The sequence below is a fragment of the Hemicordylus capensis genome, chromosome 4, assembly GCF_027244095.1.
Source record: "Hemicordylus capensis ecotype Gifberg chromosome 4, rHemCap1.1.pri, whole genome shotgun sequence".
NCBI classification, from domain to species: domain Eukaryota; kingdom Metazoa; phylum Chordata; class Lepidosauria; order Squamata; family Cordylidae; genus Hemicordylus; species Hemicordylus capensis.
In genome coordinates this window covers 394,409-674,577 of record NC_069660.1, presented here as the reverse complement: position 1 = coordinate 674,577, position 280,169 = coordinate 394,409, and the positions used below count along the sequence as shown (strand labels likewise).

The 280,169-nt window shown below is 57.3% G+C and overlaps 2 protein-coding genes and 1 long non-coding RNA gene across 4 annotated transcripts; all 3 read right to left on the bottom strand.

Annotated features, from left to right (window-relative positions):
* Positions 1-106,413: 106,413 nt before the first annotated feature.
* Positions 106,414-176,639, bottom strand: CDH22 (cadherin 22). Of its 2 annotated transcripts, XM_053247548.1 has the most exons (11): positions 176,486-176,639; positions 149,752-150,046; positions 136,109-136,228; positions 130,887-131,054; positions 130,380-130,567; positions 128,718-128,971; positions 126,685-126,827; positions 113,215-113,336; positions 112,401-112,518; positions 110,373-110,624; positions 106,414-108,765 (listed from the first exon to the last, which is right to left on the bottom strand). In XM_053247548.1, the coding sequence occupies exons 1-11, from the start codon at positions 176,630-176,632 to the stop codon at positions 108,215-108,217; spliced, it is 2,358 nt and encodes a 785-aa protein (XP_053103523.1). In that variant the 5' UTR covers positions 176,633-176,639; the 3' UTR covers positions 106,414-108,214. The 2 variants fall into 2 exon arrangements, with proteins under 2 accessions (XP_053103523.1, XP_053103524.1); XM_053247549.1 differs by lacking the exon at positions 176,486-176,639 and having other exon boundaries at positions 149,831-149,961.
* A 63-nt stretch (positions 176,640-176,702) lies between these two features.
* LOC128322123 (uncharacterized) lies at positions 176,703-231,373 on the bottom strand. The gene is made up of 3 exons (XM_053242871.1): positions 231,170-231,373; positions 222,415-223,021; positions 176,703-177,280 (listed from the first exon to the last, which is right to left on the bottom strand). Exons 1-3 carry the CDS (start codon positions 231,371-231,373, stop codon positions 177,081-177,083), a joined length of 1,011 nt encoding a protein of 336 aa, XP_053098846.1. The 3' UTR covers positions 176,703-177,080.
* A 22,633-nt stretch (positions 231,374-254,006) lies between these two features.
* On the bottom strand, positions 254,007-261,267 carry LOC128322265 (uncharacterized). The gene is made up of 3 exons (XR_008305637.1): positions 261,154-261,267; positions 256,124-256,190; positions 254,007-254,345 (listed from the first exon to the last, which is right to left on the bottom strand). It is a non-coding gene; the product is annotated as an uncharacterized LOC128322265 (long non-coding RNA).
* Between the last annotated feature and the right edge of the window lie 18,902 nt (positions 261,268-280,169).

Here is a 280,169-nt window from a genome sequence, read left to right as displayed (position 1 = left end):
GCTTTGGTGTAGGCCCCCTCTGAAGATGTAGCTCTTTCATTCTCATCAAAATACACCGATCTGCATTTGGTTATCTTGTTGGTGTCAGGATCCAGAATTCTGTAGCCTTTGGATTGTGCTGAGTAGCCACAAAAATCCCTTTTGTGGCCCTAGCCCCTAACTTAGTCCTTTTTTCCTTAGGGATGTATGAGTAAGCCATGCTTCCAAAGACACACAGATGCGTCATTGACAGCTTATGACCATGCCAAAGTTCATATGGTGTTGTTCCCACAGGCTTTGTGTGCATTCTGTTTTGTATGTATGTAGCAGTCATGATTCCTTCTCCCCAGAGATTCTGTGGGAGGTGTGCATCCCCAAGCATGCATCTTACCATATCCAGGAGGCTTTTTTTCTTTCTTTCCAAGGCTCCATCTTGGAATGAATTGTATGCTACGTGGTTTGATGCACGATTCCATGTTCTCTCAGGAACTGCTGTGTGGAGCTGGACATATACTCTCCTCCATTGTCTGTGCACAGGATCTTTGGCTTCCACCCAAATTTGTTGCTTGCCATGGCCATGTAGTCCTGGAGTTTCTTGAGCATCTGTGATTTCTCCTTTAGTAGAAATACAAGCGTGTATCGTAAGAAATCGTCTATGAATGTGAGAAAATGTTTGTAATTACCTATGGTTGCTGGTAGTGGTCCAGATATATCGTTGTGGATCAGCTCCAGGGGTCTTCTGGTCTTCCTTTCACTCTGCTTAGGAAATGGCTTGTTAACTGCTTTCGACTCAAGACAACAAACACAGTTAGTCACAATGTTACATGGTACAAAATCAATGCCATCAGCTAATCCCTTTTCCTTTATGTTCTGGATTGACTCATAGCTCCTGTGTCCTAGGCGTCTATGCCACAGTTGCAAGCAGTTTTCATGCAGGCATGACTGAGCAAGGTTCACTTCATTGGGCTGGTATGCTTCAGGTTTGGAACAGGCGGGTCTTTCTCTGTCTGTCTTTGATACAGGTTGCTCCTGCACACTGTACAGGCCTTTGCATTCAGAGCCTACAAGGCAAACTTCTCCATTCTGGGTAACAACACATTGTCCATTTCTAATATACAATTCACAGCCTTGTTTCTCTAGCTTGGATATTGAAAACAAGGAACTTGAGAAGTCAGGGATATACAAAACATTTCTCACAACAAAACTCATTAATTGATCCATCCAATAACTTGCAATACAAAATTCCTTCGCCTTTCTTCTTTGTTTTAATTGGAGTATTATTGCCCAAATGAACAATCTCCTCAGGAATATCAAACAGTTCTGTATAGAAACCTAAATGGTTTGAAATATGGACTGTGGAACCGCTGTCTAATATGAATCTTCCATTTTCTTGAAACAGGTACAGGCTATAATTGTGATTTAAATCTCTCTCAATAAAATCAACTCTTCTTGTCTGATTCTTGGGACAGTTCGCCACCTTGTCACCAAACTGGTTACACAGAAAACGTCTAAAGGCATTAGTCCCAGTTGGCTTCATTCCAGGAGCAGTCTCCCTGCTGGCAGTCATGTGACCTCTCTCTCTGGATTGAGTTTCCTTGGCAATGAAGCCAGACCTCTTCGTATGGAAATGTGGGGGGGGGGAATGTGGTTTCCTCTTGCAGCATTCCCTCCCCACCTTGGGTTGCCTCCTCTGGTATGGCCAATTGTTGCCTTAAGAGCAAAGTTATTTGCCAATTCACCTTCATAGCGAGAATTTTAAACTTTCCTTCTGCTTACCTCAGAAGATATCATTTCCACTGCTCTCCCAAAGGTTAGATCAGTTTGGATTTCTAATTGGCCGATTATACTGTTATAGCTAGGCGGCATGCTTAGGAACAGAGCTTCCAGCTTCTGACTCTCTGTAAATTCCTCCCGTGCAGCTTTAAATTGTGCAAAAAAGTCCCATAGTAGTCCAACATGTGTGGCAAAACAGTCCCCATCTTTATACTGGAGATCCTGCATTTTCTTTCTCAAGTTAAATGTCTATGCCCACCCCTTTTTCATATGCAAGGAATCTAGCTTGCTTAGCATTTCCTTTGAGGTCTCAAGATCACATATAGTAGAAAGATAATTTTTACTCACAGAAGCCGCGATCAAAGCTTGAGATTTTGCATCCTTGAGCAGCCATTTCTCTCTAGCAGTTTTCTCAGCAGCTGTAGTTCCATCTGCGGGGGCGGGGCTCCTCTTCAGTTACCTTTTGCAGCCCTTCAGCTCTCAATGCAAGCCTCAGTCGGATTTTCCATTCCAATGTCCTCAGTCGGATTTTCCATGTCTGGGTTCAGAATAGTCATCCTGAGCTTTCCCTCTAGGTAAGCTTTCCCTCTAGCTAAGTAGCCATCCTCATTGAGCTCCGAGAAAGGCAGCTGCTGTAGATTAGCAATTCAAAGTGTCCACGCTAGATCTCATTAGATCTCCTGGAACAGACTTAACTCTCTAGTTGCAGTACATGCAGCTCAAAATACTGGGCCCATAACCTGTTGGGAATTCTCTCTGGTAAGAGAATCCCTTTTTCATTATAGCAGAGTGCACTGAGGCACAACACAGCAGAATTTGGTTAGGCATGCGTGTATGCTGAGAGTAAAGTAACTTGGAGCTAGTTCATAGTTTCAAATCAATATATAAGGCATTTATTAGAGAACTCCATTCTGGATAGGAAAGTGAGGAGTTAGGATCTCTAATCTATCTATCTAGCTGGATGCAGATGGATTCTGCATCTTCTCTGCACACATTGTGCAGGGAGAGGAGCTTGCATGTTGAAAGGTAGAAGGAACAGGAAGAAGAAGAGGGAGAGGAAGGAGGAAGTATCCCTGAGATTAGCAATCTACATTCCAAAGGGATAGTGTCAGAGCAGTAGAGAAGGGATGACCAATGTCTTGACCCTCTAGCCCTCTGACTCACTAGTCTGTCCTCCTATGTCACTGAGACAAGAGACAGCGCAAAGTCCTTCACTTCCAACAGTTCATTGTATTTAAGAAAGACTTAAGTGCAAAAGTTCACAGCTCCTGCTCGGTACTGTCAGAGGAGAGAGAGAGAGAGAGAGCGCACCTCTCGACAGTTAAAATATTGGAGGGAAAAGGAGGTTTGATTTCATGGGTCATATTTTGAAAATGGAGGGAACTTGAGTCATGCTGATTGGGTTGTTTAAAAATGGTTGAAGAATTGTGTGTGTATAAGGTGGCTGCATTCAGCAGAGTGCAGTTCAGGAGGAGACTGCTGAAGAAGCAGTACAGTCTGGAGAAGGGCAGAGGGCAGTCAAAGCTGAAGAGTTGCCGGGCAAGCGGAGAGTCCAGTTGGAGAAGGAGTTCAAGAAGGAGGGCAGAACGGAAGGATTACTGCTGCTGGCACAGCCTGAGAGGAGAGCTGTGCTTGGGCTGCAGAAAGAGCTGTGGAATCCCTAGGAATCCCTCTGAAGGGCGGGAATCACTCACAAGCAAGGAAGAGCAGTCGGGGGCTGGGGAGGAGGAGAGCAGGACCTGCGGCTGAACCAGGGGCAGCCAGAATCGCTGGAATCCCTGGGGTGACTGCAGGGGCCCTTGCTGTGTCACGCCAGCTGCATGCATTCCCACCACATTGCATTGGTTTCCTTGTGCTCATTTGGGTTTGGGCCCGGGATACCTGAGGGACCGCCTGCTCCCAAGGGTTGCTGCCCGCTCGACAAGGTCATCTGAGGGGGCTCTGCTCTGGGTTCTGACAATGAGGGAGGCTCGGCTGTCGTGCACCTCAGACAGGGCCTTCTCTGTTGCTGCCCCCAGACTCTGGAATGCTCTCCCAGTGGCTATTTGCTCCTCAGTCTCCATCACAGCTTTTAGAAAGCATGTTAAATCGTAGCTTTTTACCCAGGCTTTTATTTGATCGTCTCTGCTGCTGCTCTTTGTACTCCGTATTGCTTTTATGCTTTTTAAATTTTTAATCAGATTTGTTTTATATTTTTAGCTTAATATTTTAATTGTGTCTTTTTTACAATCTTGTTTTTAAATTTTGGTGTAAACCGCCTTGGGATTGTTTCAATGAAAGGCAGTATATAAATTTAACAATCAATCAATCAGTCAATTTGGGGGTCGTTTGTATAACAAACTTATCAAAGAAACTATTGGGTTTATTGGAACGATCTTTAAAGTCAAGGGTTTTTTTTTGTTATATTTAGAAGTTAATAGCTTCTGTCTGTTTCTCCATCCCACGCCGAAAGCCTTTTACCACTCTACCAGGATTTTTTTTTTTTAATGCAGCAGAGGTTTGAAAGGCTGTTGCAGCAGACGCAGCCAGACTCAGCCAAAGGTCTACTGGGTGGCAGCAGTTAAACTGGAGAGTCACAGGGCAAGACAGGGAGATTTGTGACCCGTGGAAGCACAGTGGGGCGGATCCTCCATAACTTGTGGGTGGATCCTCCACAAACAAGAGATTCCAAGTTGGATACACCGGTTGGAGCCCACAGGGGTGTGGAAGACCTGTTCCCTCCAAGAGTGTGGGGTTTCCCCTCTTGCATTCACAGGGGCAGCTGGCAGAGCGAGGCCGGCCACGAAAAAGCAGAAGAGCACCCATTCTGTCTGTAGCACTGCAGGATATTTCTCCGTGGGGGACATCTCAGCTCACCATCCTTCGGGCTGGCCCTGGCTCTCTGGCTAAGGGCATTGGGGGCTGCCATTGGGGGCTCAGGCTGGGTGTTGCCAAAGAAATGCTTTCCCTGGACAGACTTGGGCCGATTTTGGCAGCGAAGAGGGACTCCCCCCAAGTCCTGGGAGTCTGGGTTTTGCCACCCACCTGGGCTCCTTTGCTTGAGCTCTCGGGCGTGCTTTGCAGAAGGAGCCATTCCTTGAAGGAGGCCAGCAGCTCCCTCGCCCTCTCGTCCTGCTCAGGCTGACTGTCAGTGGCCCAGCCATGGGCTGGCGCAGGGCTGGAGGGGCTGGGCTGGCAGGCTCCCCACTCCATCCCAAGCTCTGGGCCTACCTCCGAGCAGCAGCAGCAGCAGCAGCAGCAGCTCACGCCTTTTGAGGTGGGTGGGAAGGGAGTGCCTGGCCTGGCCAACCTTGGGGCAGAGGCTCCAGTGGCTGCTGGTTCCCAGGAGGAACAGACCCGCCTTGCCGTTGCTTCTCCCTAGAAAACCTCCATCCCTGTTTGGCCCCAGTTTCGCGTTGGGGCTGTGATGTTTGTGTGCCTTGCTGGAGTTTTCATCCTTGAAGGGCGAGCCCCTTCTCTCCAGAGCGTCACTCTCAGTGTGGGTGAGTTAGTGCGCGGATGGGTCCAGGCAGGCACATGGACGTGATGGCCCCATGAAGTGTGCAGCCTCCCTCCCCACACAGGCTGTGCCCACGGCTTCACCCTGTTGCCAGCAGATGGCAGGAGAAGGGTGTCTTTTCGGGTTACCTTTCCAAGCAAGAGGACCCTGCCTCTTGGCTTTTATACGCAGGGTGTGGACAGCCTTCAGGGAGGGGCCATGGGGGAGAGGGGCAGGCCCAGAGAAAGAGGGACTCTGGGGGCAGCGGCACCCGCCCTCCCCCACTTTCCCTGCTGCTGCAGCCAGCGAGAAGGGCAGGGAAGAGTCGGGGCTGCCCCCCCCCCCCGACACACACTGCCAGAGAGCCGGGGCTTGCTTCAGACCGGCCAGAACCGCCCCCCCCCCCCCGCAGCCCTCTCCCTGCCTGCTGCTCAGCAAGCCAGCAGCACACAGAGGCGGGCCAGGCCAGACCCTCTGCTGGCCAAGTGCTGCTGCCCGCCCGCCAGGCCTGCCGGTGCTGGTGTCTCATTAGCACGCCTGTCCCCTCAAGTGGGGAAGGAGAGCACCGAGACCTAATTGAATGTAACTAATTATTCACTCAGCAAATGCTCTGTTTAAATGGGATTGTGAGGGACAGAATTACTCATTCCAAGAAGGGGAAAGGCAGAGAGAAAACAAATAGAGGGGGATAGCAGCACGGCGGCTTCGGCGCTCCCTGGAATACCAATTACCGGATAAAGTGATTGGATAAATCTTTGTGGAGTGAACAAACTGTACCAGTCACTTACTTCTGTCCAGCTGTTATTAGGAAGGCATGAAAAATCATTCCTCCTCCCCAGCTTTGTTCCACCCGGGGGCTGCGGTGCTGTCCGTGTGTCTCTCCATCTCTCCGCGCGGCGCCCCGGCCAGGACCTCTTGGAGATGCTCCTCCAGGCAGAGGGGACGAGCTTTCCCTGGCTGCTCTGGCCCTGGCCCTGCTTCACGGCCGGCTGGGAGGACTGGGACAGCCTCCCTTGGCCCTCCCAGCCCTGTGGTTGGCGCTCTGGATCACCCAGGCCAACCCTCAGACCCCCACTTGTTCCCTTCGTTGATGCTCTGAGATGCAACTGGTCCAATGGGGATAATAAAACCGCTGTCCAGTGGATTCACAACCAGTTGGAGAACCCCGTGCAGAGAAAGGCCCTCCGCCATGGATGGTGCCTGACCCAACTGGAGGGGTGTGGCTGTGGCCCGCTGCAGGGGGCCCCTCTCCTGGGCCTGCTCCCCTTCAATACATTTGTCAAGGGCAGACAAGGGGGGGGGGAGCGGGTTCCTCATCCTACCCCTAGCCGCCTGTGGATGACACAAGCCTGGGAGGGGTAGCAGCCGCCAAGACCTCCAAAGTCAGGATTACTATTCAAAATTAGAATGGGAAACTGGGCTGAAACAAAGGGAAGTGAACAGAGACAAAAGCAAAGTTCTGCCTCTAGGCAAACAAAATGTTAACTCCAGGCATGAAGATGTAGGGCAGAGAATCCGTGGCTCGACAGCAGCACATGTGGAAGGCTGCAGGTGGGTGGATTGCCCTGCAGCACGTCACCTTCAGAATCGCGTCTGTGCTGGGAATGGTATCATCAGAACACACACACACACACACACACACACACACACACAGTGAGGCCAGGCTGAAGGGAGCGAGTGTGTTGCGCCTGGAGAAGAGAAGAGCAAGGGGCACATGGCAGGACTCCCCAAAAGACCGGAAGGGCTGTCGCATGGAAGGAGGGGGTCTGGATAAAGAGGGGTGTGGATCACTTCATGGAGGAGAGGTCTATCATCAGCTACTAGTGGGAGGGCTATAGGCCACCTCCAGCCTCCAAGGCAGGATGCCCCTGAGTTCCAGTTGCAGGGGAGTCACAGCAGGAGAGAGGGCCTGCCCTCCCCTCTTGCCTGTGTGCTCCCCAGAGGCATCTGGTGGGCCACTGTGTGAGACAGGAGGCTGGACTAGATGGGCCTCCTTGGGCCTGGTCCAGCAGCAAGGCTGTTCTTATGTTCTTATGCAGGGAAGCCAAGACTGGTCCTCTGCCGCCCAGGAGATCTAGCAGAACTAGATCTCATCATGGCTCACGTCGCTGGGGGTTAGATTTGGGCTGGACCTTAGGGGACTCAGTCCAGCCAGCCATGAGACCAGTGGCTTGGGTGGGGGGCTGGGGCCCCCTCACCGGAGGTCTCCAAACAGAGGCTGGGCAGCCGCCCGTTGGGGTCACTCTCGCTCTGGATTTCCAGCCTGGAGCCGGGGTAGATGGTGGCCCCTTCGGCCCTTCTGTGGATGCAGGCATGCTGACACTGAGCAGGAGAAGGGGGGCAAGCCCCCTCCCATTCTTACAGCTAGCTGCTAGGAGCAGGGGTGTGCTGGGTGGCCAAGGGGGCTGGCTGTACCCCCGACCGCCCCATGGGGAAATGTCGCTACTTAAAAAGTACTTGGAACAGGAGCTAGAACGATTTTCTAGGCAGCTGTAAAAATTGCTGCACAGCCCAGTCCCACTTGGTAGCCAAAGGACTGTTAAAGGAGCCAATGCCTGTCAGTGAAAGGAAGATCAGCCTCCTGAGCTGGGAAGGGCTGCCCCACCGCCAGGCAGCCCCAGGAGACCTGGCTTGGGTGGTTGTGCTCGTCATCCCCAGGGGCCTCCCCCCGCCCGCCTCTGCTTTGCACTGACTCAGGCCGCCTGCGCCTCCTCCTCCTCCTCCTCCTCTCCCCTTGCTGCTGCGGTGGCCTCGTGGCTTCCTCCTCCCTCCTGCCCTCACGAACTTCTCCTGAGGAGTCCCGGGCGGCCTAGCCAAGTGCCCCCAAGTGCCCGGCTCACAAGCAGCCTCGGCAGGCCTCCTCGGCTTCAGCTGCTGCTCCGGGAGCAGTCTCAGAGAGGAGGGGCCGAGGGGCTCTGCTCTTCTGTCCAGCTGGCCTGTCCAGCCTCCTGATGCTCTGGGGGGGAGGGGAGTGGGGCAGGTGGGGGGGGTTCCTGGAGGGAGGGGGCATCGCATGTGTCTGGCAGCTGGGCCCATCCTTGGCTCCTCCCCAAGGCCCCCTGCGCGACGCCATGGGGACCCACGTGGGGCTGGCCCCCCCAGGAGGTGGCGGCCAGGGAGGCCCCTCTCCGTTAGGGGATCTGGCGCAGAGGAGGGAGCTGCCTGCAGGAGAGCCGGGGCGGGCTGAGCGCTGCTCCCCAAACATGAAGAAGGGGGCGGCCTGCCTCCTCTGCAGGCGGGCCCAGCGATGTGGGGCCAGGCGCTAGCCGGGCTTGGCAGCCGCACAGCCGGCCGGCTTGGCAGCTTTGCGCGGGGACAATGGCTCCATTGTTGCCAGCCGTGCCGGAGGAGAATCCCCATTTCCCAGGCCCTGGCGAGGCGGCGATAGCATCGTCGGCATCATAAGTTATAACATGTGCAGCTGCTTTCTTTGCTTATTGGCTTTCTTCTGTTTATCTGTAAATAATTGCTGGGACACAAAAGGCTTTTAAGGCCGCTGAAGAGTTAGTAACTGAATTGCCACCTTATCTGCCTGGAGGAAGGCGGAGGTGGGGAGAAATATTTACTGCTGGGGATATTTGTCATCAGCAAATTACAGCCGCCTCTAATCCCGGCCTGGAGGAGGGAGGCAGGGAGGGAGAGGCGCTGATGCAGAGCCCAAAGCCGATCAGGACTGCAGGAGGCGGCTGCCCGCCTGGGCCCTGGGATCCCCACGCCCCACAGGGATAAGGGGGCTCGCCCACCCACACCCCGCCTCCAGGGCTTCCTCCCAGTAGATCTGGGGGGGTCGGAGCTTGGAGGAGGGGAGGGATGGAGCAGCTGGGAGGGACCAGGCCAGGAAAGAGCATCTGGCCGAGCCTTGCCAGGTCCCCCGGCATTGAGGGCAGCCCTCGGATTTTGACTCCTCCACCCGGCTGCTAAATTCCAGCCGGATTTACACGGATTTCAAATGCGCTGCCCGGATTGTCCGGATTTTACTCTGGATCCAATCACATGGGAGGGCAGAGGAGGAGGGGAAAGTAGAGAAAGAAAGAAATGCAATGCAAATTAGTTGCCACCTAGTTTGCATAGTATGCAGATTAGGCCACCTGGCTTGGGGGAGCTTGAATATGGCAGCCCTATAGGCTGCTGCTGGACTGCACAGCTCATTCTCGCCATCCTGGGCTCTGGGGACCCCTCCTCAGGGCAGCCTCTTTGGGAATGGTAGTCCAAGAGGCCAGGCTGTGGTCAGGAGGCAGGCAGGCTACTGGACCGCCCTGCCGGGTCCTGAGCTGTGGGCAGGTGAGGTGGGGAAGCCTCTCCATGGGGGTGGGGAGCTGTGCATGTGCCCCCCCCCACAAGCCCCCTTGAGTGCCTGCTCCAGGCTGGGCCCCCTCCCCAAACTGTGCACACACACACACACAGACACACACACACACACACACACCCAGGGCCATCGTGGGGCTGCTTCCCTTCTCTTCTGAGGATGAGGCCAGCCAAGTGGCTGTGCCTGGGAGAGGGAGGGGCTGCCTTCAGCACTCTGCTGGCCTACTGGTCCCAGAAACAAAGCTGCTTCAGAAGGGACCAAGGGGCTGCCCCCCCCACGCCCCTGCCCACAGGCATGCTGTGAAGAGAGGTGACGAGAGATCTGCTTGGGGGCTCTGCTCCACCCTGGGATCTCCCCAACCCCCACCTGGGCTCTGGCCCTGGAGGACCTGCTCCGGGCTCCGCCCTCAGGAACTCCACCCCCCCCCCACCCCAACCCCCACCCTCTCTCAGGGCTGCTGCTGGCCTCTCACCCCACACTCCTTGATCCCGCAAGGAAAGAGTCCTTGTGCTAATGGGCACTGGGGGGCACCCTTGCGCCAGGGAGGAGATCCACACAAGGCAGCCCATAGCCAGAGAGGGCTGCCTGCCTCCCTAGCACCGGGCAGCAGGAAGGGGATCCAGTGATCCCAAACAGGGGGGCTCTACCCCTAACCCTAGAAGGCAGGGGGACCCCCCCCCGCCGGCGGTGGACAAAGCAGGACCTGCCTCTGCCCAGGGCTCCACTGCTCTTGCCTTCCTTGCCTCTCCTTCATCCCATTCCTTATCCACCTTGCAGAAGCGACGTTCAGTGCTCACCTGGTCCAGTTTCAGGAGTGATTTCCCATGAGGTGCTGCTGCATCAAATACTTGGCTGGAATCCAGACAGACGCGAGCTGTTGCCCAGGAGTGGGTCTTCCTCCCAGACCCAGACGGAAAGGGGAGTCAGCAGCAGGGCTCTGCCCCCTCCCTTGGCTGCGCTCTCCCAGCTCCTTCGCTCTCCTTCCTTGGGGTGTCTCTTCTTTCAAGGGCTTAGTGACTGTCGGTGGCAACTGAGCAGGGCTGGCCTTGCCCTGAATGCTCACCAGGCAGCCAGGCAGGTCATTGTCTCTCCTCAAGAGGCTTTTGCTGCTGGGCCCTGCAGTCTGGCTGGCTGGTTCAGAAGCCTCTGGGGTGCCCACCAAGACCTGAAAGGCGGCTTGTGGTCGTGAGCAGCAATTCTCCCCCAGCTAAGCCGGTCTGCCTTGGTTTGCATTTGGACGGATGCCTACCTGCTGTCTGCTGTGGGCGGTTCCCCTGAGGGAGGGGGCCGTGGCTCAGGGCCGGGCAGAGCATCGCTTGCAACACTGATGGTCCCCAGTTCAGTCCTTGGCAGCGTCTCCAGGTACGGCTGGGAGAGGGAGAGGCCTGATCCTGAAACCCGGGAGAAGCCACTGCCCGGGAGTGTGGACCGAGGGGGCTCCACTCTAGCCCTCCTGCAGATGCTGGCCTTCGACTCCCATCTTCCCTGACTATTGGGCACTGTGGCTGGGGATGCTGGGAATTGTAGTCCAGAGACAGCTGGAGGGCGGTGGCCCTGGTGGGGACAAGAAGACTTTCCTACAAGGCTGGACCAGTAGAAGTCTGGCTCAGTAGAAGGCAGCTGCCAGTGTCCAGATGTTCTTCACTCTTCCTCTCCCCCCGGGGGGGGGGCGGTGTACACACACACACACACACACACACACACACACACACACACACACGGCATTCTGGGAGCAGGACTCCCTTGTTCCGTGCCTCCTTTCTTACAGCAACTGGAGAGGCAAAGGGAGCTCCATCCCACACGGCCTTGGAGCCTCAGTCCTCCTCCTGGCTGCCAGCCTAGCTGGCGGCTGTCACTGCAGCGATGGTCGAACGGCCCGTGAGCCCCATGCTGGCCTGGCTACAGTGGGGCTGCCGAGCTCCTTCCTCCGGGGCTGCTGCTGCTGCTGCTGCTGCTATTTCTGGGCTGCTTTTCAATAAGTCTCCAAAGCAGTTTACATAGCACAATAAGGAAGGAAGCAGGTTCCTGTCCCCTCCCCAAAGGGCTCACAGTTTAAGAAAGAAACGTAAGGTCGACACCACCAAGAGCCACTGGAGGGCTGCTGGGGACAGAGAGGGCCACTTGCTCTCTCCTGCTCCATAAAGAGAGAGGGACCCCTTTGAAAGGTGCCTCTGTGCTCAGTGAGCAGGGCTCCTGCAGATGGAGACCCCACTTTCCCAGTGGAGAGGCTGGACTGCCTCCCCCTCAGCCTGGCATCACGCAAACCCTTTTCTGCCCTGTTTTGCTGGGCCAGATCCAGCTAGAGAAGAAGCCTTCCTCCTCCTCCTCCTCCTCCTCCTCCTCCTCCTCCTCCTCCTCCTCCTCCTCCTCGCCTGCCGTTCTCTGACTTTCCCAGATGGCGCCTCTCTCCACCTTTTCCTTTTAGCCCGATTCAGAGGCTGCTTTGCCCAGTTATGCCTGCAGTCTCCCTGGTAAGGGCAGCATGTAGTCAATCGAGGCACCGCCTTGGCGATTTAAAAGCCGTTCCCGTCCTCTCCTGCATCCGCTCCCTAAGCCTTGGGGCCTGACCCTGCACAGAGGCAACTCCTCAAGTCTTGGCAAACCTGCCTCGCGGCCACGGAAGGAGAAGGACTCCAGGCCCCAGCTGGCCGCGGCCAGGCAGGGCCACCTCGGGCTCCCATCCAGTCCAGCAGAACCAGCCTCTGCTGAGGGGCTCCAAGGAGCGGCTCTTCCCCCCACCCTTTCCTCATTCACCTGCCGCCATCCACATGATCTGAACCTGGAGAGCAGACCGGATGGGTGGGGCAGAACATGACCTGCTTCAGGCCAGTTGATGGCACGGTGGGGGGGGGGGGTCGGCTGTGCTGCTGTGTGACCCAAGAGCCACCCCCACCCCCGAGGGTCTGCCTTGTGAGCTGAGCGCTGGAGCCCACGTCTGCTGCCCTGGGCTTGCTGCTGGTCCTGCTGATCTGTACCCTCTGTGGTGAGGTGTGCTTAGCTGTGTGTTTGGGAGCTGCTCCTGGGAGGCTGGATACAGGGAAGCTCTGCTCCCTTTTGCGCTGCAGAAGAACATAAGAGCAGCCCTGCTGGATCAGGCCCAAGGAGGCCCCTCAGATCCAGCATCCTGTTTCCACACAGAGGCCCACCAGATGCCTCTGAGAAGGACACAGGCAGGAGCTGAAAGGGGCGTGCCCTCCCTCCTGCTGTGACTCCCCGGCAACTGGTACTCAGAGGCATCCTGCCTTGGAGGCTGAAGGTGGCCCACAGCCCTCCGACTAGTAGCCGTTGATAGACCTCTCCTCCATGAAGTTATCCAAGCCCCTCTTAAAGCCATCCAGGTTGTTGGCTGTTACCACGTCCTGTGGCAGAGAGTTCCACAAGTGGATCACGCGTTGTGTGAAAAAGTACTTCCTTTTGTTGGTCCTAAATTTCTTGGCAATCAATTTCATGGGATGACCCCTGGTTCTAGTGTTATAGGAGAGGGAGAAGAATTTCTCTCTATCCACTTTCTTCTCCACACCATGCATGATTTTATAGACCTCGATCATGTCTCCCCGCAGTCGTCTTTTTTCTAAACTACATAGCCCCAGGTGTTGTAGCCTTGCCTCATAAGAAAGGTGCTCTAGGCCCCTGATCATCTTGGTTGCCCTCTTCTGTACCTTTTCCAGTTCTACAATGTCCTTTTTAAGATGTGGTGACCAGAATTGTACGCAGTACTCCAAGTGTGGTCGCACCATAGTTTTATATCAGGGCATTATAATATTAGCCGTTTTATTTTCAATCCCCTTCCTAATGATCCCTAGCATGGAATTGGTCTTTTTCACAGCTGCCGCACATTGTGTCGACACTTTCAACAAGTTGTCCACCATGACCCCAAGATCCATCTCTTGATCAGTCACCGACAGCTCAGATCCCATCAGCGTATACTTAATGTTGGGGTTTTTCATCCCAATGTGCATCACTTGACACTTGCCAACATTGAACCACATTTGCCATTTTGTCACCAACTCCCCTAGTTTGGAGAGATCCTTTTGGAGCTCCTCACAATCCATTTTGGATTTCACTACCCGGAAGAGTTTGGTATCGTCTGCAAATCTGGCCAACTGGCTGCTTACCGCAAAGACAAACGCAAAGAACTCATTGAGCGTCTCTGCAACTTCCATATCCTCCTTAATAATCCCTTTCACTCCCTCATTATCCAAAGGTCCAACCGCCTCCCAGTCCTTGCCAGTCTCTGGCAGGAGAGGAGAGCTGGTCTTGTGGTAGCAAGCATGACTTGTCCCCATAGTTAAGCAGGGTCTGCCATGGTTGGATATGGATGGGAGACTTGATGTGTGAGCACTGCAAGATATTCCCCTCAGGGGATGGAGCCGCTCTGGGAAGAGCAGAAGGTTCCCAGTTCCCTCCCTGGCAGCAGCATCTCCGAGATCGGGCTGAGAGAGAGACTCCTGCCCGCCACCTTGGAGAAGCTTCTTCCCTTTTATGGCGTCCTTGACATTACCTGTTATCCCTGCTGGCATCCTCCTGGACTTAGTGGTACCTTTCCCCCTTTTGCATTTGCATTTCAGGAGGGGGGGATATGGTGGTGAGAGAGGCTCAGCCCGCCACAGGGAAGGGGTGCCAGTCCCTGGCAGACTTTCTCCCGGCTTCTGGTCTGTCCCCAGCACCCTGGTAGCACCACAACTGAGGGTGCTGTTGCTTCATGATGCCAGGTCAGCAGACGAGGAGATGCACTTTGGCCCTCCAGGATTCGACCTTCCTCCCAGACAGTCCTCAGAATCACCTTTGACATGCGGCCGCAGCACGCCCACACAATCCTCTGGAGGCCGAGACTGATTGTCCGGCCTCTGAGAATCCCCCGATGCACCATGCAACAAGGAGAGTTCATCAGGGGCTTCCCCTGGGAGTCCGGCGCCCTACTCTGTGTAGGCTTGGGCTGCAGGCAGCCCGAGGATGCACGTGACCCCATACCTGGGATCAAGGGTGCACCGGCACCCTTTAGCCCAGGTTAAAGCCCAGGTACAAAACGTAGGCTTGCAGGGGAGGCAATGCCAGGATCAGCCTCGATCCCGGGATTGCGCACAAGCAGCCATACCCAGGCAGGGCTTCTCTAACCTGGGTGGGGCTGCTCATGTGCAAAGCCTCATAGTCTTAATCCCTTTTTTCACAATAGGTAAGCAGCTCAAACCAGACCAACTTTTAGACATGTAAGTTCAGACTCATTAAAGTGGAGGAACCTCCAGTTAGGAGGGAAAACCTCAACCCTGGATTGGGGAAAGACCTGCATTAACATCAGAGATGTGCTCATTCTTTTCATTGGGCTCCAGAGCTGTCTGTCTCTGGAGGAGTGGGAAAGCCTGCCCCCTCTTTAATCACTATAAAACAGGGGGGGGGCCAAGAACCTCAACCCTTTGTCACCAGGATAGTTGCTGGGCACCATGTCACCAGAAAGGGAGACGCTGCAGAGACCGATGGTCTCTCAGCCAGAGATTGGCACTTGCTCTTAGATCTGCCTGCAGCTAGACTAAGGTAAAACCCAGGGCTAGTTAGTTAGTTAATGTTTTTGCATTTCCTTTGAATTCCTGAGTGCTTTACTTTGCTCTCAGTCCCGCCCCCCGCCCCCCAATTTCCCCCAGTTCCTTATACTGTTGTGAAGCTCTTATTTTCTTAATAAATAAGACTGAGGCTATTCACACAATGGGACGAAATTGGGCTAGCCTCCACTAGCCCGATTTCGTCCCACCATGGGAACCATCAGGCTCAGCTGCAAGCCCGGTGGTTCCTGAGCGGGTAACCCACTCAAGTAGCCCACCCCTTAAACCAGGTTTGCGGAGTGAGTGCTCCGCAAACCTGGTTTTTGGGATTGTGAGTAGCTGCGGTGCTGCTCCGCACTGTGGCTACTCATGAGTAGACCCCCGGCGGGAGGCTGAAAAACAGCCTCCCGGCTCAGGGGTCTCTCCAGTATGGAGCTTGTGGTGGCCACGCAACCCCCGAACTCCCCAGCCCCTGCCAGCTCCGTCACAGAGCCGGCAGTGGGAGCAAGGCTCCCACCCTGCTCGTCTGCAGGGAGAGCAGGCTTAGCCCACTCTCCCCGCAAAACTGGCAAAACCGGGTCTCACTGATCGTGAGACCTGCCTCTCTGGCTGTCCTGCCAGCTTTTTGACCTCGGGGTGCAGTGCCAACCAACCACAGAGGCTCACCTTTCTCCTTTGTGATGCCAGGTCAGTGCCAAATAAATCAGAAATCATCCATGATTTGGTTCTGGGTGAAGGGGCTGACCTGGTATGTGTCACAGAGACTTGGTTTCAGGAGGCTGGGGGCCCGGTCTGGTCCCAGCTTCTCCCTCCAGGGTTCTCTGTTGATGAGCAGGTGAGAGGATGTGGGCAGGGAGGTGGCTGAGTGGCTGTGGTCTAGAACAGGGATTCTCTACGTTGGGTACCCCAATGTCACTGGTCTTCAACTCCCATAATCCCCAGCCCCAGTGGCCTTTGGTTGGTGGTTATGGAAGTCCAATGACCTCTGAGGACCCAGCCTTGAGAATCCCTGGTCCACAAGAACAACATCATCTTACCAGGCTCCCCGTCAATGTGTCTGACCATATTGAATGTGTGTACTATACTTAAATTTGGGGCCCTGGGATAGACTGGGACGTTTGTTGGTGTATCGATCACCCTGCTGCCCAACAGACTCCCTAACTGAGTTGACAGACCTGGTCACGGGCTTGGTGTTGGAGCCTCCCAGGCTTGTGGTGCCTGAAGTGGCAAGATAGAGGTCTGGAACACAAGTGGAGGAAAAAACCCTAATATCTGACAGGTTAAAACATAGAGTTCATTTTAAGACTGATGCTCAGGCAATACACGCAGCAAAGATGCCATACATTTCTGCCCATATTGCATCGGCAAGCTCACATCCATAGGAGTTGTCTAGGGTTGTGAGAGAGCAAGTGAATGCCCCATCTCCCTTGAATCAGAATTTGGAACCATCAATTGCCTGCTGTGACATTTGTTGTGTATATAAAACGTCTTGTATTCGGACCAACTTAGATCCCACAATAACTGCAGTGTCTGATGCAGAGGTGTCCAGGAACTCCTCTTACAAAGTTAGGATGGATCAGTTCCAGTTTGTGACTCCTGAGGATGTGGACAAGCTGAGTGGACTGGTGAGGCCTACCACCTGTCCTCTTGACCAACATGCCTTATACTATCTGGCAGGAAGGTTGTTGTAGAAGGCTGGGTAGAAATTATAAATGCTTCTCTGAGGGAGGGCAGGATGCCTCCCTGTCTTAAGGAAGCAAACAAAGCCTCCAATGGATCCCTCAGAGTTAAGTAACTATAGGTCTGTCTCCAACCTACCATGGCTGGGCAAGGTGATTGAGAGGGTGGTGGACTCCCAGCTCCAGGAGGTCTTGGAGGAAACGGATTATCTAGACCCATTTCAAACTGGTTTTTGGGCGGGCTCTGGGGTGGAGACTGCCTTGCTTGGCCTGATGGATGATCTCCAACTGGGAATTGACAGAGGAAGTGCGACTCTGTTGGATCTCTCAGCAGCTTTCAAAACTATTTCATTCATTCATTCATTTATTCATTCATTCATTCATTCGATTTCTATACCGCCCATCCAAAAATGGCTCAGGGCAGTTTACACAGAGAAATAATAAATAAATAAGATGCCTCCCTGTCCCCAAAGGGCTCACAATCTAAAAATAAACGTAAGAGAGAGACCAGCAACAGTCACTGGAGGTCCTATGCTGGGCATGGATAGGGCCAGTTACTCTCCCCCTGCTAAATATCCTTGCATGAATGAGCTGCAGGGATCTGTACAAATCGATGGTGGGGCCTGTTCTTTGATCCAGGCCAGCTTTTGAATGGGGCTTTAGTGATTTGCAATCCGGTCCTGGGGTAGAGGCGGGGCTGACACACAGCCAGCAGCAGGAGGACCGAGAAAGCAGCCTGCGCTGGCCTCTCCGGAGTCACATAATGTCTCTTTCATTCAACGATTCCTATTCCTGATTCCACTCCACTGCCTTGTCCTTGGAGACCACAACTCTTTCCCTTGGATTTTACACGGCCACATTTGGAGTCCTGGTCACTGTACAGAATCTCCAAAGGGACATTGCAGAGCTGGGGAAGGTGCAGAAGAGGGCCACCGAGATGGTCAGGGGCCTGGAGCGCCTTCTTTATCAGGGAAGGTTCCAAACCCGGGACAATTTAGTTTGGGAAAGAGGCAACTAAGGAGAGGCATGACAGAGGTCTATAAAATTATGCCTGGTGTGGAGAGATCAGATAGAGAAAAAATTCTCTCCTTCTTGCACAACACTGGAACCAGGGGTCATCCCATGAAACTGATTACCAGGAAATATAGGACTGACAAAAGGAAGTAGTCTTTTACAGCGTGGAACTCTCTACCACAGGATCTGGTGATGGCCACCAGCTTGGATGGCTTTGAATGGGGCTTAAGACAAATCCATGGTGGACAGGGCATGGCTGCAAGTCAGGATGGCTGTGGGCTACCTCCTGGCTCAGAGGCAGGAGACCTCCAAATACCAGCTGCAGGGGAGCAGCAGCAGCAGCAGCAGGGGAGGCATGCCTACAGCTGGGGGTTCTGTGGGCTTTCCAGTGGGAAGCCCATGCAACCACAGACATCTGGTGGGCCACTAGGTGGGACAAGGTGCTGGGCTAGATGGGCTTCCTTGGGCTCTTCTTAGGCTATCCGTGAAAGAGAAAGGAGAGGGTAAGGCAGCCTAGCCAGGGAGCTCCACTGGCCGCCCCTTGGCAGGAATGCTGGGCAGTGGGGAGCCAGGAGGAGCCCAGCTCGGGCCCAGAGTCAGAAGACCCCCCGAGAAGAGGGGAGGGGGAGGGAGGGAGGTGGCCAGCCGAGCTGGGCTGGGGGGCAGGACGGGACCCAGGGCTAGGACTGGAGGCTTGGATGGGGCAGGAAGGGCTCGCTGCCACCATGGCCACCCCCTGCCCCTGTCTGGTGCCAGCCTCTGCCGCCCTGGAAAGTGGAGGGGGCAGGGGCAGCTGGGAGCTTTCCAAGGTGCCGTCTGGGTCTTCCCAGAAGTCTGGGCCTTCGTCAGAGGTCCACTGTGGAAGGCGGCCGTTCCAGCCTGTGATGGGCCTCTGCCCGCTTGCCGTGCTCTCTACAGGAGTGATGATGTTGCACCCCCATGGCGCCCCCTGGCGGGCCTGGGGCAAGCCTGTACCGTCCCCAGGTGGCCCCTGTCGCGGGGAGTGAAGCAGAAGAGATGGTTTGCAGCCAAGGCGCCAGGAGCAGAGCAAAGCCTCTTGCTCAGTGTCAGGGTGGTAGAAACCCCGTCCGCCGCCGAGGGAGCCCCGGAGATTTACGGCCCGTCTCTCATTGTTTAAAGACTCTCGTCCAGGCTGTGCTGCAAACTTCACCGAGAAGGCAGCAGAGATGCAGCAAATTTATGATGCCGACTCTGAATCCCCCTTCCTATCGTGGGCCAATCCGTCTTTCTGGCGCTGAGGATGGAATTAAATTATTGTAAAATAAATCTGTAAAAATGATGGAAAGAGTGTCGGGCGGGCAGTGGTGGGGGAGGGGGCCCTGACAGACGGACTCGTGGCCTCATCAGGCTCTGGGGCGGGGCGGCTTCTTGGGCTCCCTGCATTACACCCTGCGCCAAGTGGGGGTGGGGTGGAGTGGGGGTGGGACAAGGACAGAGAGCCGACTCTGGATTAAGGATCCCAGCAGCCCAGCCCGGGGGCCTGGCTCTGCAAAGGGGAGCGAAGTGGTGGCATGGGGGGGGGCTAAGGGTGTGAGTGCTGGGACCTGAGTCAGGAGGGGGCCAGATGCAGCCAGCTCAGCAAGCACAGAGGGGACTTGAAGGGGGAGGGGAACATGACATGGGGTGGGGGCTTCTCTGCAGCCCCCCGGGACAGGCTGCTGCCGCCATCTGCCTTCCTAGCACCCACCCCCCGGTTGCTCACTGCACGCCCACCCCAGCCACAGCCCTGGTACCAGCGTCAGAAGCACACGGACGCAGGCGGCCTGGCTGACGCAAGGGCCTGCCGAGGACAGTTGCCCCCCCCTCCCAGCAGCAAGTGCTTTCTTCACCACCAGCTGGGTGCTTCTTTCTTCTCCCCCATTTGGAGCAAGTGGGAGAAAGGGAGCACCCAGCCAGCAAGCAAGGGGTGATGGCAGGATGCAAGGGGCCACATGCCCGTCTCTCCCAGCTGGGAAGTGTGCCATTCACCAGCTGGGTGCCAGGGGGCTGAAGGGGCTCCCTGGTGCCCCCTGGACACTGGTGGCCCAGGGCCATCGGCCCCCATCCGTGCAATGGTGGCTGCCCCTCTGCACCCCTGCCTGGGTCCCCTCCCCACCCGCCCTGTTCAAGCAGCACACATGGACGCACAGACACCCCGCCCCCCCAGGCACCGGGTGCCTTCAAGATCAGGGTGCCTCTAGGCATGTGCAAAACAGCCCTTGTATTTCTTTGGTTTCTCCCCACTCGGGCATCGCAGCCAGTCCAGCTGCACCCAGCCAAGAGCAGCAGTGGAGGCAGGAGCACCTCCTGGCCGCTCAGCGCTTCTGCAGCGGGGGAGGCCGGGGCCTTGGCTTGGCCCTTCCAGGCAGGGAGCAGCTGCAGCAAGGCCTGGGCCCCACCCAGGGAGGCCTCTGCTCGGCTTGGCTCTGGCTGGCAGCCCCAGCCCTGGGGACTTGCTGAGGATGGGGAGGCTGCTGCGCTCTGCTGCCAGCATCCTCCTGCTCAGCTGGACTTGGCTGGGCTCCCTCCACGGCCTCTGCCAGAGACCTGCTCAGGCTGGCAGGACTCCAACGCGACCCCAGGGGGACTGCCGCCCAGGCCCTGGCTGGAGCAAAGCTCCCTGTTGGTCCTGGGCTGGCTGGTGACCGCTGGGCTTCTCTGCCGCTGCCGTGTCCTGAAGTGGCATCAAGAGAGGTGTCCCTCAAGGCCCCGGAGAGCCGCAGGGCCAAAAGCAGCAGCAGCAGCAGCAGCAGCTAGCAGGGCCAGCCCGAGGCGGGGAGAGGCCAGACCTTTTCAATCCCAACTGCCGGGGGTGGGGGCAAGTCACAGCCCCCTATCTGCCCCTGAGGGGCTCCGAGCTCCGTCTCCTCCAGGTGAAAATCCCTCGGGAGTGACTCCAGTGACAGCATGGAGGGAGCTTTGAGCAGGAGCTCCGGCCAGGTCTGGTGGTCACTCCTGATCCAGGGACATAGAAGTCAAGAGCCAACGCTTTGAAGTGTCCCTGGAGTGAGACCCTTTTGCTCACTGGCTATAATAATAACCTTGCAAGCAGACACTCCCTTAACATCGCTACGATCAGCTCCTCGCACCCTGCAACATGGGTTCAGAAGCAGTGGCCATTTGGAGGGACACAACCAAGAGGAGGCAGGGAGCAAACTGGCCGGGAGGGGGCAGCGGGGGCGGAGAAAGTAGCTTTCTCCCAAGCAGGGTGAGGCCACCTTTGGTACGCCAGCTGGCAGGAACTACAGCGATCATCAGCCCAGGCACAATCAGTGAAGGCAGCGGGTGATGCTGGCTGCAGTGGCACAACAGCTGCAGTGCCAAAGTTCACCTGCCCCCAGCAGTGGCTTGTCCTAATGAGGCTGAGGGCGGGGGGGGGCGCCAAAGGAGGCCCAGCTGCCTCTGCTTCCCGGCAGCAGCTCGGCTGCTCCTCTCTCTCCTGCCCTGCCCGAGAGCTGTGCTGCCTGCCGGCTGGCCATGTGTCAGGTAGAGCTGCAGGGAGAGAGGTTCACACTGCTCTACCTGACACATGATGAGCCTGCAGGCAGCATGGCTCTCAGGCAGGGCAGGAGAGAGAGGAGCAGCTGAGCTGCTGCTGGGAAGCAGAGGCAGCTGGGCCTCCTTTGCCCGCCCCCCCCCCCCCGCCGGCCTCATTAGGACGAGCCACTGCTGACTGCCCCTGCTCTGAAGGCTAAGGAAGAGTGCAATTGTGCAAGAACATCAATGAACAATGAACAATAATGGTAATAAAGTGGGCAGAAGACTCTTATATTGATCAAGTGGCCTGCGGGGAGGAAAGGAAAAATGGAGCACGCAAGGTGGGGACCAGAAGAAAAGTGCACTCAGGTGTGGTGGGGGCATGCAGGGAGTTCCCTTGGGAGCCCTCCCTCCCTCCCTCCTGCCACCTCCACAGGATACACAATGGCCAGAAGAAGGGAATTTAGCACTGACCGAAGGCAGTCCTTTTTCACACCGCACATATTTTATCGATGGAATTCTCTGGCACGGGAAGTGGTGGTGATGGCCACCAGCTTGGATGGCTTTCAAAGGGGCTTAGACCAATCCACAGAGGACACGTCTATCCATGGTGACTAGTCGGACGGCTACAGGCCACCTCTGGCCTCAGAGGCAAGATGGCTCTCTGTACCACTTGCTGGGGAGCAACGGGCAAGAGAGAGGGCATACCCTCACCCACCTCTTGCCTGCAGGCTCCTCCGAGGCACCTGGTGGGCCAGTGTGGGAAAGAGGAGGCTGGGCTGGATGGGCCTCCTCCCTGGGCCTCAAGCAGAAGCAGCAGAGCTGGGCGGGTGTCCTTTTGAGAATCCAGCAGCACAGTCAGGGCAGGAGGCCAGGGGTGCCCAGGAGACAGCAGGGTGGAAGCCAGAGAGGGAGGGGAGCTGTGGGTTGGGTGGCCAGAGCCCCAGTAGCGGAGCCCCAAAGAGTTGGAAGACTACGCTGTGAAGAGCAGACACATCTTGGGGAGGTGAGCAAGCTTTTCTAAGTATCTAGCCCTTCCCCCATTCAAACCAACTAACAGGAGGAGGGGAGATTTTCATGGGCTGGTTTCTCTTTAAGGGATAAGTCTCTCTCTGTGTGTGTTTATAATTGCAAGGGTTAGAATCTAAAAGGGTTAGCTAACTCCAGTGTTTGTTGTTTGTCCCTGCAAGAGTTAGAATTTGAAAGGGTTACCTAACTCTGGTGTTCGTCCCTGCAAGGGTTAAAATGTGAAAGGGTTAGCTAACTCCAGGGTTTCTCTCTGCAAGGGTTAGAATTTGAAAGGGTTAGCTAACTCCAGTGTTTGTTGATTGTCCCTGCCTGGAGGGGGTGGAGTCAGCTAGGGCAGGGGGAGGCCCCACATTCCTTTGACTCACATCCTGTGTCAGCTGGAAGACTACTCTCTACATAAGAGGTTTAGGGCCAAGAACATAGCGAACAGGAATAGCAAACAGGACATAGGAATTTTTCAGGAGTTTAGTGGGAAGTGTGCGGGCGAGCCTGGAACAAGCCCCAGTGATCACAAGGGCCTTGCTCATATTCTTGGGAAAGGCTGCTTGGACAGTAAATAGCTGACCATTACAGCTGAGACCTATCCTTCTAATAAGCTATCTCTAAATACTTTAAACAGCCAACAAAAACAGTATGAAGATAGAAGGCCAGCAGGGGAGGGGGCACTTCCCAGTGTATTGCACAGAGTGCCACATGTATGACTATTTGCCCCTAGGCAGAAGTCATGGGTGTGTGCTCGGTGCAAGGAGCTCCTGGCCCTCAGGGAACAAATCAGTTCCCTTGAGACCAAGGTGGCGGATCTGGAGAAGCTCAGAGAGACAGAGAGGCATGTGGATGTGATAGAGGCATCCCATTCAGGGATGTGATAGAGGCATCCCATTCCAGGGCTGGTAGCTCATGTCCCATCTTCAGGGACGTGATAGAGGCATCCCATTCCAGGGCTGGTAGCTCCTCTGCTGTCAGGGAGAATGAGGGTCTCAGGCAAGGAGGAATGAGGGTCTCAGGCAAGGAGGAAATTGGTCTGAGGAAGAGGGAAATGCTCCTTTAGAATAGACCCCTTCCATGGATGATGAGCCCAGATCCTCTCGCACAGGGGATACTCCTCTGGGGGGTGGGGGCCTCCTTGTAGTGGGTGATTCGATCATTAGAGGGATAGAGAGATGGGTTTGTGACCCGCGTGTTGACCGCACGGTGACTTGCCTGCCTGGTGCGAAGGTTGCGGACATCACGCGGCGTCTAGACAGGCTCCTAGGCAGTGCTGGGGAGGAGACAGCTGTCGTGGTGCACGTCGGCACCAACGATGTGGGGAAATGCAGTCGGGAGGTCCTGGAAGCCAAATTTAGGTTGATAGGTAGCATATTGAAGTCCAGGACTCACAAGGTAGCATTCTCAGAAATACTACCTGTTCCACGTGCAGGTACAGTGAGACAGGCAGAGCTGAGGGGTTTCAACGCGTGGATGGGATGTTGGTGCCGGGAGGAAGGGTTTAGATTTGTTAAGCACTGGGACACATTTTGGGGCAAGCAAGGCCTGTACAAAAGGGACGGGCTGCACTTGAACCAAGATGGAACCAGACTGCTGGCACTTAAAATCAAAAAGGTTGCAGAGCAGCTTTTAAAATGACACCTGGGGAACAGCTGATGGGAGCTGGGCAGTATCCCATTTGGCAAAAGCCATCCTGTAAAGTGCGAGGGTGCAAAGGTTTCAGATAAAACAGAAGGGGACAGAGCAGTACCGCATAAAGAGCAGACGGGAGCCTGTGCCAGCAGGTCAAAGAGTCAAAAGATAAATAGCGTACATCAGGTGAGAGATTCAGCGTATAGGTGCTTATATGCCAATGCCAGAAGCCTCCGAGCCAAAATGGGTGAGCTGGAGTGCTTGATTGCTAATGCAGAAATAGACATAGTGGGCATAAAAGAAACATGGTGGAACAGTGAGAACCAGTGGGACACAGTCATCCCTGGGTATAAACTCTACAGAAAGGACAGGGAGGGGCGCATTGGAGGTGGAGTAGCACTGTATCTTAAAGAAGGGATAGAATCTAACAAGCTAGAAAACCTAGGTGGACTGGAGTCCTCCACAGAAACCCTGTGGGTGACTATACAAGGCCGGAAAGGGAACGTGCTACTGGGGACGTGCTATCGATCTCCGGATCATAATGCCGACAGTGACTGGGAGTTGCAGGAGGAAATCAGGGAGGCGTCAAGGACAGGCAGGGCTGTAATTATGGGTGATTTCAATTACCCACACATAGACTGGGTAAATTCACATTCAAGTCAGGACAAAGAGGTCAAATTTCTAGATACGCTAAATGACTGTGCACTAGAACTGGTCATGGAACCGACCAGAGAGAAGGCGACCTTGGATCTAATTCTGAATGACACCCAGGACCTGGTGCATGATGTCAGTGTCATCGACCCTTTAGGGAACAGTGACCACAGTGCCATCAAATTCAGCATACATGCGGGGAGAGAATCACCAAGGATGTCTAACACAAACATTTTGAATTTCAGAAGAGGAAACTTCTCCAAAATGAGCAGTATTGTGAAAAGAAAGCTGACTGGGCAAAGTCAGGAGAGTCACTTTGCTACAGAATGCATGGAGTTTATTCAAAACCACAATACTAGAAGCCCAGTTAGATTGTATACCCCAAAAGAGGAAAGGTTCCACTAAGTCCAGGAGGATGCCAGCATGGCTAATGGGTACCGTCAAGGAAGCCATAAAAGGGAAGAAGACTTCCTTCTGAAATTGGAAGGCCTATCCAAATGAAGAGAACAGAAAGGAACACAAACTCTGGCAAAAGAAATGCAAGGCAACAATAAGAGAGGCTAAAAGAGAGTTTAAGGAACATTTAACTAAAAGCATCAAGGGGTATAACAAAAACTTCTTTAAATACATCAGAAGCAGGAAACCTGCGAGAGAGGCAGTTGGATCATTAGACAATGAGGGAGTGAAAGGGATTATTAAGGAGGATATGGAGGTTGCAGAGAAGCTAGATGAGTTCTTTGCGTCCGTCTTCATGGCAGAGGAAACTGAGCATATACCTGTTCCTGAACCAGGCTTTTCGGGGATGGTGGCTAAAGAACTGAGCCAGATAGCAATGACAAGAGATGATGTTCTAAAGAACTCAGATGTGAAATTGTTGACCTCCTTGCTAAAATATATAACTTATCCCTGAAATCAGGTTCTATACCAGAGGACTGGAGAGTAGCAAATGTAACACCGGTTTTCAAGAAGGGATCAAGGGGTGATCCGGGCAATTACAGGCCGGTTAGCTTAACATCCATTCCAGGCAAATTGATGGAAAGCATCCTCAAGGATAAAATTGTAAAGCACCTAGAAGAACAGGCCCTGCTCGGAGTGAGCCAGCATGGCTTCCGCAAAGGGAAATTTTGCCTCACCAACCTTTTGGACTTCTTTGAGAGTGTCAACGAGTGTGTGGATCAAGGTGACCCAGTCGACATAGTATACCTGGACTTCCAAAAAGTTTTTGACAAAGTTCCTCATCCAAGACTCCTGAGGAAACTCAGCGGTCATGGGATAAGGGGACAAGTACATGTGTGGATTGCAAAACGGTTGAAAGACAGGAAACAGAGGGTAGGTATAAATGGAGAGTTTTTGCAATGGAGGGAAGTAAGAAGTGGGGTCCCCCAGGGATCTGTACTGGGATTGGTGCTTTTTAATTTATTCATAAATGATCTAGAAGCAGGGGTAAGCAGCAAGGTGGCCAAATTTGCAGATGATACCAAACTCTTTCGGGAGTGAAATCCATAACTGATTGTGAAGAGCTCCAAAAAGATCTCTCCAAACTGGGTGAGTGGGCGACAAAGTGGCAAATGCGGTTCAGTGTTGGCAAGTGTCAAGTGATGTACATTGGGACGAAAAACCCCAACTTCAAGTATATGCTGATGGGATCTGAGCTGTTGGTGACTGACCAGGAGAGGGATCTTGGGGTCGTGGTGGACAGCAAGTTGAAAGTGTCGACAAAATGTGCGACAGCTGTGAAAAAGGCCAATTCCATGCTAGGGATCATTAGGAAGGGGATTGAAAATAAAACTGCTAATATTATAATGCCCTTATGCAAAACTACAGTGCAACCACACTTGGAGTACTGCGTACAATTCTGATCACCACATCTAAAAAAGGACATTGTAGAACTGGAAAAGGTGCAGAAGAGGGCAACCAAGATGATCAGGAGCCTAGAGCACCTTTCTTATGAGGCAAGGCTAAAACACCGGGGGCTATTTAGTTTAGAAAAAAGACAACTGCGGGGAGACATGATAGAGGTCTATAAAATCATGCATGGTGTGGAGAAAGTGGATAGAGAGACATTCTTCTCCCTCTCCTATAACACTAGAACCAGGGGTCATCCCATGAAATGGCCAGGAGGTCTAGGACCAACAAACGGAAGTACTTTTTCACACAATGCATAATCCACTTGTGGAATTCTCTGCCACAAGATGTGGTGACAGCCAACAACCTGGATGGCTTGAAGAGGGGTTTGGATAACTTCATGGAGGAGAGGTCCATCAACGGCTACTAGTCAGAAGGCTATAGGCTACCTCCAGCCTCCGGGAAGGGGTGCCTCTGGGTACCAGTTGCGGGGGAGTAACAGCAGGAGAGAGGGCATGCCCTCAGCTCGTCTGTGGCTTCCAGCAGCATCTGGTGGGGCACTGTGCGAATTTCACGATGCTTGACTAGATGGGCCTCCTTGGGCCTGATCCAGCAGGGCTGTTCTTACGAGAACGCCCTCCCTCCTGGGTCTTCTGCCCCAGGATTCAGCCCGGCCACCTTGCCCCGTCCCCACCCTGCGGCCCTGCCGGCGAGGGCAGCCACAGGCTGTGAAGAACACCCCAGTCCCCTCCCCACGGCAGTGCAGAGCTCTCTCCCTGGCGGGGGGTGGACCCTAGGAGGGTCCCCCTGCCTGCCTCTGTGTGAGTCTGCGCTGGGCCCAGCTGCAGGGGGGCATAGCTCCACACGCACAGCCGTCACACAAGCCCAGCAGGCCTGGCCCCAGGCTGGGCTCGTTTTCCAGAGACCCGCTTGCCTGGGAAGGTGCAGTGGCTGCTAGGGGCGGAGTGGGAAGCTGCTCCCCCTCAGGAGTCCTCAGCCACTCAATAATTCATCGTTACTGAACTCTGGCAAGAGCAGCAGGGAAGGCAGAAGCCCCGCGATAGTTAGGCCAGTGGCTCAGCCTGTTGCAAAGCGTGTGCCACTGGGGGAGTGGGAGTGTAGCTCATTCGGCACATGGGGGTTGGGAGCATGGGGGGGCTCCTCACTGCCCCCCAAGCAAGCCTCCCTTCCCCGAGCAGGGAACGTGGTTCCCTGCCTCCAGCCTCTGCTTGCTTGGGCCTGGCGAGGCGTGGGAGAAGAGGCTGGCCCACCCCCATCCTGGAAGGACAAGGAGGAGCCTGGAGGCATCACTCTGGGGCCCGGCCCCGCCCCACCCTTTATGGCCTTCTTTGCAGGGAGGAACCAGGCTCTGGAGGAGGGCGTGGAAGTGGCAGGGGAAGGCCAGGCTCTGGCGGAGGGGCTGGTTGCGTCTCAGGAACAGGGGAGTCTCCTGCCTTGCTAGCCCAGGCGTCACTGTGGGGGGCTCCCTCCCAGGACCCCACTCCCCGCAGGCCAGCCAGCCAGCATCTTGTTCAGACTACTCAGGAGTACCCTCTTCTTGGGCCCTGAGCACACACCCCCACCCCCACCGCCATCCCTCAGGCCGCTTCTTCTTCCTTCCTCGCATAGGGCAGGGGGGTCTCCCTCTTCCTTCTCCACCCCTCCCCACATCCACATCCCTGTTTGATTTGCAAAGTGCTGGATCATCCGAATTCCTCCATACAGCCATTCACTATTATCCCCATTTCGCGCGGGGCGGGAAGACCCACACAACAAGACGACACTTGAGCACTGAGACTCCTGCACAGCCACAACCTCCAGTCAAGCCTCAGGGTCCCCAAGTGCTCGGACAGGCAGCTCCACAGCTGCCCGGGGGGGGGGTGATACGGGTGCCCCCCCCATGGCTCCTAGGCAAGGCAGCTGAGACTCTGCAGGGCTGGAGGCTGGACCTGCCTGCCTGGGCACCAAGCCTCGCCTCGCCTGCTCCCACCTCTGCATTGCTGCTCAGTGAGCCTCCTGCCCAGATGGGGGTTTTGGTGGGGGTGGGGGAGACCCCTCTTCTTGTCATCCAATGACTGTGTGGGGAAGAGGGCCCCGTGGTAGCTCTTCCCTCCCAGCTGAAAGAGACAAGCGTGAAATCCTGGCTCCTGCTATCGATTGGGAGGGGGCTGTGGGGGCTGGCTGTGGGTATTTTTAAACCAGGCTGGGGCGTTGGGAACCTTCCACTTTGTTCTGGGAAATAGGAAGTTTCAGCATTTTATTTGTGCTCAGCCAAGTGGAAACCTGCCTCGGCTTCTTTTCTTTCTCATTTCTCCTTTCTCTTTCTGTTGCTTTTCTTTCTTTGGCTTCCTACTTCCCTCCCGCCCCCTCCCTGGAATGACCGTAAAAGGAGCACCCTGCGGGAGACCAAGGTTGGGGGGGGGGTTAACCCTTGAGGCGCCTGGCCCTGAAAGCAAGGCTGGATGCGACAGAAGGAGGCCAAGCAGGGAGGCAGCCCCCCGCCCCCGCCCCGTGGGAGGCCAACTTGGCTCTGTCTTCGGAGGGCACGAGACCTCCTGAGCAGATCCTCTCTGGGCCCACAAAGGGCATGGGGAGCAGGTGTCCCCTGGCACTGGAGTGGCAGGCCTTTTGGGCCACCTGGGGGGCTTTCTCCATCCTGGGCTGCTGCTCATTGCTCAGCAAACCAGGGTGCTTTCCAGATTGTGAGCTTGCAAAATTCCCCCCCCCCACCCCTGCTGCTCTTGTACAATGGAACCAGCAGCACCTCCTTGGGATGCAATCAGCCAATTTTCTCTCTTCTTTTTTTGGCAACAAGACTTCCAAAATGCTTTTGACAAAGTTCCCCACCAGGGGCTCTTGCGTAAACTTAGCAGTCATGGGATAAGGGGACAGGTTCATGTGTGGATTAGGGTAACTGGCTGCAGGACAGGAAACAAAAAATAAAAATGCTAGTGTTATAACCCCCTGATACAAACCTCTGGGGTGGCCACATCGGGAGTACAGTGTACAGTTCTGGTCACCGTATCTTAAGGAGGACATTGTAGAACTGGAGAAGGTGCAGAAGAGGGCAGCCCAGATGGTCAGGGGCCTGGAGCACCTTCCTTAGGAAGCAAGGCTACAATACCTGGAGCTGTTTAGTTTGGGGAAAGGGCAACTACAGTGGCGGGGGGGGGCATGATAGAGGTGCCTACGGTTATGCATGAAGTAGAGAGAGGAGAGCCGCCTAATGGCACAACAGGGAAATGACTTGCCTAGGGAGCCAGAGGTTGCCGGTTCGAATCCCCAGTGTCATCTTTCCCAGACTATGGGAAACTCCTATACTGGGCAGCAGCAATATAGGAAGATGCTGAAAGACATCATCTCATCCTGCATGGGAGGAAGCAATGGTCAACCCCTCCTGTAGTCTGCCTAAGAAAACCACAGGGCTCTGTGGATGCCTGGAGTCGACTCTGACTTGATGGCACACTTTACCTTGAGAGAGAGTGGACAGAGAGAAGTGTTTCTCCTTCTCTCACAGCACTAGAACCAGGGGTCATCCCATGAAACTGAAGGTCGGGAAGTTTAGGGCCAACAAAAGGAAGCACTTTTTCAGACAGCGTATATTTAACTTATGGAATTCTCTGCCCCAGGATGTGGTGATGGCCAGTAGCTTGGATGGCTTTAAAAGGGGCTTAGATAAAGTCATGGAGGGCAGGTCTATCCATGGCTACTAGTCTGGTGACTATAGACCACCTCCGGCCTCAGAGGCAAGATGCTTCTAAATGCCAGCTGCAGGGGAGCATGCCCTCAACTCCTGCCTGTGGGCTTCTCGAAGCCACCTGGTGGGGCACTGTGTGAAACAGGATGCTGGACTAGGTGGGCTTCCTGGGGCCTGATCCAGCAGGGCTCTTCTAACAGTCCAGTGCACAAATTCACCGAGGCAGGGGTGGAGGATGGGAGGGAAAGCTTGCCACATTTTGAAGCCAGTTAGGTTTAGCGGTCAGATTTTACACCACTTCCTCCTGCATAGAGGCTCTGAAGGGAAAGAGCAAGAGAAAGGAGGAGGAGAGGAATCAGCCCCACACCCCTGGATCTCCACACAGGGCACTTCCCTGTGAGAGAGAGGGGGGAGGGGAGGGGAGGGGAGAGTCAGGGGACGTGACGGCTTTCCCTCCCCTCCTCCTCCTCCTCCTCTTAGTGAAATTGCACAAGAGCTCTTGTCAAAAAGAGAAGGGGGGGCAATTTCAACTGAAGGAGGTACTGCTGGTAACTTTGCGCAAGAGCAGCACCAGGTTGTTGGTTTTTTTAAATGCCGGTTGCAGGGGCTGGTTGCTTTGCGCAAGGACAGCAGGGATGTTTTTTTTTAAAAGCTGAGAGGCAACAATTAAGATATATCCACTGAAAAACCCCTCCAGATGACACCTCAGAAAAAGTGGAGCAAGCCTGCAAACTGTTCTCAAATCTAAGAAAACCAGCTACTATTTTCTCATGCACTTACAACGCTTTAAACCTGCAGTGTAAAGACAGGATCCAAATAGAGGCTGTGGCTGTGCGAACAGCACCTTGCTCTTCCCATTTGCAAGACAGTGTCAAAACCCAGATCATGCGAACGCACACCAAGCCTAGACATAGCGAAGCAGTTCTAAGCTGCCACCTGGAAAGCACCCAGGTGCTGTGAGGAAGAAGGAACCCTGCAACATCTCCATGGCCTCCATGACTCATGCACGTTCCCCACTGTCTGCCTCCAGCGGGGACTTCTGCATGGCTTCTCTTTCCGCCTGAGTCTGTGTCGCTTCAGCTGGAACCCCAAGGAGCCCACCACCGGCCACCCCCCTTCGTCCAGAGCCAGAGACTCCTCTGCTACTCAGCCCTGCCCCTCACGGCTCAAGAGAGAACGTCTTCTTCACTATGTGCCCCACCATCCATTGCAGTCGTCTCTGGAGGTCCGTCTCCAGTTGCTGCCAGCTCGGCTGGTGCCCACACGGAGACGAGCCTTCTCGGTTGCTGCCCCAAGATTGTGGAATGTGCTCCCTATTGAGATACCATCCTCCCCATCTCTGACAATTTTAAAAAAATATTTAAAAACACGTCTTTTTACTCAGGCTTTTTCAGCTTCTTAATAAAGTATAGGTTTTTAATTCTGTGATTGATTTTTAAACTGTTAGTCTTAAATTGTTAGTTTTTAATTGTTTTTATGTGTTTTAATATGTGTTTTAGCTGTTTTATCGTTGTGAACCACCCACAAACACGTGTGTGGGGCGCTATAAAAGTGTAACAAATAAATAAAATAAGTGGTCCCCTGAGCTCAGGGAGGGCCAGAGAGCCAGGCCGAGGTCCCCGCTGGGGAACCACCAGCATTGCTGTGGAGCCTGGGCCCAGCTGCAGCAAGGAGCACTCAACTGGCAGCCCCCAGACTGGCTCGGGAGGCAGAGGGGCCCCCTTGCGAGGAGGGGACTTGAGCAAGCACAGCTGGGTGGTGGGGGGGCAGCATAAGACCAGGAGGAGGGCAAAGGCTTCCTGCTTCCCATGCCAGCCAGGAGCAGCTTGTCTGGATGAGCCTGGGAGCTGAGGCAGCTCAGGGTACCTTGCCCTACCTGCAGGCTGGACCCTTGGCAGACAGAGCTGGGTGGTTAACTGTGCAGCTCTACCTGATGAATGGTCAGCCTGCAGGCAGTACGGCTCTCAGGTGGGGTGGGAGAGAGAGCAGCAACCTGAGCTGCCATGGGAAAGCAGAGGCCAAGAGGGAACACAGCCAGCTCAAGAGTTTACCCTCTGCCCCCTCTCCCCGCCACCCGCCTGTGATGTGTTAGGATGAGCCGGCAGGGAAACTGAGGGGCTTGTTTCTGTGCTGGTGTCACACCCCACCCCCACCCCTTGCTGATGCAACAGTCCTTCCAGACATGCCTATTTAACCTATGGAATTCTCTGCCACTAGCAGGATGTGATGATGGCCACTAGCTTGGGTGGCTTTCCTGGAGGACAGGTCTATCCATGGCCACTAGCGGAGCAGGGCCCAGAGGGTCAACTCCTGAGCTGGCTGTGTTCCATCTTGCTGCTGTGGCTTACCTGTGAGGAGACCTTGTTGCAAGGACCTTTTGCTGCATTCCTGTTCTCTTGTTCCAGGGATCTGTGTTGCCTTGCTTCTAGCAAGTTGTGGTTGCTGCTGCTGCTGCTGCTCCTGCTGATAACCTCAACTTGTTCCAGCTGTTGAGTTTCTGCTGGAAGGGCTGGCTGGCTGGCTGGCTGCCCACCCCACCTCCTCTTCTTGGACTACTTCAGGCAGCTGTGGCCAAAGGTGCAGCTGGTGGCCTGCCTGTAGGTGGCCACCAAAGCCAGCTGCCCAAGGGGGGTGGCCTTGGCTGGGGGCAGTCACTGGTCTTGGGACTGCCTCTCTCTTAGTCTGGCTGAAGGATGTGTCTGAGCTTATTAGGAGGTGGAGACAGAGGGGGAGTGGTTGCTCCGCAGGGGGTGGCTATCTCAATGGGGCTGAGAAAGAGAGAGGCTGTTGGCGGGTTGTTGGCGGGTTAGCAGGCAGTTACAGAGGGAGGGAAAACAGAAACTGAATAGCGGTTTCCCCTTCCAGCTGCCTTGTCAGCTCTTTGACCTTGGGGAGCAGTGCCAACTACCCGCAGAATCTCACCTTGCTCCTTTGCAATGCCAGGTCAGTCCAAAATAATCCAGAAATTATCCACGATCTGATTGTGGATGAGGGAGCCGATCTGGTGTGCATTACAGAGACCTGGTTGGGAGAGGCTAGTGGCCCAGTCCCAGCTTCTCCCCACAGGATACTCTGTTGGGGAGCAGGTGAGAGGATGTGGTTTATAAGAACAGTATATCCCATACCAGGACCCCTGTCAGAGCACCTGCCTCTATTGAGTGTGCATACCTGAGTCTTGGGACCAGGGATAGACTGGGACTTCTGTTGGTGGACCAATCACCCTGCTGCCCAACAGACTCCCTAACCGAGCCATCGGACTGGGTTGCAGAGCTGGCACTGGAGATACCCGTTGGTGGTGGTGGGTGACTTCAATGTTCACTTTGGGACTGAATTGTCAGGAACAGTTCAGTGGCCATGACAACTATGGGCCTTTTCCAAGTGGTCTCGGGTCTGACACATGTTGCTGGTCACACTCTTGATTTGGTATTTTGCTCTGATCAGGGAGGTGTTCCATGGGTGGGGACTCCTAAAATTTCCCCATTGTCATAGGCAGACCACCACCTGGTGAAGGTTCAATTGGCAGCCACTAGTCTCCTCTGTAGGGGTGAAGGGCCTGTTAGGATGGCCCACCCGAGGAGGCTGCTGAATCCAATAGGATTCCAAGAAATCTTGGAGGGTTTTAATGTTGGCTCTGCTGGTGATCCTGACACCCTGGTGGAAAACTGGAATGAAGAGCTCACTTGGTGATAGACTCAATTGCTCCTAAGCATCCTCTCCAATCCACTTCTAAATTAGCTCCATGGTATACGGAAGAACTACGGGAGCTGATAGGTAGACTATCGTGCAAATGGAGAAGGACTCTACTCTAATCTGATTGTAGCACAGAGCACAACGGAAGACCTGTGCTCTGGCAATACGTGCTGCAAAGAAGCTATTCTTTGCTGTGCGTATTGCATCCCCAAGCTTACATCCAGTGGAATTGTCGAGGGTGGTGAGGGGACTTGAAAAGGCCCCTTCCCCTCCGGCTCTGGAGCCATCCGTTAGCGCTGTGAAGCTTTTAATGATTTTTTTGTGGACAAAATCTCTCTTATTTAAGCTGACCTGGATTCCATAGTTGGTGCAGAGTCTTTGGGGGGCAGTATCCAGTAATTCATCTTGGCGCTTTCCCGATTAGACCCTGCAATGGGGTCACAGTGTATCTCTGAAGTGTGCTTCCACACTTCCTGTGTTGTGACACCGCGGTCCCTACACTGACAGCAGGGTGCTGTTCACATTTCTGATGCCTTTTGGGGGGATTTAATCACTGTGATTTATTGATACATCCGTCATAAAAAGGTCGCTGTTTTGGGGGGTTGTTAGTTTTCACAAAACTGCTCCCCTTGCTGGGCACTTTGCTATTTACGTTTTGAATGCAATTTGCTTGACCGGAAGCATTTTGCTGCTGTTGAGCAGCTAATCTGGAAAGCGCCCTTGTGCGGTTATATTGGATCAGTTTCAGTTTGTGACTCCTGAAGACATGAACATGCTTTTTGGAACTGTGCATCCTACCAGCTGCAGTCTTGACCCTTGTCCAACATGGCTTCTGCTGGAGCGGTCCTGGTTGAGATCATAAATGCTTCTCTGAGGGATGGTAGAATGCTTCCTTGGTAGGAGGCAGTTATTAGACCCATTGGTACTCTTACCCCTGGACTTCTAGGCCGAAGTCCAGGGCCACCTCCACAGACCCTGGGGGCCCCCAAATCCTCTTAGTCTGTCCCGGATGGTGTGGTTGCCCAGCCGAGCATGATGGTGCTTAATTTGCGGGGGGTGGGAGTGGGAGGTCTCCAAAGGCCTTTAGGTCCAGGCACCAAAATTACCTAGGTGACCCTCTGATTAGATCTCTTTTAAAGAAGCCTACACTGGATCCCTCAGAGTTAGGCAATTATAGGCCTGTCTCCAATCTCCTGTGGTTGGCAAAGTGATTAAGAAGGTGGTGGCCTCCCAACTCCAGGCAGTCTTGGATGAAACAGATTATCTAGAACCATTTCAAATGGGCTTTCAGGCAGGTTATGGGGTGGAGACTGCTTTGGTCAGCCTGATGGATGATCTCCAAAGGGTAACTGTGATGTGTTAGTCCTTTGGGATCTCTAGGTGGCTTTCGATACCATCGACCATGGTATCCTTCTGGATCGCCTGTGGGGACTGGGTTTAGGGGGCACTGCTTTGCAGTGATTCCACTCATACCTCTTGGGCAGATTTCAGAAGGTGTTACTTGCAGACTGCTGTTCTACAAAGCAAGGGCTTTTGCATGGTGTCCCTCAGGGCTCCATTTTGTTTCCAATGTTTTTTAACATCTATGTTTTGTCTTTAACATCTACATGAAACTGCTGGGCGAGATCATCAGGGGATTTGGTGCAAGGTGTTATCAGTACACAGATGACACCCAAATCTACTTCTCCATGTCAGTTTCATCAGGCAATGGCATAACTTCCTTAAATGCCTGCCTTGAGGCAGTAATGGGCTGGATGAGGGATAACAAATGGAGACTGAATCCAAACAAGATGGAAGGGCTCACTTTAGGAAGCTGCAGTTTGGGAAATGGCATAGATCTGCCTGTTCTGGGTGGGGTTACACTCCCCCAGAAGTAACAGGTTCGCAGTTTGGGAGTACTTCTGGACTCAACCCTCAATACCTCAGGTGGAGGCGGTGGCCAGGAGTGATTTCTGTCGGCTTCGGCTGATTCAGCAACTGCTCCCTTTCCTGGAAGTGAGTGACCTTAAGACAGTGGTGCACATGCTGGTAACCTCCAGGCTTGACTACTGCAATGCACTCTACATGGGACTGCCTTTGTACATAGTCTGGAAGCTGCAATTGGTGCAGAATGCTGCTGCCAGATAGGTCTCCTGGACATCACGTAGAGACCATATTACTCTAAAAAGATTCTAAAAGATCTACACTGGCTACAAATAAGTTTCTGGGCAAAATACAAAGTGCTGATTATTACCTATAAAGCCCTTAATGACTTGGGCCCCGGTATTTAAGAGAATGCCTTCTTTAGTATGAACCCTGCTGTCTATTAAGATCTTCAGGGGAGGTTCGACTGTGGGTGCCGCCAGCTTGTTTGGTGGCAACTCAAAGGTGCACCTTCTCTGTGGTTGCCCCGGGAGTGTGGGACGTACTTCCTGCTAAGATTAGAGCTGCTCCATCTCTGTTGGCCTTTAGAAAACAACTAAAGACAGCAAAGCTTTTTAGTTAGTTGGTGTGCTATTATGGATATTTCCATCTGATTTTTATGTTTTAATTGTTAAATTCTTGGTTTGTTTTATTTTTGGTTTGTTTTATGCTGTAAACCGCCTAGAGACTTTGGTAGTGGGTGGTATACAGATTATTAAATAAATAAATAGTCTGGTGGCTATAGGCCCCCTCCAGCCTCAGAGGCAGGATGCCTCCGAGTACCAGTTGCAGGGGAATAGCAGCAGAAGAGAGGGCAGGCCCTCTATTCCTGCCTGTGGCTTCCAGCAGCATCTGGTGGGCTACTGTGGGAAACAAGTTGCTGGACTAGATGGGCCTCTTTGGGCCTGATCCAGCAGGGCTGTTATGTCCTTATGTTATGTATGTTCTTTGGAGATGGTGGGATAGTGTGCCCCAGCTGGCCCTATTGGCTAGGGACAGGCCGGTGTGGGTCCTTGGCCATCCCAGCTAAGCCCCTGCCCCATGTGCTTGTCTTGGAGGAAGAATGTAAGTGGCCGGCCCAGGAGGCTGCAAGCAGCCACGCACACAGGAGGAGTTGGTTGTGGCCAGTGAGCCCAGTGCTGGCTGGAGGCTAGTTCTGAAGCCGGAGGGCCAAGGGTCAGACTTGCCTTGCATCTGGGGGGGGGCACTTGAGAAGTGACCCTGGGGGGTTGTGCCCCCTTGCATCTCTTTTCTGTCTCACAATGCTTCCTTCCAGCTTCCTACGGTTTCTTAGCAAAATCATTTGGTTTCAAAGGGTTTCCTTGGTTGAGGTGCCAAACTGGAGAACTAATTATTGAATGCCTCCGCTCCATGCTGCTGCAGGAGAAACCAAGACAAGGTGAGGGTGGAAATCCAAGAGGCTGCTTCATAGGGCAGGGTTTGGGGCTCAGATTTCTGGGAGTAAGCTGCTTCCTGGGTACTAGGAATATCAGAAGCTGCCATATACTGAGTCAGACCATTGGTCCATCTAGCTCAGTATTGTCTTCACAGACTGGCAGTGGCTTCTCCAAGGTTGGAGGCAAGAATCTCTCTCACAGCCCTGTCTTGGAGATGCTGCCAGGGAGGGAACTTGGAACCTTCTGCTCTTCCCAGAGCAGCTCCATTCCCTGAGGGGAATATCTTGCAGTGCTCACACTTCTAGTCTCCCTTTCATATGCAACCAGGGTGGACCCTGCTTAGCTAAGGGGACAAGTCATGCTTGCTACCACAAGACCAGCTTTCCTCTCCTAAAGAGGGCCTTTGCGGGTGTGGGGGGATGAGGTCTAGATGGACCTCTTGGTTTGGGAGTAAATAATCCCTTGTAACAGAATTGTGGTTGTGAAAGCTGGACTTTGAAGAAGCAACATAGAAAAAGTTTTGAACTTTGGTGCTGGAGAAGACTTTTGAGGATACCATGGACAGCCAAGAAAACCAACAAATGGATCATTGAACAAATCCATCCAGAATGTTCACTCGAGGCACAACTGACCAGGCTCAAACTATCATACTTCAGACATATTATGCGAAGATCCAGCTCCCTTGAGAAGTCTGTAATGCTGGGGAAAGTGGAAGGAAAGAGAAGAAGAGGACAACCAGCAGCAAGGTGGATGGACTCGATAACGACAGCAGTGAATGCACCACTGAGAGACCTTCAAGGCCAAGTTGAAGACAGATTGTCCTGGAGGGAATCTATCTATGTGGTCACTAAGAGTCGACACCGACTGGATGGCACTTAATCAATCATTCAATCAATCAATCAGCCAACAGAATTGTATTATTATTGCACTGATATTCCTAAACCCTCATAACTATTGTAAATAGATTGTGATTATAAAATGCTTCCAAAGTTCCTATGTTGGGGGGGGGGAACTCGCAGGGTCAAGAGTTCATGTTAAAGCTAACTGCATTATTAAGAAATAAATTTGAAGCATTTAAAAGGGAGTGGGGCCCTCTTCTTTTTAACCAAAAAACATATTATAAAATGGATTTCTATCAGGCTTTTGAGTGGTAACAAAAATATTTTTAAAATGCCCTAGAGCGGACTTTTGTACGATTAATGGGGGGAGAACGATTAAATCACAGGCAAGACTTGGGTATTTCAACTGATACTTGTTCTAATGATGAGATGGAAGTCCTCTTGTGGTGTGTGTGTGTTTGTGTTTGTGTGTGTTTTCCTTTTTTTCTTTTTGTGTGTGCGTGTGTGTATCCTATGTTGTGAAAAATTGAATAAAAAGTTATTGTGGGGGGCGAGAGTTCATGTTTTTTAGTTTCACTTTGAGAAAGAACTGTTTGACAGTTTAATTTTGGAGGGCAGGGAAATTTTTAAAAATGGAGGGAAGTTTGTGTTAAACTGATTGGATTGTTTAAAAAGAACTGTTGAGACAATTTGTGTATATGTAGGAGGCTGCTTTAGCAGAGAGTTAATCTTCAGCTCTGACTTCAGGACTCAAACTTCAACTCCAAGAGTTGAAGTTTGAGTCCTGGAGAAAGTCAGAGTTAGCAGAGAGCCTGAAGTCAACAGCTGAGGAATGAAGAAGCTGTTTGGGAAGTCAGAGTGAAGAGTCTGCAACTGCAAGAGCTGGAGTGCACACAGAAAAAGAGAGAGAAGTCAGAAGAAGTCAAGGTTGGAAGGCTGAAGGGACTGAGTCCAAGTGGAGGAGCTGAGGCCAGTCCAAGGCTAGTCCAGGCTGAGAGAATCAGTGCTGTGGCTGCAGCAAGAGCTGAAATCAATGAAGAACCGGGCTGGGTTGAACCCCAGGCCTGTTCTGGGGCCAGGAGGGACAAGCCCTGGTTGCTGAAGGTGTCCCTCAAGGACTCTGTTAGAGCTCAGTAAGAGTCAGGTTCCTGCATGCATTTTTGACCAATTTTGTTTAGTCCTTATGCTCTTTTGTTTAATGGTGTTTTGAACTAAAATTGTGAAGCAACTTTTGACTTAAAATCGAACTATTTGCAAGTAAATTACTTGTTAATCTTAGAAAGGAAAGTTGTAGGCAGCTTCTGTTGCTCCGCCCCATGCCATTAGGCCTTACCACTCTACCAAAGTTTCATTTTTGCAACAGAAGTTTGAAAGGCTGTTGTGGTAGACTCAGCCCAGTGCACAAAGGTCTGCTTGGTGTCAGGGGTTCACAAGTGGTAGGTTGTCAAGGAGAGCCGTCTGTGTGTGTGTGTGTGTGTATTAGCAGCAGGGCGATCCTCCACACATGGTGGGGGCAGGACGGTGGGGTCAGCAGCTATTCCTCCGCAGGGGTTTGGACACAGGTGGCCCCCTGACAGGAGGGGTCTCCTGGGAGGCAGTTCCAGTGCAGCTTCGGGGAGGGCAGCTGCCTGACCGCTGGAGACCTCACCTTGGCCCTGGTGATTCCTGCCCGCTCCTGCTTGCCAGGCCGATGACTCCCCAGGGCGGCCCTTGATTCCCAAACAGTTTCAGAGCCCGCCTGAGGAAAGACCTGAAGAGCCGGAGGGAGGAGGGGTGGCGCAGGCCTGGGGGCAGGGGGTCTCCTGCTGGAGGAAAGCGCCGAGGTTGCCGAAGGAGAAACCAAGGGGCAATCCGGGGTGAGCGGCGCGGAGGAGCTGGGCGGGAAGCGGGGGCGCTGATGGAGGCAGAGGCTCGGCGCGAGCAGCAGCAGAGCAGATCTCGGGGGCTGGGCGCGGCCTGATGAAGCCGCGGGAGGGCCTGCAGCTGGGGCAAGAAGGCCGGGCCAGCCTGCCTGTCCGGTGCAGGAGCCTGCTCACAGGCTGACCGGAGGGAGGCGCCCCCAGCCCTTGGCGCCGCCCGCCCGCCCCTCCGGGCACGCCAGCAGCCTTTGCTCCCTGGAGGAGTTGCGCGGGGGGCCTGGTGGTGAGCCGAGGCTGGGCTCCCGTCCCCCGAGATGCTCATCCAGCTCCAGGGGAGCGTGAGACAGCAGGAGAGGCGGCCTGCCCTCAACTCCTGCCTGTAGGCTTCCGGCGGCATCGCTGTGGGACACGGGAGGCTGGGCTGGATGGGCCTCCTTGGGCCTGATGGTCCAGCCGCCGCCGCGCGGTTCTTATGGCCCGACTCCACGGCAGGAGCGGCAGCGGGCTGCTGCAAATGGCCAGGCGGGCCTGCTGAGGTCCCGCGCGAGGAGGCGGCTCCCCGCAACCTCTTGCTCCAGGGCCAGCCCGCGGCGGCCCTCTGAGCCCGAGTCCCACCGCCACGGGGCTCCCCCTGCCTGCGCCTGACCCGGGAGGAGGAGATGCCTCCAAGGCCTGAAGTTGCCCTCCGCAGCCCCGCCCAGGAAGGCAGCAGCGGGGCAGAGCGCCGAGTTCCTTCCCCGGCAGCCGGAGGTAACCAGACGGACCCCGCCCGCCGGCAGTGCTGCGCCCCGCACTGAACCTCTGGAGCCACAGGGCGGGCGGGGGCAGCCCCAGCAGCTCCCTAGTCCGGGGAGAAAGAGAGAAAGGCCCGGCGGCGGCGGCGGCAGCAGAGGCGGGACACGCACCAGGGCCCCCGCCGGATGTCCGCTCAGGCCTGCAGTGCCAGGGCGGCAGAGCTCCGCCACTGGCCCGGCGGCGGGGTCTCCCCCACGGGCGGTGTCCCTCCCTCGCCGCTGCTGATGGAGGAGGCAGATGGCGCCGCTTGCTGATGCTGGGCTGTTCCCCGCCATCTGTTTGCTTTAATTGACTTCCTCCTGCAGAAGTTTCGCTCTCCATCTCCCGCCTTCGATTAAACCAGTTGCAAGGATAAAATGGCTAATTAAAGGGCCTTTTGATTAGGTAGACAAATATTTGCCAATTACGAGTGACCCAGCCATTCTTTTTGTGTCTGCAAAGGCAACGATCAGCACTTATCGCCACAATTACCTTGGCACTGATGGTCCCCCGCCCCGTAATCTTTCCCCCGTGAGTGTCTCTCTGGGGGCGGGGGGAGGAGGCGCGTTCGTGCCGTGCTGAGCCGCCTCTGCAGAAGAGACAGAGGTCCGAGCACAGCCCTCCTGCGCGCCAAGTCAGCGCTTGCTCCCCAGCTGACTGCCGCGCTCGCGGGCGCAGCCGCTGGCTTCCCCCAAGTCAGCAGATCGGTGTGCCCTCATTAGCTGCCGTGATGTACGGCTGCTGTGCCTGGCCGTAGAGCTCCCCACAGCTGGGGCGGCGGCGGCGCGACCTCCTGCCCTTACCCCCGGCCCGGGGGGCTGCGGAGGGAGGGAGGGGCCCCTCTTGAGGCCTGGCTGGCTGGCCCGTCATCTGGGCCCCCTGGCCGCTGCTGCCCGCGCGTGGCTCCTCCTGGGAGGGCTGCAGCGAGGGGGCCTCGGAAGGGCAGCCGCCCCATGGCCCAGAGACTGGAGGCCCCTGGCTGGGCTGCACCACGCGCCTTCGCTTCAGAGCATTCAGACTGGCTGGGAGCGCCCGCGCGGCTGAATTCTTGACCCCCGAGCCTCGCGTGATATCAGGAGAAGGGCGGTGGGGTCCAGCCTTCTCCTGACCTGGAGATGCCAGTTTCCCACGTGCGGCAGTCATCTTTCTCATAGGGGTGGGTGTCTGAACCCCACCCAGAACGCCTCCCCTGCAAGTCTGATTGGAGCACTGTCCATGCGCCCCACCCCCAGCCCGGGCCTCAAACCCTGGCCCTGCCTTGGCTCAACTGGCGGCTCTCTGCTGCGCACCACCACCCCCAATTCGAGCTGCCCCGCCCCCCCTGCCCCCCCATCTGCTGCGGGCATGGGGGTGGGGTGGACTCTTCTCTTCTCTCTGCTTACTTGCTGTCCCTCAAGAAAGGGAGGGAAGCCCTTCCAGCCTAAACTGGCAATTGGGGGGCAAGGCTGTGTGGAGCCCCTTTAGGGAATGTCTGCCAGGGCTGGCCACCTCCCCCCACCCCACCCAAGGCTCCTGCTCAGCTTTAGGCAGCTCTGCCACTTCATGTCTGGAGGAGGCACGTGTGGAGTGGCGGGGGGGGGGCTTTGGCACACTCCCCCAAGAGCTGATTGCCAATTGTAACGTGCTAAGAAACTGATGGATGACTCCAGATGAATGTTCCTTTTAAATTACCCATGCCGGGCTCCAATTCATGGCTAATTCATTAGACACACGTTTCTACACAAAAATAAAGACCCCCCTAAACACTTTTGTTTGCCAAGAAGCCTGGAGGAGAGAGAGGATCCAGCTGACACCTCCAGTCACATCTCTGGTGCAGGTCTGGGAGCTACAGTGGGGAACAAGGGGTAGTTCTTGCTGGTAGCAGCGGGGGGGGGGCGCCCGCCTCCCCCTTCCCACCACATACCCACAAGCTCTCCTCACAGCAGGAGCTGTGCAAGTAGCAGTCCCGAGTCTCTGGGCAATAACAATGCTAGGAAATACAGCCAGAGATTGCCCAAGAGGGAAGTGGGGTGAATGCCTCTGAATATCGGACAATGCCTGATGCCAGATCAGATCACTGGTCCATCAAGATCAGGATTGTCTGCACTGACTGAGCAGGGCTTTCCATGTTACGGGTGTGCAAACTGGTTCAAGCTGGAACCGGGTTTGAGTTGAACTGGCCCAGTTGGACTGGTTGGAGCTCAAACGGGACTAGCCCTACAAAACGGGGGGTGGGGCAGCCCAAGTTCGGGACAAACCGTGCCTAGTTTGGATGCTTGTAAAGGGGAATCTGGTAAGGATCCCCCTTTATGAGATTGGGGGGAAGGGTTTGAAAAAGGTGGGCAGGAAGTTAACTTATGCCCCACTGCAGCGCACAGCTCCTTGGCAGCCGCTCCTTGGAAGTGGATCCCTTTGGCCCCACCACGGGCACTGCACCCCATCAGCCCGGGCTGGTGGGGGCCTGGTTCGGACCGCCATGCTATGCACAGGCCATTTTATTTTTTGATTTGATTTATATACTGCCCTTCCAAAACTGGCTCAGGGAGGTTTACATCAAAATAAAAACAAAACAATTTAAATCAAAACTAAATTAAACAATTAAGACCAACTAAACCAACATTAAAATCATTTAAAACCAACACTAAAAATTTAAAACCATGAATCTAATTAAAAGCCTGGGTGAATAAATGTGTCTTCAGTGCCTTTTTAAAAATTGCCAGAGATGGGGGGGGGCTCTTATTTCAACAGGGAGCGCATTCCAAAGTCCAGAGGCAGCAACGGAGAAGGCCCGTTCCCGAGTAGCCGCCAGACGAATTGGCAGCAGCCGCAGGCGAACCTCTCCAGATGATCTTAACAGGCAGTGGGGCTCATGGCGAGGAAGACGTTCTCTTAAATACCCAGGGCCTAAACAGTTTAGAGCATTATAGGTAATAACCAGCATCTTGTATTTTGCCCTGAAACATATTGGCAGCCAGTATAGCACTTTCAACACAGGAGTAATATGGTCTCTCCGAGATGACCCAGAGACCAACCTGGCTGCCGCATTCTGAACCAACTGCAGTTTCCAGACTACGTACAAAGGCAGCCCCACATAGAGCGTATTGCAGTAATCCAGCCTAGAGGTTGCCAGCATATGTACCACTGATTTTGAGGTCATTCATCTCAAAAAATGGATGCAGCTGGCATATCAGCTGATTCTGATAAAAAGCACCTCTGGCCACCACCTCAACCTGGGACACCAGGGAGAGGTTCAGATCCCCAGACTGTGTACCTGTTAATTCCGGGGGAGCGTGACCTCATCCAGGACTGGCAGATAAAAATCGTTTCCAAGGCAGTCTCCCCCACATAGCCTGCCCAAAAGCCAGCTTGAAATGGGTCTAGATAATCAGTTTCCTCCAAGACTGCCTGGAGCTGGGAGGCCATCACCTTCTCAATCACCTTGCCCAGCCACGGAAGGTTGGAGACAGGCCTGTAATTATTTAACTCAGAGATCCAAGGCAGGCTTCTTCAGAAGCGGTCTAATGATTGCCTCCTTAAGACAAGGAGGCATCCTGCCCTCCCTCAGAGAAGCATTTATAATCTCTACCAGGCCCTCTACAACAGCCTCCCTGCCAGACAGTATAAGCCATGTTGGGCAAGGATCAGGAGGGCAGGTGGTGGGCTGTACCATTCCAAGCAACTTGTCCACATCCTCAGGAGTCACGAACTGAAACTGATCCAGGGTCATCACATAAGAGGAGCTGCTGCAGAACCTCAGCATCAGACTCTCTAACAATTGTGGAGTTTGAATCTAAGTCCATCCAAATATGAGAGAGTTTGTCCAAAAAAACTCATTAAAAACGTCACAGTGGGTAATTGTTGGTTCCAAGCACTGATTCAAGGGGGAAGGGCTGCACATGAGCCCCTTCACAACCCTGAACAATTCTGCCAGACATGAACTTGTGGGCACGATACTAGAGGAAAAGAGTAGCTTTTTTGCTGCATGTATCGCCTGAGCATAGATCTTCAAATGCTCTCTATATAGTAATCTGTCGGATTTGAGTCGAGTCTTTTTCCACTTGCATTCTAGTCATCTACCTCACCACTTCAGCCCCCGTAGTTCAGCCATATATCAAGGGGCTAGTTTAGAAGGGGGTCGGAGAGGACGCTTAGGAGCGATTGTGTCCACTGCCCTGGTGAGTTGATTATTGCAGTTCTCCACCAGAGTGTGAACAGGATCACCAGCAGAGTCAACACTAAATCCCTCCAAGGCTTCTTGGAATCTTATTGGATCCAATAGCCTTTTCAGGCGGACCATCTTAATGGGCCCCCCGCTCCTGCGGAGGTGGGACGTGGTCATGAGTCCAACCTTAACCAGATGCTGGTCCATCCATGACAAAGGGAAAATCACAGGAGTCCCCACCCACGGAACACCACCCTGTACAGAGTGAAAGACCAGATCAAGCGTGTGACCAGCAATGTGCATTGGTCCTGAGACCACTTGGGAAAGGCCCATAGTTGTCATCGCTGCTATGAACTCCTGAGCTGCCCCAGACAAATTGGTCCCAAAGTGAACATTGAAGTCCTCCAGCAACACAAGCCTGGGAGACTCCAACACCAAGCCCGAGATCACGTCTGTCAGCTCTGTTAGGGATTCCGTCGGGCAGTGGGGTGATCGGTACACCAACAGAAGTCCCAGTCTAGCCCTGGTCCCCAAACTTAAGTACACACATTCTAGATGGTCCGACACTTTAACAGGGAACCTGGCAAGGGAGCAGCAGTGTAGGGAGGCCGGCGGTGGCTTGTGTGCAGCCGCCGCCAAGGCCCCCTGGCCCTGCCCCCCACGCCTGACATCAGACGCAGGGGCCCGGCTAGCCATGCCCCGGTGTGTGACATCAGACGCGGCGGAAGTGGTCTCCCTCCCAAACAGGGCCGTGCAGCCCCATTTGGAAGGGAGATCAGCCTGTGCTGCGTTGGGCAGCATGGACCGGAGTGATTTTCCCTGCCTTAAAGGCAGGGAGAGCTGTTCCAGCCATGCTGCCAATGCAGCACAGGCTGATCTCTCTCCTAAATGGGGCCGCATGGCCTCGTTTGGGAGGGAGATCTATCAGCCCCACTGGGTTGGCAGCAAGACTACTCCGGCAGCACGGGCCGATTTCAGCTCCAAACGAGGCCATGTGGCCCCGTTTGGGATGAAATAACACCCCCGCGTCTGACGTCACATTCGGGGGGGGCGTGTCTGGAGCTGCGCTCGCGGCCCCTGATTGGTGGCGGCCCAGGTTCTTTGAACCTGTTTGCCCAATGGTGGCTCCGCCCCTGCAAGGGAGATTCTGTTCTTATAGGCCACAGCCACTCCACCTCTCTGCCCATGTCCCTTCCCCTGCTCCTCAACAGAGTACCCCAGAAGGAGAAGCTGGGGGCAGACTGAGCCACCAGCCTCCCCTAACCAAGTCTCTATAATACCAAATGGCAGTTTGAACTCAAACCAAACCTTAGCGTGCCTTTAGTGGTTCCCTGCACACCTCTATTTCATGCACAATAAAGCCTGGGATATTCAAAGCTTTCACGCAAGTTTCAAGCATGATCTCAGGCTCCATACCTGCTCTGCTACGGATTTCCATGCCACTTCCTAGAGCAACCTTACTTTCTGTACACAGGCTGAGCAGGGTTCTCAGGTGATTTTCTCAGTGCCACCTGCAGGCCAGCTTTGCATTCCCAGACCAACCCATCTCTTTTTATTACCTCTTTTGTGGCCACTGTGGAAAAGGGTGGGTACTACAAGAACTGGCCAGCAGGTGGAGCTGCAAAATATGCAGGTGGTCCCTGCTGGCATATACAGAGGGTAAGATTGGGTTAGGGTTAGGGTTAGAAAGCAAGAGGGAAGCCTGCAGCAGGGTGTGTGGGTGGGAGTCCGCGTGGTGCAGTGGTCAGAGTGCTGGACTAGGACCGGGAGACCGGAGTTCAAATCGCCATTCAGCCATGAGACTTGCTGAGTCGCGGGATATAAAATGTAGTAGTAATAATAATAATGCTTGAGGCTTGCACAGCGCTTCGAATATCCTACCCCTGAGTTGGGAGGAAAGAGGCAAAAATGTAAGAAGGGAACTGTGGCTCAGTGGCTGCAGAGCCCCCTTTTCCACCCTTGGCAGCATCTCCAGGAGGGCTGGGGAAGATCCTGCCTGAACCCCAGAGCAAATACTGAGCTAGATGGACCCAGAATCTCCCACCGGCCTCTTAGGCAGCTTCAGCCATAGAAGAGAGTCAGTGGACATTGTCTGAGCTGAGGCCGGGACGGGAGCTGGGTGGTGGCCTCCAGTTGGGGAGGAAAAGGAAGCTCAGCCCAGGCCTGTGATCCTTCCTCCGCCTTCGGCAGAGAGTTGGGTGGTGCCCCCAAACGTGGCCCGGCTGGAGGGAAGAGTCGTGCAGCTGGCCCCGCTCCGCTGAAATACTGGCGGGAACGCAACAAGAAGGACAAGGTACTCGGTAGGAGGCGCCTTCGCTTCCCGCAAGGAGGAGGAGGAGAAGGAGGAGGAGGAGATCCCTCCCCACCACTTTTGGGTTAACAACATCCTGAGAACTCGAACATCTCCTGAGCAGGAGCCGAGGCGCCACCGGGCCCCACCCAGCAGGCACCGGGGCGGCAGATTCGCTTGTCCGCAGCAGGGGGCGGCGGGGCCTGGTTATTTCAGGCGGCTCTTTACAAGAGGCGGTTATTTGCGGGAAGCGATGCTTGCCTATGCCTGCGGGAAGGAAGCGCCCTCCTCCCGCCGCCCCGCCCCGCCCCGCCTCTGCGCGCCCACCTTTGGTGGGATCAGGGCCCAAAGGGGTGCAGTTGTGAGCGCAGCGCAGGGCGAGGAAGGGCTTCGCCCCGCCGCCCCTAGGCAGGCCTCCCAGACAGCTGGGAGGGTGTGTGGGGCGCGGGAAGCGACGGCATCATCCGCCGCTGGGCGACCCGTCCTGGCCGGCCCAGCATGCCGCCTTTATGCAGCGTCGCTAGCCGACCCGGTCCCCCGCGGCTGTGGGCGGCCTTGGCCCGATGGGGAAGGGTCAACTGCCGTCCCGCGGGCGTCCCCTTGTCTGGGGTGCTTTGACCGGCAACTCCGCAGCAGCTGGCGGGGGCCTCGCCTCTTCTTGGGGCGCCTCTTGTCTGGAGCAGGGCGGGCTGCCTCTCCCGCGCCCCAGCGATGCCTCCTCCGCCTGTGCTCCCAGGCTCTGCTTCTCTTGATGAGCAAACACCATTTAAGGCTTGTTAATGGAGCGGGGGAGATAATTGTGATTCAAACAGCAGAGCCGCCGCCGCCGAGGAGGCAGCCCTGGAAAGCTCACGGCAGGTTTTCGAAATCAAAGGAGAGGAGCGTGCACCAGAGAGACGCCCCCGCCCAAGCCCAGGGAGAAGGCGGAAGGCGGCTTCCTCTTCAGCGGGCTCCTCGTGTGCCTCGCGGGGCGGGGGGGGGGGGGGCAGCAGCTCTGCATCTTCCGCAGCCTGAGCGAGCGCAGCTCCTCAGAAACGGCGGCACCACGAGCCTGCCAAGGCCCTCCGAGCGCCCGCATTTCTATGACAACCGCACTTTCTGCAGGGAGAGGAAACAAAGGCCAGGTGCTCGGAACAAGGAAGGGCACCCACCCACGGGGCCTCCCCCGCCCTGGCGCGCGTGCACACACCACACACACACCACACACACAGGCCTGGGCGGCGGCGGCGGCAGCAGCCGGGCGCAGGAGGAGGCGGCGGCCGGTGGAGTCCTGGCTGCGTAGCCAGGCGAGGGGGGCATGCTTGGGGGCCGCCTCGTCCCCACGTACAGAAGGGCCCGCTGCAACAGAAGGACTTCGCCCCCCAGGAGGAAGCTTCGAGGCCAGTGGCCTCCCTGTCCTGCCGTGCCCGCTCGCTTGTGCTACTTGCCGGGAGCATTCGGGTGTGGCCGGGGTCAAGCTCGGGACGGGGGGGGGAGTCCCGCCACAGCCAGAGGAGGGGGCCGCTCGCCGGGCCCCTGCTGCCCCTCTGCGGGGATGATGCTGCAACCGCAGCCGCCCCCGACTCGGTGACTGAGGAGGGAGCCTGGAGCCTCGCGCAGGCACCGCCACCCGGAGCGCTCCGAGGGCGGGCGGCTGCTTCCTCACGCCGTGTCTGAGAGCAGGGCGACTGGCCGGCCGCTCAGCACACGCGTGTTCCCAGTCCGTGCGTGACGAAGCCATGCCAGCGGTGCGCGCGGAGAGCATGATCTGCCAGCGAGACCCAGTGGGGAGGAGGTACTGGGGCCGCTCATTCCCCCCCCCCCTGCAACCAGCGCGCCCCCTCCCCCGCCTTTTCTCGCTCCGAGCCTCGCTTCTGACGGGATCCCAGCTGGGCGGAGAAGACTCTCTAGGGATGGTTTGCGGAGCGGCCTCAGCAGCCCCAGGGGCAGAGGCGTAACTATAGGGGGGCAGGGGGGGCAGGTGCCCCGGGCGCCATCTTTTCTGGTCACGTGGGGGGCGCCGCTATGACAATTTTTTAAAAAATTATTTTTTATTTTTTGTTAATACAAATGTTTCCTGCTCAGTGCAGCAGCGCTGCAGCAGTCAAGGGAGCGCGTCGGCGCCCCCTCCCCCACGAGCGGTCCCTTCTGCGCCGCCCGCGCCCCCCATTGCTTTGCTAGCGCCTGGCGGCCAGTCAGTGGCCTGGCTTGGCGGCGGCGGGCGCTTGTGAGGAAAAACCTAAGTATAATGTAGTATGTTGGGGGGCGCGGGGGGGCGCCATTTCAGTGCTTGCCCCGGGCGCCGTTTTCCCTAGTTACGCCTCTGCCCAGGGGTGTGTTCCTAGAATTACTGAGCAGGTGGGTTCAGAGGCCCTCTGTCTTGAGGGGCCGCCAGCGCCACCCTCCTCTCTCTTCTCCGTGATCTCCCTCACGCCGAAGGGCCCGCCTCTGCCCTAGCGACGCCCCTGCTCAGCACCGCTCTCCTGCCCACCACGACCTCCTGCCAAGGCCTCTGCCCCCCACGCCACACTGGAAGCAGCCGGGGGTCCTCCCAGGACACGGCCGACGCAAGGGAGTGCTTTTCCTCACAGGGTGTCGTGGGCAGGTTTCACCCCTCTGGCAAGCAGGCTCGGCTTGCCAGAGGGGTGGCAAGATTGGATTTTGGATTTTGGAGGGGTGGCAAGGCTCGGATTTCCTTCCCCTCCAGTAGTACTAGAAGGGCTCTTGCCCTGGGGGCGAGGAAGACACTCCCCGGAAGTGGAGAGGAGATGAAGGCAGAGCAACCGGGGAGCGGCTGCTGCTGCTGGGGGGGGGGGAGGCGAGGAGCAGGAGGCCCTGCCCCACCCCTGTCCTCTTGGTAACATTTCCCCTGAGCCTTGAGGGGTGCTAGTATGGTGGGGGGGGAGGGCGCTTGCTTCTCCAGGGTGTGGGTCCTGCCTCTTCTCCACTCTGGGGTGTCCTGCTGATATGGGCATTTCTTCCGGGGGGGGCATAATTACAGAAAGCCCCCATCATGTGGTTGAGGGGCGGGATTTGGCTTCCAAGCAGCTTGTGTGCATCACCCACGTGAAGATGGCGCCCTCAGTCAGGCCTTGGTTCATCTCGCTCAGGACTCCGGTCTGTCTGCTGGGGCTGGCAGGGGCCCTTGGGGGTCAGCCTGAGAAGGGCTGTTCCCAGACCTCCTGGGAGAGGCCAGGGGCTTCCTGCTTGCAGAGCCACAGGCCTCCCCTCAGGGGCTCCAGCGCCCCCGCAGGGCTCGCCCCACTCCCCGTGGAGGTCTGCCCGGCCAGCACACTCCCTGGCCTTCTCCCGGGGCCCTCCAGGAAGGAGCCATTTCCTTTCCTCCTGTGAGGAGGATTCTGCTGACCTCTCCTCCTGCCTCCACCCCCAGTGGTCTCTTCTCTGACATCCACCTGCCCCAGAGCCCTCATGGCCCAGGGCTGGGGCTGGCAGCAGCGGCTTCCTTTGCAGGAGCTCTTGTCAGGGGGCAGCTCTGTGGCCTCCCAGCTTGAGAAAAGCAACACTCCCCCCCACCACACACACACACACGAGGGAGGAGGGATGGTGTGTGAGAGGCAGTGCCTGGGCAGCGGGCAGGGGGCAGACAGAGGCAGAAGAAGCAGTGAGAGAGCTGGACGGGGGGCACCTGGGGGGGCAGGGCAGGGTCTCCCTCCCTCTCTTCACGTCAGGGAGCAGGCCTGCTGCCTGCCTTCACTCTGCCCTCCTCTGTATTTGTAAATAAAACAAATGCGGCACAGACATGGCGAGGCCATCCTCCGCATCGGAGCCACTGGCAATTGGGCTCTGGATGCGACGCCTGTCACAACCTGCCACTCTTCCTGAACAGGTTTTCCTGGTTTCCTTCAAGGGGCCATTCGCAGCAGTGTCCCCCCCCCCCCCGCAGGGCTGCATCGGGCACACTCACTTTGCAGTCGGTTCGTGGTGGCTCTGGTGCCCACTCCGTCCTTTGGAGCTGGGTGGTGAAGGAAGACTTCTCCCTGCCTGCCTGCCTAACCAGAGGCCTCGGCCTGATTTGTGTGTGGTGTGCAAACCCAGAGGCCCCCCCCATCCCCAAAGAGCAGGGACTTGGGGGGCTCTGCTTCCAGGCCAGGGAGCTCTTTCTAGGTCACTGGATGCAGAGCTCTGGCAGCCGGCTGAGGGCCTTAATTAATCCCTTGCAAATCCCAGCCCAGCTGGAGGCAGCAGTCAGAGCTGGGGGGTTTCCCAGCATGGCTTCCCATGAAGCGGGTGGCTGCCGCCCCCTCTTCTGCTCTCAGGGCACCTGTCACTCACAGGTTTGGAGATGGGCACCCAACCGCAAAGCCAAGCCAGCCAGAAAGGGGTCTGTCTCCCACCATACCATGGATTCGCCACGTTTGCTAGGGCCCTGGCGGCAGCCGCAGCTGGGGAGGGGTGTGGGTGCATCAGAGGGAGAGGCTGCGGGCTCAGAGGCCCCCCGCGAGGAGCCCAGCCATGCGGCTGGCTTCCTCAACAGGCAGAGATCCAGCCTGCCCCCTTTGAGGCTGGGAGCCCCCCAGCCCCGGAGGTGGGGGCTTATTTCCCCTCTCCCCCAAGGCTGCAAAAGATCCATCAGGAGCCTTCCACTCCAGAGGGATATATATTATCTAAATTTGATAAGACAACTTAATTTCTCTCCATGTCTGTTACCGGCGATAAAACCGGGAGACTTTTATGACCCGGAGTCCTCTGCAAGATTGTCAGGAACTTATTATACAAGGTATAACTGGATTTCTCTCCGCAGATGGCTCGCAGCCATGAGCTGTAACGCAATTCTGCAGCACATTTGGTGGAATAAATGCAAAGCACTTGTTACAGCGACTCAGATAAGAGAGAAGGGAACACAGCTCTTGCAGGCTAATTCAGAAGCAGGTCTGCTTCGGCCTGACTGTGAAGGGCGAGAGAAGGAAAGTGTCTTTCCATGTAGACTGGGGGTGGGGGGGGGGGAGGGCGAGTCTTCAGGGACCACGTGGCTGGACAGCCTGCTCTGAGACTCCCGGGGAGGTTGGCCCAGAGGGCCTCCTTGACTCCTGGTCTGTGCTGGTCTTGGACCGGATCGATTGATGCTTCCCAGTTCTTGGGGTGATCTGGTGGATCCAATGGGCTCCCGCCTCTCATGCGGGGCAGGGGGGGTCCAAGCATGGTGTCTCCCTGGTCTCCCTAGGGTTCCACCTAAACGGGAGAGTCCTCTGGCGGTGGGGGGGGGCCGGTTGGATGGCAAGCAGGCAGGGAGCTCTGATGCAGGCCCTGCCTCAGCCCCTCTGGCTCCTCTCTGTGGTCCCTGGTTTTAGGTTGCATTAATTAAATAGAATAAATAATAATAAATAATTTGCAGGGGAAATGGTGGCCGATTCACCTGCAGCTGTCTGGAGAGGGTGGCAGCCTTCCAAGACCCCGCCCCGCTCACCGCCCTGGCGCTCTCTGACCTCCCTTCCTTCCAAGGGTGTGGTGCTCTCCAAGCAGTCCTCCTCATGCCGCCCTAGATTCAGACAGGGAGGGGGGCCTGTCCTGCCTGCCTGCCATGCACCACCCTTCCGATCCAGGCCTCTTGTGTTGCTCATGGTGAGAGTGCAGGGCATGGACTCCAGTCAAGGAGGGGCTCATTGAAGACTCCCCTCTCTCACTCGGCCTGTCTGTACTGCAGGATGCCCCCCCCCGGCCAGAGTGGCAAGTATTCTGGCCCCGAGTAAGCCCAGCCACACTGGGGGCTGGGCTCTGGGGGCTCTGCTGCCTCTTGAGCTTTGGGCAGGGGGCATGTGGCCAAGCCTGGGGTCCCCTTACTACTATGACCACTGCAAATACTTGAATGCCGCTTTTCAGCAGAACTTCTCAAAGTGGCTTACATAGAAGAAGAAATAAATAAGAGGGATAAGCTCTCTCAGCCCACCTGAGTCCTCTGGGGTCCTGATAGGAAGGCATCTACGGCTCCCAGGCTGGTCCTGCAACAAATAAGAAGCCCATGCTGGTTATGATGGGGTTGCTGCTGAGGAGGCCCCAGTAAAGTGCCCACAGCTGTGGCAGGCAGGGCAAAAGCCAGAGCTGCTCTGATAAGGCAGGCCGATGGGCGGAGGAGGTTGGTGGAGAAGCAGCGGAGGGAGAGGAAGGGTTAGGGTCCTGGGTTCCAGCTGCACCGCTGCGCTCCATGGAGGAAGAGGTGGAGGCCGGCCAGGAGCTCAAGAAGAACCTCTCTGTCTGGCGACAGGCTTCACCGGTGAAGGAAAGCATGGAGTGCACCTAGGGGCAGGGTGTGCACCTTTTCAATAAAGAAATAATAAATGTGATGATTGACCTGAACAGAGAAGGAGAGAAGACCTAAGGACTGTCCCGCGTAACCCCAGAGCCACGGGGGATTTTTGTACCTCAATAAACGTGTCAAGATTGCACCTCTTGCTGCCTCAGTGAGCAGCCAGGTGGCCAGATTTGCAGATGATACCAAACTCTTTCGGGTAGTGAAATCCAAAACGGATTGTGAGGAGCTCCAAAAGGATCTCTCCAAACTGGGGGAGTGGGCGACAAAATGGCAAATGCCGTTCAGTGTTGGCAAGTGTAAAGTGATGCGCATTGGGACGAAGAACCCCAACTTCAAGTCTATGCTGATGGGATCTGAGCTGTCGGTGACTGACCAGGAGAGGGATCTTGGGGTCGTGGTGGACAGCTCTTTGAAAGTGTCGACTCAATGTGCGGCAGCTGTAAAAAAAAAAAGGCCAATTCCATGCTAGGGATCATTGGGAAGAGGATTGAAGATAAAACTGCTAATATTATAATGCCCTTATACAAAACGATGGTGTGGCCACACCTGGAGTACTGCGTACAATTCTGGTCACTACATCTAAAAAAGGACATTGTAGAACTGGGAAAGGTGCAGAAGGGGGCAACCAAGATGATCAAGGGCCTAGAGCACCTTTCTTATGAGGCAAGGCTAAAACACCTGGGGCTTTTTAGTTTAGAAAAAGGACGACTGCAGGGAGACATGATAGAGGTCTATAAAATCATGCCTGGTGTGAAGAAAGTGGATAGAGAGACATTCTTCTCCCTCTCACATCACACTAGAACCAGGGGTCATCCCATGAAATTGATTGCTGGGAAATCTAGGACCGACCAACGGAAGTACTTTTTCATACAACGCGTGATCCACTTGTGGAATTCTCTTCCACGAGATGTGGGGACAGCCAACAACCTGGATGGCTTGAAGAGGGGTTTGGATAATGTCATGGTCCCTCCCTCCCTCCTCCCCCCTTCCCTCCTTCCAGGGGAACAACAAGCCAGGTAAGTTGTTGAGTGGGAGAGGGCGGGCTCCCTGTTTTCTACAGCTTGGCCTGGAACCTGCAAGCCAGAGGAGAACCTCCAGGCTTGTAATGCTCCCCTTGCATTTGATTCAAGCACCACAAGCCGTCAAATGTCAAGGACGAGTTAGCAACAGCGTCTCATGTTCCGAGTGGCCTAGCAAGCCGTGTGGCTTCCACCTTTCCTTTTCCTGGGAGACCTGAAGGCACACAACTGCATGGCTCTTTGCAAGCACATCACCTCTTGCTCCCTGTTGTTAATAGGGAGAGACTTACAAATGTCTCCCCGTCTGCCCTAATGATGTATGTGTCCTTTGCTGCACGTGTGCCAAATTGCAGCTTTCCAGGTGGCCTGGGGGTGTCGGAACCATTTGGAAGTACATTGCAGATTCCTTGTTCTGGGAGAAAAGTGCCCCGTAGCCCATGTCCAGATGCTTCTACTAACTGGACTGTGTTAAACGACACACCTGCCTAATTTCAAGGCTCTGGCTGATCCAGAAAGACCTTAACAAACAGCCGTGATTGCCCATTGAGCAAGTGCGTGAGGCAGCCTGACTGAGTAGAGCAGGCTCTGTACCCGGGATTCCCCTGGGGAGGGACGTGCAGGGCCCTGGGGTGCACCGTCCTCCCACCTGGTGAGACCCGGAAAGGCCTCCCTGAGGTACATGCCAACTCTTCTGCCAGAAGCAGAGGCAGCAAAGGCAATCGGATTCATATGCCGCTTTTCATTAAAATGACCTCAAAGTGCTTTACAATACTGTAAAGTGAAATGCAAAAAGTAGAGCTATTAATATAAATATAAAAATAATCTCTATTTAAAAACCTCATTAAACAATAATACATAAAACACAGAGCAACAGCAGTAAACAAGTTTGTTTAAAAAACCCAAATCTCATTTAAAGGCCTGTGTGAAGAGCCACGTCTTTGCTTGTTTCCTAAAAACTGTGGTAGAAGTTGGGGTGTGGATGCCAGTGAGGAGAGCATTCCAAAGCCTGTGGGGCTGGAGGCCTCCTCCATAGGCCAGGAGGAGGAGGAGGGCTGGCTGCAGGGGTGTGGCAAGATTGGAGCAGGCCTGGAGACGAGAACTGAAAATGGACCCCCAACCCACAACCCACAACCCCCAGCCCCCAACGCCAACCCCAACCCTAGCCCTAACCGGCTGATGAACAAAGGAGACTTTCAACCATGCAATGCGATCCTATGTATGTTTTCTCAGAAATCCTAACAAGTTCAGTACAGTTTGCTTCCAGGTAAGTGTGTAGAGAACTGCAGCCTCAGGCAGCAAATCTAACCACATTTAGCTGGAAGTACATTTCACTGAAACCTAAAGGACTTTGTAATTTTTTGCCACGAAACAAGCCACTTATAGGACTTTTTTGATGGTTTTTTAAAATTAAAAACATATTTAAAAAACAATTTAAATATACATATTCCTCCCACATCTCTCTGCTCAAAACCAAAGCCCTATGCCCACTCATTCCAGGTGATCTAAAGGCTGGGGCTGAAATGGGGTTGATTTTTATGAAGGCAAAGGGCAGATTCTTCCATATTGGGGTGGAACTACTTTTTTAAAAATAGTTTTTTTTAACTTAAAAAATATTTTAAACCAGCAAATTCCTCAATCTCTGAATTAAATATTCAGAGTCATTTCAATCTGCCCTACACCCCCCCCCACCTTATATTAAAGCTCTATGGCAAGCAATCCCTAAATATCCAGGGGGTGGGGAATAACCACAAAAAGGAAAGCACATCCCCCCCCCCTCCATTACTAAGCCTGAGGAGTCAAAAGCTGGGCAGAGCTGTGGTGGGCAAGAGCAGCCAGCACTGGCCACCCTGCCCCCTCCCTCCCTCCCTTCCTTTCTTCCTTCCTTCCTTGCTGCCTGCCTTCCGGCACTCAAGTTGAGGCTTCAGGGAGGCCTCTCTGGAAGCCCCGCTCACCCACCAAACAGCTGAGAGGCGGAGACAGAAAGGGTTGCAGCCGCTGGCAGGCACCTTCACTCCCATGGCCAGAGCAGCAGGGCTAGGAAGAGAGGGGGCCAGCAGGCAAGGCAAGGGGGGCTGGCTAAGGGGCCTTGGGGGGCCCTCCAGGCCCTGTGAGCCTAGAGACAGTTGTCCCCCCTCGCCCAATAGAACTTACGCCCCTGACTGGCTGAGCAGAGGGCCAGAATTCTTCTTCCCAAGGGCCAAAGGTGGCTAGTGGCAGGGGGCACCAGTTGTGCCCCCTGCACACCTGGTGCCCACCTTTTCCCGGCCCCCTGCTCGATGCTGGAGGAAGCCAGAGATGCCCCCCACCCCGTCCAGGCTCTCACTGCCAGACTCTTGCCACGTGCCAAGTCAGGAGGCAGCCGTTACCTCTCCACCCCACCGACCCCAGCCTTTCTGCAGCTCCACCAGGGCCTTCTCGCCCTCCTAGTCACCACCACCAGGACCAGGCAGCCTGTCCAGAGCAGCAGAGGCCAGTCAGCTGATGTGCTGCTTCTCTTGCCGGCTGGCCTGTGGGCAGAATGCCGCCACCTGGCTCCTCATTTATCTCCATTTGCGCCTTCCTGCCTCCCGCTCCTCCTTCCCAGCCAGTGCCTCAGAGGTGAACCTCTTATCTCCGCTGCCATTCCTGGGATCGGAAAACAATTGCCGCCCCATCTTCTCCTGGAGTGCTGCCGGGTGACAGGCCCATTAGTGTCAGTGCCTGGCTTGAGGCAGGCGGGCCATGCGACCAGGCGCTGTGCAGGCTGGAGGGAGAGTGGCTGGCTGTCCTCGCCCTCCGCCCTCCCTCCTCTCCCCGATGAGACAGGCTGGCTCAGGCAGGGGGTCACCAGCTGAGCATTTGAAAAGCTTCCTCATACCAAGGGGACAGGCAGCTTTTGTTGGAGCTGTTTGGGGGGATATCTATGCAAGCTTCTGAGTTACACAGAACTCTTCATGAGGCAGAATGGAAAGGCAATTCATACTCAGTGCTGCATTTAAAGGCAAATGGCTTCTCTTTCCCCACACCCAGCAGCTGCAATTCTTTGACCAGCAGAGCCCCACAGCCAGCCATGATGATACAGGAAGCAAGCCTTTCTGCGCCATCCCCTGCCATAGCATCATAGGGGAAGAAGCCACATGGCCATCTCTTCCACCCACCACCACAAGACACACCAATACCAGCTCCACCCTCCACAGATAAGCAGCCATGAGCCACACCATAGTGTAAGCCGCAAGGAAAGCACCCCTGGCCTGTGGAACCCTACCCCTAGCCAGCAAGGATAGGCCACGTTGGGCCCACCAAGCCTGGAAGAAGGGCCTTTCTTCCCAGGGGCGAGCGGTGAGATCCTGGACTCTGTCTTCTGTCCCCAGAGGCCGTTTCCAAAGGTGGCCTCCCATACTAGCCCTTTCCCCTGTGACTGCCCTCCTTGATTTACTCACTTTTGAGCATGAAGAATCCACATGATACGGCTGCACAATTTCTGTGTTGTTCTCCCATGTTTTATCAGGCCTGGTTTGTGCCCCACCCAGTTTTTGGCAATAAAACTCAGCTGCAGTGCCAACTGGTCCAGCATGGGCTGGAAGGCTGCAGTGAAGATGTGAGAGGATGACTCTGCTTTTCACCAGGAGTTTTCCTGCTTGCTTCTGCTCCACACAGCCAGGGATCCACAATGAATTCCGCATCAATGGCCTTTAGTCAGCTGCTGTTTCCTCATGGTGCATACATGTGAGGTGTGTGTGCGTGCGTGCACGTGTGTGTGAAATCACTCCCTCCCCCACTGCCCTACTGTTTTTCATTTTCCTTCTTGAATAGTGAAATTGAACAATAAAAGGAAAAAACTCTAGAAGGAAACTAGTAATTAGAGCCTCTCCTTACGCAGAGACCCAAAGCTGACAATTAAGGGGGAATCAATGGGGAACTGAGAATTATCCCATCCCACCCACCCACCCCCATTCTGAACAGGAAGCAAAACAACAGATGGAACCAGCAAAGACAATGCTTTTGTCTAGCATTAGACAGGACCTTTGCTGAATGGAACTTCGCTTGAGAGTAGACTTCATATCAGGATTGGGGCCGTGGATCAGGGCATTGTTGGCTCATACAGTGCCATCTGAAGGGCTGTGTGGAACTTGCCTTTTGATTACCTGTTCAGCTAATTGCAGAAAAGCAATGCCTCAGCAGCATTAAAGGGCTCCCATTTGGAACCAGCCCCTGTTGCTTTGCAGCTGCCTTTTTAGGGGTGTCAGAAAGTGATCTGGCCTCAGCAGGGGGTTGAGCGGGGGGGGGGGCGGGGGAGGCTTTTCTTTCCCTCCCACATAAAACAGAACCAATTATGCAAACATCAGTTGACATGGAGAGCACACAAACACACACCCGGCCCAAGGCAGCGCCATTGGTCACACCCTCCGAGCAGAAGCTCTGTCCAGGAGGGGGGACCCCCGTGTGCCCTCAGAGGCCCCGACTTCTGGCAGGCCAGTGGAAGTCGAGCAGCCTCCTCGGAGGGCCCAGAGCCAAGTCTGCCTCTGGTCATGTGGCTCAGGTTTTTCCCAAGACGGCACTTAAAATTCCAAAGAAACCGAGATGCAAAAGTAAGTTTCTTATCGGATGTCAGGGAGGAAATTATGAGCGCCTCATTGTCCAAGGTTAAAAAGTGAGGGCTGAGCCGGGGAGCGGCAACAGATAAGATGAAATGTTTTCTATTCAAATGAATGGGCTCCTCTCTTCTCTGTAATAAACGATCAGTGTCAATATGACAAATTAATCCTGCATTGAGATCCATTTAGAGCAGAGCCGAGGGGAGGGGGAGGGAGACGGGGCCAAGGGGGGAGTCAGCAATTCAGCTGCTGCTGCCCGCCAGGATGTCAAGAGGGAGCAAAAGCGGCTGCTGTGAAATCCCCCCCCCCCCGCCCCAGAAGGAGCCAGAGGGCATGGGAGGCCGGAGCCTAGGCAGGGGCTGGGGGAGGGGGAGGGGCGCCGGACCCCCCTCCCTTGGCAATTGCCGCCTGGCACATGGACAGCAGCACCGTGCTGGCCCAGGCAGGGCTTGCCACAGGCCAGGAGCCCATTTCCAGAGCCTTTGCCAGTCCTGGAATGTTGGAAGTGCACGTCAGAAGACCGTGCCACTGAGCATGCACAGAAGGCCTTTTACTCCTGATTGAGTCGCCACAGCTGTGCTCCACACATATCCTTTGGCTCTGGCTGCTCGGCTAACTGGGGTCGGGACAGGAGTCCTATGAGGCTGCCTTCTGCTGAACCGGACCTTTGCTCCATCCCGCTCAGAACTGTCCCCACGGACTGGCAGGGTTTCTCCGCCCTCCCTGGAGCGGCTGCCACCACCAGGGGCCAGCCCAACAGCCTCCTGCATGCAAAACAGGGCTTGCCGCTGAGCAATGACCCTCCCCTCCAAGGGCTAAGCCAGCCCTCACTGGCTCTGGCCCAGAGGCGCTTCCCTCGGCCTCTCTGTGGGTTTGCTGTGGGCCCAGATTCTCTGCACTGGTAGCTTTCCAGAAAAACATGAAGAGCCGTGTGTGTGTGTGTGTGTGTGTGTGTGTGTGTGTGTGTAGGAACCTGGCTGGCTGAAGCTGAGTGGTGGGTGTGGTGTCAAAGCCCACTCCTGCCACAAGGGGCCGGGACAGGATATGCCCCCTTTGCTAAGCAGGGCCCAGCTTAGTTTGCATTTGGATGGGCACCTCCATGTGAGTGCTGCAAGATGCGGGAGGGGCCATAGCTCAGAGGACGAGCGTCTGCCTGTTTGCATGCAAGAGATGCTCGCTCCCTGCCTGGCAGCTGGGAGACCCCCCTGCCTGGAACCCACGGGAGCCACGGCTGCCAGCCAGCCAGCCTGAGCGCAACACGGGCCGATGGCCTGGCTCCTTCTATGGCAGCTTCCCCGGTCCTTGGGGGGCCCTTCTGCTGGGCTGGCCCTGGGGGAGGTGGGATGTTGGGGAGGGCACTGGAGGAGCCGAGTGGAGGGAGGGCCAGCGGCCGGCAGAGGCAGGCAGGGAGCTGCCACCACCCTCAACCTGGCCGCGGTGGTGCCTGCCTCCGGCTGCGTGGCATTGCGGCTGGATGACCCAGGCAGCTCCCGAGATGCACAGCCTTGGAAAGAGACAGTGATGAATGGGATTCCCTTTCAAAGTCGGGGGAGGAAGGCGCAGCAGAGATGCACCTTGCAAGAAGAAGCTGAAGGTCGCCCAAGAGCTGCTGGGGGGGGGAGCATGGGTGGGGGCTGGGAGGGAGGAGAGGGAGGGAAGGACCCGGACCATCTGTGGCTGGCGGGGGGGGGCGTGCAAGGGTGGAATGGTGCTCCAGAGAGAGGAGGAGGAGGAGGAGGACAAAGGGAGCATAAAACATGGGGAGCGAAAGAGAGGGAGAGGGGAAGCCGCGGAGCAGAGTGGCACGGTCAGGGTGGCGAGGGGCCTGGGTCCCGCTGCGCCAAGAGAGCCTTGGGCACTTAGGAGGAGTTTCCTCAGCTTCGCTCTCGTGTGGCTGCTCCTCTGTCCTCCTCGAACAGTCTCGCTGGCTTTCGGGGACAGAACGATCCTGTTACCAGGCTCTGGAGTTGATCCGGGCTTCTGAAGTCTGTTCTGGGAGGCTGTGTGTGGCGAAGGGAAATGTGATAATATTGCCACCCCTAGTGTGCCATCCCAACAAATGCCCCGTATGCCTCTCACCCGATACCCAACCCCCCCCCAGGGAATCCCCCCCTTCCTTTCCCGCTGCAGGCAGGCGCTCGCTGGCCCTGCTGCTCTTGGCCTCGCCAGGGCTCCTGCAGACCCTCCCCCCTCCCTCCCTCCCTCCCTCGGCCCCTCCCCGTGCTGGGCCTCCTCTTCTGCTCCCTCCCTCGCCTCCTGCCATGATGGAGAGACCACGGCCATCTGGATAGTGGCCGCGGCTGCACGTGGGCCCAGACTGGTGGGGGGGAGCCTGGCGCAGGCCTGGGCGTCACCACAGGGCATGTGGCACCGGCTGCCCCAATGGAGAGGGGCTGAGGCCGCGGCTGGCTCATGGCCATGTGGGGATGCCATGCAAGCTGCCTCTGGAGCGCCATGCGCCGTGCAGCACCCCTCCATCCCCCCAGAGCTCTCCAGGGCCAGAGCCAGCCTCCGGTCTGGCCAGCAGAGTCCAGCGAGGCCAATGGAGTCGAAGCCAGCGGGGACGGCAACCAGTCTTCTCTCCCCGTTTCCCCACCTGTCTGCGGAGTGAGTTTTCTCCGGGGCGGCAGGATCCAGGCAGTGTGTGCGCACCGTGTGCATTCAGCGTGGGGCCTTCCTGATTCAGCCTGAGCGGGATCTGGCTAAAATGAACTGAGGGGACATCAAAAGAACCTCTGAGGGTGCACACGTGTGCATGCCTGAGAGGGAATGAGGGAGCTCAAGCATCTGGATCCCGGCCCTCTCTTTTCCATCCTGAAAGGGAAAGGTGGGAGCCCAGGCTTCACACGGGAGGCAGGCAGGGGGCCTCTGCTGGCCACGGAGGCAGCTTCTCCTCCGCCCAGGGTGTGCTGGCTCAGAGTGCAGCAGCAACAGCAGCAGCAGCAGCACCACCAGCACCACCACTCCGTCCTGATCAGCATCCAGGCAGGGTAAGCAGGCTAGAAAAACCATTCGAGAATTGGGAGCCGGTAAAAAATTACATTTATTTGTTATAAACTGATTATTTTTCTGTTTGGCTGAGGCAGGCTCGTGCTGCTGACAGGTGGAATTGTGATTTATATTCATGTTTAGTCATTTATCATGAAGAGCCGGGAACTGGCTCTCGCTCTCCAAGGGATTACCAGCATTCACCTTCCTGGCTCACTTAAACCCATCCTGGTCAAGACCGGCGCCTCTTGCCTTTCTGGGGCTTGCTTGGCACTGGGAGCTGGACTCCATCCAGGCAGCAGACCTGGGCCCCATACGAACCTGGGGGTGCGGGGGAGGCCGACCCTTTCCAGGGCCTGAAGGCTGCACCTCCTCCGTCTTCTGCTCTGCCCAGCAAAGGGAAACTCTCCATGAGCTCCCCAGCCCTATGGGGAAAGGGCAGAGCCCCTTGCCCATCCCCTGCCCCTCCTCTGTGTGTGCCTTCCAGGATGGTGCTGGGACTTGCTCTCTTAAAGGGCTCCCCCAGCACTCAGGAAAGGGCTGGACTGCTGCGTGGAGGTCTGTGCAGTGGGGAATGGCTCTCACGCTGACTTTTGACATTTGATTTTGCCCAAGTGGCCCCTGTTTGAGAAATAGTGACGATGATGAGCCTAGTGAGTCCAGGACCAGGACTCCAATCCTACCGGGGGTGGGTGGGGGAGACCCCACTGGGGGGTGCTGAGCAGCAAAGCTGTCTGCCTCAGCAGCGCCCCTGGAGGACTGGTGTACGGCCTCCGTGACTTGGCTGAGAGGTTCGCCTGGGATGCGAGCAGGCTACAGACCTCGTCTTGCCCTGTGGTCACGCTCCACAAGCAGGCGTGCTTCTCCCAGGAGAGCATGAGGAGATCTGAGCAACCAGCAAGAGGCTGGACTTGGACCTCCTTCCAAGCCCTCTTCTGGGCCCTCCTGCAGAAGGTACCCCAGGAAGTTTTTCACATGGGTCTTCTGAAGTCCTTTAACTCATGTCTCCGCCAGAATGGAGAGGGTGCGTTCACATATCGGCCGGATTTACCCTGAAATCCCTGAGAATGATCAGGGATCGGTTCACACACAATTCAGGGTTTTCACTGCATGTGAGAGTGGAGCCCAATTTAATTTGGGGTTTAAAAAAATCCACTGTTGGTGACAGTTTTTTGGGACAACTTCGAGTTTGCAGTAAAGCCTCCCCATAAACCTGTGGAAAGCCAGCTAGCTCCCAACTGGTGGCCTCTGCCCTTTCAGAAGGCCAAGCCCACAACACAGATGGAGTCACACTTGGTGCTTTCGGGAAGAAGGGAGTGGGGAGAAGCAGCCAGGGTCAGCCACAACAGCCCCCTCGGGTGGAAGGCAGGTTGGGGGTCTGGGTGAAGCAACAGTCAGACAGACACTGGCCCACCGTCTTCCATTCAGCCTTCGGGGGCATTCCTAAGGCTGCGGCAGGCAGCAGCCAAGGGAGGCCCACAAGCAGCAGACCTCCCTTCCTCCATGAGTGACCAAGGAGCAAATGGGTCTCGTGGCTCCTCCTCCTTCGTGGTCCCATTTTCAAAGTCTGTGTCCAGAAGGCGGCTTTGGAGCCAGGGGCTGAGCGGGCAGTCCTGCCTGGCCCTGGGAGGGTGAACAGCCCTGGCCTTGGACCCTTCCGTTCAAGAGAGGCTCGAAGCAGCAGCTCTTCACTGGGCTGGCCGCTGGGGATTAGAGCCAGGGAACAAGGTCTGGGTCTTCGTTTTTTAGAGAGGAATTGCTAATATCATCCTCAAAGGATTCCGCCCCCCCTTTGACTTAAGAAAAATCTAATATCTTCATTTCCATACCTTTTTAAAGCTAATTTGTGGAAAATTAAAATGGTGAGGCCCACAAAGGCTGCATTTTAATTGAATCTTGTATCTGCACCACGGCACGGAGTCTCTCTTGGCTTCCTTGATTAGCTTCCTCCATTAAATCATTTTTGCACCGTTTAGCTGAGATTCCGTCTTCTGCAGGGCCGGGGACTTGGGGAGGCCGCAGCAGCCCTCCCCTCCCCTCCAGCCAGCTCAGGCAAGTGCCTCTTCAGCACGGCCGTCCTCTGGGGCCCTCCAGCTCCAGGGACCCAGCACCACTCTCTGGGGGCCCGACAGCCATCCCAGAACAGGCCCTTTCCAGTGGCCATGTGGCAGGGCCCTTCTCAAGGTCTCCAAGATAGGGCTGAGAGAGATTCTTGCCTGCAACCTTGGAGAAGCCGCTGCCAGTCTGTGAAGACAATACTGAGCTAGATGGACCAAGAGTCTGACTCAGTATATGGCAGCTTCCTCTGTTCCTATGCAAGGTCTGCCCCCCCGCTTGCCCGCTACCCTAGCTGGCAGTGCATGGAAGAGATGGCTCAAGCAAAGCCTGACCCTGCTAACTGGGCCAAGAGGCCCCTTTTAAGGTGGTGATTCTCTTGACTGAGCAGGGGGAGAGCAACTGGCCCTCTCCACCCCCAGCACAGCATCCCTCCAGTGACTGTTGCTGGTGTCTATCTAATGTTGCTTTTTAGACTGAGAGCCCTTTGGGGACAGGGAGCCATCCATCTTATTTATTTATCATTTCTCTGTGTAAACCGCCCTGAGCCATATTTGGAAGGGCAGCATAGAAATCAAATCAATAAATAATGGGCGGGGCCACCACGGCTCAGCAGGGGGCCCGGCCAAAGGCTCCTTGGGGCTGCCGTGGGAAGCAGCCTCCTCTGTCCCTTGGCAAAGGTCTCCCTTTTGGATGACTTTGAAAGCTGCTCCTGCTTCTTGTGAAAATGCCCCCCTCAGTCTGGACAATCTTATCATTTCTGTATTCCATTTTTAATTTTCTTTTTTGTTACCAACATTCACATATTTTTCCACAGAATCATCGAATGGTGAAACTGGAAGGGGCCCTGCAGGTCTTCGCCCCCTGCTCAGTGTGGGAATCTGCCGCCGCTGCCGCTGCCTCCCTGTGATGGAGGAGGAGAGCCCCACCCCACCCCATCCCCACCCCCGGCCTGCTCCACAGTTAAGCAGCTCCTGCAGGAAGCAAAGGCACCGCAGCAAGTGAGTCCTTCCAGCAAGGACGGGCCTCATTCTGCTTCCATCACGTGGCGCAAGGGGGCGTCAGCCCACTAACATCACAGGCATGCAAGTTTTGCAACTGTGCAAATGGCGCAAATGCAAAAACTGTGCAAATAATATTACACAAGAGTAAGCCAAGTATTTCTAATTGGCTTACTTTTAGGTAACAGTATTGAGTAGCTGTATGCTTCCACCAGCGTCAGAGGTGGCCTGATGCCCCTAAGCACCAGGTGCTGAGGAACACCACTGGCAGGCTTCCCAGATGCACCAGGCTGGCGACTGGGGAGGGGCCTTGGGCCTGATCCAGCAGGGCTTCTCTTAGGGCCAGTGTTCAGGGAAGCCAGAGGCAAGGCCCAACCCCCACCAAACCTGTCCTCTTAAAGCTGCTGCTGCCCCTCTACGGCCCACCCCCAACCCCACCCCAAGCCCTGCCCGGGTACCCGAATGTTGGATGCCAAGAGGCAGGCAGAGAGTCCAGGGAGAGGAGCTGGAGACGGGGAGAAGCAGCGGGACCTGGGAGGCCCCTCTGGGGAAGGCCTGAGCGGCAGCCAGCTGGGAGGTGCTCCTGGTCCTTTCAGGTTAAAGCCGATTTATGTGGCAGTCCTTCTCCCCCCAAGCGAGATCACCTTGATCTGCGTCATAGATGCTCTCAGTGCAATGCCTGCTTGGGGGGTTTCCGCCATATGTCTGGAAGGCAGAGCAGAGATGAATCCTTGGAGAAGGTTAGAGAGGGAGGGGGGCACGGCACTCCACACGGGGCTTTGCTCAGCACCCCCAGGTGGCCCCCACAGCAGCTCCGGCCTCCTCTGCGGGAGGAGCTGCTTCCCCGGGGTGGTTTGGCTCGGCTGGTTTGGGCTGGGCAGTCAGGCTGAGCACCAGCGGCCTCAGTGGTGGGAAGGACCCCTCCTGCCCTCCGTCACAGGACTCCCGGAGAAGCCTCGGCCAGGCGCTCGGCCTCCCTTTCCCTGCGGAGACGGTGAAGCCATTGACGTTGCCAAGGGGTGCTCCAGAGTAGGAAGCCGGGCTGTGGGGCTGGGCTGCTCCCCACCAACCCACAGCCCAGGGAAGTTCCCCGCCACCGTCCACACAGCCACGTCGCCAGGGAGCTGCCCTGCCCAGCCCCGAGGAGGAGACACTCCCCACCTTGGCTTGGAAGGTGTCTTCTCCCCGAGCATTGAGGCCCCTGGGAGGCTGAGCTGCTGGCCCCGGAGGAGGAGGAGGGTCTGGAGGGAGCAGCCATTTCCACGAGGATCTGAAATGGGCAGCTTGGGGCAGGGGGAGCCCCCGAATCCCCACACGAATCCTTCCCTTCCCTGCAGCAGCTGGTCATCCTAACCAGCCGGGGGGGGGGGGCAAGGAGGCGGCTCCGGTTGCTCCTCTCTCCTGCCCCAGCTGAGAGGCACACTGCCTGCAGGCTGGCTAACTGCACAGCTCTACCTGACGCATGGCCAGCCTGCAGGCAGCACAGCTCTTGGGCAGGGCGAGAGAGAGAGAGAGAGAGAGGAGCCCCCTGAGCTGACAGAGCTGGGAAGCAGAGGCAGCTGGGCCTCCTTAGGAGCAGCCCCAGCTGCTTGGCTGGGAAGCCAGAGCCCTCTCCCCTCGTTCGAGCTCTGGGACAGGCTGCTTGGGGGCTGCAGGCACCCATCTCAGCAGGCTGCGCGTTGGCCCGTCCCACACCTCTCATGGGGCACCTCCTGCAGTGGATGGCGCCGTGGCAAAGAGCCCGGTGTCCTCCTCCTTCTCGCCCGTGGGCATGGCCAGTGGCTCCGTGGCTGAGACCTCTCGGGAAACGGAGCCGCCCCGGCCAGCCGGCTCCTGCTCTGCAAAGGGGAGGCGCGATGTGGGGGAGCAGCTGGAGCCGATGTGTGCTGTGCGGATGTGTGCACTGCCACCTGCCATCTGTCTCGGCCGCAAAAGTCCTGACTTGGCATCTGGGAGATGAGGCCAGGCGGCCTCCTGGGCTCCGAGCCGGAGGGTGACTGCCCAGGGCTGGCGCTCGGGCTCAGCAGGAGCAGAGAGCCTGCGGGCAGGAGCCACCGCCTGCAGCCCAGGACTCCCGGCCTTGGGGTGGCGGGGCGGCCCTTCCATGGGGCAAAGGGAGAGGGTTGCCTCAGGCGGCAGCAGACGACAAGGGGCCCCCACCCCCACCCCCCTGCAGCCACCACAGCAGCTCCCTTGCAAGCCCAGCAAGAAGCCCGAGGAGAGGCGGCTGGGGGCAACCTTCCCTCTGCTCAGCCCCCACAGGCCGTCACAGCTTGCCAGGGTCCATTGGGACCGAGACTGTTTTGCCCCACTGCAGCCGAGGGGCAAAGCAGCACTTGGCCCTCCCCTGCTGGGTGGAGGGCACCCTCGCCCCCCCCCCTTAGCTGGGAGGCTGCTGGGGAGTCCAAGGGGCTGGCATGAGAAACACCCTCCCCTTGCGGCGGAGGAGGAGGAGGAGGAGGAGGAGGAGGAGGAGGAGGAGGAGGAGGAGGCGAGAAGAGGCTGAGGAGAGAAGCAGCAGTTCCCCCCCATCTGGCTGGCAGGAGGAGATGCAGACACTCTTCTCCCACTCAGAGAAGCGGCAGCTCACAGACTGGACACCCGTCAGGAGCCGCTCAGGAAGGCGGAGGAGAAGGCACCACCGGGCAGCAGCAAGGGCCACCTCTCTGCAGGTTGTTCCGCTCCCTTCGCTCTGCTGGTGCCAGCAGGGGACTCTGCAGGATGGAGCCCTGGGGGCATCGGTGGGTGTGGGGCCAGGCTCTGCCCTGTGGAGCAGAGGCTGAAGAGCAGGATGGAAGCACACAGGCACTGCCCTTAGCGGGCCGATGTTTCATTCCTTGGAGGAGCCAAGACAGCCTGGCATGCAGAGCGGGAGGTCCCCAAGCACTTTCTGCCTGCTGCGGTTTGGCAGCTGTGTTCCCACCCTGTGGTGCAGGGGCCCAAGTGATGGGGGTGCTGGAAAAACCCCTTATCCCAGCATGGGCCAAGGCATGGTTCCTTGAGGCACATGGCCAATGTCCTTGGCAGATGCGGGTCCCATCTCAGCCCCCACTGCATCCTTCCACTCCTTGTGGCGTTTAGTGCCTGTGGACATGTCTGCAGGGGTGTACATGAACATGACAACTGCATGGGGGGAGACTAATGGGGTGTGTGTAGGTGCTGTGCACATTCAGTGCCTGGATAGGGGCCCCATGAAAGCCATTCTGACGTGTCAACCAAGCTCAACAGTTCAGCAGACCTTCTGAAGCGTCTCCATCATGGGCTCTGCAGATGGAGAAGTGATGTCTCATCCTAATGAGCCGTGTGTGTGTGTGTGTGTGCGTGCACTCGTGCGCTCGCACCAGAATGAAGAACACCCAGGGATCGGCAGGAGACCCCTCTGCCACCCGCTCATGGATATTTCCTGCAAAATCCAAGTGGTCCAGATGGAGACAATGGTAGAAAAAGACACAAGTTAACCCTCACAGTTTTTAAAGCCACCAAGAGCCAAAACAATGTCTAACCAGTCTCAGATCCTGAGGTCTCCAGTGTCAATGGGATACTTAAATGTCCATGAATTTCCTACAGAAACCACACATGTAGCAAGACTCCCATTCTAACAGGAACATGGTATGTACAGTGGTGAAGAGTAGTTCCATTTCATCCTGCAGATCACAGGCCTTTGACTTGATGGCTTGAGAAGTTTTCCTAGCCAGGGAAGGTCATTTATAGATCAGCATTGAAAGAGGAGACACACTAGGCGGCTGTAGGCTAGGAGTCAGTCTCCCAGGGACATTTGGCAGAGAAGTGCGGCTTCCCTCTTGTCACAGGAAGGAAGCAAGTGAGGATTGTTTCCTGACAGGCAGAAACCCCCCATCCCTATGGCCACAACATTCATGACTGTAAAGGGTTGGCTCACTAAATACGATTGTGACCAGGCTATGGGCCATTTCCAGGACCAGTTCCCTGGAGCTTGGAGGGCAGACTCAGCCCACTAGGGTCACGGAAGAAGCTTTAGGGAACAGAGACCCCAGTGGGATCAAATTCAGCCTGCATGCAAGGAGAGAATCGCCAAGGAAGTCCAACACACACACTTTATTTATTATTATTATTATTATTATTATTATTATTATTATTATTAATTCATTCGATTTCTATACTGCCCTTCCAAAAATGGCTCAGGGCGGTTTACAAAGAGAAATAATAAATAAATAAATAAATAAATAAGATGGATCTCTGTCCCCAAAGGGCTCACAGTCTAAAAAGAAACACAAGATAGACACCAGCAACAGTCACTGGAGGTACTGTGCTGGGGGTGGAGAGGGCCAGTTACTCTCCCCCTGCTAAATCAAAGAATCACCATGTTAAAAGGTGCCTCTTTGCCCAGTTAGCAGGGGTTGAATTTCACTAGAGGAAACTTCTCCAAAATGAGGAGTTTGGTGGAAAGAAAACTGATAGGGAAAATCAGGAGAGTCACTTTGCTCCAGAGTGCATGGAGTTTACGCAAAACCAGAATACTAGAAGCCCAGTTAGACTGTATACCCAAAAGGAGGAAAGGTACCACCAAGTCCAGGAGGATGCCAGCATGGCTGACAGGTAACGTCAAGGAAGCCATTAAAGGGAAGAAGACTTCCTTCCAAAATTGTAAGGCCTGTCCAAATGAAGAGAACAGAAAGGAACACAAACTCTGGCAAAAGAAATGCAAGGCGACAATAAGGGAGGCAAAAAGAGAGTTTGAGGAACATTTAGCCAAAAGCATCAGGGGGAGTAACAAAAACTTCTTTAAATACATCAGAAGCAGGGAGATGGTGTTAAGTGTAAAGTGATGCATATTGGGGCAACAAACAAACAAACCCCAACTTCACATATATACTGATTGGTCAGAGCTGTCAGTGATTGACCGGGATAGAGATCTTGGGGTCGTGGTAGATGACTCAATGTGAAAGAGGAAAGCAGTGGGCGGGTGGGGAGAGAAAGCAGCGGGGGGGGAGAAAAAGTGGTGGCAGGGGGAGAAAGCAACAGACGGACACCAAAAGGTGAACGGGTGGGTGGGCAGGTGTGTGAGGGGGAAGGAAGCCGCCGGCAGTGGCTGGCCGGTCAGAGAGAGCAAACGGCAGCAGGCACCCTGACCACGGCCGTCCTCCTCATGAGGAGACTGGCTGAGCAGCTGGTGGAGAGGGCGGCACAACCTCCCTCTCCAGCCAAATGACAGGTCAGGCTGCACTGGGGCCAAATGAGGCCTCTCTGAGCCTGCGCAGAGAGGTGAGGAGACAGCCAAGCAGGCGGCAGAGAGGGTGGAGCAGCCTCCTTCTCCAGGCCAGCCTGCCAGCCAAATGGCAGGTTGAATGGGCCCCAGTGTGACCCCCAACCTGCAGCTGCCAGGCGAGTGGGTGGCGGGGGACAAATAGCCAAGTGGCAAGCGGGGGTGGGGAGGAATGCGCAAGCGGGGGCTGAGTGCACTAGCGCACAGATACTCTGTGCGGGATCAGCTAGCTTAAAATAGAACTGTTACTATTCTAACACCCTGATACAAACCTCTGGGGTGGCCGCATTTGGAGTACTGTGTACAATTCTGGTCATCAAATCTTAAGAAGGACATTGTCGAACTGGAAAAGATGGAGAGAAGGGCAACCAAGATGATCAGGGGTCTGGATCACCTACCTTCTGAGGCTGGCCTACAGCATTTGGGACATTTGGAAAAGAGTTGACTATGGGGAGACATAATCGAAGTCTATTAAATTATGCATGGTGTGGAGAGAGTAGAAATTTTTCTCCCTCTCACATAACACTAGAACCAGGGGTCATCCCATGAGACTGAGACATTTAGGACTGAAAAAAGGAAGTACTTTTTCACTCAACACATAATTAACCTATGGAATTCTCTGCCACAAGATGTGGTGACAGCCACCAGCCTAAGTGGCTTTGAGAAGGGCTTAGATGAATTTATGAAGGACAAGGCTATCAATGGCCACTAGGCTGGTGGCTCTAGGCCAGCTCAAGGCTCAGAGGCAGGATGCCTCTGAATCCCAGTTGCCCGGGAACCACAGTTGCCCGGGAACCCTCTGGCCTGTGGGCTGCTTCTCAGAGGCGGTGTCTGGTGGGCCACTGTGGGGAACAGGAGGCTGGACTGGCTGGGCCTCCTTGAGGGGCTGCCTGGCCCAGCAGCAGGGCTGTTCTTCTGCCCCACCTAGGCGAGGTCCCTGCCTCCTTGCAGGCCTGCTGTTGCTGTGCATGGCGTCTTGCCCCATCAGATATGGCCTTTCTGGTGGGGTGGCTGCTTGGCACAGGGTGGGTTATTTCGTGCCAGGGCCAGGGTAGGGGGTAACTGGGGAGGATTTCCCAGCATCCTCCACTTGCTGCTGTGACGCGGCCATCTTCCTTGCAGCATCTTCCCACTGCAGTGACCTCAGCCGTTTGTCTGTGCCTGACTCACCTCCTGCCACGGCTGCTGCTGCTTCCCCCCCCCCCAAGGACGAGCTCCCCTCTCTGGATTTATGGCTCCCCTTCTGTCTCCAGCCAGCTTGGCACGACCTCCAGCTTGCTGCTTGCTCCCCTTTCTGCAGCCGGCTCGTGTCTGCTCTGGGCAAGGAGGCACAACAAGCAGACACTGGCCCAGGCCAACGGAGCCCTGGCGGGGCACGAGACCTGCCCTGGCTTGCCATGCCTGGGGGAAGCGTGGAATGCCGCCCTGGGAAGGGCAGGCGGGCTCCTCCTCCAGCCCTTTCTCTTGGGCCCGAATGCCGGCATCAGCACAGTGGGTCAGGCTGGAGGTCTGCTGTAGTGACGCCTTCCCCACTTCTCCTCCCACCAGCTTCAGACTTCCCTCTCTCTCTGTGAGGATCTCACGCGGGAAGACGCTCCAGCCTGACTTCCTGGTCTGGTCAGGGCCACCGAGAGGGGGTGGGGCCCTGGTGAAAAAGCGTTGGGGCCCCTGCTGTGAGGCCCCCTCCGTCGCTGCCGCCACGAGGACAAACCACCCATCTTTAAAACCATTCTAGCCACCATGTGCGCAGCCGGGGTGTGTGTGTGTGTGTGTGATCCAAGCACCCCCCTGTGGCAGCAGGTGGAGCAGGAGCGGCCGCTGAGCTTGACGGTCCAGCCCAGGGCCCTTGAGAACTGCGCGCCTGCGCACTTCAAAGAGAGCGGCGACACTCTAGTCACCACAGGCAACAGAGTCGGGCCCCCTCCAGGCCCCCTTCCGGACCACGGGGCCCCGGCAATTTGTACCAGCTCCCCCTCCTCTCTCGCCGGCCCTGGGTCTGGTGAGGGTCCTCCTGGCCTCCCTCCCTTTGGCCAATGTCCCCTTTGACAGTCTTGGAGACTCAGTCATCCCTTCTCAGTCTGCATCTTTTGGACACACAACCATGTACTTATTTCAAAGCACAGACATCTTGCCTGGCAACAAGAATAAAAACAAACCAGTAAGACGATGAAGATGAAAATACAGAGACAAAACTGCAAGAGCAACCCATGCCTTGTACCAACAAGGTACAAGTCAGAACCCTTGTTAATGAATGAGGCCACTAACAACACCCGAACACTCTCCGCCTACCACGTGAGGTTCCCTGGGGAAGGCATTTCCGCACGGGGCGGGGCAGGGGGTGGGGGCTGTCTGACCCTGTCTGGGGCAGCTGCCTTGTTGCAGCAGGGGTGGGCTGTCTTTGGGTGGAGTTTTGCAAACGGAGGCTGGGCAGGGATGCTGGACTCTGGAGCAGAGGCCTTCCCTGAGCAGGGGGCTGGGCGGGAAGAGCGGCTCCGAGGCGGCTTCCAACTCCAGTCGCCTGTGATTCCGTGGGACTCCACAGAAGGGGCCCTCCCTGAAAAGGCCCTGCTCCTGGAATTCTCGGCTGCCTACAGCCTGGAAACGTCTTATCCTACAGCCTCCTTGTCTTTTCCTTCCATATCAACCACCTAATGGTGCCGCAGGGAAAGGTTTGGCTAACAAGCAGAAGGTTGCCGGTTCGAATCCCCACTGGTACTATATTGGGCAGCAGTGATATAAGAAGATGCTGGCAGGCATCCTCTCATACTGTGCGGGAGGAGGCCATGGGAAACCCCTCCTGTATTCTACCCAAGACAACCACAAGGTTCTGTGGGCGCCAGGAGTAGAAATCGACTTGCCAGCACACTTTACCTTTACCTCTTTCCATATCCAGGCAACCCCAAATGCCTCCCTTCCTCACTGGCTTCATTGGCTAACACCTTTGCCTCTCCGTACCAGGCGCGAAGTGCATTTGGTCTAGGATGCCAGGAACATCCTGCCCCAGGCCAACCCCAGGCGCCCCCGGAAGGGGCAGCGAGAGCCAGGCCGCGCCTCTTTCTCTGCGGCCGCGGCCGGCGGGATGGCCAGCCCTGGCAGCGCTCGCGTCCAGCAAGGGCCGCGCTGCCGCAGCCGCCGGGGCTGAAGCGCGTGCTTGCCAAGGAGGGGCCGGTCCAGTGCGGAGGCGGCTGTGCTCGCTGGGCAGACGGAGGGGGCGGCATGCCCAGCATGGGGCTGGCTGGCCGTGGAGCGCTGGCCGGCTGCCTCCCTCGCGCACAGGGGCTGGGATTGCTCCCCGGCTTCGCCGGCCCCCTGAGCAGCCCTGCCTCCCAGGCGGAGCCTGGCTGCAGGCTGGCGCTGCATCTCCGGGCCACAGAGCCGCCAAGGGCCCTCTTGGAAGGGCTCCGCCTTGCCCCCCGGAGGGCTCCCCGTCCCAGGCTGTCCTCCTTTGCCTGCACGACAGCCCGCTGGGTCCCCCAGAGCCCGTCCCACCTCCCCGGAGGTCCCTTGGGGACAGGGGCCCCTCCTCGGAGGCCTTTTGCTTCCGCGTGGTCTCCACCAGTGGGGCCAGGCGGGCGCCCGAGCCGCGACGGCAGGCCAGTCTCTGGCAGCAGGCTGCGTCCCTGGGCCGGGAGCTGTGCGCTGCAGCAGCCGTCCGCCGCGGGCCCGTCAGAAGGGCCTCCTCCTCCTCCTGCTCCTGCTCCTCCGGCCCCTGGCTGCTTCCAGTTCCAGCCCCGCCAGATGCGACGCCTGGACAGGGATGTGCTGCGCGGGGTGGCCTGGAAGGTCTCCCAGGTCCCTTCCAGCTGGGGGAGCCCAGCCCAGCTGCACATGACCTGCCTTCCGTGGCGGGTGAGCGGAGCAAGCCGGTCGGCGGCGGCAGCAGGCAGCCCGCAGGCGGACGCTGCACAGAGGCAGGGGCGCCCCTCTGCCTTGCCCCATAGAGCAGGCCCTCCCAGGCGGCACTGACCGGGCGGCGCACCAGGCGCCCGCAAGGAAGGCCTTCTCTGCGCTGGGGCCGGGGGAGGCGGGGGGCCGCCTGCCGAGGGGGCCGCGAGGGAGGTCAGCGCAGCGCTCCGGGCCCCAGCAGCTCACGCAGCCCGCGCGCCGCCTCCTGCTCTGGCCATGCGAAGCGACACCTCCGTCACCGGCCATCTGCCTCTCTGCGCGGCAGCCGGCCTGACACTTCCCGCACTGCCCTGACACGGGCTGCCGACTCCCCGCCGAAAGGGAGCCGCTCCGGCAAGGGCGGGCAGGGCGGCCAGGAGCAGGACGCGGGCCGGCGGGCGAGGCGCCAGACAGGCCGCTGGCCTCCAGCGCCCTCCCGCGGACGGGGCGGCCACTGCGGCTGGAAAAAGCTGGGCGAGGCAAACTGCGCCCTCCGCGCGATGGTGCCCCCGCCCCGCCTTGGGCCTGGGTCAGTAGCCCCCGCCCCGCCCCCTCTCCTCCCTCCCCCGCCCGGTCGCCACGCGCCTAAGCCGAACGGCCTCGGGCCCTGCGGGGGCTCCAAGCAGCTGCCAGCCCCCTCCCTCGCCCCCGCGCTCTGGAACCACGCAGCGCTGAGCGCAGCAGCAGGCTCTGTGTGTCCCGGGGGGCGGGGGGGGGGCGCAGAACTGTCACTCCGATTCCGTCTCCTTCTAAGCGACAGGGAACAAGCTGTGCTCGCTCACCCGGCGCCGACTCGGCTTGGCCTCCCCGAGCTTGCCGGCTTATCCGCCGAGTTCAGGGCCCCTGGCAAGGCGGGAGGGAGAGGCGCGCGATGGGGCTGCCGACCCAGATCCTCGGGCTCTGCTGGGGCTGGTGGCCTGCACCCCCCACCCCCGGCCCAGGCTTGGGGAGCGCAAGGGGCGGCTCAGGAGCAGGCGGCACGGCAGGGTTCCTTCCAGCCTCTCAACTCCGTCCTCAGATCAGACCCGAAGGCGGCGCCCGTCCAAGCCCAGCAAGCTGTTTCTCCCTGGGTGTGCAGCCCACAAGGCCGGAAGACAGGAGCCCGGTGCCCCGAGGACCTGCTCATCAGAGGCGCGCACTGCCCCTGAACTTGGAGGCTCCACCTAACCATCCATCCGGAGTCATCGCCAGTGACTGACGGTGCTGCTGGTGATGCTGCTGCTGCTCCTCCACGAACTGGCCTGACCCCCTTTGAAGCCATCATCTCGGCTAACGGCCATCGCCACAACTTGGGGCAGCAAAGCTCCCCCGTTAATCTTCACGCGCGGTGCGGCTCCTCCCTTGGGGTCCGGAGGGCGGCCGCCCAGAGGGCAAGAGTCAGGCCAAGTCCCACCGGGAGGACCCCTTCCTTGAAAGGGGTGGGGAGGCGGAGGAGAGCCCGCTTCGAGGGCCGCCGCCGCCGCAGAGGAGCCGGAGCGGGAGGCGCTGACCTGCGCGCCCTTGCTCACGCGGGCCGGCCGGGAGCCGCTGGGCTGGAATGGCCCGGGAGCCGGGGGAGGCTGGACGCTAGCAGGGAGAAGACCACGGCTGTCCGACCGAGGGGCAGCCTCACCAGGCGTGGCGGGCTGGGCTGGGCTCCCCTCGGCCGCAGCAGGCTTTCCAAGAGAGGCCGGACTGGACGGGCACCTGGAGCAGTGCCCCGAGTAGGGGAGGGGGCTGCTGCTGCTGCTGCTGCTGCTGCTTCTGCTTCACCCCGCTCATTCCCTCCTGACCTCCACACACCTCCCTTTGTGCCCCCCCCCCAGCACCAGATGCCCTGGGCAAAGGGTCTTGCTGGGCTGAGGCGCTGCCTGGATTGGTGCCCCCTTGGTGCCGCATCAAGGCCAGCCCCCCTCCTGCTTCCCAGGAAAGATTCAGGGGTTCAAAGCGCCTACAAGAACCCCAGGAGGAATCTATTATTGTCCACGTGTGGCAAGGGGAGTGGAGCTGAGAGAGAGCAGCTTGGCTGAGGTCACTCCCCGCGTGTGAGTTCGTAGCAAGCCGGAGAAGTCCGTCCTTTAGCAGTGGAACTCATCGAGAGCCCTGGAACATAATGGGAGAGAGTGGTGAAGAAGTGGGGGTGCCTTGGAGCATGTGCAAAGTGCACGGTGTCCCCACCAGCAGCCGCCACTCCATTTCGGGGATTAAGGCCGCCTTGCGCAACTTCTGGCCCCCCCCTCAGGCTGAGCGGCCCTGTCACAGCTCTCAGCCACCCCCTCCCCCCATCTGTGGGTCAAGACCTGCACATGTCCTGAGCCCCAGGTGGGCATGCCAGATCCCCCCCCCCACTCCACGCACTGCCAGCTGGCAGGAGAGAGGCAGCAGCCTGTCTTTGGGCCTCTCCTGCCAGGTGGCTCAGCGCCACTGCCTCCGTCCTGCCCTTGGAAGGACCCCCCGCCACACCTTAAGCTCTCATTGGGATGAAATGAAAACTTTGCAGGAATGGCAGAACAAAGCCTGGGTGGCAAGTCGGCGCTGCAGCGGCCCACCCTCTCCCTCACGAGGCGTGTTGCTCTGATCTGGCTGCACAAAAGGAGCGAGACGACAATTATCCATTTTAATTAAAAGCAGACCGTTAGTGAGGAGGAGGACTGGGCGGGCTCCCAGACGGCTCACTGTCATTCCTGCCTGCTGATGCTGCAGAAATCACCCTGGAAGGATTCCTCCCCATTAGAGTCTGTCTGGGCACATCCCCTCTCCTGGGACTAAGACAGGCGGCCCAGACAAGCAGCTTGGCCGCAGGGGCCGGGGCGGCAGCAGCAGCAGCAGGGGAACCCAGGGCCCGAGGGATTCGGAGTCTCATAGAAGTCTCATAGAGTGGGAGGGCTCCTTGGAGGCCATCTAGCCCAACCCCTGCTCAGTGCCGGACGTCCAGAGCGAGAGCCTCCCCATCCGGCGACTGTCCAGCCTGTGCCTGAAGACCTCCACCGAGGGAGGGCCGGGTCATTGGCTCCACGGCCAGACTGCTTTTACAGATAAGGAGTTTCCTGTAACGTTTAGCCCAAACCCACTCTTCCGTAACTTAAGCCCATGAGGTCCAGTCCAGCGGTGGAACAGGGGCCCGGGTTCACCCACATCCTGGTGGCCCTGCTGGAGGCATGTGCCAGTGATTCCCCTTGTGCATGACATCATGCACAAGGGGGCGTGGCCAGAACCCCAGAAGGGCCGTGTGAGCCCTCTGGGGCTCGTTCTCAGCCAGTGTTGGCTTCTTGGTTTTCCTCCTTGCACAGAGAATGAACCAGACGCACACCCAGCCAGCAGGGAATCAGCCCTGGAGGACTCCTTCTGGGGCTCTTGCCAAGGGGAGGGCAGAGTCCGGGGACTCCCCAGAGCTTGGCGGCCCGGGTTCTTCGCACCCGCCTGCCCTACTGTAATCCCGCCATGGTCCAGTCCTGCCTGCTGGGCAGCAGAACGCAAGTCTTCCCCTCTTCCCTGCAAGAGTCCTTCCGGGAGTTGCAGAGGGCTGTCATGTTTCCACTGGATCTTCACTGTCATGGCTGCGGCCCCAGTGAGTGGCGCAGAGTCTGACCCTGGACCCAGCCTCAGGCTCTGAGACCTGGCCAGAGCCTGAGACAGCTCTGGCGACGGAGCTCCTGAAGACAGCATCCATAGCGCCTGGACCACACACACACACACACACCCCGCAAGTGACACCCTCAGGACCCAAGCCCCCTGGAGAGAGAGCTGGCTCCTCCCCCACTCACCCTCCCTGACATCTTCTGCACATCCCCACTGGTGGCAGGAGAAGCAGGATCAGCCGGTGGGGAGGAGGAGTGCCAGGCAGAAGGCTGCTTCTTGGACTGCTGCTCCCCAGGCAGGGAGGCAGAGCCCCACAGGGGTCACCCCTAAATTTCTCTCTGGGCTTGCGTGGGGAAATTAGCTCAGAAAGGAACAGTCCCACATCAGATTAAGTTGTGGGCCCAGGAAATGACTGGACTGAGACAAGATTTAAGTCTCAAGAAGGTTTTTATTGGAGGGAGAGGTACAGCGGAAAGAAACGTGTGGTTGAAGCAATCCAAAATACTTGACTCACAAGCAGAAGGTTGCCGGTTCGAATCTCCGCTGGTACTATATCGGGCAGCCCTGATATAGGAAGATGCTGAAAGGCATCATCATGTCATACCGCGTGGGAGGAGGCAATGGTCAACCGCTCCTGTATTCTACCATAGACAACCACGGGGCTCTGTGGGCGCCAGGAGTCGAAACTGACTTGGCAGCACACTTTACCTGTTACTATTAAAGATACGCTCAACTGCAAATAGGTGTTTTAGCTTAAAGTCCTAAGGGTATAAATTCCCAGGCGGGCAAAAGAAAGAGGCTTTTAGAGAAAGAGGCGGCTGGATTCAAGAAAATGGGATAGAGAGTGAGTTGGGTCCAGCGAGGGGCAAACGATCATATCCCCTGATCAGGACAAAGAAACCTCAGGGCTCCTGAAACAATTGAAGGACCGTTCCTCAGGGACAGCTCAGTCAGAGGCGGGGCGAGAAGGCCGGAGGGGTTAGGTGTGAATCCACAAGTGGAATCCCCTGTGGAACCAGCTTCCTATGTTAGCAAGGAAGACTGAGCAGATCAGGACAGGCAAGAAAGCTGATCTGGAGAGTGGTATGAAGAACTGGACACAGCCTGGAGTGGTGGTCTTTGAACAGTACATCATCCAAGTGGCTGGTGACGCCAGGGTAGATGGTATGCAAAGAGCACACTGGATCATGGAACTGGGGCCTCATGGTCCCAAGAACATCTCCTGGGGCCACATTCTGGTTGCCCCTCTTTGCTGAAGAGGTGTGTCGGGTGGAACCAGCAAGGAGTCCATTGTTGCTGATCCCTCTTCGTGAGTGTAACAATGTGGGAATGGCCGAGGCTGATTGTCATGACAAAAGAGTGCATGGATGTGAGAAGGGGAAATCTGGGGAATCCAATAATCCAATCAGTACTTTTAATGGGTGCATCTCGAGGCCCTTATCGCTGACTCAACCTCTTTTGTGAGTGGGGAGGAGTTACCTCCGGGAGCCTTTTCTGCATTCTTCCTGCTGAGTTAATTGGTGCATTAGCTGGCTGCTTTCCAGGGAGGGTGAGGCAGTTCACTCCGCGTACAGAATGGCCTTGACTGGAAGTTAACTTGCTTTAGTTAACTTCTGGGGTCTGCTTAGCATATCCCAGCATAGGGAGGGTGTGCATCTGCTCCCCTTTCCAATTTGTTCATTAGTAGCCAAATCTAGGGGTGACTGGCCCACTGTCAACTAAGTGACCTGTCCCCATGTGCCACAAATGGAGAGCTCACAATGCTGTGAGGCTCCTGAGCATGTCAAGAGTGAGATCTCCAGGCCTGGAGACTCAAACAAAAGTGTGGTTGTGGCAGGGCTCCTTGGAGCCAGCAGAAAAGCACTGCTAGCCACAGTGTCTTACTGCTGCCTTGCTTCAGTCGCTACCAGACCTTGTGGGCACTGTGCTGTGAGTTGGGACAGTGCTCCCAGTCCCTCCAACTCTGCTTCATGGTGTTCCCCCCCCCCAGACCCCTAACCATCTTCATTGCCCTCTTCTGAACCTGTTCCAATTTATCCACATCCTCCTTAAAGCAAGACACCCAGAACTGGATGCAGTACTCCAGATGAGGGCTGATGAACTAGTGCAGAGCAAAGCAGAACTCTTATTTCCTGTGACTTGGAAACTGTGGCCCTCTTAATGCATCCTGAAACTGCATCGGCCTTTTTTGCAGCTGCATCACACTGCTGGCTCATGAGAAGCTGATATCCTGAGATCCTTTCCATGTGCTCTCCCTCCAAATCAGGCATCCCCATCCTCTGCCTGTGCTTGTGGTCTTTTTTTGTTGCCTATGTGCAGAACTTTGCATTTGTCTCTGATGAAATTCATGTTGATTTTTCAGCCCACTTTCCCATTCTGTCAAGATCATTTGGAATTTTAGTCCTGGTTTTGTATCAGTTGCACAGTTGGTGGGGATTCCTTCCACCCCTTTATCCAAGTGACTGATAAAAATGTTAAAGAGTACTGAACCCAGGACAGAGACCTTAGCACCACCCTCTAGGTTGTGGAGGCGTCTTTGATGACTGCTCTTGTTTAAAAAGAGAGACAAGATTCATCTGGCAGGATTTATTCTTGACAAATCTGTGCTGCTACTACGGTCTTGTTGTTGAGATGAGTACAGACTGACTGTTTTATAATCTGTTCCTAGTCTCTTCCCCAGTATCGAAACGAGACTGACTGGTCACAGGCGTGGAGCCAGATGGACGGCGGCCTGGGTCCAGCCCCGCTCAGCAGCCCCCTCCACGTACGCGCCCGTGTGCGTGACGTCACATGCACGGGGGCGTGGCTCGGGCACCAGAGGAGGCCAGAGGGAACCCCCCCTCCCGCCTGGGCTACCGAGAGCCCGAACAAATGTGGCGCCCCAAGAAGCATGCACTCCCCTTCGGCGAAGGAGAACTCCCCCCCCAGTGAACTCCCCCCTTCCACGCCCGGGCCACTGAGAGCCCAGGTGAACCCTCCCCTGAGGGAAAGGATGGGGGAAATGTCCTATCAGGCGGCCGCCGTAGCCTGACGTGACGAGCTGAGAGCTCGCTCGGGCTCTCAGCAGTCCGGACCACGCCCCTTTGCCTGTGACATCACACCCAAAGGGGGCGTGGCCTGGGCTGCCGAGCCCGAGCGAGCTCTCCGGTCGTCATTTCCAGCAGCATCGGCTGCCTGATAGGATGCTTTCCAGAGAGGGAGAGAAAGGGGGAAATGTCCTATCGGGCAGTTGGTGCTGCCGGAAATAACTGGCGGAGAGTTCTCCCGGGCTCTCCGCAGCCCAGGCGTGGGAGGGGGAGTTCGTTCTGGGCTGCTCTAGAGTCCGAGCCACGGGGCTTCGGTGGCCTTTTTCATTGGCAGCCTGGGTTCTTTGAACCTGTCTGCACAATGGCAGCTGCACCCCTGACTGGTCAGTAGGTTCACCAATCCTCCCCCCACCCACTCTGAAGATGGGACAACATCAGCCCATCTCCAGTCTTCTGGCACCTCACCCGTTTCCTGGGATCTCTCAGAGGTTCTAGACAGACACTCTGGGAGTCCATCAGCAAGTTCTTTTAGCTGGCGGAAGACACTGTGTGCCACGGCCCCTGCTTGAGCTTCCAGCCCGAGGGCCAGACCTAACTGCATCTCCAAGCGGTGAACCTGCTCTTGAAGAAGAAGCGCCACTCCGTCCAGAGCAGCCTGGTGGTGCCACCTCTTGAAGACACCAGCATGCCAACTGGGCAGCAAGCTGTGTCCGCCAGGTGGGGTGTGGTCTCGCTGCTTGCGTGGGCCTCCCCCATCCATTGCCACTCCTGACTCTGTGTGAATGAGGCGCAGTCCTTCATGGGAGTCAGGTGCAGCTGCTCTGATGCTCCGCATTGTTCATACAGAGCCTCCCCTGCCTGTTCCAGGAGGGGCAACGGATGGGGGAGTCCCATGCAAGCAGTGCGCCCATGTCCCACTTGGCGGGCGGCTCGCTGGGCAATGTGTGAGTCAGTGAGGCAGCAGTGAAGGCCGCCCCCCCTTGACGGGTGAGGAGAGGCATGTTGGCAATCAGCCTCCCGTCTGAGAGATGTTTAACAATGTCTCTTTATACTATGGATGTATACAAGATGCACAGCAAAGACACAAATGAGCTCCACCTTTTATGCCCGCTGCTGCTGCTGCTGCTCTCCCCACTGGACTGTCAAAGGGCAGGAAGAGAGAAGAGCTGGCCTCCGTGGCCAGGAAGGCTCTGTGGCTCCCCACTTCTTGTCCCTACTCCCACCCCTCCCCCCATGGCCACCTTCAGCTCCTGTCTGGCTGCCCGGCTGGCCAATCATTTTTTGCTGTAAACTGCCCAGAGACATAAGCTTTGGGCGGTATAAGAATATGTTAAACAAATAATAAACAAACCAACTGCAGGGGTGCTGTAGGCAGTCCAGGGAGGCTCCAAGGTGCGGGGGGTGGGTGGGGCATGTGGGATAAGACAAGGCTGCAGACCTCCCACCATCCAGCCATCTGAGTTAAAGGGTAGAAGTCAAGGGGCAGTTCTCCCAATGGAGGCCAAGAAGAAGCGGAATCCCCGGAGGACCTCGGCTGGGACTGGCGCTTTTGAACTTCTTCATACACGAGTGAGAGGTGAGCAGTGAAGCAGCCGAGTTTGCAGAAGGTACCAAATCATTCAGGGTGGTGTGAAAACCCAAATGGCTTCCAAAGGATCTCCCAAAGGATCTCTCTGAGCTGGTGAAGGAGCAAAAAAACCAGCAGAGGAGGTTGAATGTCAGCAAGGGCCGTGTGAGTTCCTGCGTCAAGCAGGGAGTTGGACTAGGTAGTCGCAGTCCCCAGCAAAACTGGTCGGCAACAGATTCAAGGCCTTCTGCACAAACATTGCAAGATTTGTTGCCCCAGGATGTGATGATGGCCCCAGGCTTAGATGGCTTTAAAACGGGATTAGAGAAATTCATCAGGAAGGAGAAGGAGGAAGAGAGAACTAGCAGAGGCTACAAGACATGGTGGTGTGTGGAGCCTCCGTTTCAGAGATCGTCAGCCGCTGGGAGTAATACTGTGGCCTTCATGTCCTGCTTGTGGGCTTCCTTGAGGCTTTGGTTGGCCACTATGGGAAGTGCAGGATGTTGGACCTGATGGGTCTGTGCTCTGCTCCAGCAAGACGGTTCTTTTTTATGTCCTTAGCAGTTCCAAACATGTTGGGAACCCCTAGGTGGTGCCCCCCTCCACACACATCACATTTCAGTGTCGAATTGCTGAGCTTAAGTTCAGTGTCGGTTGCTGAGGGCCAGAGACACTCTTACCCCTGGACTTCGGGGCCGAATTCCAAGGCCTCCACAGCCCCTGCCCTCCCCCCATCCTCTTTAGTCTGTCCCGGATAGTGTGGTCACCAGGCGGAGCATAATGATGCTTAGTTTGCAGGGGAAGGCGGGGGCTCCCAAGGCCTTTAGCTCCAGGCTCCAAAACTACCTAGGTGCACCTCTGCTGAGGGCAGTCAACGATGGGATGTGGGGTCCTGGGTTCAGGGATGATGAATGCCTCATACCCTCCTGTTGAAGGAGTCAGCCTGGTCCAATCCTCCTTGGATCCAGAGGTCCAAAACAGCTTCTGGCCAAGCTCCAACTTGCCATTTCTGAGCAAAGAGCATCTGGTGGCATCTTTTCTCCAAGCAGTTCTAGATAAAATAGATCGTTTCCAGTCTGGCTTCCCATCTTGGATATGGGACCATTGGCCATGGAATCCTTCTGGGACTTCGCTCTGGGATGGGACCCGATGACACTATTTTACAGTGGCTCCTCTGGTCCTGTCTGGAGGGCTGCATCCAGAAGGTGGTTCCAGGGGACAACTGCTCGGCTCCCTGGCCACTGGGTGCCACAGGGCTCCCCTATGCTCTTGAGCATATATACATGGAACTGCTGGGAGAGGTTGCCAGGAGGTTCAGGCTGTAGCGCCACCAATATGTGGATGAGACCCAGCTCCACCACTCATTGAGAACTGCTGATCCCAGGAAGGCAGGTGATGTTCTGAACTTGTGTCTGGAGGCTCTTCTGGACTGGATAGGGACAAACAGAGATAATCCAGACAAGATGGAAGAGCTGGATCAGCAAAACTGGTAGTTCAAGCAGTGAGATAGTTCTGACCTTGGGTAGGGTCACACTCTTGCTGAAAGACCAGGCTTGCAGCTTGGGGGTCCTGCTGGAATGGAAACCCAGACAGTGGTGCCCAAAAGTGCCTTTTATCAGCCTTGGCTTGTGGATGCCCATTGCTTCTTCACGAAGATGTCTTACACCCATCCTGTGGCAGCTTCAGGCTAGATTCAGGCTTTCTTTCTTTTTTTAGATTTCTTCCAGGCTAGATTCAGAATGCTGATGTTTACCTTTAAAGGCCTGTACAGCTTGAGATTGGGTATCTGTCAGACCACATTGGTTCATATGGATCTGCCAGGGTCCTCAAATGGTCATTTCAGGCCCTGCTCTTGACTCCACCACTGAGGCAGATCTGATGCAGGGACCAGACTGGCAGGGCAGGGCCTTCTCAGTAATAGTGCCCCCCATCCCACTTTGGCATGCCCTCCCAGAGGTGCTTTGCCAATCTCCCTCCACCAGAAAACCTTCCTTTTAAATCAGTAGTGTCTTACGATCAGTTTTAATTGAGTTTTTGTTTTAACCAATGTTAGTCCTATCTGCCTGTTATGGATTATACCGTACTGCTACCACTTGTCATGACCCAGTCTCAACCAGCTTCTAAGTTTAACCACTACCACCACGTAGACTGTTAGGCTTGCTCTGGCTGAGTCTACTACAAAAGCCTTTGTAGTGATCAGCCTCCCCTCCCTCTAAAGAGTCAACAGAGAGTGAACCCTTGTCTCGACTGACAGGCTGGTGAACTCCAGGACAGCCAACACAAGGTGGGTTGCACCTAGAGTGTGGTTGCTGGGAATGCTGGGAACAAGAAGGGCGGTTTTTGTTGGAGAGAAGCATGTGTGGAAAGGCTTAGTGAGAGGCAATGGAGTTTGCTCCCTCATGGTCGAAGCCAGCCTGGAGGTTTCTCTCAAGGAACAACTCTATAGATCCTTAAAAGAAAGGGTTGCAGGAAGCTTGATTCTCCTGAGGAATTGGGTGAGTTCAAGGAAAAGAGAATTCAGCATAGGTTTGTTTATTTGTTTAGTTTGTTTAGTCAGACTGTGCATTAGGAACTGATATTTCTTTGTATGTGTGTGCTTTTGCATATTCCTGATACTGTTCTATTATTGTTTACCTGTAACGTAATTAAAATAAGCAACACTAGCCTATATCCACCCTACGTAGGGCATTGCAAAAGACTCTAAAAACATTTAAGCATGCCCAAGACATCCTGTTTTTGTAACCTATTAAGCATTTTTGAGTATATCTAAGAAAGCTAGAAGCCTTAGACAGAAGCAGTCTGTAGTAATTGAATAAAACTTTTTTGTTCTTCTCTTTTTACGAGCTTCTCAGAGTTGGTTTTTAACACGGGAAAAAGGGGAGGGGGGCATGGGGGATTTGTCCTCAAGCACTTGGCAGCTATCGGTTTTCTCATCATATGTAAGCCTACACGTGGAAGGTTTTTTATTTATCCAATAGCAAAATAAAGAGAGTTTTCTCTGGGATTCTATCCCGAGCCCAGGGAGGTTCAAGCTCTGTTGATAAGAGGGATGATGGTGGCAGCATTTTAATTCTATCAAAAATATACTGTATATTAGTTTAGCCAGGTAGCTCGCCAGGGATGATTCAGCATTTTTAGCCTACTTTCCAGTAGGCTTATGAGATCACCCAGCATTCGCTGTGTGTCTGTGTGTCCGTCCATGCATCCCCCCATCAACTTTGCAGCACCTTGACCAATATGAACCAAATTGGGTACAGTTGTAGAGACACATAGGGACACCTCAACGGCATAGTTTTTGATGATGTCATCCACCCTGATTCAAGAAGGCGGATGTGTAAACTTTTGAGGCACAAGTGGGCTAACTTGTGAACCGCCTAACCAATTTGAATCAAATTTGCTACAGCTGTAGGAACACATAGGGATGCCCAAATGGCATGGTGTGTGGTGATGTCATCTACTTCGATTCAAGATGGCAGCTGCATGAAAATCTGAGGCACAAACGGGCTAATTTGTTGACTGTCTAACCAATTTAAACCAAATTAGGGACAGTTGCAATGAGTGACTCATAGGGACACCTCAACAGTATAGTTTGTGATGATGTCATCCACCCCAAACCAAGATGGCAGACGCATGAACGTTTGAGGTGCAAGTGGGCTAACTTGTGGACTGTCTAACTGATTTGAATCAAATTAGGTACAAATGTAGTGAGTGACACACAAGGACACCTCAGTGGTGTAGTCTGTGATGATGTCATCCACCCTGATTCAAGATGGCAGAACCATAAACTTTTGAGGCACAAGTGAGCTAACTTGTGAACCGCTTAACTGATTTGAACCAAATATGCTACAGCTGTAGGGATACATCAACGGCGAAGATTGTACCAATGTCATCCACCTCGATTCAAGATGGTGGACACGTAAACTTTGGAGGTGCAAGTGCACTAACTTGTGGACAGTCTAACCGATTTGAACCAAATTTACTACAGCTGAATGGACACATAGGGATGCCCCAATGGTGTAGTTTGTGATGATGTCACACACCCCAATCCAAGATGGCAGATGCATAAACCTTTGAGGCACAAGTGCACTAACTTGAGGCCTGTCTAACCAATTTGAATCAAATTTTGAACAGCTGTAGTGAGTGACACACAGGGACACCTCAGTGGTGCAGTTTGTAATGATGACATCCACCCCGATCCAAGATAGAAGACACATGAACATTGGAGGCGCAAGAGATCTAACTTGTGGACCTCGATTTGCACCAAATTTAGTCCAGATGTAGAGACAGTGAAAGGAAAGTAGGCTTATTAGTTCTTACTAGAACAACTTGTTTCCCCTCACGTGAGCTGCTCTGAGACAAAGGCTTTAATCCACTACAGACTTCCAGACCTCTGTTGCACCAAAAAACCCACACAACACTTTAGTAGAGTGGTAAAGGCTTTAGGCATGGGGTGGAGAAAACAGTCAGAAGCTAGATACAAACAAGAAATTTTACTTTGAAAATAGCTCAGTTTAAACCACTAGTTTCTTTGAAAAGTTTAACACCAAAACAGCAACCAAATGAGCATCACGAAAAAATGAAAAGTGATCAAAACACATCCAGATTGACCTGTCTAACACCAGGCCCAAACACAGAGTCCTCTGCAGTCACCTCAGTTGTTTTCAGCAACCCAGTTTGTCCTTGTTCAGCCTCAGCTCCTACTCTCCTTCACAGTTCTGGGGGTTCAGCCCCAGACTGTTTCTCCTTGCTGGCACATGAGTTAGCTCTCCAGAGACCTTCCACTCTCTGTTAATGATTTCTCAGCTCTTTCCAGCCCCAGCTCTGATTCTCTCTCAGACTGTGCCAGCAATTCCTACACTTGGGCTCTTCAGTTCCGCACTCTCTTCTTCCAGCTTAGATTTCATTCTCTTGGGCTCTTCTTCCAACACCAAACTTGAACTCCCACTGCTTTACAAGCACTAAACTTGTACTCTTCTTTCCCAGCACCAAACATGAACTACTCCTCTGTTAAAAGCAGCCTCCTTATATACAAACTTCCCTCCCATTTCCACAAATAATCCAATCAATATACAGTCACCCCTCACCAGCCACTAGGGTTCCATTCTGGCAAAACCTTGCCGTGGGCAAACTCCCGGTTGGTGAGGCATTAAAATCTATGGGAAACAGGGGGTTAGGGGAACCATGACTGCAAAAAGACCTAAAAATAAAGACCTAAAAATAATCCTAAAAATACCAAAACAATGCTAAAAAGTCACCAAGAAGAATGAGCAGATAGAACTTCTGGAAATTTTTTGAACCTCCCCAAATCACTCAAAGGCATATTAAATTGGCAAGGGACAGCAAGGTCAGCAAAGGTCAGCAAGAGGAATGAGCAGATCAAACGCCTTCCTGAACTCCAGGTGGGCCCTGAGTCCCTGCACGTCCACCTCAGCCCCTCACAGGTCATGCTGCAAGCCAGGGCCGGTGGAGCGGAGCCTCTGGCCGAGTCCTGCTCCGACCTCCTCCCCGGTGTCCTCCTTGCAAGGTCTTGCAAGCTCGGAGCTCCTCACCCCTGCAGGGTTGTGTGGACTGGTGGTGCTCAGTCTGTGACAGCCACAAGGCAAGCAGGATTCTGCAGCCAATATGGTGAGTGAGTGAGGCTGGGTCACATTTTGTAGCAACCTGCTCCTGAAAATGCCAGCCAGATCCGAGGGGTGGGACTTCAAGAAGGGGCGGCCAAAGGGCTGGGGGCCCCTGATGTGGCCACAGGCTGGGGGAGGAGTTGCCTCTCTCTGGCAGAGGTGGGAGTGGCAGACGCTGCTCCAGCAGGGGACAGCCTCCTCTTCCTCTGGTCCTCCTCCTCCTCCTCCACTTGTGTGGCTGGTGGGTGGTAGGTGGCAATCAGGTCTAATCAGCTCAAGGAATAATTGCCAAGCCTCCTGCCGGGAAATGATGGCTGAAGTGCCCCCAGCTTTGTCAAGTGACTGCCAGGCTGATGCTGCTGAAAAGGAATCATTTTCAAGTCAGCAAAGAAGGGCAGCAGGGTCAACTCCAAGAGTGAGTGGTGGAGTCTCACTCCAAAGGGCAAGTGCTCCCTGGGCAAGCAGGAGCATCTAGGGACTGTCCTCCCAGAGGCCCTCCAGGCCTGCACTCCAGCCAGATGTCTCCAGGAAGCCATCCCTTGTTCACAGCACCTGCTACCTGGAGGTAGACTGTCTCCAAGCATGGAGGTTCTGCTTAATGATCACAGAAACAACAACAATCCTAAGCAAATTACAAGGAAGCAGATTTAGGTTAAACAAGAGGAACATTTAAAAGAACTGGCCATGTTTAGCCTGAAGAGGAGAAGATTTAGGAGAGAGATGATAGCCAAATATCTGAAGGGATGTCCCAGAGGAGGAGAAGCAGGCTTGCCAGGCAGTGGGTTGGAATGACAAGAAAGCAGACTGCAGCTAGACCCTGGGAGGAATTTTCATAACTGTAAGGACAGTTTGATAGTGGAAGAGACTGTTTTGTGCAGTGGTAGGCTCTCCCTCCTTAAGAACTTAAGAACAGTCCTGCTGGATCAGGCCCAAGGAGGCCCAGCATCCTGTTTCACACAGTGGCCCACCAGATGCCACTGGGAAGCCTACAGGCATGAACTGAAAGGGGCCTGCCCTCCCTCCTGCTGTTGCTCCCCTGCAACTGTGGGATGCATCCTGCCTTTGAGGCTGGAGGTGGCCTGTAGGCCTCCAACTAGTAGCCGATGATAGACCATGAAGTTATCCAAACCCCTCTTAAAGCCTTCCAGGTTGTCAGCTGTCACCACATCTTGTGGCAGAGAATTCCACAAGTTGATTATGCTCCACAAGTTGATTATGAGTATCGTTTTGGAGCTCCTCACAATCTGTTTTGGATTGCACTACCCGAAATTGTTTGGTATCATCTGCGAATTTGGCCACCTCACTACTTACCTGTACTTCTAGATCATTTATGAATAAATTAAAAAGCACCAGTCCCAGTACAGATCCCTGGGGGACCCCACTTCTTACTTCCTTCCATTGTGAAAACTCCCCATTGATTCTTACCCTCTGTTTCCTGTCCTTCACCCAGTTAGCAATCCACACACGTACTTGTCCCCTCAACCCATGCCTGATAAGTTTCCTCAGGAGTCTTTGATGAGCAAGTTTGTCAAAAGCTTTTTGGAAGTTCAGGTATACTATGTCAACTGGATCGCCTTCACCCACACACTTATTGACACTCAGTCTCAAAGAACTCCAAAAGGTTTATGAGGCAAGATTTCCCTTTTCTGAAGCCATGCTGGTTCTCTCTCTTTTCACCTCTCTTATTACTGTGGTGATCAGTCCTCCCATCCCCTAAAGCGTGAACCAGAAGGGAACCCTGTCCTGACTGTCAGGCAGTGACCTCTAGGGATCAGCCACTCAGCACACAGTGGGCAGCTCCTGGAGGACCTGCAGGCAGGAAGTGAAGGCAGTTCTTTTGTTGGAAGTGAAGGACTATACCCTGTCTCTTGTCTCAATGACAGTGGAGGACAGACTAGTGAGTCAGAGGACTAGAGGGTCAAGACATTGGTCATCCCTTCTCTGCTGCTCTGACACTATCCCTTTTGAAATGTAGATTGGTACTCTTAGGGATTAACTTCCTCCTTCTCTTCTCTTCCTGTTCCCTCTGCCTTGCAACATGCAAGCAAGCTCCTCTCCCTGTACCATGTGTGCAGAGAAGATGCAGAATCCATCTGCATCCAGCTAGCTAGCTAGATTAGAGATCCTAACTCCTCACTTTCCTATCTAGAATGGAGTTCCTTAATAAATGCCTTTTATATTGATTTGAAACTATGAGCTGGCTCCAAGTTACTTTACTCTCAGAATACATGCATGCCTAACTAAATCTGCTGTGTTGTGCCTCTGTGCACTCTGCTATAATGAGAAAGGGTTTCTCTACCAGAGAGAATTCCCAAAATCTTTGTCCTCAGTTGGAGGAGCCAGGCAGGGCGAGCAACAGGTTGTCTGGCCTGGCAATGGTGGCAACCAGGAGCTCTGCAGGGGCCTGAAGTCTCTACCATGGATTTGATGAGTTCAGGAGGGAAGCCAGGGCTTTGGCTTTGGGGAACGTTTTAGCCAGGGAACCGTGTGTTGGGTAGCCTTTCTTTTGATTTTGTGCTTTTGCAAATCCTTACAATTCGTTTATTGTGTTTTTATCTGTAACGTAACAAAGAGGAACTGAGCCTGAGCCCTTTTATCCAGCCAGGGCTTTGTAGAAGTCTCTGTACCCTGTAAAGGTGCTTTTAAAGGTTTCTTGCACCTGGGGGTGCTTGTTGAATTATCCTTGCAACTGGGTAACTGATTTTAAAGTGTGTCACTCCAAACACCAGTGGGAGTGATCTTTGGAAGTAATCTTGTAAAGTACTGTGCATTTCTTTTTACCTTGGAACTTAAAGCTGAGAGAGCCTCAGACTGAAGCAGTCTGTAATATTCTGAATAAATTTTTTCTCTTTTTGTTTTTTGTATTTTACCTGTCTCTGAGTGAAATTTTAACTCAGGAAAAGGGTTTTTACTCTGGTGCAAACATGCCTCAATGTTGATTGCTCAGCAACTCACACTACCAAGTTTACTTTACACGTGTAGGCTTCACATGGAAGGTTTTCTGTATTTTTCCATTGGTAAAGGAGAGTTTCCCTTGAATTTCACCCACACCAGGGGTGGGGGAGGGATAAACTCGGTTAAGAAGTGGGCATGGTGGCAGCGACTGAACTACCAAAGGAGCAATTTAAGTTTTAAAGGAACAGCCTTTGTTGAGCAAACCTGGAGGGAATGATGCAGCATTTTTCTTTCCCCAACATGGGCTTGCTTTGAGACAAAGGCTGGGCTTAAATCCACAATTCACTACAGTCACCTTCCTTTTTTTTTCTCCCCCTTTTGCCTGAGTTTGTGTTTCTGTTCTCTACATTCCAATTTCAGAAGGAAGGCTTCTTCCCCTTTATAGCTTCCTTGACTTTACCTGTTAGCCTGTGGAAGGCACTGGGTGGGTGGACGGGCTAGCTGGCTTCCTGGACAAGCGTGGAGGGGCCGGGGGAGCGGAGCAGGCAGACACGCTGGGGAGGGGGGAATGCTCTCTCACAGGCGACAAGCTGTTCCTGTCCAGTCTCATTTTCCTCAGTGAGTTCATCCAGGTTGGGGCTCCCCAGTGGAGACGGGCAGCTTGTCCTGAAGAATGCCCTGCAGGCGAAGCTGTGATGGCCCTTCTCATGCCCAGCGCCCACCAGGGCCCTTCTTAGCCAGGCCCCTTTCAGGAGGGCTGAGAGCTGCAGGCTGGCTGGGCGGGGTGGGGGTGATATCCCAACTGAGGCAGGGTTGAGACAGCTCAGCAGTGGGGGGAGGAGGCTGTAATGTGCAGAGGCGGGCCAACCTTTGCTTGCTTGATGCTTCCACATGGCAAGGGGAAGACATCCAGCCCTCAGCTGATTGCAAAAGCCAGGGAGGGTGTCATGCGGAGAAGAAAACCGCCGAGAGATGCACATACCGGGCAGCAGTAGATAGATATGAGGTGAGAGAGCCAGAGGGCAGAGCGCAGCGCGAGCTCTCATCCAGAGCGTCTGGCCAACCTGAGCTCCCAACAGGCCGTCCTCAACAGCACCAGGCCTTGCCCGGAGAGGGGACTGCAGGGCGGCCACCGGACTGCTCTGCCAGGCAAGCCGCCCTGGATGCGGGGTGGCTGCTGCTGCTGCCTGCCGGCGGGCAGGGAGGAAGCATTCCAGGTTCTGGCCCGGCAAGGAGGCGAGGACCGGAGGCGCCAGGCAACTAGTTGGGTGCCCTCTGGGCCCACCGGGCAGCGGCAGCACTCAGCACTGCTCGGGGTCGGGGCGGGACAGCACTGCAGCAGACTCGGCTCTGGCCGCCCGCCCCGCCCTCCTCCCCTCTGCTGCTCTCCGGCGGGACCAAGCACCCTCCGTCCTGTGGACGGCACAAGCCCCGCCTGCTCGCCCATTGCTTGTTGCCCAGGAGAAGGCCCGGGGGGCTCCCCACGCCCTGCCGCCTCGCCTGCGACCTTCCCCCCTGCCCTGCCCTGCGAGTGTCCAAGGTCTGCTCCCCCCAGGCGCCTCGCAGCCATCCCGGACTTTGGACCTGAGCCAGGGAAGGCCCCGGAAGGGCCACCAGCCCCCTTCTGACTTGCCCGCCACCAGCTGCGGAGCTGCTGCGCATGCCGGCCCAGACACGGCCACAGCCGGCTTGCTTGGGGCGGCCATCCGCGCCGCGGACCTGCGCGGCGGGGGAAGAAACACTCTCCCCGGGATTCTTTTCTTGTCCAGTGCGCTGCACAGACTGGGCGGGAGGCGGAGGCCGCCCCGGCTGGGTGGGGCAAGAGAGGCGCCTCCCGTCCACCGGGCCAAGGAGCCTCCTCGCTGGGGAGGCGCCCGACACTCGCCCGGCGTCGCGACACGTTGCAAATGGGTTGAATCCCGCCAGAGGACGGCGGTGCTGTGGCAGAGGCTGGTAATTAACTGTTGCCCGCAACGGAAAACTGCTGACTCCACACCAGCCTCTGCGGTCCAGCCCGGCTATCGGCACGCTGTGCCTGGCTGCCGCCACCCGGGCACGCCCCGCCGCGGCCCCTTTTCCAGGGGCGGCTGGCGGGGAAGCAAGCGCCCTCCCCCCGCCACCCCCGTCAAGTGGCTTGCTGTCCCCCACGCGCCCTGCCCCATCTCTGCTTCAGAAATCTAACACGTGGGGCCGACCCATCAGCTCGCCGGCCGGCCGCCCGCCCATCACACATGCACACGGGCACCATACGTGCTGCGCCCCCCGCTCCTCAATGTGCGCCGCCGCCGCCGCCCTCTCCCTCCCTGCCCGCCTGCCTGCCTGCCTCCCTCCCTCCCGCCGCAGCGAAATTCGAGAGGCGGGGCATCCCGGGTGCGGGGAGGCAGCGCCGGTCTCGGTGGGCCAGCACAGCAGAGCTCCGCGGCGGGCCTTGGCGAGCGGGAGGGGGCGGGCTCGCAGGTGCGCGCACAGCCCAGACTCGACGCCGCTGCTGTTCCGGCGCTGACTCGCCCAGCCGCAGCAGGTCAGGCGCCTCCAGAGCGGCTCAGAGTTCGGGCCTGAGCCGGCTGGAGGGGGCCGGGGCGCGGCGCGGCGCAGACAGGGGCTGCTGCGGGCGGGCGGGCGGGCGGACTGCCCTCCTCCCACCCAGACGGGCCCTCATGTCCTGCTGCCAGCCTCTCGGAGAGCCACTGGAGAGCCACTCGGCCCGCCGGAGTCCCCGAGCTGCCTGCAGGCCCAGACTCCAGAGGGAAGGCCGCGCCGCCAGAGGCCCCGCTCCTCCGGCAGGGGCGCGTGGGTGGTGGCCCGGGTCCCTCTCCTTGCTGTTCTGCGCGCTGCACCATGCGGCAGGGTGGCTGCCTGCTCTTGCCTGCGGCCGGGCGCCGGAATATCCCCGACGGCCGCAGACCAGCCGACATTAGTGCCACTTAGCAAACAGCTGCAGAGACCAGAAGCACGGAAAGGAGACCCCGTTGCCTGGGTCGCCGCTGGGCTCCTGCGGACTTCCTGCAGCTGCCTGCATGGGATGGCCCCTCACCAGGTGTGAGGGCGAGGGAGGCTAGAGGCTAGGCTCCAGGCCAGGTGTGCGGGGTGGCAGGTGCCCGGAGGAGACGCACCTGGCAAAGGCAAGGGGGGGCGGGGGGGCTGGCCCAGGGAGCAGGCAGGCGACTTATGCTGGCCGGCCTCCTCTAGGCACTGGCTGCTGCGAGCTCCGGGGAGAACCTGCTTGCCCAGCTGAGCCACCTCCGCACAACACCCGGAGGCAGCCGGAAGCGGCACCAGCCTGCCTCTGGAGAGCCGCCGTTGCCCTGGCTGGGGAGCAGCGTAAGAACACGCGAAGAGCCTTGCTGCTGGATCAGGCCCACCAAGGCCGCTCTTCACACCGTGGCCCACCAGATGCCTCTGGGGAGCCCACAGGCAAGAGGCCTCCCTCCTGCTGCTGCTGCTGCCCCCCCCCCGGGACTGAGAGGTGCCCCGACCCAGTGCCAAGCAGGCCGCGAAGGAGGCACCACAAGAGGCCCCTTGCCTGAGGCCAGAGGTGGCCCATAGCCCTGAGACTAGGAGCCATTGATAGACTTGTCCTCCGTGAATTGATGTAAGCCCTCTGAGTGGAGCCATAAGAAATGTGGCGGCAGCTTCCCAGCTGGCAGCCCCCCCCCGCCCCACATGTCACTCCCCCCTGCCTCCCCCCCAACCCTCTGGAGAGGCGGCCTGCAGACCCAGCGTGATGGATTGAGAGGCGAGCCACTGACATCCCCTCATAAGTCACGGCGGTTCTTTATGGGGAGATCACAAGTAATAAGCGTCCCTGCCGGAATTAGAATGACATCTTGGAAAATTACAGTCTGGCTGAACAATGGCTGATGGAGGCGCCGAGGGTTCCTTCTCCTCAGGCAGCCCCCGTCCCTGGGAGGGGGAGCCGCTCTCGGCCAGCCCGCCCGCCCGCCCCAAGAGCGCTCCCTCTGCTTGGGCCGCAGCTGCTGACCAAGAGCCAATACGGCCGGATGACCAAGGAGGAGCAGCGGCTGGGAGGGAAGGGGCGGCAGTGCTGGCCACGCTTGGGATTCGGAAGATGCACCCGGCTGCTGCTGCTGCTGCTGCGGAAGCCCATCCCTGTCTCGGGGCCTGCCTGCCTGCCAGCCGCCCCACCCCCCCCCCCCCCACTGAAGTGGCCGCCGGTAGCCCTGCCTTGACCCCAGGCGGCAGCAGCGAGGCACAGAGGAAGCTTCCAGTGGCCAAGGCAGTTGGCAGGGAAGGTGGGCTTCCATTGCAGGTGGCCTGGGGGACAAGGCGAAGGGACGCTTCTGGGACCTGGGCTGTGCCACCTCACAGGAAGGTGCTGCCTGGAAGGGGAGGCACTGCCCCTCTGGCCCCCCGAGCCCTGGCATTGGGCTCCTGGGCAGGATTCCAGCAGGGCCCCTGGGCTGCCTTCAGGCTCCGTGGCCACGAGAGAAGCGCTGCAGCCAGACTTGCACCAAGGAGCACTCCAGCGCCCCAGCCTGCGGAACAGCAGCGGGGGGGGGGGGGCATGAGCCCAGCCACTCGGAGCAGGCCACCCGCCGGGGCCTTGGCAACGAGCGCTGACGGAGGACTCTGGCAGCAGGGCTCAGGAGCCTGGCAGGCCGGCTGGTGATGCCTGCCCTGCTCCCCCAGCCTGGAGAGCTGGGCTCAGCCAGCAGCCCCTGACCATGGCCACAGATGGGGGCCAGCAGCAACCGCCAGGTTGGATGCCATGCGCCCCGCCCCCCCAAGCCACAGTGCAGCACTGCATCACTCCCTGGAAATGGGGGGCATGGCAGGCAGCAGCTCCCGGCTTGAGAGCCTCCACTTGTGCCGCAATCCTGCTGGGAGTGAAAGACATCCACATCTGCCTTCACAGGAAGGGGGGGCTCCATCCAGGCTGGAAGGGCCCACCCGAGGTCACCTTGCCAATGGCCCCTGGCATGGACATCCAGAGGGGGGTGCGAGGGGAGGCATCCCCCCTGATTGAGTCAGTCCCATTGAATTCAATGGGGCTTACCCCTAGGTAAGTGGGTTTAGGATTGCAGCGTTTGCCTGCTGCACCCCCCCAAAGCCCTGCCCACGGCCCCCCGCTGACCTAGCCAACTGGGATCTGCCCGGGGTGCCAGTGCAGGGACAAAGGGAGGGCTGGCCAGTTGAGCTGTCCCCGGTGCTGAAAGGCCACAGGCCTCTCGCCAGCCTTGCCCTGACCAGCTGGCAGGAAGGAACTGCTGACTTGATGTGGGGGCTGCTTGTTTGCCCAAGATGGGGTCATTGTGGCTGGGGATGATGGGAGTTGTAGTCCAACAGCATCTGGAGCTCCTGGGCCCAGAGTCACCCTGGCCGTGGCCAATGGTCTTGTGATGCCTAACAGCAGAGCTCTGGGCACCTGATGGGGAAAGGGCCATGTTCTGGGCCAAGAAAAACGGAGTTCTGCCACCTGCAGAGATCTCCTTGGTTTGCAGCAGTCCTTCTGCTCCCTCTAGTCATGGGCGGGGAGGGCAGTGGGATAAGTTATGGAAGCACCAAGGACCCACTGCCCCCACTGGCCAACTGGCAGCCCCATCAAGCACCCCACCCTTAAGCGTGGGAGCTGAGCTTCTCGGGACTCTCCTCGCAGCAGCCAGTGCCACATCCAGTGGCTTTTCTGCACTTGTGTGGAAGGCAGATGCACTTTGCCAGGCGAAGCCAATGAGGAGGACACACGAGCTGCTCCTTTGGTTCCAAGCGTGGGAGCCCCTTTTGACCCCATTCTGTTTGCTGGCCGTGTCGAACCTCCTGCTGGCCTTCCCTTCCCTGGGAACTGGCCAGAGCCTGAGCTCCCCAGTGCCCCCTCCCGTGATGGGACTGGTCCAGCTGGTTCCACAGGGCAGTCTCTGCTTCTGCGCTCACGGCTGCCTCTCCCTGGGCTGAGCTTGGAAAGGGGGCCCAACCAGAGCTGTTGGCAAAGGGATATGCAAAGAGGCACCTGCTGGGGCACTTAGGAACATCAGAAGCTGCCACATACTGAGTCAGACCATAGGTCTATCTAGTTCAGTATTGTCTTCACAGACTGGCAGCGGCTTCTCCAAGGTTGCAGGCAGGAATCTCTCTCAGCAGGATCTTGGAGAAGCCAGGGAGGGGAACTTGAAACCTAGATGCTCTTCCTGGAGCGGCCCCATTATCCCCTGAGGGGAAGATCTTACAGTGCTGCTCACACTTCTAGTCTCCCTTCCATATGCAACCAGGGTGGACCCTGCTTATCTAAGGGGACTAGTCATGCTGGCTACCGCAAGACCAGCTCTCCTCCACTTGGCAAGGGTTAGGGTTAGGAACCAGTTCTTGGGCATCTCTGGCAATATCACAGGGGCAGATTTGTGGCTGCCTGGGATTGGGGAGCCAGAAGCAGCATCACCCACGCCCCCAGCCCTGCAGGTCTTTTGCTCTAAGCACCAGAAGGTGCCGTGGGCCCCATCTATATTTCAACACACACACAGTGGGACCCCCATTCCAGCAGCAACCAACACAGGTGCTGGGAGCTTCTGGTTGTCCAAGGGAGGAGCTGCAGCCCAGAGGGAGCCCCCCCTCCCTCCGAGTCTCTCCCCCCCCCATCCCTCTGTGCATCTGACAGGCATTGGGAATGTAGCGCTAATTGATCCTGGTCTTTCTCATAGCCTCACTGCCTCTACAATGTCATTTTCTCCAAAAAGGCTCTTGCAATTACTGTGAATTACATATGAAAAGCAAGCCGCCACATATTGATTGGAGGCCAAGAATAGCTCTCCAGCCATTTAGAGTAGATTAACTTTGGGAGTGGGGGAGGGGTTCACAGTTATTTAAGGAGATTAATCAGTTCATCCCAGGTAATTCCTCCCTCCCTCCAGCCAGTGGGCTCCTGGCCCACTAGGGGTGCTGCAGCCCCAGACAGCTGGCGCCAGAGGTGAGCTGGCTGAGCAGAGGCCCGGGTTCAGCAGCATTGCCTCTGGTCCCAGAGACCAGGAGTGTGTGAAGCTGTTGGTGGGGGGCTTGGGTTAAAAGCACTCACACAGAGACACAGACACACACACCCCCACTTACACCCTTCACTGGTGGAGGCAGAAACGCGGCTGGATCTCTTGCCCTGCATGATGTTCAGGGCAATGGTGAATTCTACATGGTGTTGGTGGCCATGGGCCCGGCTGGCACCTTCCAGCCTTGTGTGGCCCTGGCCCCAAGGAGCTTACACTCTAAGACGGGGGAACCACAGAGGGAGGGAAACACAAGGCACTCAGAGCGGGCTGCTGTGGTTCCCAGTCTGCTGCAAACAGCAAAGGGGCCTGAGAGGTTTCCACACCCCAAACCAAAGCCCCCACCTGAGACTCCCTTCTCCACACAAACCCCCATCTTGCCCTAGCAGGTGCGGGGGGGGGGGGGGGAGAGAATGTGCCTGTCCCTTGGCGTGTGGCTTTGAAAGGGATTTCCCTCTGTAAAGCACCCAGAGACAGAGCCTGGACGCCCCAGCCGAGGCTCCAGCAGATGTCAGCTTCCTCACTGTCATGCTGGGCCCATTAGCTCTCTGTGTGTGGGGGGGGGGTGTGAGGATGGCATGGGGTGGAGGCTGAGCTGCAGGAGCGATGAGTAGGGGCCCGTGTCCCCCCCCCACTTCCAGGGAATGGGTCACATCACCTCCCACCTCCCCTGGTCCTTGGTTCCCAGCCTCTGCTAGTGCTGAGACACCCCAACGGTCTCCCACCTGAATAGTCTCCCATTCATAGGCAACCAGGGCAGGCCCTGCTTGGCCAAGGAGACCATTCCTGCTTGCGACCCCCAGGCCAGGCCAGCCCAGCACCCCCCTGCCTACAAGGCTCCTGGGGGCAGAGCCAGGGGAGGCCCCAGTCCTTCGGCAAGCAGAGCGCCTGGCTGGCCCACAGCAGCTGCAGACGCTCTCTGAGCAAGCCGCCAAGCAGTGTGAAGACGGGCTCAGCTAAGGGGCCCCCTTCTTCGTGTTCACATAAGGCCATTGGGGCAGCCCCCACAAGTGGGGTGGAGACAAAGCCCGTCAGCAGTTCAAAAGCGCTACAGCAGGGCTGGCAACTTCAGCCCTCCTGCAGATGTTGGACTACAACTCCCATCATCCCTGACTAGTGGCCACTGCAGCTGGGCATGATGGGAGTTTTATCCCAAAACAGCTGCAGGGCCAAAACCTTGCAGCAGAATGCAGCCTCCTCCTGCTTTCCAAGCCTAGTCACAGGGTGATGCAGAGGGAGGGGGCAAGCACCCCCACTTTTGAGAGCCCCCCCCCCAGCAATAGCCTCTAGATGACAGCCTCTAGAAGTGGGGTACTCCAGGAATCTGTACTGGGACCAGTGCTCTTTAACCTGTTCATAAATGATCTAGAAGTAGGGGTAAGCAGCGACGTGGCCAAATTTGCAGATGATCCCAAACTCTTCCGGTTAATGAAATCCAAAACGGATTGTGAGCAGTTCCAAAAGGATCTCTCCAAACTGGGGGAGTGGGCGACAAAATGGCAAATGCAGTTCAGTGTTAGCAAGTGTAAAGTGATGCACATTGGGACGAAAACCCCCAACTTCAAGTATATGCTGATGGGATCTGAGCTGTCGGTGACTGACCAGGAGAGGGATCTGGGGGTCGTGGTGGACAGCTCGTTGAACGTGTCGACTCAGTGTGCGGCAGCTGTGAAAAAGGCCAATTCCATGCTAGGGATCATTAGGAAGGGGATGGAAAATAAAACGGCTAACGTTATAAGGCCCTTATACAAAACTATGGTGCAGCCGCACCTGGAGTACTGTGTACAATTCTGGTCACCACATCTAAAAAAGGACATTGTAGAACTGGAAAAGGTGCAGAAGAGGGCAACCAAGATGATCAGGGGCCTAGAGCACCTTTCTTATGAGGCAAGGCTACAACACCTGGGGCTTTTTAGTTTAGAAAAAAAGACAACTGTAGGGATGTGCACGGAACTGCGGAGGTGCAGTCAGGTGCCGGGGGTCTCCCTTTAAGGGTGGGTGGTTTGCACTTACCCTCCTTCCGCTTTTCCCCTGCCAGTGCTCTGTTTTAGCAAAAAGTTTTTTGGGCGGCAGCGTTCCTCGCTGCTGCCCATCCCCGTTATTGTCCAGAAATACCGGAAGTAACGAGTGGGCGTAAGGCCGCCGCACACATTGCTGCGTGTGATGTGTGTGGTGGGCACAGTACATGCGCGCGGCGGTGGTGGGCTCACGTACATTCGTTCCTCCGAGTATTTCTGGACAATAACGGGGCGGGGCAGCAGCGAGGAACGCTGCCGCCCAAAAAACTTTCTCACACAACGCATCATCCACTTGTGGAATTCTCTGCCACAAGATGTGGTGACGGCCAACAACCTGGATGGCTTGAAGAGGGGCTTGGATAAGGTCATGGTCTATCAACAGCTACTAGTCTGGTGGCTGCAGGCCACCTCCAGCCTCCAAGGCAGGATGCCTCTGAGTACCAGTTGCAGGAGGGAGGGCCGGCCCCTTTCAGCTCCTGCCTGTGGCTTCCAGCGGCATCTGGTGGGCCACTGTGCGAAACAGGAGGCTGGCCTAGATGGGCATGTTCCGATGATGGGGACCCCGCCCCGCCATCCAGCAATCCTGGGCCTGAGTCGCTGCTCCTGGCCTTAACCCGAAAGGAAAGCCGGAGAGGCTCCTCCACGGTGCCTGGCTTCCTCCCCTCCTGCCTGCCGCGGCGGGCGAGCAAGCGGGCCGGAGGAAATGCCAAAGGCCGACGCGGCCAGCCCTCTTCCTTCCCTGCTGGCAGCGGCAGCGGCAGCGAATGGCGACCCTGCTGGCTTCAGTGGGCAGCGAGCGGAGGCCCGCGGCTTGGCTGCTGCTGCTGCTCCCGGCGAATGAGGCTGGAACCAGGGAGGCGTGTCTGGGCGCGGCGGGGAGGGGGGTGATGGGCCACCGGGGGGGGCGGGGGGAGGCCGCTCAGCAGCTGCCGCTGGCTCTGTCGGAGGTGCCGGAGGCTCCAGGGGCGAGCAGGCAGGGGCGACTCTCCACGGAGCGGGCGGGGGCTCCCAGGCACCGTCTGTGGGGCTGAAGCAGCTCCATGTTTCTTGCGGGGCCCGGCCAGTTGCGGGCGGGAATTGCACAGGAGTGAGCCGCCACTCTGGGCTTAGAGTCTAGACCTCGTTAGGACTAGAAGGGACCCTGGGGTCCAGCCCCGTGCTCAGGGCAGGAATCGGCTCCAGCAGCAGCAGCACCACCCCTCCAGGCAGCATCCAGCCTTTCTCGGAAACCCTCCCGCGAAGGAGGGCATGGCAGACTCTTCCCCTGTTGGACAGCCTCCTGGTCCCTGCTGGACATCACAGAGGGACAGTCTCTTGCTGTCTTCAGGGTCCGCCTGGAGCTTGGCCCCGGAGATGATCGGGGGCCTGGAGCACTTTCGCTATGAGGCAAGGCTACAACACCTGGGGCTTTTTAGTTTAGAAAAAAGACGACTGCACGGAGACATGAGAGAGGTCTATCAAATCATGCATGGTGTGGAGAAAGGGGATAGACAGAAATTCTTCTCCCTCTCCCATCACACTAGAACCAGGGGTCATTCCATGAAACTGATTGCCAGGAGGTCTAGGACCAGCAAACAGAAGTACTTTTTCACACAACGCATCATCCACTTGTGGAATTCTCTGCCACATGAGGTGGTGACAGCCAACAACCTGGACAGCTCAAAGAGGGGGTTGGATCACTTCATGGAGGAGAGGTCCATCAACGGCTACTAGTCTGGTGGCTGTGGGCCACCTCCAGCCTCAGAGGAGATGAGTGGGCCTGCCCTCCCCTCGTGCCTGGGGGCTCCCCAGAGGCGGCATCTGGTGGGCCACTGGGTGAAGCAGGATGCTGGACTGGATGGGCTTCCTTAGGCCTGATCCAGCAGGGCTGTTCTTAGGTTCTTATGAGTGTGAAGCTGATGGTAGCAGACTGAGGAGGGAGGCAGTCCCACCCCACAGGAAGAGGGTGTGGGGCCCGCCATGCCCGCCTGGTGGGCTGGGGAATGCAGGGGGGGAAGGGGGAAGACTTGCTCTCTTGGGTGGGTGGGGGGGGGAGGTGCACTAGAAGTCCCCCCCCCATCTGGCTGGTCATTCCCCCCAGTATGTGGAATGTGTTGCCCCCCACCAGCTCAGCCTGCCTCTGCCCTGCAGCAGGATTGCAACTTAGGGCCCAGGGGCTTTCCAGGATTCCTCGGCTGAGCCCTGCAACACGGAAGCAGAATGCCTGAGCCCCACGCAGAGCCCTGCCCCCCCCTTGCTTGTTTGCCTTCCCAGGTTGGGAAATGCTGCTTTGCTCTTCAGCTCAGCTGCTGCGCCTGGAAACTCCTGAGTGAGCACCAACCCCCCCCCCCAATTACCTGCCGGGAGACGCACACCGGAGCTGCAGTGCTGCTCCTTCCCTCCCAGCCTCCACCAGCCCGCCTGTGGGCCTGTGAATGCCTAAGGCACTCCTGCCCTGCCCCACCCAAGAGGTGGGGTCTGCTTTGCCCCAGGCAGAGACGGATTAACATCGTAGCAAATGTAGCATTTGCTACAGGCCCTGCGTTTTTGAGGGCCCCGCACGCCCGGCTTCCAACTGGGAATTAAAGTTAAAACTTTACCTGTTTTATTTGGTCCATGTTAGATAAAATATCCCTTTTCTGCTAAATGTGCCTTGTAAGAGAAGGCCCAGCACAGCATCTGTCCAGTGGCTGTTGCTGGTGCCGACCACATTTTTCTTTTTAGAGTGTGAGCCCTTTGGAGACAGAGAAGCATCTCTCCGCTCTTTATTTTTCTATGTAAACCACTTTGAGAATTTTGATTAAAAAACGGTATATAAATGTTCACTGTTGTTGTAGTTAGTGTGAGTTTGTGGCTTGGTCTCCCATACTCCCAAATATAGCAAATGAAAAAATTGAATTACTTTACTGCGCAAGTAAATAATGTACGTGTATTTTTTGAAAAAATTTAGGGCCCCTTTATAACATATGCGACAACAGGCCCCACACTAACTTAATCCGGCCCTGCTTGAGGCCACAAGACCTTCCAGCCAGGAGCCTCAGGGGCTGGAGGGGGTGGCTGGGAGCAGCCCCACGGAAGAGTCTGCCTCCCCCGCCTGGCTCCGAAGGTGGGCCTCCCTCCTCCCGGTCGCTTCCCTTCACGGCCCTGGCGGGTCACATCCGTCTTTCCCAAACCTCCCTCTGGCGTCAGGCTGGACACGGAAGCTGCTGGTGTCTTCTGGCCATGTGTGTGGAGCAGTCTGAGGAGGGGACTCCACTCCACAGCAGGCCCCCAGGAGTTGCTCAGCGGCTGGCTCCCCTTGCAGGAAAGGGGCCTCCTCGGCTCCCCCAGTCTCTGCGCGCAAGAAGGGGGGGGTTGCTGCCACCTCCTCCAGAAGCAGCTGCCTCTCCTGCCCGCCTGGCAGGAAGAAGAAGCCCATGCAGGGACCTCTCGCTCAGGGGCTGCCTTTGGGCGTGCATGTTGCTTTGCCAGGCTCTGGGCCAACAGCCATCCCTCAATTGTGTCTTCTAGGAAGACAAGAGATAAAGCCCCCCTTAAAGCTGCTGGCCGAGCCCCGGAGGTGCAGCCCTCCCTCCGCCCGCCCGGCTTTACCAGGACCCAGCCGTGGCTCCGTTGGCTCACCTGGGAAGGGTCCTTCCGGGCTCCCGTGATTTCCTGTTCATGCAGAAGTCCGTGGGGTAGCAGCCGGCACAGTGTGGGGTGGGGGAGAGAGGAGCCTGGCACCCCCTCCAGCGCCCTCCCCCCCCCCGAGCTTCTGCGGGCCGCTGCCACACAGCGTGCCCTCGTGCCCTTAGGATGGGTCAAGGCCCAGGCTGGAAGCCGGCTCCTGGGAGGATGAGGCCGCCGGGCGCTGGCCAGCCCCAGGAGCCCGGGTGCTCTCCGAGATCAGGACCGAGAAGGCGCTGCTGGCTCCGGCAAGGGCCCGCCCAGCCCAACAGCCTGTTTCCCTGAGCAGCCGGCCAGGTGCCTCTGGGAAGCCCACTAAGAGGAGCTGCCCCCGGGTCCCGCCTTTGCTGGCCTGCAGCTGGCCATCCCGCCTCTGGACCGGCTGGTAGCCCCTAGCCAGCCTGCCTAGCAGCCGGAGATCGGCCGGGCCTCCAGGAGCTGCTCCCATCCCCTTGGAAAGCCACCCCGGCTGGTGGCCAGCACAGCCTCTTGCGGCAGCCAGTTCAGGAGGGGCTGCGTGGAGAAGGCCTCCTGCTTGCCCCCCCCCCTGCCTCCTGCCCTTCTCTCCCAGGGGATGATCCCACCCCGGGTCCAGGGCTGGGAGGGAAATGCCGCCTCCTCTCTCCACTCCAGGCATAAATGGTTCTCCCCACTTAGTTCCCTGTCCCCAGACTGAGGGGCCCAGACACCGGCCTTTTCTCCCCAGTGAGGGCTGACGGGAAACCAGCCGGCCGCTGACTCCTCCTGTCCCCTGCAGTGGGAGAGCCTGAGCTGCCCCCCCCCCGGGTGGAACCGGCGTGGCCCAGAGCAGCAAGTCCCTTCCCAGCAGGGGACCGGGCGGGCAGCCGTGGGGTGCCCCTCCTGGACACCAGCCCCCCCCCAGGCCCCTCTGTGTTGCTGCTGCCCGGCTCTTGAGCCTTCTTCTTCTTCTTCTTCGGGGCGCCGAGCCTGTGCTTTGGTTTTCAGGGGTGCCACTAGATGGGTCTGCACCGAATCCCAGTCTCCTGCTTCCAGTCCAGCTCTCACGTTCATCCAGGCCATGGGGGCGCCCTCGCATCCCCCCCCCGCAGCAACTCCCCATTGCTTCCCCCTAGTGACAAAGAAGCCGAGCTGGAGCCCACCTGGAGGCTGCATGTAGGCCCCCTCCCCCGGCTACTGTGCTGGGGCCTGTAGGGGTTTTGCCAGGCTGTGCCGGGGACATCAGGGCGTGGCCGCTGAGGCGCCCCCACCAGAGCCAGGAGGGAGAGGGGCCAGCCCCGAGCAGCTTGGGGGCTCCTCTGGGCTCTGCCCTGCCCTGCAGGCAGCCTGGGAGAGGGAGAGGGAGATGGAGAGGGGGGAGCCCCACCCCCCGCTGGCTGAGCTGCTGCTGGGGAGCAGAGGCTGCTGCCCCTCCCTGGGTGTGGCCAGCTTGCAGCCGGCCCTCCCTCCCCTGCCACGTGGTGTCGAGCGCATCCCAGAGGAGCGTGAGGATTGGGGGGGGGGCCTGAGAGGAGAGCCTGGCGGAGACCAAGGAGCCCCTCTCCCCCCCCAGCAATGAGGAGCAAGGCCACAGCCGCTGCTCCCAGGGCAAGCAGCCAGAGCCCCTCCTGGTGGGCCACCTGGCAGGGCCAGAAGCCTGCCTGCCGCCACTCTGGGTCCCTTGGGCAGGTAGCCCAGCTGCTGGCTCTCCAGAGGAGCCTCTGAGCCTGAAGAGCAAGCCGCCGGCCTCTGGGCTGCCAGCACTCCGGCCTCCCCGGCCTCCCGCCGCTGCCCACGACGGGTCTTCCCTGTGGCAACCGGGGAGGGAGAGCTTGGCCTCAGCTCTGGGGCGGCCAGTGAAGCAGGACCAAGGAGCAGCCCAGCTCCAGGCGGGAGGGAGGGAGGGAGGGAGGGGGCTGCTCTCTCGGGCCAGCATGTGCCCCCCCCACCGCCCCCCCCCCCCGGTCCTGGGCAGAACTGCTCCCAACGGCCTTTCCTGGGGATTTCGTTTGAGGTGGCCCAGGCTGATCCCCGTGCCAGCAAAAGGACTCTGGCCTGCCACCCCCGCCCCACTTTCAGGGCCCTCTGTGGGATACGAAGGGAGCCCCCTTGGGGGGGGGCAGGTGCCAGTCCCTTGCAAACCGAAGTGGCTCCAGCAGAGCCCAGCCAGGATTCTCAGGTGCCCCCCCCCCACGCGCACCCCCTCCCCCCGCCCCAGCCGCTTCTATCCAAGGGGAATGGCAAAGTATGGCTTGTGAATTATAAATTATGCGCATTACAGAAATCTGCAGATTGCGAAGTATCTGGCCTCTCTGGAGGTCCACAGGAGCTGATTCACGGTGACCATCGGGAATGTCCTCTCCGGCTCAGCTCCAGTGCCAGGGAGCAGGGGCTGGGTCCCCCTGCCTGCAGCCCACGGGGGCCCTGTGCCCCGCTCCGAGGCCCTCCAGTGCGCACACCCTGCTCAGCCACGGGGAGCACAGACCTGCAGCCACGGGAGGAGGGGCTGTCAGAGGGGCCCTGTGGGGTGAGCCGAGGAGTCCGATGCTGGGGGGGGGCAGCGTGCAAGCAGCTCCCTGATCCCCCCCCCGTCCCTGGCAGTCAGGCACCAGCAGCAGAGAGCCGGCCTGCTGTTCAAATTCAGACAGGCAACTTGACCTTTTCCTGGCAGAGGCCTCCCTGACGCGGCTCCTGATGAGAAATGAGAGGTGGCAAGACGGATGGCGTCCTGTCGCCGGGGATTTGCTGCCCGAGACAAACAGGGCAGCGGGGGGGGGGCGGGGCTGGAGCACTTGGGGTCAGGGGCTTCTCCTCCAGGGCCTCCCACCGCCGGCCCAGGCAAGGTGGGCTCCCGAAGCTACCAAGAAGGGGAGCAGCCCGGGGCGGGGGGGGGAGGCAGATGCCCCTCGCTTGCCGCATCTGGGGGCCAGCCTCCTTTCCAGAATCTGCCAGGGGCCAGCCCCCCTCTTCTCCTGCCCGCCTCTCTTGCAAGCCGGAGTGGGGCTCCCTGAGAGGGCAGACACCGGGCGGGGGGGCGACATCCTGGCACCCCCAGACTCTGCTGGCTGAGGTGACCACTGCAGGAAAGGGTGGGCCCCGGTGGGCCCCCCCCCCCGCCCCCCAAGGAATCAAAGGACAGAAGCAGAACAGACTCCAGGGAGACGACAAGGAAATCATTTATTTCCAGGTCCCAGAAAGACCTTGTGAGAAGGACGAGGAGGATGAGCCACCCACTCCACGGGGGCTCTGCAGGCCCACCCGGCCCTCCATGAGAGGCCTCCGCCTCCTCCCTGAAGGGGCATTCAGGGCTGGGGGGCAGCGGGAGGGAGGGAGGGAGGGAGGCCTCTGGGACTGGGAGCCTGCTCCTATTTACAGGTGGGGGGAGGCAGCAATGCAGAAAACCTTGCCCATGGCGGGCAGGCGGGTGGGCAGGCGGGGTTGTGTGTGTGTGTGGCTGCTCCCTTTGGGGCAGTGTGTGGGAGCCAGGCGGAGCGTGTCCAACACTTACCCTGTTTGGCCCATTGTCGGGGAGGCCTGAGGACCGGCCTTCCCAGCGGAACAGGGCGGGGGTCCACCCCGCCCCCGCCCCCGCCAAGGGGCAAGCAGAAAAAGGTTCCTGAGGCAGAGGAGAGGGAGGGAGCCTCCTCCGGGCTGGGCTGCGTCTGCCCAGTTGCTTCTCCAGAGCCCGAGGAAAGTCACAGTGAAGGCCCCAGCAGGGAGCAAGCCGGCCGCGGCCAGGCTGGGAGGCGGAAGCCGAAGCCGCCCAGAGCGGCCCGGAGGGATCCTGAGAACAAGCCACTCGTCCGGGCCAGGGCTGGGGAGTCCGGTGGCTTGGAGGGGCTGGCCCGGCCCCGGGAGGGCGGAGGGCTGGCCTGGAAGGGAAAGGGGGCTGGGGGCTTCAGCAGCTGCTGCAGGGAGCCACCCCACCTGCCGGCAAAGGCCCCCCCCACATCTGGGCTGGGCACATCCCACCACCCTCCTTGGTCTCTCCCACTGGGGGGAGTCTCGCTAGGGGTGATTGGGAGGTGTTGGGGAGCAGCAGGGGGTCATGCCCACCTTCCCTGGCAGATGCGGGCGGGGCGGGGGGGGCAGGCAGGGCTCTGGTGGAAAGGAAAGGAAAGCCAGGGGGCTGCAGGGGCCGGCCACAGGAGGGGGGCAAAGGGGCTCCTTTCCAGATAAGGAGGGAAGGCCCCCAGGCGGGGCTGGTGGGGGCAAGCAGCCTCCCCCCTCTCCACTCCCAGCCCTGCACTCCCCCCACCCACAGAGTCACACACACTCCAGGGAGCTTCTGGCACATCTGGGGGGGGGTTGCAGGGGAGGGGAGGGGCAGGGAGCCATCCCACCAGAAGCAGGCGGTGGCCCCCTGGGGGGGGTGGGAGGAGGGAAGGCTGCCCCTCTTTGCCGGGGTGGGCGGCTGCTCCCTCTGAGCTCTGCGCCAGGCGTGGCCACGCTCCCCGGCCCTGGCTTGGGGCGAAGCCAGGATCCTCCTCAAGAGGCTTTGGAGTGGGAGACGCCAAGTAGTAAATGCTCTTGGCAGAGGCGCTGCTTAGCAAATCAAAGCTTGTCAAACGTTGGGAATCCAGTGACAAAATCAATTTCGACAACAAAAGCTGCCCTCCCCCCCCTCCTCCTCCTCCCCCGGCAGGCAGCCTCCCTCTCCTCACACAGATCTATTTAAATGATAATTTGCCAGAGCAGAAGCCCCGGCTGCTGGCATCCCACAGCTCTTCCTCCAACCAAAGACGGGGAACCTTTTAATGGCAGAGCAGCAGCAGCAGCAGCAGCAGCGGTGGCTTCCCGAGGAGGAGGCTGGCAGCCGCAGAGGGGCTCCGGCTTGGGACCCTCCGCCCGCCCGGGGGCGAGGGCGGTGCGGCTGGACCCCGGAGGAAACGCGGCGGCCCCACCGGCTCTTCCCTCTGTCCTGGGGGGCTGGGGTGGGGGTGGGGGTTTGGTGAGCTGGGCTAGGACTCCTCGGCGGCGGCGGCGGCACCCTCCTCCCCCCCGCGGCGCCCCCCGGTGGTGGTGGCGGCGGCGTAGAGTGCGGCCAGCTGCCGGAAGCGCGGCCCCCAGCCGCTGAGATAGGAGAAGTCCTGCTCGGAGCCGGTGGAGCGGGAGGCGATGGAGCTGAGCGAGGCCAGGGGGGAGTCCGCCCCCTCAAAGGCGTAGGTCTGGAAAGAGTCGTAGGGGGGCACCGAGGGGTCCTCGTCCGCCTGCCCCACCTTCCTGCTGATGTAGTTTCTGAAGAGGGAGAAGTCCAGGTCGGGCACCTGGCACCACTGGGGCAGCGAGTGGAGCTCCGAGGGCGGGGGGGCGCTCCCACTCTCGCCCCCTCCCTTGCCCTCGCTGAAGTCATAGAGGCTGCGCAGGGCCGACATGTCGTAGGCCTCGGTGTCCTGCTCGCCCCCGCCCTCGTCGTTGTACTTGATCACGTTGTCGCGCATGTCCTCGTCTTCCTCCGAAGCCAGGTGGCCCTTCTGGTGACGCTTCAGGGTCAGGATCAGCAGAACCAGCACTGGAGCCGGGCAGGGGGGAGAGGACAGTTAGGGGTTTTTTTGGGGGGGAAGCATGGCCAGGAGACCCCCTCTGTGCAAGCAGAGAGACCATCTCAAGCAGCCGGCGCCCCACTCCAGGCCGCTGGAAGAGAAGACAGAGCAGCCCCCTGGAGCAGGTCCCCCAAACCAGCAGGGGCCAGGTAGCCCAGCAAGCCACTTCCCCAGAACGGCCCAGCCCCACTGGAGGCTCAGAAGTGGAGCATGGAGGCTACCAGCCGCCCCGCACCTGAGATCCAGAGGCTGAACATGGAGGCAGACAACTGTTCAAATTTGCACATTTGAAGATGACACTAAATTATTTAGGGCAATTAAATCCACAGCAGATTGTGAGGAGCTCCAACAGGATCTCTCCAAACTGGGGGAGTGGGCGACAGAATGGCAAATGCGGTTCAGTGTAAGCAAGTGCGAAGTGATGCATATTGGGGCAAAAAAAACACCCCACACCAATTTCACATATACATAAGAATATAGGACGGACGCTGCCATATACTGAGTCAGACCCTTGGTCCCTCTAGCTCAGTCTTGTCTTCACAGACCGGGAGCAGCTTCTCCAAGGTTGCAGGCGGGAGTCTCAGTCTCGGCCCCATCTTGGAGATGCTGCTGCCAGGGAGGGAACCTGGAGCCTAGATGCTCTTCCCAGAGCGGCTCCATCCCCTAAGAGGGGAAGATCTTACGACGGACGGGTCTGTCAGCGGCTACTAGTCTGGTGGCTACAGGCCACCTCCAACCTCAGAGGCAAGAGGCCAGTTCCAAGGACTGAACACCGCAGGCTTAAGCGCAGGTTTTCTGCGAAGCTTTACTGCAAACTCAACACTATCCCAAAAACCTGCTGCAAAAAGTGGATTTTTAAACCCCGGATATAAATTGGGTCGAGCAGTGAAAAACCCGAACCACACGTGAAGCGTTCCCTGAGAGCTCGCGGGGCAAATCTGTACCGGCTTTGGGGCTCAAAGCCGGGTGTGGGAAACTTCCTGGGGAGCAGCTGCAGCAGCAGGAGCCGGGCTTGCCCCCCCCCTCGCCTCCAGGCTCCCCAGTGAGACTGGCCTGGGTGGACCTCCGGGGGCTGTTCTCATGGGGCCTCTGGGCTACGGCTAGTGGCAGCTTGTCCTAGGGGGCCCGGCGGAGCCCAAGGAGGCCACCTGGGCTGCTCCTCTCTCTCCTGCCCCAGCAGAGCCGCACTGCCTGCAGGCCGGCCACACAGCTGCATCTGATGAACTGCCAGTCTGCAGGCAGCACAGTTTGGGGGCAGGGTGGGAAAGGGAGGAGCTAGAGACCGCTCCCTGCCCCCCCCCCCACACACCCCGGTCCTTTGGATGGGCTGCTACAGGGGAGACTACCGGGAAAGAGCCGGGCTCCTTCTGCCCCCGCCCTGTCCCCATTCTGCTCCGATCCTGGGCCCTGCCTCGGAGAAGCTCAGCAGCGGCCCTTCTCGGCCAATGCCAGGCCAGGGCCCCCCACGGCTGTGCTGGCCTCCTCGGCACAAAGAGGCCCCCTCCGCTGGCTGGGGGTGGGGTGGGGGGGTGGCAGGGGAGGGCCCCTCCTGGCGGCGCTGGGGAGGGAGACTCACCGATGAGGATGAGGACGCAGACCAGCAGGGCGATCAGGGCGCCGGGGCTGAGCGAGGCGGAGGCGGCGAAGGCGGTGGTGTTGCAGGACTGGATGGCTCCGGCGCTGTCGCAGCCGCAGACCCGGATGGTGAGGGTGCCGGTGCTGCTGAGGGCGGGGGGGCCGCTGTCCACCACCAGGATGGGCAGCAGGAAGAGGTCCTGCTCCTGCCGGTTGAAGCTGGGGCGCTGCGTGTGCACGGCGGCCATGTTGTCTGGGGCGGAAGAGGCAGAGGGGGCTGTGGGGCTGGGCTCTGCCCACGCAGCAAGGGCCCCGGGGCCTCACCCAGGCGGGACACCCCCACCCCCACCCCCCTTGGCTTCTGGCCCCTCAGCAGACGAGAGCCGGAGGACCGGCGAGGCAGCTGAGCCCTGCTGAAGAACTGCCCCCTCCCCCTGGAGGCCCCCTTCCCTGTCTGGGAGGCTGCTTCTGCTCAAGCCCCCCCGCCCCGAAAAGCCCCTGGAGGAAGCCAGCAGGTGTGCCACAGCCGCCTCCTCCGGCCCACACAGAGGACCCCCAGATCCAGCTGAGGGGGGGCGACACACACTTTCCTGGAGTATGGGAGGACCAGCTTTCTGGACGCTCCCCGGGGCACACTTGCCCAGTGCTGCTGAGATGCTGGTGCCAGGCCTGGGCCCTGCCCAGCTGCTCCTCCTGTGGGCTGGGCTCCGGGGTGGGGGGTGGGGGGTGGGGCTTTAGCTCCTGTCAGGTGAACATCCCCCTGCCAGCCCAGCAGGCCTTGCTGCCGTCTTCTTCCAGCGCCAGCCACCCCACACACCCTTGCTTAGCTCTCCTGCCCCCCCTCCCCCGTGCGCGCCACTGTGAGGAGCCCCCGGAAGCTGCTGCTGCCCCCCCGCACTCCCCCCCCCCGATGCTGCTGCTGCCCTAAGCAGCCCTTTGGCAACGCCCGGCATGCTGACAATCAGCCGCCTGCTGGCCCAGATCCCCTCGCTCACGTGGGCACACGGCCTCCTCTCCAGCAGCCAAATGGGGCAGGCCTGGCCTCGACTCCCCGCCCCAGGTCAGGCTCTGGAAGGGGAGCCGAGAAGCGTGGCGTAGGCACACACGGGGCGGGCAGCAGCTGCCGCCTGGGCTGGCAGGCCTCCCGGGCCTCTGGCACCGGCCTCCTGGGCTTGGCTGCCTCCGGGTCCCCGCAGGGAGGCAAGGAAGCCCCTTGGCCTGGAGAGGGCTGGCTTGGCCTGCCTGGGAAGGGGCTGCCAAGCAAAGCAGAAGCACACGCTCCCCCACGGCCAGACCCCTTCCGGAGGGCTCCACTCCCGCCCTCCAGCCAGCAGCCTGGCCCCGCGGAGCGCCAGCCAGGCCGGGTGGGGCGAGGAGACCCGGGCCGAGCAGCCCGCCTGGCGCCACTTGCTGCCGCCACTGCTGCCCAGGATGCAGGAGGGCAAGATTGAAGGGAGAGCTTTGTGTCTCCATCTGGGCCGGCATCCATCAGTGTCTCGTCTTGGCTCCAGCAGCAATATTTATAAATCACATCTCAAAACTGGCGAGGAACTTGCACAAAGAAACAGATGGGCCGTTGGCGGCCATTTGTCACCAGCACCATTTATACTGCGCCCAAGAGGGGAGCTGCGGAGGAGGCCGCAGAGAGGAGAGGCCACCGGCCAAGGAACGGGCCGGAGGTGCTGGGCGGGGGGGGGGGGGCCGCAGCCAGGCCTCTTTCCTCAGCAGCAACCAGACCTCTTTGCATGCAAGCCAGAGGGAGCACACGGCCTTGGCAACATGACTAGGCCAGAGCGCGGGGGGGGGTGCTGGGGGAGGGGCCGGGAAGCAGGGCTGCTGACCCCAGGGCGGGGCTCAGGGTGCAAAAGGAGTCCCTCAGGAAAAGCCCTGCCGGATCATCGGGCCCAGCCTCATGCAGTGGCCCTCCCAGTGATTCTGGGAAGCCCACCAGAGAAAACTGCTGGCAAGGACCCCTAGAATGCCCCCCCCACACACACACACAAACACCAAGGGGGCCGTCAGGGCTCACCTTTGATATCCAGCAGGGAGAAGTGGGGGCTGCTGGAAGCCTCCGGGGCCAGCGTGAAATAGAAGCGGTGGCCACTCTGGGGCTCATCTCGGTCCACGACGCTGATGGTCTGGATCAGCTGCAGGGAGGAAGCCCAATGCCTCGCTAGGACTGGTCCCGGGGAAGAGGGTTGGGAGGGGCTCTCCACCGCGGCCTGCTGCCTCTCGGTGGCCAGGCCCCCCTGAACCCCCCCTCCTCTTCGAGCTCCAGGAGAGCAGGCGGCTGAGGCCCCCCCCTTGGAATCCCAAGCCCCCCCTTGCTGCCTGAAGGGCTATGGCGCTATCAACACCCACCCCTCAAGGGCTCAGCTGGGAAGCAAAGCAGACGGGGCGAAAGGAGGAACTCCAAGGCCTGCAGAGGCCAGACTCTGGGGGGTCCGGAGACCACACACACCCCGCCCCAGCTTCAACACCCTTTCTGGATTCCTGGGGGCACGCCTTAAGCAGGGGCAGCAGCAAGCAGAGGGGCCAGGGCTAGAGGCACTCCTACCCCTGGACTTCCAGGCAAAAGTCCAGGACCTCCTTCACACCCCATGGGGGCCCCCTAATCTTCTTTAGTCTGTCCCGGGTGGTGTGGTTGCCACACTGCCAGCTCATGCTTTAGCCAGGTGCACCTCTGGGTGGGGCTTATTCTGGCCCCCTCTGGCCCATTCCCCAGCTGCCGCCCCACACCGACTGCTGGCTCCCTCCCAGCCCAATCCAAATGCAAGGACATCCTGTTCACAAAATGCATGGCCAGGTGGCCGCCTGCGGAGGGCGGCAACCGGACCCCTTACCTGGCCGGGCTTGGCATCCTCGCAGACTGCAGCTTCATAGGGGGTGGCCAGTTCGGGCGGATTGTCATTCACGTCCAGGATGCGGATCCTGAGGGATGTCCTGGACACCTGAGCGTGATTGTCTGCAAGACACACAGAAGCGTGTGGGACTGCCTGGCTGGACCTGCAGCAGGAGAGGAGGGCATGCAAGCACGAGGGGAGGGAGTGGCCCCCACAGGGAAGGGGGCCAGCAAGAAGGCTGCTGGGGAAGAGCAGGCTGTCTCCAGGCCAGTTTCCAGCTCCAGGATCTCTGGGCCAGCTAGACAGCCGATCCCTGCCTTGAGTGCAGTCATTGGTAGGGGTCCTCAGAGGAAGCCAGCCTCTTCCTTGCCTGTGGGAGCCTGAGCCACCAGGACCCGCTTGCTGACTCAGAGCACAGGGTGGGGCTTCCCGAGAGTTTGTCCACACAGGAGCTTAATGGAAGGGCTCCCGGGGCGGCAGCAGTGTCCTTAGGGCAGGGCAAGCAGGGCAACTGCCCCAGGCCCTGCTCCCTGCAAGGACCACCCTCCACGGGATGCTTGAAGGTGGTCTGGCTGCAGCCCCCCCATGCCACATCTCCCTTTCTTGTGGGGTGGAAGCAGCACCCATCCCACTGCCTGCAAAAATGTGCAGGCAAGAGACAGCCCTGGGCAGCCGCCCCGACAGGCTGTGGCCGGCCCCAGGACTCCCAGAGCGGCAGCATTGCCTAGAAGAGCCCTCTCTGCCCGTGCCTGCCTCTGCCTTGCCTGTTGCCTTGACCCCCTCCCCTTCACAGTGCTGGGAATCCAGCCCCACCCCGTGACCCCACAAGAGACCGCACCTCACTCTTCCTTTTGCCCCAGTGCTTCCTGGGAGGGCGAGGCCAGCAGCTTTCTGCCAGCCCCTAGCCCCACCGCCCAGGCAGGCATGAAGTATGAGCCACCCCACTCCTGCCGCCCAAGTCATCTGCTTGCCAGGGAGCAAGTGGGCAGCATCCCTGGGTCAGGCCCCCAACCTTTGCAGGGGACAAAACGGCACGGACAGCCTCGGGAGAGTGGCACAGCTACCCCTCTCGGCGAAGGTCACCCGGCCTGCTTTCATGCAGCAGCTGCAAGCACTGGCCCTGCGCCTGTCGGCTGAGCCAGGCAGACACACGGAGGAGGCAGCCCCGGAGTGCTCAGCTCCGGCCAGGTGAGCGGCCCTCCTGAGCACACTCCGCGGTGGGGTCCTCCTCCGCAGCCCCTGCCCCCTTCCTGGGCCGCTGCTGCCTCTTTGCTGCCCGATGGGAGGGGGCCGCTGCAGGCCCAGCGAGCCCAGAGACCGGAGGAGGCAGCAGCTGTGCCGCTCCAGACTGAGCCGGGTGCCAAACCTCCCCTGGCTCTTGTCCCCACCCTGCCGCACACACACACACACCCGGCCGGCCACTTTGCTGATTAGGGGCAGTGGGTCTCGGAGGGGGCAGGCAGAGCTGCGGTGAGCAGCAGCCCTGGCCCAGCCATCAAGCGCCTGGCAGCAGACTGGGCTGAGAAGGGAAGCCGGGCCGTGGGGAAGCCTGGCGTGGCTCCAGCCCAGGGATGGTTGCCCCGTTGCCCACTGCCTGCTCAAGAGGCCCAGGGCTGCCAGCAGGCAAGTGGCCACCCGGGCAGACAGCTCTCCTCTCCTTCCGGCTGCAGCCAGAGGACGTTCTCCGCCACTGGCCAAGCCCACTCAGGCTCGCAGCAGCCTTTGGGGTAGCCACACAGCTGGGCTTGCCAGGGGCTGCTGTGCGACAGGAGAGGGGGGGGTCCTCTGGCGGAGGCAGTGGCTCTGCCATGGCCACAGCAGCCCCTCCTCTCCCAAAGCCCCGCCCTCCAATGCCCAAGGATGGCCAGGCACAGCTGCCACTTCCAGGTCAGCATCTCCAGAGCCCTTCCTGCCACAACCCGACCTCCAGCCCCCTGCCAGCTCTGGGCCCCCTGCCCAGCTCTCCCTGCCCCGTGTGTGTCGGAACCCCTCTGCCGAACTCTTCCCTGCCTCCCTTCCCCCCTCCTGAGCCTGTGTCTTGTGTGTGTGTGTGTGTGTGGGTGCGCTTTACAAGCATCCCACCCTTCCTGCTGGGAAGGGAGCTTCCTCTAGCAGCTGCCCACCAGAGCCAAGCAAGACCATGAGATGCTGCCTTGCAGCAGGTGGCTTTGTGGGCCGGAGCCCACGTTTGCAGGGGTGCCAAGTGCTGCACCCCTCCCCCAGCACAGAGAGAAGGGGCAAGACGTCTTACCAGGAAGTCCGGCCCAGCAGGGGGCCCCCACCCTGCGGGCTCCTCCGTGTCTTTGTCTGGGCGGGGGGGGGAGGCTGTCTCTCTGCAGGCTTTGCTGCAGTGGACAAAGGCCGGCGGAGCCCAAGGCAGGACCAGCCACGTCCCTTCTGCCCAGGAGCCGAGCAAGGAGGGCAGGCCAGCCCCTTCTTGGGGCACAGCTCAAGATTCCCCAGCACCACGGCCGGCCGGAGGGCAAGACTCAGAAGCCTTTGCGTACAGACGGAGAGAGAAGCCGCGCCAGGCTCGAGTAGGGGCAGGCCTTGCTCGGCCCCTTCTGGGCCCCCGTCACCTCTGCCCAGCTCTCCATCTCTATGGCTCATCCTTGCAGACAAACCCCTGGAATTCTGCATGTCAAAGAGGGAGAGCAGACCGGTGGCGGTGGCGGTGGCAGCAGCAGCAGCAGCAGCAGCGGGGTGCCTTCCCATTTCAAGCAGCGCTGGTCCCCCCACCCTGGTCTTTTCAAGGGTCTGAAAACGCAGCTGGGAAGGGAGAGAACAACTGTTGCGGAAAGGACCAATGCTAAAGAGCACCCCAGGAAGAGGAGGCGGCCGGGGGCAGGGGGCAATGGCCAGGAGGCAGACCCCCAAAGCCCCGTGGAAGCTTCCGTCTCCTGAAGCCCAACTGGTCCCCAGAAAGGAAGCCGCCCGAGTGCACTAGGCAAGCTGGCGTCTTTCTCGTGGTCCTTCCACCCCAGACGTGGAGACAGCAGCGTGCTCAGAATCCAATAATCTGAGAGTTGGGAGGGCCCCTGGAGGCCTTCTGGTCCAGCCCTCTGCTCAGTGCAGGAAACTGCGGGGCACCCCGACAGCCAGGTAGGCGGCCAGCTTCTGTTTCCAGGTGTGCTTGTTTTGAAAAGACAGCCCCCGCACCAAGTGTGGGCCGTGGCTCTCCTCAAGCCAAGCTGGGGGTGGGTGGCACGGCTCTCCCAAGCAGGTCAGCATGGCTCCCTCTTCCAGGATCCAGAGAAGGCGGCCGGCCACTTTGGCTTGATGGAAGCAGGCAATGCCGAGATGGCCGCATTTCCCTGGAACGCCTCTCTCTCTCCCTCTCTCTCTCGCTCGCTCCTCCTGGTTGGCACGTCTTAAATTGCAGCAGGTTTCTGACCCGACTTGTGCGCTCAGTGCCTGACCCAGGATGCTTTCTAGCTGTGGTCGTGGCTTAAAGCTCCTGGGAAGGAAGGGGAACGCTGACCTCAGGAGAGCCGGCTGGAGAGGCCGGGAGGCCGGAGCCTCAGTTCCCCACCGGAATGCGGCTTCTCTCCAGCGCCCAGCCCTGGCGAGGAGCCGGAGTCTTGAGGCGTGTCCTGCCAGCTGGGAAAACAGTCAAAAGGGGGCCCAAAGCGCCCATCCTCCCAGCAGCTCTCCACCACTCGCCACTCCTGGGGTCCTGGCATTGTAGTGTGGGGAGGGGCCGGGGAGGTCTGCTCAGCGCAGAGAATGGCTGCAGCCTCCCTTTGGACACCTCCAGCGAAGGAGTCCAGCACTCCGCGGCATGAAGGGAGGGGAAGAGGAGCATTGGCAGCCTGTGTGAACGGCCCACCCTGGAGGCTTAGGGAGCCTCGTGGATGCCTCGGAGGAGAGAGTGGAAGGTCCTGGGGGCAGCCTGCTTTCCCTGCTCTGGCATGAGGAGGCGGGCGGAGGTGGTGCCCGAGTGTCCTCGCCTGACCTGCCGAACCAGGCAAGGCCCTGGTGGCCAATGGAGCAGGTGGGCGGCGTGGGGCTGGAGCGCGCTTAGCAGAAAACCCAGGATGGAGCTGAGCTAAGACAGGGGGGAGCCCAGGCTAGGGCCCACTCTCAGGCAGCGGCAAAGGAGCCTCCCGTCTCTGCTGCCAAACCAAATGGTGTCTGGGACCAAATCACGCTCCCCCTGAAAGGCAAATTCCAGCGCTTCTGGACCCGACATTCTCCCTGGAGGCACAAGTGGCAGTGGGGTGCCTTTTCCCAGCTGTGACCCTCCTTGGAGAAGCCAGACCCAACCTCAGTCACTCATGCTTTGGCGACATCCAGGCTGGACTTTTGGATGAGCCTTCACTGGTTACAGGTTTGCTTCTGGGCTAGATTCAAGCTGCTGACTTTGACCTGCAAAGGCCCACACAGCTGGAGGCGGAAGTATCTTTGCTGGCTCAGGAGGATTCTTTTCCAGTGACTGGAAATCTGGAAGTGTGAATTCCTTTTGTGCCTTCCCTGTCGTCCCTTCTCCTTCTCCTTCACTGCTTGGCATTTAAGGCATCTTGGAGGCCCCTGAGCCACACCCACTTTTGCTCTTCCTCTCCCCCCACCCCACCCCGTCTGTGGGCCTCCCGTCCTTCTCTGGAGCTGTGAGGTGGCCGAGTCTGCAGGTGACCCCCCCCACACACACATCTGCAGGGGGGCTGCACTGGGGACCCTGAGCAACATTCTGGACAGCGGACCTCAACCAGGAGACTGCAGAGACAGGGCAGGTGCAGAAGAGAGCAGCCCGGATGGCCAAGGGGTTGGATCAGTGGGGCTGGGGCCTCCAAGAACTGAGGTGCCAGCAAGCCAGTCCCACCACTCCTTCCCTCAGCTTCAGCACCCAAATTGTTATTATTTTGACATTTATCTCCCGCTCTTCCTCCAAGGAGCCCAGAGCGGTGTACTACATACTTGAGTTTCTCTTTCACAACAACCCTGTGAAGTAGGTTAGGCTGAGAGAGAAGTGACTGGCCCAGAGCCACCCAGCAAGTCTCTTGGCTGAATGGGGATTTGAACTCGGGTCTCCCCGGTCCTAGTCCAGCACTCTAGCCACTACACCACGCTGGCTCTATTCTATTCTAGGAGAATATTCTAGGAGAGAGCTGGTCTGGTGGTAGCAAGCATGGCTTGTCCCCTTTGCTAAGCAGGAGCTAGCCTGGTTGCATATGAAAGGGAGACTTGATGTGTGAGCACTGCGAGATCTTCCCCTCAGGGGATGATGGAGCTGCTCTGGGAAGACCATCTAGGCTCTGAGTTCCCTCCCTGGCAGCATCTCCCAGATAGGGCCGAGAGAGATTCCTGCCTCTGCAACCTTGCAGAAGCCACTGCCAGTCTGGGTAGACAATGCTGAGCGAGATGGACCAAGGGTCCGACTCAGTATATGGCAGCTTCCTATGTTCCTGCCTGCTCCTTGCCTTGCAGCCTTGCTTGTGGGCTTCCTAGAAGAATCTGGATGGATGCCACGATGCTGGACTCGACAGAGGCCACAAGACGTGGAGGTGGGGCCTGAGCGCCACACTTCTTATTTATTTATTTATTTATTTGATTTCTATACCGCCCCTCCAGAAATAGCTCAGGGAGGTTTACAAAGAAAAAGAACAAATAAATACTTCATATCCCACCAATCATTTCCCCTTCAATTAATAACCCCCACCCCTGTCCAAACCATTTACTTCTCTCTTCCCCCACCTCCAGAGAGCGAAAGGGAGGCCACCCAGAGCCAGCCCCCCCCCCGGCCCGGCCCCTCCATGCATGGCCTGCCTGCGGGCACAGTCCCCAGCACCCAGGTGGCACCTGCTCCCATCCCTAGGAAGGAGCCCTGCAAGCCCCCTGGGCATGGTGGCAGGGGTGGGATGCCTCATGGCCCATCTGCCCCCCAAGGGCCCTCCATCCGCATGTCAGGCCCGTCCCACTTTTTGGGTGGCCCTCTGAAGGTGCCCCCAAGCCAAGCCCTGAAGACGCGGCTCTTTAGTTCAGACACAAACAAGGAAGGGGCCGTAGCAAGGGACTGCCCAGTGGGGCTGCGGGGCGGGGGGGGGAGGCCCTGCAGAGAAAGGGGGCTGAACAGTGGGCCGTGGGCCACCCAGGAACAAATACTGGCAGCGATTCAGAACAGACAAAAGGAAAGCCGAGGGGGCCACAAGAGGGGGAGATGGCCACCTTAAAAATCTGTCAGCCATGAGTAGCCCGGCCAGCTAAAAATGGACCCTCTGAAGGACCAGACTGAAGAGTGGGGTGAGCAGCTGGACGGGCCCCTTTCCGCCGCGCCCTTCTGGTGAGCTTTGCCAACACTGCCAGGAGGCAGAAGAGTGGGCTGGGGGCGGGAAGGTGTTGGCGGTCCTGGGGAGAAGCCCTGCAGTGCCCCCCATGGTGCTCCCACGAGGGGGGGGTGTCGGAGGCAGGGTGGCCCTGCTCCCTCTCCCCTCCTCTTTGGTGGATGGAGGGGCAGCAGGATGTGGGGCTTTAGAGGGTGGGGGGAAAAGCTGCTGCTGCTGCCCCCCACATTTGCTGGGGCGAGAATGTGCTGGGGGTCTCTTGGAGGGAGGGGGCTGCTCCTCCTTCCCAGAGTTCCCAGCACTGCTGCAGGAGAGACGCCTCCGCTGGGAGCCTCCACATTCGGCCTGAGGTGTCATCAGTCTGATGAGGATCCTTGTCTCTCCCTCTTTCATCAGAAGCCGCCTCCAGCCTCCAAGGCAGGATGCCTCTGGGTACCAGTTGCAGGGGAGTCACAGCAGGAGGGAGGGCCGGCCCCTTTCCGCTCCTGCCTGTGGCTCCCAGCAGCATCTGGTGGGCCACTGTGTGGAACAGGAGGCTAGACTGGATGGGCCTCCTTGGGCCTGATCCAGCAGGGCTGTGCTTATGTCTGTTTTGAGCATATTTTATTTCTTTATTTTTATTTATTTTCACATTTCTATCCCGCTCTTCCTCCAAGGAGCCCAGAGCAGTGTACTACATACTTGAGTTTCTCCTCACAACAACCCTGTGAAGTAGGTGAGGCTGAGAGAGAAGTGACTGGCCCAGAGTCACCCAGCTAGTTTCATGGCCGAATGGGGATTTGAACTCAGGTCTCTCTGGTCCTAGTCCAGCACTCTAACCACTACACCACGCTGGCTTGTCAGCTGCACTGGCTCCCAGTCCCTTTCTGGCCCAAGCGCTAGTTTTAAGCTTTCAAGCCCTAAATGGCTTGGGACCAGGTTACCTGAGAGAATGCCCTGCCCCAGATGCCCCAACTCAGACCTTGACAGCTTCTTCGGAGGCCCTCCTCCGGGTGCCCCTGCCCAACGAGGTGAGGTGGGTGGCTACTAGGGAGAGGGCCTTTTTGGTGGCTGCACCCCATTTATGGAATAGCCTCCCCAGCGAGGTTCGCCTGGCTCCATCGCTTTGTTCTTTTAGGCACCAGGTAAAGCCCTTTTTGTTCACCCAGCTCTTTAAAATTTTGGTTTTTAAATTTGATTTTTAAAGTTTTAAATTGTATTGTATTGTGTTTTGTATCCCCCCCTTTGGGGGGGGGGGTCTGTTATGATTTAATCTGTTGTGTGTTTTTACTTGATGTTTTATTGTTGTTTTGTAGGCCCAGAGAACAATTTGTTATCGGGCGGCTAACAAATAAAGTTTATAATTGAATTATTATCCTTCTATCAGCCCTGGTGTCTCAGGCACGGCCTGCCTTGGCTGGCCACTAACGCTGGACGGCTGGCCAGTGGGTCCACGGGAGCGCAGCAATCCCAGCACACGGGTGGGGCTGCCCTGGTCCTGGTGCTGCCCCCTCCTCCTGCGAAGCCTCCCAAGGTCTGCCTGGGAGCTGCCGTGCCCCCCCTCCCCTCCTCTGCCACTGACCTCCCTGCCTGCCTCCCCCTCACTCCTGGCCGGGCCCTGATCTTCCGCCACCCCTGCCTCCTGCCCTGAAGCTAGATGGGGGGGGTCCTCTGGGCACAGAGACTCTGGCTCCCGGGGCTGGGGCTACCACAGGAACGAAGCCGCTGCCGCCACCTCCGGAGGGAAGTGCTGGTTGCCAAGCCCTGCTCCGTGCAGCCAGGCAGTGCTGGAAGAGGCGCCGGAATGTGACGCCATCCAGGTGGGCAGGAAGGAGGGCAGCAGCGGGCTCCCTGGGAGGGCTCCCCCCTCACCTCCAGAGGCAGCTCCCCTCCCCAGCATCCCAGCTCGGCTGACTGACATGCAAATTAGTTTAATTATTTCTTCTTCTAAAATAAATTATATTTTGCAGTGGCTGCAATATGTTGTGTCAGGCAAAATTACATTCAATATTTTTAAACTAATTGATGTCAGCCTTGAGAAAACGTGATTGACAGCAGCGAGGAAACGAGCCTGCTACCTAAATGGTTTCCTAAATTAAAATTAAACACGCCGTTTTCCTGCATTTCCTCCAGGAGCTGGAATGCCATTAATCTGAGAAAGCCCTGCCGGGGGCGGGGGGGGAAGGTGGTGCTAGGAAAGCACATGGCAGCAGGTGGGGTGGGGTGGGGTGGGGTGGGGAGCAGGCTGCAGTGGGCCCCTGCCAGCCCCATCCAGAAGCCTCCAAGGTTCTGCTAAACCCGGAAATCACTCTGCTGTGCCACGAGGAAGGCCCCCCCGCGAAAGGGAGGAGTTGGCGGAAGGGAGCTGCTCTAGGCCCAGGAGCCTAAGGAGGGGCAGGGGGCTGCCAGGGGCTCCCAAGGGGGCCCAAGGGCGCTCCGCCTGCACTCTGCACCCTCCTGGCTCAGGGCGGAGCCTTTCGCAGCCACCACTGGGAAGGGGGCAGCCCTTCTCACTGGGCATGCAGCCTCCCCTGGGGCGCCACGGCCCGGCCGGCGCCCTGCCCACCTGCAGCCACTGGGCCACAGATGCCGCTGCTGCTGCCACCACACCCGCCTGTGTCTGCCTCAGCTGCAGCTGCCAAGGCCGAGGTGACCCTCTCTTGCCATGAGATCAGCAGCCCCCCCCCACCCCGCCCCATGGCCAGCTGGGGGCGGCAGGCAAGGCAGGGCAGGGCAGGGCAGGGCCAGCCACCTCCTCCTCCTCCTCCGCGCCCTGCCCAGCTCAGCGGCAGGAGGGTGATTAAGCAGCAGCCCAAGTGCAACGCGCTCGGATTCCAGCCAGTCTCCAGCAGGAAGATTTATCATCTCAATTACCAGCAGTGGACGCAGCAGCCGAGGCCCCGTCAGTCAGTCGGTCGAGGGGAGCAGGACGAGCATCACTAATATTAGCCCAAGCACGGTAAACAGCAGGCCTGCCCAGCCCCGCCCGGCTGCCAGGGCCTGTGCCCCCAGGGCTGCCCACTGAGGGCCAAGGCAGGGCCCGCCGCCCCATGTGCCCAGCTGGCCTGCGGCCACCTTCCCTACAGCCCAGCAGCAGGACCGCCTCCCTTTTCCCCAGCAGAGCCCCACCCACCCCCGAGCCAGAGTGAGCCGGGCAGGAGGCTCTGCTGGGGCTGCAGAGCGCTCCCGGGCGAGGGGCCCCCCACATGCCAAATAAGCGCCCCGCTGCCTGCAGGCCCCTTGGGGGACCCAGGCAGGAAGGTGCCCATGGAGGGCAGGTTTGCCCAGGGCTCGCTGGAGCTCCCCCCCCCGTGGGGGCAGGATGCTTTCACGGCCTTCCAGCCCCACTGAGAAGCGCAGGGAGACGTGGAGCACCCGCCAGCTCTGCACAGGAGTGGGGCCTGGACCCACAGGCAGGGAGGACGAGTGGGCAGCACTAGACCCGGCACCTGCTGGCCAGTGACTGGAGGCAGCAAGTTCTGCTCCAGAGCCACAGATGGGGGCGGGAGGCGCCTCCCTGCTGGCCTCGGCTGGGTGCCAAATCCCGGGCAGGAGGCCCTCAGCTCACCCCCCCCACACACACACAGAGCAGTGGGTAGATCTGAAGGCCTGGTGCTGGGGGGGGAGCGGTCACCCTACCCCCTGCTGCCACTGCGCTCTCCTGGGGGCCACCTGGCCGCTCAGAGGGCTGGGTGCCTTCCCCCCCCCGCCCGCCCCACAACTCCAGTCTGAAGTCCTTCCCTTTACAACTGCCCTTTTCCAGCCGAGGATTCAGACATAAATTGTACTTTAAATTCAATATCCGCCATTAATATTTCATGATTACAAAACGGTACGGATAATGTCACTGGCAAAGGAGCGTCTGGACAGTTGAAATGGATGAGTCAGACCCGCTGACAGAGAGGAGCCGGCAGGCCCAGGCGCCCCCCACGCCGGCCTTAATGCAGCCTGACAGGCCCCTCGGCGGCGAGCGGGCGGGCGGGCGGGCGGAGGCTGCGGACCGGCCTGGAAACCGGAGCTGCTGCTGCTGCTGCTGGGGGAGGCAGAGACGGCCCTTCTGCTGCCTGTCGCCTCGCATTTGCTGCCAAGGCTGTGGAAGCAGCAGGCAGCCCAAGCAAGGGCCCAGCGAGGGGAGGGCCGGTCCCAGCGGCAGCCTGCCGGGCGGGGGGGAAAGGCCTCGGAGAGCTTCGGCCCCGCCGGCCCTCTCTGAGGCAGCCCCACTCCAAGTCTGGGGCACAGCGCAGACAGAGCCTCAGCACCGAGCACGCACTGAAAAGCCAACCAGGGCACCTTCAGCTGTGCTGGGACTTCCCGGGGAGGAGGACGGCCACCAGCCACGTGCCTGCCCTGGCCCGCCCCCCGCCCCCGCTTGGCTTTCCTTGGCGGCAGGAAGGCAGCCCCCCCACCCCCCCAAGGCCCCAGGCACACAGCAGCGAGAGCGCGCAGCTTTGCCCCTTGGGCAGAGGAGCGGCTGGCGAGTGGGGCTGGCAGCCCCCTCCTCCGCTGCCTTCAGCCAGGGTGGCCGGGCGCCTCCGCCTCCCCCTCCCCGCAAGCAGCAGACACGCAGCCCGCCGAGCGAGCCCCAGGACGGAGGTGGCTTCACTGCACCTGGACATGAAGCTTCTGCGGGGCGGGGCGGGGCGGGGCGGGGGGGGGAGAGGGGCCAGGCTGAGGAATGCAGAGTCTCCTCTGGGGCCCCCACCCTTGGCCGGGCAGGAGGCATGCCTGGGTGAAGAGCACCCCCCCCTCCGGGCCCTGGATCCGCCCCCCCCCGCAACGAGTCTCTCCCAGGTAAACCGGCACCGGCCAGGTCATGACCCGCTTGGCTGAGCCCCACCCCACTGCGAGCCTGGAGCTGCCCCGCGGCCTGCAGTCGGTGTCCACCAGCCCGTCGCGGATGATGAGTCAGGCCCAGGCTGCGGGGGGGGGGGGCCGTTGGGGGCGGCCGACTGCGAGAGCCGCTCCTCGCCCCTCCTCCCGGGGCCAGCCGCTGCCTTCCGGCCCAGCCCGCTCCCCGCCCGGGCGGCTCATCAGCATTCCTGCGCCGCCGCTGCCGCCAGACAGGTGCCCGCTCGCTGCTGCTGCTGCTGCTGCTACCGGAGCCGTGCAGGCTGCATGTGCTCGGCTAGCTCCCTCTCCCCCCTCCCCCCCCCCAGCGCACGCAGGCAGCCTCCTTCGGCAGCAGAGCTCAGCCTGCCCGCCAGCCCACAAGGGGCGGGGGGGCGGGGGGGGCAGGCAGCAGCGTCTCCTCCGGGCCCTTTCTTCAGAGCGGCTCCTCCGCCTCGCCCCGGCCCCGGCGGAGGGAGGCGGCATCAAAGGCTGGCGCCCCGGGCCCGGCTGCCTTTGTTTCCTCTCCTCTTTGTTTGAAGTCGGGAGAGCAGCTGCGCGCCTTTGGCTTCCCTCCTCTGCTGGGGACGCGGCGCAGCAGCAGCAGCAGCAGCCGCGGCCCGGGCGGGGGGGGCACCAGGCTGCTCGCAGGATCTGCCCAGAACCAAGCCGGGATGGCGGCGGCGGGGAAACCGGGCGGCAGCCCCCGCCTGCACTGCACGACGCCCCCGCCCGCTGCTCCCCGTGCACCTCGGCCCTGCTGCTGCTGCTGCTGCTGCACCCCCGCCCGCCCGCCCGAAGCTGCCTCCTACGGGCGGGCGACCCCCAAGCAAGCCCCCCAGTAGCCGTCTTTCTCCCGCTCCCTGCTTCCTCCCACGCTGCCTGCCCGAGGACAGGCCGGCTCTGGCGTGCCGAGTGAGCCAGGAGGCGAGTGCGGGGGAGGGGAGCGCGAGCACCTTGCAGACGCCCCTCCCTGCCGCGGCCTTGTGGTTGCCTTTGGCGGGGGGGGGGCATTCGGGGCCCTACAATGCGAGGCAGCCATGGCTACGGGGAGCAGCAGCAAGGCCAGTGTGAGAGATGCCGGTGTTGAGGCTAAGCAGCCCGCCCTCCGCGTTCTCGTGGCAGGAAGTCCCACGGGCCACAGGGAGTGGTGGTGTGGGGCCCTTCACTCTTTTCTCTGCAAGCCAGTTTTCTGCTCCGAAATGGGGCCCCCACTGACCTTTCCCCTGTAGTGCCCCCCCCGTCTGCCCTGGGAGAAATGCATCTGGAAAAGCCAGGGGGGGTGGGGGCTTGGATAGGAAAGGCGGGCCTGCCAGGGCAAGGCGGGGGGGGTGGGGAGAACCTGCCGCTCGGCCCTCTGGGGTGGCCAGCAAGGGCTCCCTGCAAGGCAGAGGCTCTTGCAGAACAAGGCTGGGCTGCCCATCCCCTTCCCCACAAGAATAAGCCCCCTGCCATCAGTGCTGGTGGGAGAGGCCCTGGCACTGACCCCTGACCCCACCCAATCTCAGATGGGGGGGGCGGACTCCGAATTAACTCATTCACACACAGAATTCACAGGGAACCTTAAGTGGAGCCAAAAGCCACCCAGAGATGCACAAGCACTGCCTCTCCACAGTGAAGTGTCCAAAACACAGGCAGGTTCTCACCAGAAGGCCTGAGCAGGGATCAGAAAGTAGAGAGACACACGGGCACTCCAGCCCCAGAGGCATGCGATCACTGGGCGGAGGGGAGCAGGGGGAGAGGAAGAGCAGCGCCCAGGCCGCAGAATACCAAGCCCAGGAGCGCCATGCAAGTCATGAAGCAGCACCCGCCCCACATCGCTCCCAGACATCCAATGGACGCAACCTCCCCCCACAGAGCAGAACGGTGCCACTTCTTTTGGCCTGGAGCTGCTGCTTCCTGCCCAGGCTGGTGACAGAGACCTGCCCAAGCAGAGCTTGGTGGGGGCAGGGGGCCCGAATGCCCCAAGACACTCCCTGCCCGCCAGGGGCCCATGGGGGGGGCACAAGGAGGGCTGTAAAGAAGAAAAGCCTCTCGCCTCAAAAGGGTGTGCTTGGAGCCCACTGGCGGGGGGCGGGGGGCGGATCTGGCTGGCACACGGGGCTGCCCCCGGGGCCCTGCAGAAGCCGCGCAGCGTCCTGGCCAGGCCGGGCTGCTCAGCGGCTACTCTGAGGAACCGGCTCCGTCGGGGCTTCTGCACGCAAGCCAAGCCGGGAGGGAGGGAGGGAGGGAGGGGGCCCCTTCCCGGCCCCAGCCAGCAGTGGAGGTGCCTGGAGCGCCCCTCTCCCCAGCCCCGGCAGGGCCCAAGGGGCCTCCTCGGAGGCAGGGCCTCTGCCTGCCAGTGCGGGCCCCGCTCTTGCCCTGGCGCCCGGCGCCCGCGACTCACCTGCCTCCATGGCCAGGACCGTGATGTTGTGCCAGCCGGCGGCCTCCCGGTCCAGGGCCTGGCTGGTCACCAGGGCGCCCGACGTGGGGTCGATGCGGAAGATCGGCTCCTCCGTGTCCTCCGTGCTGCGCTCAATGGCATACCTGGGCGGGGGGGGGAGGGGAGCAGAACTCCTGTGAAGAGGCTGCGGGGGGGGGGCGGGGGGGTAGATGAGCCCTCAAGCCCCCGGGGGCCCAGTCCGGCCTCTGCCAGCGTTGATGCCGAATCCTCCCCACTGGGGAAGGGCGCTGCCTAGTTTCTCCTGCTTCCCAGATGACAGGCAGACAGCCGGAGAAGGGAAAGGAAGCAAGGGGAGGCCTGGAGCCCGTTGGCTTGTGGGGCCAGGAGGGCTGAGCCCCGGGGGACCCACAAGCTTCCCGCCATTGCTCAGCATGGGCCGCCCCCCCCCCCACGCCTGCAGTTTCACCAGCAGCAGCACCGCCAGGAGAAGAGCTAGCAATGGCCTCCGTTGCCCAACAGGGAAGGAAGGAAGGAAAAGCCCCGGCCCAAGGAGTGTGCCCCCCACCCCGCCCGGCCCCCTTGTTCCTCCCAGGGCAGGGCCCCCCTGGCCAACCACCCCCCAGCGCCAGCCAGGCCCATCCTTTGCTGCACATGCAGGCAGGCCTGCGGAGCGCCAGGCTGAGAGGAGGGGCCGGGGCACCACGAGGCTTCCCCCTGGCGCTGGCAGCAGAAGCAGCTGGCCCCACCCCGATCGCAAGTGGGGCGTTCCACGCAAGCCCCCCCCCCAAGAGCCGGGCGGGGGGGGGGAGAGGCCCCCTTCTTGCTGCTGACAAGCGGAGCTCACAGCCAGCTGAAGCCGCCGCAGGAGGGGGGGCACCTTCCCGCCCCACCCGGGCAAGCGCAGAGGGCCCAGCCTCAGCCCTGATGCTCGGGGGGGGGGGGCAACAAGGAGGCGCTGCGGATACCGCCCAGGAGAGGAGACCCAGTCCAAGAAGGGGCCTTGGTCTACGGGGGCCATTTCACGAGGCTGGCAGGAAGGGAGGGAGGCGGACCTGCTCCTGGGAAGCCAGACCCCAGAGCCACCCCACACGGCTGCGCCCCACTTGCTGCTGCCCGGACAGAGGAAGGCCCCAGGCCTGCAGTGGGGGGGGTGGGCTCATCTGGAGTGTCCCTGAAGAGCTAGAGTCAAGGGCCGCAGCAGGGGGAGGCAGCCAGCCAGCCAGCCCCTCTGGCAGTGGCCACAGCAGGGCCAGGAGCCCCCCCAGCCCCCCCTGTATTCAGCTGGATGCAGAAGGGTGGGGAGACCCCCCGGGGGGGCACCACGGCCCTTGCCCTGCCCTTGACAGAGGCCCTGCAAAAAGACACAGGCGGTGCCAAGGAGACTTGTGGGGCTGCTGGGGAGACGCTGGCACCCAGGCAGTCTCCTCCCACCAGGACACACCCTGCCACGGGGCGGGTGCAGCCCCCAGGGGTCCAGACTGTGCCCAGCCCAGACGGAGACTGCCCGCTTGTGGCACCCTGCGGGGGGGGCTCCTTCCCTTCAGGCAGGAGGGGGTGGAATACAGAAAAGGGGGGCACAAGGAGCACGTGGGGGGGGGAGACTCTGAGCTGCACTGCCAGGAAGCTGATTTCTGAGCCCCAGGAGGGAGGGGGAAGCGCACGCAGAGGGCAGCAGGTCATCCAGGCAGCCCCCCCCCCCCCGCGCCTCCACCCGCCATACCCTCTAGTATGCCATCTGCATGACTCTGAATTGACGGGATGTGACTCTGCAAAATGTCCCTCCCAGGGACTAGAAGCCTGTTGATTGCTAAAAGGCTGAGCCATTCTCCGGATCCTGACCCCAGGGCCAAGTCCGGTGATGTGGGAAGCCAAGGAGAGCTTTAGGGACCCCCTGCGCCCTCCTCCTCCTCCTCCTCCTGCACAGCCGCTCCTCCCCCCACCCCTAAGTGGGGTCTTGTCCCCCCCCCCCCACACACACGCTCCCCGCCATCACAGCCGATTCCCGGGGGGGGGCGGGCAAGGGGCTGCTTTACCGGACGGGGCTGTTTGCGGCGTCGGGGTCCAGTGCGGTGACCACACCCACCAGGGAGCCCACCAGCGCATCTTCCGGGACCTCCATCAGGCCGTCGGGGGGCTGGAACTCAGGCGGCTCGTCCACGTCCAGCACGGAGACCCGCACGATGGCCTGGTCTCGGAAGGCGCCCAGGTCCACGAAGCGGGGGTCGGCAAACTTGTTGAGGGCCTCCAGCACCACCGTGTGCACCGCCTGCGCCTCGAAGTCCAGGGGCTGCAGCCAGAGGGGAGGGGAGGGGGTGGGCGGGGCTGGGGGCTTGCAGGAGCAGGGCAGCCAGAGGCCTCCAGGGCAGGGGAGGCTCCCCGGGGGCAGAAGCCGCCCCCAAGGAGCCAGGCGGCCCCCGGAGCCTTGGAGGGCACCAGCAACACCCCACCACCACCACCACCACAGTGGCCAGGAGAAGCCAGCAGCACAAGTGCACCCGCAGCAAAGGCTTGCTTCAGGCCCGAGACCGGCCTAGCCTCAGGCAGGGAGGGGCCCCGCTGAGGAGGAGGGGGAGGAGGAAGGCTTTCCCTCTTCCCTAGGATGCTGGGCAGAGGGGCCGGCAGGACAGCACCGTCCTTCCTCTCCAGCAGCAGCAGGAGGCTGAGAGAGGGTCCCCCTCCTCCCTCCTAGGTTTCTACAAGCACATGATCAGAAAGGAGGCTGCCCCCCCCCCACACACACACAACAGCGAGGAGCCTCTGAAGTGGCTGGGCAGCAGGCAAGCCAAGAAGCCTGGGGAAAGTGGCAGCACAGCTGCTGCAGGGGCCCGCCTGGTGGGAGGAGGAGGAGCCCGGAGGAGCAGCTTGTGGAGCCAGGGAGCGGCCGCCCAGAAGTGCCACCGGGCTCCAGGGCCGCCCGGAGCTCAGTTCCTCTGCTGGCAGGATCTGGAGCCTCGAAAGAACGGAGGCCGTGTCAGCCACACCGGACTGGCCCAGGTCCAGGACACACTCACCCTGGCACACCTTCCACCAGAGGGCACCGCAGGGTGGGGAAGGCGTCCGTCTAGGCAGAGGGCTGTGCCCCATGTGCCTGCCGAGCTGGTGCTGGCCAAGAGAGCCCCGCCTGCCCCCTGGAGCAGCTGGGCCAGGAAGCCCTCCCCACCCTTCCCTCTCCCCAAGGGGGGGCTGGGGGGCTGAGCCCCCCGCCTCCTGGGCCCCCTCCTCCTCTGTGCCCCCAGGCAGGAAACCACCATGCCTGGAGGCCCACTGCATGTGGGTGGGGCTGCGATCCTCCAGTAGGCTGGGGTTGTCTCCACTGCAGCACCGACCAGCCTCTGCGCTCCCTCCTACCTCTTGCCAGCCAGGCCCCCTCCCCTCCCGGGAGGACCGCAGCACCCTCCCCGCAGCCTCTCCAGGCCCTCCGACACACCCGGGGCACGGCCACGTCCCCCTTCGCGGGGAGAGCAAGCTCCGCGGCTCCTTTGCCCCCCGTGGCCCAACCAACTTGGGCGCCTCCGTGGGCTTGGGAGGGGGGCAGCAGTGGGGGCTGGAGAACAGGTGGGCCAGTGGAGGAGGGGGCTGGCAAGGGATGGGGCCTTCCTGGACACCCGTGGGAGCAGAGAGGACACCGGCCCGGCTGCACCCGGCCCCCAGGGCAGCTGCTGGCTTGCCGAGAGGAGGCCGGGCCGCCCGCTCACCTTCTGCACGGAGATCAGGGCTTCCTGCGTGTTGCCGTCCGTCGTCACCCGGAAGGCCCCCCGCCCCGCCTCGTCCTTGACCTGGTAGGCCATGTCGGTGTTCTCGCCCACGTCCGAGTCCTCGGCCTTCACTCGCCCAATCAGGGTGCCCACAGGAGCCGTCTCCGCAATGCTGAACTGGTACATCTCTTGCAGGGGGGAGCAGAAAGAGCCACTGGCTGGGGGGGGGCAAAGGGGGCGCCTGCCCGAAGGCCACCCCCAGCCTCCACCTCCGAGGGCGGCCCCTGCACTGCTGCCCGGGCCCAGGAGCCGGGGGGGGGTGGAGCTGCTCCTAGGGAAGGCGGTCAGACTGACATGGTGGTGGGCCGGGGGGAGCTCCGACCTCTCCAACACCCCCCCACCCAGCTTTGCTTCCGAGGCGCCAAGGCCTGCTCCGTTCCTGGACAGTCCCCCTCCCAGATAACAGCCGCTGCTCGCCAGCCCCACAGCCCCATAGCAAAAGCTCACTCTGTGGGAAGCGCGGGGGGTTGTCGTTCACGTCGGTGATGACGATCGTGACGGTGGTGGAGCCCGAAAGGCCCCCCAGCTGCCCGGCCATGTCCGTGGCCCGGATGACCACCTCGTACCGGTCCTGAGTCTCCCGGTCCAGATCGGCCACAGCCGTCCGGATGATGCCTGCAAGAGGCCGCCGGAAGAAGGGCCCAGTCAGGAGGGCAGGTGCCGCCGGATGGGGTCCCCCCCAGCAGAGCTGCCCCCGCCCGGCACAGGGCAGGCGCTCAGGGAGAGAGCCCCGTGCACAGGGGTGGGCAGGCACACAACATGCCCCGGGGGGGGGGACTGGCCCTGTTTAGGCCAGCAGTGCCCCTCCCAAGGCTGCCGCTGTGGTCACCGGTGTGTGCATGCACAGGGGTGTGTGTGTGTGTGTGTGAGATGACTGTTATTTGTAATCCCCGCTGAGACAGGGAATCTTTGTGAACTTTGTCTGGAAAAGTGAAAAATCCTATATACTTTTTCTACAATTTATATACTTATAAAAAGCATTGGACTCCCCATGAGCCACCAGCCCCCTTCTCTCCCCCTGCCCCACAAGCATAGGTCAGCCCACAGAATGGAGGACGCAGAGAGCAGGAGGAAGGAGCCTGGGCGGGGGAGCCACTTCCGGGGAGGTGCAGGCAGGGCTGGGGGGCGGAGGTCCTGCCCCAGCTGCAGCCGCAGGCCCCTCACCCCCCCCCCCGTGCTCTTTGGGCTGCAGCTGCTGCAGGGCAGAAGGAAATCCTGCCTGGCGCTGGGTGTGATCCAAGGATTCCGGCTGCCTGTTTGTCTGACCACCAAAGAGAAGCAGCAGCTGCTGCTTGGAAGCTCCACCAATGAAAAGAAAGATCTTCCTGATGAACTCTCTAGCCGACTCTATAAATAGTTGCCACCCTTGAGAAGGCGGCAGAGGCACAAAGCCGGGAGCGCACACGCACGCACACACACACACGCACACACACACACCCCTCTCCACCAAGGCCAGGAGCTTGCTGGGGCCAGGAGGCAGAAAGAGCGGGGGGGGGGGGGCAGGAGGGCCTGGCCACGTGCCCAAGTGCTGCCCAGGAGTCACCCGCCCCGCCCCGCACTTTGCTTCTGCGCCACAAGATTGCCCTCTGTGCCCCCCAGCAGCAGCAGCAGCCCCTCCTCTTCCACTGGCCTTCATGGGAGGGGGATCTGCCTGTTGCCTCCCCCCACCCCCCACCCAATTCTGCCCACACCCACATGTATCACAACCCATCCCCCAGCACTGGCCTTCCCAAATGGTCTCCCCCCCATTTTCAGGGCGCACGTAAAAGGAGTGTGGATCGGGGCCCTGTCCCCCCAGCACCAGCAGGCAGCAACACAGCCGGGTGTGGGTGTCCCACAAACAGGATCCCATCCACAGGGCCTCTTCATGGGGAGGACGAGCAAGACCTGCTGAGAAGCAGCCTGCCCAGGCTGGCCCGTGGCATCAGCCCCCCAGCCCTGCCCGGCCCCTCCCTAGCCCTGCACAGTGGCTGCAGCTCCCTGACCCCAAGCAAGGTCAAGCAAAGAGTGTCGACTCCGGGCGCCCACAGAGTCCTGTGGTTTTCTTTGGCTAGGATCCCGGAGGGGCTGACCATGGCCACCTCCTCCCACGCAGCGTCAGCATCTTCCCATTTCACTGCTGCCCGATCTAGTCCCAGCGGGGATTCGAACCGGCAACCTTTCCCCGCTGCGCCACTGAAGGCGACCCCCAAGCAAGGGGACCCACCCAAAGGCCAAGGGTTAGGGGGAGCCGGCGGGGGGTTGGCAGCCTGCTCCGGAGGGCCCGCTTCCGGGCTCCCTCTGGTGCTGCAGGGAAGGCCCCTCGGAGTCCAGGCTGCCAGGGAGGCCAGCAGGCAGGCAGGGCCCCTTCCCTGGGTGGGTGGCGCTTCGGCTCCCCCTCCGCGGGGGTGCTGTGAGGCTCAGCTTCCCTGGGTGGTCCTGGAGGAGGACGGGAGGGGGCTGAGCCTGACGCTCCGACAGCTTATGGGGGGGCCCAGCCCCACAGAGCGTGGAGACGGGGGCAGCCCAGGACGCCAGGCTGACTCCCAGAGGCATCACGCCGCGCCGGGAGTGGAAGGAGCTGCCCGCCGGGTCTCTCCGGGCCTGGCGGCTGCCCTCCAAGGCCTGCCACCGCCGCCTCCCCCCCCCTTGCAGCTTTCCCTGCTGCACACCAAGGGGGGGGGAGAGGCGGGGGGAGGCTTCTTGGCCCACAGATGGCTGCTTGCCGGAGGGCCGCCACGGGGCCCCGAGATCCCCTGCCCGCCCTCTTTGGATTTGGAATCCAGGCAGCTCCTCTCCTCCTCCCCCCCCCCGCTGAGATGGCCAGAGGCCCACAGAGCAGCACCCATCCCGCCCCCCCCTCCTGCTCCTGGTGGTCCTAGCAGAGAGCGGCCAAGGACCTCCCAGGAGGCAAAGGCGGCAGCCCCGGCCGGCCCCTTCACCGCCTGCATTAGCCAGCCTGGTCTCTCTTGCCCCGGTGGTGGCGGCGGGTACTGAGGCTGGGGTCTCGCACCAGAACTCGGGCGCGGGGGGGGGGTCCTCCTTCCTCGCGCTCTGGCGACTGCAGCTGCCTCTTGGCTAGGAGGGGGCCGGCCTTGGCAGACGCTCCTCAGCAGCAGCCGCCGCAGCCCAGACAGCCCCCGGAGCCCAACCCCCAGCGCCCGAGGAAAGACGCCACTTGCCGGGGGTCCCCAGCGAGGAAATCCCCGGCACTTGGGCAAGGCACACTTGGCCGTGTCCCAGGAGCGGGCAGGAGAAAGCCCCGGGAAGTGGCCGGGGGGGGGGGCAGGCAGACAGCGCTGGGAGAGGGGCCGGGGCCAGATGGGCCAGCCCCTCCAGGCAGGGACTCACACGCCTCCCCCCCCCCAGCAGATGGGCTGGAAGGCTTGCCGAGGGCAGGGCGGAGGAAGGCTGCCCTCGTGAAATATTCATTCCCACTTTACACCGGCAAATACATCCTCATTTCCCAAGAAGGCCCGGCGGCCGCTTGCCCGGAGCAGGGAGGCCTTCCTTAAAGGGGCCGCTGGGCCGGCCGGCAGCGCAGCCCACTCGGCTCCTGCACAGCCCAACCCGCCCTGCGTGCGTCCCCTCCCGGCGCCGGTCCAGCAGTCAGGAGCCAGGGGTCTGACCCACAGGCAAAGGGGAGCCTTCCCCCCCCATGACCCAAGAGGGCCACCTGACCGCCCAGGGCTCTGCCCCGGCCTGGCTTCGCTCCTGCCTGCCCCTCCGTCTGGCCGGCTCCCCAGGAGGACAGCAGTGGGTCCTCCCCGCCCCGCCCTGCAGAGCTGGTGGGGAAGGCTGGCTGAGACCCCCCCGGGGGTGGCTGCTTCAGGCACTCGGCCCAGGCACACACTCCCCCCCCCCGCCGCCCTCCCTTCTGCGCTTGAAGGCCCCCCCCCCCGCCCTGCCCCCCCCCCCCCGAATGTGTGAGAGTCCAGCCAGGAGGGCCTGGATCCATCTGGCCTGGCTTGGCAGCACAAGGCGGGAGGGACGTGGTCAAAGTCAGAGAGGGGACCCAAACGGCACTCCGTGACCGTATTTTACGAAAAATGGATGTGCCGGATTTTATGGCTCCTTTTACAACGTTAATGATCACTGCAAGTGAAGCTGCGGATATGGGCAATTAAAGCCCCTGCTCGTCTGGGCCCAGGAAGGAGCGGCCAGGCAGGCTCTGCCGCTGCTGCTGCCGCTGCCCGGTGCATGAGGGGACCCTGGCCTTTGCCCCGGCCCAGCCCCACGCTTGGGCTGCTGGGTGGGGGCAGGAAGGGCTGCCCCACCGCAGCCAAGCATGCTCAGCTGGGCAGCCTCTCCCTGGACCGTGGGCAGCCCCCACCACACACACACAACCCCCCCCCAGCTGGGCGGGCGGGCGGGCCAGGGAGCCGTTGCCCTGTGGAAGGCAGCGGGTGTGGGCAGGCTCCGAGGGGGGGCACCAGGCCAGGGACCCCACACTCCCCTCACAGGCAACAGCCCCACAGCATCCCGCAGGGCCTGCCTGCCTGGCTGCAGGGAGAAGCTTCTTGCTACTTCCGGATGATTCAGCGGGCCGTGCTTGCTTCCCCACAGCGTTCGTGGGGGCAAAAAGGGGGCAGGGAGGAAAGCCCAGGACCAGCTGCCAAGGGGTCCAGGCAGACCCTCTGGGTCGCGGGAGGAGGATGCTCTGCCCTGGTGGGGGGGGGGCTCCTGAGGAAGCTCAAGGCATCCAGGCAGCATCTCTGTGGGGCCAGGAAGGGGAGGGGAACCTGTGCCGCCTGCCTGCCCTGCCCTTTCCCCCTCCCCACAAGCCCCAGGAACGCACATCCGGGAGCCACAGCAGGGCTCCCCCCCTCCCCACGGCTGCACCTCCCCCCCCTCGTTACCCCCTACATGCTAACGGCCAGTCACAGCATCATCTGCTTGGGATTTATCACCGGTGCCTTTTACAGCAGGCTTTATTAGAAGTTATTAAAGGATGGAGCAGCTTCCACTGTTCGTTCATTAAATATTAATAGAGCATTTATAAAGCAATCCTTAATTTAAAGTGTTACCTTTAATCAAAGGCCTGCTGCTAACCAGGCGCTCCCAAAGAGCCTTGGGGATCCCTGCAGCCCTCTCCGCGCGGGGGGGGGCACTCATGGGGGGGGCTGCCCGGCTAGGAGAGCTCAGCAGTGCCTCCGTGACATTTCAGGCCTCCCTGCCCGAAGGGAGGCTTTGCTCTAATGCAGATCTCCAAATGCCAACCAGGCTCCCCACAAACCAGGGCCGGGGGGGGGGGAGCCCGGGCCAGGGCTGGGGAGAGGCTGACAGGAGGGGGAGGAGGGGGAGGCAGCCAGCAGCAGGCCAAACGCCGGGGGGGGGGTTGGATCCGAGCCACAGGAGCCCCCCAGGCAGGCCAGCCTCCGTGCCCTCCTCCCCTGTGGGTCCCAGGGAGCTCCGCCTTGGCCAGCTGGTGAGATTAAAGGCTGGCCCCAGAGAGCTGCCTGGCCGGACAGCAGATGGAGCCCACGTCTCTGGGTCACAGCCGCACCCTCCTGCCGGAGACAGAGAGGGCCAGCTGAGGAGTTGGGCCCGGGGAGGAGGAAGGGGGGCCTGCCGCCACCCCCCCCCCCTTGGCCACCCCCCCTACAAGGAGCCTGGGGCCATCTCGGGGGGGGGGCTCTGGCTGGAAGTGGGGCTCCAGCGCAGAGGCCCCCCCGCCCCGCCCCACTCACCGCTCCTGCTGTCCACCATGAAGTGCTGCTCCCCGTCCAGCACGCTGTAGACCAGCCGGGCGCTGCTGCCATAGGTGGGGTCGTCGGCATCGGCCGCCATCACCTGCATGACCGAGGTCCCTGCGGGGAGACAGAGGAGAGGGCGGCCTCTCAGCAGGGGCCCCGGGGCCCCAGCAGCCTCCAAGGGCAACGCCCCCCCCGGCCGCCCGTCCCCTCTCCCTGGGGGCCAAGCGGGGTGGGGGGGTCTGGGGGGGGCTGTGCTCTCCCTTCCGCCCCAGGCAAAGCGCTGCATCCTTATGCGCCACACGTCACGGGGCCAAAAGCGTCTCAACGGGAGAAAAGCCCATCAAATGGCTGCAATTACGTTATTGATTTCCAAGGCGGCCTCATTAAACAGGGTGCTTCACGCTGCCGGTCCCTGCGATGGCTCTAATTGGACATCATGTTGCATTTGACAGCAGTGGGGCCCAGGACGTGAAGAGCGGGTGGTGATGGGCCGGGCGAGGGGGGGCCCGCGGGGAGGGCCCAGGGCCTAACCCTAACATAACCCTAACCCTTCGCCCCAGGGAGGGCGGGGAGTTCCAAAGGCACGGAGCCACCAGCAGGAAGGCCCCCGGCACCTCCGGAGGCAGGCGCGCGCGGAGCAGGGCCTCCAAAGGAGAGGCTAGCGGGGGGGGGGGGGCAGGTCCAGCCAGCCTTCCAGCCCCAATCCTTGGCCCCTCCACCATGCCAGCACCGCCGACCAGCAGGAGGGCGGCAGGGGTCCCCAGCAGCCCAGAAGGAGACCCTGCTCAGCCACGTGACTGAGGAGGGGAGGGCCACGGGGGGGGGCCGAATGGGTCTGAATGGCAGCCCACCAAGGGGCTGCTTCTGCAGAGTTAGGCCCTTTCCTCTGCCGAGCCCAGGACCTCCCCCCCCCCGACTGGCAGCAGCTCTCCAGGGGTCTTAGCTGGGGGGCGGCGGGGATGTCTCCCCCTCCCTGAGGCCTGAAATTAGGGGGGGTCATGCAGGGGCTCCCCCACAGAGCGGCTGCCTCCTCTCCCTGAGATGGATGCCTCTCTCGCCCGGCCAGCAAGCACCCCCCCCACCCCCCGACAGAAGCTGGAAGGCTGGCTGCAAACCAGCACAAGCAGCCTGGGACCCCGGTGGGGGGGGGGGCTCGGACCCCCTCCCCCTCCCCCCATGGGAGTCCCACCACTCAGGAATGGCTCTTTGAGAAGTGTCCTTGACACCCGGAGATCTGATCCAGACCATGCCACCCCACGGAATGTAGGGGGCGTGAGAGGGGCCTGCCATTCAGGAAAGAGGTTTCCTTCTGCTCCAGCTGGCCAGGCCACCTCGCAGGTCCCACTGGGCCCCTCCTCCCCTTCTGCTTCCTCGTCCTGCACTAGCGGGGCGGAGAAAGGGCAGCACCCCAAGGGCTGGGGACCAGGCCCAACAAGACTGGGTGGCGGAGGTGCACAGAGGACCCCCTGCCGCAAGGGCGCATGCCAGGATCCAGTGCGGGGGCAAAGCCGGGGGGAGTGTCAATCCAACCCGCTGGCGTGGGCGGAGCATGTGCAGTCCACAAGGGCTCCCGGTGGGAAAGCAGGGCCTGGGGGGGCTACGAGGAGCCTGCCTGGAGGCACCCCTGCCCAGGGAGGCTCTCTGGCACACACACACGGCCAGCCAGGCAGCCCTCGCTGGCCCACCCAGCCACCAGGTGAGCTTCACGGAGGGGGCAGGGCGGGGCAGCCCCACCGGGGAGGCCAAGCCCTCTGCCTCCCCCACACCTCTCTGCAGAACGGCAACCCCCTCCCCGCCTGCGCCCCCCCCGCCTGCCTTTCAAAAGGAAGGGGCCCCCTCCTGAGCCAGCTGGGAGCTTCTCTCTGTCTTTTTCCTGAGGACATCGCTGGGATTCTTTCTTTAAGCAGCCCAGAAAAGGCCCTCCCAGCCAGGCCAAGAGCCCCTTTGCAGCACGAACCTTGCGGGGGGGGGAGGTTCATGCCAGGGAAGGGTCCCACCACCAGGACCCTCCTGGGGGAGTCCAGAGCCCTTTGGCCAAGGGAAGGCCTCTTTGCCACCACCACCCCAGCCGAATGTGAGGGCAAAAAGCCTGGCACCCCAGGGCTCCCCACTGCTCCCCCTTACCCGCCCCCCCCGCCCCCAGCTTGGCACAAGATGGGTTCCGGCTGCTGAGGCTGCAGGGTGCCCCCACCCACTGCCCCAGGCCACCTGTGCGGATGCCAATACAAAGCCCCCCCCGCTTTGTTGGAAGTGAAGGACTTTGCGCTGTCTCTTGTCTCAGTGACATAGGAGGGCAGACTAGTGAGTCAGAGGGCTAGAGGGTCAAGACATTGGTCATCCTTTCTCTACTGCTCTATCCCTTTGGAATGTAGATTGCTACTCTCAGAGACTAACTTCCTTCCTTCCAGGCAGCCACTTCCTTCCTCTCCCTGTTCCTTCTACCTAGCAACATGCAAGCAAGCTCCTCTCCCTGCACCATGTGTGCAGAGAAGATGCAGAATCCATCTGCATCCAGCTAGCTAGCTAGATTAGAGATCCTAACTCCTCACTTTCCTATCTAGAATGGAGTTCCTTAATACTGTAAATGCCTTATATATTGATTTGAAACTATGAACTGGCTCCAAGTTACTTTACTCTCAGCATAAAGCATGCCGAACCAAATTCCACTGTGTTGTGCCTCTGTGCACTCTGCTAGAATGAGAAAGGGGTTTCTCCTAGCAGAGAGAATTCCCAACATGCTTCACCCGCCCCAAGAGCTGTGGTGGTGGTGGTGGTGGGTGTTTCTGCGAAGCTCTTTCTCCCGCCCGTGCGGCTTCCAGCCCTGTGCAGGGGACTGAGGGGAACACGGCAAGGGCCAGGCAGGCAGGAGCCCCGACCCCAGCCAGGACAAAGCCCGAGCAGCCCTGGCCCTGTGGAGGGCCGGCCAGTCTCCCTCTCTCCAGCAACTGAGCCTCGGGAGGGACCCTCCGATCAGTGAACTGGTGCGGGGGGGGGGGGATAGGCCTTTCTCCGGCCCCAAGGCTCCTTGAAGCATCCCGCCAGAACTTCCCTCCATTCTAAAGGCCACTTTGACTTGGCTCGCTCCTTTGCTTGCACCAGCCTGGTGTGAATCAGGTGGCCTCTGGGTGTTCCCACCGTTGTTAAGTACCCAGACCATCATGCCAAGGGATGCTCCAGTGGTCGAAGGACATGCCACAATCGGGGAGAAACACCAGGCTCTTGAATTCAGTGCTCAGAGCAACCCAAACCCCATCCTGCCAGGAGGCCTGCCCAAGTCCAAGAGGAAGGTTTTAATCAACACCTGGCTGCCCCTCTTTTCCGTGCTAGACGGTAAATCTGCAAACCTCTTCCCTACAGAGGCAAAAGCCAGCTTTTGTGTGTAGTCCGTAGGAGAGAATTTGGGGGTGGCTGATTCTAGAATTTTGCTTTTTGTGTTAGCTTCCCTTTGTTAGTTGAGTCTTTGCTGCATGGCTCCTGCACACGTGCAGAGTTCACCATGATAGATGCTTTTGCTATCTGATAATAAATTTAATAAAATAATAAATTTATTTTATTTATCATTTATGTGTTTATTCAGTTTAAATACTGCTCTTCCTGAAGTGGCTCAGTGCAGTTTACATTAAAATCAAAACCACACAATAAAACTTAAGGCCCATGAGCCTCGTGTCTAAACAGCAGGCAGGAAGAAAGGTACCTCACATTTGGACTTGTTTGCCTGTAAACGCTCCTGCTTTTTCGACTTACTTACTTAAATGAACTAGATTCTGATGGCTGCAAACCTGATCTGGGCTGGAAACTGGCTCACTTCTACCTCCCCACGTTGCCTGCTCTGGCTTCCATGCTCGTTAAGAGGGTTTGATCAGTTTTGCTTCGTGTTCACCCTGCTTCTAGACAACACAGGGAAGGTTTCAAGGTTGTTTGTCTCACAGGAGACTAGAGGCAGCTCTACCGAGGTAGGATTTTAACGAACAGCAGAGGCCATCCGGCCCCACTCAAGAGTCTGCCTAAGAAGCCAGGGCTGGAGGTGGTGGAGAAAGAATCCCGGAGGAGACGAGGTGCAAGCATCGACTGGGTCCCTTTGCCCTCCTCAGCCCCTGCCCCCAAAGAGAGGAGCTCCAGGCCGAGAGGGCGGCTGCTCTTGCCCTGGTCCCCCCACCCCAGACCCAAACACTGCTGCCGCCGCCGCCAGTGGGAGGGCTAGTGCTGTGGCATCGCATGTGCTTTGAACGTAAGATCTGGGGCCTTCTATGTTCAAAGGACATGCGATGCCACAGCACTAGCCCTCCCGTGGTATCCTGGTGCCCCGAAGCCACTTAGAGCTTTAGAGGCCAAGCCCAGCGCCCCAAGTTTGCTCGTAAACAAACCAATAACCAGGCCAGGCCAAAAGACTTGGGGTGACTTGGAGCTGGCAAGTAGCTCCAGAAAGAAGACAAGCTGCTAGGCCCACTGAAGTTTCCAAGCTGTCTACACGGGTAGCCCTAGGCACTGCGCATTACAGCAGTCCAGCAGAGAGGCTGACTTAGCCTTTCCAGTGCCCTGCCCACCCCCCACCTCCGCCCCGCAAGGCGCGGTTCTCTCTCCGACATCGTTGGCAGCAAACGCAAAGAATCCCTTTGCTTCTTGGCAATCTCTCTGTCCCTCTCTTGAGCAACCGTCCCACACCCTTGTCGTGGAAGGGTCCCGCGGCCTGCCTGGCTTCTTTCCTGCTTCCAGGCCATCTCTCTCTCTCTGGGGTGTTTGCCTTGGCGATTCCTGCAAGCAGCTCCTGGGTGGTTCACTGGCCTCCGGAGTCTGTGCACCCCCCCTCCCCTCCTCGGGCCTCCCACGCCGCGTCCGTCCGCCCCAGCGGGAGACACCCCAGCGGCACTGCGAGGATTCAAGGAGCCGCGAGACAGAAGCCTCCCAGCCAGGCCGCTGCCCTTCGCCGCGTGGGAGCCCAGAAGAAACGCGGCCCCCACGGGCCCGGAGCAGGGCCTCCTCGGCAAGGAGGCGCAGCCGGAAGCCACAGCTGGCTGCCACTCTCCAGGCCCCGGCCGGCTTCCAAAGGAGCTGCTGCCGCTGCTGCCGCCGCCACTGAGGAAAGAGGCCTTGAGGAGGGAGCCACTGCAGACAGAGCGGCGGCAGCAGCAGCCACTCTGCGCATGGCCGCCATCCACAAGGCCAGCAAAGGCAGCGAGGAAACAGAAAAGACTCCTTGGCGACCCAAGGCCGTGTGCAGGTGACCTTGCAGCGGAAGGGGGGCCCAAAGGAAGTCCCCGCCAATCTGAGCATGGCTGCCAGGAGAGCCAGCCTCGGACCTTTGCTGTTGCCGGCATGAGGGAAGGGGGCAGCGGCATCGGGGCGGGCGAGGCCGTGCACTGAGCCGAGGCCCCTTGACCCCCTGCAGCTCCTCCTCACGGCCCAGAGGGTGGGGCCCCAGCTCAGCGGCAGAGCCCCTGCTTTGCACATGTCCGGCCCCAGCTCCGGTCACTGGCGGCAGCATCTCCTGGCCGGGCTGGGGACGGCCCTTTAGCTGCTGCCAGTCAGTGCAGGCAAGGCGGAGTGGAGCGGACCAAGAGCCGGAGAAGGCCGCTTGCTCTGTGTACCCGACAGGCCGAGAGAGTGGGTGGTGGGCGGCCAGGAGGAAGAGCTGCCGCTCCCACCGGATCATTGCCTCAGCCTGCCCGCCCCCCCCCCCGCCCCGCTCGCAGTGAGCAGCAACGATGGCGAGGAGCAGCAAAGGCAGCCGCCCCGAGGAGGAGCGCTGGGACAAGGCCGCTGCCAGGGTGTGGGCCACGCTCCCTCCCACAGCTGGGGGGCATGAGCGGGGGGGGCGGTATGGCCAGGCCACGGAGAGGCAGGAGGGGGCCGGGACGAGGGGCTCAGCAACTCCCCTCCCCACCCACAAGGCAGGATGGGGCGCCTGAGCTCAGAGCCAGAGCCTGTGTCTGGGGAAAGGGGAGCCGCCAGCACCACAGGGCTGGAGCCGGAGCCCTGGGCAGCCATGCGGCCTGGCCAAGCCAGCAGCCTGCCCGTCCCCGGCTCCTGGCCAGTGCCAGCCCTCCCAAGAGCCCCCTGCCCATCACACGAGCCATCGGTCTCTGGCACAGGGAGCCCCACAAACCCCTCCCTGGCAAGGTCCTGCTGGCCTCGTGGTGGTGGTGGGGGGGGGAGGACCTCAGAGGAGAGGACTTGCGTGCCAGCTCTGGAAGGAGGGAGCAGCCTCGCTGGCTGTTGTCGGGGGTGAGCGAGGCCGGGCTTGTCTGGACTGCTGATGCTCCCACTGGTCCCGCTGGGGCTGCTATGGATGAAGCTGGGGATTCCCCCGCTAGAGGAGCGATGCCAGGAGGACGGGCCGTGGAGGTCAGGTTCGCAAGCGCTGTGTGTTGTGCTGTGATCGCTGCAGTCAGAGTGTTTGTCCCAGTTAGAGGAGTCTTGATCTCTGCCGTGAGGTTGGTCCTGGCGGCACATGGGTGAAGTATGTGAAGATGGTCGGGATCGACCAAAGGGGCTCCATTGCGGGGTGGGGCTGAGCTCTTTAAGTTCGTAGTGGTAGTCTCGGATATCGGAGGGAGCCTCTGCCACATCGGGAGCTGCCGTCTACTGAGTCAGACCCTGGGTCCATCTCGCTCAGTATTGTCTTCACAGACTGGCCGCGGCTTCTCCAAGGTTGCAGGCAGGAGTCTCTCTCCGCCCTCTCTTGGAGATGCTGCGCCAGGGAGGGTGTTCATAATGAACATAATGGTGAACATCCACTGGGAGGGCTCCAAATGGCTCTCGGGTTCGGAGCAGAGGTCCTCCACCTCTGAGTGTGAGTAACCGGCTGGTGTGAGATGGCCCGGGACCGACCGAGCTAAGTAGGGCAAATCAAGATGATGCTCTTGGTCGAGGGAGTGATGTGGTGGCGGAGCAGGAGGTTGTGTTGCAGCTGCTGCTTCTTCGGCTTCAGCACAGGATCAAGGTCCTGGATAGAAGACTTCCATTGAGGAGGCTTCCGAAGTGGTTGGGCTGTTGGGTAAGCCAAAGTTGCAAGTGTCTCGAAACCCACCAGGTGGGGTTCTCTTTTTCTCTGGGGGGCATAGTGGCAGCCATCAAACCCGATGGAAGTGAGGTGGAGTTTGTCAGAGGGGCCGAGGGCGAAGTGGATGGTATCGAAGTGGTCGGTGCTGAAGTCAATTGGTACAGAGCCACAGACTCCCGGACAGACCCAATCTTAGGGGGCCGGAAGGCAAAGTGGTGGTAATAGGCTGCGAGCCCAACTGAGTCGGGGGTGAACCCCAAGCCGCTGTGTGAGGACAGTTGGTGGGATCGTCAGACCCAGCCTGCATGGTCCCGGGCAGTGGTCCCTCTGTGCGGAAGGAGTTTTGTTGTGGGTGGGTGGGTGGTATCAAGGTAGTGTCTGTGCAGCTGCATTCAGAGTGGGGCCTTCCTGATTCCACCTGAGCGGGATCGAAATGAACTGAGCAGACATCCAAAAACTTGTGAGCGTGCGCACATGTGCACACCTTGGAGGGAGCCGGGGTCGTGGGGGTCGAGGCCATCTGAGACGATGTTCATGCTTGCTCCCAAAGCCAAGCACGTAAGTGAGAGGCTTGGTGCTTCCTCGCTTGCTTGGTAAACTTAGCACAGTGAATGCACATGTGGACCTCCTTGTGGGCTTCATGGAGGCAAAAAGGGCAGCAGAGATGTCCATCAGTGGAGGGGAGTTTAGCTTCACAACAGACACACCTCTTGAAGGAGATCTTGCTGTCCAGACGCAAGGAGTGGAGAAGAGAAAGCTCTGATCCCTTGTGAAGGGGCGGGGGGGAGGCGGGGGTCACGGGGGTAAACCAAAAACCCAAACAGTAAAGATAGACTAGACTAACACCAAGAAAGAGCTAACAAGATAAGGAGAGAAAGGAGAGAAAATAAAGTGTGTGTCTGTCTGTCTGTGTCTGTGTCTACAACAACTACAACAAATATTTATATAGTGCTTTTCAACAAAAGTTTCCAAAGCGGTTAACATAGAGAAATAATAAATAAACAAGATGGCTCCCTGTCCCCAAAGGGCTCACAATCTAAAAAGAAACATAAGACAGACCCCAGCCAGTGTCACTGGGGGGCCCCTGTACGGGGTGGGGTGGGGGGGTCTAGAGCTCAGAGCAACTTGAGAGCTGAAGGAAGGAAGCCACACGCACACGCACACGCACACGCGTGCTTTTCACCAGGAGGGGCGGGGTTACTGCCAAAACACCGGAGAGACGTTCAGCTTGGAGGAACTCCGAGGTGGTCTCTGCCCAGGAGCAAAGCCCTTTGGTGTGGAGCACAGAGAGCCCATCGGAGGACCTCTGGAGTCCAGCCCAGAACGGCCAGTTTCTGGCTTGAGAGGCCGAGGCCAGGCCCAACGCCAAACCCCCACACTGGGGAGGCAGCTCCCACCCCCGCTGCCGGGCTTGGAGGCAGCTCCTCCAGCAAGCCCCACGAGGAGCAGAAGAGCCCCTGCGGGCACATCGGGGCTGCTGCTCCCCAGCCCAGCCCAGCCCAGCCCCAGGTGTGGTGTGAGGGAAGGCCCGGCTGCTTCTGGGCTCCGCAGGCGGGGGGGGGAGGCGCCTCCCCCGCCCCCAAGGGGACAGCCAGCCGGGCACCCAGGCACGTCGCTGCCGCCGCCGCTCCAAACCCTCCGCCTCGCTCTTCACTTCTGAGCCGTTTAATTTGCAGGACTCGCCTCCTTTCATGTCCGGAAAGTGCGCTCCTTCCTGCCTGTGATCTCCAATTTGGCACAGACGCGGCCTCCTTTGATATGCCTTGTTCCCATCAGCCCCTGATCAGGCGCCTCCATAATTGGGAGCGATTCTCAAATAATCCGAGGCGCCGCTAAGAGGCTGCACGGAGACTCCAAGGCCGCAGAGCCACCGGGGGCAAGAGCCGGAGCCGCCAGCCTCCCTGCCCCGCCCAGGGAGAGGGGAGGGGGCGCTCAGCACGCCAGCCCCCAAAAGGGGGGCCCAAGCGCAGCCCTGCCCAGGGGCCAGCAGAGCCGAGCCCCCTTGGCTCACCGGGGCACGCCGGCCAGGCTGCACTTCCCCGGCGGGCCAGGAGCCCTGGCTTTTCCCGAGCTCTCCCGAGGGGCTGGCAGGCGACGCGCCCCCTCCCCTTGTCCGCGGCCCCCAGGCACACCCACCCGGCCCCTCTGTGCCTCTAGCAGAGCCCGAGGGGCGACCCGGGCCGGAAGCCCTCCAGACTCCCAAGGCCAGGGAAGGCCACGGCCGGCTGAGCTCCACGCTGGCTCTTCCGCAGCTCCCACAGCGCTAGCAGCGGGGTCCGGAAGCAGCCCCGGAGCTGAGCCCCACTGGAGCGCACAGGCCGGGCCCCAGATGATGCACCACCCGGGGAGTTCTGGGCCCCAGCAGGGCCCTCCCCCACCCACGACGACCCTGCTACTCCGAGCACAAGGGGTGCCCGCTGGGCCACAGCAGAGCTGACCCCAGGCGCACGCATCAGCCTGAGAGCATCCTGTGGCAAGGAGTTGTGTGGGCTGACAGCACACTGTTGGAGAAGGGCCTGCTCTTGTCCATCGCCCAGGAGGCCGGCCCTGCCCCCTTGGACCAGCCTCCCACATGGCCCGTGGGCTGCTGCTTCCCCACACTCCGCCCTGCATCCCCCTGCCTCCGCACAGGCACCTGGCCTGCCCCAAATGCCCGGAATACACCTTGGGGGCAACGGCCAGGGCAGAACCGGCCCCCTCCCTCCTCCTTGACTCTGGCTTTGGGCAGGGACCCGCCTACCAGGCTCTTGCCCGGCAAGGTTTCCGGGGTGGGTCTTCTGGCATTCCCAGCCCCCCCCCCCCGGGCTCAACCCTTTGATACAGGATTGCCAAGACCAGCTGTCCAGCCTGGCGGCCCTGCAGCAGGGCAGGGCATCCACCTCAGGGGGCGGCAGGGCTCGAGCCCCCTCCGCCACGCCCCAGGGGAGCTCAGCACCCGCTGGGCTGCCCGCGCCAGCCAGCTGCTCTCCCCTTCGGTCCCCCAGAGCGGCGGCAGCAGCAGGCCACGGCCGGGCTCTGCAGAGTCAGGTGGCGCTCCCGAGGGGCCTTTGGGGGTTTGTTCCTGCTGCTGGGTCTTGGCGGGCTCTTCACCGAATCCTGGCCCGCCGCAGCTGCGCCCAGCTCGCCTCCGCAGTCCCCGCCACCACCACGGGAGTCCCCCCCCCCCCGTTCACCGGGCCTCCAGCTGGGCCGGCTGGCTTCAGTGGGAAGCTTCGGTTTGCAGGTGCTTGCGGTCATTTCGTTGCTTCCTGTGCAGGCTGTGCCTGGAAGGTTCGTGGCCAATGGCCCCACAAGGTCAAAAGCAAGGGGGTGGGGCTTGTGGGTGTCCTCAGCCCCGCCCCCATCACCCAAGCCCTGCTTTCAACCAAGAAAGCCCGGCCTTCCCGGTGCGGAGTCCGTTCTCACTGGGCACGAGGCACGGCCTCTGGGGGGAACTGCCCTGGGGCCGAGCGCTGAGACCCAAGAGAGGGAACCGGGGGCGGGGGGGTCGTCTCCCTCTTGTCAGCTGCGAGGAGCCGCAGCGGGGCTAGCCAGGGCCTGGGCAAAGCCCTCCCAGCCCCCTTGCCCAATTCCCAAGGCCAGGCAGCTGCTTTGCGACAGGCCCTCCCTGCACAAGGGCACTGGACGTGGCCAGGGCCGTGAGCTGCCACAGGCCCCAGAAGGAGGGCGCTGGTTCCACCCGCACTGGACGCCGCGCCGGATCCCCCTTCCGGGCCTGCAGTGCTCATCGTTGCAAGCCGGACCAGAAGGCAGCCCTGCCCCATCCCAGCCAGCGAGCTCACTCAGGCCTGCAGGCTGCGGCCAAGCCCGGCTCTCCCCTGGTGGCGCCCTTCAGCAGCTCCAGCACTTCCCGGAGGGCTCACGGGGCCGCCCCCTTGCTGAAGCGCAGCAGGCCTCGGTGTGGCCACTCTCTGGAGGGGAGACCCCGTGGGGCCGGAGCTCCGTGGCAGAAGAGCCCCTGCTGGGCAGGCAGGAGGTCTCGGGTTCAGTCCCTGGCGGCAGCATCTCCAGGGCGGGCTGGCAGAGAGCCCTGAGCGGCCGCCGCCAGACAATGCAGACCGGCCGGAGCGATGAGGGCCGGACTCGGGAGGCGGCGGCGGCTTCCTCGGTTCCTCGCCGGGCCCTTGAATTCGCCACTTCCTCTCTGCAGGCAGAGCAAACCCACCACTTGCTCATTCTGTTTTTATTGCATGTTATATTGCAACGGCACTTCCGCAAGAAAGGAAACCCAACATATCGGTCCCATTTGTGACGGCACTTCCATTTTCAGGAGAAAAGTGAAATGAGGTCTTGTCTGAAAGGCATCATTGCAGCTGCACAGCATGGCCTGCAACGGCCATGAAGCAGGCAGGGCTGGCCGAGCATGTCAGAGCGGCCAGGCCGGAGGGCAGGGACCTGCCTCGGCCCCACGGAGCCCCGCCCCTTGGGTGGCGTCTCAGGAGTGTTTGCCAGTCCCCCCCGGACTTGCAGCGGCAAAGCTCACCAGCAGCCGGCCTTTGAGAAGAAGAGAGGGCAGCATGGGACACCCTGGAGGGCCACCCAAAGACGGATTTGCCTGCTGCAGAGCAAAGGGTGGGTGCAGAGCAAGCACAGCTTGCCTTTCAGAAATCCAGTGTGGTTCCTAGGAGGCAAACAATTCTCTTCTGGATGCTGGCAAACTCACTTTGAAGACCATCATTTTTTGGTTCCGCTGATCTATGGCAGGAGGAACGACAGTTTCTTAGGTCACCCTCTCTCTGATTTCGGGGACAGGACAGGCCCTCTCCTTCAGCACCTGGCCAAGGTTCGTGATGGGCTGCAACAACCCTCCCTTGCCCCCGCCCCCCATCCAAGGGCTGCAACAACTCCAGACTCTGCTCTGCTGTGCCACGATCCAAAATGGGTCACTCTCCAAGATGCTCTTTGGGCAGCCTAACCTTGGCACCAGGGATGCGCACAAAACCGTTTTGCCTGGTTCAGTTCAGCCATGGAAGCCCTCAGTGGCTGTAAGTCCATCTCCCCCTGCCCAAATTAACATCCCTAGCACTCCAAACAAGGCCGGAACCAACCTGGGGGCTCGGCTCAACCTTGAGTCGAACCGGGCCCTGTTTGACTAGGGGTCGAGCCCTTGAATCAGGCCGGTTCAATGTCGAACCGTCTCGAGGTTGAGCCAGTTCATACTTCCCTACTGTGCACCACGCCCTTTCAACCCAATCCTATGCAGGCTTACTTGGAAACAAGGCTCACTGGGCCCAGTGGGTTTTGTTCCCAGGGTAACAAAACCCAAAGCCTTCGTTTCGGGAGATGCAGCATCCAGTGCAGGGGTGTGCACAAGTTGCCTGGTTCAGGCATGTTCGGTTTTGGCACACACACACACACACACACACACACCTGGTTGGGGGGGGGTGTTCCACGTGTTTTTTTAATTTGGCCACGGGGGATGTGTGTCTCCAGAAGTCCCCACCACCACCACCACCACCACCACCACTGGCCTCCATTTATGTATAAATCGCCCGGTTTGATTGGTCTTTGGCCCGTTCTGGGCCTGCCCTCCGTTATGGTGGCCATTTTGGAGGCTGCCACGCATGCCCAACGGGCCTCTGTGTGGTGTGGGTGACCTTAACCCTAACTGGCAGTAAGTAAAATTTGATTTTTTTAAAGTTTTTTAAAAAATTTAACTCGTGAACCCCCAGGGGGATTGGCCCAATAGCGAACCGAACCGGGGGTGGGGGTGGTTTGGTTCAATATCAGACCATCAAACCAAGCAGGTTTGATGTTGAACCTGTTTGCACATCCCTAATCCAGTGTGGGAGTCCATTGCTCGCCAAGGATTCATGACCTGGAGAGAAGGGGAACAATGTGGGAGCCCAATCCGTTTGCCTGGGGCTGTCAGGAATCTGACAGATGCAGAGAGTTCTGGAAGAAGCAATGGAAGGAGGCCCAACCCCCTGGGAGCCGCCTCCCCGCTCCTCTGAGGACTCGCCTTTGCCCTTGTCCTCTAGGTCGGAGGGCTACCTCGATCCTCGGCCTTCAGCAGTGGAGACACCTCCCCGCTGGAGGTGCCTATGCCTGGGAGAAAGGCCCCCGCCCCCTGCTCGGAGGGCAGCCCGTGGCCAGAGCCCCAGTGCAGAGCCATCCCAGGTCTTCCCCGCCTGAAGCAACTTCCAGCTCTCCGAGTGGGTGCTTGGCCTGCCACCTGGGAGCTCTCCAGCCGCTGCCATGGATCTGCATCTGCCCCGCCCTGCTCCATCCCTCCGACACCCGCCCTGGAGTCACACCTGGAGCAGGGCAGCAGCTGAGCCATCCCTCGGCCCATCCTCAGGAAGTCAACTTGGGAGGGCTGGCGAGGGGGGCAGGGCTCAGGGTGGGTGAAACCTGCTCTGCAGAATCGGGCCCAAAGAGCAGCAAGAGCAAGCGGGGGGGGGAGGGTTGTGGGACAAGAGCAGGGGAGGAGCCGAGGGGGCGGGCATGAGACAGAGGAGCCGAGAGCCGAGACCTCCTCCAGCCCCTCCACGGCACACAGAGGCTGCATGGGGGGCTCACTCACACTGGGGGGCAGAGGAGGACCCACTTCCGGGGAGGCGTTTCTAATCAGGACGTTGCCAAAGTCCCTGGGGGGGATTTGGGGGGTGGAGAGAAGCAGTGCAGAGGGACTCACCAATGGGGGAGAGTTCAGCCACGCTCCCGATGTAGGGCCCCCCCAGGAACCGGGGCTCGTTGTCGTTGATGTCCTGTACCTTGATGATGAACTCCGACTCGGGTTCCAGCAGCCGGTCGGTCTGGCGGTCCCGCGCCTGAGCCCGCAGCGTGTAGAAGGTTTTCTGCTCACGGTCCAGGCGTTCAGTGGCGTGAATGTCGCCCGTCAGCTCATCAATCAGGAAGATGGTGCCAGCGCCTTCCCCAGAGATGGTGTACTTGATGGAACCGTCAGCCTGATCCGAGTCCGAATGGATCTGGAGGGGACAGACGCCAGAGCGGGTTGGGCTGCCATCCGGAGGCAGATGGGCAGCACTGGCCCTGGGGGGCGCCATCGGAAGAGCAGCTGCCCCCCCCACCACCACCACCACCGCAAAGGCACCCTCACTTTCTCTAGCTTCCTGGGGAATCTCGGGGGGAGGGGGGGCAAGTGAGAAATCTTTTCCTCTCCCTCCCTCACAACACTAGAACCAGAAAGCCATCCTATGAAACGGATGGCCAGGACATTTAGGACACACAGAAGGAAAGACTTTTTCACACAGCGCATAATTCATCTCTGGAATTCTCTGCCACAGGATGTGGTGACGGCCACTAGCTTGGATGGCTTTAAGAGGGGCTTAGTCAAATTCAGGGAGGCAAGGTCTATCCATGGCTGGTGCTATAGGCCACCTCCAGCCTCAGAGGCAAGAGGCCTCCAAATAGCAGTTGCAGGAGAGAGGAGGGCCTGCCCCTCTCAGCTCTTGCCCTCTGTGGGCTCCCTGGCATCGAGATGGGCCTCCTTGGGCCTGACCCAGCAGGGCTGGTCTTCTAAGGCGCCTGAGGCACAGCGGCCCAAGGAGCTGGGGCCCCTTCGGCCATGTCCTGTCCCCACATGCATTGCCATGAGGAAGGTGGGACCAGCCCTCTGCCTAGCGGCCATGAAGGTGCCCAACTTGGGCACACAACCTAACCCTAACCCAGCTTGGGCACACAAGCCAGTCTCTGGATTGCTGAGGCATCACCACACACAGCATGTGAGGGATGTGGAACTGTACATTATGGTTGTTTTCAACCCCACCAATGTCCATGGCACTTCACAAAATACTAGAGGACAGACCCCCGCCCCAAGGGGCTTACAGTCTGGAAACTCACATGAGAGAGACAACACAGGAAGGAGGGGGGACGAGCACCCAGCAAAGGCTGGGGAGTTGCCTCACAGGCAGTTGAGGAGGGGTCTGCAGGAAGAAAACCTGCAGGCATCCCAGGGCAAGAGGGCAGCGGCAGGAGGCCTTGGGGTGGCCCCAGGAAGCCACAGGCAGGGAGGGGCTGGGGCACGAGAGCGGAGGAAGGACCCCTAGCGGGGTGGCGGGGTGCTGAAGGCCAGGCCAAGGAGGAAGCCCACAGAGGGTGCCACAAGACTGACTTGGAGTGAGAGCGGTTGGACCACACGGGGCAGCCAAAGGCCAGGGAGGGGGAGGCTGTGGCAGGCATCCGGCCAAGAGGCACGCAGGGCACAGACCAGCAGGGGTTTGCTGAAGGGTTAGGAAGGGCCAGATTCTGGCCATGCTCTCAAGGAAGAAGGTGTGAGATGATTTCCTGACAAGAACAAATATGGAACAGCTCCTGCTTCTTGGAACTCGAAGAGTTTCCTTTCTCTGGCATGTGAAACCTCCTTTCACCACACCCTGAGGCCAATTTGAGCAGGCACAGCATGGGCTGGATAGAGCCCTGAGACCCACCAGCAGGCCAAGCCCAGCGCCCTGCTGCTTCCAAGAGCGGCCTACGAGATGCCTCTGAGGAGCCACCCAGCCAGGAGATGAAGGCAGGCCCCCCTCTTCTGCGGCTCCTCCCCTGCAACTGTTATTTCCTGGAGGCAGCAATACCAGCAGCCACGAATTCGTCCAAGCCCCAGAAACGAGGCCTAAAGCTCTTCTTTTTGTAAATAAGACTTTGAATTGTAAATTGCTTTGCTATTCAGTGTATTCAGAAAGCTGTGCAGGGGTCAAAAGTGCTTGGCTTCTGTTCAGCACTTTCATTTTTGAGGGTGTTGAAATGTGCTGGTTTGATTTTATTGGTCATGGTTTGAAAAATGGAGGGAACGTGAGTTATGCTGTTTGCATATTTTGGAAAATATAGGACTGAAGTTTGTGTGCATATAGGAGGCTGCTTCAGCAGAGCTTTCAGTGTAGAAAAAGAAGTCAAAGGAGTGTTTTGTCAGTTCAGATTCAGAAGAAGTACCAGCTGGAGTCTGAGTTGTTGGCAAAGGAGTTCCCGAAGAAGAACCGAAGTCTTGCTGGCACCATCTGAGAGAGGATCAGAACGAGAGCTGAAAAGAGCAAACAAATCACTGGCAGAGAGTGGAGACTTCGGAGAGCTGAAAACACTCACCAGCAAAAAGACCCCTCCTGAGCTGAGCCTCAGAACTGCGAAGAGGTCCAGGGCCTGAGGTGGAACAGCGGGGAAGCCGGGGTGGCTGAAAAGCGCAAGTGTTTGCAAAGGACTCTAAGTCAGGCCCAGTGAGAGTCAGGCAGCTGGATGTGTTTGGCCCACATTTTGTTTATTCCTTATGCTCTTTTTGGTTGCTGGTTTTTTGTACTAAACTTTTAAAGCAACTCAAAATTTAGAATGCTTTAAAGAAGATTGGAAACCATTCTTGTTGTATCTATAGAACTATTTTCCTACTATGGATCTTACAGCAGGGTTTGAAATCTAGTAATAATTGCAGGTTGGGTAGATTAAAATCATGTTTGTAAGGTTTAAATTTATGTTTTGAATTATTATTATAGCAAGGGTAAATTTTATAGCTGATGATTCACGAAGAGGTGTGAGCGGGAAGCACATATTTGTTTATCTGTTAATTATAAGATTATTGTTAAAATTAATAAAAATTGAATTGGGGGAAAAAAACTTTTAAAGCAACGATTGGTTTAAAGCAAACTAGTTGCAAAGTGAAATTACTGGTTTTATCTTTAAGGAAAAATTGTAGCTTTTGTTTTCTCCACCTAATGGCCTGAGTAAAGGTAAAGCGTGCCGTCGAGTCGGTGTCGAGTTGACTCCTGGCGACCACAGAAACCTGTGGTTGTCTTGGGCAGAATTCAGGAGGGGTTTGCCATAGCACTCTGGTAAAATTCTTTTCTTGTTGTTGTTTGTAACAGAGATTTGAAAGGCTGTTGGAGTAGACTCAGCCAGAGCAAGCCAAAAGTCTACTTGTTGGCAGCAGTTAAACTAGAAGGTCACAGGGCTGGTTGGGACCAGTCTTCCTTCTAAGGCATGCACACATGTGCATGCTCACAAGTTTTTGGATGTCCACTCAGTAAATGTTACATCCCACTCAGGTGGAATCAGGAAGGCCCCACTCTGAATGCACACACACTGCCTTGAGCCTGCCACCCAGAACAAAACTCATCCCTCACACAGATGAAAAAAATGAGAGAGAACACTGGTTGAGACCAAGCTGTGACAAGTGGTAGCAGCAAGGGTGATCTGCCACACCCCTTTTAAAGCCATCCAGGCTAGTGGCTATCACCCCATCTTAATGCCACAGATTAATTATGTGTTGTGTGGGAAAAGTGCTTCCTTTTGTCATTCCTAAATTTCCCAGCCTTCAGTTTTAGGGGATGCTGGCTCTAGTGTTTTCAGAGGGGGACAAGAATTCCACTCTCTCCACACCAGGCATAATTTTAGAGACCTCTATCACGTCTCCTCTTCGTTGCCATCTTCCTCAGCGAAAAAGAAGGCCCTCAACATTGTCGCCTTGCCTCATAAGGCTGCTCTTGGGTTCTCCTGGCTGGGCAGATGTGAGGGCCTCCTCTTGGTCAATCGTGGCTTTCAAGACCCACCCACCCTCCCCGGTCATTTTGCCCTCCCCTGCCCCTTTTCCAGCGTGACAGTATTCTTTCTGAGATGAAGAGACCAGGACTCTATACAGGATGCCAGGTGAGAAGGGCCTTCTCCTCGGAGCAGTTTTCTTCTCAGTCTCTTTCCTAACGATGGAGAGCTGGAAATGTGGGCACGGTCAGATATACCCCTCGGGGGATGGAGCCGCTCTGGGAAGAGCATCTAGGAGGTCCCAAGTTCCAAGAGAGATTCCTGCCTGCTCCCTTGGAGAAGCCGCGGCCAGTCTGTGCAGACACTACTGAGCTAGATGGACCAGAGGTCTGACTCAGTCCGTGGCAGCTTCCTCGGTGCCTATGATCCCTAGCAGGGAATTTCCCTCTTTTGCAGCTGCCGCCGGCTACTTGTGAGTCATGCTGGCCTCCGAGTACCTTTCCCACTTGGTGGGGTAGGTGCTAGCTGAGCTGCTCTCACTGGGGATTGTTCTCTAGAGAGATCCGACCCGCTTGACTTCCTGCTGCTTGAAGTCAAACCTGTCTCTCTCCGACTTGCTCAGCATCGCTCTGCTTGCACACAGACTCATCACCTGAGAGCATGACGGCCACAACTGGGGCCCAGTTGTCCGCCCAGCAACTGTGCCCTGCTCCCAGTCCTGGGGCGCCAGAGGAAGCGCGGCGGCCTCTGCTTCCTGGCAGCAGCTCAGGGTGCTCCCCCCCCCATCCTGCAACAGCCACGTTGCCTACAAGCTGGCCATCTGTCAGGTGGAGCTGCATGTCTCTACCTGACAAATGGCCAGCTTGCAAGCAACAGGGCTCCAGGGCGGGGTGGGAGATGGAGGAGCTGCCCCCCCTGCCTCCTGCGGAGCCCCCCCTCCTGGAAGGGGAGGCCGAGCTGCCTCCCCCTGCACTCAGGATCAGGTCCAGGGCTGCCCTCCGCTCTGGCCGGTTCCATGAGCGGCGTTTTAGGTACCGCGAGTCAAAGGGCAGGATTCTGCATGTGCGGCAGGAGTCGTTTGAGCAGCCGCTGATGGAAACCCCACCTCAAGTTCAGGTGTCCCCTCTATTTCCTGGTGAAATAAGAGCCCCCGCATCTCTGACCATTTTTAAAAAGTCTTTAAAGATGCATCTGTTCACCCAGGCTTTTAACTGAGACTGTTTTGATTGTTTTTAATGTAGTTTTAGAATATTGTTTTAAATTTTTTAAAATTGTTGTGTTTTAAATTTCTTGTTTTTGTTTTTAACTAATTTTTAATGTGGTTTTTATCTCGTTGTAAACCACCCAGAGACATAAGTGTTGGGCGGTATAAAGATTTGTAAAACCAAAGAAAGAAAGAAAGAAAGAAAGAAAGAAAGAAAGAAAGAAAGAAAGAAAGAAAGAAAGAAAGAGAGTTTGGTTATATTCTACTTTTCAACAAGGAATTCTCAAAGCAGTTTGCGGAGCAAGGAGGAGGAGAGAACGGCTCCCTGTCTCCAGAAGGAAGCCCCAAGGAGGCCCCAGCAAGAGCCACAGGAGGAAGGCAATGCTGGCCTTGGAAAGAGACAGCCGTCTCCCTCCCCAAGGCAGTGCAGACGGCAAGATGCTGCCTTCTCCACAAGGGTTAGGGTTAGGGTTAAGACCAGCCCTGCCTGGGCTGCCTGCCGCTCCTTCCCAGAAAGGCAGGGGAGCCCCCCCCCACCGCCTGGCCCAGCAGCAGCAGGGGCCCCTTGGCCTCCCAGCCCCTCCTGCACAGCCACAGCGCATGGGCGGCGGGGGGGGGGAGTTTGTGGCAGGGGGGGCCGGCTGGTGCTTGCTCAGGCCAAGGCAGCTGGCCAGATCCTGAACGGGTGCCAAGAGGGCGCTCAGCCTTTCCCCACCCCTGGCAGGTCTGGCTCCTTGGCTTGCTGTTCCCTCCTCCGGCCAGAGCTCGGGGGGCGGAGGGGTTTTGCTGTGTGTGCATATGCAGACTGACCCACCCCCCACCCCAGCGGCCATCTGCAGTGCCCCAGTGGAGAGAGCGAGCCAGCAGGCTGGAGGGCCGGGCCGGGCCCTGAAGCCTCCACCTCTCCCCCCATTTGCAAAGCGGGCAAGCCTGACCCCAGCCTCCCCCCGACCCCCTCAGCTCCCCAGGCAGCCTGTCATCCTGCCAAACTGGCCTGAGAAGCGGCTCTTCCCACTTCCGGGGCTGGCTTGCCCACGGCCACCCAAAAGCTCTGCAGCTGAAGCGGGATTTGAACTCAGGCCCGTGCCCAGCACTGAATAGGCCGGCTGGCGGAAGGGCTTGGGCAGGTCCCTCAGTGAAAGGGACTCACAGGCACACGTGGGCCAGTTTCCGGGCACCCACCAAGCAGGGGCTGCGGGGAGGGGCCTCCGCAGGTGGCACTGGAGAGGCCTGTCCAGGGTCCCAGAAGGAGCAGCCCCCCCCCCCGGTCACCCGGGCAGGAGGCGTGGCAGAAGCCCAGCTAGCCCAGCCACAGCTCCTTCCCTCGCTGCCCCCCCCCAAGAGGAGCGCTGGAGTCTGGTGGGAGCAGGCAGGTCTGGTCCCCTGAGCTAAGCAGGGTCCGCCCTGGTTGCATATGAAAGGGAGACCAGAAGGGTGAGCAGCACTGGCAGAGATTCCCCTCCGCAGGGGATGGAGCCGCCACTCTGGGAAGAGCAGAAGAAGGTCCCCGTTTCCCTCCCTGGCAGCAGCATCTCCAAGAGAGGGAGGGGGCTGAGAGAGACTCCTGCCTGCAGCCTGGGAGAAGCCGCTGCCGCCAGTCTGTGAAGGCAATACTGGGTTAGAGAGGCCAATGGTCTGACTCAGTATACGGCAGCTTCCTATGTCCCTCCAGCCACACGCCCGACCGCAAGGGGCCCTTTGCAGCTGGGGGCGGGGGGAGGGGAAGCAGTGGCTCCCCCCAGCCCCAGAGTGCTCCCTGGAGTCTGGGCCAGACGTCCGGAGATAATTTTATTGGTGGCATTAAACTGAGTTATGAGGTTTTTACAATCCAGCCACTTATGAGAAATCTATTAACAGGAACTGGGCAGGCAGAATTCAGCTTCGTGGCAAGTGGCACAGGCATTAATGGGGACCATCCCTAAGGGGACCGGCCCCCGGAAAGGCTGCATCAGACGCCTTCGTCCCCTCCCCGCAATTTTTGCTGAGAATCAGCAAAGTTGCCAAAAAAGGGAGCCGTCCATTAATCGGCTAATGAAATATGAAAATGTTTATGGGCCACTCCATCTTCCAAACTGCAGTCCCATAATCCACCTCCAGACACACGCCCGGCTCCAGCCGCTGCCGCCGCCGCCAGGATTTATGCCGGTGCTGCCACTTTTTATGAGGCCCTCATTATATTTGTCTTGTTAGGTACAGTTTATGTTTCTATTTACCTGGCTGGGGAGGAGAAGCCTGACGGAGGCCAAGCCCTGGGCGTGCATCCCCAGGAGCGCCCCCCCGCCGCCCCCCCCGCCCAGCAAGGAAGACGCGCCCCCAGCCGCAAGGAGCAGGCAAGACCAGCCCTCTTGGGGCACCCCCGGGAGCGGCCACGCAGGGCCCCCCCCCACCTGCTGGGCTCAGCAGACCTGAGAGCGCCTCCAGCCGGGCGGCCAAGAGCAGCAGCCGGAGCCCTCGCTGCCCCCCCTGTGCGGCGGCAGCTGCTTCCCGATGGCCGGCCTGCAGTGACAGCTGCACAGCTCAGCCTGGCCGAGACGCCTCCGCCCGCCCGCCCGCCCGCCCGCCCCCCCCCCCCCGAGCCCTCGCCTGGACGGTGCTGCCACATCAGGCGGCGCCCGGGACGGGGAGGAGGGGACTCCCTCGGGGCCAGTCAGCTCAGGGGGAGCTTGGGGGGGTGGGGGGGGCGGCTGAGAGAGGGCAGGCTGCTGGGGGGCTGCTCGCCACCAGGCGTGGGCCCAGATGCCCGGCCCTGGGCAGCTTCTCGGAACAGCCACTCCGAGGCAGGCAGGAGGTCCTGAGCCCGGCTCCAGAGAAGGGCCTCTGGGCCAGCAGGATTGGGAAACGAAGCACGGGGTGCAAGAAGGGGGCGGACAGTTATAGGCCACTTCTCAACCAAAGTGCCCCAAGAGTTATAAATAAATAAGACGGCCAGAGGCACTCTCACCCCTGGACTTCGGGGCCAAAGTCCAGGGCCGCCTCCATAGCCCCTGGGGGGCCCCCAATCCTCTCCAGTCTGCCCCGGGTGGTGTGGTCGCCCAGCAGAGCACGAGGATGCTTAATTTGCACAGGGAGCGGGGTGGGGCTCCAAAGTCCTTGAGGTCCAGGCTCCAAAATGGCCCAGGTGCACCTCTCAAGATGGCTCCCTGTCCCCAAAGGGCTCACCATCTAAAAGAGAAATGGAAGATGGACTCCAGCAGCAGCCACTGGAGGGATGCTGTCCTGGGGACGGAGAGGGCCAGTTATTCCCCCCCTTGCTGAACTAAAGAGAATCACCACCAGGGGAGACTGACTGACTCTCTCTCTCAGGCTGGGCTCCAGGCCCTTCGGCCACGGCAGGGCTTTGCTCCCTCCCCACCAGCAACCTGACCCTGGGCTTTGCCACAGCCACGTTCCCTGCTCCTGCTGCAGATGCCTTTCCCCCTCCCATTTCAGTCTGAAGTGCACATGGTGCAGCCCAGAGGCCACTAGTGGCTTGTCCTAAGGAGGCACCAAAGATTGCTTCTCTCTCTCCCACCCCACCTGAGAACCACGCTGCCTGCAGGCAGGCCATTCACCAGGTAGAGCTGTGCAGGGACCCATGCAGCTCTACCTGACGAATAGCCAGCCTGCAAGCAATGCAGCTCTCAGGCAAGGCAGGAGAGAGAAGAGCAGCCCAAGCTGTCTCCTTAGGCGGCCCCCGCCCTCCCCCCCCGACTACTTTGGATGAGCTGTTCTTGCCGTCGATCTCTCTCGGGTGGGAGATGGACAAGCATCTGTGTCTGCACGGGGGGGGGGGGGGGAGCGGGATTCTGGGAATCTGACTTCTCATTTAGAAAGCTTGTAAAGAGGGATTTGGGAACAGGTGAGTGGGATTAACTAAAGCTGCCCTAAAGAGGGTGACCTGTGCCGCTCCATCTGGCTGCCCCCCCAGATGGGGCCCATGGGGGCACTCCAGGTCAGAAGAGCCCTGCGGGATCAGGCCCATGGCCCAGCTGGGAGAGGAGAGCTGGTCTGGTGGTGGCCAGCAGGACTGGCCCCCTTAGCTAAGCAGGGTCTGCCCTGGCTGCATATGAAAGGGAGACTAGAAGTGTGAGCAGCACTGGAAGACATCCCCCCCCCCGGGGATGGAGCCGCCGCTCTGGGAAGAGCAGAAGAAGGTTCCCAGTCCCCTCCCTGGCAGCATCTCTGAGACAGGGCTGAGAGAGATTCCTGCCTCTGCAACCTGGGAGAAGCCGCTGCCAGTCTGGGTAGACAATCCTGAGCTAGATGGACCAAGGGTCCGACTCAGTCTATGGCAGCTTCCTATGTATCTATCTAGTCCAGCATCCTCTTGCACACAGTGGCCCACCAGATGCTTCTGGGGAGCCCACAGGCGAAGGGGGAGGGCCTGCCCTCTCTCCTGTTGCTGCTCCCTTGCCACTGGTATTCAGAGGCATCTTGCCTCGGAGCCTGGAGGTAGCCTCTAGCTTTCCAGACCAGTAGCCATTCGAAAGACTGCTGGTGGCCATCACCACATTACATGGCAGAGAATTCCCTAGATTAATACATGCTGTGTGAAAAGTATGACCCTAAAGTTCCTAGCCATGGGATGACCCCTGGTTCTCGGGTTGTGAGGCGGGGAGGGGGATTCTCTCTGTCCTCTCTCTCTACTCCCGGCATCGTTTTCTATACCTCTGTCATGACACACACACACCCCATAGGCGCCTCTTTTCCAAACTAAAAAGCCCCAGTTGCTGTAGCCTTGCCTTAGTTTTCTTTTCAGTCCCTTTCTGGAGGAGCCCTAGCATGGAGCTTGCCTTTTTCACAACTGCCACGCACCGAGTCGACACTTTCAAGGAGCTGCCCAGGTCAAGGACCCCCAGATCTCCCTCCTGGTCAGCTGCGCACAGCTCCAGGCCCCGGATCCTCTGGGCTGCCCTCCTCTGCCCCTTCCCCAGTCCTGCAATGCCCTCCTGCAGACGCAGGGAGCAGCACTGCCCAGCACACAGGACTCCTCCGCCCGGAGCGGAATCTGCCCAGGGCCGCCCGTCTCCCAGGGCAGGGCCTGGGCGCGGAAGAGCCCCCGCGGGGCCCAGGCAGGCAGGGGCCCTTTGCCGCCCTCGGCCAGGCTTGTGCCACATGCTTCGCTTCCCGCCGGAAGCCCCAGAACGGCCCTCAGGCCCAGCAAGGAGCGCATGGCAGCCCACCCACCCCACTCCTCCTCTCCCTCAGGTGGGAAAGCGACCCCCATGCCAGATGGAAGCCCATGCCCTGAAGCCTGCCCCCCACCCCACCCCGCCCCACACACAACCATGAGAGAACCTGAGCTTGTTCTGACCAAGAGGAGACGCATCAGGCAACCTCAAGAAGGAAGGGGGGGGGGAGCTGGGGAAAGGACAAAAACCTTTCATCTCTTCCGTTTGTTAAAAAGGGAAATTGCTTCCTTGCCCTAAAGGGCTAGAAATCTGGGGTTTTACGAGGCCATTAATTACCTGCTACTAATTAAATCAAAATTAAATGTGAGCAGAGGTGCATTTTCCTTATTAAACCGATTAAACAGAAAGCACAGATACACAAATAAAAAATGACTCTGGGATGGAAGAAGAAAGGAAATCAAATAAAAATGTGCCCTTAATGAAGGCGCTTTTGCTGTGTGCTCCAACTCATAAAGCCCAAGTTCATCAATTTCCTTTAAATATTAGCAACTTAATTAAATCTGTTTTTCCCCTTTAATCCCCTCCTCTATCTAAAATAGATCTGTCCACAGGCACAAGTTTGTAACTCATGCTGACCCCATAATTCTATTTTAAAAAACCACGGAAATCCACATCAAACTGACAGGGGCCTCTGGGGAAATTACACTTCCAAAAAAGGATTAGCTCGAGTACCCAGATTTCATGAAAATGTTCTTGGTCCTCCCTGGCATGCCTGCACATGGGCACAAGGGGCAGAGGAGGGAGAAGGCTTGGGCCCCTGCCCTGGGCTCAGCGCAAAACCCTGCAGGAAGAGCTGGCCAAGCCAAGGTGCTCACAGACAGGGGGCAGGCCAGGCCCACAAGCAGCCAGGGGCTGCCCTCCCAGACCCCTAAGAAGAAGGGCACCCAAAGAGAAGAAGTCTCTCTCCGGGGAAGGGGGGGCTTCAGGCCCAATGAGGCTCCCACTCCCCGTCATTTCAAGGCAACAGCCACCCCCATGCAGCTGCCCGGAGCCAAGATAGAGGAGGCCACAGAGGGACCACCCCACATCCCGTCTGCACTGACGGTAAGTATGATTCGTTCTGCCCTCGGTGCTCAACTGGCTGCCCTCACCATCGCCATCAGGCACACACAGAAACAGCTGGAAAAAACAGATCCAGGCTGCCACCCTCAGTGAGAGTAGCTCTCCCAGCGCAACTGAAAGGAACTGTGCCTTTGGACATGTGCAGAGGACCTTTCTGCAGATGGGGACCATTTTTAAAAACCAACATGATTTAAAGTCACAACATTCCTGAATCAATTCCTAAGATCGAAACAGAAGATGGCAGGAACAACAGAAGTGTCGAGCGGAGAGCGGGCCCTTGGGGGCCTTCAGGTCCAAGCCCCGGCTCAGCGCAGGAAACGGCCCCACATCCCCGACAGGCAGCCCTCTCAGCTCTGCTTGGGAACCGTCAGGGGAGGAGAGAGCGCCCATCCCTCCAACTATGGCAAAAAAGGAACAAACAAACAGGGTACGGGTTTCCCAGTCATGAACAAAAACGGATAATCATTTTGGCAGTCATTACTGTAATATCAAACTTAACTATACGGCAGCGTGGCATCTTTTATGAATGGCTGCAAAGTTATGTTGGGGGAAAGAAAAGAAGGTGGGAGAATGAGAAGGGAAGGGGGGATCCACCCACTCATCTACCTCCCACCCACCCCCTTCTATAATTGCCTAACAAGTATATATTGCATTTATCAACGTGGCATTCTCTGCTGAATGATGTGGTGCTGCCTACTAGTTTGGATGGCTTGAAGAGGGCTTTGGACCACTTCATGGAGGAGGAGAGGTCTCTCACGGGCTACTAATCGGAGAGCTACAGGCCACCTCCAGCCTCCGAGGCAGGATGCCTCTCGGAGTCCCAGTTGCAGGGGAGCAACAGCAGGAGGGAGGGCAGGCCCCTCTCACTTCTTCCCTTTGGCTTCCAGCGGCATCTGATGGGCCACTGTGTGAAACAGGAGGCTGGACTAGATGGACCCCCTTGGGCCTGATCCAGCAGCAAGGCCGTTCTTATGTTCTTATGTATCTCACATGAGAGATCTAAGTGATCCTAAAGGCTGGCAGCAATCGATCCCGGTTATTCACAACTGTGTTGGAAGGAATGTAACAAAGATCTTACTTCCACATGCGGTGGTCATGCCCCAAAGTTTTCCAATTTTTGCTAGGAATACATCACCATACTACTGTGACCTTAAACACTATTCCACTGCTGAGCAGCTCTTCCCATTAAGAAATTCTTTCCAATGTCTGGCCTGAAGACAATACAAGGCCGGAAAGGGAACGTGCTACTGGGGACGTGCTATTGCCCTCCGGATCCAAAAGGCTGACAGTGACTGGGAGTTGCAGAAGGAAATCAGGGAGGCGTCAAGGAGAGGCAGGGCAGTAATAATGGGTGACTTCAATTACCCACACATAGACTAGGTAAATTCACAGTCAGGTATAGGAACATAGGAAACTGCCATCTACTGAGTCAGACCATTGGTCTATCTAGCTCAGTGTTGTCTTCACAGACTGGCAGTGGCTTCTCCAAGGTTGCAGGCAGGAATCTCTCTCAGCCAAATCTCTGTAGATATATCATGTACAAACAACCACTTTGTATATAATTGTGCTTTGGCAACGTACTGTATGCTTTGGTAGTTTGCTGGTTCAATTAAAAAATCTTGTCCTATTAAAAAAAAAAATCTTGTCCTATCTTGGAGATGCTGCCAGAGAGGGAACTTGAAACCTTCTGCTCTTCCCAGAGCGGCTCCATCCCTTGAAGGGAAGATACTCCAGTGGTCACACAACAAGTCTTGTAGACTAAGAGGTCACATTTCTAGATACGCTGAATGACTGTGCCCTCAAACAATTGGTCACGGAATCAACCAGAGAGAAGGAGACCTTGGATTTAGTCCTTTGTGGGACTCAGAACCACCAAAGAAGTCTAACACAGAAACATTTAATTTCAGAAGAGGAAATTTCTCCCAAATGAAGAGTATGGTGAAAAGAAAACTGAAAGAGAAAATCTGGAGAGTCACTTTGCTCCAGAATACATGGAGTTTACTTAATACCAAATACTAGAAGCCCATTTAGACTGTATACCAAAAAGGAGGGAAAGGTACCACCAAGACCGGGAGGATGCCAGCATGGCTAACAGGTAAAGTCAAGGAAGCCATAAAGGAGAAGACGACTTCCTTCGGAAATTGGAAGGCCTGCCCAAATGAAGAGAAGAGAAAGGAACACAAACTCTGGCAAAAGAAATGCAAGGCGACAATAAGGGAGGGGGAAAGAGAGTGTGAGGAACATGTAGCTAAAAGCACCAAGGGGAATAACAACAGGTTGCTTACCTGTAACGCTGGTTCTTCTTCTAGTGGTCATCTGTCCTTTTACACCAATGGGCTATGCGCCAGCACAGAGACCTTATTGGAATGCAACAAGCTCAATTCTCCTGCTTTGGACGGGAACCCCGCCCCCAGCCGCAATATGCGGCTGCACCACTCCTCATCCCCTCAGTCACGGAGTCAAGCTTCAGTAGACCCCACGGAGAGGATGGGAGGGTGTGTAAAAGGACAGATGGCCACTAGAAGAACCAAAGTTACAGGTAAGCAACCTGTAGTTCTTTGACGTGGTCTCTGTCTTCTACACCAATGGGTGCATAACAAGCTAGCACTCAAGGAAGAGGGAAGAAAGTGAAGCAATATGTGATCTGCCAGAAGTATTTATTTCAGAAACAAGTACACCAGGTGCCTGTTCGGGGCCCTGAGGTCCAGTATAGGAAGCTGACCTCCATCCAGTTTCGGCACGACAAAGTACTGGGAAGAGAAATCGGGACTCCCCGAATTGGCGACTCACTCTATCTCATCTTTCGACAGGAGAGCAGAGACCTCCTGGTCCAATTCCGGAGTATACGGAGTAGTCACGACCCCAGTGGCGTCCCACAGAACTCAAGAGCACAGCACAAACATATGACCGTGAGGACCCACTGGTCCGAGGTCACCTTGTCCCAGCTCGCCAAAGATGGGGCCAGGCGAGTCCAAAAGTACCCCGAGTCATTGTTTCTTTGGAAAGGTGTTCAGGCGCTGTTTCTGAAAGGCCGTCTTAGTATTTTTATTATTATTATTATTATTATTATTATTATTATTATTATTATTATTATTACATTTATATCCCGCTCTTCCTCCAAGGAGCCCAGAGCGGTGTACTACATACTTGAGTTTGTCTTTCACAACAACCCTGTGAAGTAGGTTAGGCTGAGAGAGACGTGACTGGCCCAGAGTCACCCAGCTAGTTTTCATGGCTGAATGGGTATTTGAACTCAGAGGCCTGGCTTGTATCAGGACTGGAACTTGATGCCACGAAAGGAACACCCGGACAAAGATTGCTGTTGAGAAAGAGTCTTCTATTGTTGATAAGGAGACCACCTGGAAGGCTTCTGTAGTTTGGGGGTTGATGAAGAGTAAGACATGGACCTCACTGTGCTCCTTAGCTTCTGGACCTTTTGGACTGTATCGTCCGTCTGTTCCACAAAGAGGCTAGAACCCTCAAAGGGAAGGTCCTTGACCCTGCCCGGGCCTCATAGGTCAGTCCAGACAAACACAGCCAGACATGCCGCCAGAGAGCAACAGACATGGCCATCACTTTGGCCACACACTCCACCAAGTGTCTAGCTGAGTAGAGCTCCTGTTTCGCCACCTCTACTGCCTCGCGGAGGAACACCTTAGTCGGATCACATTTGTCCTGTGGCAGGAGATCCAAAAATGGGGCCACAGAAAGTGGTTATAGCGGGCATTGTAGGTCTGATAGTTGGCCACCCTTAAGTGGAGAGCCGAGGCCGAGTAAAGCCTCCTCCCAATGGAATCCAACTTTCTGCCCTCCTTGTCACCCGGTGCCGACTGGCTGTGACCCCTGGCCTTCTGCAGAGACGCTTCAACAACAATAGAATTAGGGGTGGGATGATTATTTAAGAAAGCCGCATCATCCTGCAGTTGCACCCTATAAAAGTTCTCCAAGTGCCTATTGGGTTGAGAAAGAGTCGCTGGCATTTTCCAACGCCCCTGCATGACCCCCAACAATGCCGAGTTCAGGGGTAAAGCAGTGCCTTGGCCTCCGCATCGATAAGGCTGAGCAAGGGATCCAATTCTCCTTTTTACTGCATACCGAGGCTCACGCCCAGGGCAGAAGCCATGTGGGCCACGTACATGGAGTATTGCTTATAATCCTCCGACGGAGAAACAGACTTAGAATATGATTGTATGTCCAGTGGGGATGACCTTGGGAAAACAGCCTCCGATCCTGGAGAACTAGGATTGCTCTCACAGTCCGATTCTGGAGGCGCCAAAGAATCCTGGGCCAAAGTCGTCGCAACCGTAGGGGAATCCAGCTTGCTTCCCATAATGTCCGATACCAAGATGGGAGGCTCCGACAGCAGCACCTGAGCAGGCAGCGATGCCTGTTGCAGAACCGGAGCTGCAGAGGGCAAATCGTACCGCTCAGGCCGATCTTGAGGGGAGAATTGCGGGGATTGAGAATGAGGTGTCCCCTCCAAGTGTGAGGGGGACTCACGCCAGTCCCAAACAGTTCAGTGTGTCCCATATTTGGGACCTTCCCAGTACCGAGGGCCATATCGAGGCCTAGCATAGTCTGAGTAGTCCCAACGATAGTCTACTTGGTAATGCCCACACGCCCCCAAGTCTTGGCGCCAAGCACCATTAGAGGAGGGCTCAACCTCATCCAAGGGGGAGTGGCGCCCTGGCATATGGTACCGATCCATATACCTTTGCTCACGATGGTCCCAGTCCCGATCCTGTCTGTGATCAGAGGAGCGATCTTCCGAGTCCCAACGGGAACTCTGATCCCTAGGAAGGAGACATTCCTGGTGCCGTCGAGGGGACAAATGATGCCGAGGCAGCCACGACGCGTCTTCAGTGAGCTTGTCCAGTGAATACGCCTCCTCCTCAGATGAAGCATAACCAGGCTCATCCATCGCCACTGACAGCTCTCTATTTGTGCGGGTATGATCAGGTGCCATGGCAAAAGAATTCCCGGCCAGTGGTGAACTAGACCAAACAGAAAACGATGACTCCGGTATTGGCGGGACCGACACCCTTGCTGGGCAGTCTAGGGGGGTATGGTCCTGTCCCGCATCCAACTTAGGCTTCTTGGCCAGCAGGGCCTCTAAGGTAGGAACCGACACAGCCTTCTTTTTCTTTGGAATAGGAGGGAGGTGCTGACCTGCCAGTACACTATGAGGCAACTTCGGCTTTTTCTTCTTTTTCTTCGGTATTGACACCGAAAAAGCAGGAGAAGGGTCCAGCACCGTGGGCATAGGGTGCTGAGGTAAGTCCTCAGAGTGCACCGAATTGCTCGAAACCATCAAGGGGTTGATGACGGGAGATGCCGAAACCGGTACCGAGACCAGGATTTCAGCTTCCACGGGAGCAGATTCCGAACACTCCAAATATGTCGAAGAAGCCATCTTAACGGACCGGTTCAATGATCAGGCCTCCGGCAAACGTAGAGCCAAGTCCCACAGGGCTGCGCGTAGGCGAGAAGCCCTAGTCTTGCGGCCTCTGCTTCGCAAACCTCTGGCAATGAAGACAGGTCTCGACAATGTGGGATTCCTCCAGGCAAAGAAGACACCAGGTATGAGTATCGGGGGGAGGGATGCTACTTCCACAACAAAGACATTTCTTGAAGTTCATCGTGCCTGGCACAAATGCAGAAGGCTGGCCGGCCGGCCACCATGCTCTGCCCCAGCCGGAATCGGAGCGCCAAAGAATGGGGGAAACCCTGTTTAAAAAAAAAAAGACCAAGAAAAAAAGCGACTACGCGAAAAATAAGAAAGAACGAAAGAAAAGCAGGAAGAAAACAACAAGAGGCTAGAGGAGATTCCTACTCCTTGCCGAGTTGCAGATTCCACGACATCTCCTGAAGCGCGGACGACGAAGACTGAAGGGACGAGGAGTGGCGCAGCCGCCTACAGTGGCTGGGGGAGGGCTTCCCGCCCCAAGCAGGAGAATGGAGCTTGTGAGGTTCCGACGAGGGCACTGTGCAGGCGCAGAGCCCATTGGTGTGGAAGACAGAGACCACGTCGAAGAACAAAAATTCTTCAAATACATCAGAAGCAGGAAACCTGCCAGGGAGGTGGTTGGACCCCATTGGAAGAAGGGGATGCCCTTAGCGAAGTTGCCTATCCAAACGGGAGAGGGGCAAAGGGGATGGGAGTTTACAGTTGGGGATCGTTGCCAGCTATGCTGGTTGGCGATGACCTGGTCTCACACGTGCTGTGGGACAGCTTGCATCCAGGGGAGAAAGATCCCGAACAGGAGGGGCTAGAGTGTTGACTGCAAGCCACCTACAGTTGCCAGTCCAAAACCCCTTCAGAGCCCACCCTGGACTCAGGTACAGCAGAGAAGGGTAAGAAAAATCTCTGGAACAGAAAGACAGCCTGGGCTGCTGACACGGTTGCCCCCAAGCGCCCTCTCTGGCTTGGTAGAGCCCGTTCTGCTCCCTGGTTTTCCCCGGAGCTTAGGGCGATGAAACAACTCAGGTGACGGCTGGAACAACGCTGGAGGGAGAGTCATGACGAATCTGACTGAACACGGGCTAGAGCCCATTTTAGGGACTACTCCGTGGCGGTGGCAGTGGCGAAGAAATGCTTTTTCTCCGCCTCCATTGCATCTGCTCAGTGCAGACCAGCGGAGCTGTTTCCTGTAGCAAAGACATTGCTGCACACATCCCCCCAGGTAACGGGGGAGGAATCAGCTGCCAAGGAGGGGGCAGGTAGATGGTTGGAGATGATTATCAATGCCTCATTAAGGGAGGCCAAGATGCCATCGTGCCTCAAGGAGGCGATGGTGAGACCATAATTAAATTGGTCCCTTGATTCCTCCAACCTGAACAACTATAAACTGGTGTCTAACCTGCCCATTTTGGGCAAGGTGATAGAGCGTGTAGTGGCATCCCAACTGCAGAGTCTTGGATGATATGGATTATCTGGAGCCTTCTCAGTCTGGCTTCTGCCCCAAATATGGGACTGAAACTGCCTAGTGGACAACCTACACCGGGAACTAGATAGGGGGAGTGCGTCCCTGTTGGTTCTGCTGGACCTTTCGATGGCATTCAATACCATTGAGCATGGTATCCTTCTGGGCCGCCTCTTGAATATGGGAATTGGAGGTACTGTATTGCAGTGGTTCCGGTTCTTTCTTGGGGGGAGGGTCCAGAAGGTGGTGCTGGGGGACTACTGCTCGGCCCCGTGGGGTCCTGCAGGGTTCAGTTTTGTCCCCCATGCTGTTTCACATCTACATGAAACCGCTGGGAGAGGTCATCTGGGGACTTGGACCGAGTTGTCAGCAATATGCAGATGACACTCCGCTCTATCTCTCTTTGTCACCTGATTCTAGGGAGGCAGTAGATATCCTGAATCAGGGGTTGTTGTTGTTGTTATTACATTTATATCCCACTCTTCCTCCAAGGAGCCCAGAGCGGTGTACTACATACTTAAGTTTCTCTTTCACAACAACCCTGTGAAGTAGGTTAGGCTGAGAGAGAAGTGACTGGCCCAGAGTCACCCAGCTAGTTTCATGGCTGAATGGGGATTTGAACTCGGGTCTCCCTGGTCCTAGTCCAGCACTCTAACCACTACACCATGCTGGTTCTCTTGGTTGGACGCCGTGATGGGTTGGATGTAGGCCAATAAACTGAGACTGAGTCCGGACAAGACGGAGGTAATGTTGGTCAGTCAGAGAGCCACTTGGGATGAGGAGATTCTACCATTTCTGGATGGGGTTGAACTCCCCTTGAAGGAGCAAGTACGCAGCTTGGGGGTATCGCTGGACCCAGCTCCGCTTTTGGAAGCACAGGTGGAGGTGGTGGCCAGGAGTGCCTTTGCATGGCTTCGGCTAGTGTGCCAGCTGCGTCTCTTTCTCAAGAAGGCAGATCTGGCCACAGTTACCCATGCCTTAGCCACATCATGGCTGGATTACTGTAATGTGTTCTACGTGGGGCTGCCCTTGAAGAATATCCGGAAACTGCAGCTAGTGCAAAATGCGGCAGCTAGGATTTTATCTGGAGTTGCCCGCTGGGATCACATCACACCCATTTTGGAAGAGCTGCATTGGCTGCCAATTTGTTTCCAGGTCCATTTCAAGGTGCTGGTTTTGACCTTTAAAGCCCTTAACGGTTTGGGCTCTGGATACCTGCAGGACTGCCACAGGTTTCTGCCCACTTGACACCGTCATCTGGGGGGGGCTCTGCTCCAGGTGCCCACAATGAGGGAAGCTCGGCTGTCGTGCATGCGGGGCAGGGCCTGCTCAGTTGTTGCCCCCAGACTCTAGAATGCTCTCCCGGTGGGTATCCGCTCCTCAGTCTCCATCACAGTTTTTAGAAAGCTTTTGCAATCTTGGCTTTTTACCCAGGCTTTTAGATGACTTTCTTATTGCTGCTGCTTTGTATCATTTATGCTTATATTGTACTTGTTCTTTAATCTTTTAATGAGATCTGTATTTTTATATTCTAGCTGATATTTTAATTGTGTAATTTTTGTAGTCTTGTTTTAACTTCTGTGTGAATCGCCTTGAGGTTGTTTGAATGAAAGTCGGTATAGAACTCTAACAATAAATACATAAAATAAAAAAATAAGACTCCCAGAACTGCACTCGCACTCCTTCCTCCAGCGGGGTTCCCCACTAAAGAGTCTGAGGGCGAGGAGGCAAGAGAAGGTGACCTCTCAGAAGCCACCCTAGCAGGCACTCCTCAGCCTAATCGGGGTCCGGAAGCTGAAGCCTTTCAGAAGGCACAAGAAAAAGACCAGAGCCTCGATAAGATCAGAGAGATGGTAAAAGGGGGCCGGCTAGCCCTGGCAGACACCAGAAACCCAGGTACCTTAAGAAGGATGGACTGCTGTACTGGGAATTCCTTCCAAAAAGGCAGCCGATTGGGTACGAGCCCCCCAAACAACTTATAGTACCCACAGAATCCCATATGAAGTTGCTAAGCTTAGCTCATCATCACCCCACTGGGCACATGGAGGTGGGTTGGACCAAAGTGAGACTGAGACAAAACTTTTATGCGGGGGGGGGGGCCTATGGCCAAGATGTGTCCAACTATGCGACATCCTGTGCTATCTGTCAGCGGGTGAGTACCATCCCAAACAAGGTCAAAGCCCCATTACAGCCCCTTCCTGTAACAGAGCCGCCCTTCCAGAGAGTGGCAGTGGACATTATGGGACACATTTGGCCTAAGACCCGCCGTGCAAGCAATGTAGCCTACACTGGTTGATCATGCCACCAAGTGGCCAGAGGCAGTTGCCCTGATGCCAAGAATGGAGCAGTGGGTGTCAGTCCCGTCTCACCACCAAATGGCTCCGGAGAAGCTGCCCCAGTATTTATGGGGCCAGAGGTTCAAACTGCACACACAGATCATGCTGCCCTTCAAGGACTGCAAGAAGCCCGGCACAAAAAGAAGAAAAAAGTTCATTGGAGCCTGGCCCCTCAGGAGTGTAACTCCGAACAGAATACATCAGGGGGGAAACTAACACTGCTCTACCGTGGGGACCTTTTGAGGACGAGCCCTAAGAGACAATTCAAATATGCCTGTTGTTAAAAGGCACTTAACTGATGTAGAACGTTTGGCTTGTTAAGGGTATATTTTGCATTGCCCTAAAGCGTTGTGGTGTTGAGGAACAGCTAGCCCTCGAGGTTGGGCTATTTACAGTTAAAACCATAGCATGATGTCCCTGTTCTAATCCTCCTAACTCGACGCGGGTCATGAAAGCGCTTCACTCCCTGAGTCTCGTTTTAAGCAGGCGGGTGTAGTGATGGGAAGACTTGGAGGGAGGGCTAGGCCTCACTTAGAGCAGCTGCCGCCTAGTAAGGAAAAAAGCCCGGGGAATTCAAGACAGAAGGACCAGTCGAGAGGACTGGGTGGGGACTACCCACTCAACCACCTACTGGAGAAGAGAAAGCTTTGCTCGGCTACTTAGTCTGTCCCAGGAGGGCCCTCTCGAAGGAAGCAGCAGGCTGAGAGCTGCTGGGGAAATGGGAAAGCCTGTAAATAGTAAGTTAGGACCAAGTCAGTTAGAGGCGTGAGGGAAGTTATTTTCTTCATGGATTGCTTGGAATCTGCGTTTCCAGGTTAATGAAAACTCCCTCTCTATTATAATCGGCTTTATGAAAAGACAATTCTTATTGCATACCTTTTTCTTTTAACCTGATGATAAACCTTTGTTGGTGAAGTGTGCTACTCTTCATTTTGGGTCTGCCTTAGTCACACACCTAGGTGGCCTAGGACTGCTCAGCCCCTTCTAGGGTGGATTTTGCCACTTTAACCTCCCCCAGTGATCTTATATGAAGAGAGGGGCTTGTCCCACATTAAAATAAAGTGGATGGTGGCAGCCTACTGTGAATCTCTTACTGACAATGGCCCAACTCCAGGGAACTCCCCCTGCCCCCCACCTCCAGTAGGGTCATGATGCATGTGCAGACTCTTGATTGACATCATGGGTAGAAAGCTGGACTCGAACCAGGGAGACGTGGGTTGAAATCCCTGCCCAGCTAGTCACAGCCTCAGCTTAACCCACTTCATAGGGTGGTGTGGATAGAATGGAGAGTGTGTGAGAGACAGAGAACCCCATCCGGAGCTCCTTAGGGGACGTGGAAGGGGAAAAGGGAATCCGTGAACGAAACACTGGGTGCCTGTTTCCCTCCATCTGCCCCCGCCCCTTTCCATTCCTTTTGGAGGGCTGCTCCAGCTGAAGGTGGGATCTGGGGCTGTTTCCCTGCTTTTCAGTGCCGGAGGGACTGTTGTCTTCAAAGATCTGAAGGGAGGAGGAGGAGGCCTTGTTCTCTATTGCCCAGTTTCGATGGGTGTAACGTGCAAGCAAACAGACTGAAGCTAGACATCAGGAGGAATTTCCTGGCTGTCAGATCTGTGGGAGGGTGGAACAGCCACCATGGAAGAAATGGCTGATCCTTCCATTTGGGTTCCAAAGGATATGAAGAGGGTGGATTCCCCCCCCCCCGGGAGTCTCTTTGGCCCTGAAGCTGCCCTTGTAGAGAACACTCTCTCTGGGTGCACCATCAAGGGGCCTCCACAGGGGCTTGGGGGGTGGGCAACTGGGGGAACAGAGAGCGGGCCCTCCCGGCCGTCGCCTGGCCCTTGCTGTGGGGCTGGCAGCTGCTGCGGCCAGTGATGTGGAAAGGGGCTGTAAAATGGGTTAGTCGGAGGTGCCTGGGTTCATTTGGGAAATGAGGCTGTTGCTAGGCTACCTCTGGAATCCGCCAAGGCTTGGCGCTTCCAGTCGCTCCCCGGGGAGCTGTGAATTAACTGGAGCTCCAGTGCACAGCAAGCGGCCGGCAGCAGTCCTGGGAGCAGAGGCCGGCCGGCTCCAAGCCTCTGGCTCCAGCCCTTCTCCTGCCCAGCTTCCAGAGCGGCCTTCCCTGGGAGGGCTCTGCCCATCTCCGGCAGCAGCTGTGGCCTCAGGGGCCGAGCCCTGGAAAGAGCCCCCGTCCTCGGCACCCAGGCTGCAGGCCCCGGTCCTCAGGGAAGGCTGCCCGGGTGGGCCATGGGTGGCTGCTCCAACGCCCACGGACAGCAGGGGCCCAGCCGGAACCCCACGCAGCTGAGGGCAGCCAAGCTCCAAGAGGACGAGGAGGGCAAGCCCCACAGGGAGGGAGGCCGGCAGCTCCGGCAGCGGGAGGTGCCACTTGGCTGCATCTCCCCTGGTGGCCGCCTCGCTGCACAAGCCCCACTTTGACCGGAGGTGAGCAGCTAGGGGGTTGGCGCCCGTGAGCCACCTGGAGAGAGGGTTGCCTGCCTGAGGGCTGGGGGGCCCAGAGAGGCCATCCCAGGGCCTCTGGGGCTTGGCGCAGACGCTTGTGCCACTCATGAAGGGCCCGGCCGCCTGGCTCCGTTGGGAAGCAGCAGTTTGCTCCTGGCCGGGGCCGCTCTGGGCCCAGGAGAGCGGGAGGATGGGGAGAAGAGGCCACGGGGCGGCCCCTTGGCCTGAGGGTGGGAGGCAGGCCCTGGGATGTCCCTGGCGAGGGGGCTTGGACTCCCGCGAGAGGCCCCAAGCGCTGCGCCTGAGAGCCACTAGGAGAAGTTCATCCTGACATCCCACCCCAGGGCTGGACATTGCCAGGAGACCGCTCTTGGCACTGAGAGCCCTTCCCAAGCACGTGGGGAAGCAGCCCACAGAGGCTCCTCAGAGAGGCATCCACATGGCTAGGCCTCCCCCTGCTCCCCCCCTTGAACCGACAAGGGCAGCGCATGCAGCGCTCGCCCCCTTTCCCATGGGGCAAAGCCTAGCTTCGTGATTCAGGAGCAGCCTAAAGAGAGTGCTTGGCCTGCCAGGTACCCAGGAAGCACTGCAATCTCTGGGGAAGGGGTGAGACACACACACACTCTCTCCCTCTCTCTCTCTCTGTCGCCCCACCAGGGCCCAGGGGGACACCAAGGGAGGGCCACCCAGCCAGCTGCCCTGGGCCTGACTTTGCTGGGGCACCAAAAGGTGCCCATGAGCTAACTGGGACACAGCACTGGGTATCGGGTGGTCTCCGGTGCTGGTGGGAACGGGCCAAGGCTCCACCACCCCCATGGCGGGAAGCCCCAAGGGAGGCCCAGGGCCCATCTCTTGTGCAGGCAACACCATGTTGCCCCTCCTCCTGGCCTCTCTCGGGATCCATCCGTGTCTGCCTCAGTTCCTTACAGCCATGCCGAGCTCCCCAGAAGCAGCCGCCTGCCTCTTGCTGGCCATTCCCCTGGCTTTTCACTGCACCTGACCACACTCAACACCAAGGTCCAGCGACATGAAGGACTCCCAGGGCAAGCCACAGACAGGGAAGGGGAGGCAACTCTGATCCAAGAAAGAGGGGGGAGAGAAAGAGGGAGGGAGGGAGAGGGAAAGAGAGAAAGAAAAACCGATAGAAAAAGAGAGAGAGAGAGAAAAGAGAGAGAGAGAGGGAGGGAGGGAGGGAGGGAGAAGGAAAGAGAAAGAGAGAGAGAAAAACCGATAGAAAAAGAGAGAGAGAGAAAGAGAGAAAGAAAGAGGGAAGGAGAGAGAGAACAAGAGAGAGAGAGAAGGAGAAAGAGGGAGGGAGGGAGGGAGGGAGGGAGGGAGAGGGAAAGAGCGGGGAGAGAAAGAGAAACAAAGAGAGAGGGGTGGAGGGAGAGAGAGAAAGAGAAAGAGAAAGAGAGAAAGAAAAACCGATAGAAAAAGAGAGAGAGAGAAAGAGGAGAGGGGGGGAGGGGGGGCGGACCCAGGCGTGCCTGTGGCCGAGCCAGGAAGAGACCCAACGGACCTCTGTCATCAATGTCCACCTGCGCCATTTGGCTTTGCCTTCCTCCAATGAAACGCCATCCCACAGGAATCGGGGGAGAACCAATGGGGAGGAAGCCCCCCGGCAGCAGCCTCAGGGCCAGGGCTTGCTGACAGGCAGGGCTCCACGGCCCTCACCCCCCACTTGCTCCGCACCTTCAGCAGCACCACAGCTCCTCAGGGAGCTGCACAAAGAGGGGCTGAAACATCGCAAACATGGTGCAGACCGAGCACCCCCTGTCCTTCCACGGTCCTCAGACTCCAGGCACCACATGCGACTCATGCACCCACAACAACCCATCTCCCATTTGACAGTGGGGTGGGTGTGTTTGCGTGTGTGTGTGTTCCACAGCCATTCACTCCATGGCTTTCAACACAGTTCACCACAAAAGGTCAGCACTGTTTACAAAAGGGAAGCCTTCTTCTGTGGCAGGAGGGTGAGCATCCTTGGGGGGCTTGAGAACAATGAGGGGATGGGGATGGCTCTCCTAAGCCCCTTAACATGCCCCTGGCTCCCTTCTCCTCCCTGACTTGCCCAAGACCAGCCTTGGGGTGACAAATCACTTCCTGCAAGGAGCTCCCTGAGAATGCCTGGATCCTGGAAGGGACCCTGTAGGTCTTCTAGCCCACCCCCTGCTCAGTGCAGCAACCCCTGGCCAATGGCCAGCCGGCCTCTGTCCAAAAACCAGCAGCAAAGAGAGCCAAGAGAGGGCAGCCAGCTCCCCTGCCCAACAGCTCTTAAAGTCAGGGACCTGTTCAGACTGGGTGGCATCTTGATACTGCCTTCTCAGGTGCTAGCGACCAAACGCACACCCCCTAGCTGTGCACCACCTGCAGATTTGATATGCATGCAACACCTCTGCTGCCTCCTCCAAGTTATGCATAAAAATGTTGAACACAGGGATCAGTCAAGAGCCCCGAGGCACTCCACTCAATACTCCCCCCCCACCCACCGCGGCAGACATGGAGCTGTTCTTGGGTGCAGCCGCTCAAATCAGTTGAGAATCCACCTAGCAGTTCTTTCACCTTGCCCACGTTTTGCCATCTAGTCCACAGCAATATCATGGGAGCTTAAGTCATAAGCTTAGCTGAAACCAAGGTACACTATGTCCAAAGCATTCCCATCATCTACTACTGTCCCCGTCCCCCGTCCCCCCAAAAAAGGAGGTCGGATGAGTCTGGCACGACCTGTTCTTGACTAGCCACCAGATTCCTTGCTCAGGGCCCACAGAGACAGTTTCAGAATCTGTCCGAGGGTCTTGCTAGGTACTGACATCCAGCTGTCAGGCCTGGGAGTGTGGAGGACTGCCATCTGAACAGAACGGCTGCTCAGGCTGCCCTCCCCGTGGTGTCATTCATTCCAAGAGGGCAGGGCCACCTTCCCCAAGGGTCTCTACCACTTTCACTTCTTCAGCCAATTCTTCCTCCCGCTTGGTAAGGCCTAAGTCCCAGATGACTGGACCCCAGCCCAGCCCATTCCTTCTTCCATCTTCAGAAAGACAGGCTTGTCAGCAAGGCGGACCAAGGAGGGTATTGGACCACCTCCCCCTCTTAGCAGAGTTAGACTTCCAGTTGATGTGGGGAGAGCTGAAGCCCCCCACGGCTGCTACTGTCACCTGTCTCTTGCAAGTTGGGTGGTCGAGTTTGGAAAGCACCACCTGTGCATTTTGCTCAGCAAGGTGGCCTTTAGCAAACTCCCACGATGGCATCGCCTTGCTGTCTCGCTCCCTTCTGAGTTTTACCCAGCGCAGCTGCCTGCTGGCTAGGGTCTTTCTGAGCACAGCATGCCTTCCAAGGCCCGTATTTCAAGTTCCAGGGCTGCCATTCCGATCCTCCTGGCCTTCTTCCGGGGTTAGGACTCCGAGTGCAGAGGCCTTGGCTCTCCCTGACTCCTGGCTCCCCTGGCGCATTTCAGCGTCTGCCCTCCCGCTTCTGCCCTTGAGCGCCTGTGCTCTTGCCCCCCCCCATAACTTTGTCTCTTGGCTCTGTGCTTTTGCCCCCTCCCCACTTCTCCGTCTCCCACCAGGAGGCAGCTGCAGAGTGGCCCAAGCAGACGCGGGATCAGCTAGGAAGCCCACAGGGGCCCTGGGCGAGCAAAGGCACGGCCAGGCTGCCGGAGGCGTGTTGGATGGGCAGGGGGGCCAGGCCCCTGCCGCCCGCCCCAGAGCCCACCAGCCGCTTGGCCAGGCCTGGAGAGCCAAGCGCTGCTCTGCCCCCCTCCCCGGCCACTCAGCCCACATGACCCAGCCGACTTTACCTTCCCCACGTACAGTGGCTCTGTGCCTGTGTACTCCTCCACCACGAAGAACTGGTTCCAGACCCAGCCCCGCTTCACGCGCCCGCTGCCGGGCAGGCCGCCAGCCCCGGCCTCTTCCTGGCCCAGCCCCCCGGGCTCGGCGTGCATCGTTAGGGCCACGGGACAGCCCAGTGCCCAGAGCAGCAGCAGCAGCAGCAGCCCCCCCGAGCAGCCCCCAGCAGCCATCACCACGGAGCCCTGGCCGCTGGCAGAGAGGGCGTGGGCATCCCTTGGGCAGGGAGGGGAGCTGCCAGCCACGGTGCCCAGTCAGCCCTCGGAGGGGGGCAGCAGCGGAGGCATCCTTGGGGCAGCGCTACTCCTCAGGAAGCCGGGGGGTGGGGGGGCGAGGGGCAGGCAGCAGGCCTCTCCTGGCCCGGGCGCCTCTCTTCCTCCAGGCAGCAGCCCCGTCCCGGCTGCCGGGCTCCAGGCATCGGGTGGGGCAGAAGCAGGCCTCCCACGTGCCCCGCTGTCCGGGAGAGCAGGGAGGAGCCGCTGTCCCCTGCAGGGAGAAGGGCCAGCCGCACACCTGCCCCGGGGCTCGCTCAGCCCAGCACCGTCACCAAAAAGCGCTCTTCTTCGCCATGGCCGAGGCCGCAGGGCCGTCAGAGGGCGGGGGCCGGGGGCTCAGGGACTCCACTCCCGGGGCAGCTTCTGGGCTCCTGCTCTGGGCATCGGGGCCTGGCCCAAGCGACTGCTGGTCCCCTCCATCATCGGCCTGGTCAGAGCGGCTGGCGCAAGACGCTGGCATCCAGGGGCCTAGGAAAGACAAAGAGGGCGGCGGGTTAGGGGGTGCTGAGCATCTCTGCCTTCTGGCACAGTCTCGTGGCTGCCCCCTCCCAAGAGGGAGGGCACTGCTGCTGCGGCGGCTCAAGGAGGAGCCGGGGGGGAGGACCACGGAGTAGACTCCGGTGCGATCCTCACCCCAGCAAGCAGGGGGAGCCTGGAATGACCTCTGCCTGCCATGATCGCCACCAGGCTGCACTTCAAACCCCAAACGGGGCTAACGGAGGGACACCGAGGAAGCATTTAAGCTGCCAGACCACCAACCCCAGCCCCCGCTCCACATCCATGATCAGGGCAACATAACCCCTCCCGCACCTTTGAGGAAAGGCAGGTCCCTGCAGGAGCCGAGAGCATCTCCTGCCCGGCCCCCCAGCAGATCCCTCAGAGTGGGGGGGGGGTGCAAGGGCTGCCACGGTGGTCGGGACATTTGCTGTGGCTCCTCCGCCCCTTGGGAAAGGACACTTCTCAGGCCCACCGGGTGCCACCGACTGAGCTGCACGAGAACCCAGGGCAGTTTGGGGAGGGTACTTATGACTGGACTGGGTGCTCTTGGGTTTGGTTGTCGCATTCTTATTTTTAATTATTATTTATTTTATCTGTTTGATTTTTAGACCGCCCTTACAAAATAGCTCAGGGCGGTTCACAAACATCAAAGACCTTTTAAAACACTTTAAGAGCACTGGAAGGCCAGGCCGAACAGGTAGGTCTTTAGGGCTCTCCTAAATGCCAGTCAAGAATTCAAACTACGGATGTCTGCAGGGAGCGCATTCCACAGTCCAGGAGCGGCTACAGAGAAGGGCCGCCTCTGGGTTGCCACCAGACGAGCCGGTGGCAACTGGAGCCGGACCTCCTCAGATGATCTTAGCATGCGGTGGGGATCAGACCGAAGGAGGCGCTCTCGAAGGGAGCCATTCAGGGCTTTAGAGGTAATAACCAGCACTTGTATTTTGCTCAGAAACGTATCGGCTATAATAATGGTTATAATTGCGTCAACACGTGTTATAACTGTTAAACTTTGAGAGTGGCGTCTGTTTTGTACTTGGGGTCTCCCATGCTCCATCTGCCTCACTGTAGTCGCCTGGTCTGCCAAGATCCACAGAAAACGGCCGCCTGCCAGATTAGCCGCGAGGCCAGGCCAGCCTTGGCGGCTGGAGCAGATTCCTGCACTCAGCTGGGGGCAGGGGTGCCGCTCTCAGTGAGGCGACATTGGGCTCCCGGCTCCCGAGGGCCCCCCAGCTCCACCCCTCCCTATTTGCTTCCTTATCTCCCTCACTCTGGGGGGCTGCCGGAGAGAGGGATGGACACGGGCCCCCTCTCCCCTAGCTACGCCCCTGGCTGGGGGATGGACTAGAAGACCTCCCAAGGTCCCTTCCCCTCAGCTCAACACAAGGGCTTCCCAAGCCATTCCGTAAGAGGCTGCTGGCCCACACGGTCCACCACCCCCCCACCCCGACACCTCCACCCGCACAGGAACAGGCTACAGATTTACGACCCCTTCCAAAGAAAGAAAGAAAAGAAAAGAAAAGAAAAGAGTCAAAAGAGACCCGAAACAGCCCTCAGGAGGCCAGACCCCACAGCACACACCCCCCACCCCACACCCCCCCACACAGAAGCCTCCTACCGCAGGAACCTCCTCACTGAGGCTCATGAAGTAAATGGAAGCATTAACCTCTCGTTATCAGTGACTCCCTTTGAAAGAAATCTCCCCAAAGCTCAGACAGCGCGGCCCGGCTGCTGGCCAAGTGCTCCCCCCCCCGAAAGGGGGCAGCTTTGAGACCACCAGCCCAGGAGCATCACTCCACGAGCTGCCTGGGGGGGGGGCTGCCTGGCTCTTCCTCTCTGCGCCCCACCCACACTCCAGCAGCAGGGAGAGCTTTGCGGGGTGGGGGGCACACTGCCCTCTCCAGCAAGAAGCCCTCCCCAGAACACAGAGCGGGGAGGGAGGGGACTGTGGCTGCTCTGGGAGTTCCACACCCTCTTCTCCATTCCCAATCCCCCCCCCTTGAAGAAAACGCTCATCAACACGTTGAAAACAAGCACAAACAAGTGTGGGGGCTGAAATCCAGAGTGGCCCCCCATGGGTGTAACATGTGGTCAGTCCCTTTGTCGCCTTTCCCCACATGCTCAAGGAGGCCACCCCCATGCTTTGCTTTCCCCTGCCTGGGGGCCCTTTCTGCTCCTCTGCCAAGGGCCACAAGAGCCTTCCTGAGGGCAACCAAGGCTTCACTGTCATAACCCCCCTTCGCCTTCCACAATGTCTCAAGGCAGCGACAACAGAAGGACAGAAGGCCAGCCCTTCTGCAGGATCAGGCCCCTCAAGGAGGCCCATCCCGTCCAGCCTCCTCCTGTTTCCCACAGTGGCCCACCCGATGCCTCTGGGGAGCCCCCAGGCGGGGGGGGGACGCGCCTTCTCTCCTGGTATTGCGCCTGCTGCTCCCAAAGGTTCCTGTCCGCGTGACGAGGTCATTGGAGGGGGCTCAGCTCCGCCTGCCGATGGTGAGAGAGGCTCTGCTGTTGCACCCACGGGACAGGGCCTTCTCTGTGGCTGCCCCCAGACCCTGGAATGCTCTCCTGGTGGACATCTGCTCTTCAGTCTCCAGCCCAGCGAAATCTTGGCTTTTTGCCCCCAGGCTTTTACATGAATGTTGTTTTTGTTGCCACTGCTCTGTGTTTTATGATCCTCTTGTGTATGTTATTAAACTTTTAATTAGATTTGTATTTCTATATCTCAGTTGACTATATTTATTGTGTAACTGTTTTATAGTCTTCTATTGTTTTATGTTTGGTAAACCGCCGTGAGATTGTTTTAATGAAAAGCAGTATAAAAATCTAACAAATAAATTTAAAAAAGCAAAATTTAGAGTCATCGTGCCTCTGAGGCTGGAGGTGGCCTAAAGCCACCAGACTAGTAGCCATTGATAGACTTATCTTCCGTGAATTCATCTAAGCCCCTTATAAAGCCGTCCAAGCTGGTGGCTATCAACACATCCCGTGGCAGAGAATTCCATGAGTTAATTATGCAGAATGTGAAAAAGAACTTCTTTTTATCAGCCCTAAATTTCCCAACCTTCAGTTATTTATTATTTATTTATATTTTATATCCCACTCTTCCTCCAAGGAGCCCAGAGCGGTGTACTACAGACTTAGGTTTCTTTCTCACAACAACCCTGTGAAGTAGGTCAGGCTGAGAGAGAAGTGACTGGCCCAGAGTCACCCAGCTAATAGCATGGCTGAATGGGGATTTGAACTCGGGTTTCCCCAGTCCTAGTCCAGCACTCTAACCACTACACCACGCTGGCTCTAGTGTTGTGAGAGAGGGTGAAAAATTTCTCTCTGCCCACTCTTTCTACTCCATGCATGATTTCATAGACCTCGATCATGTCTCCCTGCAGTCATCTTTTTCCTAAACGAAATAGCCCCAGGTGTTGTAGCCTTGCCTCATAAGGAAGGTGCTCCAGGCCCCTGATCATCTGGGTTGCCCTCTTCTGCACCTTTCCCAGTTCTGCAATGTCCTTCTTCAGATAAGAGCAGCCCTGCTGGATCGGGCCCAAGGAGGCCCATCTAGTCCAGCATCCTGTTGCACACAGTGGCCCACCAGATGCCGCCTCTGGGGAACCCACACGCAGGCAAGAGGTGTGTGCCTGCCCTCCTTCCTGCTGTTGCTCCCTTGCGGTGACCAGAACTGTACGCAGTGCTCCAAATGTGGCTGCACCTCAGAGTTAGTCGACATTTTCAAACACGACCCAAGCTCTCTCTCCTGGTCAGTCACTGACAGCTCAGACTCCATCAGTGATAGATGTGAAATTGGGGTTCTTTTGCCCCAACAGGCATCACCTTACACTTGCTTACTCTGAACTGCATTTGCCATTGTGTCGACCGGCACCACAAATGAGCAGCCTGAGCAGAAAACAGCCCTGGTGAATGCAGCAGACAGACAGGAAGGGGACCTCCTTCCAAGGGGGGAACCATCTTCTGCCCATGGGGACAGCCTGGGGAGGGCACGCCAGGGCAGGGGCACCATCACCAGGTAGCCCTCTGCCCAGCCTCGCTGCTTAACCTGCAGAGAGAGCACTCGCGGAAGGGCTTCCTCCCCCCTTCAGGCCACAGAAGTCCTAATGCAGATGGATTTGCACTCGGCGCCCTCCCCCACCAGCGACTGGGGAGGAGTGACAGGCTGCCCTGCTGGGGAGGGCCCCCCCGGGAGGGCCCCCCCCGCACACTGCCCTGCAGGACAGCAAGTGAGCCGCAGAAGAGAACGTCTCCTTCTTTGCCATGAGCCCCACCACCGCCCATGGAGATAGCTGGAGAGGTCCGTCTGCAGTTGCCACCGGTTTGTCTGGCGGCTGCTCAGGACGGTCCTTCTCCGTCGCTGCCCCGAGGCTTTGGAAGACGCTCCCTGCTGAAATAGGAGCCTCCCCATCTCTGACAACTTTAAACAAATCTCTAAAGACACAGCTGTTCAGCCAGGCTTCTAATTTAATTAAATACTATTTAAATAGTTTTAACACTGTTTTAAAATATTGTTTGAAGGTTGTAAATTGTTGTAATGTTTTAACTGTTTGCTGTCATTTATTTTAACCAATGTTTTAATTCCTCTGTTGTCATTTTTGTTATAAACTGCCCAGACATGCAAGTTTGGGTGAAATAACTACGTTAAATAAATATGCCTGCTGCAAGTTCCCCTTCTTGAGACGAAGGAGGATGGATCTTCCCCGGAAACAGCCGAGATGCCTCCTCCGGTCCAGGAGCGCTTCACCCCGGGGCACCATGAGGACAAAGCGGCCTCCTACGGAGCCAGGCCCCAAAGGGGCCGCCTGCCTCCCTGTTCCTGTCTGCAGGGCCGGCCGGGCAGCAACTCCCCAGCCCTCCCCGGAGATCCTGCCGGGCACTGCATTGGGGGCCTTCTGCCTGCCGAGGGGATGCGCCACCCCTGGGCCGTGGCCGCCCTCTTCCCCTGTCCCAAGGCAAGGGTGGTTTGAGGATGCTGGTCTCAACTGTCTCTGGGTCACCTTGGGGGTCTGGCTAGACCATCTGAAGCACTTGCTCTTCAGGCTTTTGACAAACCGCCTTCGGAAACGGCATCTGCCACCTTCCTGTGGGCAAACCAGCTCCAGAGACTGGTGCAACCTACAGCGGCAATAAATTTGCTGGGCAAAGAGAAGAGGCGCACCTGAAGCAGTTAACTGGGAGATATGTTTTCCCCACAGCAGGGGGAGGGGGGAGGTCAGGGGCCATGCAGAGCTGGGCTTCTTGGTGGCGGGGTGGTAAGAGGGCCTGGGCTTAGCTCTTGGCTTCCATGCCAGCCCTGCAGAATTCCTTTTTTCTCTTCTTCTAAAGCGGTGGGGGGGGGGGTTAGTGGTGGTGGTGGCCTTTGCTTGGTGAAGCAGATGGAGGAGGAGGAGGAGACCCCCACCCAGTTCAGGAGATCAGCTTCAGCCTCCCCTTCAGCCCTGAAGACCCAAGCCCAGGTCGGCACTGACCAAAGTGAACGCTACTCTCTGTGGAAAGGGAGCTGCTGTGGGGGCAAGAGCTGGCTTGTCCTCCACCCCACCCATTTCTGCCCCCCAAGTGTGACCCTTGATCGATCCTCCGAAGGGCAAGAGGGCCTGGGGCTGTTTCCTCGAAGGGTGTGGTGGGGCGGGCATCTGATGGCTTCTTGTGGCTGCTGGCTTTCCACACACCCCTTCCTCTTCCCGGCCAGATGCTGCTTGGTTCACGCGTTCAAGCCGCCTCAGCCCTTCTCGCCTGCCAAGCACCTAGTTCTGCTCTCCACTTTGGGCAAATGCTCTGATCAGGATTACGTGGGGTGGCCCGTGAAGAGCTGGAAGGTCCTGCCTTTGTGGCAGGGCTGGGCGGGCCTGAATGGTGCTGGAGTCACTCCCAACTCCATGTCCACGATTCCTCCCAAGTGCTGAGGAAAGGCAGATGGAAGGAAGAGAGGGATGCGGCCAGAATCCTTCGGTAATACTATCATGCCCTTAGACAACCACATTTGGAGAACTGCGCGCCGTTCTGGTCACCAAATCGTAAGAGGGCCTTGTAGAACTGGGAAAGGGGCAGAGGAGGGCAGCCAAGATGGTCAGGGGCCGGGAGCCCCTTCCTTACGAGGCACGGACACAACACCTGCGGCTCTTTCATGGGGAAAAGAGGTGACTGAGGGGAGACATGATCGAGGTCTATAGAATTATGCAAGGACGAGAGAGAAATGTTTCTCCCTCTCACATCACACTAGAACCTGGGGTCACCCCATGAAACGGAAGGCTAGGAAACTTAGGACAGACAAAAGGAAGTACGTTTTTGCCCAGTGCATCCTTAATCTATGGAATTCCTGGCCATGGGATGCGTTGATGGCCACCAGCTTGGATGGCTTTAAAAGGGGCTTAGACAAATTAATGGAGGACAGGTCTATCAATGGCTACTAGTCTGGTGACTATAAGGCCACCTCCCGCCTCAGAGGCAGGCTGCCTCTCAACACCAGTGGCAGGGGAGCTACAGCAGGAGAGAGGGCAAGGCATCCCCCCTTGCCTGTGGGCTTCTCTGAGGTGGCATCTGGCGGGCCATGGTGTGAAGCAGGAGGCTGGACTGGAGGGGCCTCCTTGGGCCTGATCCAGCAGGGCTGTCCTGATGTCCTTATGAAGAGCCCCTGCTCTGGCCAGAATGCCTCTTGGGTGGGCTGCCTCTGGCATGTGGCGCGTGTCTCTGGCCTCCTCAGACGTGCCTTCTGTGGGCTGTTAAGGATAGCTCTCATCCATGAAGCAGCTAAGCCACTGCAAAAGGTGGCTGGGCAGTGGAACAGCCCGCCTCATGCAGTGGGGGGGGGCTCTCCTTCACTGGAGGCTTCCAAAGGCCTGCACTGAGCAGGGGGTGGACTAGAAGACCTCCAGGGACCCCTGCAGCTCCCCCCCCCCTTCCCCTGGGCACAGCCATGGAGCTGCACTGCTTCTGTCCCAGGAGGTTGGTGCAGCAGAACTTCTTCCGCATCCATCGGGGGAGGAAATGGGCACCTGGGGGGTCTTCCACAACCTGGGCCAGGCTAAGCGGGGGGGGGGGGATGATGACGTGGGCGGGGGGAGGGGCATCTCCCAGCACACTGGAGCGGATGGGCAGGAGCTGTACCTCCCCCACTCTACCCACACCCCTCATTTGTGCCCCAGAGCTCTCCCCATGGGGCTGCCAGAGCTGGAGAAGTGGCAAATTCTCTCTCTCTCACACACACACACACACACCCATAATAGCAACAGCCTCCCCCCCCCCACCCGCCCGCCACGTACCCACCCACAAGTGAGGGCCTGGGCAACGGTTGCTGTGGGAACGAGAACCTGCCTTTAGAATCCCCCCCCCCCGCCGCCTTGCCTTTTGTGTTCAATGCCATCTCATCTGTCGAGTGATGGGGGGTGGGCAGGGAGGGGGGGCTGCTGCTGCCGCTGCTGCACTCTCCTTGACCCCCCCCTCAGAAGGAGGAGGGTCCTGGTAGCAGCAGCCGCAGCCGCAGCAGCCCCCAGCAGGAGCGGCCGGCCAGGCAGAGAGAGGGGCCCGCACAGGCGCTGCCCCCCGGCCCCCCCGCCGGCCTGCCCAAGCCCCGCGCGGTGGCTGGCGGCGGCACGTGCTTCCCTCCCCCGCCTGTCGGTGTGTGTTTGGCAGAGCCGTACTGTACATCATGTTGACAGTAGAAATTACATCCTGAGCTTATGTTTTACACTCTGCCCTGTCAGAACTCACCGCAGCCCAGTGATCAGGACAAATTGAATAGCATCCCGTCCGTGTCAATATTTATTTCATTTCACAGGTGCAGTGGGGCGCCCCTGCACGGCCCACGCCAGCCAGCCAGCCAGGAACAGGCTCCTGCGGCGGGCGGGCAGGCCGGCTGGGCGCCGGGCACCAGCTCCAGGAGGACCCTGCCCAGGGCAAGCAGCTCTCCCCACCTCCACGGGGAGCCCCGCCCCGCCCCGCCCCGCCCCCTCCGCGCACCTGGGGAGGGGCCGCTGGGCCTGGGCCTGCCGGGGTGGCTGCGCTTGCTGGGGGCTCTGGTGGGCCAGCAACCCGTGGTGCCTCCTCCTCAGGCTCCTCTCTCCCCCGGCCAGCCTCCTCCCCAGCCGAACCCTCACCCCACTCGCTCGGCAGTGCCCGGCCACTTGCCCAGAAGCCTGCGGCTGTTCCCGGAAGGCAGCGGTGCAGGGCTCCCCCCCCCGGATGCCAAGGCAGAGTCTGCCCTCGGCCCCCGCCCGGCCCCAGCGGAAGCCTGGCTTGGCCTGGCCGGTGTCCCTGCGGAGTGCATTAGCGCCGGATCCGAGCCCGCTGCCACCCCACCGCATGCCTGCACCAGGCCACCTGCCCGGCCAGGCACGCCGCGAGGCCAGCCACAGCCAGATCTGGCCGCGATGGGCCCCACAGCCTGTGATTATTGCACCAGCAAATTCCTCTCTCCGATTGTCAACAGCGCAGTAAATTACAGTGCCATGTAACTGCGTCTCCTCTCCTTAAACAAGATTCAATTCCACTTAACTCTCCCTTCCTGGGGGAGGAGGAGGCGACGCACAAGCAGGAATTCATTGCCCGGGATGACTTCTGCAGGAGCTGGAGGGTTACCAAGGCAGGGACCTTGGGAGACTCTATTCGCACTCGCCACCTCCGAGCCCTGCTCTTCACTGGCCTGGAATGCAATTCATCTCCTGTCTCTTGCGAGGAGGAGGAGGAGGAGGAGGAGACACCGAGCACTCCCGAGATGCCCCTCATGTGCAGCTGCCTCAGAGTCAGGGAGGGAGCCGAGCAGACCTGGGGCAGGGGCAGCTCTGCTGAGGGGACCCCTCGGGGGTCCCCAGGCCTGCTCCTGCCCCGCTCCCCGGCCTCCACCCATGAGCACCAACCACAGAGGTGGGCAGCATGAGGATGAACGCAAGACACCCGGCAGGGGTTGCGTGGCGGAGCCTGCCTGGCTGGCCAAGGAGGAGAGAGCACCACTGCGAGATCCCAGGGGCAGAGACCCCCAAGGCTTCAGGCCCAAGCTTCTCAGCCGGGGACCACCTGTTCTGAAACCTGGGCAAAGGGGACCAGCACAGGGAGGGGCCTCCTTGAAACACCACTGGGGACCAGCCGTGCTTTGGGAGAGGCCCCTGGGGGCCTGTCCCGGGCCCAGCCCACGCCCCACGTTAAAGGCCAAGACCCTTCTCCTGCAGCCGGCACAGCTGTGCCCTCCAGCCCCAGGACGCTTCCCGGACCAGGGACAGGGATCCCAGGGGACTCCGCTCCCCAGAAGACACTCCGCGTGGCTTCCCCAGTGGAGGCTCTTTGCAGCCCAAGTCTACCACGGCCAAGGCAGAGGGCCCAGCCCAGAGGAGGCCAGGGGGCAAGGGGGCATCTGCAGCCCGGCAGAGGAGGAGAACAAAGCCCCCGGGCTAATCCCAGCCAAACTCCAGTTTTAATAATAAAGGGAGCAAAAACCCATTATCCTTATTAAACGTGTAATCTTTCCTGTCCTTGAAGTAAATCTCCAGCTTCCTCTTTCTGGCTCCTTGGAATTATTTTCTCGGCAGGGGGCCTTCTCCACAGCTTTTCTTCTCAGCTGGGCTGGAACAGGCCCGGCTGGCAATGCCATGCTGCCCGCCCCCCCCCCCCACACACATGGCTTCCTTGACGTGGTGTTTTAATTGGGGGGGGCTTTGAGGGCTCCCCCAGAAGGAGAGCTCTGGCTGGGGAGGCCGAGGCCGGGCCCGCCACCTTTGGAGCCGGCTGCTGCCTTCCAGTCCGAGGGGGCGGAAGAGGTGTTTGCTAAAACTCTCACACAATCACTGTTTGGGGAAAGTATTTCAAACTCAAAATATTTCTTTTTCAAATCTTCTTTGGTCCGAATTTCAAAGAAATTTTAATTGCAAAGAAAATCTCCGGGCCTCCCTGGGGGAAGAAGGCTTTTACAGCCAGAACCGTCTCGCTCTGCAATAATTCTTCTCCAAATAGGGAATTTTCATGCTTCAGCTCCACGGATACAATGCTTTAATTGGCCTTTCAAGACACACACACACGGGGCGGGGGGGGGGCAGGCGGCGGAGGCGCACCTGGGTCCTCTTCTCCCCTCTCAGTCAGCTGGGAGAAGCCCTGGCGGGACATGCGGGGGGGGCTGGCGCTCTGCCCTCCAGAATCGGAGGTGCCAAGCCAACCCCCCCCGCCCTCCAGCCTGGCACGGGAAGCTCTGCTGCCCCCCTTGAGCCTGGCAGGCCCACAGCGGCCTCCGTTTCCTCGGGACTCTGGCAGCGAGCACACCGAGAACTGGGGCCAGGGTGCATGTGGGGAGCCAGGCCCGTCTGGGCAGGAAGCGCTCCTGGGGAGCCACCCCGGCAGGGAGGGAGCAACCAGCTGAGCCCTGCCCATGTTGGCCTTGCTGCACCAGAGCCCCCCGCAACCCTAGGGGGCCTCCAGCCACAGCCCACCTCACCCCCCACTTCCCAGCTCACCTTCTGCAAAGGCACAGACAGTGGGGACAAGCGGGGGGGGGGGGGCTGTGAGGCAGCAGCGAACACACACACACACACACACACACACACAGCAAAAAGGACAGATTCCAATAAAAACCTGAAATGGATTTCTTGCCCCTTGACAAATGCAGGAGGAATTGGCTTCTTTTAATCAAACGTTTGGCAGAGGGATGAATTCTTTATCATCCACTGTGGTCACCTGGCTAAACGGGGAAGGGACCGGTGCCCACAGCTGCCTCAGCCGGCCCCCTGAAGTGGTAGAAGGGTGGGGGGGTCAACGTTAGCAGGTTGAGTAGATCAAAATCGTGTTTGTAAGGGTTAAATCCATGTTTTGAATTATGATTATGATGATGATGATTATTATAGCAAGGGTTAATTCTATAGTTGGCGATTCACGAGGAGGTGTGAGCGGGAAGTCCATATTTGTTTAATGTGTTGTGAATGATTATTGTTAAAATTAATAAGAAAAATTAATATTAAAAAAAGAAGGGGGGGTCAAGGCAGGGGCAGCTGCTCAGGGTTCAGGGAATCCAGGCAGGCACAACTTGGGGGGAGACCCACACCCTCCTCCTCGTCAGACATGCTCCGGGAGGGCCGGCCAGCCCTCCTCTCCCAGGGAAAGCAGCAAAGGAACTGGAAGACCAAAGCCGTCCTGGGGGAGGGGTGGTGGAAGCAGCCCGAGGCGGGGGGGGGGGAGGCAGAGACGCGCTGGGCCCCCTGGAATGCCAGCAGCCATTCACGGGGAGGAGAGCTAGGAAACATGAATTGCCCCCTTTGCTAAACAGGGTCCACCCTGGCTTGCATTTGAATGGGGGGCTGCATGTGAGCACAGGAAGATCTTCCCCTTGGGGTGGGGCCGCTCCGGGAAGAGCACCACCCCTGGAGGCAGGTGGGCTGCACGGAGGGTGGGTTGCTCCCAGCAGGAGTCACCACCTGTGTAAGATTTCCCAGCCACACCAGGCGGCGGCTGCTGCTGCTGCTACTGCTACACTGACATCTTGCCTTTGCAAGACTCAAGGCAGCAAACGAGATCACACTGACAGCAGTATGTTATGAGAAGACCAAGACAGCCATCCCAGGGTGGCGGGGGGGGGGCAGTCAGGGAAACCGGGAGGCACACAAACCATCACTCCAAATGAAAAGCCTAAGGCCCTGGAAACCAGAGCTACAGGGCACCAGATGGATTTCCTGGGGCAAGGAGTTCCATAGCCTCCGCACTGCTGCCAAGGAGGAGCGCTCCCGCAAGCTCACCAAGAGTCCCTCCTCAAGGGGCAGAACAGTAGGCGGCCCCACCCAGCTGAGCTCAGGGGGGCCGGGGAAGAGGCTCATCCACAGCTCAGGAGGGGCTGCCGCCATTCATGCTCACAGAACACGGCTGGTCTGCAGGCTGGATCAAGCGGGCCGGCCCTCCTCCAGCCTGGAGGTGAAGGCAAGAGAGTGGCCTGGGAGAGGAAGGCCAGCCCGGGGCTGCCAGGGCCCACCCAGAGGCCTCTGCCCAGCTCCGGACTGGCCCTTCCCAGGCAAGGAGGGAGGCCGGCTCCACCCTTGGCCCCAAGGGCACCACAGCGAGCTGCTTCCACTCCAAAGACCCCCAGCGACCCCCTTGCCCATCCGAGAGCCTTCCTGGATGAGGAGGGATGAGGAAGCTTCACACAGTAAAAGAACTCCCAGAGAAGAGGGGCTCCCGTGTGCCTGGCGGGGGGGGGGGGGCAGCAGCAGGAGACCCTCCTCCGTGGAGCAGCAGCAGACCCCGGGGCACAGTGTGGGGCTCCTGGTCCAAGCCCCACAGCAGCTGACACCCCTCTACTATGGGATGCAGGAGAGTGAAGGGGCCTGTCCGGGTGCTCTGTGTCCAAGTCCCCTGCTGGGCTCTGATTGAGTCAAGGTGCCACACCTCTGCATTAAGCAGGACTTCCAGAATTTATTCTGCAGAACTTTGCTTTCCTGGCAGTGGAATGTTAATGGCTGCAGCGAACCAGAGCTCTGCCCATGACCTTCCAGGAGGGAAGGCCAAGGAAGTGGGCAGAGTCAGACTAGAGAAAAGCCCTCTCCCTCAGGGGGCAGCACCGAGGCAGCTGGGACCATGGGGGGGGAGAGGGGGGAGCAATGGGCCAGGACTACACCCCTAGAGATGGGGGACTACACCCCTAGAGATGGCAAACAGGGGGCAGCATGACCAGACTTTCAGCTTGCATTACCCTGACCATCAGCCAAATTTGCAATGGTGCTATACAAGTTTTTAAAACAAAACAAAAAACCGACTATAAAATTGCATCAGTGTTGTCAAAGGAAAGGACATGGCAATGGACGTCCTCCCAAGATAGCTCCATGGAGAAAGTACAACCATTTGTTCATTGTTCCTGTAGTGATGGGAAGGATTTGAGGGAGGACGAGGCCTCACTTAGAGCAACTGCTGGGAGCGGGGAGGTGGTGGCTTTCCTAATAAGAAAAAAAGTCCAGGAAAATCAAAACAGAAGGATCAGTCCAGAGGACTGGACAGGGACTGCACTCACAGCCACCAACAGAAGAAGAGAAAGCTTGGTTCTGTTTGCTTGTTCTGCTCCCAAGAGTTTCTCCCAGGAAGCAGCTGGCTGAGAAACTGTTGGGGAAATGGGGGGAGCACAACCTGCAGGCTGGAGACAGCAAGAAGACCCCTGCCTGTGAGTAATAAGATAGGAACCAGTTCAGGCAGACATGTGAAGGAAGTTGTTTTCCTTTATTGTGCTGCTTGAATCTTAGTGAAAACCTCCCTCTCTCTCACACACACACAATCTGCTCTACGAAAAGACAATTGTTCTTATTGCATATCTTTTTTAAAAAGTGATAATAAGAACATGCAGTGATAAGACTCCCCTCCCCCTAAAGAGTTAACCAGAAGTGAATCCTGTCTTGACTGACGAGATGCTGAACTTCAGGGCTCAGCCAATCAGAACACCAGGTGGGTGGAACCTAGAGAGCTGTTGCCAGGAAGAAGGGAGGTCTTTGTTAGAAGAAACTAGGCTGGCGGTGCATAGGAGGACATGTGGCCATGGAGGTTGGCTGCAGGAGAATAACTCTACAGATCTTTGAAAGATAGGAGGACAGGAAGCTTGAGTTCTCATCAGGAGTTTGGTGAGTGCAAGGCAAGAAGCCAGGGCTTATGGCTTCAGGAGGTTTAGCATAGGGAAAGGTTTGTACCCCAAGGCTATATCATCTTGGGGCTCTTTACACTGGAAAAGAGGAGACTAAGGGGAGACATGATTGAGATGTATAAAATTATTCATGGAGTGGAAAGAGTGGACAGAGAGAAATGTTTATCCTTCTCACACAAGACTAGAACCAAGGGTCATCCCGTTAAACTGAAGGTCAGGAAATTTAGGACTGACAAGAGGAAGTACTTTTTCATACAGTGCATAATTAATCTATAGAATTCCTTGCTATGGGATGTAGTGATGGCGACTAGCTAGGATGGCTTTAAAAGAGGCTTAGACCAATTCATGGAGGATAGATATATCAATGCCTACTAGTCTCATGGCTAGCTATGGGCCAACTCCAGCCTCAGAGCCACAATGCCTGTCAATGCCAGTTGCAGGGGAGTAGCAGCAGGAGAGAGGGCATGGACACACCTCTTGTCTGTGGGCTCCCCAGAGGTATCTGGTGGGCCACTGTGTGAAACAGGATGCTGGACTAGATGGGCCTTGTTCCTAATCCAGCAGGGCTGTTCTTATGTTCTTATCCTCCATGAATTTATATAAGCCCTTCTTAAAGCTATCCAGGCTGGGGGCCATCACCACATTCTGTGGCAGAGAATTCCATAGATTAATTACACGCTGTGTGAAAAAGTACTTCCTTTTGTTGGTCCTAAATTTCCTTGTCTTCAGTTTCATGGGATGACCCCCAGTTCTAGTGTTGTGTGTGGGAGGACCTGGTGCATGATGTCAGTGACATCGACCCTTTAGGGAACAGTGACCACTCTGTGATCAAATTCAGGATACATGTGGGGAGAGAATCACCAAAGAAGTCTTACACAGACACTTTGAATTCCAGAGAAGGAAACTTTTCCAAAATGAGGAGTATGGTGAAAGGAAAGCTGAAAGGGAAAATCAGGAGAGTCACTTCACTCCAGAGTGCTTGGGGTTTACTCAGAACCACGATACTAGAAGCCCAGTTAGATTGTATACCCAAAAGGAAGAAAGGTACCACTAAGTCCAGGAGGATGCCAGCATGGCTAACGGGTACCATCAAGGAAGCCATAAAAGGGAAGAAGACTTCCTTCCAAAATTGGAAGGCCTGCCCAAATGAGGAGAACAGAAAGGAACACAAACTCTGGCAAAAGAAATGCAAGGTGACAAGAGAGACAAAAAGAGAGTTTGAGGAACATTTCACTAAAAGCATCAAGGGGAATAACAAAAACTTCTTTAAACACATCAGATGCAGGAAACCTATCAGGGAGGTGGTTGGACCGTTAGACAATGAGGGAGTGAAAGGAATTATTAAGGAGGATATGGAGGTTGCAGAGAAGGTAAATGAGTTCTTTGCATCTGTCTTCATGGCAGAGGATACTGAGCATATACCTGTACCTGAAACAGGCTTTTCAGAGATGGAGGCTAAAGAACTAAGACAGATAGAAGTGACAAGAGATGATGTTCTATACTGTCTGGAAAAACGGAAAACTAGCAAATCGCCAAGGCCCGATGGCATCCATCCAAGGGTCCTCAAAGAACTCAAATGTGAAATTGCCAACCTCCTTGCGAAAATATACAACTTATCCCTACAATCAGGCTCTGTACAGGGGAACTGAAAAGTAGCCAATGTAACACCAATTTTCAAAAAGGGATCCAGGGGTGATCTGGGATATTACAGGCCGGTTACCTTAACGTCTGTTCCAGGCAAATTGATGGGAAGCTTCCTCAAGGATAAAATTATAAAGCACATAGAAGAACAGGCCCTGCTGGGAGAGAACCAGCATGGCTTCTGCAAAGGGAAATCTTGCCTCACAAACCTTTTGGAGTTCTTTGAATGTATCAACAAGTGTGTGGATCAAGGCAATCCAGTTGACTTAGTATACCTGGACTTCCAAAAAGCTTTCGACAAAAATTCCTCATCAAAGACTCCTGAGGAAACTTAGCAGTCATGGGATAAGGGGACAAGTACATATGTGGATTGCTAACTGGTTGAAGGAAAGGAAACAGAGGGTAGGGATAAATGGAGAGTTTTCACAATGGAGGGAAGTAAGAAGTGGGGTCCCCTAGGGATCTGTACTGGGACCGGTGCTTTTTAAATTTATTCATAAATGATCTAGAATCAGGGGTAAGCAGCCAGTTGGCCAGATTTGCAGATGACATTTAACTCTTTCGGTTAGTGAAATCCAAAATGGATTGTGAGGAGTTCCAAAAGGATCTCTCCGAACTGTGTGAGTGGGTGACAAAATGGCAAATGTGGTTCAATGCTGGCAAGTGTCATGTGATGCACAGTGGGGGGGAAACCCCAACATCAAGTACACGCTGATGGGATCTGAGCTGTCGGTGACTGACCAAGAGAGGAATCTTGGGGTCGTGGTGGACAGCTCGTTGAAAGTGTCGACTCAATATGCGGCAGCTGTGAAAAAGGCCAATTCCATGCTAGGGATCATTAGGAAGGGGACTAAAAATAAAACGGCTAATATTATAATGCCCTCATACAAATCTATGGTGCGGCCACACCTGGAGTACTGCATACAATTCTGGTCACCACATCTTAAAAAGGACATTGTAGAACTGGAGAAGGTGCAGAAGAGGGCAACCAAGATGATCAGAGGCCTGGAGCAGCTTCCTTATGAGGCAAGACTACAACACATGGGGCTATTTAGTTTAGAAAAAAGACGACTGCAGGGAGACATGATAGAGGTCTATAAAATCATGCATGGCATGGAGAAAGTGGAGAGAGAGAAATTCTTCTCCCTCTAACATGACACTAGAACCAGGGGTCATCCAATGAAATTGATTGCCAGGAAATCTAGGACCAGTAAATGGAAGTATTTTTTCACACAACGCATAATGTACTTGTGGAATTCTCTGCCACAAGATGTGGTGACAGCCAACATCTTGGATGGCTTTAAGAGGGGTTTGGATCACTTCATGGAGGAGAGATCTATAAATGGCTACTAGTCGGAGGGCTATAGGCCACCTCCAGCCTCAAGGCAGGATGCCTCTGAGTACCAGATGCAGGGGAGTAACAGCAGGAGGGAGGGCATGCCCCTTTCAACTCTTGCCTTTGGGCTCCGCGGTGGCATCTGGTGGGCCACTGTGCAAAACAGGATGCTGGACTAGATGGGCCTCCTTGGGCCTGATCCAGCGGGGCTGTTCTTATGTGAGAGAGAAATCTCTCCGTCCACCCTCTCTACTCCATGCATAATTATATACACCTCAATCATGTCTCTAAATCAAACGAATAAAAGTATCAGGTATAACTGGCCCTATTCCCCCCCAGCACAGTACCTCCAGTGACTGTTGCTGGAGCTGGTGTCTATCATGTTTCTTTTTAGATTGTGAGCCCTTTGGGGACAGGGAACCATCTTGTTTAACCATTTTGTCAAGTATGCTTTCCATCAGTTTACTCAACACAGAAGTTAAGCTAACTGGCCTGTAGTTTCCCAGATCCCGTTTTGAAAATGGGAGTTACATTGGCGACTTTCCAGTCCTCTGGAGCAGAGCCTGATTGCAGGGACAAGTTACATATTTTTGCGAGGATTCAGCCATTTCACATTTGAGTTCCTTCAGAACTCTTGAGTACATGCCATCTGGCTCCAGCAATTTGTTAATTTTTAGTTTTTCAAGACGGCTTAGAACATCCTCTCTTATCACCTCAAATTGGCCCAGTTCTTCAGCCTTCAAGCCTGAGGAGCTCAGTTCTGGACACGTACATGGTCAGTATCCTCCACCGTGAAGACAGATGCAAAGAATCCATTCAGCTTCTCTGCAATCTCCTTTTCCTCCTTAAAAATCTCTTTCACGTCCGCATCATCTAAGGGTCCAACCACCTCCCTGGCAGGTTTTCTACTTCTGATATATTAAAAGAAGTTTTTGTTATCCCCTGCTAACTGGGCAAAGAGGCACCTTTTACCGTGGTGAGCAGGGGGAGGGTAACTGGCCCTCTCCACCCCCAGCACAGTACCTCCAGTGACTGTTGCTGGTGTCTATCTTGTGTTCCTTTTTAGAATGTGAGCCCTCCGGGGACAGGGAGACATCTTATTTATTTATTATTTCTCTGTGTAAACCACCCTGAGCCATTTTTGGAAGGGCATTATAGAAATCGAATTAATAATAATAATTCCCCCTGACATGTCTAGCTATATGCTCCTCTTTTTGCATCCCTGATTGTCTCCTGCACTTCTTTTGCCAGTTAAATAAAATAAAATAATAATCCTTGCTGGTGAAGTGTGCTACTTTTCATCTTGGGACTGCATATAACACTTTCCTCTGTGCAAAAATTATAGCAATGTTACCCGGATTGTTTTGGGTAATCATTTGCTTTGCATTTTTCTTGGTATGTATGGTATAACATTTGTAAATTTTGTGTTCTTTTGATGTATTTTATGCTTTGTATGTAAACTGCAAATGATTGTTATGAGTGCTATGTAGCATGGTTGAGTTTGATAAAACTCATTCCTAATTGTTTGGGGTCAGTAATAAAGAAGGGGTGATAACGCAGAGGTTACGTGCAACAAGGCTGTAATGTATAATGCAAACCACCCCAAGCCTTTTTGGAAGGGTGGTACAAAAAAGGAAGGAAGGAAGGAAGGAAGGAAGGCTCTCTCCCATCTCTAGAGGGGGCCGATGCTGCCACACATCACCAGGGGAATTTGTCCCCTGAGATGTGCCAGTGGCCGGCATTTGTGGGCCCGGCTTGTACACTCTCTGGGGTGAGTGCTGGCAGGGGAGGCCCAGCCTGAGAGGGGCAGCTCCCCGGGCGCTCCGGAAAGAGGGAGGCTTGGCCGCCTGCCCTTCTGGAGCCCCACCCCACCCCCCCCCCCCCCGCAGGGCTCCAACTGGCCAGGCAACCCGACCCAGGCAGGCAGCTCCCGGCTCTCGCTCAGAAGCCATGGCAGGTCCCCTTGTCCAAGGGGCCAAGCAACCTCCACCCCCAGACTCCACTGCGACCTTCCAAGCAGCAGCTTCCCCCAGTGTGGGCCCCGCCGGAGCAGGGGGCTGTTGCTGAGCGGGGTCGATGATGCGGCAGGCCGGAGGGGGGAGCAGACTGGACCCTTCCCGGGGCCTGTGATGGGGACAGACCCCCCCCCCCCCGCCACCGCCACCACTGTGCCACTTGGAGCGCCTTCTGTGGGCAGAACCAGCAGCCCTGCTACCCTCCTGGCTCTGTGGCCGCCCAGCAGTGGAGCCCACCAGCAGCACCGGGACTCCAGCCAGGGCAGGCCTCTCTGGTGCTGCCCGTCGAGGCCCCAGCCCCAGCCCCACTCCAACCCTAAGCCTCCCCCCTTGGCCCAGGCCGCTCCCCGCCGGGGCGGCAGCCAGGAGCCAGCTCAGGAGCCGGCATCTGTCAGGAAAGGGGAGGACGGATGGCGGCAATTAGCCCCCCGGATGCCAACAGCAGCCTAATCTTTCACACTTAAGAAAATAGTTCCAACGATTTTCTTATTTTCAGGGGAACTCATTAAATACGAATTAGAAACCAGATAGGATAATAGATAGGAAAAGGAGTTCGGCCGCCAGGTGGTTGTGCCAAGACCCTCCGCAGGGCAGCGGCCCCCCCTTCGCCAGCGGCCCCTCCCTCAGGCCCAGCCCCCAGGCCCTGCTTCCCCTCCTGACGGCCCCAGCAGACAAGGGGGTCCTCTCGGAAAGACACCCTGGGCCCAACTCAAGCCAGGCCCTGACCCTGACCCTAACTGGCGGCTAATGCCCGCTGTGGAAGACCGGAAAGCAGAAGAGCCTCTGCGCATGGGCAGAGCACATTGCCTCCAGCACTGAAAGCCTGCCCTTCTGGGATGATTAGGACTCACTTCTGCTTTTCGGCAGAGATCTGAGCCCCAGCACACAAGGACGCGACCCAGTGGGCTTTGCTTTATTGCTGTGCATCACCCAGAGCCTTTTGGACAGGGAGGCATAAAAACGCAATAAACACATAAAGAAATAATAAAAGAAACGGGCCAAGCCACCCCACAGCTCCTGCCACTGCAGCCACAATCCTAAGGAACTGGGGGTGGGGGGTGAAGGCAGAGCAGCTCCTCCCTGCAAGGAAGGCTCTGGAAGGAGCTGGAGGCCCCCCCCCCGTCCCTTGCCCAGCAGCCCCCGGAGCCACGCTGCCCCCTCCCAGTTGCTCTGGCTTGGGAAGCCCCTCCCTGGGCAAACTACAGCTCCCTGCAGCTGCTGTGAAGCAAGACATCAATCAATAAAGGGGCGAAGGACTGTAAGGAGACCGAACCACAAGCACTTCATCTGTTGGCCGCCCCCCACCCCCACAGAAAGCTATCCCGCCCCCGCCCCCGCCCCCCCGAGTCAGGCCCTGGGCTGTGCCCAGCAGCTGCGCACACACGGGCAGGCAGCAAGGTCCTCCCGATCCTCCCCAGAGGGGCCTTCCGCCCAGCTGGTCAGGGAGGGCAGGGTGGGCTGGGCCTGGAAAGAGAGCTGGGTGGCTGCCTCTCAGGGCCATCCCTTGCCGCACACAAGCCCATCCGGAAAGCCAGATTGGGTGGCGGCTGCAGGGAGGGGCCAGGACTGGAGCCCCCCAGCCCCCCCCCCCCAGCAAGGCAACGCTCCTTGGGGAAGGAGAGATGGGAGAAGGGCGGGGCCGCAGCAGCAGCTTTGCTCCTGGTGGGTGGGGTGGAGGAATCCTCTCCGGAGACCAACACTCGCATGACATTGACCAGCAGGATCGCCCAGGACAGGCGGGGAAGTTGCCCCACACTCCCTCCTCCGTGTAGGAAATGTGTCTCCCACGAGAGGTGGCCACGGCCACTAGCCGAGGCTGCTGTAGGGGGAAGTGGCAGCAACTCAGGGAGGAGAGCAGGGAGCACCCCAACTGCAGCCCCGCTGAGCCCACCAGGAGGGGCCCTTCCCGTTCAAAGGCAGCAGACCCCTGCCCACTGGGGGCTTGGGGGAGGGCAAGGACAGGGAGGGCGGCTGCCTTCCCCATCCGGGGCGGGGGGGGGCCGCCCAGTGGCAGCAGCTGCCTGTTGGAAGCAGGACGCGGGGCCCAAAGGCCGGACCCCGCAGGGCTCCTCGGAAGCCCTCAGCACAGCCCTTCAGACCTGGCTGGGGCAGGCTCTGGCCCCCCTTGGGAAAGGAGGTCTTGGCCACCATGCGCTCAGCTGCTGGAGATCCTGCCTGCCAGAGGGACCTCGCAGGCGCCCTCAGCACTGGGGCATCTCCCCAAGACGGATGGGCACGTCCCTGGAGGCTCCTGGCTGTTCCTCAGGGGCAGAGCTCCCAAGTCCCAGGCAGGATTCGCACAGGGGTCTTGGCTGGGTGACGTGCCAGGAGGGAGCTCTTGGGGCCCAAGAGAAGACCTCTGCAGTTGCGGCCCACCGCTTCACACGCCGGCGGATGCTTCTCAGGCCCTCTGTGGGAGAGCTGAGGCCATCAGGACATAAGAGCAGCCCTGCTGGATCAGGCCCGAGAAGGCCCATCCAGCCCAGCCTCCTGTTCCCCACAGTGACCCACCAGATGCCGCCTCTGGGGAGCCCACAGGCAAGAGGGATGTGCCTGCCGCCTCTCCTGCTGCTGTAGCCCCCCTGCCACTGGGACTGAGAGGCAACGTGCCTCTGAGGCTGGAGGGGGCCCACAGCCACTAGACTAGTAGCCACTGATAGACCATGAATCTCTCCAAGTCTCTTCTACAGCCATCCAAGCGGGTGGCCACCACCACACCCCAGGGCCAAGCATTCCATAGGTTAATTATGTGCTGTGTGTGGAAAAGTCCTCCCTCTTGTCGGTCCTAAATTTCCCGACCTTCAGTTTCATGGGGTGTCCCCGGTTCTAGGGCTGTGAGAGGGGGAGAGACATTCCCCTCTGTCCACCCCCTCCACTCCATGCATCACGGTATACACCTCGATCACGTCTCTCCTTAATCGCCTCTTTTCCAGGGCAAAGCTCCACCCGCTGCTGCAGCCTCGCCTCCTAAGGAAGCTGCTCCCGGCGCCTGGTCCTCTTTCTTGGGTGCCCTCCTCTGCACCTTCTCCAGTTCTACGATGCGCTTCTTCAGCTACGGCGACCAAAGCCCTGGGATCCCAACTCTGGGGCCTGGAGAAAACCCCGAGTGCCGGGCGGCGCGGGCAGCACAGAGCAGCCGCCGGATCCCCCCGCCCGCCACCCCCCCCCCCACACACCAGCTCGCGCTCCTTCCTGTCAGCCTTCCTGCTCGCTCCTGATGCAAGAAACAGGCTTTTCGCGTCCTGCCTAGCAGAATCAAATTTTTATATCCTTTCACGGCCAATAAATCCAGCTGGGAGAGAAGAGGCAGAAGGGGCGTAAAAGCCCTCGTAAACGCTGCCGCCGGCGGCGGCGGCAGCAGCAGAGGGGCCCGCCTGTACACACACGCGCGCGCGCGCACGCACGCACGCAGGCGGCTCCCTCCCAGGGCAGATCCTGGGTAATGCAGGCGAGCGCTGATGTTTTCCTCCAGTATCATTTTCCCAGCTTGATCTCGGCTGTCGCAGTGTGATGGTTTCACCCCATTAGCCTTGCTTAAAAAAGTGCTCCCAGGCCTACGCCTGTTATTGCCCACATAAATCAGGTGGCTTTGAATACGGAGCACCTTTAAATAAACAGCTGATGGGAGTGAAGTTCCAGGATCATTATTAATAGCTTTTCATTTCGGTGTCCACTGCGCTGTGACATCCATTCCCAGCCGAAAGCCTCGCCTCCCAGCCCCCCGTGCCGCGGGTCCCCCGGGTCCTCCAGTCAGAATGAATGACGGCACCCTCCTGCTAATTGCACCGCCCGCTCCACCAACGGAATGCTAATATGAACCCGCCCGGGGAGCCGCCCCCAGCCCGGCCTGGCCTCCGCGCACACCTGGAGAGGGAGCCTCGCGCTAACGATGGGCCGGATCCAGCAGCAGGCCACGCACAGCACCCCACAAGCCAGAGCTGCGTGGGGGAAGCCGCTGCCTGCCGCTCTGCCCACCCAGTCCCCTCTGTGGAGGAGGAGGAGGAGGAGGAGGAGGACCCCCACCCCACCCCACCCCACCCCACCCCCCCATGGGTGCCGCTGTGCCTTGGGAGGCCCCCCCCCCGCCCCCGCCTGCCGGAGAGCAGAGAGAGAGGAGGAAGCGCTGCCTGGCAGAAGCCGGCGTCATCAAGGGCAGCCGCTTTACCTGACCGGATCCAATTTATTTTTCCAGCAAGCCTGAGGCAGAGAAGGAATCGATCCCACATCCCTCTCCGGTAATTAGCCAACTCCCCTGGGAACAGCCAGCAGCTGCCCCATAACCCAGAATAGCTGTTCGGCTGAGCAGAGGGGGGTGGGGGGGCAGAGGGATGGATCCCCACCCCAGCAGGACAGGGAGCCTGGAAGCCAAAGGGCCAGCTGGGAGGGGCAGGAGGGGAGCATTTCCAGGCCCAGGGGGCTCTTGGGCATTCCTCATGCCACACTTGGCAACCTCCCCCCCCCAAAAAAAACACACTAAAGCAGCTGGATCCCCCCACACACACACACACACAGGGCTTCCAGGAAATCTTGCTCTCCCCACCCATTTGCACGTCCTCTTCTCCAAGGCTGCTTTGAAGCCAGCAGAGGGGGGGGGTTCTGAGGGATTCCCCAGCCCTTCCCAGGGTCTGTTCATTGGGGTGGGGGGGGCGCTCCCCCTTGCCCTTCTGACCCCAATCAAAGCGGCCTGCCATGCCCCGCTGGAGGTGCTGGACGCCCACACTCCGGGGGGGGGGCACAGGGACAGGGCGGCTGGAAGAGCCACAGGCTGCCCACAGGAGCCTTCCTCCCATCAAGGGCGGGGGGACTACTCTGCCGGCCCTGCGCCAGAGGGGGGGCGCTTTGGGGCAGCAAGGCTGCTAAGCAGGGGAGGCACCCCTGGCCAACAGGCAGGGCTGAAGAGCGCCCCTCTGTGGAGGCCGGGGCAGGGCGCGCTCGGCACCAGGTGAGGCTCGAACGGGCCCCCGCCCCCCGCAGCCAGTCCCCGAGCCCAGAGCAGCGGCCGCAAACAAGCGTGCTCAGCTAGCCCCAAAGCCTCCCCTTCTGCGCTCCGCCCGCTGCTTCCTCCACAGCCCCCCAGCCCCAGACGCCACCCGCCCTGGCGTGGGCTCTCCCGCCACACGGCCCACCCCTCCGAAGGGCCTGGCGGGTGCCTTGAGGCTGGCCAGCCATCGCCAAGGCCACTGGGCAAAGGGCCCTCCCAGGCGGAGAGAGAGACGGCGGGGCCGCTGGACAGGGCACGTCCGCACAACAGAGCGCGCCAAGATGATGCCCGCCCGCCCGCCGTCAATTGTTGCTGGGAGGAGGGCGGCAGCAGGGCCTAGTGGGCCGGACCAGCGCCGGGGGGGACGGGACAAACCAGGCCTCCCCAAGGAGAGTGGGTGGCAGCCCACAAGAGCCGGCTGCCCCCGGGGCGGAGGAGAGCAGGCCGCCACCCCCTCCTGAAGGGACTCCGCCCGCCTCTGTCTGCCTCACACGCTTGCTGCCTGTCTGCAATTCTGTTCCGCAGGCCGTTGCTGCCCCAACATACTGGCAGCAGCGGCTGCCGCCTCCCCCTGCGTTGTCCCAGAGGCTCCTCCCCAGCTCTCGCCTCGCTTGGCCTTCTTCAGCCTCCTTGATGAGGGCAGCAGCATTCGAACTCTGCACTCACAAAGTGCCCAGGCTCCTCTGAACAGGGAGAGGTGCCAACAGAGCGCTTCAGCCCACCGCTGGGGGCAGAAGGGTTGGGAGGAGAGGGGAGGCCAAGGGCAGCCGTCCCATTTCCCCCCACCCCCAGATTGTGCATCTTCGGCAATCCCACACAGCACCTCACTAATCTGTGGAATTCTCTGCCACAAGATGTGGTGATGGCCACCAGCCTGGATGGCTTTAAGCAGATAAATTCAGAGAGAATGAGTCCTGTTGACTGTAAGCCACCTCCAGCCTCAGAGGCACCAAGCTTTTGGTGTTGGGTGACTTCAGTGTTCACTTTGGGGCTGGCTTGTCTGCAGACCCATAGCCAGCTGGTGGCATGGTGTGTACCTGCCACACCAAAACATTCTCTTTCTTCCCCAGCCTCACTGACTTTCGCTTAACATTTTATAACCTGCCTCCCCTGACTTCTGCAATCCCCCCCCCCCCCCCGCAAAAAAAATTGACGCTGGCTACAGGCCTACTTGTCTGGTGCAACTCAGGAATTCATAGCAGCCATGACAGCTATGAGTCTATACCAATTAGTCACAGGGCCAACACACACTGCAGGTAACACTCTTGATTTGGTCTTTTGCTCAGATCAAGGTGGTGTTCCATAGGTGGAGACTCCTAGAATGTCTCCATTGTCAGGGATGGGCCACCATCTGGTTAAAGCTGATTTTGCAGCCACAACCCACCTCTTCAGGGTGCAAGACCTATTAGGATGGTCCGCCCAAGAAGGCTATTGGATCCTGTAGGATTCAAAGACTTTTGGGGATACCATGGACAGCCAGGAAAACCAACAAATGGATCGTAGAACAGATCAATCCAGAATTTTCACTCAAGGCACAAATGACCAGGTTCAAATGATCACACTTCGGACACATGATGCGAAGACCCAGCTCCCTTGAGAAGTCCGTAATGCTGGGGAAAGTGGAAGGAAAGAGAAGAAGAGGCCGACCAGCAGCGAGGTGGATGGACTCGAAGACGACAGCAATGGATGCACCACTGAGAGACCTTCAAGGCCAAGTTGAAGACAGATCGTCCTGGAGAGAATCTATCTATGTGGTTGCTAAGAGTGGACACCGACTTGATATGAATCAATCAAGCATTGCAGTGCTTAAAACATTCAGAGAAGATATGTACATTTGAAACCTTGATCCTACTACCTTTACTCTAATAGCACGCTTGTTTTTCCCGCAACACTCTAGGGATGCGAAAGCTGGACTTTGAAGAAGCAAAATAGAAAAATCATTGACGCTTTTGAACTTTGGTGCTGGAGAAGACTCTTGAGGATACCATGGACAGCCAGGAAAACAAATAAATGGATCATAGAAGAAATCAATCCAGAATGTTCACAGATGACCAGCTCAAACTATCCTACTTTGGACACATTATGCGAAGATCCAGCTCCCTTGAGAAGTCTATAATGCTGGGGGAGGTTGAAGGAAAGAGAAGAAGAGGGCGAGCAGCACCAAGGTGGATGGACTCGATTGCGACAGCAGTGAATGCCCCACTGAGAGACCTTCAAGGCCAAGTTGAAGACCGATCGTCCTGGAGAGAATCTATTGATGTGGTCGCTAAGAGTCGACAACGACTGGATGGCACTTAATCAGTCATCAATCAAATCTTGGCCTGGGGACAGAGTGGGGATCCTATTGGTGTACCAAGCCCCCTGTTGCCCCATGGAGTCTCTAGCTGGTCGTGGAACTTGTGTTGGAGTCGCCCAGGCTTTGGGTGTTGGGTAACTTCAAGGTGCACTTCAGGTCTGGCTTGCTTGGTGCAGCTCAGGAGTTCATTGCGGTCATGACAACTATGGGTCTATCCCAATTGGTCACAGGGACAACACACACGGCGGGTAACACTCTTTTGGGTCTTTTACTCGGTGGTGTTCCATGGGGGGAGACTCCTAGAGTGTCTCCATTGCCATGGACGGGCCACCATCTGGTTAAAATTGGTTTCGTGGCCACAACCCACCTCTTCAGGAGTGCAGGACCTATTAGGATGGTCCGCCCAAGAAGGCTATTGGATCCTGTAGGATTCCAAGCGGCCTTGGAGGGTTTTAGGGTTGGTTCTGCCGGCGATTCTGTTGATGCCCTGGTGGAGACCTGGAATAGGGAGCTTACCAGGGCAGTAGACCCAATTGCCCCTAAGCCTCTTCTCTGTCCCGCTTCGAAACTGGCTCCATGGTATACTGAACAGCCACGGGAGCTGAAGCGGCAAGGGAGAAGACCAGAACGTAGGTGGAGGAAGACTCGACTTGAATCCGACAAGGCACAACACAAAGCCGATTCAAAGGCTTACTCTGTGGCATTACGTGCAGCGAAGAAGCAATTCTATTCTGCTCGTATTGCATCCGCAAGTTCGCGTCCAGCGGAATTGTTCGAGGGGATTAACTTAGGTTCCCTCCTCTCTGAACTTAGTTCTGAATTCTTCATCATCCCGCTGTGATGCTTTTAACGTTTTTGTGGGTAAAATCTCTCACATTCAAGCCGACTTGGACTCCACGGTTATGGCAGGGTCAATCGCAGAGGTGTCCAGTAACTCCTCTGGTGCAATTTGAACGGATCAGTTTCAATTTGTCACTCCTGAGCAGGTGGAGAAGCTGCCTGGAGCTGTTTGGCCTACCACTTGTCCTTTGGATCCATGCCCAACATGGCTTCTAACATCTAGCAGGGAGGCGGTTATAGATGGCCTAGCTGACATCATAAATGCCTTGCTGAGGGAGGGCAGGATGCCTCAAGCCTCCATGCCTGAAGGAGACAACTGTGAGACCTTGGCTTAAGAAGCCTGCCCTGGCGCCTTTGGGGAATGATAGGCTGGTCTACAACCTCCCTTGGGTGGGCAAGGTAATTGAGAGGGTGGAGGCTGATCAACTCCAGGCAGTTTTGGAAGATACTGATTATCTAGGTCCATTTCAGACTGGCTTTCTATTTATCAAATTTGTACCCTACCCCAAACTTTCATCTCTGGGTGGTTTACAGCAACATAAAACAGGTTAAAACACAGGCAATAAAAACCTTAAAACAATTTAAAACCAGAGTCAGACTAAAAAGCTTGGGTGATGAGGTTTAGAGCAGGCTATGGAGTAAAGACAACCTTGGTCGGCCTGGTGGATGCACAGAGGGAGTGTGATTCTATCGGTTCTTTTGGATCATACTGTCGACCATGGTATCCTTCTAGATCGGATTTGGGAATAGGTGGTACTGCTTTACAGTGGTTCCGTTCCTATCTCTCAGGTAGATTCCAGATGGTGTCGCTGGGAGATAGTGGGATAAGGGGACAGGTTCATGTGTGGATCAGTAACGGGTTGAAGGAGAGGAAACAGAAGGTAGGGATAAATTGACAGTTTTCACGATGGAGGGAAGTAAGAAGTGGGGTCCCCCAGGGATCTGAACTGGGACCAGTGCTTTTTAATTTATTCATAAATGATCTAGAAGTTGGGATAAGCAGCAAAGTGGCCAAATTTGCAGATAACACCAAACTATTCAGGGTGGAGAAATCCAAAACAGATTGTGAGAAGCTCCAAAAAGATCTTTCCAAACTGCAGGAGCAGACAACAAAATGGAAATTTGGTTCAATGCAAGCAAGTGTAAAGTGATGCACGTTGCAGGCAACCCCCCCCCCCCCAACTTCACATATACACTGATAGGTGCTGAGCTGTTCGTAACTGATCAGGAGAAAGATCTTGGGGTTGTGGTGGGCAGCTCGTTGGAAGTGTTGACTCAATGCATGACAGCGGTAAAAAAGGTAAATTCCATGCTAGGAATCATTAGGAAGGGGATTCAAAAGAAAAATAAGGTAAGGCTACAGAATCTGGGGCTTTTTGGTGACTATGGGGAGAAATGATCAAGGTGTAGAAATTTATGCATGGAGTGGAAAGAGTTGTCAGAGAGGAATGTTTGTCCCTCTCTAGACCCAGGGGTCATCCCATTAAACTGAAGGCCGGGAAATTTAAGACCGACAAAAGGAAGTACTTTTTCACACAGCATGTAATTAATCTATGGAATTCTCTGCCATGGGATGTGGTGATGGCCACTAGCTTGGATGGCTTAAAAAAGGCTTAGACAAATTCATGGAGGACAGGTCTATCCATGGCTACTAGTCTGGTGCAATGCTCCCTCCAAGGCATACGCACATGTGCGCATTCACAAGTTTTTTTATGTCTGCTCAGTAAATTTTAGATCCTGCTCAGGTTGAATCAGGAAGGCCCCACTCTGAATACAGGTGTGCACACACTGCCTTAATACTGCAGCCTAGAACAAAACTCATTCTGCACACAGATGAAACCATTTATTTTATTATTTATTTATTTGGTTTCTATACCACCCTTCCAAAATGGCACAGGGCGTTTTACAACAGGATAAAAACAATTAAAACCAGTTAATAATTAAAACCTGTACTATAAAAACAGAATAAAACCAATTAAACATGCAAACAGCTAAAAATCCTGGAAAAATAGGGAAACCATTTAAAACAATTTAAAACAATTTACAGTTGTTTAAAAACCCTGGAAGGCCAGGCCAAACAGATAGGTCATAAGGGCTCTCCTGAAAGACAGTAATGAACTCAATACGGATTTCTGCCGGAAGTGCATTCCATAGCCCAGGAGCAGCTACAGAGAAGGCCCGCCTCTGAGCTGCCACCAGGTGAACCGGTGGTAACTGGAGACGGACCTCCTCAGATGACCTTAACGTGCAGTGGAGATCGTGCAGAAGAAGGCGCTCTCTAAGATAACTCGGACCTAAGCCATTCAGGGCTTTAAAGGTAATAACCAGTACTTTGTATTTTGCCGGGAAGCATATTGGCAGCCAGTGTAACTGTTCCAGGACAGGCATAATATGATCTCTCCAGGTCGACCCAGAGACCAATCTGGCTGCCGCATTTTGAACTATATAGTTCAAAATGTTTCCGAACTACGTAGAAAGGCAGCCCCACGTAGAGCACATTGCAATAGTCAAGCCGGCAGGTCACCAGCTGGTGCACCACTGTTTTGAGGTCATCCTCTTCAAGGAATGGGCACAGCTGTCAAATCAGCTGAAGCTGATAGAAAGCACTCCCGGCCATGGCCTCCACCTGAGAAACCAGGGTGAGGCCTGGGTCCAGGAGTACTCCCAAGCTGCGCACCTGCTCCTTCTGGGGGAGTGTAACCCCATCTAGCACAGAAAGATCTAGCTCACCCCTCAGATTCTGAGCCCCCCCAATAAGCACCTCCATCTTGCTTGGATTCAGTTTCAATTTGTTATCCCTCATCCAGCCCATTACTGCCTGTAGGCAGGCATTTACAGAATGAGTGCCATTTCCTGAAGATGAAAAGGAGAAATAGATTTGACTGTCATGAGCATACTGATAACACCCAGCACCAAATCTCCTGATGACCTCACCCAGCGGTTTCATGTAAATGTTAAAAAGCACTGGTGACAGAATGGAGCTCTGAGGGACTCGATATGATAGCTCTCGTTTTAAAGAGGAACTGTCACCAAGCTCCACCATCTGGAATCTGCCTGAGAGAGGAGTGGAATCACTGCAAAGCAGTGCCCCCTATTCCCCAACTCCCCCAGGCGACCCAGAAGGATACCATGGTCAATGGTATCGAATGCCGCCGAGAGATCCAAGAGAATCAACAGAGTCACACTCCCTCTGCTGATTCCCTGGTAGAAGTCATCCATCAGGCCAACCAAGGCTGTCTCAACCCCACAGCCAGCTCTAAAGCCAGTTTGAAATGGATCTAGATAATTAGTTTCCTCCAAAACTGCCTGGAGCTGGTCAGCCACCACCTCTCAATCACCTTGCCCAACCAAGGGAGATTGTAAGATTGGCCTGTAACTATCCATTTCTGGGGTCCAGGGAAGGCTTCTTTAAGAGTGGTCTAACGATTGCCTCCTTCAGACAAGGAGGCACCCTACCATCCCTCAGCAATGCATTTATGATATTAACTAGGCCACCTCCAACAATCTCCCTGCTAGATAGAAGCTGCCATGTCAGGCAAGGATCCAGAGAACAGGTGGTAGGCCACACCGCCCCAAGCAGCTTGTGCACATCCTCAGGAGTCACAGATCTAATACTGCAAGAGGGATCGCTTGACACCTCCTCCATAGACCTTGCAGAAATAGTGGAGTCCAAGTTGGCCCGAATACAGGATATCTTGTTTGCAAAGAACCCATGAAAAGCATCACTGCAGAATGACCCCGGGGACTGATTTGAAATAGAAGGAGCAGAGACTAAACTCCTCACAACCTGGAATAGCTCTGCCGAGTGTAAACCTGCAGCTGCAATGCACACAGACCAAAATCTCTTTTTCGCTGCACACACCGCCATCACATAAGTCTTCAGATGGGTCACATGCTGCATCCTGTCAGAGTCAAACCGAGTCCTCCTCCACTTGGGCTCTAGTCACCTACCCAACCGCTTCAGCCCCCGCAACTCCTCAGTATACCAAGGGGCCATTTTTGAAGCAGGTCAGAAAGGACACTGAGAAAATAAGAACAGCCCTGCTGGATCGGGCCCAAGGCCCATCTAGTCCAGCATCCTGTTTCACACAGGTGCCCACCAGATGCCTCTGAGAAGCCTACAGCAGGAGTTGAGGAGCAATCTTCTCTACTGCCCTGATGAGTTCCCTGTTCCAGGTTCCCACCAGGGCATCGACAGAATCACTGGTGACACCAGCATCAAAATCCTCCAAGGCCTTTTGAAATCCTACTGGGTCCAGCAGCCTTTTTGGACGGACCATCCTAATAGGTCCACCATCCCTTCAGGGGTGGATTGAGGCTGTGAGACCAACCTTAACCAGGTAGTGGTCCATCCATGACAACGGGGAAAACACCGGATCCCCCCACCCATGGAACACCCTCCTGATCCGAATAAAAGACCAAATCGAGTGAGTGGCCGGCAACATGAGTTAGTTCAGAAACTAATTGGGATAGGCCCATAGTTGTCATGGCCGCTATGAAATCCTGAGCTGCACCAGACAAGCCAGGCCCAAAGTGGATATTGAAGTCCCCCAGCACGAAAAGTCTAGGATACCCCAACACCAACACCACAGAGGGGAAAAATTAGAGAGAGCCCTGGACTGGTGGCTACAGGCCAGCCTCAGAGGCACGATGCCTCCGAGTCCCAGTGGCAGGGGAGCCACGGCAGCAGAAGAGAGGGCCTGCCCCCCTCTCAGCTCTTGCCCTCTGTGGGCTCCCCAGAGGCATCTGGTGGGCCACTGTGGGAAACAGGAGGACGGACTAGAGGGGCCTCCTTGGCCCTGATCCCGCAGCAGGGCTGTCCTTACGTTCTTATAGTTGCTGTCTGAAACAAGAGCTATTGTATGGCGTCCCTCAAGCTTCCATCCTATCTCTGATGCTTTTTAACATCTACATGAAACCCATGGGGTGAGATCATCAGGAGATTTTGGGCAGGGTAGTATCAATATGCCGATGACACCCAAGTCTATTTCTCCATGACATCATCATCATCATCATCATCAGGAAATGGGACATCCCCCAAGATGCCTGCCTACGAGCCGTAATGAACAGGGTGAGGAATACTAAATTGAAACTGAATCCAAACAAGATGGAGGTACTCGTGGTACGGAGTCATACTTTGAGGGACATAATAGACCTTCCTGTTCTGGATGCGGCTGCACTCCCCCTCCCCAAAGCAACAGGTAAGTAGCTTGGGAGTGCTTCTGGACCCAGGTCTCACTCTGGTATCTCAGGCCAGGAGCGCTTTCAACTTTGGTTGATTCGACAGCTGCATCTGTTCCTTGAAGATAATGATCTCAGAACTGTGGTGCACTCTCTGGTAACCTCTAGGCTTGACTACTGCAATACTCTCTATGTGGGGCTGCCTTTGTATGTGGTTCAGAAACTTCAGTTGCTCCAAAATGCAGCAGCTAGATTGGTCTCTGGAGTTTTTTTTAGAGAGACCACATAATGCCTGTTTTAGAACAATTCCATTGGCTGCCAATACAAAGTGCTGGTAATTACTTTTAAAGCCCGAAACGGCTTAGGACCAGGTTACCAGGGAAAGCGCCATCTTCTGCACAATGCCTACAGCACGTTAAGGTCATTGAGAGGAGAGCTGGTCTTGTGGTAGCAAGCAGGACTTGTCCCCTTAGCTAAGCAGGGTCTGCCCTGGTGGCATCTGAATGGGAGACTTGATGTGTGAGCACTGCAAGAGATTCCCCTCAGGGGATGGAGCCGCTCTGGGAAGAGCAGAAGGTCCCAAGTTCCCTCCCTGGCAGCAGCATCTCCAAGAGAGGGCTGAGAGAGACTCCTGCCTGCCACCTTGGAGAAGCCGCTGCCAGTCTGTGAAGGCAATACTGAGCTAGATAGACCAAGGGTCTGACTCCGTCTAGGGCAGCTTCCTATGTTTCCCTATGAGAGCGGTCCGCCTCCAGAGGCCACCAACCCGTCAGCTGGCAACTCAGGCTCAGTGGGCCTTCTCTGTCGTCGCTCCTGGGCTGGGGTACAGATATCTGTAGCTTAACATCTTTTTCAGCCTTTAAAAGAGCTCTTAAGAGACATTTTTCTAACCTGGCTTTTAGTAATCTTTGTACATTTTAAATGGTTTTAACTCATTGTTTTAATAGTTGGTTTTATTGTGTTTTTATTTTATTTTATGGTTGTAAACCACCTAGAGCCTTCAAAGTTGGGCAGTATATAAATAACATACAAAAATAATACAACAAATAAAGACAAGATGCCTCTGAATACCAGGTGCAGGGGAGCGGGCAGGGCCCCCCCCCCTTGCCCTCTGTGGGCTGCTCCCCAGCAGCATCTGGTGGGCCACTGTGAGTAGCAGGAGCCGGGGCTGGGGGGGCCGCCGGGGGGGGCCTGATCCAGCAGGGCTGCTGTTCTGCTCTGCCATGGGATGGGGTGTGGGGGGGGGACAGGAGCCAGCAGGCGGCCCCCAGCTCCGCTCAAGGCCACAAGGCTCCTTCCCAAAATTAAGCTGCCGTTGGGCTCACTGAGCGCACCAGCGCAGCACGGGTGGGGTTAGTGGGAGTTGGGAGATCCCATCAGGGCAGAAGCATTTGCTCTGCGTGCAGAAGGTCCCCAGGGAGGGCTGGGAAATGCCCCCCTTCTTCCTCTGGGAACCATGCAGCCAGCCGCCATCACTGGCCACAAGCTGTTAGCCCTAAGAGGTGGCATCAGACCCCCTTGGGAGAGTCTCCCACCTGGAGCCAAGCCTGCCTGCCCCACTGACCGCAGCTCAACTGCCCAGCCCAGGTAGTCGTGGGATCCTCTTCCCCCCTCCTCTGCGAAGCTGAACCCCCTTCCCCCCCCCCGGGCTGGGTTCCTGGGAAAGGGGAGAGCCAAGGCCACCGCCACACCCCCGCCTCCACACGGCCTGGACACGGCCACAACAGCGTGACCACCAGTCATCACTGGCGGCCCAGAGGCGTGGTGTGGCATTTCTCCAGGGAAGCATCCTGGCTTCAGTGCTGATCTTGGCAGAAGACTCGGGCCCTGGGACACAAAGCCAGGCGGGACAAGGTTCGAATTCAACCCACACACGATCACTCTGGAACGGGCTCCGTCCAAATCAAAGAAGTGAAGGGAAAAGGCGCCCTGGAATGCCAAAGCAAAAAGTGTAGCCAATGCACTTGGGATCCGGGGCGTTTTAGCAGCGCCCACCCTGAGCAGCCGTCCCCTTTGGAGGGCCACAGGGAGGCAAGTGTCTGAGGAGGGGAGAGAGGGAAGGAGGGGCACACCTGCAGACTCCCCAAGGAGAGGGCGGCCGGCCCCAGACAGCCCTTTCCCCCTCAGCACCCAAGGAGAACACCAGAACAGCCCTGCTGCTGGATCCGGCCCAAGGAGGCCTGTCGCGTCCAGCATCCCGTTCCCCAGCGTGGCCCTCCAGAGGCCTCTGAGAAGCCCCCAGGCCAGAGCTGAGGGGGCAGGCCCTCTCTCCACACCCTGCCCATCACACACCGGCCCTCGGGGTCAGGAAGGGGCTTCCTGGAGGCAGCCTTTTGCTTCACGACGACCCCCACATGCTGCCCAGCCCCCCCCGTCCCGAGGCCACCCCGTGAGAGCCTCAGACCCTCTTAAAGACGCCCCCAGTCGGGCTCTGCAGGCGACCTCCCCGCGGGATTCCAGCCGGCCATCTCCCATGCTGTGGACTATTTATGCTGCCCAAAGAAGTCTCTCCGACTTTCCGCCAATGTCCCCAAGCGGCTTACAATACAGACAGTACAATTAAATCCCTAGAATGCAGCCTAAAACTCAGTTCAAATTGCTGGACCAAAAGGGGAAACACCAGAGGCGAAAGCCACTCTTCAGGCGGCAGGGGTGCAAGAGGCCAGGTGCCTCTGTCAGCCAGGGAGGGGCCGGCCAGCTTCCCCAGCAGACCAAGCCCTGCAAGGAGGAGGCCGTCCGATCCCACATGGCGGCACACGCCACGCAGCGGCAACCCCCTCCTCCTAGGCCAGGCAGATTTCACGGGGGGGGGGAGGAGGCGGCAGCGGCGGCCCTTCAGGGACCCTGGTCCCAGACCAGAGCAGGGCTTTAAAGGCAGACACCAGCACCTTGAGTTGCACCTGCAGGCCAACTGGCCACCAGGCAACTTGCCGAAGACCCGCAGAATAGGGTCCAGGCATCTGGATCCACTCAAGACCCTCACCGCTGCATTCCGGACCAGCGGACGTTTCAAAAGGGTCTTCAAGGGCAGCCCCACATCAAGTGTGTGACAATCATCCGGGGCTTGCCAAACCCAGGGAGCCATGGCAGCTCAACTAGGACGTTCCGAGAGAGAGAGAGGGGCATTTCACACCATCCCAATCTGTCCCAGGCAGCCACGCAGAGGGGACCAAGAGAAGCCAGTTGCCCGCCCCCTGCAGAATAGCTGTCGCCAAGTCCCATCCTTTTGCCCTGAGCCTGTTGTCTGGCTCCTAGATCCACCGAAAATTCGCCCAGGCCTGCAGCAGCCCAGTCCAGAGGTAACAAAGGCTTGGACCGCCATCGCCAGATCTGACTGGGAACAAAACTGCCCCAACTGGGGCACCAGCTGAAGCTGGGCAAAAGCCCCCGAGCCAAGGCTGGGCATCCAGACGCGGCACTGTGCCCAGGGGAAGTGCCCAGGGGCACCCTGGCTCCTCCAAGGAGAGCACAGCCCCCGTGAAAGGCAGCCGGCCAGCCATGCCCAAGCCAGCTGCTCTCCTGCCCAGCCAGGGAGGCGGTTCACCCACATCCGCCACCCGGGGGTCCGTGGCCTCGTCAGCTAGGGAGGGCACAGCTCGACCAAGCTGGGGGTCATCCACAGACTGGCGACGCCCAGCCCCCAGCCCCAGGGGCCTCCTCCCACTCTTCCATGCAGGTGTGGAAACGCGCACGGGAGGCCCCATGGAGCCCTGCAGGACGCCACAGGCCAACCGCCAACGCACTGAGCAGGAGTCCCCCAGCACAGCTGCTGGATCTGACCCTGCAGGAAGGCACGGAGCCCCTCCCAGCCCCCCTCTCCACACGGCACGCCAGAAGAGGATCCCTCATGGCCAATGGTGCTGTCAGCGGCTGCTTTCTCAGTCCAGGGTCCAGCAGAACCAGCAAGCCTGCCCCGCCCAGGTCCATTTCCTGGCACAAGCCACCTACGAGAGAGACCAAGGCCATTTCGGTCCCCAACTGGGCTGGACGCCAGACGAAAAGGGGCCAAAATAATCAGCTGCATCCAGCAATCGCTAGAGCTAAACGGCCACGACTTGCCACTGGAGAGCAGCCAGCAGCTGCTGCAAGATCCAAGGCCTGTCTGGGGCGAGGGCTGCTTTGAGGTCCAAGGGAATCACACACACACACACACACGTGTATTCAGCACTCCCCAGCCCAACCAGCCAGGCTAAGCAAGGACACAGTGTGCACACAGATGCCCTCTCGGACATCTGTGAACAAGGAACACCTCAGAACAAGGATCTTGCCCATGTTCTCAGTCTGAACAAGCTGAAAAGAATCCAGGATTACAGAGCAGACTCAGTATTGCCTTTGGCACCAGTAACGTGGAATCCAAATTGTGGCAGATGCAAACGATTCCTGTGCTTCGCAAATTGGTCACAGAGGTGTCCTCCAATTGATTGCAGGGGCAAAGGTGTAACAAGCACCACACTGCCCCAGAAAGCATAACGGGACAGCTCTCTGCGGAGACGGTGGAGACAGAGAAGGGCTCTCTCTTCACCGTCATCACAGCCACAGAGACCCCACTCCGGGGCTCCAGCCAGGCCTCCACGGTTGCTTCATAGATGTCTCGGATGACCCTGACCCTTTGGGCTCTACAATTGAGAAGGGAATGAGGATCCTCGCGAAGAAGGCCCTGGCCATCAGCAGCAGTGGCAGCAGCCCTGTTGGCCAGGAAGCCCCCGCTCCACCCCCCGAGCAAGCAGGGATCAGGCAGGCTCCATGAGCCTCTGGAGACAGGCCATCTTAGTGGGACACCCGCCCTTGACAAGGTGAGGGGACACGAGAAACCCAAAGAAGGGGTGTGAATCTCTTCTGCTACCAGATCAGCAGCTTCCCTCCCCCCCCCCCGCCTGCACTCAGGATGGCCTGCCCCACGAGAGGGCAGCAATACAAACGGGGACAAGCCCACAGTGGCCACAAGTTCTCGAGGGGGAGCTCCAGGGTGAACACTGATGTCCTCAGGACGAAAAAGCTGGAGACTCCAACGCCAAGCCCAAGAAAAGATCATAAGAACAGCCCTGCTGGATCAAGAGCGGCTTCTCGAGTCCAGCCTCCTGTTTCTCACTGTGGCCCACTAGATGCCTCTGGAAAGCCCACAAGCAAGGGGCGAGGACATGCCGTGGCCCTCCTGCTGCTGCTGCTGCTGCTGCTGCTGCTGCTGCTGCTGCTGCTCCCCTGAGAATGGTATTGAGAGGCGTCTTGCCTCTGAGGCTGGAGGAGGCCTGATGCCTTCAGACTAGTAGCCATGGATAGACCTGTCCCTCCGTTAATTTAGATAAGCTCTTCCAAAAGCCATCCATACAGAACTGTATGCAGTACTCCAAATGTGGCCGCACCACAGATTTGTATAAGGGCATTTTATAATATCAGCAGTTTTATTTTCAGTCGCCTTCCTAATGATCCCTAGCATAGACAAGTTACATACATTTTCCAAGGAGGTTGATAATTTCACATTTGAGTTCTTTAAGGACTTTCAGTGAATGCCATCTGGCCCTGGCAATGTTAATTTTTAATTTTTCCAGATCGTTTAGAACATCATCTCTCATCACCCCCATCTGACTCAGTTCTTTAGCCTCTGTCCCTGAGAAGCTTGGTTCGGGCGTGGGTATATGCTCAGTATCCTCTGCCGTGAAGACCGATGCAAAGTACTCATTCAGCTTCTCTGCAACCTCCATATCCTCTGAGCAATCCCTTTCACTCTCTCATCATCTAACGAACTAACTGCCGCCCTGGCAAGTTCACCCTAACCAGCCCAGGTGGGGTGGGCAGGACATCAACTGAATCCCATCTTCTCGTCCCTGTCACTCAACTCCAGACGACTGCTGGAGAGGACCCTGAGATAAGGAAACAGATGCACAGTGGATGATAGCAACCCCGTCCCCATACCTCGAAGCAGGGCTGCTGCCAAGAACATTGCTGAGAGCAGGAAACCCCACCCAGCTCATCCCAAAGGGCCTTGGCAACGCCCAACACCTCAGCACCTTCCTCCAGCCCAAGTCCCCGATGAGTCACTGACCCAGCACGGAGCCACAGTGCAGCACCCTCCAGGTGCCTGCAGGTGCTTTCCAGCAGTTCTCCCCGTTCCCTCAGGCTGGGGAAAGGGCTGGACTGAGGACTGGCCTTCCTGGCCCCAAACCCACTTCTGGAGGGGGTGGCTTGCAGCAGAGTGCCTCATGGCTGCCCCTTCATCAGCCCCAGGGGGCTTTTTCTGAAGCGGGGGGGGGCGCAGGGCTTCCGCCCCAGGCGCCCGTATGCCACGGCCAAGTAGGACTGCCAGCGAAACAGACACAGAGAGAGAGAGAGAGAGAGAGAAGCCACCCTCCAGCTGACTGCCCGTCAGGCAGGCGGCAGGGACCTCCCTCCAGCAGAGAGATCCAGGCCACACCGCCAAAGGCTTCCTCTTCAGGAAGGCAGACTGTGGCCTGGGGAGCCTGGACGGAGCTGCCCTCGCTGGCACACTGGCCCCTACTGCCGCCCAGGGCGGAATTGAGAGAGTGGCTGCCCCCCCCCGCTCCACAGAGGGGACCCCCAGCCCCAGCAGGAGGGCTTCTGTGCAGCAGGGCTGCTGGGGGGGGGATGCAAAGCACTGAGCCGGCCACTTACTGGAAAGCAGCAGCTGCTGCAGCCTCCCCCCCCCCCCCGGCCTCGGGTCGCCAGAGCACGTCGCTGGCCTTGGAGCGGCCCCAGCTGGGCCAGCTTAGCCTGCTGACGGAGTCACTTTTCACCACCGGCTGCAAAAGTCTCCTCCGCTGCCATCCAGCACTAATTACCCAGCGCACAGCAGCGGGCGGGACCTGGAGCCGGCTCATCAGCTCCGGGCGGGGCCAAGGAACCTGTTGGCAGCTCGTTAGCAGGCAGCCGGCCTCCAGGCAGAGGGAGGGCAGCACGGAAGCCAAGGCTCTGTGGGGCAGCCCGGCTGGCCCACCCCCACGGCAGCAGCGGGCCCTCAGTGGGGCCCTGGCCACCCCAGCCAGCGCGCCAGAGGCACATGCCGCTGCCCCGTGGGTCGCCTGGGCTCACCCGAGCAAGCAGGGCCTCTCCCGGCCGGCCGGCCAGCCCAGGCCGCGGCTGCAGCCAGGGAGGGCCCCGGAAGCCAGGAGAGGCAGCCAGGGAAGGGGGCAAGGAGCCGGGCTCCCCATCCCAGCCCTGCCCCAAGGAGGGGGCCACAGGACGCCTTCCTCTGCTCAACAGCCGCACTCCACCCGGGCCGCGGCTACTCCCGCCCCCACCCTCCGCCCCCGGCTGCATCCTTCGGGCTGCCCCCTCAGAAGCACAGGCTCTGCACAGCCAGGAGACCCGCAGAAGGGCAGGCACCCAGCCCATGACCAGCACTGGGACCCCCCCCCCCGCTAGACCCACAGGGCAGGGATGCAGGCCCCTCCCCAGCTCCAGGCACAGAGCCCCACAGCCAGGAGCGCACTCCACGCACCACCCGCGCACAGAGGCCCCCAGCCCTCTGCAGATCCCACCCCCCCCGCATCCGTCAGGCTCACACCTAGCTGGGGGAGGAAAGGGACTTTGGGGGAGAAGCGGAGGGCCAAACCCCACCCCCTTACACTGCTCTACCCAACTGCGCCCCCCCCACACACACACAAGAAGAAGAGCCACAAGCCTGCCAGCCCCCAGCCCTTGCAGCTGAGGCCTCAGAAAGGCTGCCCGGAGGCATGGAGGGGGCCGCGCTGGGTGGGGCCCTGCAGACGCCCCAGGCACACGGGCAGAGTCCCCACAGGTGGAGCCGCTGCGCCTGCCCATCCAAAGCCAGCCGCCCCCTGCAGCCAGACTGACCGACTCCCGCCTCACCCTCAGCTCCCAGTTTTGATGCATTGGTGCCTAGAAAACGCCATTTTAGGTCCTGCATGATTTGAGAAAATAATCCAGAGTGCAATAAATGTCCTTGGCGGATCCTCTGTTGCTGCTTCTGCAGGCATCTCTCTCCCTGCTGCACGCGTCGCCTGGGTGTGTGCATACGTACACACACACACGCGCCCCCCAACAAGGCAATCCTGGCTACTATGATCTTTCCACCCCACTCTTCTTCCTCCAGGGAGCTCACGGGGGCCTGGGCGGAGGTTCACAGGCACCCGAACCCTGACCAGCCATGGGCCAGCCTCGGGGCCACTGTCGCCCCAGCCCCAAATGCCTGTGGCCCACCACCGCCCCCCTCCCCAGAGAAGCCCCTCCTGCTTCCAGCCTGCTGGAGCGGCCCTCGAGGGCTCTGCAGCCACCTCCAGCTGGAGGCAGCCCAGCTCCGCCCTGCCCAGGTCTCCCTCGCCTGGCCCCTTTCTCCTCTTGAGATGGGCAGCCCGGCAGCGGCAAGACCTGTGCCCGCTTCGGAGGGCAGGGGTCCCGCTTGCCCACAGCTGGCCTGCCACTCGGGACCCCCAACGGGCCACGCAGCAGGGGCTCCCGGGAGCCACCAGGCCCAGCGGCCACTTCCCAGGCAAGGCGCTGCGCTGCCCCAGGATGCGCCTCGCAAGGCAGGCGGCCGGTTAGCGTGGGTGACTCCCTCAAGGGGGGGGCTTGGGCAAAGGGGCAGCCCCCAGAGCAGCCCCAGGCGAGGAGGGAGCCTTCTGCAGCGCCCCCCGCCCCCGCCGGGTCCTGGGCTGCAGGCAGGGGCACCCACACTCCTCCCGCCCGCAGCAGCCACGGAGGTCGCTCAGGGTGAGATGGGGGGGGGCGGAGATGGATCTCACTCGGTTCCTCGCTCTCCAGGATGGCGTCCCCACCATATGATTAACAGCCTGACACCCCCCATGCGTGGCGCAGGCGTGGCTGACTCCGTTCAGGGGCCCGTTTCCGAGCAGGCCAGGGAGTGCCGGCGAGCAGTGTGGGCTAGCTTGGCGGTGCAGCTCCCTCCGAGTCAGGGACGAGGACAGCGGAGGGTGCGCAAGCCGGGTCCCCATCCCAGCACTCTGGCTCCTCACTGCGCCCCCAGCCTGCTGCCCACGGCCCAGAAGCAGGTTCTCCTCCGCCCGGCCAGCCTGACAAGCTGGCTGCTCTGAGCTCCGGGGGGGGCGGGGGGGCCCCTGGGCGCTCGGAGAGCATTTCTGGCCGCGCCTTCCCCCCCAAGGCCGGGCTGAAAGAGCCACCGCCTCCAGGCGCCAGGGCCTCCCTTCCGAGCAGCCTTGCTAACCAAAGCCCTCCGGCGGCCACAAGGTGGGCCAGAGCACTCTGCCCTGAGCACCCCCCACCCCCGCCAGGCCCTGCAGAGTCCATCCACGGGGGGGGGGGGTTGGAAGGCGACCCCTGCCAGCGACCTGCGCCAGCCCCCACCCCACCCCACCCCACCGTGTCTCCAGGATCCTTCCTGGAGGGAGCCTCTGCAAAGCTCCTGCCCAGCTGCCCTCAGGAAGGCGGATGCGGCTCTGGAGAGCGGCAGCCTCTTCCCTCCTGGGGGAAAGGAGCGCCTGGCAGCTTCCGTCCCATTTCTCTTGCTCCAGGCCGCCTCTTTGGGCTGCCTCTTTGGGCAGCACAAGGAGCTCCTCTCCTCAACCCACACAACCCACAGCGGCCCGAGGCAGAAGGGCGGCCCCCTGGTGGGCTGGGGAGGGATCCGGGCCTCCTGGGGGGCCACAGACAGAGGCTCCCACTGCAGGCTCTGACCCCCCCTGCCCCGCCCCGCCCCGGTCTCCCTTTGGACGACTGTGGCATTTGGGGCAGTGTTTCCCCTAACAGGGATTCCCAGACGTTGTCGACTACAACTCCCAGCATGCCCAGCTGCAATAGCCTTTGCTTGAGGATTCTGGGAGCGGTAGTCAACCACATCTGGGGATCCCTGTGAGAGGGAAGACGGCTTTGGGGACCTTTCCCGGGGGAGAGCTGCTCCCGGCATGCCGGCCCATCCAGGATTGGTCCTAATCAGCTGGGAACCACCCAAGACAGGGCCTGACCCCTCCAGCCAGGCTGGGAAGGCCGCCTTGGTGCCCGGCGGGCCCAGCACCACCTGGGAGGCTTTCCTGGCCCAGCAGAGCCCGCCTTGTACACTTTGTCAAGGGGGCCTCTTTCTGCTCAAGAGCTCCCCAGCGGAGCCCCAGGGAGCCTCGCGCCAAGCCCGCCACAAGCTGCCAGCCAGTGCCGGAGGTCGATGCTGCCCCATCCAAGGGGCCCTGGGAGGAGGGGCCACCTCCTCGCCCACCCGGCACCACCCAGCAAGCACCACTGCTGCCTGGCTGCCTCTGGGCAGGCTACTAGCCACATGAGCTGGGCCTCTTGGCCTCACGCCAGAGAACCTCTGGTCGGCAGGGGGGCTTCCCTGGCACGGTCACAGCCAGCCTGGGCCACTCAGGTGCAGCGAGACTACCTTTTCAGGAGAAAGGTGGCCCGTAACTGCAGACCACGCTCACAGAAGAGCTGGGTTCCTCCCTGAATCCTGACGCCTTCTTCCCCAAATCCAACCTCCGTGGCCGTCGGAAGCTGCTGGGAAGCCCATATGTAGGGCACGAAGGCAATGGTTCTCCCCAGTGCCTGACATTCTGAGATAGACTGCCTCTGCACACAGAGGCTCCACTTAGCAGCTTCCTGCTCCTCTGCCAGCCACAGCTTTCACTACCAACCACAGACCATCACAACAAATCCAGAGTGGGGTGTGAGGAGTGTCAGCAACGCTGGACCTGCCCACAGGGCGACCCTAACCCTAACCCTAACCCTAACCGGCAGTGGGCACACCCCGGCCCCACCAAGGGATCCCTGCCGCCTCCGGCAAGCAGGACCCCACCCACCAGCAGAAGACCAGCAGCTCAGCTTCCCCCTTGCACACACGCTGGGCGGTCCAGGGGAGCCAGGCCCGCCAAGCAGGCCCCCTGCCACCCCCCCACCCCGAAGCGGCGGGGACACCAGCCGCCCAGTGGCACTGGGGAGGGGGACCTTCCTGGCACCAGACCCCAGGGGCTCTGCTTGGATCCCGAGAAGACGAGCGCCCCCAGAGCAGCCCTCAGGTAAGAACCCCACCCCGGGAGCTCCCCAGCTGCCACCAGCAGGATCCAAAGGAAAGGGAGAACGCCCGGGGGGGGCAGCGCCAGGCAGGCCCCCCACTCACTCACCCATCCAGAAGCAACAGAGGGCAGCCGAGGGGGCTGGGGTGCCACAGAGCCCCTCCCTCCCCCCCGTCGATCTGCACCCAAGTGGGCAGCACGGCCAGGGCCTTCCACTCACTGCCTGCCTGCCCGTCAGCACAGAAGCAAAGGCCCACACACCACCACCACCACCACCACCACCAGCAGCAGGAACCCTCAGCCCCCCAGAACAGCCAGGTGGCTGGAGACAGAGGCAGGGGCGGGAGGGGAGCAGCCGAGGAGGAGATCCGCCCTCCTTCCCCACCTCATTCCACCCACCAGTCCCAGCAAATGCCTGGAAGGAAGAGGTCAGAAAAGCACACACACACACACACACACCCCGCAGCGCACCACAAAAACACAGGTCTTGCTCCACAGCCCTATTCCACCGCCAGAGCCAGAGCGGCGTCCCCGCGGCCCAGAGACGGAGCCCCCGAGGAGCAGCCCCCAGCAGGAACTCACCAGAAGCCCCAAGTCAACAACAACTCGCAAAGCGGAGCAGAGCGGCCCGCAGGTGCTGGGACCCCGACCCTAAGCCTGGAGGAGCTGGGGGCAGAGTCCCCCCAGGCCATCCCGGGAGGAGGGCTGCTGCTGCTGCTGCTGCTGCTGCTGCTGCTGCTGCTGCCCGGCTCCCCAGCTGCAGAAGCCCCGCCAGAAGTCTGGCGCCGGGTTCCAGCAAGGGGAGGCTCCCGGGGGCCTCTTGCCACCCGCGGTGCTGCTTGGTGAAGAACAGCCCGCTGGGCACAAGGTGGTCCTCGCACGCCCCCCCTCCCCGGACCCCAGAGGCACCTGCAGGGCCGCAAGCGTGTGCCAGGAGCGGGCACGTGTTTGGGCCTCAGTGGCCCCTCAGGAAGCCCACGGGGCTGACATCCCAGAGAGCCTTCCTGGCAGAAAGGAACGGGACCTTGGCCCAACTCCCCTGGAACGTGGCCAGGAGCGGAGAGCCAGAGGCCAAGCTGGCAGCACCAGCCACGGGGCAAGCAGGGCCGCAGCCTGCGCCAGGAAGCCAGCAGCACAGGAGGACTGCCCCCCCTCACTGGGCCTCATCGGGAGGCTCGCCCCTCCCCTGCACCCCCTCAGGACCATCCGGCACTGACTTGCAGCATGAGGGACACAGGCAGCTGCCATAGACTGGGTCGAGCTTGCTCAGCAGTGTCTACTCAGACTGGCAGCAGCTTCTCCCAGGGGCAGGCAGGACTCTCTCTCCCAGCCCTATCTTGGGGATGCTGCCGCCAGCGAGGGAGCCCAGAACCTTCCGGGGAAGATCTCCCACTGCTCACACACGGAGCCTCCCATTCAAATGCAAACCAGGGCAGGCCCTGCTCGCAACGGGAATATCCCTGCTTGCCACCACAAGCCCAGCTCTCCTCCCTTGGGGCGGCCAAGCTGAGCGAGTTTCAGCCGGGACAGATCCTCCTCCTGGGGAGCAGAGCAGCCAGTGGGGTCGCTTGGGCCAGAACTCCCCACAGGTCTGAAGCATGGGGGAGGCTGGCACGGCGGGGGGGGGCGCCTCTGGCAGAGCCCCTCCCCCCCGGCCGCCACCCAGAGGCCTTTGGGATGGGGAGGGCAGCCCTGCTCTGCAGTTCCGCTTCTTGCACCAGGGAGGGGGCTGCTGGAGGGAGAGCGGGGGGAAGCGCCGTGAACAGACGGGAGGAGAGGAGAGCAGCGGGTCCGGCCCGTCCTCCTCCGCACAGCTCGGAGAAGAATCACTTGCACCTCACAACAGCCCTGCGAGGCCGGCCAGGCAGAGCTACAATCACAGGGATACGAGGCTCAGCCTTGCCGCCGCCGCCGCCACCTCCTCCTTTGACCGCGGCCGGGGCCCACTACCGCCCTCTAGCGCCTCGGCCGGCACGAGCAGGATCCGAGGCTCAGAAGCTGGTCTGCCCGCCAGGTGAGCGCCCCGCCCCGCCCTCCTCGCTTGGGCTAACGGGGCGCAACCCCGCACGTGCTCGGGCAGCAGCCCTTCCGAGGCCCAGCGACCCCCACGGGGCGGGAACCGCCCCCTCCCGGGCAGCACCAGCAGGGCGGCGGCGGCGGCAAAGTTGCGAAGCGGCGGCGGGAAGTTGCAGCGGCAGCGCCCTCCGTGACTACCCGACGGGGCGGACGCCCACCTCCTGGCCCGGCGCAACGACCGGCTCTTACCTCGAGCCAAGGCTGAGCAGGGAGGCAGCTGGCTGCGCTTCGGCGACGGGAAAAGGGCATCTCCTGGTGGTGGCGGCGGCGGCGGCGGCGGCAGCTCGCGGCCGAATCCCAGTGGCGGGCGGAGCGAGAGGCGGCGGGTTGGGGGTGGGCCGGCGGGAGCGGGAGGCAATCCTCTCCTGCCGGAGCCAGGGCAGCCGCCGCTTGCCTCGCCCAGCCGGCTCTGCCAATGGAGCGCGCGAGCGCACGGCCGGGCAGAGAGAGCCGGCGAGCCCGTCCCCTCCACGGCGGGAGGCGCGCGGAAGGCAGCCAACCTCGTGGGCAGCAGCAGCAGGCTGCGTGCGTGCGTGCGCGTGGAGCAGCAGCAGGCCAAGCGCCACGGGGATGGACACGAGGCAGGGCTGCTGGGTGGCTGCCTCTGTCGCCACCGGAGGAGGAGGAGGAAGGCGCGCCTCTGAGCGGGGGGGGGCTCGCGGCTCCAGGTCCGGACCGGGGTCCGTCCAGCCAGCCTAGGCCCCCACCCCGAGGGGTTCCGGGTGCTCTCTGCTCCCCTCTCGTGGCGACTCCAGATCCCTCCGCGGCGGCGGCGGCGGCGGCCCTTGGTCTCCCTCTAGCGGCGGCCGCGGGCCCGTGGCTTCCTCTCAGGCAGGCTGCCGGACCTGCAGGGACGGGGAGCGCCCGCCCGCCCGCGGCTGGAGAGCAGCGCTTGGATCCTGCAAGGAGAGCTGCTCGGCGGTGGCGCGAACGAGGCGTTCGCTCTTGCTCAGGCTGCACGGAGAGCACCTCCCTGGAGAGGAGGAGCTGCTGCTGCGGCGCGGGCCTTTCAGTGGTGGCGCCGCCGCCGCCGCCGCGATTGTGGCCGCCTCTCCCCGAGGGACCGGCGCCCGCCCCGCCCCGTAGTCCAGAAGGGCTTTTGCTGGTCGATTCTGCGCGTCTTTAAGGCCCCCGTGTGCTGCTAGCTTTTCCGCGGAGCTTCTTGTTCCTCTGAATGTGTTTACTGGAAACCGCTTTGGGAAATTAGGGTGAAACGCAGTTCTGTGTTGACGCCCAAGTCGCCTGGAGCTCTTGTCCATTAGGAAAACTCCTAAGGCCTCTCTCTGGTCGGTGCCACAGCAACTGTGCCCTTGGGCAGCGCTGGGGTAGCTATAATTGGGTGGTGGGCTCAAAGGACCAGGGCCCCCAGCTCCCCCCTCCCTATTTCCTTCATTATCTCCCTCACTCCCAGGGGCCAACTGCCTGAGGGTGACCTGAGTGCTGGCTCACCGCTGAGGCCCCCGGGATGATGATCCCAGGCTGAGGGGTCCCGCCCCAGCCACTGTGCCCCCATCAAGGCCTCTTCTTGGCTCAGTCGATGTGTCCATGTTGCCTCTTTTAAGGGGCCCTTTAAAATGCACGTGGGTGTCGCCCCTCCAAAGTGTGTGGGGGGGTAATTCCTTCCCAGATCCAGAGGGAGGGCACCAAGAAAGAGCTAGGGTTTGCCAGGGCAGAGCCCCCACCCAGCATTTAAAGAGACCCCCTTTCTCTTACTGAGCTCCCCCCTTGCCAGAATCTCAGCTGAAGGCCTGGGAAAACAGGTCCCTCTTCAGGGTCCTCCTAAAAGCAAACAGAGATGCTCTTATTTCAGCAGGGCGCGCTTTCCAAAGCCCTGGGGCAGCCACAGAGAAGGCCTGGTCCCGAGTTGGCACCAAACAAGCTGGCGGCACCCTTAATCAGATCTCTCCAGATGATCTTAATTGGCGACAGGGTTCACGACAGAGAAGGCGCTCTCTTACATACCCTGGGCCTAAGCCGTTAAGGGGTAGGTAATACCCATAGGTAATACCTAGCACTTTCTTTTTTGTTCAGAAACCTATTGGCAGCCAGTGCGTGGTAATGCCATTTCCTGATGAAGTCGGTATGAAAAAATAGATCTGGGTGTCATCAACATATTGATAGCACCCCAGACCAAACTTCCTGACGATCTCTCCCAGCGGTTTCATGTAGATGTTAAAAAGCATTGGAGACAGTATGGAGCCCTGTGGAACCCCACACTTCAGCTCTCACTTTTCAAAGCAATAGTCTCCAGGCGACACCATCTGGAATAGGGATGTGCATGGAACCACAGAGGCGCGGTCCAGCACTGGGGGGTATGTAGCTTTAAGGGCGGGGGGGGTAGTACTTACTGTTGGGAATTCTCTCTGGTAGGAGAAACCCTTTTTCATTATAGCAGAGTACACAGAGGCACAACACAGCAGAATTTAGTTAGGCATGCGTCTATGCTGAGAGTAAAGTAACTTGGAGCCAGCTCATAGTTTCAAATCAATATATAAGGCATTTATTAAGGAACTCCATTCTAGATAGGAAAGTGAGGAGTTAAGATCTCTAATCTAGCTAGCTAGCTGGATGCAGATGGATTCTGCATCTTCTCTGCACACATGGTGCAGGGGAGAGGAGCTTGCATGTTGCAAGGTAGAAGGAACAGGAAGAGAAAGGGGAGAGAGGAAGGAAGTGGCTGGAAGGAAGGAAGTGTCCCTAAGAGTAGCAATCTACATTCCAAAGGGATAGTGTCAGAGCAGTAGAGGAGGGATGACCAATGTGTTGAAACTCTAGCACTCTGATTCACTAGTCTGTCCTCTGCTGTCATTGAGAAAAGAGACAGCGCAAAGTCCTTCACTTCCAACACCCCCTCTCGATGTCTTGTGACTCAGTTCACAAGATTCATTTTCTCTCTCAGCTTTTCAAAGCAGGGTCTTGGAAGTGGCTTAGTGAGTGTATCTGCAAGCATTTCATTTGTCGGGCAGTAGATCAGCTTGATTAGTCCATCTTTCTGCAGACTTCTCACTACATGGTACTTCACATCAATATGTCTGGTACTCCTCTTTACATCTTCTTGTTTGGAGAGCTGAATGCAGCTTTGGTTTTCTTCATACACTGGTATGGGCTGTGGTACATCTGTACCTAGGTCCGTCAGTAGTTGACACAGCCATTGTATCTCGTGACAGCCCTGTGCAGCTGATACATATTCCACTTCAGTGGTTGATGATGCTACTATGTCTTGCTTGGTGCTTGACCAGCTTATGGCTCCATCTCCATAGAAAATTATGTAACCACTGGTGGTTTTCCTTTCTGTTAGATCTCCACCCCAGTCTGCATCTACGTATGCTTCTAGTTTTGGTTGACTGTTAGCTGGCAGCTGGAGCTTAAAGTGTTCAGTACCCTTTAGGTACCTAACAAGCCTCTTCATTGCATTCCAGTCCTTGACTGTTGGTGATGCAGTCTTTCTGCAAAGTAAGCCAACTGCTGTGCTAATATCTGGCCTAGTGAGTGTACTAATGTATAAAAGCTTACCCAATGCTTCACGATATCTATGGTTGTCAGATAGTGGCTCAGTTTGATCTTCTTGCTTTATGTAGTTCACTTCCATTGGAGTTGGTGTAGGATTCCCATCTTCAGTCTTAGCAGATTTATCAGGTCTTTAATTTTTCTGTTCTTGATTGATGAGAAAACTTCCATCTTTCTCTCTTTGTATTTGAATGCCCAAGTAGTGTGCAATGTTGCCAAGTTGCTTGACTTCCACATCTCTGTTCAGATGATGCATTATTTCCTTGCTGTCATCTAGATTCTCATAGGCAAGAATCAAATCATCAACATATGCCAAAATGTAAGTCCATTTGCCATCTTTGCATTTCGTGTACAGGCAGGGATCAGCTTCACTTCTTCTGAAGTTTGCTTGAAGCAGCATATCATTTAGTTTTGTGTTCCATGCTCTGGTAGCCTGTTTTAAACCATAAATGTTCTTTTGCAGTTTGCATACAAGGTCCTCTTTGCCTTTCTCTAAGAAACCTGGTGGTTGTTGCATGTAAATGTCCTCTTCTAGTTCGCCATGCAAGAATGCAGTTTTCACGTCTAGGTGTTCAACGTGCATTCCTTTGCTAGCAGCAATACTTAACAGAGTCCTTACTGTCGTGTGTTTAACCACTGATGCAAATGTTTTATCATAATCTTCTCCATATTTCTGTGAATATCCTTTCACTACTAATCTGGCTTTGTAGTGCTGAATCTCACCATCAGCATCATGTTTGAGTTTGAAAACCCATTTGCAGCCTAAAACCTTCCTCCCTTGAGGTAACTTAGTAAGAGTCCAGGTTTTGTTTTTCTGTAGAGCCTCAAGCTCTTCAATTGCAGCTTGTTTCCACTTCTGGGCTTCTGGTTGTGGTAGCTGGGATATTTCCTCCCATGATGAGGGTTCTGGTTGTTCCGCCGTTCTTGCGAGGTAGGACAGTCTTGGGGCTGGAACACCTCTGTTTGAGCGCGTTGATCACCTCACCTCACCCTCTGTGGTCTCTCCCATTACCTTGGGTGCATCTGGTCGATCGCTGGGGGTCTCTGTGTTGAGCGTGGTTGGATCTGGATCTGCTGTCTCCTCCTCCTCAATTCCTCTGAGATCAGGAAGCATAATCTAGTCATCAGGGTGCTTGGTCTGGTTGCTTGCTTCAGTGTAGGCCCCCTCTGAAGATGTAGCTCTTTCATTCCCATCAAAACACACCGATCTGCTTATGGTTATCTTGTTGGTATCAGGATCCGGAATTCTGTAGCCTTTGGATTGCGCTGAGTAGCCACAAAAATCCATTTTGTGGCCCTAGCCCCTAACTTATTCCTTTTTCCTTTGGGATGTATGAGTAAGCCGTGCTTCCAAAGACACACAAATGTGTCATGGACGGCTTATGACCATGCCAAAGTTCATATGGTGTTGTTCCCACAGGCTTTGTGTGCATTCTGTTTTGTATGTATGTAGCAGTCATGATGCCTTCTCCCCAGAGTTTCTGTGGGAGGTGTGCGTCAGCAAGCATGCATCTTAACATGTCCAGGAGGCTTCTATTTTTCCTTTCTGAGACTCTATTTTGTGACGGATTGTAAGCTACCGTGGTTTGATGCACAATTCCATGTTCTCTCAGGAACTGCTGTGTGGAGCTGGACATATACTCTCCTCCATTTTCTGTGCGCAGGATCTTTGGCTTCCACCCATATTTGTTGCTTACCATGGCCACGTAGTCCTGGAGTTTCTTGAGTATCTGTGATTTCTCCTTTAGTAGAAATACAATTGTGTATCGTGAGAAATCATCAATGAATGTGAGAAAATATTTGAAATTACCTATGGCTGCTGGTAGTGGTCCAGATATATCACTGTGGATCAGCTCCAGGGGTCTTCTGGTCTTCCTTTCACTCTGCTTAGGAAATGGCTGGTTAACTGCTTTCGACTCAAGACAACAAACACAGTTCGTCACAATGTTACATGGTACAAAATCAATGCCATCAGCTAATCCCTTTTTCTTCATGTTCTGGATTGACTCATAGCTCCTGTGTCCCAGCCACAGTTGCAAGCAGTTTTCATGCAGGCATGACTGAGCAAGGTTCACTTCATTGGGCTGGTATGTTCAGGTTTGGACCAGGCTGGTCTTTCTCTGTCTGTCTTTGACACAGGTTGCTCCTGCATGCTGTACAGGCCTTTGCATTCAGAGCCTACAAGGCAAACTTCTCCATTCTGGGTAACAATACATTGTCCATTTCTAATATACAGTTCACAGCATTGTTTCTCTAGCTTGGATATTGAAAGCAAGGAACCTGAGAAATCAGGGATATACAAAACATCCTTCACAAAAAATTCAATAATTGATCCATCTAATAACTTGCAATACAAAATTGCTTCGTCTTTCTTCTTTGTTTTAATTGTAGTATTATTGCCCAAATGAACAATCTCTTCAGGAATATAAAACAGTTGAGTATAGAAATCCAAACGATTTGAGATATGACTCGTGGAACCACTGTCTACTATGAATTTTCCATCTCCTTGAAACAGGGAAACACTGAAATTCTTATTTGAATCAGCATCTTTAAAATCCTTTAAATCTCTTTCTGTAAAGTCAGCTTTCCTTGTCTGATTCTTGGGACAGTTCGCCACCTTGTGGCCAAATTGGTTACACAGAAAACATCTAAAGGCATTAGTCCCAGTTGGCCTCATTCCAGGATCAGTCTCCCTGCTGGCAGTCATGTGACCTCTCTCTCTGGATTGAGTTACCTTGGCAACTGAGCCAGACCTTTTTGTATGCAAATGTGGAGGGCCCATGCAGTTTCCTCTTGCAGCATTCCCTCCCCACCTTGGGTTTCCTCTGGAATGGCCAGTTGTTGCCTTAAGAGCAAAGTTATTTGCCAATTCATCTTCATGTCGAGAATTCAAAACTTCCCTTCTGCTTGCCTCAGAAGAGATAGTTTCCACAGCTCTCTCAAAGATTAGAGTGGGTGGACTTCCAAATGGCCGATTATATTGCTATAGCTGGGAGGCATGCTTAGGAACAGAGCTTCCAGCTTCTGATTCTCTGTAAATTCCTCCCTTGCAGCTTTAAATTCAAAGAAAAAATCTTCCATTAATCCTACATGCGTGGCAAAACAGTCCCCGTCTTTATACTGGAGATTCTGCATTTTCTTTCTCAAGTTAAAGGTGTATGCCCACCCCTTTTTCATATGCAAGGAATCTAGCCTGCTTAGCATTTCCCTTGAGGTCTCAAGATCACATATGGTAGAAAGATAATTTTTACCCATGGAAGCAGCTATCAGATCTTGATCTTTAGCATCTTTGAGTTGCCACGTCTCTTTAGCAGTTTTCTCAGCAGCCGTGGTTCCATCTGCAGGGGGTGGGGTCTTCTTCAGTGACTTTCTGTAATCCTTCCTATCGCAATGCAATTCTCAGTCAGGTTTTCCATTCCAAGTAATGGAATGTAGAAAAAATGTAGAAAAAAATGTAGAAAAAAACTTTGCTAAAAAGTCGAGCGCCGGAGGGAGAAAAGCGGCGGCAGGGGTAAGTACTACCCCCCCGCCCTTAAAGCTACATTACCCGACCACCGGACCGGCCCCAATCCGGACCAGTTCAGAGGCCTCTAACATGGCCCCAGACCAGTCCGGTGCACATCCCTAATCTGGATTCTGCCAGAGAGGTAGAAATGGAACCACTGCAAAACAGTTCTGCCCAATCCCGATCAAGTAAACCAGGATTCCATGGTCAATGGTATCGAAAGCCACAGAGAGATCCAAAAGGATCAGCAGAGTCACACTCCCTCTGTCCATCACCTATTGGAGATCATCCATCAGGCCGACCAAGGCAGGCTCCGCCCCAGAGCCCATCCGAAAGCCAGTCTGGAAAGGATCTAAATAATCTGTGTCATCCAAAACTGCCTGGAGCTGAGAAGCAACCACTCGCTCAGTCACCTTACCCAACCAAGGAAGATTAGAGACGGGTCTGTAATTAGCCAACTCTGAGGAATCCAGTGTAGCTTTCTTCAAAAGTGGTCCAATAATAGCCTCCTGGAGGCATCCTGCCCTCCCTCAGCGAAGCATTTATGATATTGACCCTTGGGCTGCCCTGGACTCTCCGGGCTGCCCACAAAAACCTTCCCATGAAATACAGATGAAGGACCAGAAAGGCCAGAAGCCACCATCACGGCTGCACACCACAGAGCCCCCCAGCCCCCACTGCCCTGACTCCATCCTCGGGGGACATGCTGGCAGGGCAGGTCTTGGCGTGCACTTGGCCATGTTAGGGGCCAGGCAGGCCTCCCCGAGGAGGGCATTTGCTGTGACCTGGGCAGGCAGGTTCTCCCGCCTTGGGGAGTGGGGGGAGGTGGCCCTTTCGGCTCCGAGATCAGCGCTTGGGCCTGCTGTGCCCCCCTCCTCCAGCTGCCTTTCAGTTGTGTCCTAAGGCAGAAGACCTTTGGCAACCTCCTCCCTCACCTTCCTGTCAGGATGATCCAGGGGACCTCTTCCCACTGCAGAGAGGTCTGAAGCAGTGTTTCCCCTAAGGCTTGCGTATGTGCACATGCACGCCCATTTTTCTGAGGTCCACTCAGTTAATTTTAGATCCCGCTCAGGTTGAACCGCCCGCTCGGAATGTCAGTGTGCCAACACTGCCTTGATCCTGCTGCCCAGAACAAAACTCATGCCGCACAGAGGTGGGAAATATTAGAGGGCGCCCTCGTGTGAAGCCCTTCCTTGGGGCTCCACTGCCAGGGGCCACGGCTGGCCCAGCTCCCATGCCCGGGCCCTTTGCTCCTGCCCTGCCCCCTGGCTGGTGCTGCTGCCAGCAGGACTAAGGGGGCTTTTGCCTGGAGGGCAGAGCAGCTCCAGTCAAAGGGGGCCCCAGAAAGAAGCTGGTCCAGGCCACCCACCCGGAGGGAGGTGCGCTGACTCTGGGATCTGGCAGCCCTCCGTGCACAGAGGGGGAGACACATTTCCTGCTGCCCTCAAAGGACTACCGGGACAGCACATTCTTACTGCCTGGATGGGGGGTCTACAGCAGGCAGCATGTGCTGGCAGCGAGGGAAGGCAGCTGGCAGGTAAGAACAGAAGAGCAGCCCTGCTGCTGGATCAGGCCCAAGGAAGCCCATCTAGTCCCGCCTCCTGTTCCTCACAGTGGCCCACCAGATGCCTCTGGGGAGAGGGCAAGCCAGAAGGCGTGGGCACTCCCCCCTGACCAGGGGGCCACTCCAGGGGGTGAGGACAACCTTCTCAGGCAGGCCCTCTTCCAAAGGAACAGAAGCACAGCCCTGCTGCGGGATCAGGCCCACGGAGGCCCCTCTAGTCCCGCCTCCTGTTTCACACAGTGGCCCACCAGATGCCGCCTCTGGGGAGCCCACAGGCAGGAGCTGAAGGGGGCCGGCCCTCCCTCCTGCTGAGACTCCCCGGCAACTGGGACTCGGAGGCATCCTGAGGTGGCCTATCGTCCTCCCACGCCACCTGGCTGAGGCCCCCCTTCTAGTCTGGCCTTCACGTCTGCCTGCTCTGCTGTGAATGCCTCTGGGGTCCCAAAGTTCTCGGGGGCTGCCAGCCGCTCTCCTCCTTGCCGCAGGCAGGGGGGTAGCCAGATGGGGCTCACGCCGCCCCCGCAGCAGGGCTCCCCACTTTCCAGTCCTTTCCCGGCATGGATGGCTTCCATCCTTTGTCCCATTTGCTGGAGCTGCTGCGTCTTCTTGGCTTGGCTTTTCCTTCCTTCCTCGCTCAGTTCTCCGTCTCTTGCTTGCTCTGGCTGCCTTTGTCTGTCAGAGCTGAAAGTTAAAAGCTTCCTCCAACTTGCTCTGTGGTGCTTTCATCTCTTCCGCACGTCCCTCAGCAAAACCGCTCCGGCCGAAGGAGTGGCATGAACTGCTAACTGAATCTGTGAGCCCCCTGGCCGCAGTCTCTGGGCCAAGCACGCATGAGCCCGGAGGGGTCCTGTTTGCAAAGATGCCGTCTGCGGGAGTTTCCCCTGGGCGGGGGGGGGGCGTCTTCCTGGCCTGAGCAGCTCAAATGTCCAGAGAGAGCCTGAAGGCTCGTGAGGCTCACCACCCCACCCCAGGCTGACACGCCCTGCTGCCCTCAGCTCTTGCCCTGCTCCCTGCTGCTAATCTGCTAACAGGGCTGAATGCCCTGAGACAACTTTTAGGCTTGTGGGGGGAATTAATGAGACAATAGTCAATAGCCTGTTACAGTATCCATTTGTGCAAAGTTGTGCTCTGGAAGTGATTTGAGAGAGAGAGAGATGGTACACTTAGATTTATTTAGGGGGGGACGAATATTCCCCTGAGGGGATGGAGTCTTGTGCTCGCTCCTGTCATGCACACGTGTGTCCGGTAGTTCCGGCCGGAGAGGGGAAGGGGCGGCTGGGAGGTACACTGCCATCCTGAAAGATTTTACAAGACTCCAGCGCCAGCAGGGGGGCAGCGGGGGGAGGGGTAAGTGCACTTTCCCCACCCTTAAGGTCCTACCCCCCCCCAAACACCACTGTATGTTCAAACCGGCCACTGTTCAAACCTGTCTGGAGGCCCGTAAAAGGGCCTCCAAACAGGTTTGTGCACATCCCTAGTATAGAGTGGAAGAGAAATAGCACTGAGCAAACTGAGGGCACCTTTGCAGGGGTGTCTCTCTGGCTCATCCTGGCTCTTTGCTTCCCACAGTGCTCAACTTCTATATTTTTCAATGAAGCCAGAGTTGCCGCTTCCAGAGGCCTCACAAGGCTCCAGTGATCTCTTCTCCAAAGCCTGCGTAGCATTGCTGCTGCTGGAACTTCTCACCACTGGGTGAAGTGAGGAGTGCTGATATGTATGATTCTGCCTTCTGTGAGCTGCCTGTTGGTCCACCTAGCAGAGTATTGTTGTCTGCACTGACAAACAGTAGCTCTCCTATGTTTCCAGTGGGTCTTCCCCAGCTAGTGGGAGATGCCTCCCCTTTAAACTAACTATAGGAGGAGGGGAGATTTTGAGGGGCTGGTTTCTCTTTAAGGGATAAGTCCTTGTGTGTGTGTGTGTGTGTGTGTGTGTGTGTGTGTGTGTGTGTGTGTGAGAGAGAGAGAGAGAGAGAGAGAGAGAGAGAGAGAGAGAGAGAGAGAGAGAGAGATTTGCCAGGGCTAGCATTTGCCAGGGCTAGCAAACTCCTGTGTTTGAGTTTGTCACTGCCTGGAGCGAGTGCAATCAGTTCAGGCTGGGGGAGGCCCCACATTCCTTTGGCATTCCTTTGACCCGCATCCTGTGTCTCATTTGGAAGCCTGCCCTCTACATAAGAGGTGAAGGCCCGAGAGAATAGTGAATACAGCATAGCGAACAGGGATAGCAAACAGGTCATAGGAGTTTTGCAGGAGTTTAGCAAGAGCTTTAGCAAAGGAGTTTAGCACACCTCCTCCTGAGGTGTGCTGGGGAGCCTGGAACAAGCCCCATTGATCATAAGGAGCCCGATGGAGAAGAAAAGGTAAGTACAAATCCCTCCCTCATATTATTGAGAAAGGCTGTTTGGACTGTTAAATAGCTAACCATTACAGCAGAGATCTATCCTTCTAAATACTGTAAACAGCCAACAAAACCAATTATGAAGATAGAAAGTCAGCAGGGGAGAGGACACCACCCAGTGTATTGCACAGAGTGCCACATGTATGAATATTTGCCCCATGGGCAGAAGTCATGGGTGTGTGTTTGGTGCAAGGAGCTCCTGGCTCTCAGGGAACAAATTTTTCCCCTTGAGAAGTGGTAGATACGGAGAAGCTCAGAGAGGTATGCGGGTGAGACCTTCAGGGACGTGGTAGAGGCATCCCTCTCCAGGGCTGATAGCTCTTCTGCTGTCAGGGAGAATTAAGGTCTCGGGCAAGGAGGACATCGGTCTGAGGAAGAGGGAAATGCTCCTTTAGAAGGAGCCCCTTCCGTGGAAGATGAGCCCAGATCCTCTCGCACAGGGATACTCCTCTGGGGGGTGGGGGCCTCCTTGTAGTTGGTGATTCGATCAATAGAGGTATAGAGAGATGGGTTTGTGACCCGCGTGTTGACCACATGTTGACTTGGCTGCCTGGTGCGAAGGTTGCAGACATCACGCGGCGTCTAGATAGGCTCCTAGGCAGTGCTGGGGAGGACACAGCTGTCGTGGTGCACGTCAGCACCAGTGATGTGGGGAAATGTAGTCAGGAGGTTCTGGAAGTCAAATTTAGGCTGATAGGTAGCATTTTGAAGTCCAGGACCCCCAAGGTAGCATTCTCAAAAATGCTACCTGTTCTACGTGTAGGTACAGTGAGACAGGCAGAGCTGAGGGGTTTCAACGCGTGGATGAGACGTTGGTGTCGGGAGGAGGGGTTTAGATTTGTTAGGCACTGGGACACATTTTGGGGCAAGCAAGGCCTGTACAAAAGGGACGGGCTGCACTTGAACCAAGATGGAACCAGACTACTACTGGTGCTTAAAATCAAAAAGGTTGCAGAGCAGCTTTTAAAATGACGCCTGGGGAGCAGCCGATGGGAGCTGGGCAGTATCCCATTTGTCAAAAGCCATCCTTTAAAGTGCGAGGGTGCAATGAATTCAGATAAAACAGAAGGGGACAGAGCAGAACCGCATAAAGAGCAGGCGGGAGCCGGTGCCAGCAGGTCAAAGAGTCATAAGAATAGCATACTTCAGGGGAGAGATTCAGAGTGTAGGTGCTTATATGCCAATGCCAGAAGCCTCTGAGCCAAGATGGGTGAGCTGGAGTGCTTGGTTGCTAACGCAGAAATAGATATAGTGGGCATAACAGAAACATGGTGGAACAGTGAGAACCAGTGGGACACTTATCTCTGGATATAAACTCGATAGAAAGGACAGGGAGGAGCACCTTGGAGGATGGGGTAGCACTGTATGTTTAAGAAGGGATAGAATCTAACAAGCTTGAAAACCTAGGTGGACTGGAGTCCTCCACAGAAACCCTGTGGGTGACAATACAAGGCCTGAAAGGGAACGTGCTACTGGGGACGTGCTATCGCCCTCCAGATCAAAACACCGACAATGACTGGGAGTTGCAGCAGGAAATCAGGGAGGCGTCAAGGACAGGCAGGGCTGTAATTATGGGTGACACCAATTCCCCACACATAGACTGGGTAAATTCACAGTCAGGTCAGGACAAAGAGGTCAAATTTCTAGATACGCTGAATGACTGTGCCCTAGAACAGTTGGTCTTGGAACCAACCAATGAGAAGGCAACCTTGGACTTAATCCTGAGTGTCACCCAGGACCTGGTGTGGGATGTCAGTGACATCGACCCTTTAGGGAACAGTGACCACACTGCGATCAAATTCAGCATATATGCGGGGAGAGAATCACCAAAGTCTAACACAGACACTTTGAATTCCAGAGAAGGAAACTTTTCCAAAATGAGGAGTATGTTGAAAGGAAAGCTGAAAGAGAAAATCAGGAGAGTCACTTGACTTTGCTCCAGAGTGCATGGAGTTTACTCAAAACCAGAATACTAGAAGCCCAGTTAGATTGTATACCCAAAAGGAGGAAAGGTACCACTAAGTCCAGGAGGATGCCAGCATGGCTGACAGGTACCATCAAGAAAGCTATTAAAGGGAAGAAGACTTCCTTCCAAAATTGGAAGGCCTGTCCAAATGAAGAGAACAGAAAGGAACACAAACTCTGGCAAAAGAAATGCAAGGTGACAATAAGGGAAGCAAAAAGAGAGGGATCTATACTGGGACTGGTGCTTTTTAATTTATTCATAAATGATCTAGAAGTAGGGGTAAGCAGCCAGGTGGCCAAATTTGCAGATGATACCAAACTCTTTTGGGTAGTGAAATCCAAAATGGATTGTGAGGAGTTCCAAAGGGATCTCTCCAAACTGGGGGAGTGGGCGACAAAATGGCAAATGTTTGGCAAGTGTAAAGTGATGCACATTGGGAAGAAAAACCCCAACTTCAAGTATACGTTGATGGGATCTGAGCTGTCGGTGACTGACCAGGAGAGGGATCTTGGGGTCGTGGTGGACAGCTCGTTGAAAGTGTCGACTCAATGTGTGGCAGCTGTAAAAAAAAAAAAGGCCAATTCCATGCTAGGGATCATTAGGAAGGGGATTGAAAATAAAATGGCTCATATTCTAATACCCTTATACAAAACTATGGTGTGGCCACACCCGGAGTACTGCGTACAATTCTGGTCCCCACATCTAAAAAAGGACATTGCAGAACTGGAAAAGGCGCAGAAGAGGGCAACCGAGAGATGATCAGAGGCCTGGAGCACCTTTCTTATGAGCCAAGGCTACAACACCTGGGGCTTTTTAGTCTGGAAAAAGGGCAACTGCGGGGAGACATGATAGAGGTCTATAAAATCATGCATGGTGTGGAGAGAGTGGATAGAGGGAAATTTTTTCCCTCTCACACAACACTAGAACCAGGGGTCACTCCATGAAACTGATTGCCAGGAGGTCTAAGAGCAACAAATGGAAGTACTTTTTCAAACAACACATGATCCACTTGTGGAACTCTCTGCCACATGATGTGGTGGTAGCCAACAACCTGGATGGCTTGAAGAGGGGTTTGGAGAACTTCATGGAGGAGAGGTCTATCAATGGCTACTAGTCGGAGGGCTGTGGGCCACCTCCAGCCTCAAAGGTAGGATGCCTCTGAGTACCAGTTGCAGGGGAGTAATGGCAGGAGAGATGGCATGCCCTCAACTCCTGCCTGTGGCTTCCAGCGGCATCTGATGGGCCACTGTGCAAAACAGGATTCTGGCAACCTTGGAGAAGCTGCTGCCAGTCTGTGAAGACAATACTGAGCTAGATGGACCAATGGTCTGACTCAGTATGTGGCAGCTTCCTCTGTTCCTATGACTAGATGGCCCTTGGGCCTGATGCAGCAGGGCTGTCCTTATGTCCTTATGTAAAAGGTGCAGACGAGGGCAACCGGGATGATCTTATGCCAAGGGCTTCAGCCTGGGGCCCTCTGCATGCAAAGCCGGTGCCCTGCCAGCGGCTAGGGGCCCGTCTCCGCCTGCCGTGGCCCCCGCCAGGCTTCGAGGCACCCCCTTCTGCTCTGCCCAGAAGAGCCACCCTCCCCGGCTTGCCTTACCGGCTGCGTAGGGAGGAGGCTGCTGGCTCTGGGCCACTGCCGGGAGTGCTCTCAGCCCCCAGGAGCAACGGCTGCTCTCGGGGGTGGGGGGCTTCCTGCCAGGGCCTCCCTGCGTGGCTCACGGTGCCTCCACCCGCTCGATGGCGGGGGGGGCTCTTCCCTGCGGCACCCCTGCCCTCTGCTGTGCGCAGGCCCAGCCGGAGGGGCAGGGGGCAGAGGTCGGCTGCCTTTGGACTTGGTGGCCTGGCCTCCCTCCAAGCCGACACTCAAGTGCCCGTCGCTGCCACCAGCCCACCCCCCCAGAGTCCTCCTGCCGCAGGCACACGCAGCCCTCCCTCTAGCGGGGCAGAGGCAGGTGAGCCCCCACCTCCACCTCTCCATCATCCCTCCCACAGGCCCCCCTGGGTGCAAAGGGCCTCCCCGTCGGGAGGGGGCTCAGGGGCCACGTGGCACTCCCGGAGGTCATTCCCTGGCTGCATCTCCGGGGGGGGGGAGGCGGCTGGGAATGAGCCCTGGGCCTGGAGGAGCCCCACTGCCCGCCAATGTGGGCAATTCTGAGCTGGGGGAATCCAGGGTCTGGCCCGGGACAAGGCAGCCGCTGGTGGGAGTCCCCTGCGGATGCTGGTGGCACCCTTCCGCTCCCGCTCCCCGCTGAGGCAGGAACCAAGAGCTCTGCAGGGCTGGTGCAGCGGGTGGCTGCTGGGACCGTCTCCCTTGGAGCCTGGCCCCTCCCAGGAGCTCCCTGGGTGGCCTTAGGCGACCGCCCCCCCCCCACTCACCCAGGCGGCAATGGGGGGCTCATGAGGGATCTGGGCAGGGTTTGTGCAAACATTTCCTCAGGACAAGACCCAGCAAGCACTTGGCACTCTCAAAAGGCACTACTACTACTACTGCTACTACTACTACTACTACGGATATTTATATACCACTCTTCAACCAAAGTTCTCAAAGCGGTTGACATAGAAAAATAAACAACACATAAATAAGATGGCCCCCTGTCCCCCAAGGGCTCACAATCTCAAAAGAAACATAAGATTGGCCCCAGCAACAGCCACTGGAGGCATGCTGTGCTGGGGCTGGATAGGGCCAGTTGCTCTCCCCCTGCTCAAGAAAGAGAATCACCGCTTTAAAAAGACGCCTCTTGGCTCAGTTAGCAGGGGTTAACTACCCAAAGTATGCACAAAGCCGTCCGGTCAGTGGGTGGGGTTGGACAGGAGAGCTGCTCACACCCCCTCCCCCTCCCCCCCCTCCCCCCCAGCCCCCAGGGGTCAGGCAGGCCTCCTCTTGCTGCCTCAGCGAGGCCTGGTGGGAGGGTCTCGGCCCAGGGAAGAAGAGGCCTCCTTTCTCTCGGGCCTTGCACATGCCTGGCCTGGCCCTCTGCAGGAGTCCGTCCACCCGGCTGCTCCTGCTGCCGCCGCCTCCCAACGCATCTGTGCTCAGCAGCCCAAAGGCCCCCTTCTCTTCCCTTCCTGCATCCCACCCCAGCCCCCACCCACAGAAAAAGCCCACCCTTCGCCCGTCATGCCTCTCCCTTCCTTCCTGTCCCTCCTTTCCTTGAAGGTCTTGGCTTAAGAGCCCCTCCTCTCCTCTTCCCACAGGGACCAAGCAGAGTCCTGGGCGAGGCGGCCCATTGCCTGCCTCCTCCTCCCTTCTGCCTCCCTGCCAGGTGGCCTGCGCCGGGGCAGGGGGGGCAGGGAGTGGTCCCTTGGCTTATGCACGGATGCTGCCCTTCCTGGGAGAGCCCTGAGATGCCAGGCAGGCACTGCAGGGTCAGTTCTGGCCCCCCTACCACCAGGGGGCTCATGGCTGGCCTCGGGCTGGTCGTGGTCTCTGCCTCTCGGTGTTGGGAATTCTCTCTGGCAGAGAAACCCTTTCGCATTCTAGCAGAGTGCACAGAGGCACAACACAGCGGATTTGGTGAGGCATGCGTGTATGCTGAGAGTAAAGTGACTTGGAGCCAGTTCATAGTTTCAAGTCAATATAAGTGGTATTTATTAGAGAACTCCATTCTAGACAGGAAAGTGAGGAGTTCGGATCTCTAATCTAGCTAGCTAGCTGGATGCAGAGGGATTCTGCATCCTCTCTGCACACATGGTGCAAGGAGAGGAGCTTGCACGCATGTTGCTAAGTAGCAGGAACAGGAAGCGAAGAGAGAGGAAGTGTCCCTGAGATTAGCAATCTACATTCCAAAGGGGTAGTGTCAGAGCAGTAGAGGAGGGATGACCAATGTCTCAACCCTCTAGCCCTCTGACTCACTAATCTGTCCTCCTATGTCACTGAGAGAGGGAAAGACGGAAAGGCTTTCTTAGAAGGGACCCCTGCTGCGGAAGATGAGCCCATAGAGAGAGATGGGTCTGGGACCCGTGTGTAGACCACATGGTGACTTACCTTGTATTGTTAAACAACCATTCATAGGCACATAGGGAGTGGCCATCTACTGAGTCAGACCCTTGGTCCATCTCACTCAGTATTATCTTCACAGACTGGCAGTGGCTTCTCCAAGGTTGCAGGCAGGAATCTCTCTCAGCCCTATCTTGGAGGGCACTTAGGACATGCTCTTCCCAGAGCGGCGCCACCCCCCTGAGGGGGAATATCTTACAGTGTTCACATTTCTAGTCTCCCATTCATATGCAACCAGGGTAGACCCTGCTTAGCTACAGGGACACATCATGCTTGCTACCACCAGACCAGCTCTCCTCCCTTTCCCTTCCCCTTCATGAGCATTTGTTTTCTCTCTCTGCCCCCTTTCTCTCACCCCCACCAAAGAGGGGAAGCAGAGGCCCTCAGCAAAGCTTGGAATGAATTACTAGAAAGTAAGTCCATTGATTCCACTGGAATACATTGATTCCACAGGCAGTTACTTCTGATTAAACATACACAGGATCGGGCCCAACAGAGATCCCAAATAAGAATGTGGGTTCTCTCTCTCTTTTTCTCTTCCTCCAGCCCTGCAGCAAAGGGGGGGAACCCTTCTAAGGGGAAAAGTCCATTGGGGGGGGCTTGCTTCTGAGTAAAAATGTATAGTATTGGGACCAAGGACCACATGCTAGGATGTTCCGAAGGGGGAACCTCAAGGAAATTCTAAAAACCATTTCCACCCAGCACCAAGGTATTATTGTACCAAGGTACATTATTGTGGTGTAGACTGCTCTTGAACATGGAGGTTCTATATCAGATTGGATTAATGCCTGCCACTATTTTGCTGATGAAATTATCCTGAAGGAAATCAAATAAAGCAGGAGAACTGTGAGGTTTATGAGAAATTTCTTGGAAGAGAATCTCTAGTTTTAGACACAGTTTTTAAAGCATCTTTTAAATTATCATTGGGGTGTGTGTGTTTTAAGACAAAAATGAAGTACAGATTTAAAGTGAACACAAACTGAGTTTTTTTCAGGGGTGTGTGTGGAGTGTGCCTTTATCTTAGTTGAAAGTTTCACAAAGTTTTTAGTGTTCAACATCAGGATGTTATACCTTGTGGTTTAGGTAAGCTTTTCCCCAGATTCTCCTTTTTAAAACACTTGGAAATTCAGTAATCCAAAAACCTTCAGTTTACGATAAGAGTTAAGATGCTTTACATTTTCACTCGTGCTCTAAAAAGAATGGAAATTGAAAGTTAAGGCACCTACACATATAAGCTGTAAAGACTTTGTACAATCTGGTTTATGATGGCTTTAGAAACTAGGCTCCCTGCACCCACACTTTGTCTTGGTATTTCAGTTGGACATTGGGCTGGGGAGGGATGCATCCAGGCAGACATTTAACAGGTGCAGTTTCCCTAATCACTTCCTAGAGATGCCTATGATGAATTCCTGCTTGATGCATCTCTGATCAAGGCAAAGTGTGGGCACATGGAGCCTCATTGCTAAAGCCATCATCATATATATACCCAACTGTACAAAGTCTTTACAGCTTATATGGCATGGAAGTTAAGACGGGCACCTTAACTTGCAATATGCATTCTTTTCAGAGCACGAGTGAAAATGTAAAGCATCAACTCTCATCTTAAACCAAAGGTTTTTGGATTACTGAATCAGCATATATGCGAGGAGAGAGTCTCCAAGGAAATCTAACATAGACACTTTGAATCTCAGAAGAGGAAACTTCTCTAAAATGAGGAGTTTGGTGAAAAGAAAACTGAAAGGGAAAATCAGGAGAGTCACTTCACTCCAGAGTGCATGGAGTTTACTCAAAACCACAATACTAGAAGCCCAGTTAGACTGTGAGCCGGGTCTCACAATCCGTGAGACCCAGTTTCTTCGGGTGAGCAGGGAGGGAGCCTTGGGCGGCCAGATCGGCCCCACACACACCCACAAGCCATAAAAGGGAAGAAGACTTCCTTCCAAAATTGGAAGGCCTGTCCAAATGAAGAGAACAGAAAGGAACACAAACTCTGGCAAAAGAAATGCAAGGCGACAATAAGGGAGGCAAAAAGAGAGTTTGACGAACATTTAGCTAAAGCATCAATGGAAATAACAAAAGCTTATTTAAATATATCAGAAGCAGGAAACCTGCCAGGAAGGTGGTTGGTCTGTTACATGATGAGCGAATGAAAGGGATTATTAAGGAGAATATGGAGATTGCAGAGAAGCTGAATATGTTATTTGCATCTGTCTTCATGGCAGAGGATACTGACTGTATTCTCTTAAAGTGCTAATATATTGTAGTAAAGATTCTCCCCTTCTCTGTTCCTGCTGCCAAAATTTATAACATTAGCTACTACATTTACTCTTGGCACAAAAAGGTTATTTAAAGCTGAAGGTGCAGTCTCATATTTATCATCTGCAAGTGGCAAGGTATAAAATAGACATCGGCCTTCTGTTCCCAAGCAGTGGAGGAGTAAAGCACATTTTCTTGCTCCAGGAATCTTTTTGTTCCTTATTGCCAATAAATAATTCTCAAACATCCGAATCCAGACAGGAAACTCAACTGGTGGCTCACCCAGGCTCTGGAGAAAAGGCACCAGTGGATTCATTACAAAATAAGCCATCCCACCTTGGTTGCCTATTTGTTGTATCCAGGACACACAAGAGATAGGATCCACAAAGTCTTTTATTATAAGCCGTCTCTTAAGATAATACAGCCATCAGGAGCCGAGCAAGCAATCAGTCAAAGCAAGACTGCTCACTTTTATACATTAGATACACGGATCCCTTTCAGCTGGTTCTCGTACTCAACCCACTTAAAGGAACAGTCATTTAAAATCACATCACTGCACTGAACCAAGCTCCTCAGGGACATAGGTTAAAGAACGGAGTCTGATAGAGGTAAACAGAGATGACATTCTAAACTGTCTGTAAAAATTAACAAATTGCCAGGGCCAGATGGCACCCACCAGAAAGTTCTTAAAGAACTCAAATGTGAAATTGCCAACCTCCTTGCAAAAATATATAATTTGTCCCTACCATTGGGCTCTGTACCAGAGGACTGGAAAGTATCCAATGTAACACTGATTTTCAAAAAGAGATCCAGCAGGGATCCAGGAAATTACAGGCCAGTTAGCTTAACATCTGTGCTGGGCAAATTGATGGAAAGCTTTCTCAATGATAAAATTGTTAAGCATATAGAAAACAGGCCCTGCTGAGGGAGAACCGGCATGGCTTCTGCAAAGGTAAATCTTGCCTCACTAACCTTTTGGAGTTCTTGGAGAGTGTCAACAGACATGTGGATAAAGGTGATCCAGTTGACATAGTAAACTTGGACTTTCAAAAAGCTTTTGACAATGTTCCTCATCAAAGACTCTTCTTGAGAACACTTAGCAGTCTTGGGATAAGGGGACAGGTTCATGTGTGGATTGGTAACTGGTTGAAGGACAGGAAACAGGGTAGGAATAAATGGAGAGTTCTCTAAAAGGAGGGGAGTAAGAAGTGGGGTCCACCAGAGATCTGTACTGGGATCAGTGCCTTTTAATTTATTCATAAATTATCTAGAAATTGGCCAAATTTGCACCAAACTATTTAGGGTAGTGAAATGCAAAGAGATTGCAAGGAGCTCAGAAATTTATTATTTATTTATTTATTTATTCATCCATTCATTCATTATATTTATAAACCGCCTCATCCAGAGGCTCTGGGCAGTGTACAAGAACTTTTAAAAAGACATAAAAACACAGTTCAAAACCCAGTGCTAAAAACAATATAAATACAATTCAAAAACAATTAAAACCAATTAAAATACTTTTTTTAAAAAAACAACACCCCTCTTTACAAGCCTTGGCAGGCCAGGCCAAACAATAAGTTTTTAGGGCTCCTTTAAAGGCCAACAGTGAGACTAAACTGCGGATATCTGCCAAGAGTGCATTCCATAGACCAGGAGCAGCTAGAGAAAAGACCCAGTTTTGAGTCGCCACCAGACGTACCAGTGGTAACTGGAGACAGACCTCTCCAGATGACCTCAATGAGCGATGGGGATCATACTGAAGAAGGCTCTTTCTAAGGTAGCCCAGACCCAAACTGTTCAGAGCTTTAAAGGTAATAACCAGCACTTTTTATTTCGCCCGAAAACATCAGCAGCCAGTGCAACTGTTTTAAGACAGGCATAATATGGTCTCTCCGGGTTACCCCAGAGACCAATCTGACTGCCACATTTTGAACAAACTGAAATTTCTGAACTACAAACAAAGGCAGCCCCACATAGAGTGCATTGCAGTAGTCAAGCCTGGAGTTTACCAGGTGATGCACCACTGTTTTGAGATCGTTCTCTTCAAATCAGCCGAAGCTGATAGAAAGCGCTTCTGCCCATAGCCTCCACCTGAGATACCATGGTGAGGCCTGGATCCAGGAGCACTCCCAAGCTGCGAAACTGTTCCTTCTGGGGGAGTGTAACCCCATCCAGCACAGGAAGATCTAACTCATCCCTTAAATTCTGATCCCACCACAATGAGCACCTCCGTCTTGCCTGGATTCAGCTTCAATTTGTTATCCCTCATCCAGTCCATTACTGCCTGTAGGCAGGCATTTAGGGAGTGAATGCCATTTCCTGATGATGATGATGAAAATATAATCATCATCATCATAAAAAATGATATCACCAGACTGGAAGATCGGGCTATAATATTGCAAATGTGGTTCAATGTTGGCAATTGGGGAAAGTTTTGGAGTGAAAAACCCCAAGTTCACTTCACATATATGCTGATGGGGTCTGAGCTGTCGGTGACAGACCAGGAGAGAGATCTTGGGGTAGTGGTGGACAGTTCATTGAAAGTGTAGACACAATGTGGAGAGCTGGTCTTGTGGTAGCTAAGGTGACTTGTCCCCTTAGCTAAGCAGGGTCTGCTCTGGTTGCATATGAATGGGAGATTTGATGTGTGAGCACTGGAAGAGATTCCCCTTATGGGTTGGAGCCGCTCTGGGAAGAGCAGAAGGTTCCAAGATCACTCCCTGGTATCTCCAAGATAGGGCTGAGAGAGATTCCGGCCTGCAACTTTGGAAAAGCTGCTGCCAGTCTGTGTAGACAATACTGAGTGAGATGAACCCATGGTCTCACTCAGTATATGGCAGCTTCCTATGTTCCTAATGTTTGATTGGTTGATGGGTTAAGTGCCATCAAGTTGGTGTCGACTCTTAGCGACCACATAGATAGATTCTCTCCAGGACGATCTGTCTTCAGCTTGGCCTTTAAGGTCCCTCAGTGGTGCATTCACTGCTGTCGTCATTGAGTCCATCCACCTTGCTGCTGGTCGTCCTCTTCTTCTCTTTCCTTCCACTTTCCCCAGCATTACGGACTTCTCAAGGGAGCTGGGTCTTCGCGTAATGTGTTGGATAGTAGGATAGTTTGAGCCTGGTCATTTGTGCCCCGAGTGAACATTCTGGATTGATTTGTTCTATGATCCATTGGTTTGTTTTCCTGGTTGCCCATGGTCTCCTCAAAAGTCTTCTCCAGCACCAACATTCAAAAGCATCAATACTTTTTCTATCTTGCTTCTTCAAAGTCCAGCTTTTGCATCCATAGAGTGTGTAGCAGCTGTGAAAAAGGCCAATTCCTTGTTAGGGATCATTAGGAAGGTGATTGAAAATAAAAATGCAATATTGTAGTGCCCTTATTCAAATCTATGAACATAAGAACATCAGGACAGCCCTGCTGGATCAGGCCCAAGGAGGCCCATCTAGTCCAGCATCCTGTTTCACACCATGGCCCACCAGGTGCCTCTGAGAAGCCCACAGGCAAGAAGTGAGGGCAGGCCCTCTCTCCTGCTGTTGCTCCCCTGCAACTGGGATTTAGCGGCATCTTGCCTCTGTGGCTGGAGGTGGCCTTTGGTGTGGCCATATTGAGTACTGCATAGAGATCTTGTCACTGTATCTTAAGAAGGACATTGTAGAACTGGGAAAGGTGCAGGGGAGTCACAGCAGGAGAGAGGGCTTGCCCTCAGCTCCTGCCTGTAGGCTTCCAACGGCATCTGGTGGGCCACTGTGTGAAACGGGATGCTGGACTAGATGGGCCTCCTTGGGCCTGATCCAGCCGGGCTGCTCTTATGTTCTTATGTAAAAGGTGCAGAAGAGGGCAACCAGGATGATCAGGGGCCTAGAGCACCTTCCTTACAAGGCAAGGCTACAACAACTGGGGCTTAGAAAATGATGACTGAGGGTTGAGTTGATAGAGTTCTATAAAATTATGCAGGGTGTGGAGAGAGAGAAATATTTCTCCCTTTCACATAACAGTAGAACCAGGGGTCATCCCATGAAACTGAAGGCCAGGAAATTTAGGACTGACAAATTGAAGTACTTTTTCACACACATAATTAACCTATGGAATTATCTGCCACATGATGTGGTGACAGCCAATAACTTGGATGGCTTTAAGGAAAGCTTAGATAAATTCATGGAGGATAAGTCTATCAATGGCTACCATTCTGAGGGCTATAAACCACCTCCAGCCTAAGAGGCAGGATGCCTCTCAATACCAGTTGTTGGGGAGCCGCAGCAGGAGAGAGGGCAGGCCCCTTTCAGCTCTTGCCTGTGGGCTCCCCAGAGGCATCTGGTGGGCCACTGTATGAAACAGGATGCTGGACTAGATGGGCCTCCTTGGGCCTGATCCAGCAGGGCTGTTCTTAGCCTAGCCTACCTTGCAGGGTTGTTGTGAGTAGTGCATGTGAGGGGAGACCCATGGATGTGCTTCCTGGAGGAAAGGCTGGACAAGAATGTGAACCAGCCTCTCCTCCCCCAGTCCAGAACGCTAGAAGCAGATGGGCCTTGGCCCGGGTCCCCTGTGCCCACCCCACCATTGACCCAGAAGCCGAGGGCCAAATCTTTATCCTCCCCGAGTGCCGTTCTATCTGCAAGAACATAAGAACAGCCGTGCTGGATCAGGCCCAAGGCCCATCTAGTCCAGCATCCTGTTTCACACAGTGGCCCACCAGATGCCGTTGGAAGCAACACACATGAGTTGAGGGCGTGCCCTCTCTTCTGACATTACTCCCCTGCAACTGGTACTCAGAGGCATCCTGCCTTTGAGGCTGGAGGTGGCCCACAGCCCTCTGACTAGTAGCCATTGATAGACCTCTCCTCCATGAAGTGATCCAAACCCCTCTTAAAGCCATCCAGGTTGTTGGCTGTCACCACATCCTGTGGCAGAGAGTTCCACAAGTGGATCATGCATTGTGTGAAAAAGTACTTCCGTTTGTTGGTCCTAGACCTTCTGGCAATCAGTTTCATGGAGTGACCCCTGGTTCTAGTGTTGTGTGAGAGGGAAAAGAATTTCTCTCTCTCCCCTTTCTCCATACCATGCATGATTTTATAGACCTCTATCATGTCTCCCTGCAGTCATCTTTTTTCTAAAGTAAAAAGCCCCAGGTGTTGTAGTCTTGCCTCATAAGAAAGGTGCTCTAGGCCCCTGATCATCTTGGTTGCCCTCTTCTGCACCTTCTCCAGTTCAACAATGTCCGTTTTTAGATGTGGTGACCAGAACTGTACGCAGTACTCCAAGTGTGGCCGCACCATAGTTTTGTATAAGGGCATTATAATATTAGCTGTTTTATTTTCCATCCCCTTTCTAATGATCCCTAGCATGGAATTGGCCTTTTTCACAGCTGCCGCACATTGAGTCGACACTTTCAAAGAGCTGTCCACCACCACCCCAAGATCCCTTTCCTGGTCCGTCACCGACAGCTCAGATCCCATCAGCATATACTTGAAGTTGGGGTTTTTCGTCCCAATGTGCATCACTTTACACTTGCTAACATTGAACCGCATTTGCCATTTTGTCGCCCACTCCCCCAGTTTGGAGAGATCCTTTTGGAGCTCCTCACAATCCGTTTTGGATTTCACTACCCCAAAGAGTTTGGTATCATCTGCGAATTTGGCCACCTCACTGCTTACCCCTGCTTCTAGATCATTTATGAATAAATTAAAAAGCACCGGTCCCAGTCCAGATCCCTGGGGGACCTGACTTCTTACTTCCCTCCATTGTGAAAACTCTCCATTTATACCTACCCTCTGTTTCCTGTCTTTCAACCAGTTAGCAATCCACACATGTACTTGTCGCTTTATCCCATGACTGCTAAGTTTCCTCAGGAGCCTTTGATGAGGAACTTTGTCAAAAGCTTTTTGGAAGTCCAGGTAGACTATGTCAACTGGATCACCTTGATCCACACACCTGTTGACACTCTCAAAGAACTCCAAAAGGTTGGTGAGGCAAGATTTACCTTTGCGGAAGCCATGCTGCTGGTTCACTCCCAGCAGGGCCTGTTTTTCTAGGTGCTTTACAATTTTATCCTTGAGGATGCTTTCCATCAATTTGCCTGGAACAGATGTTAGGCTAACCGGCCTGTAATTTCCCGGATCGCCCCTGGATCCCTTTTTGAAAATCGGTGTTACATTTGCTATTCTCCAGTCCTCTGGTACTGAGCCCGATTTCAGGGATAAGTTGTATATTTTCGCAAGGAGGTCAGCAATTTCACATTTGAGTTCTTTGAGGACTCTTGGATGGATGCCATCCGGCCCTGGTGATTTGTTAGCTTTCAGTTTTTCCAGACAGTTTAGAACATCATCTCTTGTCACTTCTGTCTGACTCAGCTCTCTAGCCTCCATCCCTAAAAAGCCTGGTTCAGGAACAGGTATATGCTCATTATCCTCTGCCGTGAAGACAGATGCAAAGAACTCATCCAGCTTCTCTGCAACCTCCATATCCTCCTGAATAATCCCTTTCACTCCCTCATTGTCTAATGGTACAACTGCCTCCCTGGCAGGTTTCCTGCTTCTGATGTATTTAAAGAAGTTTTTGTTATTCCCCTTGATACTTTTAGCTAAATGTTCCTCAAACTCTCTTTTTGCTTCCCTTATTTTCACCTTGCATTTATTTTGCCAGAGTTTGTGTTCCTTTCTGTTCTCTTTGTTTGGACAGGCCTTCCAATTTTGGAAGGAAGTCTTCTTCCCTTTTATGGCTTCCTTGACAGTACCCGTTAGCCATGCTGGCATCCTCCTGGACTTAGTGGTACCTTTCCTCCTTTTGGGTGTACAATCTAACTGGGCTTCTAGTTTTGTGGTTTTGAGTAAACTCCATGCACTCTGGAGCGAAGTGACTCTCCTGATTTTCCCCCTCAGCTTTCTTTTCACCATACTTCTCATTTAGGAGAAGTTTCCTCTTCTGAAATTCAAAATGTCTGTGTTAGACATCCTTGGTGATTCTTTCCCCACATGTATGCTGAATTTGATGGCACTGTGGTCACTGTTCCCTAAAGGGTCAATGACACTGACATCACACACCAGATCCGGGGTGCCAGTCAGAATTAGGTCCAAGGTGGCCTTCTCTCTGGTTGGTTCAATGACCAACTGTTCTTGGGCACAGTCATTTAGCGTATCTAGAAATTTGACCTCTTTGTCCTGACCTGACTGTGAATTTACCCAGTCTATGTGTTGGTAATTGAAGTCACCCATTATTACTGCCCTGCCTCTCCTTGATGCCTCCCCGATTTCCTCCTGCAACTCCCAGTCATTGTCAGCATTTTGATCTGGAGGGCGATAGCACGTCCCCAGTAGCACAATTCCTTTCCGGCCTTGTATAGTCACCCACAGGGTTTCTGTGGAGGACTCCAGTCCACCCAGGTTTTCTAGCTTGTTAGATTCTATCCCTTCTTTAACATACAGTGCTACCCCTCCTCCCAGGCACCCCTCCCTGTCCTTTCTCTAGAGTTTATACCAGGGCTGCACAACTCAAATGACCTGGCAGGCCGAAACCAACCGTGACTTGGTTCATGGGGGCCGAGGTCAGTTCCTAGGGTGCTGATTATTAGAGTAACACTTAATATCAACCAATCAACCAATCAACTGAATTAAAGTGAAATGAATTAAAAATGAATTAAAAATGAATTTAATCAATATTTAACTTTTGATGTTCTGGCAGGCCAGAACATCAAATTAAATTAAATTAATATGAAATTAATTAAATTAATTAAATTAAATTAAATATGAAATAAGTTGAATTAAAATTCATTCTAATAATATAAATATCATACAATCTGTACAAAATACATAATAAAATGCATTGTTCTTCCTTTCCACCTCTGCCAAATCATCACATAAAACAGGGAACACTTTAAAGGGAAAAAAATGAGAACCTCTTCTCATAATTTTGGATAAGAAGGGAGAAGGGGAAAGAAAGATGGAAAGGATGCAGCAGGAGGCTTGGCCTGAGAGAGAGAGAGAGAGAGAGAGAGAGAGAGAGAGAGAGAGAGAGAGAGAGAGTGGAGCGGAGCAGTCTTGGTGGGTGGGTGTGAGAGAGAGAGAATGGAGCAGTCTTGGTGGGAGAGAGAGAGAGGAGCAGTCTTGGTGGGGGGAGAGAGAGAGAGAGAGAGAGAGAGAATGGAGCAGTCTTGGTGGGTGGGTGTGAGAGAGAGAATGGAGCAGTCTTGGTGGGAGGGAGGGAGAGAGAGAGAGAGGGAGAGAGAGGAGCAGTCTGGGTTGGAGAGAGAGTGGAGCAGTCATGGTGGGGGAGAGAGAGAGAGAATGGAGCAGTCTTGGTGGGTGGGTGTGAGAGAGAGAATGGAGCAGTCATGGTGGGGGAGAGAGAGAGAGAATGGAGCAGTCTTGGTGGGTGGGTGTGTGAGAGAGAATGGAGCAGTCTTGGTGGGAGAGAGAGAGAGAGAGAGAGAGAGAGAGAGAGAGAGAAGCAGTCTGGGTTGGAGAGAGTGGAGCAGTCTTGGTGGGGGGAAAGAGAGAGTGAAGCAGTCTTGGTGGGGGGGAGAGAGAGTGAGAATGGAGTAGTCTTGGTGGGTGGGTGTGAGAGAGAGAATGGAGCAGTCTTGGTGGGAGAGAGAGAGAGAGAGAGAGAGGGGGGGGAGCAGTCTTGGTGGGAGAGAGAGAGAGAATGGAGCAGTCTTGGTGGGTGGGTGTGAGAGAGAGAATGGAGCAGTCTTGGTGGGAGAGAGAGAGAGAGAGAGAGAGAGAGAGAGAGAGAGAGAGAGAGAGAGAGAGAGAGAGAGAGAGAGGAGCAGTCTTGGTGGGAGAGAGAGAGAGAGAGAATGGAGCAGTCTTGGTGGGTGGGTGTGAGAGAGAGAATGGAGCAGTCTTGGTGGGGGAGAGAGAGAATGGAGCAGTCTTGGTGGGAGAGAGAGAGAGAATGGAGCAGTCTTGGTAGGTGGGTGTGAGAGAGAGAATGGAGCAGTCTTGGTGGGAGAGAGAGAGAGAGAGAATGGAGCAGTCTTGGTGGGTGGGTGTGAGAGAGAAAATGGAGCAGTCTTGGTGGGAGGGAGAGAGAGAGAGAGAGTGGAGCAGTCTGGGTTGGAGAGAGAGTGGAGCAGTCTTGGTGGGGGAGAGAGAGAGTGAGAATGGAGTAGTCTTGGTGGAAGAAAGAGAGAATGGAGCAGTCTTGGTGGGGGAGAGAGAGAGAGAGAGACTTAAGAGATTTAACTGCGCAGGCGCGCCTCGCAGTTGGGAAGCAACACTGGGCCAAATGGCTGACCCGAGTGTCGCTCTGGTTTCTACCACTGTGCACCACTGCTGCCATGGGGGAGGGTAAGGAAGAACACCCGCACCCCCGCAGCCATCTCCTCGGCCGTGCAGCAGCTGGAATTTTTTTGGGTGTGTGTGTGTTTTTTAAGCAGCAGGGGGAGGAAGAGGAAATAGCCCCGGGGGCCAGGAAAAAAGGCCTCCCGGGCCGCATGTTGTGCAGGCCTGGTTTATACCCAGGGATAACAGTGTCCCACTGGTTCTCACTGTTCCACCATGTTTCTGTTATGCCCACTATATCTATTTCTGTGTTAGCAACCAAGCACTCCAGCTCCCCACCTTGGCTCAGAGGCTTCTGGCATTGGCATAGAAGCACCTTCACTCTGAATCTCTCCCCTGAAGTATGCTATTCTTATGACTCTTTGACCTGCTGGCACAACCTCCCATCTGCTCTTTATGCGGTTCTGCTCTGTCCCCTTCTATTTTATCTGAATTCATTGCACCCTCGCACTTTAAAGGATGGCTTTGTCCAAACGGGATACTACCCAGCTCCCATCGGCTGTTCCCCAGGTGTCATTTTAAAAGCTGCTCTGCAACCTTTTTGATTTTAAGTGCCAGCAGTCTGGTTCCATCTTGGTTCAAGTGCAGCCCGTCCCTTTTGTACAGGCCTTGCTTGCCCCAAAATGTGTCCCAGTGCCTAACAAATCTAAACCCCTCCTCCCAGCACCAACGTCTCATCCACGCGTTAAAACCCCTCAGCTCTGCCTGTCTCACTGTACCTGCGCGTGGAACAGGTAGCATTTCTGAGAATGCTACCTTGGGGGTCCTGGACTTCAATACACTATCTATCAGCCTAAATTGGTCTTCCAGGACCTCCCAACTACATTTCCCCACATCGTTGGTGCCGACGTGCACCACGACAGCTGTCTCCTCCCCAGCACTGCCTAGGAGCCTGTCTAGACGCCGCGTGATGTCCGCAACCTTCGCACCAGGCAGGCAAGTCACTGTGCGGTCAACACGCGGGTCACAAACCCATCTCTCTATCCCTCTAATGATCGAATCACCCACTACAAGGAGGCCCCCACCCCCCGGAGGAGTATCCCCTGTGCGAGAAGATATGGGCTCATCATCCACAGAAGGGGTCCCTTCTAAAGGAGCATTTCCCTCTTCCTCAGACCAATTTCCTCCTTGCCCGAGACCTTAATTCTCCCTGACAGCAGAGGAGCTACCAGCCCTGGAGTGGGATGCCTCTATCACATCCCTGAAGGTCTCGTCCACATGCCTCTCTGTCTCTCTGAGCTTCTCCAGATCTGCCACCTTGGTCTCAAGGGAACGGATTTGTTCCCTGAGAGCCAGGAGCTCCTTGCAGTGAGCACACACTCATGACTTCTGCCTATGGAGCAAATAGTCATACATGCGACACTCTGTGCAATACACTGGGAAGTGCCCCCTCCCCTGCTGACCTTCTGTCTTCATACTGTTTTTGTTGGCTCTTTACAGTATTTAGAGATAGTTTATTGTAAGTAGTTTTTTATCTGTTTATTAGAAGGATAGGTCTCAGCAGTAATGGTCAGTTCTTTAACTGTCCAAACAATCTTTCCCAAGAATATGAGGGATACGAGGGAGGGATATTTACTTACGTTCTCTTCTCCACCAGGCTCCTTGTGATCCTTGAAAGCATCTGTGTGCTTAGATTCTGATGCCGTTATGAATAATTTGTTGTGCAATTATAAAGCAAATATTTAATGGAACTTCATGCGGAATTTCCTGCAGTGTGGGGGTGGGGTGGAGGTTGCCAAGAACCTGGAAAGAGTCCCTCCTGCTGCACGCCCCCCTCTGAGGGGCTCTGGGGGGGCAGCCAGGAGTCAAGGGCCAGGAGGGCACCAGCACAGGGCCCTCCCCCGGCCCCCTCCTGTCAGCCTACAGCCCAGAGGAGCAGCCTTCACTCAGGGGCCTGGCATGCAGAGGGTCCCACCAGCAGGCTTGCCCTCCGGGCAGAGACCCTGACACACACACACACACACCCCAGAGCCCCTGCTGCCTGTCAGCATGGATGTTTCTGGGCCGAGGAGGAGGAGACCGTGGGCGGTGGCTGCACATGGCTCTGCCCACCAAGAAAGGTTGCAGCCTGGCCAAGAATGGATGCAAGAGCTCCTCCTCCTCCTCCTCCTCCTCCTGCATCTCTGCAGATTGTGGCCCTGAATTCCTTTCCACAGGCATGTGTACCCCACACCAGAGCAGCTCCTCTGCAAACCCAGACAGCCCACAGGAGCCCCCTTGTTCTCCTCCTCCGTATCTGACCCATGGCGGGCCCCTGATCTTGGGGGTGTCTCTGTAGCCTCCCTTTGCACACAGCTGTGATGGTCACAGGTCCTGCTATGCTGACTCCACATGGCAGGGGGTGTTCCTGGGCGGGATGCACGATGTACACCGGGAGGTCTGCTCCCAGGAGGGTCACCCAAACAGAGGTGTAACTAGGGAGGGCGCCCGGGGCAAGCACTGAAATGGCGCCCCCCCACCGCGCCCCCCCCCCCACCGTGCCCCCAACATACTACATTATACTTAGGTTTTTCCTCACAAGCGCCCGCCGCCGCCACCAAGCCAGGCCACTGACTGGCCGCCAGGTGCCAGCAAAGCAATGGGGGGGGGGGCGCAGGGGGCGCGGAAGGGACCGCTCGTGGGGAAGGGGGCACTGACGTGCTCCCTTGACTACTGCAGCGCTGCTGCACTGAGCAGGAAACATTTGTATTAACAAAAAAATAAAAAAAAAATTTAAAATGGTCATGGCGGCGCCCCCCCACGTGACCAGAAAAGATGGCGCCCGGGGCACGTGCCCCCCCTGCCCCCCCTATAGTTACGCCTCTGCACCCAAAGCACAAAGGTCACCCCAGCTGCCCAGCTCAAGCAAGCAGGCACCTCTATTGGGCAGCAGCAATGTAGGAAGGTGAGGGCAGCAGAAGATCACATCAGTGACAATGACAAAAGCATCGTTTCATACTGTGCGGGAGAAGGCAATGGTAAACCACTCCTCTTTTACCAAGAAAACCACATGGACAGACAAAATGGAATGATTGTCGACATAGTGCCTGATGATGGGCCCCTCAGGTCGGATGGTACTCAACATGCCACTAAGGAAGAGCTGAGGATCTCTCAGGGTACCGATGGTGTTTATGACACCATTAAAGACTATAGCCTTTTGGATGTTTCCATGTGGGGAAAGAAAACCCAAAGCTGCAAAGACAGAATTACAATGGGAACATAAGAAGCAGGAGTAGGGTAAACTCGACATAGTAAAAGATGAAATGAATCAACTACAGATTGAAATCTTGGGCATCAGTGAATTAAAATGGACTGGAATGGGACACTTTCAGTCAGAAAATCATACCGTTTAGTACTCAGGTCACGAAAAACAAAGGAACAGTGTTGCTCTCATAGTCAGGAAGGATATAGCAATGACAGTAATTGGGTACAATGCGGTCAGTGACCGACTAATATCAATTAGATTTCATGGACACCTTTTAACATGACTGTTTTCCAAGTCTATGCCCCAACAACTGATGCAGAAGAAGAGGAAATTGATGAGTTTTATGCTCAAGTCCAGTCTGCAATTGACAGAACATGCAAGCAGGATGTGCTGGTGGTGGTTGGAGGTTGGAATGCCAATGCTGGAAATGGTAAAGAGGAAAACAATCAGACTGTATGGCCTAGGAAACAGAAATGAAACAGGAGAACAACTTATTATTTTATTTTATTTATTTTATTTTATTTATTTATTACATTTGTACACCACCCCAAACTTTTGTCTCTGGGCGGTTAACAATAATATAAAACAAGTTATATATATATACAAAAACTTAAAACAATTTAACAATTTAAAAATCAACCATGAATTCAAACCTTAAAATTTAAAGAACAGAAGAAGCTTGAGTGAAGAGGTGGGTTTTCAAATGCTTTCTAAAAATTGTCAGAGACGGGGAGGATCGTATCTCAGCAGGGAGCGCATTCCATAGTCTCAGAGCAGCAACCGAGAAAGCCTGTCCCCGTGTGGCCACCAGCCGAGCTGGCAGCAACTGGAGACGGACCTCTCTGGACGACCTCAATGTCGTACTCAATGACCTTATTAGTTTCTGCCAAGCCAGTGATCTCTTCATTGCTAACACATTCTTCAAACAACGAAAGTGGCGCCTGGACACCAGGACACAGGGGGCGTAGCAAGGTTCTCATCTCCAGGCAAGAGTGGGCCTGGAGCTGAGATTTTAAAATGGGCCCCTCACTGCTGATGAACAAAGGAGACTTTCAACCATGCAATGCAATCCTATGTATGTTTTCTCAGAAATCCTAACAAATTCAGTACAGTTTGCTTCCAGGTAAGTGTGTAGAGAACTGCAGCCTCAGGCAGCAAATCTAACCACATTTAGCTGGAAGTACATTTCACTGAAACCTAAAGGACTTTGTAATTTTTTGCCACGAAACAAGCCACTTATAGGACTTTTTTGATGGTTTTTAAAAATTAAATATTTAACAACAATTTAAATATACATATTCCTCCCACATCTCTCTGCTCAAAACCAAAGCCCTATGCCCACTCATTCCAGGTGATCTAAAGGCTGGGGCTGAAACGGGGTTGATTTTTATGAAGGCAAAGGGCAGATTCTTCCATATTGGGGTGGAACTACTTTTTTAAAAATAGTTTTTTTTAACTTAAAAAATATTTTAAACCAGCAAATTCCTCAATCTCTGAATTAAATATTCAGAGTCATTTCAATCTGCCCCCCACCCCCCCCACACCTTATATTAAAGCTCTATGGCAAGCAATCCCTAAATATCCAGGGGGTGGGGAATAACCACAAAAAGGAAAGCACATCCCCCCCCCCTCCATTACTAAGCCTGAGGAGTCAAACGCTGGGCAGAGCTGTGGTGGGCAAGAGCAGCCAGCACTGGCCACCCTGCCCCCTCCCTCCCTCCCTCCCTTGCTGCCTGCCTGCCTGCCTGCCTGCCTGCCTGCCTGCCTTCCGGCACTCAAGTTCAGGCTTCAGGGAGGCCTCTCTGGAAGCCCCACTCACCCACCAAACAGCTGAGAGGCGGAGACAGAAAGGGTTGCAGCCGCTGGCAGGCACCTTCACTCCCATGGCCAGAGCAGCAGGGCTAGGAAGAGAGGGGGCCAGCAGGCAAGGCAAGGGGGGCTGGCTAAGGGGCCTCGGGGGGCCCTCCAGGCCCTGTGAGCCTAGAGACATTTGTCTCCCCTTGCCCAGTGGTACTTACGCCCCTGACTGGACATCACCAGAAGGAGTACAAAGAAATCATATTGATTACATTATTGGTGCAAGGAGGTGGAAGATCTCAGTTATAATAGCCAAAGCATGGCTGGGGGCCGATTGTAGAACAGATCACACAAACTGCTCATGTGCAAGTTCCAAGTCAAGCTAAAGTGGAAAAACAAATCTATCTAGTTTCCACAATACGATCTTGAGAATGTACCCACCATTTTAAAGGAGAACATCAGGAACCGCTTTGAAGTGCTGAACCTCATTGATAGGGAACCAGAGGAACTGTGGAATGAAATCAAAGAAGTTGTTAAGGACGGGTGTGAAAAGAGACTTCCAAAGACCAAGAAACAGAAGAAAGCAAAATGGATGTCAGAACAGATGGTAGAAATTGCCAAGAAGAGGAGAGAAGCCAAAGTCAAGAAAGAGAAAGACCTCAGGAATGAACTTAATAGGGAATTTCAGAAAGCTGTTAGAAGAGACAAGGAGCAGTACTACAATGACATCTGTAAAGACTTCGAGGATGGAAATAGACACTGAAAAACAAAGCAAGTTTTCCAAAAGATCTCTGAACTCAGAGGGAGGTTCCAACCTCAAACTGGTATGTTAAGGGATGCCAAAAGACAGATAGGGAAGCTATTCACACAATTGATCAAAACTGGGCTACTCTGGTAGCCCAGTTTTGATCAATCGTGGGAACCACTGGGCTTGTGGGTGAGGCCGGTGGTCCCCTGGTGGCTAGCCTGCCTAAGAACCCCTCCCCTTACATGAGGTTAATGGAGCAAGAGCTCCGTTAACCTTGTGTTTTTTATCGTGTGTCAGCCGTGGCTGCTTGTAGCTACGACTGGCTCACTCGGGGTGGGTGGGGAGAGGAGGGGTACCCCAGGAAGGGGGTCCCCCTTTCCTGTGAGTTTGCGGTGCCTTCCTGGGGTTCAGGGGGCCAGGGCGCTGCACAGCAGTGCTCCCCTTCCCCCCCCCCGATGCCCGGAGCTCCAGGAGTGCCCGACTGGAGCAACCACTCATCTAGGCAGCTGATCCAGCTGCCCAGCAATGAGCGACTGCTCATGTGCGGGGAGAGTGGGCTAAGCCAGCTCTCCCTGCACTTACTCTCCTGGTGCTTCATAGTAATCATGTGAAGCGCCTCAGTAACTGATTCAGAGAAGATCAAACAGAGATGGAAGGAGTATACTGATAATCGGTAGAGCAGAGATGTCAACATCCAAAATACTCTAGAAGATATTCCCTACTTACAAGAACCTCTAGTACGGGAAGATGAAGTTAGAGCAGCACTCCGGTCATTACGAAGTCAGAAAAGCTACAGGAATTGATGGAATAGCTACAGAAATATGGCAGGCAACAGAAGACGAATCAGTCAAGGCTCTAACCAAACTATGCCAGCAAATTTGGAGAACACCACAGTGGCCAACAGATTGGAAGAGGTCAGTCTACATACCCATATCAAAGAAAGGAGTCTTAACAGATTGCGCAAACCATCACACAATATCCTTAATCTCACATGCTAGCAAAATAATGCTCAGGATCATACAACACAAATTAGAGCCCTACGTGGAAAGGGAAATGCCGGATGTTCAAACTGGTTTCAGAAAAGGCCGAGGAACAAGAGACATCATTGCTGATGTACACTGGATAATTGAGAAAGCCAAAGAATACCAGAAAGAAGTCAATATGTGCTTTATTGACTACAGAAAAGCCTTTGATTGCATCAACCATGTCAAGTTGTGGGATATCTTTAGGAAAATGGGCGTCCCAGAAGATCTCATTGTTCTCATTAAAAACCTATACACAGGGCAGGAAGCCACAGTCCAGACGGAAGATGGTGAAACAGACTGGTTCCAGATCGGCAAAGGAATAAGACAAGGCTCTCTACTTTCTCCTTATTTATTCAACTTATATGCTGAACATATACTGAGAGAAGCTGGATTGGAAGAAGATGAGTGAGGTCTTAAAGTTGGAGGAAGAAACATCAATAACCTGCACTATGATGACACCACTCTGATAAACTGAGAATGTGGATGATCTGCAAGCTCTAGTAATGAAAGTCAAGGAGCCCAGTGAAAAAATGGGACTACGACTAAATGTCAAGAAGACTAAACTAATGACAATGGGTACAGCAACCATCCTCAGAATTGATAATGAAGATATTGAAGTTGTGGATAGCTTCTGCCTTTTAGGATTGACCATCAACAGTCAAGGATCCAGCAGTCAATAAATATGCCGCAGACTAGCACTTGGTAGGGTTGCAATGAAGGCCTTGGAAAGGATATTTAGATGTCATGACATGTCTATACCTACAAAGATTAGAATCGTTTGGACAATGGTTTTCCCTGTGACACTCTATGGATGCCAAAGCTGGACTTTGAAGATGCAAGATAGAAAAAGTATTGACACTTTTGAACTTTGGTGCTGGAGAAGACTTTTGAGGATACCATGGACAGCCAGGAAAACAAACCAATGGATCGTAGAACATAAGAACAGCCCTGCTGGATCAGGCCCAAAGCCTATCTAGTCCAGCATCCTGTTTCACACAGTGGCCCACCAGATGCCGCTGGAAGCCACAGGCAGGAGTTGGGGGCATGCCCTCTCTACTGCAGTCACTCCCCCGCAACTGGTACTCAGAGGCATCCTGCCTTTGAGGCTGGAGGTGGCCCACAGCCACCAGACTAGTAGCCGTTGAGAGACCTCTCCTGCATGAAGTTATCCAAACCCTTCTTAAAGCCATCCAGGTTGTTGGCTGTCACCACATCTTGTGGCAGAGGACGGCCAGCAGCAAGCTGGATGGCCTGGATTATGACAGCAATGAAGGCACCTCTGCAGGGGTGAAGCTATAATTGAGCAGATGGGTTCAAAGAACCCAGGCCCCCCAGCTCCTGAGAGGCCCCCAGCTCCACCCTTCCCTATTTTTCCCTGGACAACAAGGAAAGGGGTGAACACGGGCCGCATCTACCTAGCTACGCCCCAGCACCACTGAGAGACCTTCAAGGCCAAGTTGAAGGCAGATCATCCTGGAGATAATCTATCTATGTGGCCGCTAGGAGTCGAAACCGACTGGATGGCACTTAATCAATCAATCAATCAATCAATCAATCAATCAGTGATGGGTTACAAGAGTGGCTGGCTGGGGCCCTTCAGCTTTGGGTGCAAACTTGGCATCGCCCGGCGCAGCTGCACAGCCAGCCAACAGGTGCAGAAACTGGCCTTCCATGTCTTTGGGGCCTGGCACTTCTCCCTGGCAGGTGCTACAGTGGAAGGGACTCTCTCGAAGCCCCCCTGCCCAATCAGCGAGGTTCTGGCTCGACCCTGGAAGCATCATCCGGCTCTGGGCAGGGAGAGGCACCCTGAGGGGAGCAAGAAGAGCCACGCTGCACCTCACCCCTCCGCCCAGTGCCCCCAGCCACAAGGATGGGCAGCCTAGCCAAGAGGGAGAGGAGGCGGCCACTGCTGCTGGGCATGTCCAGCCAGGGCAACAGCATCACCAGGAGACAGAAGCCTGCAGGAAGGTCTTGCTGTGTCAACGGAACAGAGCCCGGGGGGTGGGGGGGGGCAGGGATAGACTGCTGTTAGGGATGTGCACAGAACCGGTACAGAGGCTATGTTAGAGGCCTCCGAACTGGTTCAGAGTGGGGCCGGTCTGGCGGGGTGTGTGTGTGTGTCTAGCTTTAAGGGCGGGGGGGTAGTACTTACCCCTCCCGCCACTTTTCCCCCTCCGGCACTCCACTTCATAGCAAAGTTTTTGGGGCGGCAGTGTTCAGGGTTGTGAAGGGGCTCATGTGCAGCCCTTCCCCCTTGAATCAGTGCTTGGAACCAACAATTACTCACTGTGACGTTTTTAATGAGTTTTTTTGGACAAACTCTCTCGTATTTGGACGGACTTAGATTCAAACTCCACAATTGTTAGAGAGTCTGATGCTGAGGTTCTCCAGCAGCTCCTCTTATGTGATGACCCTGGATCAGTTTCAGTTCGTGACTCCTGAGGATGTGGACAAGTTGCTTGGAATGGTACAGCCCACCACCTGCCCTCCTGATCCTTGCCCAACATGGCTTATACTGTCTGGCAGGGAGGCTGTTGTATAGGGCCTGGTAGAGATTATAAATGCTTTTCTGAGGGAGGGCAGGATGCCTGCTTGTCTTAAGGAGGCAATCATTAGACCGCTTCTGAAGAAGCCTGCCTTGGATCTCTGAGTTAAATAATTACAGGCCTGTCTCCAACCTTCTGTGGCTGGGCAAGGTGATTGAGAAGGTGGTGGCCTCCCAGCTCCAGGTGGTCTTGGAGGAAACTGATTATCTAGACCCATTTCAAACTGGCTTTTGAGTGGGCTATGGGGTGGAGACTGCCTTGGTCGGCTGATGGATGGTCTCCAATTGGGAACTGACAGAGGGAGTGTGACTCTGTTGGTCCTTTTGGATCTCTTGGCGGCTTTCGATACTATTAACCATAGTATCCTTCTGAAACATCTGAGATAATTGTGGGTGGAAGGCACTGGCTTGCAGTGGTTCCTCTCCTATCTCATGGGCAGATTCCAGATGGTGTCTCTTGGAGACTGTTGTTCTTCCAAATCTGATCTTCTGTATGGTGTCGCTCAGGGCTCCATATTGTCTCCGATGTTGCTTAACATCTACATGAAACCGCTGGGAGAGATCATCGGGAGATTTGGTGCAGGGTGTTATCAATATGCTGATGACACCCAAATCTATTTCTCCATGTCTATCAGGAGAAGGCATAACCTCCCTAAATGCCTGCCTGGGTGTAGTAATGGGCTGGATGAGGGATAACAAACTGAGGCTGTATCCAGATAAGACAGAGGTACTTATTGTGTGGGGTCAGAACTCAGGAGACACTCTTGATCTGTTGGTTCTGGATGGGGAGAACCAACACTTCCCCAGAAGGAACAGGTACGCAGTCTGGGGGTGCTTCTGGATCCACACCTCTCCCTGGTGTCCCAAGTTGAGGTGGTGGCCAGAGGTGCTGTTTATCAGCTCCGGCTGATATGCCAGCTGCATCCATTTCTTGAGATAAACAACCTCAAAATGGTGGTACATACCCTGGTAACCTCTAGGCTGGAAATACGCTCTATGTGGGGCTACCTTTGTACTTAGTCCAGAAACTGCAGTTTGTCCAGAATGCGGCAGCCAGGTTGGTCTCTGGGAGAGACCATATTACTCCTGTGTTGAAAGTGCTATACTGGCTGCCAATATGTTTCAGGGCAAAATACAAGATGCTGGTTATTACCTATAATGCCCTAAACCGTTTAGGCCCTGGGTATTTAAGAGAACGTCTTCTTCGCCATGAGCCCCACTGCCTGTTAAGATCATCTGGAGAGGTTCGCCTGTGGCTGCTGCCAACTCGTCTGGCGGCTACTCGGGAACGGGCCTTCTCCGTTGCTGCCTCTGGACTTTGGAATGCGCTCCCTGTTGAAATAAGAGCCCCCCCCCATCTCTGGCAACTTTTAAAAAGGCACTGAAGACACGTTTATTCACCCAGGCTTTTAATTAGATTCATGGTTTTAATATTTTTAATGTTGGGTTTAAAATTATTTTAATGTTAATGATTTTAATTGTTTAATTGATGCACTGTTTTAAATTATTTTAATTGTAAACCGCCCAGAGATGCAAGTTTTGGACGGTATAGAAATATGTTAAATGAATGAATGAATGAAATAAACAAAGGCAAACTGGAACCGAGAAGGCACAATAATGGCCAGAGAGGCTGTGGTGAGATCGGAGAGTCCTTGTCATGCTTCTCTCCCTAATAGGCTGCTGGCACTGCGGGGGGGGGGGCAAGGTGCAGAGGAGGGCTTGCTGAAATGGGCCTCATCCAGCCTGCAGGGGCTTTCCAGGGAGAGGTGGAGCGCCATGCAGAGAGCTCTGCGCTGCCGCCTGTGGGCCCCGGGGTGGTGGTCTGTTGCGTGGCTGGGGGGGGGAGCACCTAGGAGGTGGGGCTGGAGAAAGGGAGCGGTCTGCGCCCAGGCAGGGGAGGAGGACAGCTGGCCCACCACGTTCTGTGCCTGAGTGGAGAAGCAAGGCCTGTTCTTGCCCAGCCTGCCCCCCCCCACCTCCAGACGGCCTCTGCTGCTCCCTGGCGTGGAGCCCACAACCCACACACCCACACAGCAGCTCTGTGAGGTGGGGCAGCCCCGGGGGGGGGGGAGGCCATTGGTTGGGCAAGAGCGTGCCCTCTGCCCCCCAGTCCTGCTGGCTGCCCAACTCACAGGCACACCGAGCAGAGGACCCCCAGTCTGGGCTTCAAGTGCGCATTTTGCAGATCGGCACTGAAGCCGTTGCAGCTCTTTGGTGGGAAGAGGTGGCCTGAAGCCTCCCAGTCAGCCAAACGCAGAGGTGGGTCCCTGGCCTGGCCCCCAGGCATGTAGCAAGGTTGGAGTGGGCCCCTGGGACGACAGGTGAAGGTGCCTCCCCCACACGCCCGGCCCCCACAGGACCCCCCCAATTTCGTTGCCCCCCCACCTCAGGAGTGTAGCTATAATTGAGTGGATGGGTTCAAAGAACCTCCCTCCCCCCCTTCCGCTCCAGAGGGGCCCCCAGCTCCACCCTTCCCGATTGGCTTCCTCACTCTGAGGGGCCGCGGGCAGAGGGGCGAACACGGCCCCCTCTCCCCTGGCGACGCCCCTGCTGCCCCTCCCCTCCCCTTGTCCCTTACAGAAGAACTGTCAGGAGGCGCCAAAGGTGCAGGGCCTCCCTCCCTCTGGCTCCTGTGCAAATCATCTCCCCCCTCCCCCCCCCGCTTCCCTGGCTCAGAAGCATTTCTCCAAAGGTCAGTCCATCTTGAAGCTGCCACCCCCTCATCCGTCCGGACAGTCTCACCTGGCCAGTCCACTGCCTTCGCTCTCTTTCCACACACTCCAGAGAACGTTTTCCGCAGGAAACTGAGTCTTGGAGTTTGCTCCAGGATTTAGGAGTAAAAGGGACCCATTTGCTAAGGAATGTCGTGGGGGGGGGAGAAAAGGAGTATGATGGTTTTACCCTGTTCTAGTTAATGAGGGTCGGGTTTTGAAAAGGATATACTTTCCCACACCGTGCATAATTAACCTATGGAATGCTTGGCCATGGGATGTGGTGATGGCCACCCACTTGGATGGCTGTAGAAGAGACTTGGAGAGATTCATGGTCTATCAGTGGCTACTAGTCTTGATGGCTGTGGGCCCCCTCCAGCCTCAGAGGCACGTTGCCTCTCAGTCCCAGTGGCAGGGGGGCTACAGCAGCAGGAGAGGGGGCAGGCACATCCCTCTTGCCTGGGGGCTCCCCAGAGGCGGCATCTGGTGGGCCACTGTGGGGAACAGGAGGCTGGACTGGATGGGCCTCCTTGGGCCTGATGCAACAAGGCTCTTAAGCAGGGGCGTCCTCAGGACTTTTTCGGAGTGGGATGGAGAGCTGTAATCCTCTGCCCACTTACCTGGGAGTAAGCCCCGTTGAATTCAATTGGAATGTATCGATCTGGGGAACAAAAGCCCCCCCTCCCGCCCCATGTCTTGTGTTATGTCTTTATGTCCCTAAAAATATTTTATTCTTTTTCTCAGCTTCCCCAGGTGGTGGGCGGGGAGAGGAGAGGAGAGGCGAGGCGAGGCGAGGAGAGGCGAGGAGAGCCCGGCAACATCTCTCCCTCCTGCTCTCCTTGCTCAGCAACACTTCCCTGGCTGCTGAGCCAGTCAGTCAAGCCGAGGGAGCAGGGTGGGCTGAACTGAAACACTAGCCAGCCAGTCAGGAGGAGAGGAGGGAGGGGTGCTGCTTGACCCTCCCTCGCCCCTGGAGAAGTCTTGCCTCACTTGGCCAAGCGGAGTCCTCCGCGCACAAGCCAGCAGAGCAGTCTGCCAGTGAGCTGGGCGGGCAGGAGTGGGGAGCCAAGAAGAGCAAGCGGTTGGTCAGCCAGGGGCCCAGGGAGAGTGCCGGTCTGCGAGGACTGGAGAGCAGCCCCCAAGAAGGCCCCGTCCTGGGTCACGGCCAGAGGAACTTCTGGTGGGGATCGTGCAGACGGTGGGGCTCTCTTAGGGAAGCTGGCCCTGCGGTGGATCATGCTTTAATTACCCGCCCTTTGTATTTTGCCTGGAAACACAGCAGCAGCCAGTGCAACTGTTTTGAAACAGGCACGATGTGATTGCTCCGGGAGGCTCGAGAGACCGCTCTGGCGGCTGCATTTTGGACTCCGTGAAGTTTCCGGACTCTGTTCAAAGGCAGCCCTCGATAGAGCTCTTTGCAGTCAGCAAAGCTGGAGGTTGCTGCTCACAAGTGAACGAACTGCAGCACCAGCTGCCTTATCAGCTGAAGCTGGCAAAGGCATTGCTGGCCAGAGCCCATCCGCCGGGAGCGAGGAGCCCCCCCCCCGCCCCCCCCCCCCCCCACGGCCTCCCTGTTCTTGTGACCAGAGGGCGGCAGCCACAGCCAGAAACATTCCATCACAGTCTTCAAGCACCTCTATCCTGTTGGGATTCAGCATCCTGGAGTACTAATAGGTCAACTGCTTTGGGAACTTTTGTTGTTGAGGAGGAGGAGGAGGAGGAGTATATCCATATTCATAGTAATTCTCGTAGTAGGACTCAAAGAACTCGATGGCCGTATTCTTCCGCCCGGAGCCTTTCATCCGGGATGTGCTTGAACTGAGGTCCGCGCTCTGGTTTGGCAGGCCCTGAAAGGGGAGGAGGAGGAGGAGGAGGAGGAGGAGGGCAGGCAGGTCTTTCAGGAAAAGGAGGGCAGGGCCTTGCCTGCTCTTCGCCACTGCCTGCTGCTTCCTGCTGCAGAGGCGTTTGTCCCCAGTACCCCCGCGCCGCGCCATCATGCACATGGCGTCTGCACATGCTCGTTGTACAATGGTGCAGCCATTTTATCTTGTGGCTGCACCGATGCAACTCCAAGGGTGCAATTCTGAGCCTGCACAACTGCTCAAATGTTGCATTCCACCAAGTGCCTAATGTTGTGCAGGATGTCGGTCAGGGTGTGGAAGGGAGAGACTCATTTGCCCAACACCTCCAGCAGGAGAAGGACACACACACACACACACACACACACACACACACACCCCCTGACCTGTTAGCACAAGCCGCCTTCCTGGAGCACGTTTTCACCCCTCCCTTGCCCAAGGTTACCAGCTGTGCTTATTCTGCCTGGCTCCCAGGAGCCTCCCTCCAGGCTTGGAGATTGCACTTTGGATGTGCTCAGGAGCTTCACAGCAATGTGAGCTCTCAGTTTATGTACACATGGGGAACAGGGCATTTGGCAATGGGCTAGATGCCCCTAGATTTGGCTGCAAACAAAACAAATTGGAACGGGAATCAAGATGCACGCTCTCTCCCTATGGGGGAATCCCCAGCTAAGTAGACTCTCAAGCTCTCAGGTCCCCAGCTAAGTTAGCTCTCAACTATAGCGAGTTAACTGGCCACATCCTTGTCTCAATCCAGTCATTTCTTGAGTCCAAACGTTTGCACACATTAAAACTGTTGGAGCTGACAGCTAATTTCCCCCACAAAGCCTGAGCATTGGGGTGCTGACCCAACACCCCAGGGCCAGTTCCATTCACACCCAAGAGCCCAGGGACAGCAAGCCTGGGGCTGCCCCACCCTCTCTCCCCAGCAAGCAAGCAAGCAAGCAGCCAAGAGGGGCACACACTCCAGACCCCCCGCCGAGACAGTCCCCTCCCCCCTGCCCTGCCAGGCCTCCCTTGGAATCTTCCTCCAGGGTCCAGTGCTGGGCCCCACGGTCTCAGAGGAGGGGCACCAAGATGGCGAGAGGGCTATGATGGCCTCTGAAGAGTGGCTGGGGGCACTGGGTCCTGTAGCCTGGAGAAGAGAAGACTCAGCAGGATCACCCTCAAACATCAGGAGGGTGGTCACCTCGAAGGGCGGGTGGACGGGTTGCTCATTGCTCCTGCGGGCAGGACTGGGACCATGGCAGGCCATGACAAGGAAGCGGGAAGAACCCCCTGCTGACAGCCTGCCTCATGGAGCGGTGGCAGGGAGGTCCCCTTGGCTGGCGTTCCCCACAAGAGGCGAAACGACCCCCTGGCCAGGAGGCTGGGCCAGGGGAGCTCCAAGGCCCCTTCCCCCTGCCAGGTCCCAGGAAACCGCGGCTGGCACTCCCCTCCGTCCTAAGCCCCTCTGCCCCCTTTCTCCACTGCCCCCCACCTGCCCCCCACTCTCCAGGACCCCTAAGCTGGTGGCTTTGCTGCTCCCTGCCTGTTGTTGGGGCAGGCGGGTGCCTGAGGCTGCTTCCCTGCGCACAAGCCCTGCGGTCCCGGGAGAGTCTCCCTCGGAGGCTGTGGGTGTCTCTTTGCCAGCGCTGAGGCCGAGGGCGAGACTGGCGGAGTGCCGGGGGCTGCTCCTCCCTCAACGGCTGCTCCTCTGGGTCCTTCATGCTGTCACACACTGATCTGTGGCTGCTGCTTACATGGGCGGAATTGGTGGTGCTCCAGCGACTCATGGCGCTCAACACGGAGCGTCCCTACCCCCTGCCCAAGTGGGGGGTGGGGGGGGCAGCCAGGCGGAGGCCGAGGATTCTGCCTGCTGGATCCCCAAGCAGGCTCTGCTGCCTGGATGTCCAGCTGGTGTGGTCTGGGGGTGGTTTCCGGGGGGCGGGGGGGCAGGTGTCCCCTCCCCAGCCACCCAATGGAGTGGAATCATGGGGTCATCTGGGTCGCCCTGTCACATACCTGCTCAGCCCAGTTGCTGCCCATACCAGGAAGGAGGAGGATCCCTTCGGCCATCTCTCCCTAGCAGATGAAGATGGGGTCCAGCAGCCCCTCCCTGCATTCTGGAGACACGGGGGGGGCGGGGGGGAGTGGGGGGGCTGGAGGCTTTGCCAGGCCCTTCCAGCCCCCACCTGCCTGGCTTTGCTGCAGCTTCGCCCTTGATCCTGGGCTCCAAAGTCGGGGGGCGCCCTACAGCTGCTTCCCCCCCACCCAGAGATCTGATCCTGAAGCTTGACTCTGCCCCCCCCCGCCCACACTTCACCAGAGGCTTCAGCCTTCAAGCTGCAGGCCAAGCCAATGAGTGCTCAGAGCAACTCTTCTTGCGGGGGGGGGGGAGATCTCCCCCTGCAGCCCGCAGCCCATGCCAGGGAAAGGAGCCACACACACCCTAACCTGACACTTCCAGCTCTCCCTGCAACACTCCAGACTCCCAGCGCTGCTTGAATCCCTCACTCCTAATCCCTGGAGTTGGCAGCGGCTCCAGCAGGAGCAAGCAGGAGAGGAAGGGAAAGAGGAGCTGGGGTGGAGGGCTGAGAAGCGCCAGGGGACGCTCGGCCAGCAGCAGCAAGGCAGGGAAGCGGGGTGGGGGGTGGGGGTCAGGCCCCGGAGACCAAAGAGCCGTGGAAGGACCCAGTCCGGAGAGGCCCCTCCGGCTGGCCAGAAGAGTGCCGCTGTGGCCCCTCGAAGGCCTTTCCAGGGGCCGCCACCTAGAGGAAGGGGCTCGCTGAGCCGGCCCAAGCCAAAGGAGCGCCTGGCCCTTGCACAGGCCGCTCCCCCTCGCTTCCCCGGGGCCCGGCCGGAGCGGCCCTGGCTGTTGCTCTGGAGAGAGGGGAGGAGGGCCGGCCACCAGCCCACAGCCCCGGCCACTGGGCTAGACTCGGTGTCCTAGGGGAGCAGGGCATGGTCCAGAACCGAGGCAGTGCCCCACAGAGGGGGGGTGCCAATGGAGAGGGGCCACCACGCTCTGCGCGGCTCAGGCAGACGCAGGTGAAGGCAGCAGGAGCCGCCGGCAAGTGGCCGCCAACAGAGGGGCCGGGCAGGCGGCCCGGGAGGCACATGGGCCAAGGGGCCACCTCCTGCCGCTCGGCCCCAGCCAAGAGGGGCGGCCTGGCCAGCAGCCTTCCAGGGTCCCCAGGCCAGCTTGTCCGTCACAGGCACAGCTCTGCGGGAGCCAGCTAGTCCCGGAGTCCCAGCTCCACCAGAGCCCTGGGCCCCACTTGGCCAGACGGCCTCTCTGGAGGCCCCTCCTCAGCTGGGTCTTGGAGGGCCAGCCCCACCCCCTCCCATTTCTCAGCCCCCTCCATCAGAGGCGTGCCCCTCCCACCCCCCGCCCGGGTCTGGCAAGAGGTCATAAGAGCAGCCCTGCTGCTGGATCAGGCCCAAGGAGGCCCATCTAGTCCAGCTTCCTGTTTCGCACAGTGGCCCACCAGGTGCTGCCTCTGGGGGGAGCCTACAGGCAGGAGTGGGAAGGGGCCTCCCTCCTGCTGTTGCTCCCCTGCAACTGGTGCTCAGAGGCATCCTGCCTTGGGGCTGGAGGTGGCCCACAGCGCTGATAGACCTCTCCTCCTCCTCCTCCTCCTCCTCCTCCTCCTCCTCCTCCTCCTCTGTGAAGTGATCCAAGCCCCTCTTCAAGCCACCCAGGCTGCTGGCTGTCTGGGAGACCTCTTTGGCTCCCCCCCCCCCGGCTGAGTCTGGCTCCAGGAGGCCCCTTGCTGGGGGACTGGGTTCCGGGGGGGGGGCTCCTCCTGGGCCGTGCATCCTGGCAGCTCGGCTCGGCTCCCTGGATCTGCGTCTTGCTTGGCGGCTGCTGGGAGCTGTCTGGGTGGGGAGCGGACGGGGAAGGAGGCCTCACCCCCCCCCCCACCTGGGCAGCTGCGTGACTCTGTGGCCCTGAAGCCGACCTGCGGGCTGAGGAGCTGGCCTGGCCAGGCCGGTCGGGAGGGAGGGAGGGCTGCCTCCCTTGGCCGCAGGTGTGGGCGAGGAGCGAGGAGGGTTAGGGTGCGAGGGACCTGCCTGCCTGCCTGCCTTGCCGGAGCTGGGCTTGCTCGGCTGCACAGCAGGGGAGAGGAGTCCCTTTGATCCGCCCCCGCCGGGCATCCTGCAGCCGGTGCTCGCTGGCTGGCTCCCTCTTCCTCTTCCGCTCCGCTCGGCTGCTCCCCAGAGCCTGCCAGGCAGGTGTGAGGAATGAGCTGCAGGCGGGCGGGCTCTGACAGGGATGGGCGCCCAACGCAGGGGACGGAGTGTGCTGCTTATGGTGCTGGAAGCCAGATCAACACGCAGCCTATTTATGTATCTACAGAGAATTAATTGGGGAGCTCCACAAAGCGGCGGATTATAAATTAGAAGCGTTTCCACCAACTCCGGCTCATTCATCTTGTTTCAAAAAGGGACTGTCAGTGCGGCGCTTTCTTTCGGGCTCAGCCAGCCAAGCAGCATCTGCCCCGCCTCCATCCAGCCTTGGCCTTGGGGCGGCGGCGGCGGGGGGGGCGCTCTGGGAGCAGCATCCTCACGCCCCATTGGCCAGATCCAGGCCAGGAGGGAGGGATCCGGAGTGCTCTTTGCAGACGCGGGGGGGAGGCAGGGAAAGGGGCCGGGGGGGGGGCTCGGCAGCATCAGTCCTGGCAGCTCCTTTCCAGCTGCCCTCGGAGGGGCCACTCAACTACACGTCCTGGCCTGAGGGCCAAGCCGGGCCGGGCCGGGCCGGGCCTCCCCTCCTCAGCATGGCGAGTCTCACCTCAAAAGAAGCAGCTGTCGAAAGAGGCCGAGAGCCCTGCAAAGGGAGCGCTGCAGGGCCACCCGAGGGGGCTGGAAGGTGGGCAGCCGCCACTGCCTGGAGCGCCCAGGAGCCGGCCGGCCTGCAGGTGCCTCTGCCTGGGGCAAGAAGGCTGAGCCTCCCCGGCTGTGGGGGGGGGGCATGACAGGAATTGCTGCCTGTCGGGGGGGGTGTGTGTGTGAACCTGCAGGGAAGAGCCGCCCAGCCCAGAGCCGTTTCTCCTCCCAAGGAGCCCAACGCTGCTGCCTTCAGTGCCGGGGGGTGGGGTGGGGGGTGGGGGGCAGACTCCACTACTCCCTCCCTCCCTCCCTCCCTCCCTCCCTCCCTTGAGGAAGCCTCTCAGAGAGAGGATGATGGGCAGCCGGGCCTGCAAGCCCATGAGGCAGGCAGACCCTTGCCAAAGCCAAGCGAGTCTCAGGCCGGTCGGTGCCTGCCGGCATAGGAGGCTGCCTGCCTGGGAACCCCTCCGCCCCCCTGGAAAGGAGGCAGGAGTGGAGATCAAGGGCATTCCGTGACTCACCGCCTCTCCTCTGCAGCGGGGGCGGGGGCTGTGCACACACCTGCCCCACACGCTCTGGGCAGCCACTGGTGCTGGCTGGGGGCCCTCTGGGCACAGCCCGGGCAGCCCGTCGTGGCCCCCACAAGGAGGGCCGGGGGGGGCGGGGCGGGTTGCTCTCACTGCCTCCCTCTGATGTGTGCACGGACTGGAGAGACGTTCTCCGCTGAAGCCCCTGCTCCGGTGGGGGGGAGGCCTCCTCCTGGGCAGCTTCTGGGGCGTCTCCCCCCCCCGCCCCGGGACTTCCATGCAGCCCTGCCGGATACTTTCCGCTGAGCGGCTTTGCTTTGGCGGCCTCTTCCAGGCAGTCAGAGGAGGCAGCAGTGCCTGGCGGAAGCCAGCTGGTGTCACAGCCAGGGAGGGGAGCGCCAGCCTCTAGCCCCCTAACCGCCAGCCAAGCACGGGGGGGGGGGTTGAACCTCACAGCTCAGCGGCTGCCAACTGTGTCTGGAGAACCATCTGGCTCCTCCCCCATGCTGGGGGGGCACCTGTTTCTGACTGGGCAGCTGGACAAGAAGCCCCCTTGTCCCGAAGGAGAGAGCGCATCCACTGTCCGGCACACGCCCCCCCCCCCCCCGCAACCAGCCTCACCCCGCCTGCAAGGTCCCCACCACCGCCACCAGCATGACCAGATGGGTCAGCAGGCTCCGAGGCCAAGCGGGGGGGGAGGGAGAGGGGCTACCTAGCGTGCCCTCCGTTGCTGGGGGGGGAGCACGGGAGGCTGCTGGGTGCCGGTCGTGGCTCCCCAGGCAGGGCCGGGCCCTTCTCCGCTGCAGAGCCCATGTTCACACAGCCCTCCTGAGCCTCCCGCCCGCAGAGTTCTCCATTCTGGCTCAGGGCCGAAATCAGCTGACCCCCCCCCCACTCCTTTGCCCCACAACAGCCACAGGCCCCTGGAGAGCCCAGCCCGCCCCAGCGCAGGACTCCCTCTCGCGTGGATTCCGCCTTTCTCTCCCTGCCCCCCCAGATGGCACTCAAAGTGGTGCCCACGGAGGGGGGTGGGGTTCCTCGGTGGCCCCCCCCGGCACTGGCCTGGCTCGGCAAGTGGGCGCCCCCGTCCCTGCCTCACGCTGAGCTCCCCTTCTGGCCTTGGGGCTGCTCTGGGCCGGCCCACACTTGGCAGCAGCATCCGACACAGAGCTACACACACTGATGGCAAACTTGGATCAGGCCCTTCTCGGTGGGGTTGGGCTCCTCAGCTGGGCCAGGAGCTGTTGCTGCTCCCTCCACCCCCAGACAGAGGCGGCGCATCGAGGCCATTGGGGAGCCTGGACCTCAAGGCCTGGGGAGGGGCCCCCTCCTCTGCAAATGAAGCCTCCTGTCGTGCTTGCCCGGGCGACCACACAGCACCACCACCCCCGGGACAGACAGAAGAGGACTTGAGGGCCCCCAGGGGCCGTGGAGGACCTGGACCGGCCCAGAAGTCCAGGGGTGAGAGCACCTCTGCCCACAGACCCGGACCAAGCCAGGTCCCAGCCCCAGGCAGGAGTTGGGGGGAGGCACAGGCAGGCCAGCCTGCTGGGCCAGCAGACCACCTTGGGGCAGGGTGGAGGGACCGGCCAGGGGGCCAGCCTGGGACCGCAGCCAAGCTGCCCACCCCAGGCCAATGGCTGCTGCTCCCTCTGGGTGGGGCTGGCGGGCTGGTCACTGACTTCTTGAAGGAGCTCCTGTGTTGAGGGAGCTACACTGGCTGCCAATAGGTTTCCGGGCAAAACACAAGGGGCTGGTTATAACCTATCAAGCCCTAAACAGTTTGGGCCCTGGGAACTTAAGGGAACGCCTTCTTCGGCATGAACCCCACCGCCCACTGAGAGCATCAGGAGAGGTCCATCTGCAGCTGCCACTGGCTCGTCTGGTGGCCACTCAGGGACGGGCCTTCTCCGCGAGGCTTTGGAATGCGCTCCCTCGTGAAATAAGAGCCTCCCCATCTCTGACAGCTTTTTAAAAGTCTTTAAAAACACAACTCTTCACCCAGGCTTTTAATTAATGTTGTTTTAATGGTTTTAATGCTGTTAAAATATTATTTTAAAAATTTTAAATTGTAATATGTGTCGTCCCCCCCATTTTTATCTTAACAAATGTTTTACTTTGTTTTTATTCTGTTGTAAACCGCCCAGAGAAGTAAGTTTTGGGCGGTATAAAAATGTTTAAATAAATAAAGGAAGGAAGGAAGGAAGAGAGGAGTTTGTTCGAATAGCGTTACCAATGGGTATGGAAATACAATTTGCATGGTTAGCACATTCAGAACATTAGCAATGCTTGTTGGCATTGTGGGAAAATCAGCCGAGCGGGGAGTGGGAGCGGGGGGGCGGGGCAGGAGGGCAGATGGACCGAGTGGAGCAATTCCCCTGGCGGAAGTTATGGGGGGTGTGTGAAAAGGGCAGCTCCTGAGAGGAGCTTTGTGCTCAGGCGGTCCCAAGTTCGATCCCAGGCACGCTCTGCTTCCTTAAGGGAGGGGTCCTGGGTGGTGATGGGGAAGCCTTTGGCCAGAGAGAGGCCTGCTGCTGCTGCTGCTGCTGTCAGTTGGAGTCCAGCCCCGAGTCCGATGGTCCAGGGGTCAGCTGCTCCATCCGTTCACCGAGGCAACGCACAGCCTCCATGGTGGAGCTGAGGGGGCTCCCACAAGAGACCCCCTCCACCATCAGCAGGGTAACAGGAGAGACAGCTCACCTAACAGCCCGCCCAGTAAGTGGGTGCCCTTAACTTCAGGCCTCCGGGCCATGCCCTGCCATGCCCATGGCCAGGACCTCATAGACCCAGAGCTCCGCCTCCTCAGACAGGCAGCTCTCCTTGCTGTGGCTGGCTGGGAGGACAGTCAATAGGGAAAGGGGACCACACACACACACACACACACACACACACACACACACACACACGGACAACACACAAGCTAGTCACTGCTGGTGACATCCCAGGCCTTCCTAGAGCACTTTCCAGTGAATGCCCTTTGCAGATTCTGCCTGAGTCTGGCCTCTTCCCCATGGTCCTGTCTTCTCCTTCGGGGATCAGGTAGAACTGTGTGCCTCCCAGTTTGCAGTAGTGAACAATGCTTGGTAAGAGCCTACCTGAACTTTGCCCATCTCACTACCACTCTCTGGAATCCAGAGCTATCCTTGGAGACCCCTGGCAGGGTATGCAGCCCGGGGCAAATCAGCCAGTGTGGGGGGCCCCTTCCAGTTCATTCTAATAAGGGCTAAAAGAGTGGGGCCCGGGGCAGTCGCCCTGCTTGCCCTGCCCTAAGGACAGCCCTGCTGGGATCCATAGAAGTGGCAGGGGACGTGGAGATCATGGCTGCTGCTCTAGCCATGAAGACCCCTGCAGTCCCACATGGGCAGAGCTGCAAGAAGCTTTCAAAGAGGGTCCAGCAGGGCAGTCCTCTGTGCCTCCCCATGGTGAACCCTTTGGGGGTCTGGATCCCCCCACCACCTGCCCCCTGGAATTGCCTCCAGCAGAGACATGTTCTGCTCCTAGCGTGGCAGTGGAGGGCAGAGGTCAGTCAGTGCCTGTTTCCTTGGCTGGGGGTGGGGTGACTCCCCCCACCCCAATCCCAAGTCAAGACCGGATGCAGTTCTGGCCGCAAGGGGTTAATGCCAGGAGCAGCAGAATAATTGGGAGTTAATTCGGCCCTGTGTTTTTTATTACACTCAGTGCATTAAATTGATAGCCTGGTACCAAAGGCCACGAGTGTCACCTCTCAACAAGATGAAATCTATGTAGCCTGTGGACAGCCGAAAGCAGCAAGATTTATAAAGGTCTCCATAAAATTAACATTTGGACTGAAGGGGGGGGAGCTGCTTCAGCTGCCTCTGGGGACAGAGCCCCCCCCTCCCAGAAGCTGGAAGGGGGGGTAGAGGCAGGGCTGGGGGAGGGGGGAGGCTGGGGGCACCTGCAGGGAATGCCCCTCCCAGGGTGGATGCAGGAGGGGCCAAGCCAGCCCCAGCCAGGACTGGTCATCTGTGGGCCCCTGCGTGGAAGAAGCAGAGGGGCCCAGACCGCGCCCCCCACCCACCCTCCTGCCAGCCAAGGCTTCCCAATTCCAGCCGTGGACTATTGAGACAGGGAGGAGTCCCGTGGTGGGGAGGCGCTGCTCTTGGTATTAGAGGCCAGCATCAGCTGGCAGAGAGAGAGAAGACGCAGCTCCGGCCTTGGGAGTTCTCTTGCCTCCATGCAGGACTTGCTGGGTTTTCGCCCAGCAATTATGTTGGAGCCTGTTCAGATCCCGCTGGGCTCGGGGAAGAGGCCCTCGGCGGCGCCTGCGGGAGGCAGAGAGAGCAGGCCACAGGGCAGGCGAGGCCTCCGCCTCCAGCCAAGGAACGGGGGGTGGCGGGCTCAGGCCGCTTGCAGTGCTCCCCTTCCATGATCATCTCTTGGGGGAGGGGAGACATCTGCACGGGGCCGCGGCGGGGGGGGGGGAGCTCCCGCCCCTCACCTACTGCGCTGCTGCTGCTGCTTCCGCCTTCTTCATGGCTGCTGCTGTGTTCTTCTAGTGGCAGCCGAGGGAGGAGAGCCGGCCTTGTGGTGGTGACCCGTCCCCTTAGCTAACCAAGCCGGGTCGGTCTGCCTTTGCATGGGAGACTTGATGTGTGAGCCCTGGAAGACAGTCCCGGAGGGAGGGTGGGCCGCTCTGGGAAGAACACCTGCCTGCTTGCCTGCAGTGCAGAAAGTTCCCAGCGGTGCCCTCCCTGGCAGCATCTCCAAGACAGGGCCGGGAGAGGCTGCTGCCTGTGCCGGTAGCCTCGGAGAAGCCGCTGCCAGTCTGTGTAGGCAATACTGAGGGAGATGGTCCAGGGCTCTGCCTCAGTCGAGGGCAGCTTCCTATGAGACTTTTACAGACATGCGTGATTGTTCTGGGGGGTGGCAAGACTGAGCTGAATTATCCGGGGGGGGGGGGGGCTGTGGGCCTGTGCCCGACCAGGGTCCGGGAAAGAGGCTGGAGGAGACAGGCAGGGAAGCCAAAGGCCGGCCAGCAGGCAGGAGGCCACGCGGCTGCAGCCCGAGGCGGCCACCGGCCGGGTGGGCACGGCAGCCTCCCTGCACGCCCGAGCCGCCTGCTGCTGCTCCCTGCTCCGGTGCTGGATGGCGCGGGCAGCAGGCCTTCGGAGTCGCGCTGGGCGTGGGGGGTGGCTGGGGAGGACTTGCTTTCCGGCTGCCCCACAGCTCCCAAGCCTCCGGCCGCCGCTCCTTTGCCGCAGGCAGCCTCCCAGACAGGCTCCGCGCAGCCCCCGTAAATCACCTGCTTTGCATTTTGCGGCAACAACTTAACGGTATTAATTTATTGTGTTCTGTCTTTAACAAACATCATTATCATATCGCCATGCAGGATTATGCAAATCCGGGGAGGAGGGGGTGGGGACGCCCGCTAAAGTCACCTTGATTTACCAGGTGGAGGAGGAGCCCCCCCCCCCCCGCCCAGCTGGCCGCCCCGGCGGGAGGCGCAGCGCTGCCCACCCCCGGCGGCTGCCCCTGCCCTGTTCGCTCGCCGGCCCGTCGTCGAGGCGGGCGGGGAGAGGTCTAGAGCGGGCTCGCAGCGGGGCGGCGGTCTCTGCCCTTCGCCTCCCGCTGCGCCGGCTGCGGGAGCCAGCCAGCCAGGCAGGCCTCGGTCCGGGCCAAGCGACCCACCCGACTCCCGCTTCCTGGGCCCTGCGGGCGGGCGGACGGGCGGGCGGGCAAGAGAGCAGGTGGGCTTGCCTCTCCGGGGTCCAGAGATGCCGGCGAGAGTGGCGAGGGCCGCGCATCGCCGACGGGGAGCGAAGAGCCGCCGAGCATAAGGCCACCTCGGCGGGGGGCAGCGGCCGAGGACACTCCAGCCAGGCAGGCCGACTGGCGGGGCGCGCGGGGGACCTGAGGCTGCGTCCCGCCCAGGCGTGGCTCGCCGTCTGCTCGCTCCTTTGCTGCGTGCTGTGTGCGGAGGAGATGGGGGCCCGCCGGGCCGATGGCTTCTGGAGACCGTTGGGTTACTGGCTCCCGCCCGGAGGCTGCGGAGGGCGCTTCTCCTCCCCGCCCCAAGCATCTCTCCTGGCGAAGAGCTGGCGCCGGCAGCCTCCCTTCTGCGCCCGCCCGACTAAGGCGGCTGCTGCGGCAGCCTTCCTTGCCCGAGGGTGCGGCCCGAGAGCAGGGTGCCCCCAGGGGGTCACTTGGGAGCCCCTCCCCTCGGGACAGACCAACGAGGATGGGCGGGCGGGGGGGCAGTGGCTGTGGAGGCCCCGGACTCCGCCCCGAAGTCCGCGAGGTAGGAGGGCCTCTTCCGGAGAGGCCTGGCTGGGGTGCCTGCCCGAGTCCCGCGCGGGCCACACGAAGCAGCTCGGCTGGCTGGCCGGCCTGCTAGCCCCACTGCTGCCCTTGGGGGTGACCCCTCCTCCAGCCCCCTCTGCTTCTCCTCTGAGGCCCAGCTAAGGTTGCCAACATTTCGTTGCCAGAATGAGGGGCACGAGTTGGGGGGGGCTGGGAGGAGGTGTATGCCGTTGCAATCAAGAGCTTGAGTATCTTTGACTTGCATGCTACTGAAGAAATGAGGGACCACATCTCATCCTGTGTCATGCCAGACAGTTGGCAACCCTAGGCACAGCTCCCCTCTCCAGCCCAGGCCGCCTTCTCACACAGAGGCTGCCGCCGCCCCGCAGGCCCCCCCCCCCATTTATCATGGGTCCCACACATGGACATTGCCGGGCATTTAGCAGCGCATCTTAATGGCCTGGCTCTGTTATTGAAGGGGGGTGATGGATAGCCCTGGAGGAGCGAGGGAGGGGCTGGAGGAGACCGAGGGGGGCAAGCTGGGGCCGGCAGAAGGCAGGAAAAGCTCCTGGCTGGGCCGCTTTGCCCTCCGCCTGCCGGCCTTGGGGCTGGGCCAGGGGCAGCTAGTGGGGAGAGGGGGCCTCTTACAGCAGCAGCAGCAGCAGCAGGGAGGGAGGGAGGGAGATGATGAAGAAAACAGGGAGGGGGGGTGCTGGGGGCAGGTCCCCTCTAAGGGTGCGCAGCCAGCAGGTTAATTTTAGATCTCGCTGAGGCTGAATCGGGAAGCGGCCCCTCTGAATCCAGGTGCACACACGTTGCCTTGATCCTGCTGCTCAGAACAAAACTCATTCCGCACACAGATGAAAACAATGTTGGAGAGCACACTGGCCGGGGCCATCGCTCGATTATAGCCACACACCGCTGGGCCTTGCCAGGCTCAAGCCACCTCAGAGGCTGATTAGACAAATTCATGGAGTAGCGTCAATGGCTCCTAGTCTGGTGGCTATGGGCCACCTCCAGCCTCAGAGGGAGGTAGCAGGCCTCTCAAGACCAGTTGCAGGGGAGCCACAGCAGCAGGAGATCAAGGCATGCCCTCCTCTCTTGCCTGGGGGCTCCCCAGAGGCGGCATCTGGTGGGCTACTGTGTGGAACCGGAGGCTGGACTAGAGAGGCCTCCTTGGGCCTGATCCACCAGCAGGGCTGTTCTTCTTTTCTGATCCACCCGTCCACGTGCTGAGCAAGCCAGGCGGAGCTGCCGACTGGGACGGAAGCTCTTGCTGGCAATGCCCCCCCCCCTCCATCAAGCCATCCAGACCTCCAGCCTTGCCTTCAAAGAGCTCCTGGAAACGGATGCCAGTTTCTCCTGGAGAAGCAGCCGGGGGCATCGCAGGGTGGCATCACAGCCGGGCCCAGGGATAGAAGACGAAGCCAGGCGTCTGCCCCCCCCTCGCCCTGCCTTCTTCTTCTTCAGAGAGGCGGAGAGAGCCAAGAGCCAACGGCCACCCAGCCTGTGGGTGCCCCTTCTTCCTCAGGGGCCCAGGGACACCCCCCCCCCACTTGCAGCGACACTCTGCCCGGAGGCAGCCTTAAAGCCAGAACATATTGGCAGGGCAGCTACAAATTGGTGCCCCCCTCCCACAAGTGTCTTCCCAGGGTACGAGCCGGGCTGCCGTGTCCCCCGCCCTCCCCAATGGGGCTGGCACGGCAGGCGCTGTCAAGGTGCCTTTACATGGGAGGCCTGTTCCAAGAGGGTGTCCCTTGATGGCTCCGGTGTGAAGGCAGCACCTGGTCATGGCGGCGGGGGGGGGCACCCTCTGTCTGCACCCCAAACAGGAAGGGTGGCTGGCCGAGTGCTGGCAGGGCACTGGGGGGTACAAAAAGTGGGGGCAACTGCCCCAGACATGGAGGAGCCCCATCCGAGTGTGGTTCAGGATCTGAAATGGTCAGAGCGATCCTTTTCGTCCAAGGCAGGGAAGCAACCAGCCGAAGTATCACCGCAGGATCAAGGGTTCTTCCCGTGCTGCGGGTTGTTACTTTGACAGAAGGCGCCGTGGCTTCTGTACATGCTCTGGAACCTCACAGGAGAAGCAAGAGCTGAGGGGACAGTGAGGGATAGCCCAGGGAAGGGGGGGCTATTGGGGGGAGGGCTGTGGCCCCTAGCGCAACAATCATGCAGGCAGCCAAGCCAACGACCAGGTGCACACATCCACCCGGTTGATGCAGGGAGAGATTGGGGCTGAGCCCCACAGCCCACCCTCACCCCCACCAGCTTTGGGCACAACACAGGCTGGAGAGGAGGATGCCCGTGGTGGGGGCTGCCCACCTGGCACTCAGCAGGGATGGAGCAGCTTCGTGGCAGGGCAGCCAGATCAGAACAGCAGCCTCTTTGAGTGCCGAGGGGTGGGGGGTGGAAACACATCTCCAGCATGGCCAGGGCAGGTCCATGGTGCCCATGAGCATGGCAGGCAGAGCTCTTCCAGCAGTCCCCCCAGCCAGGGCCCTCATGAGTGAGGTGCTCCATTTGCCACCCATCTCCCTGCTGCCCGCCAATGAGGAATCAATGCAATTCTGGCCCTTCCAGGACTAGGAGAGTCTCTCTTGCTGTGCTGCAACTGAGGGCTACTGCCAGTCCCCCCCCCCCGCCCCCCCCGGCCCTGTTGCTGATGCTTCTTCCCAGCCCCAAGATTACCGAGATCTTCTGGAGGGGCCCAGCTGTGGACGGGCCCAGCTCCCTGTTGGGCCCTGGAATGAAGTCCCTGCTGTGGTCAGGCCATCTCTAGCAGCCTTTAAAAGAGCCCTCAAGACAAATGTTCAGCCAAGCCTTTGACCAGTGTGGGTAGGTTTCACTGTTGTTCTTATATTATTTCAACTGGTTTTAATTGTTTGGTTTTAATCTGCGGTTTATTGCTTTATTTTTTCTGTAAACCATCAGGAGACATTTGTTTTTGGTGGTATAGGAATAATGTAAAAAAAAAAAAAAAGTAATAAATAAGATGGCAGGTAAGAGCCTCCAAAGAAGGATGGAGAAAAGTAGGGGTGTACACAAAACCAAAACACGCAGTTTGGTTCAAATTCAAATCAATTCAAAATGAACTGCCTTGTACCAAACCGGTTTGGTCGAACTGACCGGCTGGTCCAGGTAGTAATACTTGTAAAGGGAGATCCAGTGAGGGTAAGATACTTGAATAACCTTTCTCACTGCTCCCTCTCGACGTAGGACCGGTTCACATCAAACCTGGTTTGGTCCGGTTCACGATCGAACTGCTGAACCGGCCTGGTTCAACGTGAACCGATTCTGTGTTGAATGGTTTGTGTACACCCTTAGGCGAAAGGAAGAACTTCAGCTGGATGGACAAAGGAAGAACTTCTCTACACAGTGCATAATTAATCTCTGGAAGTTGTTGCCACAGGATGTGGTGGTGATGGCCACTAGCTTGGATGGCTTTAAGAGGGACTTAGACCAATGCATGGAGGGCAGGTCTATCAATGGATACTAGTCCTGATGGCTACAGGCTGACTCCAGATTCAGAGGCAGGAGGCTTCTGAAGACCAGTTGTAGGGCAGCAACAGCAGGGGAGGGGCTGCTGTGCCTTCATCTCCTGCTTGTGGGCTTCCCTGAGGCATCTGGTGGGCCACTGTGGGAGAGGCCTCCTGGGGCCTGATCCAGCAAAGCTCTTCTTATGATCAGAGCCGAGTCCTGAAAGCTCCTGGGGCAACCACCTGGAGCTGGGGCCCTGCCATCACACCGAGCTGGGGCAGTAAGCTCATTCCGACAAGCCAGGCGGCACCAGCTGATGATGCTGATGCCATGCAACTACCTGATGAATGGCCAGGCAGAGCAACTCTCGGGCAGGGCGGGAGCGAGAGAAGCAAACTCAGTTGCCTCTTTTGGTGCCCGCCCAGTAGGACAACCTCCTGGGTGGGTGGGGGGGATGGCTGTCCCCCTGTCCTCCAGGCAAGTCCATTCCTTGAATGAATGCAGTGCCAATGGCAGGAA

What these genes read in the sequence shown, in the direction of transcription:
- LOC128322123 (XM_053242871.1), bottom strand. Translation starts at nt 231,373, where the DNA reads ATGGAAGCCATCCATGCCGGGAAAGGACTGGAAAGTGGGGAGCCCTGC. An exon ending in GGGGGCCTCAGCCAGGTGGC is followed by an intron (nt 223,022 to 231,169) that starts GTGGGAGGACGA and finishes GGCCGCCGCTAG; the next exon opens with AGGGAGACCAAGGGCCGCCG. An exon ending in CTGCTCAGCCTTGGCTCGAG is followed by an intron (nt 177,281 to 222,414) that starts GTAAGAGCCGGT and finishes TGTCTTTCCTAG; the next exon opens with GCCCCTGGATGCCAGCGTCT.
- CDH22 (XM_053247548.1), bottom strand. Translation starts at nt 176,632, where the DNA reads ATGCACGCCGAGCCCGGGGGGCTGGGCCAGGAAGAGGCCGGGGCTGGC. An exon ending in CATGGTGGACAGCAGGAGCG is followed by an intron (nt 131,055 to 136,108) that starts GTGAGTGGGGCG and finishes GGCCTCTTGCAG; the next exon opens with GCATCATCCGGACGGCTGTG. An exon ending in GGTCCTGGCCATGGAGGCAG is followed by an intron (nt 113,337 to 126,684) that starts GTGAGTCGCGGG and finishes TGTGTCTTGCAG; the next exon opens with ACAATCACGCTCAGGTGTCC.